At 39.7% G+C, this 279,500-nt stretch overlaps 25 protein-coding genes, 4 long non-coding RNA genes and 2 other non-coding genes across 56 annotated transcripts in view; 15 read left to right on the top strand and 16 right to left on the bottom strand.

Annotated features, from left to right (window-relative positions):
* LOC115736965 (pyruvate kinase isozyme G, chloroplastic) overlaps positions 1-5,736 on the bottom strand; it is an 8,255-nt gene extending 2,519 nt beyond the window's left edge. Inside the window, exons 1-10 of one of the 3 annotated variants that reach the window (XM_030668882.2) lie at positions 5,721-5,736; positions 5,329-5,648; positions 3,461-3,742; positions 3,110-3,275; positions 2,268-2,402; positions 2,034-2,144; positions 1,836-1,924; positions 1,619-1,681; positions 789-964; positions 90-192 (exon numbers count right to left, since the gene is read on the bottom strand). In XM_030668882.2, the coding sequence (XP_030524742.2) occupies positions 90-192; positions 789-964; positions 1,619-1,681; positions 1,836-1,924; positions 2,034-2,144; positions 2,268-2,402; positions 3,110-3,275; positions 3,461-3,742; positions 5,329-5,553 (1,350 nt within the window). In that variant the 5' untranslated portion in view covers positions 5,554-5,648; positions 5,721-5,736. The other 2 variants (XM_048285156.1, XM_030668881.2) reach the window with 2 other exon arrangements.
* An 8,045-nt stretch (positions 5,737-13,781) lies between these two features.
* LOC115736865 (translation initiation factor IF-2) lies at positions 13,782-24,622 on the top strand. 2 transcript variants are annotated; one of them, XM_030668719.2, is made up of 9 exons: positions 13,782-14,138; positions 14,193-14,217; positions 15,646-15,691; positions 16,435-16,546; positions 16,978-17,047; positions 21,484-21,808; positions 22,208-23,251; positions 23,530-23,679; positions 23,967-24,622. In XM_030668719.2, the coding sequence occupies exons 3-9, from the start codon at positions 15,665-15,667 to the stop codon at positions 24,399-24,401; spliced, it is 2,163 nt and encodes a 720-aa protein (XP_030524579.1). In that variant the 5' UTR covers positions 13,782-14,138; positions 14,193-14,217; positions 15,646-15,664; the 3' UTR covers positions 24,402-24,622. The 2 variants fall into 2 exon arrangements, with proteins under 2 accessions (XP_030524579.1, XP_048141191.1); XM_048285234.1 differs by having other exon boundaries at positions 22,172-23,251.
* Positions 24,623-29,991: 5,369 nt separating this feature from the next.
* On the top strand, positions 29,992-31,248 carry LOC125316633. Its single transcript, XM_048285467.1, has one exon. It carries the CDS (start codon positions 29,992-29,994, stop codon positions 31,246-31,248), a length of 1,257 nt encoding a protein of 418 aa, XP_048141424.1.
* A 760-nt stretch (positions 31,249-32,008) lies between these two features.
* On the bottom strand, positions 32,009-34,057 carry LOC115736867. Its single transcript, XM_030668724.2, has 2 exons — positions 33,005-34,057; positions 32,009-32,426 (listed from the first exon to the last, which is right to left on the bottom strand). Exons 1-2 carry the CDS (start codon positions 34,040-34,042, stop codon positions 32,307-32,309), a joined length of 1,158 nt encoding a protein of 385 aa, XP_030524584.2. The 5' UTR covers positions 34,043-34,057; the 3' UTR covers positions 32,009-32,306.
* Positions 34,058-36,440: 2,383 nt separating this feature from the next.
* On the top strand, positions 36,441-38,619 carry LOC125316594. Its single transcript, XR_007199723.1, has 3 exons — positions 36,441-36,690; positions 37,164-37,193; positions 38,337-38,619. It is a non-coding gene; the product is annotated as an uncharacterized LOC125316594 (long non-coding RNA).
* Positions 37,875-39,923, bottom strand: LOC115736868 (S-norcoclaurine synthase 1-like). The gene is made up of 4 exons (XM_030668726.2): positions 39,549-39,923; positions 39,181-39,428; positions 38,626-38,950; positions 37,875-38,552 (listed from the first exon to the last, which is right to left on the bottom strand). The coding sequence occupies exons 1-4, from the start codon at positions 39,804-39,806 to the stop codon at positions 38,304-38,306; spliced, it is 1,080 nt and encodes a 359-aa protein (XP_030524586.1). The 5' UTR covers positions 39,807-39,923; the 3' UTR covers positions 37,875-38,303.
* Positions 38,930-39,788, top strand: LOC125316593. Of its 2 annotated transcripts, none has more exons than XR_007199722.1 (3): positions 38,930-39,045; positions 39,194-39,322; positions 39,647-39,788. It is a non-coding gene; the product is annotated as an uncharacterized LOC125316593 (long non-coding RNA). The 2 variants fall into 2 exon arrangements; XR_007199721.1 differs by having other exon boundaries at positions 38,953-39,045; positions 39,136-39,322.
* A 4,476-nt stretch (positions 39,924-44,399) lies between the features above and the next one.
* LOC115736869 (S-norcoclaurine synthase 1-like) lies at positions 44,400-46,368 on the bottom strand. Its single transcript, XM_048285466.1, has 5 exons — positions 46,343-46,368; positions 45,623-45,842; positions 45,251-45,500; positions 44,722-45,020; positions 44,400-44,651 (listed from the first exon to the last, which is right to left on the bottom strand). Exons 1-5 carry the CDS (start codon positions 46,366-46,368, stop codon positions 44,403-44,405), a joined length of 1,044 nt encoding a protein of 347 aa, XP_048141423.1. The 3' UTR covers positions 44,400-44,402.
* A 1,143-nt stretch (positions 46,369-47,511) lies between these two features.
* LOC115737048 (peroxidase 20) lies at positions 47,512-49,759 on the bottom strand. The gene is made up of 4 exons (XM_030669000.2): positions 49,158-49,759; positions 48,693-48,884; positions 48,376-48,541; positions 47,512-48,070 (listed from the first exon to the last, which is right to left on the bottom strand). The coding sequence occupies exons 1-4, from the start codon at positions 49,365-49,367 to the stop codon at positions 47,649-47,651; spliced, it is 990 nt and encodes a 329-aa protein (XP_030524860.1). The 5' UTR covers positions 49,368-49,759; the 3' UTR covers positions 47,512-47,648.
* A 212-nt stretch (positions 49,760-49,971) lies between these two features.
* LOC115736872 (tobamovirus multiplication protein 2A-like) lies at positions 49,972-54,159 on the bottom strand. 2 transcript variants are annotated; one of them, XM_048284905.1, is made up of 8 exons: positions 53,735-54,111; positions 53,322-53,629; positions 51,387-51,486; positions 51,082-51,162; positions 50,891-50,995; positions 50,575-50,793; positions 50,233-50,345; positions 49,972-50,139 (listed from the first exon to the last, which is right to left on the bottom strand). In XM_048284905.1, exons 2-7 carry the CDS (start codon positions 53,558-53,560, stop codon positions 50,238-50,240), a joined length of 852 nt encoding a protein of 283 aa, XP_048140862.1. In that variant the 5' UTR covers positions 53,561-53,629; positions 53,735-54,111; the 3' UTR covers positions 49,972-50,139; positions 50,233-50,237. The 2 variants fall into 2 exon arrangements, with proteins under 2 accessions (XP_048140862.1, XP_030524594.1); XM_030668734.2 differs by having other exon boundaries at positions 49,972-50,345; positions 54,000-54,159.
* Positions 54,160-55,002: 843 nt separating this feature from the next.
* LOC115736870 (probable methyltransferase PMT14) lies at positions 55,003-60,112 on the bottom strand. 4 transcript variants are annotated; one of them, XR_007199653.1, is made up of 8 exons: positions 59,934-60,112; positions 57,911-58,579; positions 57,502-57,712; positions 56,898-57,180; positions 56,196-56,582; positions 55,933-56,010; positions 55,228-55,529; positions 55,003-55,184 (listed from the first exon to the last, which is right to left on the bottom strand). XR_007199653.1 is itself a non-coding variant. In XM_030668729.2 (8 exons), exons 3-8 carry the CDS (start codon positions 58,550-58,552, stop codon positions 55,295-55,297), a joined length of 1,836 nt encoding a protein of 611 aa, XP_030524589.1. In that variant the 5' UTR covers positions 58,553-58,579; positions 59,169-59,233; positions 59,934-60,112; the 3' UTR covers positions 55,003-55,294. The 4 variants fall into 4 exon arrangements, 3 of the variants coding, with proteins under 3 accessions (XP_030524589.1, XP_030524588.1, XP_048140861.1); XM_030668729.2 differs by adding an exon at positions 59,169-59,233 and having other exon boundaries at positions 55,003-55,529; XM_030668728.2 differs by having other exon boundaries at positions 55,003-55,529.
* A 5,150-nt stretch (positions 60,113-65,262) lies between these two features.
* Positions 65,263-75,095, top strand: LOC115736871 (phosphoacetylglucosamine mutase). 2 transcript variants are annotated; one of them, XM_030668731.2, is made up of 9 exons: positions 65,263-65,387; positions 65,476-65,738; positions 65,966-66,085; positions 66,216-66,358; positions 66,446-66,694; positions 72,980-73,392; positions 73,472-73,647; positions 74,146-74,242; positions 74,656-75,095. In XM_030668731.2, the coding sequence occupies exons 1-9, from the start codon at positions 65,327-65,329 to the stop codon at positions 74,796-74,798; spliced, it is 1,665 nt and encodes a 554-aa protein (XP_030524591.1). In that variant the 5' UTR covers positions 65,263-65,326; the 3' UTR covers positions 74,799-75,095. The 2 variants fall into 2 exon arrangements, with proteins under 2 accessions (XP_030524591.1, XP_030524592.1); XM_030668732.2 differs by having other exon boundaries at positions 66,216-66,362; positions 66,450-66,694.
* Positions 75,096-77,999: 2,904 nt separating this feature from the next.
* LOC115736874 (haloacid dehalogenase-like hydrolase domain-containing protein Sgpp) lies at positions 78,000-85,162 on the top strand. Of its 3 annotated transcripts, none has more exons than XM_030668738.2 (5): positions 78,000-78,150; positions 79,182-79,296; positions 79,493-79,644; positions 79,732-79,993; positions 80,076-80,542. In XM_030668738.2, exons 1-5 carry the CDS (start codon positions 78,116-78,118, stop codon positions 80,247-80,249), a joined length of 738 nt encoding a protein of 245 aa, XP_030524598.1. In that variant the 5' UTR covers positions 78,000-78,115; the 3' UTR covers positions 80,250-80,542. The 3 variants fall into 3 exon arrangements, with proteins under 3 accessions (XP_030524598.1, XP_030524597.1, XP_030524601.1); XM_030668737.2 differs by lacking the exons at positions 79,182-79,296; positions 79,493-79,644; positions 79,732-79,993; positions 80,076-80,542 and adding exons at positions 83,803-83,917; positions 84,112-84,263; positions 84,351-84,612; positions 84,697-85,162 and having other exon boundaries at positions 78,032-78,150; XM_030668741.2 differs by lacking the exons at positions 78,000-78,150; positions 79,182-79,296; positions 79,493-79,644; positions 79,732-79,993; positions 80,076-80,542 and adding exons at positions 82,608-82,782; positions 83,803-83,917; positions 84,112-84,263; positions 84,351-84,612; positions 84,697-85,162.
* Positions 85,163-86,646: 1,484 nt separating this feature from the next.
* LOC115737071 lies at positions 86,647-93,149 on the top strand. Its single transcript, XM_030669031.2, has 5 exons — positions 86,647-86,921; positions 89,159-89,220; positions 90,381-90,471; positions 91,962-92,064; positions 92,161-93,149. The coding sequence occupies exons 1-5, from the start codon at positions 86,773-86,775 to the stop codon at positions 92,863-92,865; spliced, it is 1,110 nt and encodes a 369-aa protein (XP_030524891.1). The 5' UTR covers positions 86,647-86,772; the 3' UTR covers positions 92,866-93,149.
* Positions 93,150-119,290: 26,141 nt separating this feature from the next.
* On the top strand, positions 119,291-119,732 carry LOC125316636. The gene is made up of 2 exons (XR_007199751.1): positions 119,291-119,334; positions 119,416-119,732. It is a non-coding gene; the product is annotated as an uncharacterized LOC125316636 (long non-coding RNA).
* Positions 119,733-120,265: 533 nt separating this feature from the next.
* On the top strand, positions 120,266-122,218 carry LOC115736996 (E3 ubiquitin-protein ligase BOI). The gene is made up of 4 exons (XM_030668939.2): positions 120,266-120,653; positions 120,812-120,897; positions 121,015-121,385; positions 121,495-122,218. Exons 1-4 carry the CDS (start codon positions 120,607-120,609, stop codon positions 122,029-122,031), a joined length of 1,041 nt encoding a protein of 346 aa, XP_030524799.1. The 5' UTR covers positions 120,266-120,606; the 3' UTR covers positions 122,032-122,218.
* A 21,353-nt stretch (positions 122,219-143,571) lies between these two features.
* LOC115736997 (FCS-Like Zinc finger 2) lies at positions 143,572-145,040 on the top strand. Its single transcript, XM_030668940.2, has 2 exons — positions 143,572-144,040; positions 144,509-145,040. Exons 1-2 carry the CDS (start codon positions 143,751-143,753, stop codon positions 144,699-144,701), a joined length of 483 nt encoding a protein of 160 aa, XP_030524800.1. The 5' UTR covers positions 143,572-143,750; the 3' UTR covers positions 144,702-145,040.
* A 5,120-nt stretch (positions 145,041-150,160) lies between these two features.
* Positions 150,161-201,893, top strand: LOC115736923. 3 transcript variants are annotated; one of them, XM_048285025.1, is made up of 64 exons: positions 150,161-150,474; positions 152,853-152,956; positions 154,304-154,438; positions 154,811-154,861; positions 155,964-156,058; positions 156,143-156,260; positions 156,541-156,642; positions 156,734-156,919; positions 156,997-157,157; positions 158,861-159,031; positions 160,162-160,254; positions 160,343-160,667; positions 160,768-160,872; positions 160,952-161,047; positions 161,553-161,620; positions 161,954-162,074; positions 162,157-162,360; positions 162,484-162,687; positions 162,768-162,877; positions 163,990-164,086; positions 164,192-164,290; positions 164,757-164,905; positions 164,987-165,065; positions 165,146-165,637; positions 165,719-166,066; positions 166,185-166,316; positions 166,509-166,622; positions 166,700-166,884; positions 167,008-167,116; positions 172,688-172,831; positions 172,925-173,206; positions 173,444-174,097; positions 174,185-174,369; positions 177,600-177,716; positions 178,402-178,691; positions 180,217-180,301; positions 180,382-180,720; positions 181,125-181,475; positions 181,554-182,037; positions 182,653-182,816; positions 184,064-184,226; positions 184,332-184,616; positions 185,664-185,861; positions 187,620-187,662; positions 188,045-188,169; positions 188,311-188,814; positions 190,104-190,862; positions 190,992-191,065; positions 191,167-191,509; positions 191,630-191,728; positions 191,839-191,994; positions 192,597-192,778; positions 192,940-193,449; positions 194,174-194,351; positions 194,433-194,569; positions 195,987-196,113; positions 196,448-196,669; positions 196,743-197,102; positions 198,431-198,589; positions 198,682-198,966; positions 199,039-199,254; positions 199,378-199,430; positions 200,749-200,857; positions 201,401-201,893. In XM_048285025.1, the coding sequence occupies exons 1-64, from the start codon at positions 150,378-150,380 to the stop codon at positions 201,734-201,736; spliced, it is 13,068 nt and encodes a 4,355-aa protein (XP_048140982.1). In that variant the 5' UTR covers positions 150,161-150,377; the 3' UTR covers positions 201,737-201,893. The 3 variants fall into 3 exon arrangements, with proteins under 3 accessions (XP_048140982.1, XP_048140983.1, XP_048140981.1); XM_048285026.1 differs by having other exon boundaries at positions 174,185-174,376; positions 177,607-177,716; positions 184,335-184,616; XM_048285024.1 differs by having other exon boundaries at positions 174,185-174,376; positions 177,607-177,716.
* A 549-nt stretch (positions 201,894-202,442) lies between these two features.
* Positions 202,443-208,563, bottom strand: LOC115736928 (novel plant SNARE 11). Its single transcript, XM_030668831.2, has 10 exons — positions 208,062-208,563; positions 206,646-206,738; positions 206,013-206,106; positions 205,877-205,914; positions 205,522-205,610; positions 204,514-204,593; positions 204,120-204,176; positions 203,938-204,030; positions 203,758-203,832; positions 202,443-202,946 (listed from the first exon to the last, which is right to left on the bottom strand). Exons 1-10 carry the CDS (start codon positions 208,136-208,138, stop codon positions 202,845-202,847), a joined length of 798 nt encoding a protein of 265 aa, XP_030524691.1. The 5' UTR covers positions 208,139-208,563; the 3' UTR covers positions 202,443-202,844.
* A 901-nt stretch (positions 208,564-209,464) lies between these two features.
* On the bottom strand, positions 209,465-213,143 carry LOC115736927 (phosphatidylinositol 4-phosphate 5-kinase 5). Its single transcript, XM_030668830.2, has 3 exons — positions 211,699-213,143; positions 210,492-210,750; positions 209,465-209,954 (listed from the first exon to the last, which is right to left on the bottom strand). Exons 1-3 carry the CDS (start codon positions 212,802-212,804, stop codon positions 209,769-209,771), a joined length of 1,551 nt encoding a protein of 516 aa, XP_030524690.1. The 5' UTR covers positions 212,805-213,143; the 3' UTR covers positions 209,465-209,768.
* Positions 213,144-218,170: 5,027 nt separating this feature from the next.
* LOC115732913 (putative casein kinase II subunit beta-4) lies at positions 218,171-224,018 on the bottom strand. The gene is made up of 5 exons (XM_048285849.1): positions 223,414-224,018; positions 219,816-220,034; positions 219,431-219,540; positions 219,177-219,342; positions 218,171-218,646 (listed from the first exon to the last, which is right to left on the bottom strand). The coding sequence occupies exons 1-5, from the start codon at positions 223,646-223,648 to the stop codon at positions 218,516-218,518; spliced, it is 861 nt and encodes a 286-aa protein (XP_048141806.1). The 5' UTR covers positions 223,649-224,018; the 3' UTR covers positions 218,171-218,515.
* On the top strand, positions 220,797-232,809 carry LOC125316720. The gene is made up of 3 exons (XR_007199808.1): positions 220,797-220,855; positions 221,598-221,600; positions 232,718-232,809. It is a non-coding gene; the product is annotated as an uncharacterized LOC125316720 (long non-coding RNA).
* Positions 227,770-244,221, bottom strand: LOC115736926 (NAD-capped RNA hydrolase DXO1). 3 transcript variants are annotated; one of them, XM_048285848.1, is made up of 14 exons: positions 243,753-244,221; positions 243,141-243,385; positions 242,651-242,716; positions 242,467-242,545; positions 242,292-242,371; positions 242,176-242,199; positions 241,707-241,831; positions 240,725-240,941; positions 240,550-240,603; positions 240,224-240,270; positions 239,869-239,953; positions 239,559-239,622; positions 239,238-239,383; positions 227,770-228,028 (listed from the first exon to the last, which is right to left on the bottom strand). In XM_048285848.1, exons 1-13 carry the CDS (start codon positions 244,144-244,146, stop codon positions 239,280-239,282), a joined length of 1,584 nt encoding a protein of 527 aa, XP_048141805.1. In that variant the 5' UTR covers positions 244,147-244,221; the 3' UTR covers positions 227,770-228,028; positions 239,238-239,279. The 3 variants fall into 3 exon arrangements, with proteins under 3 accessions (XP_048141805.1, XP_030524687.1, XP_030524689.1); XM_030668827.2 differs by lacking the exon at positions 227,770-228,028 and adding an exon at positions 238,743-239,134; XM_030668829.2 differs by lacking the exon at positions 227,770-228,028 and adding an exon at positions 238,743-239,115 and having other exon boundaries at positions 239,240-239,383.
* Positions 230,037-235,644, bottom strand: LOC115736929 (putative casein kinase II subunit beta-4). 2 transcript variants are annotated; one of them, XM_048285850.1, is made up of 5 exons: positions 235,271-235,644; positions 231,681-231,890; positions 231,296-231,405; positions 231,042-231,207; positions 230,037-230,512 (listed from the first exon to the last, which is right to left on the bottom strand). In XM_048285850.1, the coding sequence occupies exons 1-5, from the start codon at positions 235,503-235,505 to the stop codon at positions 230,382-230,384; spliced, it is 852 nt and encodes a 283-aa protein (XP_048141807.1). In that variant the 5' UTR covers positions 235,506-235,644; the 3' UTR covers positions 230,037-230,381. The 2 variants fall into 2 exon arrangements, with proteins under 2 accessions (XP_048141807.1, XP_048141808.1); XM_048285851.1 differs by having other exon boundaries at positions 231,681-231,887.
* Positions 244,222-246,388: 2,167 nt separating the features above from the next.
* Positions 246,389-249,857, bottom strand: LOC115736925 (pentatricopeptide repeat-containing protein At4g17616). Of its 2 annotated transcripts, none has more exons than XM_030668825.2 (2): positions 249,369-249,857; positions 246,389-249,142 (listed from the first exon to the last, which is right to left on the bottom strand). In XM_030668825.2, the coding sequence occupies exon 2, from the start codon at positions 248,865-248,867 to the stop codon at positions 246,726-246,728; it is 2,142 nt and encodes a 713-aa protein (XP_030524685.1). In that variant the 5' UTR covers positions 248,868-249,142; positions 249,369-249,857; the 3' UTR covers positions 246,389-246,725. The 2 variants fall into 2 exon arrangements, with proteins under 2 accessions (XP_030524685.1, XP_030524686.1); XM_030668826.2 differs by having other exon boundaries at positions 246,389-249,132.
* Positions 249,858-251,405: 1,548 nt separating this feature from the next.
* Positions 251,406-256,429, bottom strand: LOC115737123 (calcineurin B-like protein 1). 8 transcript variants are annotated; one of them, XM_030669113.2, is made up of 9 exons: positions 256,199-256,429; positions 254,941-254,993; positions 254,251-254,333; positions 253,511-253,570; positions 253,135-253,243; positions 252,972-253,024; positions 252,208-252,288; positions 251,735-251,847; positions 251,406-251,647 (listed from the first exon to the last, which is right to left on the bottom strand). In XM_030669113.2, exons 1-9 carry the CDS (start codon positions 256,408-256,410, stop codon positions 251,584-251,586), a joined length of 828 nt encoding a protein of 275 aa, XP_030524973.1. In that variant the 5' UTR covers positions 256,411-256,429; the 3' UTR covers positions 251,406-251,583. The 8 variants fall into 8 exon arrangements, with proteins under 8 accessions (XP_030524973.1, XP_030524977.1, XP_030524974.1 ...); XM_030669117.2 differs by having other exon boundaries at positions 254,941-255,067; positions 256,199-256,333; XM_030669114.2 differs by having other exon boundaries at positions 254,941-255,048; positions 256,199-256,331.
* Positions 256,430-260,753: 4,324 nt separating this feature from the next.
* LOC115737031 (serine/threonine-protein kinase SAPK3-like) lies at positions 260,754-264,704 on the top strand. Of its 2 annotated transcripts, XM_048285605.1 has the most exons (10): positions 261,123-261,255; positions 261,814-261,916; positions 262,015-262,089; positions 262,620-262,721; positions 262,850-262,903; positions 262,984-263,076; positions 263,207-263,299; positions 263,482-263,586; positions 263,762-263,860; positions 264,206-264,704. In XM_048285605.1, the coding sequence occupies exons 2-10, from the start codon at positions 261,914-261,916 to the stop codon at positions 264,473-264,475; spliced, it is 894 nt and encodes a 297-aa protein (XP_048141562.1). In that variant the 5' UTR covers positions 261,123-261,255; positions 261,814-261,913; the 3' UTR covers positions 264,476-264,704. The 2 variants fall into 2 exon arrangements, with proteins under 2 accessions (XP_048141561.1, XP_048141562.1); XM_048285604.1 differs by lacking the exon at positions 261,814-261,916 and having other exon boundaries at positions 260,754-261,255.
* Positions 264,705-264,982: 278 nt separating this feature from the next.
* On the top strand, positions 264,983-265,888 carry LOC115737032. Its single transcript, XM_030668978.2, has 2 exons — positions 264,983-265,503; positions 265,652-265,888. The coding sequence occupies exons 1-2, from the start codon at positions 265,173-265,175 to the stop codon at positions 265,666-265,668; spliced, it is 348 nt and encodes a 115-aa protein (XP_030524838.1). The 5' UTR covers positions 264,983-265,172; the 3' UTR covers positions 265,669-265,888.
* Positions 265,889-265,905: 17 nt separating this feature from the next.
* Positions 265,906-265,977, bottom strand: TRNAQ-UUG. Its single transcript has one exon. It is a non-coding gene; the product is annotated as a tRNA-Gln (tRNA).
* A 331-nt stretch (positions 265,978-266,308) lies between these two features.
* TRNAW-CCA lies at positions 266,309-266,380 on the top strand. The gene has a single exon. It is a non-coding gene; the product is annotated as a tRNA-Trp (tRNA).
* A 1,645-nt stretch (positions 266,381-268,025) lies between these two features.
* On the bottom strand, positions 268,026-272,217 carry LOC115737029 (cationic amino acid transporter 6, chloroplastic-like). The gene is made up of 5 exons (XM_030668976.2): positions 271,772-272,217; positions 271,326-271,548; positions 270,513-270,843; positions 269,614-269,842; positions 268,026-268,942 (listed from the first exon to the last, which is right to left on the bottom strand). Exons 1-5 carry the CDS (start codon positions 272,166-272,168, stop codon positions 268,362-268,364), a joined length of 1,761 nt encoding a protein of 586 aa, XP_030524836.1. The 5' UTR covers positions 272,169-272,217; the 3' UTR covers positions 268,026-268,361.
* Between the last annotated feature and the right edge of the window lie 7,283 nt (positions 272,218-279,500).

Genomic DNA, 279,500 nt, shown 5'->3' with positions numbered 1-279,500 from the left:
CATGCGTCTTAAAAGGATAGTAAACAAAGCCAGAGCCATTTAAGAGTGCATCGGCATGATGCCGCAACATCAAGCGTTTAAGAAAGTACCTTAAAGGCACCTAACTGAACTGGAGGTATGGTGGATGTCTTAAAACTTGATTCAGTTCTCAAAGCTACAGTGTGCATCACCTTAACAGCTTTCAATGGGTACCTTTTCATAGGTAATCATTTCAAAACAATCAGCACTGAAGAATTGACCAGAATATAGAAATTGAGAAATGGTACATAGATTATATCCTTTGGAAAAGGACCATGATACACACTAGAAATGTGCAAGTGCCTTACAAGAGGTCAAAAGAATGCTAAATCAGTTGTTGCTTCACTCTTTGTAGAGACCTAATGGGTGAATATCCAAGAAAGTAACACATTGATTTCAGGATAAGATATCCAAAGAGGAATTGTCTTTGCTTGATATGATTGTACAACTGTCTGGTGGAATTCACAAATTCTAGGTGTACGAAGTCAATCTCCTAATTCGATAGACAGTTGAAGAAGTGCTATCTGTTGCTGTACACAGCTTCGGTATTGTAGATGCAATAGATGAATCATGGAAAAACTATTCATTGAGTGCAAATATGAGCATAGTGTTCATTCGATAAATGATTTGCAAAGATGGACTCGCAATGTGATATGGCCAAACTACTATTGGAAAAAAAGCACTGATCAAAGAGGCTTGAGCATGAGGAAAAGCAAATGGGAAAGACAACATAAATTCCCATAAACCAAAACTCGGTCACCTCGACTTACTTTCCATGGGCAGTCTCTCCAGAAAGCATTACTGCATCAGCACCCTCACGTACTGCAATTGCAATATCAGAAACCTCTGCCCTTGTCGGTGTAGGGTGATCAATCATGCTTTCTAGCATGTTTGTAGCAACAATTACAGGTTTCTGCATACTGTGACACCTTCTGATGATGTCTTCCTGTTCAATAGATAAATGATGTACCATTTCAGAACCTACTCACAGGACCATATGAAAGAAATAAAGACGTCACAATAGTGTTAAACCAGAAGATCCCAGATGCAGCTGCACCAAAGAAAATGACTATACTTTTATAGAAATTTCACCTAAGACAAGCATCAGAATTGCCACATCTACAAATTTCTCTCAAAGCACCAGAAAATCAATTAGCAAATGTATCTTCTCGAACATTTCACGGAAGTGAGGTTCCCACATCCAACGGTTAAAGTAATCACCACATCCAACGGTTAAAGTAATCACAGTGTGGTCTATTTAATTTGCTTCTCATGAGCAAGATAGATTTCCTGCTGCATTTACTTAAACAGTTTCTTTTCAAGCTAACACAATACATATAAACCATTACACATCACAAGAATACAGCTAGACAAGGTAAACTCGATTGCATGAAAAATATACCTACTTCCTTCCCATTTATTAGTTGCAAAATTTGAGTAAATACAGTGTAATAGTGACAATTGCTATCATTCTCCCAAATCCCTTGATTGACATCAGGATTTCTGAGATTTTTCAAGGTTTATGAAAACTGTCAACTTGGAGACAGAAGACTGTCCAATAATTTACACAATCAACCAATGACACTTCTAACCAACTTACCTGCAATAGAGGAACTTCTTCAATTGGAAGTTCAGCTCCAAGGTCTCCGCGTGCAACCATTGCCTGAAAAGGAACAAGAACTGAGAAACTTCGAAAGATTAAAGCCAAGCATTCCAGTCAAATTAATAATGTTACCAAACACTTCAATATAATTCTTCATGTCTTATAAATAAGGATGGTAAAGGCAAAAGGAAAGATTCAACAGATAGGAACTAACCCCATCAGAAGCGGAAATAATCGAATGGAGATTCGGGATAGAATCGGCACTTTCAATTTTTACAATCACATGAATGTCTGCATTGCAACCTGCAGAAGAATAATGGCAATTAACCATGTAAGGGAAACAGACAGGTAATGTAAAGTGCAATAGAGCTTTAAAACAATCAACTGATAAGAGAAGGAAAACAACAATTACTTTGGAGATACTCTTTCAGCTCATGGACCACCTTAGCATCCTTAACAAATGAGACAGCATAAAAATCAACTTGGTTGTCCACCCCAAACTTAATATCTTCCCAGTCTTTATCTGCAAGATCAGGCAGATGCCGCTCTCAGTATTTCACTCGCAATATATAATTGCCAACCAATATCAGTTTTTCTGTTCTGATATGAACAAAAACTAGGAAGCAAAATGATAACGACATATGACCTGTTATCGAAGGAAGAGTGGCACTTTTGCCACGCACATTCAAGTGACGCCTTGACTTTAATTCTCCACCATCGACCACGACACATTTTACTAAATCCTTTGTCTTTGACTTAACAGCCAATGACATCATTCCACCTGGCAAGACAAAAACAAATGAGTACCTTATAAGAACGTGATCGAAGGTTGGAATTTGTTTTAACCTTATGACCACTTGATACAGAATACAGCTTGTCATAGTAGGCCCGTCTCAGTGATTCATAAGACCCAAAACTAAGAAGAACTATCTAAAACTGCAATCCCGACGTCTAGACACACGTTTCCTTAAGCCCCCATTTCTCATTGTTAACGGGGAAAAAAAAAAGCCTCTGCAGGAGCAGCTGTTCGCTCCAAATTAAATGAGAAATTTGACGTCAACTTTGAAAGTAGCCGGAATCCGGTAGAATCATTCTCGTCTTCTAACATTAAATCAGCTCTCTGGTAGGAAGCACTATATCATTATAGCTCTTTTCCACAATGACGAACAGTGAATCAGAGTTGAGACATGGATAGATAAGATCCTCTAGCCAATCTAAAAACCCGATTGCTTTTCAAAAGGACCCATAAAAAGGATCAAAACTCATACCTAAAGGCGGAAAAAGTAAAATCACACAGAACTAAAATTTCATCCATGAACCCAAAATCTATTCTGAACAGAAAAAAAAAAAAAAAAGGGGTAAATCCTCTAGCTGTTGAAGCATCAATCACGATTTTTCACAATCATAGCATATGATTCGCTAACAATCAAAAAGTAAGTGAACTTGATGAAAGCACTTTTGAGAGAACTGAGATGATGCCATACATACCATCTACCAACAGTATGTCTCCTTCTTCAACATCATTAATGAAGTCATCATAATTAACACTAACAGTATCCTCTGTGCAGACTCCTCGTTTGATGGTAAAATTAAATTCTTGTCCTTCTTCAAGCATTATCGGCTGAGGTACATCGCCACTTCTCACTTCAGGCCCCTGCAATCATTAACACGATATGTATATAATGCCGATTGTAACCCTCACAGTAAATGAAAGGGAAGTTTAAAACAATAAATTGGAGAATCAAAATCCAGTTTAATGGAAGTAGAACAAATTCAGTGCAGTAAAAGTAATAGTACTAATTCACACTACTACTGTGTACTTTTGAGAAATGTTCATACCTTGGTGTCCAACATTATGGCAACCACCTTGTCTTGAAATTGAGCATTGTATTCTTTCACCAGGTCTATAGTTTTCTGATGTGAGGCATGATCACCATGTGACATATTAAGACGGGCCACATTCATTCCACTTTCCGCAAGTTTCCATATCATTTCACGACTGCTGGTGGATGGACCAATGGTACAGACTATCTTCGTCTTTCTCAATCCATTCACAGTTACTCTAGCATTGCTTACTTCATAATCATCGGATTGTACCTCAAAAGGAGAGTTTGACGTATCCTGACAAAGCATACTCAAATTACCTACAATTAATGGAGATGAAAATTTGGACAGTGCAGGATAAGAAGGTACAATGAGTACAGATTTATTGTCAATTATCCAGCATCTTCCTTCTAAGACTATAAAACTACAGTCCCGTACAAATTAGACAATAGTGAAGTTCCATGAGGCAAAAAGCTTCTGACCCAGCAACAAAGTTCATGTCTTCAGAAGTTCCAATAAGAACCACTACAAGTGCACAAGCACATCCTACTTTTGTAATTAGTTCCTCAGTCTGTTGCACAGTCATCTCTTGAGCGATAAATGTTTATGAGTGATCCATTTATCCGTAACCAAAGGAAGGTGAATATTCACAAGATGATCGATCCTAAATTACTTCTCCATGTGCCTCTTCCTGTAGGAAATAGAAAGTAGGATTTTGAACTTTGTCAGGTGACCAGCTACCTTTTAGCTTTTGAAGCCAAGAGATTTCATTTTCCAAAGGATCCAAGCAAATGAAGAGAACTCTAGAGGAAAAAAGAAAGAGCAAGTTGACAAGCTATAAACCTTTAAATCTACAAAGACTCCAAACAGCAACATCTGAAAACTAAGTATACTCTCTGACTTTAATAAAAAGCAGGCTTAAATTATTTAAGCAACAAGAATAGATAATGACAATTCAGTCCATTAAGGCTTTCAGTTACAAAAGTTACTCTTTACTAAAAACTTTCGCTCGGGATCAAGGTTGGCTCGGTTGATAAAATCCCCTATTTTCATGCACTACAAAGTACGATTCTCATTGTCTAGTCTCTTCCCCCACCTAATTTTGGAAAAGGGGAACAAACTTCATGCAACTGATTTCTTTCTTCAACAGTGAAGTCAATGGAAAATATGCAAGAGAGTCTCATTAAGTTAAAGTATCCTTTGCCACCCATTGTCTGTTATTATTGCAAACATTTAATCATCCCTCAATGCTCCGTTTGACAGACTTAAATTTCTAATAACAGCTCAAGCTCAAGCCCAAGCTCAGGCTCTCTAATGTCTTCGTAAGTTTTGCAACCCTCACAGCAAACAGCATACTTCAACGGTGCTTAAACGAAACACCCTAGAATAATAGAGGACTCTACAGGTCGTAAAGGCATGACCTGTGCTTCCAAGTTCATGAAAGTTGGAAAGCATAACTAATCACTAATTATTCTCTCTCCATTTCCCCCGAGTAAACACGTAATCATAGTTCATATCCATTTCAGAAACAAAGGAGTGAATCAATATTCTTTAAGTCATAAACAACCAACGCCTATCTATCACTCATTACACCGTCCTTTTCCTCCCAAGGACAGTACTTAACCAACAGGTCACACATCACCACCTCTTATTACGAAATCAACCGACCTATCGCAAGAGAAAGAGACCCGCGCACTCAATAAACAATAAAAAAATCACCAAAGTTCACCGAATCACTTCCCCACCTCCACTTCCAAGCACTCCCGCCAGCATCTCAATATCCAGCCAATCAAGCGGAAACCAAAACTAAGCAACGAAGCAGGCCGCGCGAAAACCAAACCTAGCGACGCAATCACGCGGAACAGAGAAGTAAGACTACTCACGACGGTCAGAGGCCCGTTCTGCAAGGCGAGGGGACGCTTCGGGTTCTCCGGAGCGATCTTGATCGATCTGACGGCGAGGCTCTGCCTCCTGCTAGACCGCCTGGTTCGGCCTCTCGGCTCCAGGAGGAGGTCGCACAGATTGCGGGCGGAGGAGAGACGATCGGAGGCTCGTGAGGCCTCGGGGCTCGGAAGCGACATTCTCGAAGGGAGGTTGACCGTCGCCATCGCCCGCGCGTCGGAGAGAGAGAGAGAGAGAGAGAGAGAGAAAGAAATGCGGAGCTCCTGAGGAGAACAGAGCAGGCGGAAGCTGCAGAGAGAGAGGAGAGAGAGGGGGGGAAGTGGGGCTTTTAGGCTACGTGGGGGTATATTACGAGAGCGCGAAACTCGAGGACGAGAGAGAGAGAGAGAGAGAGAGAGAATGATGAGGACAGTTGGGCCTCGGCGTTTTGTTTGGAAGGAAGAGAGAGAGAGAGAGAGATGTTAGGGCTCCTCGCGGGCTGAGCGCCGTTCTGCTACGCTCAGTCCCTCGCCAATCAGCTCCAAAATTCAGATTTCTTCTTTTTTTAAAAATTTTTTTCTCTTTTGCCCTTTTCCAACATTTTTTTTCCCTTTAGACCAAAAAAAAAAAAAATTACCCTCATTTGGCAACCAACAAAAAAATAAAGAGATAAATATCAATATTCACGAGGAATAGTAGTACATAATTATTATTTCTCAGGTTTGTTTATTTAGCGAGAAAAAAATAATTTAAAAAATAATTTCCTAAAAATACTTTTTCATATCGCTCACAAAAATAAATGAAAAAGATCCATGATCCGCAACATTTCAAGGCATAAATTGTTATCCAAGATGAAAATATTTTTTATTGGCTAATTATCTCGAGCAATACAAGTTATCGCTTTTTCAGGAAAAATATCTTTCAAATCATTCGTTTCTCATAAAATAAAAAGGAGCCTTAATATCATGCATGATATACTACGTTCGCGTGGCTTAGCGCGCGATGTATAACGGGTAAGAAAACTCATCTGTTGCGGAAAAGCCGCAAGACATATTAATTAACCACGAAAACCCTGCAATAGCTTTGAGAATTTTAACAAAATTATCTGGCAAAACATCGATCACGACACGAAGGGGTGGGAAAACCAATTTGGATGAGCGGCAGTTTGGGCCCAAAAACTATAATATGTGAGGAGCCCCTTTGTCGTGTAGAGTACTAGCATATTCGGCTCATAAGCTACGGGACCATTGCATAAAAGCCTAGTCATTCACATAAAAGGATTGATGTAGTGAGTAATCTCAAATCCAACCATCGAGTAGATAGACCAAGGACCCTTAAACAAAAACAAAAAAAGGACATTTCCATTATTTTGGCACATCGTTCTTAACGTAAAGAAAAGTATGATTGACATAAAATTAGCGAAGCCCTCATCGAAAAATGTCGCCGGTTAATCGAACGAGACCCTTTATTATTTTCCACGCGTAGCACCGGAAAGACAGGCGCATCGAAAATGGCCAGCTTCATTTATAAACGTGTTTAGCATGTGACGTATGGTGCTGCGAACGAGATCCTTGCGATAAAATTCGTGCCGCCACTCAATTGATGATTGTCTTTTTAGAAGGTGGTGTACAAATGCCGGTGAGGCATGTGGGCATCTTTTGCTTAAGGGAAAACCCACATTGATAGGACATTAGGCACCGTTAGGATCGTCACCAACGACCCATCTCCTTTCTATTTTCATCAAAGCATCTACCAATTTGGATCGTGGAAAATACAGCCCCAAAGATCTTTGCACATATGGCCCTCAATTTTGCATTATAAAAACTTTAATTTTAGCATTTGTATCAATTATATCCAAAACATTTTTTGTTCCAATTCTACCGGTTTAGTACCCAAAAAACCCCCCAAATTGTAATTAACAACTGCTTTAATTATATCCAAACTATTTTTTTTTCTCATAAAAATCTTCAACTTTTACTTTTGTCTCATTTCTACCAACATCAATCGTCCCTCCATAATAACCGTTAGTTAATCATACGTTACTCGAATTTTCTCTTCAAACTTACTAATAAATCTTCCAAATTCGAAAATAGTAGGTTTTAAGGACAACGTGAATTGAGATCGTTTGTCTAAATAATCATATCTCCACGTCTAACAGTTCTTTGAGCTGTTGAGTGCCGGGAAGAATTTGAAACGTGCCATCTTGAATGGCTCTATATCTTCTCGGCAATATTTAGGGAAGTAGACAATAGAAGAAAAATTTGGGATTTTTTCATGTTAGTTTTCTAAAATGTAATTCATTAACGACGTGGACATGCCACGTAAGATTAACTAATGGTAATTATGGACGGAAAGATAACGGTGGTAAAATTGAGACAAATGCTAAAGTTTGGGATTTTTCGGGTATTAGGTTGGTAGAATTGAGATAAAAATAAAAGTTTGAGGTTTTTTACGAGATAAAAAAAAAGATTTTGACATAATTGGGATAAATGCTATAGTTGGGGCTTTTTTTGGATATTAGGTTGATAAGATTTGGACAAAAGTAAAAATTAAAGATTTTTAATGGAATAAAAAAAATTGAATATGATTGAAATAAATGCTGAAGTTTGAGAATTTTTTTTTTTTTGTATTGGGCCTATGAAGTTAACGCCCAGCGGCGTCGGTTTCGGCCTCGCATCTCCCGTTTTAGCCTTGACTCTTGAGTCTCCCCGGGCGGGGTCAACGACATTGGCACGTCCCGTCAGCGGGGCTAGGGTTTCTCTATTGCCTCAGGTGCGGGGCAAAACGGTCATTGCGGCAAAGATGTACAGAATATCCTCTCGGCGTGTGCGCACCGTACGTATCGAGGGGCCCACGGCTAACACAAGTGCATCGTGCGCATCGATGTACGGCAGGCCATAGATGAAATTAGGCGTTGGGATCGTCTACGATCGCGATCACATGCACGCTCGACTGAAAAGACATGTCCGCGGTCCATCGCGAGGGTCCCACAAGTTGAAAACGCCGAAGGCGTCTCGGGAACAATTCTGTAAATAACTGCATCACAAAAAAATCCAAATTTTTCGGGTGATGTTAAAAAAGTATACATACTAACTTTTTACTTGAGAGATAAAAACACCCGCCAATTCAGTTCGACAATTTCGAGAGAGAATTGCAAAATCAGTCCTAAATTTATTGTCAAAGTTTTATCGGTCCTAATTTTTTTAATTAAATTGATGTAATCATGAACCTTTGAGTGAAAATACAATCAAGTTTTTTCGGTCCAAACTTTTGATACGTCAATTCGGTCATTGCAAGCCATTGTATTTGTAATAACGATATCCTGATTAGACCATCACATCAATTTTTCTAATTTTCTCTTCTTTATTTTTTGGGAAAAAATCACAAAAAATCCCGAACTATGCCAACCGTAACACATTTACCTTAAACTTTTTTTTGCGACACCAAAAATCTCAAACTTTTACTCATGTGACACATTTACCCCAAACTTTTTCTTGTGACATTGAAAATCCTAAACTTATACTCGTGTGGCATATTTACCCCAAAATATTTTTTTGTGACATCAAAAATCCTAAACTTATATTCGTGTGACACATTTACCTTAAAATTTTGAGGTAAATGTGTCACACGAATATAAGTCTAGAGTTTTTAGTGTCACAACAAAAAGTTTGGAGTAAATGTGTCATACAAGCACAAGTTTGGGGTAAATGTGTCACGTGCGTACAAGTTTAGTGTTTTTTGCGTCACAAATAAAAGTTTGAGGTAAATGTGTCACAAAGAACATAGTTTAGGATTTTTTATGGCTTTTTCCCTTATTTTTTTCTTTCCTCCTTTTCGCCTAACCATTCATCTTATTCAACCTTGTGCTTTGTGATCATAGGCTTCAATTGCTCAATCAAAGCTCCTCTGACACTCGTTCATGGCCGCTTGCTGTCGCTTGGACCTCCAATTCAACATTCAAAGGTTGCTTCCCCACTGGCTAAATAGCACCGACACTAACAAGCGATACGATACAACGTGTTGACACATCATTTCTAAAAAAAAATAGAGAATTTCAACACATTAGGATACATTGTATTAATAATGCACTTAATATCAACAATGAGTTTCTTCTTATTCTTCTTCTATTATGGATTCGCGATTATGTATTTTTACTCTAGCTGAGTATATTAACATTGAGGTAGTTGAATATATAACTTAAGTATATATATTTTCGATAAATTTATATTTTCACTCATAATTTAATGAAAATACTTAAAATTGACCTCGCGAGTGTCAAAATTGTGTGTCAGGATGTTGGACTCATGTATTGCTGACGTGTCTTGAGCGCCGACTATATGTTGGCTGCATGTTGGAGAGTGTCGAAAAGTGTCAGAGTATTGGAAAGTATCAGACACGGTATAGAAACCTTCGAATGGTGTGAGTACTTCTTAGCCCAAGGGCCTGTCAACGACTCGGAGCTTCGAATTCAACCTAGCGTTCGCGTCATCCCCCTACTTAGCTGAGGCGCGCGAGAACCTCATTCTCGTCGGTTGCAAATTAGATTTTCTCGAGAGCCCAAGTGTCCATTGTCTTGGCAGGGCACACCACACCACACCACATGGTGGTGGTTGCGCACACATAGGATCTCCTCACTATATTGTTGTTGTTGTTCGAGTTTTGTGGGGTGCTAGTACCAGGCCAGAGTCGATGAACATTATAAACATTTTTCACACGGCTTACTAAGAGCCTACATGATAATTATTCTGGTTTTTTGATTATGTTCTTCGGAGCAAAAAAAGATGGGAATCCTATTTGGTGACATAAATAATTTTGATTATGATTTTGTTCATAGAAACAGTTTTGAAGCAAAAATAAGAACAAAAAAAAGTTGGTTCTAGAAAAAAGAATCGAGTCACAAAAGAGAATGAAGTCCCACATCTTTCACTTTTCTTTTTCATTTCTCTCAATTTTTCCTCAACCTAAAACCGAAGGAGGTCTCATTTCAAAGAAAAATAAATAAGATGATAAAATATTACATAAAAAATAAAAAAAATCGAAAAAATTTGGAAAATTTCTAAAAAATAAGATTTTTTTTAGAAAATCCCTAAAAATAGAAGAAGCTTAGATTAGGCTAGTTTGACCTCACTTTCATAAATTTGAACCTAGATTCTCTAGATTTCATAGATTTTGTTCTTTTTTTGAAAAATCATAAACACCTTTCTCGAACCATATTTCTCTAAGCCCTTAGGGCTTCATTGGGGTTTTATGATGTGATTTATTAATTTCACGATTTCTTGATTGTACACTTGATTTCATTAGTTGCTATTTGCCCAAGTTTATGTACTTTAGACTTAGTCTAGTTTTACAATTTTTTGGAAAAAGACAAAAATAACCATCGTGAATACTTAGCAAGGTCTCTTTTTTAAGTTTTCGATGAATTAAGATCGAGGCTTGATTTCCTAGAACAAAAAATGCACACAATGCAGAGCATGGCATTACATTTTTCTTGTAGAAACGAAGGTGTCGCTTGTATCAGTTGTCCACTCGCTCAAAAGAATTCGATGAAACCCCACAATAAATGGCGAAAATGACTCGCGATGATTATTGGTATTTATTTTTACATTTCAATATGTAATATGTTATATAAGAGAATCAATATGAATTAATCTTCGATTAATTCGAAATGTATGATGAAATTTCGCAAAGTAATTACGTAATTATTTGACTTAAATAACAAAAATTGGGAAGAGCAATTGTTCCGGGAACAAAAATTTTGTGCGAGTTATCAAATGTGTTTCTGTTTTAGGAATAGGAATTTTGGGCAGTTACCAAACGCGTTTTGATTCTCTAAAACTAATTCGGGGAACAGAATTAGAAAAAGTCATTTTAATCAAAATCACTTTTTCGGATCGGAATGCTTGCCATGCAGGCCCTACATTTCTCCGTTAAGAAATTCATCGACAATTTTATCAAGTTTTAAGATCTCAAAAGTCAATAAATTTTCACATATCGGTTTTACGTTTGACTCATTTTCATCCTACACCCATTTAAAATAAAATTTCTAACTCGATTTCATTTCCTAAATGTCGGTTTTTGCAATAAACATTTCATAGATTCTAATTCCCAATGATTTTTTTTCCTCCTACAGCAATTATACTTCGTTTTTTTGTTCTAAAATATATATTTTTTTGTCGAAATTCTCAAATATATTTGAAATTTCACTTTTGGTCTTTCCGTTATTTTTCAGTATGTGTATAGTAGTATGTTTCAATATAGAGTAGCTTTTAAACCGGGTTCGTAACTTTTCAAGCACAACAAATAATTTGTGATAGATTAAACAGAGTGAACTTTGACCCAAAAAAAAAAAATGGGGTGAAATTTTCACATTTATCGTGATTTTCTCATTGAAAAAGTAAGTTTTCTCCTATGAGATTGATTAACATTCTTCCTCAGAGAAAAGCAACTTTCAAACCGTCAAAAGTTACTAATTCTAAACCTATAGCTGAGGATTTTGGGCATCCTCGCGTTAGGTATTGCAGAAATTCACCGATCGCCGAGTCTAGAACGGAGATATAACGAGGCTATAGAAAAATTTCAAGAAAAAAATGCAAAAGCTTGAAATAGCTTTTAAGATAGTCAAATGCTAAAAAAGTGGGTGGCTTGGCGTTTCGTAATAAAATGAGAGAAAATACATTGAGTTAAAAAAAAAATAAAACACCTTATTTCGGATAAAATCAACAAAATAGAAGTGCAAAAAATTAGCATAAAAAGGGGATTAAGGACCTATTTGGTAGCACTCTAAATTCTGTAATTCATGTTCTTTTATTACCGGGAACAAAAGAAGAATAGAAATCTGTTTGGTAATATCAGTTAATAATTTCGTTCCCAGGAACAAAAATTGTACCCCAAAGCAGATGTGGAGCAGAAATAAGGAGCTAAAAAAAAGTAGATTTTTTGTTCTCAGGAACAACAAGAGAAACAATGTCATTTTGAAAAGCTTAATATAGTGTAATGCTTGTCTTTATTGCTAGCCACGATTGTGGCACTCCCAATGATCATCTTAATGAGAACTGGAAACACAAAACTTGATAGAGGAGAGAGTGATTGGCACACACCTTATTTAGAATCCATCATGACTTGATGCATAACGACGACGAACCCAAGCACTTCTCCTTTATTCTCTCTCGGAGCGTTGGCCGAATGAGACAACTCATCTATGAACAAAAAAGGTACGTTCTATTGTTTGCATTATAGGATTAGAGGAGGGACTTGAGCCTTTATATAAAGTTTCTGACTGTGGGCCCTCTCTTCCATAAACAGAATATTTGTTTAGCCAAGCTTAGAAGTTCATTGAAAATAACGTTTTCGAATGAATAGTCCTCTTAAGCTTCATTTTTTTTTTAACTTAGCTAACGGGATCTTGTCCCGTGGCACGGGCCGTGTATATTTTTTGTCCAACTTGTATCAAGTTTACTTTCTCGCACTTTACCTTTATTGCATTGATTGTGATTGTTTACTTAATTGATTGTGTACCCATGCATGACATAGTTTAGTGGCATAGAATATTAAACTGGGCGAAGATTCGTAGGAACAACATTTTGAAAAGATTGAGAATCAATATCGAAAGAACGTTAACTAGACAACCAAGTTCATAATCTTAAGATCTTTGGTTCGTAGGAAGTGAAGCGTCTTCCCACGCTTGACTTGGCTCTTAATGGTCCTAAATATGTTACCGGCGACTCTATTAAATAGAAAATTTTCATACATTAATTGAATCCCCCAAATGTTGCAATCAATTAGAGTTTTAATTGGGTCCTCTGTAATGTAATGTATCCATAAAGTCATCTTGAGTTACGAGTTAATTTTTGGTTTAGGAAACGTTGGTCGTCTTGAAAAATTAAAGAGAATGTGTCCTGAAATTCACCGAACTTGGAGGGTTGTTTCGAGTGGAGTCTTTATAAACCCCTGCGAGGCTTCCTGGAGGGTTTAGATTTTTTGATCAAGTAAATTTCAGACTTTGATTTCTTGGATTAGATTATCTTTAATGCTTTGCATCTATTTAGGGGATTTTATTGAATGGTGAGTTATATGCCATGTGTCCCAGGGTCGATTCCTTAGGTCGTGGGCATATATATCTTTTTGTATTTGAGTTTCCTTCTCAATCTCAGACCGTTTCAATATAATGCCATACTTTTTCTGAACACATTCACATGTGTTTATCCGCATGATACCTTGGCATCATCAAACGTTTATGTTGGCCGAATTTGAACAAATATGGCCTCGGATGAACTTGATTAGAAGATTCGTAAAACTAGAAGGGTCAAGTTAGATAAATCAAAATTGTGGAGACTTGATCGAAAAGAGCATGATAATACTAGGGCTAAAACCAACTTTTTCCGAATCCATACCTCCCAACGCCATCATTGACCGGCTTTCATTCATTCCCTAATCTTTCGCACGTGCGGTTGACACCTGAATTTTTAATCGATAAATGAAAGAACAAAAGAAAAAGTGACGCCAGCAGTACAACGGATGGGCCCATCTGATTTTATTTTTAAGAATTTCGCCAATGGGTTTCAGTCGGAGCTTGTTCAAAGCTCAAGACATGTAAGCCCATTTTTATTTTTTACTCCTCAACTCAAAAGAGTAGATTCAGCCAAGAGAGAGGGCAGAAGGTGGAGGAGGCGAGAACCTCTCATTGCCTTTACGACGTCGTACATCGCCGCCGCCGCCGCTACTCGGTTTTCCGGAGCCGCGCCTTCAGAGCTCCGTTCTTCCCTGTTTCGAGACCGGGAGATTCGCAGGGACTATTTCGTGCTTGATTCTCGCTGGTGACATTTTTAGAACATCTACGCTCTGATTTTCTCGCTTATTCTCGCTGACCGGAGTTAGAAGTTTCGCTTTGCAAAGTAAGAATTACACGACTTGTTTTCGGTCACCTTTTTGGTTTGTCAGTCACTTTTTTGAGTGAAAAGCAAAGTGAGGTTCTGAGTGATGTTGGTTTTGGAATCTGCTGTCATTCTGACGATTTAGGTTCTTTTGTCATTAGTTTTGAAACGAATTGTTGCTTATTGACCAAACCGCACACAACTTGTTCGATGAAATGCCGAAACCAGATTTGTATAAACTTGTCTCCAATCTTTGATTACCTCGAGTGTGGTTCAGCATGTCTTATATGACCGATACTTCTCATTAACTTTTGAGCGCGATTACTACCATATTCCATTGTTACCGAATAAGAACTGCATCCCTCTCTTTTGTACCTTTTTGCTCTGCGGCCTTGGCATTTTCCTGTGACGTTCAATGACGGTCATTGGCGAGGAAAATGAACAGGAGCCACTGACACCCATACAGTCAATCTCTGGTGATGTAAATAAGTGTCTGAATTTGCCTTGTTAGTGCTTCGCATTTTGGTTATGTTCTACATTATTAAAGCATCATCCCTGGTAGGCTGGTGAACGGAGATGGTTGTCTTGTGGAGGTTGAAGGTAGCTGGTGGCTGAATAAGAGGCACTTTATCTTGTATTTTTCTTTTGAAGTCTATGGTTATTTTAGACTGTGGGAACAATAAACGTTGAACAAGACAAACGCAAGTATACACAAGAAAGAAATGAAATAAATAAGAGATGCAAAACAAATAATGAAAGAGAAGAAGAGAAATAAAAATGGGTTCAGTACAGATGTTAGAAAATGGGCGTAGTGTGGGCTTGATGTAGTTGGGATGGGATGGCTTAGTGTGATTTTGATAAAGAACGCGCTTGGGTGTGTTTATAGGTATATTTTTTAGTTCAGCTTATTATTAATCTAATGTAAATAAAATTTCTATTAAAACTCATATTTGGACCAAAATGACGTCTTTTTAGCCTCTTATGTTTTAGTCGCGTTATCGCCACGCAAAAGAGAGAAAATATTAGAAAAAGGTCACGTCAGCATTTTCCATTAACTAAGTTGGACGGAGTTAACTTAATGACTTGATTGTACCAATTTGACAAGTTGTAGGACTTAATTGCCCTTTTTGTAAGTTTTAGGACTCAATTACGTTTCATGACAAGTTTTAGGACTTCCAGTGCTTTTATCCTTTGTCTTATCATGGCAAACCATATGGGATTTGAATGGGAGGTGGCATAATTGTTAAATAGAATACTTTGATTTTGTTGGTTGATTTACTAGAGGAGACATTTCACACCAAGCTAGGATATTCATGGATAAGCCACTGATTCCTGAAAACATCCTATTGGCTCTGTTTTGGTATTTGTGTGTTGTTTGCTGATCAAGGCCTAATGATTTAGCTTATCAGTGTCCCACTATTTTTTTAAGCTCATGCCTTTAAATTGCAGGGCTTTGACATTCTTATGAATGGCTTGGAGAGCCTTAGGAAACAAGGTAAAGTGTCCTAAATAAAATTCTTTCATACTTCTATTAGGTGTTATCTTTCACATTTTTGCCTTTATGTTGTATAACCATACTCCTACTTCAGCCTTGATGTTGAGATAACTATGATGCGGGTTCAGATGACTGATGAGACAGGCAGCAGCTTTTGTATAATGATATCTCGGTTAGTTGTGTGTTCAAGGATCTGAAGTACATGTTGACTTAATCCCGGAGATGGCCATGTCTCTACGTTAGTGGTGGTGGTGGTTGTTTTTGTTTTTTTATTGGTGGGGGGCGTGTTTGTTGGAATGTTCATGAGCTCGAGTGTAGACAATGTTGGTAGGAGTTTCAAGAAGTTAAAGGGTTCACATTGTTGGAACTATATAGTTAGATTTTAAGCAGTTTTTTTTTTGCCTAATATATGTGATGGAGTTGGATCTCCTGATTTGAGTGCTCTTGAAAAGATTATCCTTTTACTTATTTTAATTTGTTTAGTCGGTGGACCTTGATGTCGTTGTATTTCACTTTTGTTGAGAATCAAGATCTAGTGGTCGACAGTTCCCCTGGGGAGGGGCGGAGTCGGGGGAGGATTGCAAAAGGGTTTGTATGGGTTTGGGTTGAGGGAAGCAAAGAATCAGGGAAACAGATTGATCTCATGGCCATGTTGACTATTCTTTTTGAATTAACAATTTAAATTGCAATCACGACATTGCAGTTGATTGAAAAATTTGTTAACCTCTATCTTCTTTCTGCAGGGTCTTCGAGTTAGTCATAAAACATTACAAGAACATGCATTGGGTTCGGCTTCTGTTCCTTGCCTTGAAGATGCTGTGATATCAGTTTCTTCTCTGTTCAGATGCTTTCCAGGTCCAGTGGAGAAGTCACAGTTTTATAATCATTATTCTGTCCTTTGAGCAAGCTATTGAATGTTGCAACTCTTTTCTGATCTAATTGTTTTGGTGCAATTTCCAGACTGAATAATGCCTCCTCCTTTAATTATTATCCAACACTTCCAGTTATTTGAATTGCCCCCCTCAAGAAATGTTTGAGTGAAGTGTGCTCGTGTCTAAGCCCACCTATGCGATGGCAAGTGGAATAAAATGAAAAAAATGGAAGATCTATTTTCTCATGTCTCCATGAAACATCGACGTATATGACCTTTAATTCAAGAAAGATTGAAACATAGCTCAATATTTCCTATCTTTTCACTTGCACCTCCTTGTTGACTTTTTTCTTCTGAATGTTATGAGTGGTAAGTGCAAATCCTGATCATTCAGTTTTTAATTGTGATTTTGCAGATTTCTCTAGCATGTCTCTATGGCAGAAGGGTGGGTATACGAAGCATCTGTCTGACCAGACTTTGTTAAGGTAAATGAAGTTCACCATCTGTTTGTTTCTTCTCAGTATTTGAGTGATTGTGAGATTGGTGCTAAGTTTGTCGGGCCTTCTAAGTATGTTACTGTTATCGTATTTTAGTCAGATATTTTGGAAACGGTGCTTACTACATAGTTAAGTCTAGTTCTCGCAGGCCTTGTCTTCTTCTTTTTAAGGGTAATATATAAGTGTTGAGATTTGGGACACTTCCTGGGGAAGGAGGTACCATTTTATCTATAATTGCACTTTTGCATAAAATGATTTTTGAATGATCTGCCTGGTTTTCTAACATCATATCCAGCCTATAGCTGAGGATAATACATACGTAATTGATTCTCGATTTGGACACTTCCATCTTAATAAAGTGATACCGCCGTATAATATATCTATCTAGCAGTTTCAATTAGCGCATTACTAATTTGGAATGCTATTTCTCAGAGAGTTAACCGTAGTCTTTTCTCTGTTCCCTTTATTGGTTCTACAGCCTGAATTGTTCCAGAATGTTAACTAGATTAAATTTGTTGTGGGTGATAGTGAATTGCACTAGTGGAATGTAATAAACTGAATTATGGTCCTCAAGCTGATATATTTATCTTATTACGCAATTTGTATGGTCTTCAGAACCGCTTAGCCAATCAAAATTGTTCTCTGTTCATATCAGATTCCTCTGCTTCCCTTCTGGCTATCCAATGTTGAAAGGACCCAATAACTCTACTTTGTCTGCAATCTCATGTTAGGTTTGGCAATTTTCACAGTGTAACTTAGGACGAGCTTGGCAGCACTTCTACTTCAGAAATCCACTTCGGGCAAGAAATTGAATTTTCTATTTTTGTTCCAAAAGTTAATTTCTGATCAGATAAAGATGTTTGCTAATAGGACAAAATTTCTGCTTCTGGAATAGAAATTCATTCGGTAACTGTTAAAATTTTCTACTTTTGGAACATTATTAACACAAAATGTTCTACAAAAAATGATTGATCCTAGCCTAAAATGCATGTTATTCTAGAAAAGTGAAATGCAAATACCGACGGACTTACGTATAATTTGTCATTTAATTATTTTATGCAAATGGGGACCAATTTTATGTGGAAAATTTCTATTAATGAATATGATGGTTAAGCTGATTTATCCACGCCAAAGCCCGGGTAGTTCCGATGCTTCCTCACCCGTGCCTCTAGTGTGGTTTATGTTGTAATGGGCATAATATATGAGCCTTCTTCATGCCTCTGTAGTTTAGAGGTGCATCATGATACATTTAGTAAATCATACCATTGGACGAGTTGGTTTATGACAAGCAACAATTCTGCCATCACAGCTTGAAACAGTCAAAATTTGCTTAGAACACTGTGCTTCACCTTTAAGAACCATCAACACATATATTGCATGCAAATTTCTCTGTTAAATCCATCAATCCGACAAATTGACAAAAGAAAGGTATTTTTAAGTTCTAAGTCAAATGCAGAAAATATTATTATTTGACCTTAAAGTGCTGGGATCGTTACAGGGGCCCTTGTCGGACCCTAGGCAACCCCCCTGCCCAAGCAGAAGTGCAGCTACCACCAAGAAATTCTGGTAGTTCACAGAAGAAATTCGAAAAGTTAAGAAAACTCCAAGGTCTGGATGAATAATGTTACACAAGTAATAATAGTTGGCATTTTGTCAAAAATTGAATGGATACACCTACCCAAGAAAAAAACAAGAAGAAAATTGAAAGAAGCAGGAGAGTTTCAATTACCTATCATCCACAATTATTGTCAACAATTTGGTCTAGTACTTGTTGAAAACCTAATGAGAAATTCCGAGTGAGTGCATCTAAAAATGACATTCACAAACCCGACATAGTGCTTTGAAGGGTGTGAAGAATATCGACAAATAGAAACATACATGCATTTTGCCTTGTCAACATCAAATTTCGTTGCTTTCAAGAATTTGACAAACAAGACAGATGACTTAAGAAGTTCAAAGACGGCAACAACAGTAGTATAGTTTTTTCTTTGTGGGAGTGCTCGGTCCACTTTAAAATATTTGTGGTATTCCATTTAACCAACTTGGGTCAATTACTTGGTCCACTTTGCCATGATTGTGCCTTTGTGGGATGCCATATAACCAAATCATGGAACATTAATTTCTTATAAGTTGTTAAAAAAATGATATTGCTAAAGTACTCTCATGCAACACAAATTTAGTGAAAAATTATGTATAATTTTTTTAAATATTTTTATTTGATGGTTGGAGGAGACCGGCGGCAGCCGCAGACGACGGTTATCGACGGCGGATTGTCTTTTTTTTTATGTTAACTTTTGGAGAGAAGTTATTATTATTTTTTTTTTTACTTCTGAAAGTTGCTCAAAAACAACTTATGAAGCAAAAAATTGCTTCAGAAGTAGACAAATAAAGTTGCGTAGCCAAAACGGATTTCTGCTTCAAAAGTTGCATTACCAAACAGATTTTTGCTCAAAAAACATTTTTGGAGCAGAAATTATGCTTCAGAAGTGTTACCAAGTGCGCCCTTTGAATTCAAAAGTTTGCTAGAAATGTCTGAAACTCGTTGCTATGATGTAACCTCAATCTAGCTTGGGCATATACTTCTCGTCTCCATGTTGTGTTTGTTAAACCAAGGGACACCACTGTTTAGTGTTTACCCTATTAGATTTGAGAGATTTTGACTTGGAAACTATTTTGAGAAAGGGTGGTACTGCATTGGTGCCTTGTGAATGAGATTTGGCATTCGAAGAAAGTCACCGGATGATTGGATATAAATTTTAGTTTCTTTTGTAATAGTGATTTGAGTATTGAAATTTGTTTCTCTTACAATCTAAAATCATTGTCACCAAAACAAAAAAAAAAAGAAAAAGAAAGGATGCATATTCCTTTTCTTAGGATGGCAAATGAAAGTTGCTCAACCTATTTAGTGATATATTATGGGGATGAACAACCGCTTTGCTTACTAGGATGCTGAATCAATTGTGTATTCTATCAATCAAGAACAACTATTATTTATGCATATGGACATGTCCGTAGCATCATGATTCTAGAATATCTAATCTAGCCTATGTTGGGATGTGGTTGATACTCCTTATCGACAGGAAAGCACAAGGGTAGCTCCCCCGAGCTGCCGGAGGGCTTTTATAGTTTGAGTTTATATTTTTTCATTAGTAGTTTGAGCTTGGGACCATGAATAGCTACTGCTATATTTTATTTCTTTCTCTTGTAATTGATGGATGTAACGAAAAGATGCAAGGTGCTAATTATAGTGGAATCCTCTTTTGGATGTAATCCTAGTTAAAGAGTGAATCAGGATAAACTTTGTGTCTCGATTTTCTTTTCTCACTTTTAAGCTTTATTTTATTTGTGATTTGTGTGCGGAATCCTAACAGCTTGGTGGTTCAAGTGGCTTTAGAGGCTTGCTACTGAAGACAATAGTCTCTGGAAAAAAGGTCATTGCTGCCAAAAATGGCACTTGCCAGCAAGTTGGCATTGGACTTATTTATGTTGATAGATTATGGGAATCATTGACAACGGAGGGAAGGATAAACAAATTTTCTGGCTTTACTGATGCTGGTGATGGACATAAACCAAATTATTGGCGGAGATTTTGCATGGAGACACCCTCCTCAATATGGAGGTTTTGAACTTTTACTCCATTACTTAGGAGAGAGATGCAATCATGCTATAGTCGCTAATAATTTGCAGAGAACTGGAATCTCTGTATGCTGGAATCCTAGTTTGCTCTTACTATAGAAAGATAAGTTCCAATAAAAAAAATTGAGAAGAAACTAATTTGAGGTCAAATCTTGCTGTAAGGCTAATTGTCCCAGACAAACCACTTGCTTTCAGTGGAAACAGATATGGAAGGTTAAAGCTTCATGAAGAGTTTCTTTTGAGCCTTGGTCGGCATCAAGGGAATATCTTATGAATGAAACAATTTTGAAGTCTTGGTCTCACTGTTTGGGCAGTTTTGCTGTATGTGCCAGGGAGAGGTCCAAATCTAATCATCTTTTGTTTCACTGTCAAGTGGTGTCCAAAGTCTGGTCTTTTTTTTTTTCACAAACCGGTTTGGCTCTGCTGATCATGATGCCACACTCTTGATGCTTAGTTTTTGGATAAGGTACCATTCATTCGCGAAAAATATATCATGACCTATCAAAGAAAATAAATACCTTCCTATGATGTGCCAGCATGATGCTTATAGTTGATCATTCATGCAAAACAGTGATTAGGGCATTGTTTTCTGCTGATCCGGCCTTTGTGAGGGTTTTTCAGGGATTTGGGGTTCTTGTTAGATCTTAGGTGTAGGTAATTCGACTTTGTAATTTTTGCTAGGATCGAGGAAATTCACATAGTTGTTAAGTTCTCTTCTGCATTCACTTACCTTACAGCTGTTTATTCAGCACAGTTTATTACGTGGTTGAGAATGTTTTTTTTTTTAGGTGCTTTCATTCAAGTCCAGCACTTTTGGCTAGAGGTGATGGGCAATTTGGTTTGAGGACTCCCAAGAGAGAAAAGAATTTTAAAAGACAGAATAGGACCCAACCACCCGTTGAGGCTCCATATGTGCCACCTAAAGTGAAAACAGTGACAAAGTCCTCTGTGGATAAAACAGTTGACATTTTCGAAGGCATGACGATAGTCGAACTCGCCAAGCGTACTGGTGAGTCATTATCTTCACTGCAAGATATTCTTCTGAATGTTGGGGAGAAGGTCGAATCAGAGTTTGATCCTCTTAGCATCGACATTGCGGAGCTGGTTGCAATGGTATGTTTGCTTGGTTGTCGTGGTAATTTTTTTACATGCTTGAAATGCAAAAGAGAAAAGAAAAAGGTTGCGAGTGTCATTTTCATTCTTCATAAATAGCTGAGAACACAATATGTTAGCTGAAACACAATATGTGCTGAGACTGCTGATTTAATTATCTGAAAATACCTGGTTCGAAGGGAACATTACCATCTTCTGCCTTATAAGAGACTTGCTTAATCAGTGTATTTACTTTGCCTGGACAATGTTTGTATGGCCAGCAAAGTACATCAAAATGCCTACTGTACGAAAATTGTTATCTGCTTACTGCCGTTAGCACTTGATAGAACCGAACGTAGTGCGTGTATCTTTGTCTGAATATAGTTGCAGGGACTTACTTTGGACCTACACATCTTACAGGAACTTGGTGTCAATGTTAGAAGGCGTCACTCTGATGAAGGTGCAAAGCTTTTAACTCGGCCACCCGTTGTCACGGTCATGGGTCATGTTGACCATGGGAAAACTTCTCTTTTGGATGCTCTGCGTCAAACATCTTTGGTGGAAAAGGAAGCTGGAGGAATAACTCAGCATCTTGGAGCATTTGTTGTGAGCATGCCCTCGGGTTCGTCAATAACATTCCTCGACACTCCTGGTCATGCTGCATTCAGTGCAATGCGGGCCAGAGGTGCGGCGGTCACTGATATTGTTGTGCTAGTGGTAGCTGCGGATGATGGAGTCATGCCCCAAACTCGAGAAGCCATGTCCCATGCAACTTCAGCTGGTGTACCCGTTGTTGTTGCTGTTAATAAATGTGATAAACCAGCTGCTGACCCTGAACGAGTAAAACTGCAGCTCGCATCGGAAGGGTTGCCTTTAGAAGAAATGGGTGGGGACGTGCAGGTAGTTGAAGTTTCAGCTGTAAAGAAAACAGGACTGGATAAGTTGGAAGAGGCGTTGCTTCTCCAGGCTGAGCTTATGGATCTTAAAGCACGGATTGATGGGCCTGCACAAGCTTATGTAGTGGAGGCAAGGCTCGATAAGGGGCGTGGTGCGTTGGCCACAGCGATTGTGAAGGCAGGGACTTTGGTTTGTGGGAAGTATGTGGTTGTGGGTTCTGAGTGGGGTAGAATAAGGGCTCTCAGGGACATGGTGGGTAAGATGACTGATCGAGCAACCCCGGCTATACCTGTTGAGATTGAAGGGTTGAAGGGTCTCCCAATGGCTGGTGATGATATTGTTGTTGTGGATTCTGAGGAACGTGCTAGAATGCTTAGTACGGGAAGAAAAAGAAAGTCTGAGAAAGACAGACTTCGTAAAATAAGCGAGGGAAGGACAGAAACTGAAGAGTCATCAGAAGAACAAGAAGTGGTGGAGAGAGTTGAAATGCCATTTATTGTGAAAGCAGATGTGCAAGGAACAGTCCAAGCTGTTACAGATGCTTTAAAAAGTTTGAATAGCCCTCAGGTAATGCTAAGTCATTGATTGTCATATACCTGCATTTTCATGAATGAGATACTTCTTTTCTTGTCGTTGTTTTTTCTGTTTGAACATCAGGTTTCATAGACAAATTCCTTGCTCTGGTGTGACACCCCTTACTGCTACTTTGCATAAAGAAAATTATGCTGTTTGCAGTAAATTCAAGTTTTTTTTCTCCTTGTGTGCCATCGCATCATCCTGTTTCTGTCAGAGCTTTATGTAAGTCATTCCTATTGACATGTTTTCTCTTCCATTCATGTGCCCAGGTTTTTGTCAATGTACTGCATGTTGGTGTTGGACCGGTTTCTCAGTCCGATATCGACCTAGCACAGGCCTGTGGTGCATGTATAGTTGGGTTCAATGTTAAGAATCCTCCTAGTTCTGTAACTCGGGCGGCAACTAGAGCCAGTATTCAGGTATTGAACTTATTTCTTCCCTGTCGAACTTATGACTTTTGGTTAATAGTGACTTTTAATGTGTTATCAGTGTAATAATTGCTCGGTGCGCAGGATTAATATCATGAGAGCAAAAGTGTTCTATTGACATGACAATTATCACTCTATGCTCACTTAAATCCCACTTTCATGCATTGTAAATATAGATAAATGCACTTCCACTGTAAAGAAGCAGAAATATCTCATTTTGGAGCTTGAGATGGCCATGCTTTGTTTATTTAATCCCCGGTTTTCCTATATGGTTTCAGATAAAAACACACCGTGTAATCTATCATCTTTTGGAGGACATTGGCAGCTTGATAGTTCACAAGGCTCCGGGGACTGCAGAGACTCAGGTAGCTGGGGAGGCTCAGGTCTTGAACATATTCGAGCTCAAAGGGAGGAGCAAATCCAAGGGAGCTGATGTGAAGATTGCCGGTTGCCGCGTTATCGATGGGAAAGTCACAAGGTCGTCAACAATGAGGCTTCTGAGGAGCGGAGAAGTCATGTTCGAAGGTTCATGCACGTCCCTCAAGAGAGAGAAGCAGGATGTTGAGATGGTGGGAAAAGGGAATGAATGTGGACTTGTAATCCGAGATTGGCATGATTTCCAGGTTGGGGACATCATTCAGTGCTTGGAACAAGTTGTACGGAAGCCTAAGTTCATTTCGTCGGAGAGCGGAGCTGTTCGAATTGAATGCTGACAGTGTACCGCAATGTCCATGCTGTTTGAGTTGATAATGGATTTTGTTGGTTGCGTCTTCCCTCTCGAAAAGCCAGTACCAACACAAACAATTTTGTATTTCGGTAGACGAACAGTTCAAATTTTGAGACTTCACATGCTAATGACCCTGCTGATTAGTACAAACATAAGAAGTGTACATTAGCCCAGTTTGAGAAGCATGATAATGTTATTATTTGTATATGCAATACGTATATCTTGGGCTGTGATGCCGAACACGGATGTTGTTACACTCAATATTTGATGAACTGTGGAGATAGAAATTCTCGAGTTTTATTACCAAAACTCAGAGGAACTTTTTTTTTTTACCATGCTATCATTTAACTGTATGGATAGGAGAGCGGGCAATCAGGATTTAGATGTGATGAAGTGAATAACCAAGTAAAATCATGTGATGTTCTCGAGGATGCAGTCCATCATGTTTGATTTACATGAGGGGAACACACGATGCAGAGTCATATATTATGTTGTCCGGATGATTATAATTATCTTAAACCTGCTGTGTTTTTATGTCTGCTGTAACTTACACTGCCTCGAGAAGCTAATTCAGGTAGAGACTTTTCCTAGCATCGATGTGATCATAATTCATTTGGGACGACATCGAAAGCCCTCACATTCAATTTTTGTGTCTCAGAATGTTTAATGTTCTGGCACCTTTTCCTAGGCAATCTTTCTAGGAAGATAAATTTAGAATGAATAGAGTTTTTACTATACACATTAAACCTGCAAAACTCCTCTCTCTCTCTCTCTCTCTCTCTCTCTCTCTCTCTCTCTCTAAATGGGTTACTGTTAATAATTTGAATATTTGATCAAGGAAATTTCAGACTTGATCTCTTGGATTTGATTGTCGCTAAAGCTTTGTATCTCTTTGGTGGATTCTATTGAGTGGTGAGTCATACGTCATGTGTACTGGGGTCGATTTCTTAGATTGTGAGCATATACATTCTCGCATTTGAATTTCTTTCTCAATCTCTGACTATTTCGGTGTCAACATCATATTCAACGTTGTCAATATTGGCTAAATTTTTATGAACTCATCAACATGTATATCCGCATGTCATCTTTATCCACATGATACCTTGGCATAGACATGGTCAAATGGGCCTGGGGGCCCGGAACCTACCCGTTGACCGGGCCCACGATTCTAACCTGGAACCGGAACCGGCCCTTCCCGTTCCGATTTCTAAATTGTCGGAACCAGCCCGGAACCGCCGGTTCTGACCCGTTTTTTTTTTTAAAGGAGGGTGGGGAGGAGGCACGGGGAAAGAGCCGTTGGGCTCGGGAACCGGTTGTTCCGAACCGGAATCGGAACCGGCCCGAAACCGGTGCTTCCACCTTTTCGTGGAACCGGAACTGGCGGTTTGATCGAACTGGCCATGTCTACCTTGGCATCGGCAACAGTTATGCTGATTGAATTTGAACAAATTTAGTGTCGGAGGAATCTGATCAGAAAATTTGTCAAACTAGAAGGGCTTGATTAGGCAAATTGCAAGTGTAGACACTTGATTGAAAAGAGCATGATACCACAAGGACAAAAAGTAGACTTTCTCCAAACCCTAGCCTCCCAAAACCACCGTAGTTCGAGCGGTCTTTCATTCCCTAACCTCCTTCACTCCTCAAAGGTTAGACCACATCTCGCCGCGCACGCGCACCTCGGACCAACACCCTACGACAAGTTCTGGGTCTACTAGCGAACCACGAGTCGTCGCCGACTGGTCCATCTCCCGAAGGTTCTCGAAGTTTCACGCTTCGGGCTGAAGTGAACCTTTTTTCTCGTCATTTTGTGAGTACGGTCGCTCCAGTTCCGAGTGTTGTTCACCGATATAAGTTTCTTTTCCTTTTGGATTGGCGTCCATGTTTATAGGATGCTTTGCTGGAAGCTAATTGAGCTATTTCCCCACTTATCTCGTAGACCCGTCATTGGTATTTGTCTTTTTTTACTTCAGCAAATTTCGTTCATTTGACTATGTCTCCAGTTCTTACTCGAGTGTAATACAAAGTATATGAATTCTTTGGATTCTGAAACGATGTTTTCTTTTCCCCTTGAGACTCGAATTGGTTTGTAATTGTGTGTTGTTTGCTGATCAAAACCTCAAGATTCAGCTCATTAGTGTCCCTCTATTTTTTTTTTATTTTTAAAGCTTGTGCCTTTATATTGCAGGGCATTGACATTCTTATGAATGGCTTGGAGAGCATTAGGAAATGGCTTGGAGAGCATTAGGAAGCAAGGTAAAAGTGTTCCCAAAATAGAATTCTTTCATTCTTCAAAGATTAAGCTTCTTATGAAAGAGAGAAGGTTTTTCCCTTTTCTTTTATAAACTAAACATGGTTGTAAACGATGATCGAAGAGAGAGATGGTTGGGCGGGCGTTTAGATTTCTAAAAGCCGCTCTGCATTAATACTTCCTTGCAGGTAGTCAGAGATTTCACTTTTATTTTGTTTTAGTTCAATTGCCACATGTCGAGTCGTGACGGATCCGATCGGATAAATGCGTGCCACGTAAGTGTGATTGACGTGACACTTTTATATCAATGGATATTTGCTCGCTTAGATAAGGAAAATCACTTGCTACTCTTTGGTTATTGGGAGCATCTTGAAAAAATCTACCTCAAAATATGGGTTTCTAATTAAGTTTTCAATTGGTTGATGCAGCTTAAGGGAGTGGCAATGCATATGCAAAAAGGAAGAGACACGTAAATTGGCAAAGGTAAATAGAGCTTTCCAACATTTTTGTTAATCCACGAACAAAGGAACTAGCTGACATTTAGCTCCGCGGATCCATCTCTCTTGACTGCAAAAAAAAAAAAAAAATCAATAGAGAAAGAACTAATCATAACGGAGAAATATATTTCTTGAAATCGAAAAAAGGAAAAAATGAAAAAGGAAACATAAATCATGAATCAACTGAGCCCTCTCGGCAATTGCTTAAGAATAAGAGAGCAGAACCTCATATAAACACCGTGCACTAAAATTTGGTCCTATTCTTGGGATTCTATAAATATTTCATTGCAAAAAAGAAGACAGATTCTTGTTAAATATTCTTTCATAACCTATCTCATGCTTTTATAAAATAGAAAAAAAAAATACACCTTTAAAGGTAGTATGATAATTTTCGGCAATGTCGACACTTGAGTTTTTGCCAACAATGCAAGCATGCATTTTTGTAAAAAGGGAAAAAAATTATGAAAAATTCCAATAAGAGCCCGAAGTCGTCTCATTTTTTCAAATAAGGCATAATATATTTCAAATAAGGATTTGAAGTGGCCATAGAGTTTCAAAAAAGAGCTTGAAGTGGCATAATATGTTTCAAATCAGGGCCTGAAGTGGTCATAGAGTTTTAAAAAAGGGTATGGCCTAAAGGGCATTTTCGTCATTTCTCATTTTGGTTATTTATTTATCTATTTTTTTCCTTTTTCTGATTTTTAAAAATGAAAAAAAAAAATGAAAAAATGAAAAAAAAAATAGCCACATTGGTAGGAAGGTGCCCCTCTCGCTTTGTGGCGATCGGCCCACCATTGGTGGGGGGACCAATGGGGTCAACGGTGCCTCAATGAGGGCCGGCGACAAGACTAACCGGAGGCGAGGGCCTTTGACTCTCTCCCAGATTGTTTGGCCAAGGGCCAACGACCCTCGACCGTGTCCGGGAGAGGGCCTAGAGGCCCTTGCCTCCGGTTGACGGGGTTGCTGGTGACCCCGCCGACCTTCAGCCCCCTAGGGCGGTGGAGCAACGGCTAGAGGCGGGAGGGGTAAGTTTTAATTTATTTATTTATTGTTAAATTTTAAAGAAATAGAAAAAGGAAAGTTCTAATAAAAAAAAGTAGAAGAAAAATCAAATATAGAAAAACACCCAAATGCCCTTGAAATCGGGTCTTTTTTTGTAATTTCATGGCCACTTCAGGCCCTTATTTGAAACAACGTTCACTTCAAACTTTTGCTTGAAAAAATGAGGGTACTTTAGGCCCTTATTTGAAACAAGGTTCATTTTGGACCTTTATTTGAGAAAATAAGAGGACTTCAAGTCATTTTTTAAAATTTTCCCAAACAAATAATAGTAAAAAGAACAAGAAAATTAATTGCGAATGAAAAGAGAGAGTCCATTTCGGCTTAGTTTTTTATGAAGCCCGTCTATTAAATCAGGTCCAATTCACTAATCTGGCATGCGAAGTCTAAGCCTCAGCCCATCTGCCCAAGCCCACGAAGCTTAAGAGGCGAGCCAAGCCCACGGACCTTCAGTGGATTAGGGCACTCAGTCGGGGGCCCATTTGGAATCTCCTCTCTCTCTCTCTCTCTCTCTAGCTTTCTCTCTCATCTAATCGGAATAGACTGAGCTCAGCAAGAAGTTCTTTGATTTTTTGAAAATGTCTTAATGAATAGAAAATGCTTTTCGATCGACAGAAAATTCATGCATAAAATTAAAAAAAAAGTAAAATCGTAAACCTAAAGAGGCAAAAACACTTTTTGGGCATTATTCATCTTGAATTTTTAATATTTTTTAATATTTCATATTTTAATATTTTTATTCTTTAAAATTTTCAATTGTTTTTTTTTTCTTTTCTTCTTCCTTTGCCGATAGGGTACAGACGCGGGTTGGCGAGCTCACTCGTGGCCGCCGCAGGCCAATTGCGGTAGAGGGAGAAAGAAAAAGAAAAAGAGAGGGAAAAACATAAAAAATAATTTAAAATTTTGATTTTTTATAGCATGAAATAAAGTCATGATATTGAAATAATTTTTCAAATAAGATCCAAATACTATAAAATAGTTATGGCTACATATCACCAAACATAAAAAAAAACTAATCTTTTTTCAAAAAAGAATTTCTCAAAAAAAAATATTTTTCATGGAATTTTTACCTACCAAGCGTACCATTAGATTTTATAATAGATTTTTATTCTAGGATCGCTTCAAGGTATGTCTTCATTTTAAAACATTGTTTAGGCGAACATTTTCAAATAAAGTCTCGAACTACCTTTATTTTCTCAAATGAGAGTCTGGAGTGAACCTTAATTAAAATAAAAACTTGAAGTGTTCTCATTAATTTAAATAAAGGACCCGATTAAAAAGGCTTTTCACTTTTTATATTTTTAATTTTTTTAAAATTTTTCTTTTTTTCCCCTCTTCCTCGACTATCGCCACCTCGGGCGAGGGTCGCTCTGGTTTGGGTGGACCAGGTCAACCCTCGCTCTTTGATTGCGTTGTTGCCCTGGCTGCTATTGCTATTGCCCTTACCCACAGCCAAGGCAACAGCCCAAGCGGAGGGCGAAGGCTACCCTTGCCGAATTTGGTGAGGGCAGTCCTCTCATGAGGTCGGGGAGGGCAAAGGGAAAAAAATAAAATAAAAAAATTAAAATTTAAAGGATGAAAATGCCTTTTGATTCTTCAAAGCACTTCGGGTTGTATTTGAAATAATGACAGCATTTGTATTTTTTTTTTTTTTGAATTTTTTCTTGTTTAGGTGTATAGCCACCCACCTCTTGCATTTTCATGAGTACGTGGTCTCCACGGAGCCCCAGAAGCCACTCGGATACACCCTCGTCGGACGTCGAGACGAATCTATGAAGTTCTCCCTCAAACTCCCCGACAACGACTGCCGCCGCCGGGGAGGCGGCGACCCAACCTGCAACCACCACCACCACCACCACCCAATCCTTAAAGCCAAGCTGCCTCTCACTATCGTGAACCAGCCATTCACCTCCACCATCGCCACCACCACCACCACCACCACACCTTCGTCATACTTCACCTTCTCTCTCTCCACCAGCTTCCCTTCCTTCCCTTCCCTCAAGCTCTCCTACTCCCCCACCGCCGCGTCGTCCGCCGGCTCCCCCATCTCTCTCACTCTCAAATCCGGCATTGGCCTCTTCGGCTCGCCCAACAATTCGCCTATCGTCTTCTCAGCTCATTTCCCTCTCTCGCTCTCGAGCCCTATCCCTAATTCTCCCGTCTTCTCTCTCCACTTCCGGCCTCAGCTCGGACACTTCTCTCTCAGCAAGTCCACCTCTTCAAACCCCAGTTACAGCCAGGATTTGGACGCGAAGAGATTTGTTGAGCCTAATCAGGGAAAAAACGAGGTCACGCTTGCTGGCGTAAGTGATCATTTAGGTTCTGAGTTGGGAATTGGGGGTGGATTTCTGATGGGGGGTTCGTCGACTTGGGAGGAGCTGAAGCTGGAGCCTTGTTGTGGGAAAGAGCTGTTTAGAAGCTCTGATAGTGCGGATTATGGTCGCAATCTTACTAATGATGGTAAGGTTATGCCACAGAGTTGTAAAAGCCATGGTAAGAGTGGCAATCTGAAAATGTTCTCTGGAATTGGAGTGAGGGCAAGGACGATGTTGCCCATAGCAAAGCGTGTGAGGGTGAATTTCCGTTGGGGGATGAATTTGCCGGTTGCTGATTCTGGGACAGGAATGCCGTTCTTGACGGTGAGTAAAATTGGGTTTGAGACCATTGAGGAAGCGAAGGGACAAAATGAAAGGAAGGAGGAGAGTAATTTTGGTGATTCTGAGTTGTTGAGGGGAATGTTTTTACAGATCAGGAAGGATTTGGAAGAGATGCAGAGGGAGAATAGTGAGATGAAGCTATGTTTGGAGGGTATGAGATTAGGAATAGGGACAAGGGAGGGTCCTGGCGAAAAGATTGGAGTTGGCGATAGAGATTCAATGAATTTGGGAGTGAGAAGGGGTGATTTTGAAATGTGGAAGAGTAAGAAGAGTGGGAGAGAAGAAAATGGGAGAGAATCGAATCAGTCATTGAATCGGTCAAACAGTTTGGCGAGTGAACTCCAAAGAGCTATGAAGTATGCATCCTCATGAGTGTAGACAAATTAGAATTGTGGACCTCGTACTTCATTTTGCTTCGTGTATGTATATGTTGTAGGAGTTGATTTCTGATATCCCTGGCATGAAGCAATGGGAATATTTATTGTCTTATCTATGCAATGAACTCAAATATATATCTGACTAGCCCATTTCTCATCAATGAAGCTATTAACAAATGCATATTACACTGTTTAAGTGTGTCTTTTTCTGCTCTACAAGGAATGTGAGAAGATGTGTCGATCCATCTTATCATACAGGTGATTAAGCAGATGGTTTAGGGAGGCTATTTCGACTCTGGGTGTGCATGAGGAAAATGTCCAAGAAGATTTTCGATCATACACCTCCAATGGTTCTTCTGAGCATCTTTCCTTAAACATGTACTGTTAAGTTTTTGTTGGAATTGGCAGTTTGGAACGATCAATTTTTGGCTGGACATATAAAGAGGTGCATAGATCCAGATTGCCTGTCGATTTAGAGTACATAGAAGACAACATTACTTCCTGGAAGCAAACTTTTTAAAACGATTTACAATGCTTATCAGATTCCTTCTGCATTCAAGATTTTCTGTTATTTTTTTCCCTGCAGCTGCTGATTGTTCTCTCCAGAATCTCTAGATGACGATTTGTTTAACGGTAATATTGGTATTTCAATGATCCTGTTGTATATTCGTACTTTTTGCAGTGTTTGTGATCACAAGAGTCCACCGCCATATGGAACAGAGTAATGTAAGCATCGTATCTATGAATAGCATTGCTTACTGATAATTGAGGAGCATGATGATCTTCACTTTGCACATGAGGATAGGCTTTTACATTATGAGCATATATCTAGATGCATGACACAAGTACGCAGTCCTAACAATCTGACCTGACTCCAGTAAGTTTCACTGATATTCAGGTGATGATTTCAATAGAGCAAAGGATATATGACCTCTCTTTTACATAGTAGTGGAAATTTCTTTTGTTTTTTCTTAGTTTTGGGCTATGACATTTTTTAATCAATCTAATCATCTTTCTTTCTTCATCCCATCCTTGAGCTCACGTTGCTGTTGCTCATGCTGTATCATCCTTCGATACTGATCCTCTGTCCCGTTTCAACTGACTGGCAATTGCATCTAGCTCTTCTCGGACCCTTGCAATGTCTTCTAGAAGTTTCCCTATCTCGGGCTGGTCCTGGTCATGGAAAAAAGGTAAGTTAACCATGTTAAGTCACTTCATCCAATTAGTTGCCTTTGCCTAGGTTGGAAGATGTTGTGAGTACGAGGAAAGGAAGAAATTGAGGAAATCAAGAATAACGTTTAGATGGAAGCAATTCTGGGGAGTAACAGCAATGCAGGTGATGAGACGATATATCATGTAACTGGCAAAGTGGATAGAATGAACCTTTGTCAGAAGCCGCATGCCCCCACCACCATTTATCTTCCTTCCACTACCTTTTACATTAATTTCTCAAAACAAACTAACTGTAATCTGCCAACTCTAAGATTAGTATAATTCCTTCTAAGGTGCATGAATATAATTACTTTATTCAATTTGTTATGATTGCTGGTAAAGTGAAGTCCTTCTACTGATTTTTTTTTAGGTTATTTTTACACACGCGAAAAAAAAGTATTTCTGTATTTATGATCATTTTCTCGTAGCATAGACTCCGGATATATATTTAAAATATAGCATGTTAGCTAGGTTGTTTGGTTCGGCACCTCACTTCTCTGTTTTATATAAATCTAAGGGGTAGGGGAGGCTGAGTTTACCTCGGAGACCACACATTCAGGATGAACACCATAGCTGCATTCTGCACAGTAATAATAAGCCTGGGCCTCTGGGCTTGTCTTCTTCTTGCATGCTGCGCAGTGAATCCTACTTCCATCCTTGGGAGTGGAGTCGTTGAGTTTAAGAGGATGGGGATGGTGTTTGTGCTTAACGCTGGGAAGACAAGTGGAGTGCACATTGAACTTGCAGCTAACACATCTGTAAAGATTGTTGCGGCACGATTTTCCGCAGGAATTACATGAAACTTGATCATTTATTTCATTGAAGAAAGCGAGGAGGTGATCATGCTTCTCATGTTTCAGTGAAGGTGTAAGACAAGCGCAGAGCAAGTCAAGGTCGAACGAACATATGTTACAGTGGTACACAAAACCTTGGATGATCTTCCGACAAGTGTTACAGATTGTTCGTGAGCCAGGATAAGGTGATTCTGTAAAGAGTGTGAGGGAGTGCGAAGGGTGGAAAAGATGTTCTCTCTTCTGTGGCAATTGAGCACAGGATTTGTGGAGTGTGAACAGATCGCATTCCTTGCAGCAATAAGCTGGACCCAAAATTTGCTGTTCACATCCTTTACACTTCCTTTTACTCTGCTGTGTGAGGTAACAGAGTGTCAGGGTGTGATTGTGAGGTAACAAAGTGTCAGGGTGTGATTGTAGCTTTCTTGTTTTCCCTTCTAGAGGAGGGAGATCAAGGTAAGGCTGATTCCTAAAGAAACAGGTCACGTCCATGTAGTATTTGCAATCTTGGCATTCAAAGACAAACCCGGAGCCAGTTTTATTGCAGACGCTGCACTGGGGCGTTTCCGATGGATCGAAGAGGAGTGAGAGAGGGTGTTTAGGATGAAGATGGTGGTGGACTTTCCGAGGCAACTTGGCGCACTTCTTGTGGAGGAGGAAGCCGCAGTCTAAGCAACCATAGCCGTGATCGAAGATGGGTCTCGAGCATCCATTGCAAGGCTCACCGGTGTCCTCCATCGCACACAGGGTCAGCGGATGCTCGTGGCTGACATGTGAAATCTCCATCCTTCTCTCTCGGTCCTCTGGGGTGTGGGTGTGTGGGTTTGGGGTTGGTGCAAATTGCTGCCTAAGTCTGGAGGTCAGGCCTTTTGTAGCGGAAGGAAATCTAGTTTCCTTTCCCATCCCACGGCATATATGCCTTCCCTATCTTTTCGATTCCTTTGCAGAGGGTTGCTTGGCGGACATGTTCATTTCGAGCTCTCATCAGACTCGGCTTTCTTCGCAAACTTGGTGGGAATATGCCTGGCTTGTCTTGCTTGGTGAGTTCGAATGGTTCGTGTGCTTTACTCACCACTAGAAGATAGAACTTGTTGGTCGTGAAATATGCTCAATTTGTGAATGACTTGGAGATGAATGCCTGAAGGCAATGCCCATTTTTCGTGTTGTTGGGCATTGCGTGACATATGGTTCCTTCTTAAATAGCATTAGATTATCAAAACGTAGACCAAGGTCGAACAGCGTTTGTTTCCCGTTGAATTCCAAGTCATCATGCAAAATTATTTACGATCCAACATCTGTACGTGCATTCGACCACCCAAAAAAAAAAAAAAATTTGTACGTGCCATCATGAGGATGATTAATGATATTGAAATATAATTACGAGAAAGAAAGGGAGAAAAAAAAGTGAAATATTGGAGATTAATTGTCGATAACGATTTTTATTTTTTCCCCGATTAAATTTACTGGCAAAGCAAAACCCAAAATGGTATATCTCAAATTATTGAAAAGAACATGTTATTTTGTCATTCTTGATGAGAGTTAGCAAAATAGATTTTCACTTAAAATAAACTGAAGGAAAAATTTTAAATGAAGGCTTGAAATATTCTCATTCTTTAAATAACTCCTTGAAGTAATTTTTGTTTCAAATAAGAGTATGAAGTACGTTGTCTCAAATAAATGCTTGAAGTGGCTATGGTTGTTTTGAACAAGGGCCTGACTTCATCGGTAGGCTAATTACATGCCATTAAGGTTGTGTTCGGTGATCGGGATAAAAATCAGGATATGATAAAATTTATCTTATCCCGTGTTTGGCTACCGCCCAGGACCGGATAAAGTGGGATATAACCTGGAAAAATTTTATCCCATGGGGGAGATGGGATAAAGGTGGATATGATTTTTTATGATCATGGTCTAAAAGCTATTTTTTCTCGCATAATAAACTTCTTAGAAAATAAGATCAAAATATGAATTAAATATGAATTATATTCGAATTCTAATATTAAAAGTAAAAATTAAAAATAATTTTTTTATTCATTTATATATAACTTTTAGTTTCTTTCTACTTTACAATATATATTATGTGCACATATATATACACACACTTCATATCTATGTCATTAGGAATTGAAGGAATTTTTTATTGGGTAAGTTCAAAGGAGGAATTTTTTGGTAGTATAGTTTATTATTTAATTAAAATTTTATTAATAAATGATGGAACTGAATGAAAATAACAAAAAAATGATATAAAAATAAAATAAATAAATAAAAATGAAGTAGAAGAACCCAAATTTTAAATGAACAAATTCGAACTTGAAAATTATCTTTCGAATTCTTAAAGAATTTGGGGCAATGAAATTTCTAAAAAAAAACCTAGAAATCTCCATATATGTATCTTTGATTCATGTTGAAGTTTCACCGCTTCTTTGTAATTTTTTAGTTCACGTCAAAATTCTACAAAAACTGCGATTGAGTTGAAACTTCTTCTCTTTCGTAGGTTTCTGGTTCATGCCAAAAGTCTATGAAAGTAGAAACAGAGTCAAAACTCATTCTCTTCTATAACTTCGTGGTTCATATTGAAATTTAATAACGATAGCGAGAGAGATAAAACTTTTTGTAGTTGCAAATGCGAATGATTATATTTTCTCTCTCACTAAAGTTGGTAGTGAATTATGAGAGATTCTTACAGTCTATGCTTGTGCATTTTCGGATTCATTTACATCAATATATGTAATTACCAAACAATGAACATAATATAATATGAATATATCCGGCTTTATTATCGTAATTCATCAAACAGTGTATAAGATATGACAAAATCTCTGAATTTCATATTATATCCTATACAATCCTATCTTGGCTAGAAATTCTGAAGACTAAAAGTAGCCTAAGGGTATTTTAGTCAAATTAAATTAAAATTAAAAAAAGGAAAGTAAAAAAAATTGGAAATCCAGGCCCTCCCTCCCTCCCTCTTTTTTTTTTTTTTTGTAAACTTTAGTTTTTTTTAGTTTTTAAAACCAGAAAATGGGAAAAAAATAATAAAATAATAAAAATGATGAAAATGCTCCGAACTAACGCGTGAAACGGATATAATCACTCCAAATTTTATTTGAAATAATATTGACTTTACGTGCGACATGCCCTTGTCCATGACATGACAACACAAGGAGGGGCACTTTTGATGAGAGTAGCTCGTGCGGTTATTTGAAATTTTGCCTGAATCCAACCAAACTTGAGCCAAGAGAGAAGCATTGGATCGAGCATTTATTCTTCTTCTCGGTGATTTGATCTGCAAAAGGGTTGGCTTCTTGATTATCCGTTCTCGGGCTCTCGCTTCGTGAATCGATTCTAAGTTCTGATGATGATACTTGGTTTGGCGAAGATGATTTCTCCTTCCGGCGACCGGGCATGATTGCCTAAGCACGGATATTCTTAGCGTACATTCTTTGCTTCGATGTCTTTGGATAGTCCTGCCGTCGTCGCTTCCCTCTTTTTTCTTCTTTTTCCTTTTTGTTCCCTTCACGTGGGACAAGCTCAAATTCTTCGCTTTTGCATATACGAGAAAAAAAAAATTGAAACTTTTCTGTTATCATGCGCAGCTGATCTTCCTATTTATCCGTTACTGTGCGTTCTTTGCTCCTGTTCTCTGTACAATGTTGACTTCTGTTTTCTTCGTCATTGCTTTTGACTGGTGTTATTAGATCATGCCGAGGAGCGAAATTGTTGTGATGACTTTCTCTTAGAGAGTCTCAAATTGGGTGTTTCAGAATGGGAGTCAAAGTAAACTTTTGGGGTGGTCTTGTGAGGATTTCATCCGTCTGTCAATCCAGCAGTGTAGTAGCATGGTGGTGTTACGACACTGATTGATACGTGTGCCGCCATCGAATGTGATTTCTGATTTTAATTGCAGTCTTCATGGCATTCTTCTTCTGCTGGCGAGGTAATAAAACTCGGTCCTGTAATGCGCAATTTGTGTCAGAACTCCACCATTAATGAGGCCAGGCTGGTTATTTTGTTGATATTGTGCTCTTCTGTGACATGAGCCTTGGCCTGAAGAAGCCAATAAATTTTTTTTTTTTTTTTGTCAATTTGATCACGTATCATGCAGTATTTGCTAGGTTAGGCATTCTATGTTTCATGGAAACGTCTGCGTTGGTATCTGTACATCAACTGATTGGCTGCAAGTGCTCGCTTAGGCTTTCAAAACTTTTGGCTATAGCCTATATGTAGAGTCCGAAGTTCGATTTCCATTCTCCCTCTACCCCTGCGAGATCAGGATAAGAGAAAAATTAAGTCTTTGGGCTGCACATGCAGCCAATCAGGGTAAAAGCAAAGTGAGTTGTTTCTCTTGTTGAGTCATCAACGAGTAGAATGCTTACTGATCACTGTTCCAGTATATCGAACAATTTGACTGTTCTTTGCATCCCATTCTGTGGCTGTCAGAATTTGTTGAGTGTGGGCATTCAAATAGTTTGGCCGCAATATATTTCCTCGGTTCACTAACATGATCAAGCCTAGATGTCACACACTTCTTCGGATGTCTTTTGACTCTTCATCATATGCTCACAATGTGTTTCGATCATCATAGTATGGTGGTAAAGACATTTAAAGGAGTGACGTGCGATCTAGGTTTGCTTCAATAACCATCCGATCATCTAGAATGCTCAGATGGTCGTCAAGCAAGCTTCTTCAGAAGTACATGTTTCTTGGTACCGGTGATTTGCTTCTAAAGGGCTGTCTTAACATTACCGCTCGTGGGAACTAGGGAGCAGTATTTACCAGTCTGTTCACATGCTTCCGGAGAATCTAACCATTGCAATGTTTAAATTCGAGAAGGAATAATTCATATTGACATCATGGTACTATGCATAAAAGACCTCGTATTCTATCTGAATGCTTGAGGAAACCTTTACATCATTCTTAAGCAAAAGGTGGTCATTGCAGAACCTGTCGTTTCTTTCCACATCTTTGAGACCTACAGTCCCTTTTCTTTATTAACTTGGTACACACACACCAACAAGTTTTAAACGACTTTCAATATACAAGCGATTCATACATCACTAAGTCTGAACTGGTCCAGCAGGCTTTTACCGTCGAGTTTGCTCGCGACAACCAGCCTCATGTAATCCTCATGATTCGTTGTTTTGTACAGTGCACCGCTCTTTCCGGTAAGATCTGGAAATGGGCCAATTGAAGCTTCTATATTTGGACTGTGGAATGCTGCAATTGAGAGGCGTTCCTTTTCTGGATTCACTACTGCTCTGTGCTCTATGCTCTTGTACTGTCCATTGCTCATTATCTGCATCAAACGTGAAGATCAATCATGGCATCACTTTTACGCACAGGGAAGTGGTAGTGAAATTATGGACTACCTCGATGACGTTGCCTACGTTGACGATGAACGCCTCGGGAACAGTTTTAATAGGCAGCCATTTACCGTTCTTCTTGATTTGCAATCCATCTACATCATTCACTTGAGTTAGCAGGGTTAGTCCGCTGGCATCAGAGTGTGGGGTCAGACCCAGGACCTCATTTGCTTGCTTGCACGGTGGATAGTAGTTCAGTCTTATCCCTTGTATCCCCTCTTCAAACATGCTTGCAAACACATCCGGAGAAAGTCCCAAGTTCTTGGCCATAGCTCTCAGGAGGAAAAGCGAAATCCGTACTAACTGTGAAGAGTAACCGTCCAGGGTTGCTCTGAAATGTTGAACCGAAATTGATGTTATCTTTTGTTCATCCCCGAGAACGAGAGGAAGAATAAAAAGAACTGGTAAGACCCATTTGGCGACTCTGTTTGGTCACTTCACTGACTCCTGGATAATGGAGATACATTGGTTTGTTCTTCGTACTTGTATGCTTGTAATTTCTTTGTATGTGCACAGTTGTCCTAGGAACTTCTAGTGTGTGATTGATCTGTTTTAACTCACCTGAAAGAGGCAGGGTTCTTTGGCCAAAACCTGAGGTTTCTCTGGGAAGCAGGTTGTGCAAAAAGGAAGAGCATGTCATTCCAGTCAAGCTTCTGGTCTTCCGACAGAACAAAAGCTTGGCCATAGCCTTCGATGGAGTTAGGTAACTGCTCATAATTCTTCTTCTCTTTTAATGGCAGCTTAAAGAACTCCTCGGTATCTGTCTTCACTTGATGAATGATCTCTCCCGATATGCCATGGTTTATCAACTGCGCCGTCACGGAATTTATTCTCATATCAGTAATTGGAACTTGAAACTTTTGGAATGTATGTCGTGGACATGATATGAGATGAACTTGGTTCGATTTAAAACATTCAAGATGGCGCACCTGGAGGAAGCCCCATTCCTTGCAAGCCAAATGGAACTTCTCGATTTCCTCTCTGTGGTGGGGGTGATCCTCACCGAGCCTGATCATGTCTATGACAGGAATCTCAAGAGACTCGGACTCGCACACCTCGCCGAGCTCAGATGCGGGCCGTAGATAGCGAGGCGGAACCTCCTTCAGGCCCTTGGACGCTAGAGCTTGGACATTTTTGACTGGGAGGGAACCGCCGAGGTCGCTCATGTGAAGCACCTCAGTCTCCATTACTCCAGGTTAACCAGAGAGGGCCTCTAAACCCTAGGTCTCCTCTTATTTATATAAACACTAGCAAGAGGAGGACCCATTCACTGCTCATTCAACAAAAAGTATTCTCCTCACAACCTATAATGCCTAATATCCAAAAAAAAAACCTCTAACTTTAATATTTATGATAATTATATCTATTTTTTTTCTCACAAAAAATCCTAAACTTTTACTTTTGTCCCAATTCTACCGATCTAATACCGAAAAAATCCTTCGACTTTAGTATCCTTTCCAATTAACCTTAGTTAATCCTACGTGGCTCGAATTTTCTCGCCGAGCTTCTCAATGAATCTTTGAAACTTATAAACAGTAGGTTTCGGGGATGATGAGAATTTAGATCGTCCGTCCAAATATTTCCATGTTTAGCTGTTCTTTGGGCTGTTGAGTACCGAAAAGAATACGAAAAGCGCCGTTTTGAGTGACTTTGTAAATATGTAGGGAAAGCAAACAACTGAAGAGAAGTTCAGAAATTTTTTCATATCAGCTTTGCTGAAGTGCAATTCATTAACGACGTTAAAATGCCACATAGAATTAACTAATGATGATTATGGACAAAAGGTTAACGATGGTAGAATTGGAACAAAAGTAAAAGTTGAAGGTTTTTTATGAGATAAAAAAAGTTTTGGATATACTTCGGACATATGCCAAAGTTGAGGATTTTTTTGGTACTAGGCCGGTAGAATTAAGACAAAAGTAAAACTTTAGGGTAGAATTGAGACAAAAATAAAAGTTAGAGGTTTCTTATGAGATAGAAATTTCTTTTTTGGATATAATTATCACAAATACTAAAGTTGAAGGTTTTTTTGGACATTGGACCAATCTATAAGTATGCTCTAAACCACTCTTATATTGTCTTTTTCCCTTTCTGCTAGAAACTTTTTTAGTTAAAAATTGAGAAGGGTCAGAGGTGCGTGCATGTGGCAGCCTCTTGAAAATGCTAACCGCTTTTGTCACTTGTGCCGCCAGCAGTTCTGTAGCCTTTCCAGGTTTTGTGCTTGTAAGAAACTTGTGGGTGCGCGCCATCAGAGGCTTTGACAAGAATTGTATTCTTCAAAAGTTCTTTCTTTAGTACCCATTTTTTGTCGCATGTCTTTCCTCTTATCTGTAATCCAGTGCTTGTTACGTTATAGGGTATCGTCTGTTTGCTTGAGGATGCCAGTGTAGGAATCTTTTTGGCAAAGTGTCTGCTTCTCTTTTGGACGGCAGTCATTTGTATTCTTATATAGTTGCTATCGCCGTTCACTCTACTCTCATTGGATTTCACGATATTTAACAAGACTAACCCGCCATGAGGCCTGGCAAGATTCCAAACATGTAAGAGCATGATAATCAAAAATGGGCGGTCGGTGAAAGATGAATTTGAAGTCAGGTAACTTCAGATGAGCGACATCGAGTGATCAGCATGGTCCGAGGATGAAGTGCCACCATCTATGTAGAATTCTTAAGATCGGTCACTTGTTTAAAATCTGGTGGCATGATCTCGACCTCTAGATCACTACTTTCTGGAGAAGATGAAGGCATGATGAGATGATAGGAGACATCCCCTGCCTTGGAGGATGTTGAGGAGGTTGTGGTTGCCGAACTCGAAAAGGCGTCACCTGATCAAGCGAGGCACCCGCATTTAGAAAGCCAGTAGAAGCAGAATTCTAGAGGAAAGCCCAGACTCATCTGTAGTTCGAGAATCGCAGTAACATTTGCCTTCTGGGTGCCTCCCTTTCTCGGGTGGATCTCACTTTGCCTCACAAAATTCTAAGACTGTACTGCAGAACGAATGTTCCAAGCATCATAAAGCCTGAAACCAGTGCTGGTCTTTCGCGTGGATGGGTCGAACGTCTGTTTCCCAGGATGATGATTGATATTGAGTGGGTATTGAAAATGGGAAAAATTCCAAATAAGGGCGTGAAGTGCCCTTATTGTCTGGGCCTGAAATAGATTTTATTTCAAATAAGAGCTTGTAGTGCCATCTCTGTTTAAAAAACTGTTTGAAGTGAATGTTGTTTCAAATAAGGGCAAGAACTATCAATATCAATCTTAAAAAATAGCTTGACTTACAAACTGATTAGGGGCATTTTGATCATTTATTTTTTATATTTTATATTTTTTATGTTTTCATTATTAAAAAACTAAATGTAAACAAAAAAAAAAAAAAAAGAGGAAAGAAGATGAATGTAGGAAGAAGAACACAAGCAGGAGGCGGGAGGCAGTCGCCTATGGTTGCTCCCACCGTTGGTGGGGTGTTAGGAATTGCTGGCGGGGTCGCTGATGCCTCGGCGACGGCCTATGTTCTTCTTCTTCCGCCTATGTTTTTTTTTTTTTTTTTTTTTAATTTAATTTAACTAAAAATTAAGTTTAAATTGTATTTTGACAAAATAACCCTTGATCGGTCGGAATATTTAGCCGTTTGGCGAGGTCGGGCTCTCATGTGAAACAGTCATAGTTAGTTCAGGTCCTTATTTAAAATAATGAGTTCACTTCATACCCTCATTTAAGAAAAATGAGAATACTTTTAGCTCTTAATTGAAATTTCTCCTAGAAAATATAATCACACGACGAAGAAAAAAGTGAAATTTTGAATGCGTTCATTCACAGAAAATTCAAAATTTAAAAAATATTCAAAAAATAACCTCTAAGTATAAATTATTATCGATAATACAAAATATTTTTATTACCCATAAAAATAATTAGATATAAATTATTATCGATGATAAATTAATATTTTTAATATATAATTAATTATTTTTAAAAAAATATTTTTAAATTTTAGTTTTTCGTGGAATAAATGCACTTTGAGCCTTAACTCTTTTTTTTTTTTCCTTCTTCGCGATATTCTATTCGGTGCTTCGAACTGCAAGAGGGCCAGCTCCTTGATCAACCATTCTTGGGAGCTCTCAAGTTGGGAGCTTCCTGAATCGATTCTCGGTGCTGACGATCATATTTGGTATGGCGAAAGATAAATTCAGTTCTGGGGGTTCGGCAAAGGCATGATTGCCAAAGCTCAGATGTTCTTAGCTTATGCTTCTTTGCTTCAGCGTCGGCAATGGTATTGATGTCCTCGCCTTTTCTCTTCTTTCTTGGGTTTTCTTCATGTAGGACAAGCCTCAAATTCTTCAATCTTGGATATGTGAAAAAAAAAAAGAAATGAAACTTTCCTGTAATTATGCACAGCTGACGTTCCTATTTAGCCGTTATCGTGCTCTCGTACCTGCTGCTGTCTTCTTTGTCGTTGCTTTTGGCTGGTGTTGAGTAGATCATGGTGAGGGACAAAATTGGTGCTATGAAGATTCTCGAAGTGTTTCAGGTTGGGGGTCAAAAGTAAATTTTTGGGGAGGTCTAGATAGGAATTCATCTGTCTGTCAATCCACTAGTGTAGCATTGTGGTGTTGCTACACTGATTGATATGGGTACCGACATCGAATGTGACTTGTGATTTTTATTGCAGTCTTCTTCGGCGGTTCTTCTGCTTGACAGGTATATATATCTTGGCTCTGTAATCTGCAACTTGCGTCTCAACTCCTCCATTAAAGAGGCCCGTCTAGTTGCTGTTATTATTGTGTTCTTCTGCGACCCTAGTCTTGGCCTGAAGAACCCATAATTTTGATGTCAACTTAGCCTTGTGTGATGCAAGATTTTGCTTGGTTGGGCGTTCTGTATTTGATGGCAATGTCTAGATTGCTATGTGTACGTCCGTGACTTGGCTGCAAGTGCTCGCTTAAGCTTACAAACTTTTGGCTATATGTATAGTCCGAAGTTCGATTTTTCTATTGTCTTCCTACTCTAACGAGGTTAGGATAAAAGGAAATTCGATCTTTGGGTTGCGCATATAAAAGCAAAGCGAGTTGTTTCTCCTGTGAAGTAGTCAAGGAGTAGGATGCTTGCTGATCGCTCTTCCAGTATAACAAACAATTTAACAGTTCTTTGAATCCTTTGATACAGCAGTCAAATTTGTATACTTGTGGGCTCTCGGTAGTTTGGCTGTACTATATTTCTTCTTCAATACCATGATTAAGCTTAGATGTCACGCTCCTCTTTGGGTGTCTTTATCACATGCTCACGATGTTTTTGGTAAAAGAATTACCATAATTTGCTCATCATTGTAGCATGGTGGTAAAGGCATCTAAAGGGGTAGCGTGGGATCTAGGTTTGGTTTAGTAACCACTCAATCATCTAGAATGCTAGAATGCATGTCGAGCAAGCATCTTCAGAATTACATGTTTTTGGTCCTGGGGTGTGCTTCTAAAGGACGGTCTAACATTACTGTTTGTTGGAACTAGGAAGTGGTAATTTTCCAGTCTGTTCACATGCTTTTAGAGGATCTAACCATAGATCTGTTTTGGTTTATTCAGAAATGATATATATTGACATTCTGGTCCTTTCCATAAAAGACCTTGTATTCCTATTTAAATGCTTGATTAAATCTTTACATCGCTTTGCAAGCAAAATGTGGTCATTGCAGAACCTGTAGCTTCTTTCCACATCTTTGAGACATGCAGTCCCTTTTCTTGATCAACCTGGTACACACCCAAACAAGTTTTAAAAAACTTTCAGTGTTCCGGCGACTCATACATCACCAAGTCTAAATTGGTCTGACAGGCTTTCACCGTCAAGTTTGCTCCCTAGAACTAGCCTTACGTAATGCTCATGATTCAATGTTTTGTACAGCGCACTGCTCTTTACAGCGAGATCTGGCAACGGGCCAATTGCAGCTTGCATGTTTGGACAGTGAAACGCAGCTATTGAGAGGTGTTCCTTTTCTGGATTCACGATTGCTCTGTGCTCTATGCTCTTGTACTCTTCATTGCTCATTGTCTGCATCGCACATCAATCGTGGGATCACTGTCACACACAGGGGGAAGGGGTAGCGGAATCATCGTACTACCTCAATGACATCGCCTACATTGACAATGAATGCCCCAGGAACAGGTTTAATAGGTAGCCAGTTACCATCTTTCTTGATCTGCAATCCATCCACATCGTTCACTTGACTTAGCAGGGTCAGTCTGGTGGCATCAGAGTGTGGGGTCAGACCCATGGCCTCGTTTGCTTGCTTGCACAGGGGATAGTAGTTAGGCCTTATCGCTTGTGCTCCCTCTTCAAACATTCCCACAAGCACATCTGGAGAAAGTCCTAAGTTCTTGGCCATTGCTCTCAGGAGGAAAAGTAAGATCCATACCAACCCTGAAGAGTAACTGTCCAGGGTTGCTCTGAGATGTTGAGCCGAAATTAAAGTTACATCTTTTGTTCATTCCCGAGAAAAGAGAGGAAGAAAGAACAAAGGGAAAACTGGCAAGACTCGTTTGGTGACTTTGTATGTGCATTTCTCTGATTCTTGGATAATACGTTGTTTCATTGTGCATGCACATTAGTCCTAGGAACTGTTACTTGTGTAATTGATCTGTTTTAACTTTACCTGAGACAGGCAGGGTTCTTTGGCCAAAATCTGAGGTTTCTCTGGGAAGCAGGTTGTCCGAAAAGGAAGAGCATGTCACCCCAGTCAAGCTTCTGGTCTTCTGACACAACGAAGGCAAGGCCGTAGCCTTCGATGGTGTTGGGTAACTGCCCATATTTCTTCTTCTCTTCCAATGGCAGCTTAAAGAACTCCTCTGTATCTATCTTCACCTGATGCATGAACTCTTCCGGTATGCCGTGGTTTATCAACTGTGTGATCACGAAAATCATTTTCATATCAGTTCTTGAAAGTTTTCAACTTTTCAAAAGTGCGTTGAGGATGTGATATGAGATGAATTTGGTTTGAGAAGAAAACATTCAAGATGGTGCACCTGGAGGAAGCCCCATTCCTTGCAAGCTGAATGGAACTTCCCGATCTCATCACTGTGGTCGGGGTGATCCTCACCAAGCTGGATCATGTCTATGACGGGAATCGCAAGAGACGCGGTCTTGCAGACGTTGCCAAGTTCAGATGCGGGCTGTAGATAGCTTGGTGGAACTTCCTCCAGGCCCCTGGACGCGACAGCTTGAACATTTTCGACAGGGAGGGAACTGCATAAGCCACTCTATGAAGCACCTCGGTCTCCATGACTCCTGGTTAACCACAAAGAATATACGCGCGCGCATGCGCACTAGCGAGCAAGAGGACCCATTCTTTGCTCAGCCAACAAAAACGTATTCTCTTGAAAATGACCAAATTTGTCATGTGAACTGCTAGCAGTTACATAGCCTTACCAGGTTTTGGTGCATGTAAGAAACTTGTCGATGCCGTTGGAAGATTTTGACCAGAATCTTATCTAGTATAGTAATTAATGTTTCTCAAGTGAAATATATCTCCCTCCTCCTCTATTATTGTATTCGACACTTTCATTGGCCCCCTCTGTTATGTCGCAACTCTTCATCCATAATCTTAGTATTTACATGGATGTAGATGCGGATGTTTGTTACGTTATAGGACCGTTAAAATGGTTTAATCAGGTCGAAAATGGTTCAATCCAAATTAATTCATTTGACCTGTTTTGATCATTTTATATAATGCAAATGCAGAGAACCATACCCAACCCTTCTCAGGATCCATATTTAGTAATTTTTCTCCTTAAAACTGTCGCTTTTGAAGAATGAGCAGCTCCATATTTAAGTTGGGTTGAAAGTAAGCTACTAACTGATCCACTAATACTCATCGTTTTGTGGGTTTTACTTTTCATAACCCGTCTATGAATCATATTTTGAGTTTAAGGTGACCCGTATATGACCCGTATAAATAAATGTGAGTTAACATATGGGTCTGTAACTCATATCGACAGCTTTATGGTATATCGAATCGACTGTTTGCCGTAGAATCCTTTAGTAGGAATTTCGGCTTCTTCAGGACAGCAGCCTTTTCTATATAGAGATAGTTGCTATCGGTGTTTACTGGAGTCCCATCGGATTTCACGGTGTTTAACAAGACTCATCCCCATGAGACATGTTCAACAGGGGATGATTGGAATCAAGTAGCTGGCAAGAATCGAACCATTTAAGACCAAGAGCTTGATAAGAAAAACGGGCGGTCGGTGAAAGATGAATCTAAAGAGTGTTTGCCTCGGATGAGCAACATGAAATGATCACCATGGTCCGGCGATGACCTCGACCTCTTGCCGCCATATATGGAGAATTTGCGAGGTCAGTCACTTGTTTAATCGGGTGGCACGATCTCGACCTCTTGTTCAGTGCTTTGCTGAGAGTTACCCTGAAATTAGGTGATTCATGGCCCTCTCCAGAGCTTTTTAGTTCTTACACAATGTAATGTAGCAATTAACAGCATGTACGTGTAAATTTTTCACTATCAGTTAGTTTAAGTACGTCTTATCAGGATCAACAAAGACTGGTTCGGCAGCTAAATATTGATAGATAGAACTTCTATTTATTTGTTGAATAGATAGATAGACTGAAAGTATCACAACCTATACTTAACAATAAAATACTAGAAAAACCACACATACAACAAAGATTTTTTGTTGCCGTTGGAAAAGTAGAAGTCCCATTCCTATTAACATAGGAATTGGAATTGGAATGAAGGGGATAATTCATTCATGAATATTGATATATATATATTCTATAAAAAAAAACATTATTACTTTTAATTAATTCTTTGTATAGGTTCAATAAAAATCAAGATTTTGAAAACTTAAATAGAATAATATAAAAGACTATCGCCCGATATGATAAGCCCCAAAAAAGCTTGGACTGATTGCACTTAGTTCGTTCAAAGTCTTCTAGGTCAAAACTTGTAAAATCCCCTGATGCATATGATATCCAATCACTGGCTAAATCTCATTTTTGCATAGACATGTGATTAAGCTGCACATTTCTAAGAAGTTAAGTGTTGATGAACCGGCATTTTCTCCTGATCTCTCCTTCGCTTTCGGCCAGCACGTTGATGCTCCCCATCTTCATGACCGAGTTCGCAAAAGCGCGGTAGAAAGATTCGCTGTCCGCGGCGTAGGTCCAGACGTGCCTTAAAACGACACCTTCATGGTCTTCATTGATGAGGGCGTTGTCGGACGGTAGGAGACCCCTGCCTCGGAGGATGTTGAGGAAGTAGTGGTTGTCGAACTCGAAAGGCGTCACGTGATCGAGCGGTGCTAATCTATCGTCGCTTCCGGTCTCGGGGCATATGGACCGTAGGATGTCGTAGAAGGTGGTGTATCTCTGGAAATGATCGTGGCGTCGTTCAGTGCTTTCCTCGTAAATCCCTTGCCTGAAGCTCAGGCACCGCGCCTTTCCCATCGTGTGACTACCTGCTTCCGCAGTTTTCAATGAACAAAACGGCGTTAAAACTTAAACTTCGAAACATAAAAGGAGGAGGAAGAAGAAACTGATAGCATGCTTAAGTGAAAGTCATCTTGCTGAAACACATTATGAGAACTATTTCGACGAATCGTTTCGAGCTGTTTTTAACTTTCTAGACAATTTTTGTGATGACACAGTAGTAATTGATATTGTATTAGTTGAATTGGCAAGATAATTACAAACAAAGGATTACCCATCTTCTCCAACAAGTGACATTTCATTATTGAACTCTAAGAAAGTCTGAACACTTCACCTGATAAGGCAACCAAGTCTCCTTCATCCAGGCCCTGTTGCCTAAAGTTTTCAATTAGGGTGTCAAGGGAGGAATTTGGAGCAGGTATGAACTTGTTGGCTCCATCAAAGCTTGCCTTGAGAGAGTCTCTCCTGCCTAGCCACACTTCCCACCTTGGCCCTCCTCTCTTTGTCACAAGAGGAAAAAGAATTTCTGTTAAGTGTGTGTGATGCTGATTGTGGAGATATGTACTGGAGAATGGTTGGGTTTAGAATAAGAATGAGTCCATTAGAAATGGAAGTCTTGATTAAACCAGAAATAGCTTCCGAGTAACTTACGAGCTCGACTGCATCTCGAGCGACGATGGCTAGAATATCGGCACAGGAGACTGTGTATGGACACGCCTCTTCCAGATTATACTTTATCTCGTCAATCACCTCAAACCCGCGCAAGGAGTTAAGGTTAGGCAATGCCTGCTTCTCGCTCACCATGCCATCGAAACTGTCTAGAAGAACCGATGCATCGCAACCCTGACCCTCAAACGAATAGTACAAGATGTTAGCCGATAGAAAAGACGCAGATGGAAAAAGGAAATACTAATAACTCAACCCCGCGAAAAGTTTGAAGGACCGTCTCCCGTTCTTAGTCTAATGTCAATTTATGAGACATTTTCTAGTTGCTGGGTAGATGGTAACATTCAAGTACTGCAACTGCAACTTCACAAATCAATAGGATATTGTACATCATTTACGCTGTTGCCCGAGAGGGGGCGTGAGATGGAGAGAGAGGTGAGTTCATCTAACCATAACGAAACAGTCGTGAAAATGGAGACGTAGCAGAGAGGCCGCCATTCGAGGATCTCTATACACCGCGCGCTCAACGCTATGCCGCACGATTTCTTCCAACAGAGGGCAATTCTCTTGGTAGTACCCAAGAACAAGAGCCCCATCACCGCTGGGAGTGCCCACCCCATACAAACTCAAAACTAGCAACACGCTCAAGAACACCCCCATAACAACTGATCTCGGTGGATGGAAAAAGGGAACGAGTGCGACCTCTCAAAGTCTTAAGTCAAACTCAATTCACTCCTGAGAGATTTTGTAACAGAAAGGGAATGTGACAGAGGTATCTATCCTATAGCCATGAGCAGTACAGAGCTCGGTCAACAGTGACGATGATGTTTTCACGTGGTTCAAACCAACGCATCTTAAAGCAGCTCCCTTGGAGATCTTAATCAAAGTTTGCTGCAACTGAATCCACCTAATCAGACTTCCTTTTTTGCTTTTGCTAATTTTACTACCTTTGACGCTGGTCTAACCAGAAAGAGTTCTTGCTGAGGTCTGAGATTGTGCATTATTCCATTGTATCTTAGCTAAGAACCTGCTTTGCCATCGTCAGGTCACACCTAAAAGGTTGTGGTTATCATTGGGGATGATGAAACTCCATATATGCTAATAAAGTAACGGGTCATTAGCCTATCAGGTTGCTGGCCAGCAATTGCAAAACTTCCATTTAAGATCTGACTAACTTTTAAGTTTAAAGCGTTATCTACTTGCACAGTAGTCTTCAATGGGGGGTAAAAAAACTAAACCAGAGTCAAGATTGCAAAAGTTGGGATTCAAGTACACAAATTTGATCCAGCTTTATGAAAGTTGCCAAGTCCACCGCAAGAAAACTGTTTTTGGAGTACATATCCTACAAGCAACAAATGGTTATGCATGACCAAATGGGAAGAGACAGGAGGAGTGGGAATAAACAGAAAGGGAGAAAAGGCTGCTGCACATCCTCCACAATGAGAAAAATGCTCCTCTAAGTTATGAACATGACGTGCTGGTTGTCCAGTGGGGCGGCTCCCAAGAGAAACCCAAATCAATGTACCATTGTCACATGATAGAGCAGCGGCTCCTTTCTTCCGTTGGCTGCGTCGGCACTTGCTGGTATCTGTTCGACTCGGTTGGATTGTATGTGAACTCAGCAGTATCAAGCCCATACTGGTCCGAGTGAAAGTTTTAAGAAAATAAACATTCATCAGAATTGGAGTGGAATACCAACATAAGTACAAAGAGAGAAGGGCCACCTAAGTAGTGTTTCAAGTTTCATTAGATGCACATTGCTGGATATCGGAACTCAGGCTAGTATGCTATTATATTCCCAATCTTCTATAGGTAAATCGATTTATTCATGCATATGATATTCCTCATACAATAAAAGTGAACTCACCTTTTCCCTCATTCGAGTACTCCAAGCATCAGTTCTGCTTGGCCGCTGATCCAGGGCACCGGCCACTGGAACGCCTGCACCTGGCTGTGGCGGTGGCAGTGGCCGGCTCAGCAATGGCTGCCGGGTCTGTTGTCGTGAGGCAACATATTCATCATCACTGTCATACTCAGCAGGTCTGTTTGCTGCCCTAACAATCAGAGTCAACAAGAAGACCAATGCCTGCAGTTGCATAAAGTCATTATTTTAAGAGCCGAATGTGGATAAAGTTGAAAGTGTTCACAGAAAGTGTTCTATGTAGAGTGTTCCCTACGCATACCTCCAATAGCACCACTCCAAGAGCCACCCATCTGACTATGGTCCAGTGCTCTTTCAGAAAGTCATATATCATGTCAAAGTCCCCAGTTTTATCAGTAGGCACATCCTACATATATGCAATTCAATGTTTAAAAGAGGAAGCTGACATTATCCATCCACGAACTAAAGAAATCACAAATGATATAAACCTACATCTTCCCAGCTTTTGTCGAAGTATATAAACGCAGCACACCCCAGCTCCACCAAGATCAACAAAATTACCAAGACTGAGTACTGCATCACTTAAGGAAACAACTGACTAGTCAACAATAAAAGCCAACCGGGAAAAACACGGCAAAGCCCAGTCCTAACAATTTAGGCACGATGACATGGAAGAATATGCTGTGGACTACCATCATCACGTACTATAGAACCGTAGGCTTCTCCCATCCAAGAATTCATAAATTCATCACCTATGCTAAGAGATATTTCGAATCAAGAAGACTCATTGAGGATACACAAGTCAAACAGCAACCATTCCTAGTTACAGTACCGATACATCCAAAGCAAGATATGATGACGAGGACCACTCCAACACCGATAAACAAGAATATGAACCTGCATCAATGTGTTAAAAAACAGAAAAAGGAAATGAGAGGAGGATAGAATCGTTAGGATGTTCCACATGATGATATGTGCAAAATCAGGCTCATCTTAAACAAGAAACCTGAGTAAAGAGTGATATATGAACAATGAACAGGAACATCCCGCACTGTCAATATTTTCTTCAACAACATATTCATAGACTACATCAGAAGAAAAAACAAGTTGCCGAAACCAACCAAAATATCCACTAGTTGAGTCTTCCGAGGAGGGCTCAAGTGGACTTGCCTAAGGGTAAAGAGAGGTTCCATACAGAAATGCACAATAGCGAAAAACTAGAAGCCGCCGACTCAGCATAAAATTTTGAGAAAGGCTTCAGCGTGACTAAGTTTTGAAGTTATCGTCTCGGCAGGAAAAAGAAAAGAATAGAACAACAGCTAAGCTCAGCTTATCAGTTTAGCTAACTCGCGTACCACGACACAAGTACAAGATAGATGGCATTAGGCAAGATTATATGTTCAGGTTCTATTCCCGTTGGCTTACTCTCATTTGCAGAAACATCATTAAGTATGAGCTGCAGTTCACATCATTCTACTCCACTAAAAGTTCTAAAAGGCAAATGCTCAGAAGTTACCTTAGGCAACAAGTTAGTTTTACATTAGGTATAAATAATAACCTCATGGAGTATCTCTCACAGATATAGCCAAAGAGAGTCAATTGCAATGTCCAGTTCGACTACCAAACTCAACTGACCACGTTTCGTGTTCTGTCACAGTAAACTACCGACCCCTCCAATCTTAGCTACCCATAACAGTACTCAGGGCAATGAGAAAAGAGCACCAAAGGCAGATGGCAGATGCCAGTTTAGGTTTTAAATGGTCATCCATTTCTATTATCACTCTTACAATCAATCTACCCCACAAGTCCTGTCATAAGTGTCTATATCTCCTATGAACCTGGATGTTAATATTCGCACCAAAATCGATTATATTACAAGGCTTAGCACTTGAGATCACGAACAAATCTTCCAAGCAGCAAACAAAGATCGCCTCCAAAGCCGACCTTTTACCAAATTTCCCATTAAGTAGTTCAGCTATACATATGAGGTCCACCAACCTCCTAAAGGAAAGAGTATACACTGCTGCATTTTGATGCAGATCTGGTTATATTAAGCGGCAGGATGTTGTTTTGCAGCATATGAGATGACTTGAAACCAAAACAGTCATCCGAACTTCTTCAGTCAAATCTCATATAATATTATTTTCACCCATGAAACAGCACTACAACAATTCCACTAGGATTCTTTCACATATAAGGCTTTCATTCTTATTATTTTTTCAAATCTCAATGGACCAGTGCAGCATCATCATCTAATTGATAAGGAGCAATATTCTCACACTGGTAGAGTTTGGATTGTAGAATTCTCCAATTTTTTTTTTATTTTATGTAATCTCCATTCTCAGTAACTGCAACAGAAGGAAAATTGATAGGAAAAGAAACAGAAAAAAATGCCGTGTCAGAAACCTTAAAGGCCTGAAACTGCAAAAAGATTGCTACATGTAGCATTGATGACTGGTCGTCCTCTTTGATCAAGAGCGAAAACCAGTTTTTCTACCGATCAAAAGAAAAACAAATTTACTGGCGGTTGTTTGCCCTTCATGAATGGACTAAAAATGAAATCTCGCACAAAAAGACAATATGTAGCAAAGGCTAAGTATCTGACTGCCTCAGAGCGGAAACAAAATGTCCAATGCCAAGAGAATATGATTTCAATGCAAATTAAAAGATATCTAATCTGGTGAAGTCAGAACTGAACAGCATCTACTTTGTGCAGAAATCAATATGCTTACCAAGCTTTGGGCAGACTATCTAAAATACTGGCCGAGAGAGAGACCGTCACGAGCAAGGGACGGCCAAGCTGTACCAACCCCTCTTCAGCGCCGATGGGCGAGTAACCGACAGTGCCGCTGGATGATCTTTTGTACTCGACAAACAAGTAGATCCCATAGCCCACCATCGCCAGACCAGCAAGTGTCAACAAGAAGTTCAAGAGCTTCAGTATGCATCCCAAAAACCCTCGGCACGCCATTTCCAAATAACTCCCCTTTGATCACTTAACCCCACCAAATACTATTTCCTCAACTGACCCAGCTATCTCCTGCAGGAAGTAAATCAATATTCACCCAAAGAACTGAAAAAAAAAAAATCTCCCCTAAATCTATTACCTAGAATGCAAGTCACTTAAGCTCAGACTCAAATTCACCTTCTCTTTTCCTACACTTTCTCATCTCAAATGAATTCGACAACGCAAAGATTACGAATTTCCCTTCGCGGGCTCAACCTGAATATGCTGTGCATGCGAATTTCAAGCACCGACTCGGCGACGGAACTAAAAACTCAACTGGTACAAAGGAGCAACAACCACCGCAGAGAATATACTTATATTCCACAGCTGACCAAGTGTTTAAGGATTACAAAGAGGCATGGAATTTAACAACTCCATGGTTAGAAAATGGCTGCAGTGATACCTGATCGCGAGCCCCTTTCGGGTTTCCCTCGGATTCTCTGAAATCAGAGAGAGAAAGAGAGAGAGAGAGAGAGACAGCAGAAGAAGAAGAAGAAGAACGAAAGGTGATGAAACTTTTCAAGACAAGCGCAAAGAAACAAAAAAAAAAAAAATAAGAATTATAAATATTTTCTAGATTATCTGCCATTTTGCAAAGTTCTTCACTCTCTCTTTGCAATGGGCTCCACCGCGTGTACCAGGCACGTGGCGGCAAATGGTCGCGAGATTATTTTCTGTTCTTGCTATTAAAAAAAAAAAATCGGCGAAAAACATAGATTGATGTCGGACGGCAAATTATAAATTATTAAATTATGACTGGTCGGTCCCCAATAGTAATTATAACAAATTCTCTCTCTCATCACGCGACTAAAAAAACATAAGTCAAACATACGACTTTTGATTCGAGGGCCTAATCCAGATTAGTGCTTGCTTTGATACTAATAATTATTAAAATTCTCGAAGTGCAGCCAGGTGATGCTATCAACGTTGGTTGACGATGAGATGTTTTTCATTTTAATTTCTTTTCTTACGCGTATGGCCAGAAAAGGAGGTAGCAAAAAAAAAAAAAAATTGGAGATTAAAGTCGGGAAGGCCATGGCTGGAAATGTGACAACAGTAGTTCAGGACAGGACAGGACCGGACATCAACTAGGGGTCAAGCGAATTTGCATAATCATAGCGTTCCAACTGTAAAGTGACCAAAAAAATCATGTGTGGTAGTTGATCTAGACTGTACCTCGGTCGACCATATTCGACAGAGGAGACATTCAAGAAGGGTAATGCTCAAACAGAGGCCAGGATGGCGCCCGGCTCAGCGTGTGGAGTAAGCATTCCGAACGCGTTCGAGCTTTTAGAACTTTGCGGGCGAGAATGGTGCAGTTTGTCCTCTTCTAATGAGTTGGGGATGGTCGCGAATGAAACTCGATACCTTAGAGCAAAGCTGAATGGTGAGTTTGACACGAGCAGTAGCGTGACGACTGATCCAGGAACTTTCATTATGATCGTTACACAGGCCCGGCGAAATCCCGGGTGACAGATAGCCTGATTATTTTGGCAGTGTGAAAAGCCATTTTGGGTTTTACCCTGGCAAATCCTCCTAAGAAATCCAAAACAAGTAAGTGCTAAACAGAATGGCCTATGAAAGAACACTTGCATCCCCATATGATAGGAACTTGCATTTCTGCTGATGGCCCTGCTCAAATCCAAATGGGATTTCTTTGGCTTCCATTGAAACCTGGGGAAAAGAATGTGAGATCTTCTACATGTCCGACGTGCTGTTGCCACTGCTACCGACCCAATACTGTTTGACCCCGACCAATATCTTCTCGGGCACGAGGGGGCCATCCTCGTGATCCACCAACTTGATATCCCACCTCATTCCTCCAGCGATCTTCCTTACCTCGTTCATCGTATCAACCTCATCCCGCAGGAGGATCGTGCCTTCGGGCCGCAATACGCGGTCCATCTCCAGAAGAATGTCCTCAAACTTGCACCTGGCGACATTTAAGGTTGATGTCAGGGGACGGCGGTGTAAAAGCGTTTGCAGCGGATGAACTCACTGACTTAAGGTTGGATGGCGCGGATGCCACATCCACAGAAAAAAACGCGAAAGAAAGGACTCAAATTCGATGGCACATTTAGTCATATGCTGTCTGGAATAAGTCAACTATGTGATTGCAAGTATGCAAACTGAATCTTAAGAGAGGACCACTATGGTCTGCGTTCTGTTAATTACGGCTCCGTATTGTACTGCAGGAGTTTTGCATGCTAAGCTTGAAGAATAAGGTCCCTGCCCTAGTCTGGCGCTGGTAAACCAACCCGAATCCATTTTATCTACAGAAGTTCCTAAACACTGACCAGAGGATAAATAATCAGGAGCTGAAGGAGAAGACTTACTTGCCCTTGTACAAGCTAAAGAGCCCGCTGGCATGAATTAGATCATACGTCCTCGGGTAAGTAGAGAAGCCTTCACACCTGAAACCATATGAAAGTTCAATCTCTCGAATCCAACAAAGAGGTACTTGAGGGCATAGCAGTGTTACTAATGAGGTTTGAGTTTCAGGTAATCTTTAACCAAAAATGAAAGCACTTTCGCATAAAGAAACTAAACAAGTTTGCCCATGAGATCTGACAGGCACTTGCACTTATCAAAAACTCACCAGTCGTGGTAAATGCCTATCAGACCCCTCTCGTAGACGATGCCTAGCGTGTTCTTTGCAATGTTTGGCACGACATTCATAACCCACAATTTTGGCGATTCAAGTGCCGCTGCGAACCCACCGAGGCCCGCATTCATGTCCATCACGTTGCGATATCTCGTGGAGCCAATCAATTTGTTGAGCCGCTTATAGCTACTGACATGCTTTCTCCAGATTTTATTGTCCTCATCATATATGTCAGCCGTGACTCCCGGAACAGACCCTTTAGCTACTCGAGGCGGGACGGCATTAAGCCTGGCCGGGAACTTCTTCAGTTCCTCTCCTGCCACTTCATTAGAACTTGCTGCCTTGGGGAAAGGAGTTATGCACATCTCCATTTTCTCGTACCTGACGAGTACCAAAATGACGCGATAAGATTATACAGATCAGAATGGCTAGAAGTTTATATATACTGAAAATACGAAATCCCTGATGGGAGTTAAAAACTAACATATACATACTCTTCTAAACCTACCCCACCACCATAAAATCTCTGAACTGTTCACGTTGTGCTTAACTTGTCAAATTGCTTTCAAACCTTGAGTGCTTTAGCAAAAGTAACATGATTTGAGCTGTCCAAAGAGTCTCTCTCATATGCAGGCTTGTGCACCCCTAAAGGTTGACTGATTATAAGATTTTACAGGACTTGTGTTGGAGACTAACCAGACATCATCGGCATCTTTAGAGTGGCATATGGGGGCAGATTTCCTTTGGCAAGATCGGTCATTTACTTTTTTCCTCCAGATGGCAAGGTCTCCTTTCTCGTACTTCTTCTCCCAGCACAGTTGTTCAGCCAGCTCTTCTATCCTTCTTTGCTCTGCCTGAAGCTCCTTCTTAGAGCGCTTCCATGTCTGGTAGTACATCTTCCAATTGATGGGAGGGCCAGACAAGATCCAGTATCCACCAGGCCTGAGGACTCTATCGACTTCCATCAGATATATGCCCTCTATCATGAAGAAAATGTCATAAATTGGCAACTCATCAAAAAGAATTGTGAGAAAAGCCCATGTCCAACTCAAGCTTCTTTTGAGGCAAAATTCTACTGGCAATTGATTCTTATGTACAAAGCAACAATAAACTTAAACAAATCAGCCTGCTACTATTGCAACGCACACACAACACATACCATGTTATTAACACACCAATTATTTGGAAAAACAAGTGAGCAAACATAAGTGGACAGTGACCAGCTACCGTACTTTGACCATTCAGCAGATCAGAGACTCAATCTGACTATCGTTTGCCAGAGGTTAATACTCACACTTACCATTAGCAGTCCATGGAATTAAGCAACGAGAGCACTGAGCCATGTCGAAGGCTCTTGATGGGTATGGAAGACGTATAGTTCCAAGGACACCAATAACGGCAGGCACTCCTCTCTCCAACGCAAATTGCACCTGCGCTTCGTGGTTGTCTCTTGGTGCAAACGACATGGCCAATACATTTCTTTTCAGCAGGTATGCACCCCAGCTCGCCACCTGCATCAGATTCCCTCTCAATGATGGAGCAATGAAGCTAGAGTAGCAGAACTCATACAGATGAAGGCAGATAGAACAAAGACAGTGCAGAGGAAAAAAGAGATGAATTAAGTTGTCTTCAACAAAAAAAGCTTGCATGAGACACCCCAGACAAGCCCCTTACAAGCGAAGCTAGAAGACCAAAGTTATGAAACTTACTCCACAACCAGTGTCGAGAGCTGTCCTGACAGAACCGTCAGCTATTGGTATCACTGAAGCAAGTTCATCAATATAAGCATCTGCTCCCTGAGGAAACATTGTACCGCCACCCGGAAACTTGAACACATCACCCTTGAACTGCACCCAGTTCTGGACAGCCTTTTCAACCGTCAAGTGTTTGTAAGGCACATTAGCATAGTAGGCATAGTCACGGCTTTTTGGCCAGGGAAATGGAGTCTTATAACCTTTAGGAGCGGGGACAAGACAGCGCAATTTTTCATCATCTGAAGGACAATGTCTTTCCCTGTATATCATATTCTCTCTAGGGAATGTCATTGCCCTGTCCTGTTCTTGACAAGGAGTATAATCAGTATATTTAACATCACAAGGCTCAAACACTTCAATCTTTTGCTCGGGAGGTTCAGTGATCTCAACATCATTATGATGCGTCTCAAAGTTCAGGTTTGTGAAGACATTGCAATCAGTACGCTTAGTTATTTCACGAGCTATGCTATCTCCTTTACCAAAGCCGCTCTTTTGCCATGTTCCCAACAAGTAGAAACAACAACACAAACCGAGGGCCACAAAGATGGACACTGGTTTTCGTGTTCTGTTGCCTGAGAGATTACTCTTGATCACCATTCTGTTCAAGATGTAGTCCCGAGCTCACTGTACAGTAAAAGCAGAGTTAAAGAAGTCATTATTAAGCACGTAACAAATAGGAAAGAAGATCAGAGGCGTGCATACTTAAACCCACATCCGCAGCATTAGGCATAATTGAAATAATTCAACTTGCTTGAGTATGCATGTGAAGCAGAAAATTATCCGTGCTTCTGATGCTCACGACGTAATATGACAATCATTGCCAAAAAGATAAGGATGCCAAGCATTAAGGAGGCAAGCACAACGGCATGAGTACTGCAAACAACCAATACTCTTTGTATTTTTAGTCGTCTCTATTAAAGAAGAAAAGATCTACTGGCGATGATCAAATAGTCATGGTTATAGCACTGAACTGAAGCGCTGGGAACTTGTAGATGGGGGCAGGTGGGGAAGGATTTAACCCATGGGTACTAACTGCAAAACTTGCAAGAGAATTGGAGTCATCAAAAACAGATAACAAAAAGATCGTTTTGCTTACTATATGTTGTCATGCCTAACCTTTAAACTAGCAGGGACCGCAGGCAACCGCCTCTATCAACTTATTCATTGATCACACAAATTGTCCAAATATACAAGATGGTAAAACAGGATATACCATTCGACAAGCAATTTACTTATAAACTGTACCAACTGGTGGAAATTTCCTGAGCACCTATCGTTCTGAAACTAATTTAGTCAGATCTTAGATCACACAAACCAATGATTCCTTGTAGATTTCGATTAGATACTGATGCATGAGTTTTGACAATATGTAAATCCAAGCACCGGCATTGACTGAACCAACTCCTCAAAAACATACATGGAGATGCTCTGCTTACCAAATGTATGCACATGATCTACGGTTGGACTGTCCGATTCATGAATTTCACATAAATGGAGATACTTTCAAGATCTACTCATCGAAACATACATAAACCAAGTACGCCGAGACCGGCCAAACAATACCGACCGGGTATGAAATGATTGAATTGCAACAATCATTCTCTCGGAAGAAGTATGGAAATCCTTTACTCCAGTGAACAGAACTCAACTCCATCGGATTTGCTAAGCAGAAAAACAACCACTTCTTTATGCAACCCTATGCAACAAACAACACAATCCTGAAGAGGATTATTAACATATGAGCAAGAACAAAAACACCGAAAAGCAGCCAACTTTCAAGAATCCACGCCTGGTCAAATTGAAGGGACTAGAAAACGCATCACTCCACCCAACTGGAGGAGCACACAAACCCACAAAATGCAGGGGGCAAAAAAAAACCCACCCATCACAAAGAAGGAAGTAAAAAACTATAACAAGGACCAACCAATCTTCACGCTCAACCCAAGATGTCTCTGTAAGAAAAACAGAAAGTATGTACCTTATAACTTCCCGGATCAAGCATAAGAAAGTAAAGTGAGTGCTCCTCCTTGTTTTGTGAAGCTCTAGATCTCCGTGAGAACAGAGAGTGCTAAGCAACTAGTGAGGCGAGTGAGCTGGAGAGCGACAGGGGACAGTGGGCAAAGGAGGGAGAATCATTACGGAGCAACGAACAACAGGGTGAACCGTACTGTATATTTTATAGAAAAAGGTGAAATTTTCACAAGTGGAGATGAAAGTAGATTTCATGGGTAAGATTTGAAACTTTCAACGACCTGGGAATACGAGGGTTGATGATGAGATCTTGAGACCAACCCAAGACTCTTTTCTGAGTTATCCGCTGCTGAACAGGAGAGTGATTTATTTCTTTATTTATTTGCGAGAGAGAGGGGGGACAAAATTCCAGTGCGCTTGGCACTTGGGGGTAGCCTAGTCAATGTGCTTTCCTTTCCTTTTACTGAAACAAAGTCTACCGAGCCTTGTGATCGAATTTAAAATCTTCACACAGTGATGAACTTATCTGCAAATTAGTAATTTTAAGATTGAATCTACCTAATCTTTACATGCTAGGATTAATAAGCAAAACTTCAGCTCGGGGGCCGAAATTACGAGGGGCAAGGCTCCGAATCCACGACAATTAGCCTCGAATTTCACGGCATGCGGCACTCAAGTAGGCCAAACTAGATGGGCGGTTGGCATGCCCATCCCCACCAGAGCCTTCTATTAGCGAAGGCAAGACGCATTGGAAGAGCAAAGGACCACGACCATTTAAGCCATTTAGATTATGAGTTTCTCTCTTTCCACGTCAGTCGCTCTCCTTTTGGGTCGTCAAGTTGCTGGCAATAGTTTTGACCCAAACAAAAGTTGCTGGCAATAGCAAATGGGCAAATCGCCGTCCCATCACTTGCCGACACTCCCGTCCTTTTCTCTCCATTAGGCATACCATCTTTTCCCATGACAATTTTTACCTCTCTTCGTTGACATTTTCAAGTAAGAGATCTCTTTTCACCCCTCGACGGTGACAGTGAATTCAAGTTCCTTTGTCACTGGGTGCGTGCACACCTCGACCACAACCACGGGCGTCTCTGTTGATTGCTGTTTAACTTCCTATCGTCGGGATATCTTGCATCTAAGTGTCAATCGGTTCGAATCCACCGATCGTGGTAGTCCTTTGATCTTGTACTTGCGCTGATTGACCGTTGGAGCGCATGGGTGCGTGATTTTTAAGAGCGACCGCCAGAGAATGTGCAGATTTAGCGATTCGAGCTGAGACCTCGGAAGCACGCCATCGATTGCTCGATATTTTTCTCGGGGATGGACTATCTTCTTGTAATCCTGTTGTGTTAGAGAGAGAGAGAGAGAAGGGGAGAGGGGGGCACTAGACAACGATTTGACATGTGGAAACTGCACGCCATTCAGTGGAGAAGTACATGTGGCAGTGAAGCGTAGAACGGGGCCCAATTTCCATGTGCTATTCTCTTGCCTTATTTCTTCCATCAATTGGAATGACCCGAATCTTAGCCTTGCTGTGACCCGACCCATTTGTCAACCGGGCCGGGTCCTCCCAACTTTTTCCAGTAGCCCAGTGTCTATTAATCCAATGGCGATTGGGCTACTATTCTTGAGTCCAGATTGTGCAGTGGAAAAATAATATAAGCAGAAGGCCCGGTAAATAAATGGGCCGGGCTGGCCAGCCATGACCCACTAGGAAAATGGTCGAGTAGTCCTGTCATGGCCCACTAGGAATATTGGCCGAGCCGGCCCGACCCGTTTGAAAGCCCCAATTAGAGTGACGATATGTACGCTCCGGGAATTATCCAAGAGAATGAGCCAGTGATTGCAATGCGACAATGACAAATTTCGTTTTCGATTCATAATTTCCCCCCATTCATAATAGGGGTGTCATAACTAAACTAAAAACTGAACCAAAAAAGATGTGTGCTCAATCGAGAAGATTTTGCTAGTAAACATAGTAGAGTGTGGTTGTGGTTGTTATTTACAGGTTGAAGGATGATGCTTTAGTTCTTTATTTTGATTGGAAATCTTTGTTCATGAACTTAGTGCAGACGACGTATACATTGTTCAGACTGGTTGTTATTCACAAGTGACGATTTCTATCTTCCGGTGAGCATAGCCCTCTTTCATTTAATCCCCGGCGACCTCTGAACCTGCTCCTGTTTCTGCTTCTTCAACGGCATAGCTTGGATAGGTTGAATTGACTGTTTTCAATGTGGAACTTGATTGAATCGGCTCCAAGTTAGGCTTTTTCTGTTTTTGTTTTGTCAAAGAATGTGGAATCCATCCGTTGCTGTGTGGTCCTTCTCTAGTGCTGTGTGGTCATCATTGCTTGATCTTCATGGTGTGCAATAGGGGATTTGAATTCTGAGATTACTTGGGTTATGCAATCCTCAAAAGGCAATTCCCTCTATAAAAGAATTCTGAAGATGGCTTGGATTTATGGCCAGTTACCTTACTTGGGTTATGCAATCCTCAAAAGGCAATTATTGTGCTAGTTTCCTTGTTGCTGCCGCAGTTCTATCGTTACTTGGTGTTTGGAATGGGTGACATAGATAAGTGAGTGTGAAGACATACATGTGAAATTGTACAGCCGTCGCTGAGAAGAATTAACAGGACGGGTGTTTGGGTTGGCATGAAATACTTTAGGTTACTGATATGCTCCTGCTGAAGCATAAGTGGCATATTGCTATCATAGTAATTTTGCAGAGGCTTTCGGGCCCCAAAAATCAAGGAACTTGATTGTGCCTGATTGCTTCATTTTTTTGCTCAACTTGTGTGCTAGATTACCTTGCCCCCGTCCTTGTTCTTGTTCATGTTCATATCGTGCTCTTTGTCCTTGCAGAGGGGCTTCTATGGATCTGCTTGAACTCGAGCTATGGTTACTGTTACTACTAGCACCGCTTGACTAACCCATTGAAGAACTTTTGAGGGCTTCAGGAGTGATCACTTCCGAGTTCCGACGGTTCAGCATTGTTTATCAAGTCGAGTGAGTATTGGTTTGTCCAAGACTACGGAAGGTCAAGCCGGAGAGACGGACGGCATGGGTGATCATTTGAATGTTAGGCACATGGAGTCTTGACAGTGACCGATCTCTACAACACTCTTCATATTCACCATGGCAGTTTCTCTTTCTTATTCGCAAGCTGTTAGTACAGTTTAGTGTCCCGTAACATCAGTTTTAGCTATCTTTTTCCTTCTTACTACGGATTTTCAAATAGATTTCAAAGCACTCTGCTAGAGATTGAAATGTGCAAAGACTGATACTATCTCTGTTCTGTTTGATTTGAAGAAACTGAGAACATAAATGTTTGGTGCCACTATGACTGGAGCGATCATGATTCCATTCCTCGTTTCTTAAAAACTTACAAGATTAAATACTAACGAAATATAAATGTAAGTATTGAAGATTGGTGAAAAGTATAATTCTTGATCGACATAGTAACCGAGTTCTCGATTTCATTCCATTCCATCGTACCAAGGGCAACATCATATGCCAAAAGATAAAACAAACAAACAAAGAAAAGTGACCGAGTAATGTATCTTTAATTCTCAATGACACCCCACGAGTGGACACTTTGATGGATGTCTCCAGCAAGTCAATGAATTCCAACATATATTTATGAGAGTTTCTTGAGCAGAGCAAAGCAAGGCACCAAAAAAAAAAAAAAAAAAAAGGAAGTTCGAACCGAAAACCAAACCGAACTAAGTTTTTTAGCTCGGCTCGGTTCGGTTTGGACAAGTTTTGGTTCGGTTCAAGCATATTTTTTAATGGTTTAGTTCGGTTCGGTTTAAAAAATCGAACCGAAGTGAACCATTGACACCCCTAGTTCATAATAACTTATGTCATATGAAAAATTCTACTACTTTCATCCATGTAGTTTCTTAGACCAAAAAAAAGATTCTTGTAGTTTCAAACTCCACATTACCTGAATTTTATTCGGGCCATCCTCGGAATGTTGCTTCTATTGACTGCATTATTCTGTGTGTCCATATGGACATCTCAATTGGCATCGGCCGGCAGCCATGTCAATTGAATTTGATTCGATTCGTTATTGGAGAGCCTATGTCGGAAGATTTGCAAATATAGAAGAACTCTATTAGACAAATTGAAGACTAGACTAATGAAATCGCAAGACAAAAGTTATGAATTTTCAATATCAGAATTTCAAATGATACTGCTATCTATGTACAATCAAGCCATTAATTTAAGATTAGAGGTGATATTGAATATTTTCATTAAGTTTAGAAATTAAATTGAACGTGTATGATGTTATATTTAACAAATTAATTTCAATTATTTATTTCAACTCTCATTATTCGATTTTTTTGGTGTTAACTTTATGGGGGTGCATGACAACCATTATGCTCATCTATTTCTATTCCAAACCTATTGCTAAAACATGTTTGGAATATAAATCTGTTTGATAATGTAATTTTATTTTTCTATTTCTGAAACAAAATTTTGTTTCAGAAATAGATTTGGAAGGGAAATCAGATACAAAAAATTATAGCTTCTCGAAAAAACAGAAATTAGAAATAATAAACCCACTTTTTCTCACGTCACGGCGACGGCCGACCACCACCCGTCGTCGTCCCCCGCCTCGCCGGCCGTCATCACCCACCTCGAGCCATCGCCGACGCCACCACCGTCGCCAACCACCACTTGCTGCCGACCACCACCCATTGCCGGCCGCCTCAACCATCGGCGGCACCCACCGACCTCCACCGGTCGCCTCGACCATGGCCGGTCGTCGCCGGCAACCACTACCCTCGGTCTCCCACCACCGGTCACCGCCGACCACCACCCGCTGCCGTCCATCGTTGCCCCCGCCTCACCGTCGGCCGCCGCCACCCACCGCCGACCTCCGTAGGCCGCCACCTCGAGCCATGATCATCGCAGGCCGTAGACACCAACCACCGCCGACCTTCGTTGCCCGCAATCACTATCCTCGGTCGCCGACCACCACTAAACATCACTTGCTGCCCGCCGTCGCCCCCCGCCTCATCATCGGCCGCCGTCACCGACCTTGTCGCCACCGACCATCGCTTGCCGCAATCGCCACCCATCGTCAATCTCTACCACCTATCGCCACCCTTTGCCGACCGTTGCAACCACCACTGTAGGAGTAAAAAATAAATAATAATCTTTAGAAGTAAAAATTTTTATTTGTTGTCAAATAAACTTTTATTCAAGGATTAGAAATTTTATATTATTATTAAATATATTTTTTTACTCAAGAATTTATTCAGAAATAAAAAAAAAATTAATTAAAAATTTATTTAGGAAACGGAATGTTTTCGTGCACTCAAGCGTACGCTTCACATTTGTTCACCGGGAACTCGCTCTCTCGCTCTCTGTGTGCAGCTTCCGACGCTATGGATGAAGAACAGAAATCCATCCTCCTCAAGACCTCCTCTCGCTTCCCGATCCCTCCAGGTCGCCAACTTCTCTCTCCACTCTTCCCTTTCCATTCTGATCCACCGGCTTGTTCTCTGATTTCTTTTTGGCTTCACCTTCTTCGCAGGAGTGAAGTTCTCGTACGGTACGGCCGGGTTCAGAGCCGACGCGCTTGTCCTCGAATCGACGGTCTACCGGGCCGGCATCTTGGCGGCCCTGAGGTCTATCAAGACCCGGTCCGTGATCGGCCTCATGATCACCGCCTCCCACAACAAAATCTCCGACAACGGCGTCAAGATCGCCGATCCGAGCGGCGGCATGCTCACGCAGGCGTGGGAGCCGTTCGCCGACGCTCTCGCGAATGCCACTGACTCCGATTGCCTCCTCCAGGTTTATCTCTGTCTGTCTCACGCGTGCTTGTCGTATGTGTATATGTCTCGTGATTCCTGCGAATTTGTCGAAAGGATTTTAGTGAGTGGATGAAGAGGAAGAAGAATTTTAGGCTTCATTTGCTGCGATTAAGAGAAGAAGTTTAGTAATTGAAAAGATAATTCTTCAGGTCTTTTTGCATCGAGAGAAGTTCTTGACTATTTGCTGCGTTTTCTTTTTGTAAACAGCTGATAATCGAATTTGCAAAGGAGGAGAGCATCTTGATTGATGGACATTGCCGAGCTGAGGTTTTGTTGGGGAGAGATACGAGGCCTAGTGGAGAATCTCTTCTTGAAGCTGCTAAACAGGTAAAGTATTGCCATCAAAGATCATATTTTTCTCATTAACTCTGCATAAATGTTATTCGGATCCCCAAATACTCTTGCTTTTCTTGGCCTGAAATTGTAGACTTGACTTTATGTTTTTTATTACTTCCAGGGTATTAATTCCATTGTTGGATCAGCTGCCATTGACATGGGTATCCTTACAACACCTCAATTGCATTGGATGGTTCGTGCTAGGAATAAGGGCATGAAAGCATCTGAACGCGATTATTTTGAGCAGCTCTCGAGCTCTTTCAGGTATGTTTGTATGTGAGCTTCCTCTTCCGTGAAATTGTAGTAGTGCAACACTAGTTGGCCTTTCTCATGATTATTGCGGTGGCTCAGGTGCTTGATGAATTTGGTCCCTGGTGAATGCAAGGTTAAAGGAACAGACTATAAACTGGTTGTGGACGGTGCAAATGGGGTGGGTGGCGAAAAACTTGAATGTTTAATGAATATGTTGGATGGTTTAGTTATTGAGGTTCGTAATACTGGAAAAGGGGGAGGTATTTTAAATGAAGGAGTTGGTGCAGATTATGTGCAGAAGGAGAAGGTTGTACCTCAAGAATTTGGCTCGAATGATATTGGAATGAGGTAAGCCATCAATGCTTGCTGCCTACTAATTTTTTATGACTTTATCAAAATGTTCTGTCCTTCATGTTTACACGCCAATGGTCAATATCCTTTTGAAAGATTATGAGTGGAGTAACTTGTCTACAGCTCACAGGATAAAAGCAATGCAGTAAAACTGCATCATGTGGTGACAATAACACTCAAGATCTGTATGAATAATTGGTCTCTACTCAGTTATTGTGAAGTGTGAATAGTTTACATAATCACTAAAATTATCTTTTGTCTCTATGAATGAAAAATTGGTTGCATTGCGTTGGGTTTATTATTTTAGAATATTAGCAAGTTGGAGTTATATATATAATTGTACTGGGCTTAACCCCGAGCCTATAAGTACTACTTTTGATCTCAAAAATAAACAATCTCTCTTTTATCGGTAACATGGCATCGTAGCACACTTAAGACAAAGTAAACCTTACTAGACATCACGATCTTCAGCATTTCTTAATCCATCATTGTCTTCCGTCATCCTTCATGCCGGCGAACAGATCTGACCCTCAGAGGGTCGCCTAGTTCTCACGTGACCTTGTTGAAGGTTGTCGGCCGAGCGTGACTCAGCCCAGGCAGTCACAGGTCAAGCGTGACCTCCCCTGGTGGTTGCTAGTCGAGTGCGACCCCTCTTAGACAGTCGCTGGTCGAGACGGGACCACCCCTGGTGGTCCGTCATTGAGGTGCAAACCCCCGTCAGACGTTCCCTAGTGGTTGCTGCTTGCTGGTTGAGATGCGACCCCCTTGGTGGTTGCACGACCCTGTGGTGGTCAAATCTTCTCATGAATGTGCTGAATTTGCTGATTTTGTTGCTGTGCTGAGGATTATGGGAGGTGGACGGGTGTTCTATGAGGTGAATGTGCTGAATTTGCTGATTTGGGTGGTTTTTCTGACTGATGTGGGGCTGAATTTGCTGATTTCGTCGGTAGGTCGTGTGTTTGTTATTTGATTGCATGTTGGGTTCTCTCTGTTGTTGATGGGTGATGATTGAGACCCGCATGTAATACTTTGACAAATTTTCCTAGTGATTAGTGGTGTTGTGGTAGCTTGTGGATTTTTTATTCTTTTATTTTTTTTTGGTTCTTGGTTTGTGGAGATGTCTACCGATTCTTCGATTTCTCCATCTATTTTTTCGAGGTTGGCCCCCCTAGTGCTTCTTCGAGCTCGGGATCTTTTGGTCCCTGTCATAGAATGACAGGTTTATACAATACCTTGGTCAAGTTAGATGGTGTCAATTATCCTTCTTGTGCCTTTTATTTATGCTAATCGCCCGTCTAGGTGGCTTGAAGAAGAACCACCTGCAGATTCAGCCAGTCTAGAAGAGTGGAAGTTCATTGATGTTACTTTGCGTACACTTTTATGGAGAAGTATGGCTGAATCTGTTTGCCGTCTTTTCATAGATTGTAAGATAGCTCGTGAGGTATGGACAAAGTGCGCTTTACTATATTCCAAACAAAATAACATGAGTCGAGTTTGTGAATGTGGGAGGCTTTATTTGAAGCCAAAATTGGTGATGCTAGGTTGGTAGGGTATTATGCTCGTTTTGCGTCTTTGTATCGGCGCCTCAAGTCTTATTTTCCATCGGCTACCACGGTTACTCGGATGCAAGAACGAGAAGCGGATATGATGATTGTGCTCTTTCTTTGTGTTCTTGGTCCATATCACTGTGTCCTTCGACAACATACTACTTCTCAAAGCACTCTCCCTTCCATAGAAGAAGTGTGTTCTCGGGCTGCTCGTTATATTTCCAGGTCCCAAGACTTCACAATGTCGACAAACAATGCTTTGGTGGCTCGTGGAGTCAAGGGACTCGTGGTTGTATTAATGGTCGTGGACATTGGAATCCTAATAGTTCTTACTATGGTCGTGGTTTTCGGGGCCGAGGTGTTACTCATGGTGGTGGTAGTAATAATGCTTCTAGAGGAGTTCGTGAGAGCCGTTTTTGCACTCATTGCCGGCTTTACGGGCATACTATCGATTATTGTTATGACCATCATCATGAGCTAGGGGGTCTACATGCCTCTATTGATATTGAGCCTTGGACTCGACTGCGCCCCCCTTTTGGATAGGGTACGGTAAACTTAACCCATGTAGAATCTGATGAGTTAGTCAAAGCACGATAGAGTGCGAGTGGTGTTGTCTCCGGTCCTTTTGTTACTTTAGCACAACATAATATTCCTACTGTCTACTATCCAAGTACAACCACTCCTCGTCCTTGGGTTATTGATTCAGATGTCACTCATCATATGACTGGTGATCCTCGTCTTTGCACGTCTACCTTGTATGTTCCTTCTACGTCGGTCACCTTAGCAGATGGTTCTCGGTTCAAAGTAACTAGTACAGATTGGGTATCATTGAGTTCCTTTATCTCCTTACCTTTTGTTTACCGTATTCCACGCTTCCCTTATAATCTATTTTCTATCGGTTCTATTACTTGTGACCTTGATTGCGATATTATCTTTTCTTCGTCTTGGTGTGTTCTTTAAGATCCGAAGACCGGATGTCGAATAAGTGGTGGGCGTGAGACCGGTGGATTGTATATCCTGGACCTTGAGATTATTGCTGCTACTACAACGGTTCAGAATAAAGTTGTAGATGGCCGTTGTCACCTTGGTCACCCATCAGTAGACGGATTATGATGTTTTCCTTTTGTGTCTAGTTCGGGTCTTCGATTTAATTGTGAAATGTGTTAGGTGGGTAAACACCATCGTGTCTTTTTCCCCTTGTGTTTCGAGTCGTGCATTCCAACCATTCGAGTTAGTTCACTTCGATGTGTGGGGTCCTAGTCACGAGTCTTCATTTGGTCTTCGCTATTTTGTCACTTTTATTGATAATTGTACTCGTACAACTTGGTTGTATTTAATAAAAGATTCCGCCGGTTTTATAATGAAGTCCGTACTCAATATGGTTATTTTGTTAAGTGCTTGCGTACAAACAATGCTCGTGAATACTTTTCTTTTTTTACCTTCATTCTATTTCTTGAATCTCATCGTGTTTTACATCAAAGCTCTTGTGCTCACGCTCTTCAACAAAATAGAATTGTTGAACGTAACAATCGTCATTGGTTGGATGTTATTTGCTGTCCACTTCTTCACACTCATATGCCTAAGTCCTTATGGAGCTATGCTCTTCTTACGACATATCATCTTATTCATCGTCTTCCATTTTCCATGTTGAAAGTAGGTATCCCTTACGCTCTTCTTCATCCCGATCGTCCTTTGTGGTACGTTCATCCTTGTATTTTTGGAGTTCTTTCGTCTTTCATGTGGAAAGGAGCTATCACACTCATATGCTTAAGTCTTTTCTCATGGGTTGGACAAATTATCACTCGTGTTGAAAAATGTATATTTGTGGGTTACTCCAGTGCTTAAAAGAGTACTTATGTTATAGTCCTACTCATCGTTAGGAGTATATTTCTATTGATGTGACTTTCTTTGAGGATTAAGCATATTTAGTGATGTTCGTCCTCGGGCCCCATTAACCATGGATCTTTTGCCACCCTCCGCACCTACATCTCAGCCGAAGCCATCGCACATTACTTCTATTAACGCTTCACCGGATCTAGGTTTCACCAACACTAACTCCTCTTCAGGTCTATACAAGTGGTCCTTGCCTTGTTTGGGGCCATACCTCTCCACCGGCGAGCGTCCCACCACCACCACCACCACCACCTTCGGTCCGGGCTTCTTAACCTCATCGACCGTCTCTTGTCGGTTCTCCTATTACTCACCGTACTCGGTGTCGTTATCCTCTTTCTCATTTTGTGTCTTGTCATAACTTAAGCCCTCGGATGTCTGTCTTTGTGTCATTCCTTGTCTTTGTGTTTGTGCCGAGTCTTGTGCGGTTGGCTTTGGCCTAGGTTGGGCTCATGCTATGGAGGAGGAGATGGCTGCATTACATCATAATAAAACTTGAGAGCTGGTTCCGTTACTAGCTAATAAACAATTGGTGGGTTGTTGTTGGTTCTTTGTTGTCAAACACCATGCAAATGGTTCGATTGAGTGCTTAAAAGCGCGTCTTGTAGCAAAGGGCTATACTCAAACTTATGGTATTGACTATGATGAAACTTTTTCTCCGGTAGCCAAAATTCCTTCTATTCGTACCGTTATTTCCTTGGTTGCACGGTCTCAGTGGACTATTCATCAGTTTGATGTAAAAAATGCATTCCTTCGTGGTGATCTTCATGAGGAAGTCTATATGGAACAACCACCTAGGTTTGTTGCTCGGGGGGAAAAAGTGTGCTAGTTGCAAAATGCTTTTTATGGGCTTAAGCAATCTCTTCATGCTTGGTTTGGTTGCTTTGCTGATGTGGTGATCATGTTTGGCATGCATCGGTGCGGTGTGGATCATTCATCTTCAAGAGGGTGTGTTATTCTTGTTGTCTATGTGGTTGATTTCATTGTCACGGGAAGTGATGATGAAGGTATACTGTGACTTAAGTAGTTTTTACAGAAGGAGTTTAACACCAAAGAATTAGGCCGTCTTCGATATTTTTTTGGCATCGAAGTTGCCCATGCTAATGGCAGTATTGCTCACTCCCGGTGAAAGTATACTCTTGACATTCTTAAGGAGGTTGGCTTACATGATGCTAAGCCCGGTGACGCACCTATGGATCCTGGAGTGAGGCTTGATAATGAACATGGAGAACTTCTTCATGATCTAGAGAAGTATCGCCGGTTAGTAGGCCATTACTCGTCCCGATACTTCATTTGTTGTTAGTGTGGTGAGTCAATTTATGAGCTCTCTTCGTACTACTCATTGGCAAGCCGTTCTACAAATTGTTTGGTATTGGAAGGGAGCTTTGGGTCAAGGACTTGTGTTCCATAATCATGATCATCTTTGTATAGCTGGTTATTCTAACCCCGAGTCTTTGGAGGTGACAAGATATTCTGATGCGGATTGGGCTGGTTGCCCTATGTATCGCCGTTCTACTTTGGGATACTGTGTCTTCCTTGGTGGTAATCTTGTGTCGTGGAAAAGTAGTCCGTTGTTTCTCGATCTAAGTGCGTAAGTCGAGTATCGTGCTATTGCTAATGTTATAGGCGAACTTCAATGGGTTCGTATGTTGTTAGCTAAGATTGGACTGTGTATGACCGGATCATCTACTCTCTATTGTGATAATCAGTATGTTATTCATATTGCTAGCAATCTAGTGTTTCATGAGCGAACAAAGCATATAGAGGTGGATTGTCATTTTATTTGGGAAAAGGTGAATTGTGGGGACATATGGTGGGTGCACATGCGTTCTAAAGAGCAACTAGTAGACATTTTCACAAAGCCTCTTTGACGTAGACGAGTTTTATATATTTGTCACAAGTTAGGTCTTTTTGATATGTATGCTTCAACTTGAAGGGGAGTGTTAGGTTTATTACTTTAGAATATTAGCAAGTTGGGGATATATATATAATTGTACTAGGCTTAACCCTGAGCCTATAAGTACTACTTTTGATCTTAGAAATAAACAATCTCTCTTTTATCAGTAACATATTGTATTAGTGGAGAAAAATTGCTTGGGAGTTCTGTCATATTCAGTCCATTCATTTTGAGTTTGAAAAAGTCGTGTAACAATTTGACTTCAATATAATCCCAGTGGAACGGTGAAGGAAAACTATGAGGCCCTGGTCATGGGTGTTTTATCGTATTATTTTGGGTCAGTAATTTTGATTGGATAGTGGGACTCTGTTTCTGCAGCCCAGACATGAGCATTTAACAATTCACATCTTTCATTTGCTGAAGATGGAACTTTATTTCAGAAGCAGCATTTATTTTGGTTTTGCTTGCAGCATTTTGAAGAAAGCCCTATTGAGAAGATTTTTGTATATGCACTCCTTGTATGCATTGGCAAAGTTGCTGAATAGAAGTTTTATTTTTTGGATCTATTTATTTCTATCCAACAGACCTTTGGCAACAGCTTTATATTTCTTTGTTTTAGCCATGGCAACAGCTTTATGGGTTGGTTAATGTTAAAGCTGGATCTTCTTCTGACATGGAGTTAACCTCTGTACATAGTGAAACTGTTCGTCTATTTTTCTGTTTGATAGTATATGATCGACAGCAGCACGTGCATGTAATGCCAAATTACTGCTATCCTAATTGTGTTACTTTTTTCTCCATCATGAAGTAAGCTCAATCCTGCATAAAAATCATGAATGTGTTCAACATCCATTCTTATGTTTTAGTTTCCTTTTCTATTATTTTGATGAGTAGCTTGACCTATTGATTGAATTGGCACTGACTGCTTAAATATGTCTAGTCTTTCAGGTGTGCTAGTTTGGATGGAGATGCTGATCGGCTTGTATATTTCATAGTGCCATCTGTGAGCAGCAACAACATCATGCTTGTGGATGGGGACAAAATGTTATCCTTGTTTGCATTATTTATCAAGGAGCAGCTAAGTATACTCTACAAGGGAGTGGATGAAAACAACCCTTATCAAGCTCGTTTTGGAGTCGTACAAACAGCTTATGCCAATGGCGCATCAACAGACTTCCTGAAGGAGTTGGGTCTAGAGGTTGTGTTAACCCCCACAGGCGTTAAATTTTTGCATGAGAAAGCTGTGGAATATGATATTGGCATCTATTTTGAGGCAAATGGACATGGCACCATTTTGTTCTCAGATAGCTTTCTCTGTTGGTTGGAGAAGAGACAAAATGAACTTTCTTCAATGTCTGAAGGTATTTGTTATGTCGTATATTAGTGGGCATTAATGGTGCGATATTGTCATTGAAACTCATTTGAAGTTGTGTTTTTCAGGTTCAGAGCCACAAAAAGCTGCTCTGAGGCTGCTTGCTGTCAGTAAGCTTGTCAATCAAGCAGTAGGAGATGCTTTCAGTGGGCTGCTGCTAGCTGAAGCCATCTTGCAAACTCTCAGCTGGTCAATCAACCAATGGAGTGAACTCTATCAGGATCTACCTAGCAGACAGCTCAAGGTTGGTTTCTCTGATCACATTTTGTGTAATGTTTGGCAGTTGGCACCTTTATGTTTTCCTCTCTCACTTCTTTTCACAACTCATCATGTAATCGATATCATGGCTCAACTCAAATGGGTGAATATCTTTCCTGATTTCCTTTTTTTAGCACTTTATTCCTGTTATAGGGATCAATACTATTTCGTTGCATTTCATGCCTTCTTGGTAACTTATGAAGTGCTCTTCCATTTGTCTTATGGGAATTGAGAGAAACACTTGTACAAAAGTTCACTTCTCCTTTTTACTTTGGAGGCAAAAATGGTATAGAAAATCTCAATTTGAAGTCTGTTCTTTTATTGATTTTACTGATCGGTTAGAAGAATTGATCGGATCTTTTGGTTGAAAATCTATTTTCATTTTGATACCATAACATAATTCGATGCATACTCTGTATTAAGTTGCTGATCCCCTCGTCTCTCTCTTCCCCCCCACCCCCTCTCCCATATATGTGTGCATCAGGTCAAAGTTATGGATAGAACTGCGGTTGTCACAGCAAATGCAGAAACAGTAGTCGTGAAACCCCCTGGCATTCAAGAAGCCATCAATGCCGAAACTGGTACAGTAAAACGGTTTTTGTTTTTGCTTGGCATGCTAGTGGTATTGGCACCAGTGAATTGTTTTCACATGTATTTTGGGCTTTATATTTGATAGGTATGGTTTGTATAAAAATGTAACACACACTTCCGCTTGCAAATGCATCCATGTTACGCATGCCAAAAAGATAGACGAAGAAGGCAGAAAGCGTTCCTTATCTGTCTGACCTGGGGAATGCGACCATTACAATTTTTGTGCATCTGCACTTCTTGTGTTTTTTTGGTATTTTAGGAAATATGTTATCTGGATTAGGCATTTGAACCTTGAATTCTGGAGCTGATTGTTTTGCTTGCGCTTTTTCCTTCTCTGGGATTCTTTGATTGCTTTTTATTGGGCTAATGATGAGTTTCTTTTTCCCTTCTGCTTTTGATGCAGTTAAATACCCTCGAGGCCGATCTTTCATACGCCCGTCTGGCACGGAGGATGTTATCCGAGTTTATGCAGAGGCCTCTACGCAGGAAGGAGCAGATAGTTTAGCTCATTCTGTAGGAAAGCTCGTGGAGCAGTTCCTCGAATAGCGTCTTTGTAACAAATTTTCCACCGCTCGAGAAATCACAAGTCTCTTTCTCAGATTAGAATGATCGGTCATGCTGTCGACCGAAAATTGAGTTGCTAATTTATGGCTCATCGAAGCTTTCTTTCTCCATCCACATGGATTCAACGAACGCCTTTGCTTTTCTCTATAATAAGAGGGGATATTCTTCTCTGTGCGGATATGCGAGAAAAACGTGTTTTAAGTCGTGTTGTCCGATGATCAAACAATGTTTAACTAAGCTTTACGCGGAATGGCATGCAGTATAATGGGTTTCAATATAGCAGATTCTGCGATTCCATGTTTAGAGAGCAATCCAATTAGGCTATGTTTGCATAAACAATTAATCCGGTCTCAGGCGTGAGTAGGCAATGTGATTTTAAGGATGAATGGCTATCAAGACTCGACGCAAACTATTGTCGATGTCCATAAGAACAGCCATGGCCATCGATATTGATAAACATCGGTGACCATAGATCAGCGGTCGGTACATGATTGCGTCTAGTGGTCAATTATCACGACAGAGTTGGTCGACCATCGATTACCATGACAGAGTTGGTCGACAAGGATGGCGCATGTAAAATTCTGGACTAAAATCTATACAAATGATGCCTCTACATTTTTGCTCCTCACAACAACACGCAATCGATCGGATTCTCGCTTCCGCGACAGATGCACGATGCCAGGAAAAAGACAGCGGTCAAGTCCATTTTCGTGCAGCATTTTTGGTCTTGCTTGTCACATCTTGTTAGTGATCACGGATTCGTGCTCTTTCTGATGAATCTCCTAATATCCGTGGATAGAACGACTTAAGACTTTTCATTTGCAGGTTTCTCCACCTTGCCTCTTTTTAGATCTGCTGAAGAGATCAAGGAGTTGACGAGGCGTAGCAGCCACGATGACTGCAAGCTGATGTGCAGGACCGGATGGCCGGCTCGGGCTTGCATCCACCATCGACGTGGGTGTGAAGGCATGAACAGTGCACACTCTGACGGCCATGTCTAAATTCTTCCTCGTGAAGATGAATAAAAGATGAGCCCCATTATAGAATATGTACTTCTGAATGTCTCTAATTTCTCATCATAATGCCTAAACTTTCAAAGCGAATGCATCAAACCGACTACGTCTCTTGTCAACTTGGATAAAGTCATCGACATTTTTAGCCCCAAAAGCAAAGAGAATATCCTCGGCATAATTGAATATAATCATGCGAGCGGACTTTACTGGGAAGACCCAAGACTCCTCGTCGTTTCAATACCAATGAGGGTGTGTTTCACATGCTTACTTTTTCTACAATGACGGAGCATGTCGATCGATAAAAGTATTAAAATGCACATGTGAGTTGTGTTAGAAAAACCTCACATTGAAGAATTGATGTGATGTGATGCAGTTAATGTATTCTAGTTGGCCCATAACTCATTGACTTAAGTTTTTTAGTGAAGATGGGTCCAAATGGATATATTGACGGGCTCGAACTTGAGCTCTATCTTGACGATCTCTCCGGGCGAGAGGTATAAAACTTCTGTTGCGCGCTCCCAACAAAAAGATGCGGATTCGTGTATTGAGTATTCTATTGACCTTGAAAATGTGAGTAGGTCCAGCGGATTAGACCCAACCATCTCACACGACAGCACGAAAGAAGAACTTGAATACAAGAATACAAGACGGCACGGGACGCCGAGCTTGAATGTCCAAACGAATGAACACCCTCTTTTTTATTATTATTATTATTATTATTATTATTATTATTATTATTATCTTAAATCAATCATGATGCTTTGATACTAGTCAAATTTAGATAAAAGTGCAAACAAGACCATGATACATGAATTATAAATCGGAAATGAAAGTGAGAGATCAAAATGAGATTGGCATGTTTGGGTGGAGAGAGGGACAAAAATTGCGGCCGCCAGTTTGGCCCGAAAGTCCAGAAAGACTTGAGAACTAGAAGTAAAGACTTGGGGAGAAAGCCAAGTCAAGTTGGCATTTCGCAGAAAAGGGAGAAAGCAGCTTTGGCAAGTTCCATCAAGCATGTGAAGATTGAAGAAAGAAGAAAACAGAGCAAACACCCTATTCTTTGTCACGATCATATGCACATGACGGATATGACGTAAGGAAGACTAAAATTGCACACGTTTTATGAGCGGGCGAACTGAATCAGACGAGCTAGTCCTTCTCTCCCAGCTTTTTTTTTTTTTTTATATGTTGTGTTCAATCCGGCTAGGATAAATTTTATCCTGCTGGTAAGGTTAGGATAACTTATCTGTTTCATTTTGATGTATCTGCTTTTATACGGACCGAGGCGCGTCACCAAATATCAAATAGGATAATACCCGATCCGATTCTACTTGCCATTCTATCTAGGCTACCAAACGAGCCCCAAGGTAAAAAAAAAAAAAAAAAAAACCATCTCTCATGGCCAAGCTCTTCTGGGAGTAAATAAAATAGAACAGAACGCTTCTATCAAAACCTCTGAATACATGTAACAGCTTAGATTTCTACCGGATCGAAATTGGTCATGACCATCACCACCGTTCAACTCCAATTTTCAGCAAGTTCTGCAAGAGTTTCGTCCTTCAATTGAACAACATTTGGTTTTCATGGCCAATTCCACAAACTTCAATAGCCCATGGGAGGAAAATGAAAATACGACAAGTTCAGGGAAGCTCTTCACAATTGGCCACATGCACAACTAAAAAAGAAATGGATAATGACACAAGTCGCCTCTCAATTTCGGCCCATAAAATTTAGCTCAGTATGCACTGTGGTACCTAGGCTTCTAATTTGTTCGGTGTGGCTCTTAGGCTTTTGGTACGTGTTAAATGTAGTCCCTGAATTATATAATAGCTACTGTTATCATTCTATTAATTCAAATTCATGGACAACATTAAACATTTTCATATAATTTATGGACTAAATTAAACATATACCGAAAATCTAAGTACCACGTTGAATAAATTAAAAATTTCGGGAACGACATTGCACATTGGACTAAAGTTCAGTGATCATATTGGATAATATAAAGTAATTTCATAGACTAGCCAAAGTTAATTGGCCATTTGTGCCATTTTTCCAAGAGAAAAAAAGACGGGAGAGATAAGAAAATAATAATTATTGCTTTATGAAAATTTTCGATTTAATTTGATTCCGGGGTAGATTCCGTGCTCAGTTTCTTCTCTCGCGCGCATATATATCACCATCGCCACCTTCCTTCCTCTCCATCGCTCCAAGCGAGACCAATTCGCTCGCTGCAATCGCGGAGAAGCTTCCCGATCCAGTCTCCGTGGGACGCGAAGCAACAGAATGACGGTTTCATCTGCCGGAGATTCGTCGGAGAGGTAAGCTCGCTTCCGGTTTGACTCCCCACTGCTCGCTCTTTCATTTCCTCGAAAATGGCCGATCGTCAATTAGTCGCTGCGGGAATGAATGTCCTCGGTGGATGTCTCGTTCGATTTGTTCGGGCAGTTCGGATCATGGTCAGTGCGTATATCCGTGTTCTGTTGGAATCCTGCTTGTTCATGCACGTTCGTGATTCTCCCCGAATGTTGGAGTGCCGTCGTGCGACTGCATTCGGTGGAAACGCGGTTCTTCCTTGTTGTCAGATCGGCTGGAGATTTGGATTCACGTATTGAACTTGAAATGATCGAACCTCGTTCGCCTTTTTTCGTGGAGATTCCGTTAGTGCATGTCGATTTAACATCATCGCACTTAGACTTTGTTCGATTTTCTCTCGAGTCGGAGCTAGCATGTTTCGTATATTCATCTTGAACGTAATGAAATTGGCGGATCACTCATGTCGCTAGCTTGTGGAAGCGATAATGTTCGTGGTTTGAGTCTCCACTTAGATGCATGACCTCGGCATGAAATCGACAGACTACTTTTCCTTTTCCTTTTTGTTGGCCGTCGCCTACTTATAAACTTTCCCTTTATCATTCACAGATGAAAGTCTTCACTAGTCAGTAAAAAGTAGCTTTGTAATTGGATGGACTGAGAAATTAGTTAATAGTTGCAGTCCGGATTCGAAGGATAATTTGGGGCTGCGTTCGATTTGTGATTGGAGAAGCAGTGCATTGTTTTTCATTGCATCACTCGGCACATCTTCAGCAAAGCTTCCTGAATTAGTTATGTGAATTTTCTGTTTGGAAATCCTTTTTGCTTTCTATGACAAATCAAAGGAGCTATGTGGGTAAGTGTGGTGTGGATAACTAGTGCTAACTGAAACTTGGTTATCTAGAGAAAATTGACGGAGTTGATAGCAGAGTTAGAGAGACATTGATGCTAGAGGGTTAGTAGATGTTGTGTCTTCAGACACTATATGATATCTGTACATTTCCCACTGTGCCTATGTAAGTTGACGTCATTTTGACAGCATTGCTTCTCTTGTTGGGCTTGCACCACTTGAGGCCGTCCTGTTTGATGTTGATGGAACCCTATGTGACTCGGATCCTCTCCACTACTATGCCTTCAGAGAGATGCTCCAAGAGGTGGAGGTTTTATCCTTATTTACAATCATTTTGTTGTGCCTTGTTCAAGAAATTTAATTGTTTGACTTGGCATTTCATTTTTTCTTTTCGTCGAATCTAGTGATAGTGAATCATGGGCGTCTCTTGATTGCAGATGCATGATGACATGCTTTTGGTATCCATTATTTGATTGTTTTACGCGTTCTTTTCAACACAGGTAGGTTTCAATGGCGGAGTTCCGATCACGGAGGATTTCTTTGCTCAGAATATTTCTGGGAAGCACAATGAAGACATAGCTGAGCTCCTTTTCCCAGATGATGTTCCTCGAGGCCGAAAATTCTGTGAGGACAAGGAAGTCGTGTTCCGCAAGTAAGTCTTCCATTACATCATGTTCCTTTCCTGATGAACTCCTTACTCTTCCAAAGTTTTTGACATCATACTCCATTGATGACCCAGATTGGCCTCAGAACAATTAACAGCCGTGAGTGGCCTGTACAAATTGAAGAAGTGGATCGAAGATCACGGCCTAAAACGTGCTGCAGTTACAAATGCTCCTAAGCCAAATGCTGAACTCATGATCTCAAGTCTCGGACTCTCGGATTTCTTTCAAGCAGTTATTCTAGGAACTGAGTGTGAGCATGCCAAACCACACCCAGAACCTTACCTGAAGGCCCTTGATGTGCTGAAGGCGTCAAAGGAGCATACTCTAATCTTTGAGGTCGGCATCTGACCTTTAGTTTTGTGAAAGTTAATGGGATAGTTCGGTGTCCTGAATTGTGGCTTGTGTTTTGGGTCTCCAGGACTCAGTTTCGGGCATAAAAGCAGGGGTGGCAGCTGGAGTAGCCACTATCGGCATAACAATGAGGAATCCGGAACATCAACTGATGGAAGCAAAGCCAACATTCCTCGTCAAGAGTTATGACGATCCAAAGCTGTGGGCCTCTTTAGAAGCACTCGAGAAAAAGGATGCTTGAAAAATTCTTTGACAACCAGGCAGGTAGAGGACCTGCCCATCGACTGCCATTAGCCGTTTAGATTCGATGCTGCGAAACTGCGAGTTGATGATGATTTGACTTGGGGGATCGCATATTGTTGCCAGAATCTGTTCTGATTCTGAGAGATGCGCCGTAGTACTTTGCTTACAGATTAGATTACTGAAAGTTGGGTGGAAACAGAAACGATGCTATCTTCCCAACTTCGATCGGTTCTTCCACTGTCGTTTATGAATAAGAGTTTCCTATGATATGAATTCGTTCCTCTCGCATTATCACTGTCTCACAGAAAGTTGGGTTTCATTGTTCTCCCTTTCTTTTTACTTCTAGTGGACTCTTACGATAAGAAATGCGTGGAACATCGATGATAATGCAGCATGTTGCATGACACATTGCAGAAGAATATACACAGGTAAGCTGTTGTGAGAAACCTATTATCTTGTTCCATTTGCTCCTGAAAATAACTCCACGATCTTTCTAGTAATCGCGAATTCATGCTCTTTTTCTAATGAATCGCCCCCACAGTTTATGGATTGAACTGATGTGACTTTTCATTTGCAGGTTTCTCGACCTAAACAGTTTCCCTGATCGGCCAAACAGCCCAAGGAGACGACAGGGTGTAACTGCGGCGAAGCCTGCATGCCGATGTTTAGGAGCGGATGGCCGACTTGCGTCGACCATTGACGTGGGTGTGAAGGAATTAAAAGCGTACACTTTGATGGCCACGTCTAAGTTCTTTCATGCGACGCTAAATCAAAGATGAGCCCCATTGAAGATTATGCACTTCTGAGTTCCGACTGTCTCCAATTTCGCATTAGAATGCCTGAAATTTCAAAGGGAACGGCATCAAACCGGGTACGCTAACTCTGTACCAAGATGGAAAAAAAAAACTCACATCTTTATTCAACTTGAAAATATCATCCACATTTTTAGCCCAAAAGGAAAACGGAACATCCTCAACTTTTTTCACAGTCCTCTGTAGAATCTAATCATGCGAGCGGACATTAGTGGGAAGAAAAAAAGAACCAAAAAAAGACACCCACCCAAAACGGGAGAATTACCAAATTAAATTCTAAACCTATTATAAATGTACTAATTCGATTACGAACTTTTTTTTTTGGCTAATTCTATCATAGGCCTTTTGCATTTACGTCAATTTAGTCGATCCGACCAATTTTAGCTGCCGACATTAATATGGTACTACCAACTTTGACGTTGCCTTTTTTTTAATAGTATTATAATAATTTTTTTGAATATTTTATATTTTTTCCTTTTGTTTTGTTTTGTTCTTTTCCCTCCACTTTGAGCCATCGAGGGCCCCTGGTCGACCCTCACCTCGATAAGGGCAAATGAGACCATCGTGGCCCTCGCAACAGGGCCCGCAAGGGTCGATCGGTGACTCTCGTTGGCCCTAAGTATAGAAAAAAAATATAAAAACTAAAGAAATTATAAAAAAAAGTTCACGCAGTGTCGTCCGGCCAAAATTAGCCGGATGAACTGAATTGTCACGAATGCAAAATATTTATAACTGGATTGACAAAAGAAATATGTTTAGAACTTAATTAATACAATTACAATAGGTTTAGGGCTTTTTTGGTTATTCTCTCCACTCAAAACTAATATTAAACCCGACCTTTTTACATTTTTTTTTTTGGGTCAAAGACTTTTTACCTGACTAGAGGTAAAAATACGAAAAGAGGAAATCGAGTACAAGACTACACATGAATTAGGAGCCAAGAGGTCAGGTTGGCATTTCGCGCAAGGGAGAGAAAGTAGCTTTGGCAAGTTACAATAGAGAAACACAAAAAAGAAAACAAAGAACCCCATTCTTTGTCACAAGCATTTGTGCCCACGACAATTCCCCCCTTTAAATCATTTTTACCTAAATTGTGAAAAAGAAATCACGATCCAGGGGAGATTAAAAATCGCAGGTGCTACATACTAGTGGCCATATTTATACGCCCGTGCCTATAAATTATTTAAAATGTACGGTCCAAGGGAGACTAACAAATCACCTAATATTACGTTTAGTTACAAAGACAAGAACTTAGATTTCTATTGGACCGAGCAGGTAAATTTGGTCTCGGACGAGAAATTAGTCATGACTACCTCAATTTCACCCTTCAATTGAATAGCATTTACTTTTCATGGCCAAATTCATAAAATTGAAAAAGCCCGTGGGAGGTCAGTGAAAATACGACAAATTCAGGGAAGCTCTCGACAGTTGGCAACGTGCCCAACCAGAGAAGAAAACAGACCAGAGGGAGTAAATATATATATTATAAGGAAAATCAAAATTGAAAAGCACCTCTCGCGTTCGCTTTTGTTTGATTCCGTGGTAGATTCGGTGCTCGGCTTCCTCCCTCGCGCGCGTACATAACCCCGACCACAATCTTCCTTTCCATTTCCATCGCTCCAAGCGAGACCAATTCGCTCGCTGTCATCACGGAGAGCCTGTGCTCCGATCTCGGCGGGCGCGAAGCACCAGGATGACGGCCGGAGATTCGTCGGAGAGGTAAGCTCGCTTCCTATTCGAGCCACCCTCTCTCGCTCGTTCATTTCCTCGAGCGTTGGAGCCCCGTCATTCCCTCGAGCGTTCGTCGTTCGCCGCTGCGGAAACGGATGTCGTCGGTGGATCCTTTTGTTCGAATTCGTCCGGGGAGTTTGGATCGTGTTCCGTGAAAAGTCGGACGTGTATCCGTTATTCTGTGGTGATCCTGTTTGTTTGTGTGCCGATCATGGACGTTCGCGTTTCTCCCCGAATGTTGGAGTCCAGATTGGGCCTTGAACCCCTTCGCCTATTTTCCTGGAGATTTTCCGTTATTCTCTCCGTTACCGCATCGTTGACTTAAGATCGTCGCAGTGTAATTCTTTGTTCGAAATTCTCTCAAGTCGGAGCCAGCGTGTTTCGTATGAATAATATCTTGAACGTAATGAAAGTGACGGATCACCCATGTCACTTGCTCATGGAATCGATCATGTTCATGGTTTGAGTCTCCACTTGGATGCATGATTCACAGTCTCTTCTGATTAATTGCATATATCCTTCGGCATCTAATTGACAGACTACTTTTCCTTTTTCTTTTTTCTCTTTTTTGCTTTTTGCCTACTCATTAATCTTCTTTTGTCATTTACAGATGAAAGTCTTCGATAGATAGTAGAAAGTAGCTTTAGTTGCAGTCCAGATTTGAAGGGTAATTTGGTGATGCGTGCAATTTATGATTACAGAAGCAATACATTGTTTTTTGTTGCATTACTCGGCACATCTTCGATAAATCTTCCTGAATTAGTTATTTGAGCTTTCTGGTTGGCAATCTTTTTTGCGTTCCTTTCTATGACGAATCAAAGGAGCTACGTGGGTAGTCTGGATAATTAATGCTAGCCGAAACTTGGTTACTTTAGCTACAACTGACAGAGTTGATGGCCGAGTTATAGAGACACGGATGCTACAGAGTTACTGAATGTTGTCTTCATTCAATATGATAGATCTTTACATTCCCCACTGTGTCTTTGTAAGTTGGTTCCATTTTGACAGCATTGCTTCTCTTGTTGGGCTTGCACCACTTGAGGCCATTCTGTTTGATGTTGATGGAACTCTATGTGACTCGGATCCTCTCCACTACTATGCGTTCAGAGAGATGCTCCAAGAGGTAGAGATGTTTCATCTTTATTTGCAAATCATTTTGTTGTGCCTTATCAAGGAATTATCTCATCCTTTAAGTTGGAGTTCATTTTTCATCAAATCTAGTGACCGTGAATCATGAGTATCTCTTGATTGCAGATGCATGACTCTATGCTTTTGGTATTTATTATCTGATTGTATTATGCGCTCTTTCCAAAACAGATAGGTTTTAATGGGGGAGTTCCGATCACAGAGGATTTCTTTGTTGAGAATATTGCTGGAAAACACAATGAAGACATAGCTGAGCTCCTATTCCCAGATGATATTCCTCGAGGCCGAAAATTCTGTGAGGACAAGGAAGCCATGTTCCGCAAGTAAGTCTTCCATCACATCGTACTTCTCTTCTCATGAACTTTTTACTCTTCCAAAGTTTTTGACATCAAGCTCCATGGATGGCGCAGATTGGCCTCGGAACAACTAACGCCTGTGAGTGGCCTATACAAATTAAAGAAGTGGGTCGAAGACCACGGTCTGAAACGTGCTGCAGTTACAAATGCTCCTAGGCCAAATGCTGAACTCATGATCTCAAGTCTCGGACTCTCGGATTTCTTTCAAGCTGTTGTTCTAGGAAGTGAGTGTGAGCATGCCAAACCACACCCAGAACCTTACCTGAAGGCCCTTGATCTGCTGAAGGCGTCAAAGGAGCATACTCTAATTTTTGAGGTCTGCATCTGATCTTTATTTTTCGTGAAATCCCAAAGGGATAATTCGGTGTCCTGAAGTGTGGCTTGTGTTTTGCGTCTCCAGGACTCAGTTTCAGGCATAAAAGCAGGGGTTGCAGCTGGAGTGGCCACTATCGGCATAACAACGAGGAACCCGGAACATCAACTGATGGTAGCAAAGCCAACATTCCTCATCAAGAGTTATGACGATCCAAAGCTGTGGGCCGCTTTGGAAGTGCTCGAGAAGAAGGATGCTTGAGAAATTCTTTGACAAACAGGAAGGTGGGAGGACCTGCCCATCAACTGCCATTAGCCATTTATATTCGATGCTGCGAAACTGCAAGTTGATGATGATTTGACTTTGGGATCGCATATTGTTGCCGGAATCTGTTCTGATTCTGAGATGTGTCGTATTACTTTGCTAACACATTAGAGTACCGAAAGTTTAGTGGAAACAGAAACGATGCTATTTTCACGGCTTCGATCGTTTCTTCCACTCTCATGTATTAATAAAGAATTTCCTATAAAAATGTCGGGTTTCATTGTTCTCCCCTTTCTTTCCGCTTCTAGTGGTCTCTTATGATGGGGAATGCATGAAACATCGATGATAATATAGTACGATGTACGACACATTGTGAGGAAATTTACACACGTAAGGTGTGAAAAACTTATTATCTTGTTCCTTTTGCTCCTGAAAATAATTCGATGAACGAGATTTTGCTCCTGAAAATAATTCGATGAACGAAATTCTCTTATATGGCTAATTTTAAGTGACTCGGAATTTTATGGATACGAGAACTTACAGAAATTACTTATTTGAGTTGGTCAACCGTGTCACTAAAGGTGTCAATGTGGATTATGGACCTATTTTTTAATCTATTTTTATTCACTTGGGTCATATATGGGTTTAGCAAATTTAAAAAATGAGTCAAATATGTGTTTAAACTTATAAAGCTTATTAAAATATGAGTCTTAACTTAACTCATTTTTTGCCTGTGGCCTGGCTTCCCAAGCATCCACTTATAAATGGACCTCAACTCAAGTATATTAGTTTATTTTTTTATTTTAATTTTTATAAGTAAAACAAAGAAATAAAAATAAAAAATGTTTTAGCATACCTACCACTATCCACGGCCACCCGCCGTCGCCACCGAAGAAAATAGGAAATAAATTTTTAATAATAAAAAATAAAAATATTTTTAAAAAAAGTTAAAAAAATTCAATTGCATGAAAGTGTTTTAGCAATATCATTTTTTTAACAAATTATATATAACAAATATTCCATGATTTACTTAAATATAGAAGTATTTAAGTAATATGGGTAGGGTAAGGTTGGGTCGGGTCGGGTATGAGTTGGGTCAAGTATGAGTTGTTAGATTTTTATTGTATGAAAATAAGTCAAAACGGGTTAAATGGATTAATACAGGTCGGATCATATTTGACCCGACTCGACACACCCATTTGACATATTTACGTGTCTAAAAGGTTGATTATAGACGATGGCCTTCATAAATTGTCACAGATATATTAATTTGGAGTTTTTCATGATTTTAATTCTCTAATTATTGATTAGAGACAATGGCCCTTCATAAATTCATTCTAAGGTCAAAAGGTCGTTGTGGTTCGTTCTAAAAGGTTGTGCATTTCTTCATGATATCTTAGCCTTTTCTTAAGTGATGAACAATCAATCTAAGAATGCCAACCCCGATTTGCATCTTGTTAGGCGTAGCGCTCGGACCCGCAATTGAATTACTTGGCAGGGTAGAGATGAATCTAATTAGAATTGGAAGGTTTGAAATCTTCATGAGTGTAGTGATCTTTAATTAATGTATGAATAAAGGGGTAATTATTACGCGGGCGGGATGTTCGGAATCATAAAAATGGGATGATTAGCCCAAACGATTAATATCTAACAATTAACGGGCCCGGCCCGTGAACCCGAAGATGCCCGACCCAGTGACCCGGTTCCTTCCTACCCGACCCAACTCGGCCGCTTCTTGACCCGCCGATTCGTTTAAAGCAGCCTTCTCCTCCTCCGATCGCCCCGAAATTAAAAGGACTCAATCGATCGGGTATCGCGCCAACCGAACACTGCGACATATAACAAAGCCCCTCTCTCTCTCGCGCGCGCGCGCCCCCGCGTGACGCTCTAGCTCTCCACATGGCGGCCTCGTCGGCGGCCCATAACGCCACCGCGCCGGCCTCAATCGCCGGCGTCGCGGGGGGGAACCGCACGGAGGCGCCGCCGAAGACGCTCCGCGGCCTCAACAAGCCCAAATGCATTCAGTGCGGCAACGTCGCTCGCTCCAGGTAATCAATTCAGTTTCCCTTCTCGATTACGTCACTAGTTTCGAAAGGCATCGCCGTTTCTCTTGTCGCGCGTTTGGTGTTGTACGAGTGCTCGTGTTACTGCGGTTTGGTTTTGTTCTTTTTTCTTGAGGGAGTTGTTTGGAGATACAGTTACGACTTTGCCCGCGAGTGCTTAGGTTGAAGTAGGCTCTGGGTTCTGATGACCAGGGGTGACCGCTCGCTCGTGAGCGAATATATTGTCCAGACTGTGTATATTTGGAGGGTGCGAGTTAAATTTCGTAGACAGTCAGTTGCCGATGATGCTCAAAGTCGAACCAAATTAGCGGCTCCCTTGGGCTTGAGCTTAATCTGCAGGTAGCTCTCTTGCCTGTATCGCTGTTAGATGTTCATGTTAGTAATTAGGGTAAAGAAACAGGAGGTATCAAGCTCGCAAAAATGGATCGTGATTTGAAAAGCTTACCTTGGGAGTCCCTCTTTATCACTTTAAGTTGAGGAGCTTCTGGCAGGTATGGTGGGTTTTGCGAAGTAATTCTCAGTGATGGGTTTATGGTTCCTCATGGGAAGGCATTCATACAGATCAAGTGGGTCATCCAGTGATTGCATTTCCTCTTTTAATACGGCGGCTTATGTGCACCACTTTCTGCTTTTTTTTTGGGGGGCGTGGGGGGGTGGGGGGGTGGGGGGGGAGGGGAGGGGTTGGGGGTGTTGATGTTGGTGTTATGGGTGTTGGTTGCTTGGTCTGAGGTTGGAGGGTTTTTTCCCCCCTGCAACCAAGGTTCTTATTTGTAATTGGTCAGAAGGGCCAAGTTCACGTCTGGAAGTTGAGAGATTCGAATTTTTCTTTACATAGTCTGTAGATGAATTAATATCCTCTCCGGCTTATTTGTTTTCGCTTGTTAAGAAGTTATGGCTCTTCCAGTTGGCAATTATCATGACTCTGCATTAAGGACAATGCAGGAGCAGGTGTTTTAAGCAGAGAGCTCTTTTATTCGACGCACATAATCTCGTACACGTGCCCAATATTAACTGATCATCTGTAAGCATAGGCATACCGCTAGCAAGAGTGGGTTGTGTAAGACATTCATAATCAATGGTCTGCAATATTAAGTAAGTTAAAGGATTCAATTGAAAAACCAAAAGAAATTAGAAAATCAAGTTGCACAAACATTTTTACGTAGAGGACCAAAGTGTAGATTTAACCGTTAAAGATTTGATCAACATCTTATGTGATAATGATTCCTCAACCTGATACTAAGAGATTATCTGCATTTGATCTAGGTTTGTAAACTTTATGTGATTTAATTCTAATTGATTCAGTTATTGTATTGTATGATCATGTCTTTACTGATCCAATTTCCATACGATATGGTGTACATTGATCTCAAGAGTTGTATAGTTTGTTAGACTTTCTAGATTCTAGCTCTTTGTAACTTTTGTATAAAGGAGGTAAACCCTTGGTAGTTCGTATTTTTTCCTTATTGAACTTTCCTTTTGTTTTCAATACTAAAATATAAACAAGTTCTACATTGATCCTTAAGTTATCCTTGTTGGAAGGACTGATGATACCCTAAGCATAATCATGTAATTATTACCAATGATGTGCGTTCCGCATCAAGATCTTACAAAATGTAAATTGCATAATGTAACCTTTCATGTGGGTAATACAAGCATTTAAGGTGAAAGAACTGTGTCTCCTGGTGCTGTTAAATTAAATATAGCAAATCTCATTGCCATATGTCACAGCATGGACTGTGAAGGTTTGGGTACATTAAATTACATCAAGCCTAACTTATATTTCTGAAACTTGAGCTTGAACATTTGCAAATTGCTTTATATTGACATTGTTCCTCTTGAGATAATTATAACGAGAAAACATATGAATGCCTAGAGTCCTCGTCGAGAGATCGTAAATGCACTTGATACCGCATTTAATATTTTTTGGGAAAGAGAAGCTGGTAGTTAATGTACTAAATTCATTGCAATATCTGAGGTTGTGATGTTTGCCCGTCTTGAGAGCACATTAAATGTCTTGGAGGTGCTATTTATGTTGACCGACCGACCAATAAAATACCTATGTTGTTCAAATGTACATCACACCAATGAGTTGTCTGATCACGGCCTTGATATAGCTGGCACGTTGTGGTGGCAAGGGTAGAATGTGGCAATTTTTTTAAGATTTTGAGATAATATCTATCTCCTCTTAAACTCAATTTTGATCTGTTGAGTTTACTGTGTAGGTGTCCTTACCAGTCATGCAAAAGTTGCTGCTCCAAAGCTCAAAATCCCTGTCATATTCATGGTATTGTACTTTTCAAATATGTTGGTTCTATTTAAGGTATTGTTGCCATGCGAGTTTAGGGATGTTAGTAAGGATTTAGGAGGATGTTCATGCTGCTAGGATGATTTTGCTCGATAGTATCCTGAAACGATACATCCTGCTCTGCACTTCCGAGTTTTAAATGTAACTGTGTTTGCATGGGCAATTGGGATCTAAATATCAGAATGGTATGCTGGATATTGCAACATTTTTCGATGGACAGAAGATAACATTTATTATAAGGAAGGTGTACACCATTGACATTTGACTCTACAATGGTAAAGATAATGCTTTTCTTATGTAATTTCGTGTCCTAGCGTTAACAATATGGAGAATGGCATTGAAGTTGTAAAATTATGACATGTAAAATAGAGAATATATTGAACTGTTTATGAATCATAACAAAAACATGTCCATCATGTCTTATAGAGTTTTTTCTTTTCTTTCTTTTACGTGGTCACGCTACTTTATGTCTCTAAATTTGGTTATGAAGTACTTGTTCCTATTCTATGTAGCATTGACAATCTTCTATTTGAGAATTGAAATAGATGTCACAGGGCCCACCGAGCTTGTCATGATGAAAACTAAGAAGTTTGTACTTTATATTCTGCTTTATCTTGTCTAGTTTGAAATACTGCTGTTATTCTAACTGCCATAAGTGATTAGTCATTGTTGCAGTAATCGGTGTGGTGCATTCTGCATCAATTTAGAGGTCAGAAGCATGTCAAAAGTGGGCTGAAGAAAAATTTTACTTGCAAAAGATGCAGTTTGTCAATCGTAAATCTGTATATCCTCTGATGTTTCCATGAGCAGGGTTTCGGCACTATCAATATTGTCAATTCAGCTGAAAGATATTTGATGATATTTGTTTAGGGGAAAGGAGAAGTAGGTTGAAGAAATGGTTCGCATGTTTGCTTCAGTAGACATGTGTTTCATCATGTATGACACTTTGGATGAGTAAAGGCTCAAGCTGTGTGAACTTGCTATGCAGAAGTGAAAATTGAGATTTGTGAATTCATTCGCAAAAGTTCACGATCCTATTTTCTTTTGCTGTGGCCATTATTCCTGATGTTGCCATCCTCCTTTGTCAGTTTCTCCTGATCTTTTGTATTGTTTTTAGTGCTTACTTTCTATTCGTGCAGTTTTGAAAGCCAATGCAACTTTTCCAGACAAGACCCCACCTTCCAGCTCTCCTATCTTTAGTCAGCAGGCAACTGAACAATCTCCTTCAGGGTAAGTTCAGTGTTAATCACCAATGGATGCACATCACCTGCTTTGTTGAAGTTTCAGCTCTAATTACTAATCATTATAAGTGACTTGTCTACTGTAGTTTTTATTTTTGGTATTCATCCAATAGAGATACTTAAATGGTTAAACATTTGGTTTCGACCCTTATTACCACAACGTCATTCAAAAATCTGCCCATTTTTCCAAGTTTAGTTGGTCATTAAGTAAATTTCTTGGTGAATGCACTATAGATGGAACATCTAAGTGCAAAATTATATTCAGATTCAAGGAGATGCTGCTTCACTCAATGGGTTGGCATTGTTCTTGAAATGTGGCTTTACTCTGGGTGTGATTAAGTTTGTGATCATTTTCTTGGAGATAACTTTTTATTATGGAGGAAGAATGAAAATTTAATTGAATTTGGCTGGTTATGACATAAATGTAATTTTATTTGAGTGACAGTTATGCACTGTTAACAATCAAGGAAAAATTGTGTTCTTGAAAATGATCCATTGAAGAAGGCATGTAAGCTCGTCATTTTTGTAGTGATAAACTGGAATTTTCAATCTCCATGTCAGACTAGTCTGTCGATGCACGTTTGCTGCTGAAGAATGTGAGATTAGATGGTCATTAGCATGTACTCCTGGGTCAAGGTTTAGACGTGCCTTCCTGATTGACTTTTACTTTCAATGTTTTGCTTAATCAAAATTTCCCGGCGCACACAATAAGATTTCTTTGAAATTCAAAATATTTGAAACTTTCACAAAATGCAGTTGTAGACACGTAGATTGGCGTATAATATTTCATAATTCTTTGACATTCGTATAATATTTACATTTTTGGCTGGAAAACAAAATAGTAAAATTTGCTTTTAGTGTAGCTAAAACAAACAGGCATGGACATGGATAGAGTCCATCAGCTCACTGGGCATGCCATCTTTGAAGCTCATTGTTGACATCCTAAAGCAATCTATTCACTGCTTTAAATGAAAGCAGCAATGTTTTTAGTAGTAAGTTGTCGCGCTTTTTCCAAATGACGTGGATGATGGTATCAGAAGATCTTGGCTGTGTTATTTGACTATATTCAGCTGAGATATAAGAAGTTAAATCTGAAATGTAACTTCTTATATGGAGTAAACTGTGGGGAGTATTCACTTAGTTCTCATGAATTCTTTCTTTGCTTCATTTTCTTTGTTTGTCCGAGAAATTTTCCATTTCGTCGCTATATTTTTGTTACTTGAAATGTTTTGTACTTTTAACAGCTACTTGATTAACCTATTCTGCATGACTTTCCAATTCACTGACTTGCCTATAGCATAAGGATGTCGTCTGGTGAGAAATGAGACATGATTTATATCGAATTACTTTAACAGCTACTTGATTAACCTATTCTGCATGACTTTCCAATTCACTGACTCGCCTATAGCATAAGGATGTCGTCTGGTGAGAAATGAGACATGATTTATATCGAATTACTTCTTTGTGACTTTCTTTCAGGAGTTCACTGAGAGTTGCATCTCTTCGGCAACTATCCAACAATTTCTCCCAATTCAATAATGTGCAAATGCCATTGCGTACTAAGAAGCCATTAACTAGAAAGGTATGCATAATTGAAGCTATCTAAGTGTTGAGTCTTTGTTAGATTGTGTTTCAATGGTTCGGCAATACATGTTCTTGATTGCGAGAGGTTTTTCAGGATGCTGCGGCTATAAATGAATGGAGGTTTGCCAAGTTAAAGGAGTTCAAAGATCGGCATATCGAGGTAGAGGACGAATCTTTTGACCGATATATGCAGAATGTTAGCCTACTAGAAGATGTATTTGCCTTGGAGTCGCTAGCCGAAGGTTCTGGCCAAGATGAGTCCCCTACATCAATACCTGGCCCCGCTTGTGGGGAGGAGAAGAGCATTGTCTTCTCAGAGATGAAACTGAAGCTAAAAGCGAACCCGGTTAGGAAGGAGAATTTGAGAAAGAGGATTCATGGAGTCATTGATGAAGGGTTGAGGAAACTTCAAAAACTTGAGCTGAATAATCAGGCAAATGATTCAGTTGTCCAAGGTGAACTGATTAATAGGCCCAAAATAAAAGGTTTCTTGGTCGAAAGAGCTTTGATTATCCATGATCTAAACGAGAAGCTGAACAAAGCACGGAATGAGGAGGATTTAAAATCTTGCTTGGATATGCAAGCCCAGTTAATTAGTCAGCACGTTGGGTCGGGGGAAACAGTAGCAGAAAACACCAAGCCATCCCTGCCAGCACATGCTGCTGAAGATGATAAAAAAATGGGGTCTGGATCTGCTTTTTCTTTACCAAAGTCTGTAAGTACTGCTGAGATTGATCAAGAAACTCTCAACATTATCAGTTCTCACTTCTCTTCTCTTGAGCAGATAGAAAATCTGTAACATGATTTGAAGGTTGGACACCGGCCAAAGGCTGAAATTGAGGATGGAGTAACATTATTGTTTGTTGTACTGGAATCAGTTGCGTAGGTAGTTTCATGTCCAAGCGCCCTTGTAGATTTTACTCCTTGTTCTTTATGCTGCGAACAACTATGTTTCAGATGGTTATTGGCGTCGATGTGATTTATTGTCGCAATGTTCGGACACTCTTGTTGCATACATTAGCTCTATTTAGCTTGCATATGATACCTGTGGATGCATTTGTGGGGAATTGCTCACACTTCGTGCCATTCGAAGTCCAAGGCAGGCCAAAGCTACGCCGGCTATACGGTAGTTGTGACCTGCAGATTGTTCATTCCACACCAACATTGCCATGCCTTTACTTTGTGCTATTTGCATTGAATCTAGGATAGGACCGTTCATGAAGTGAAAATTGATTTCGAATGAGCTGGTCTGGGCTTGGCTGATGGGCTCAAGTAACTTCAAAGTAGCCTTCTCAATGTGTGATGGGCAGGTAACATAGAATGTTGTGCGGGTTAGTTTGCTCAACTTGGTGTAATTGGGTTGAATTACTACCAAATATTTTGTTTCCCCTTAATTCTCTTCCAAAGTCCAAAAATTGAAAAGAAAAATCTTCCTCAATCAAATAAACACGTGGATGCCTAATGCCTATCACGTATGTTTCCTAGGGAACATTATGTCCTACCAAACGGAAAATAAACTCGGAGGAAGAAAATCGGTGATGTGATCATTGAATGCCCGCTCGATTTTCAATAGCCTTTTATTGAAATCTAGAGCTGGGGTAGATGCAACACGATAGGCATTTCAACTGCCACCAGAGGAAGGGGAAACATTAAAAAATAAAAAGTTAGAATAAGATGGAAAGACTAATCATGAGATGGCCAAGCACAACCTTTGCAACACGTCTTCAGTTCAAAGTGAAATCAACTCAAGCTTGAATTCTTGGTGCTTTGTGGGAAAGATATTCCAAAATGGGCTCTAAAGCCAAAATACCATAATGACAGAGAAAAATTCCATTGTTGGGAATTCTCTCTCTCTCACACACACACACACACAAAGCTACTTTCAAACATTTTAGCTTTGGAGGGTTTGTAATGGGGATGGTGCTTCTCTTTGCTTTATTCTCTTATACACGCTTCTCAACCTCAGATTTCAAACTAGCTATGAAAGGAATTTACAGTTTCCTCATGCCCTTACACTGTTTGGCCATGGAGAATTGAATCCACTAAAGTTGCGCGAGATCTCGATGAGATTATACAAAAATGATTCCACATCTATCTTGGTGACAGTTCCAAGTCGATAGCTAAAGTAACCACACAAGGTCCCGACTTTAGATCTCGAGGTGTGAATACACATTTTGCTTTTGGCCCCCAACTTTATTTTCACTGAACAAGTGTAGCAAAAAGAGAGAAACCCTTCTTAAACGTATGATGGAACTTGCCTGGAGAAACCCAGAAAAGAACAAGTGGTCATAATGCAGGTATTGCCCCAAAATAGCGCAGGAGACTATTTCAACGTACCAATATTATTATTAGATGAATTATGATGTACACCCTCCTTTGGTCCTCGGTCCTCATCACCACACCCCTATTCAATGAGTCCATCAGATGTTACACAAAGTTGAAGTCTGACCAAAAGTGTTGCAGGCGGTGGCAATAACTATGGGCTAAAAAGCAACACCCATAGAGAATATCTCATGGCCATGGTGACTTTATGGGCTCCTCTAATTACACGCTAGGATATATAAACAAGTTTATTTAAAAAAAAATGAAATAATAAAGCTGATGGCTATCAAGAAAGCTGAAATTGGCAAAAGGGATGCATCATCCTTCCGTGATTCCAATGTCTACCTCATTAGTGAGTATTGGAATAGATCATACTCATATGTCATTGAAGTTATTTGCAAGATATCTATTATATTTGCCATCCAAATTTGCTATGAGACCGACCATAGTTTTCGGCTACAGATGGAAATTCCTTTTCTTTTCTTTTTTCCGAAATATTTAAATGATAAGAGTCATATTTTCTTATCTTCGTCGCTCTGATTAAGTATTAATAATTTTGTTGTCTATATTCACCTTGGCAAGATTGGAATCTCTATCCTCTCTATACATTCACCTCTCTAGAACCACGTCACATATCATCACATAGGAGATTCAAAGAGCTTTGAATTGTTGGTAGAGATTTGCTTCTCACAGTTGCATTTCCTCCTTCTTTTACCTTTTTTCCCTTTATGATTTGTCGTTTGACATCTTTGTCGTTTAACCCCAAAGGATTCAAGTATAATTGAGCACCCTTTTTTTTTCCTAATCATTTATGTATTTTTAACTCTGTTGCTCTTTTCAGTGAGTCGTGTAAGTTTCCAAGAGCTTTCCTAATTTTGGTGGGACAAGTTTAGGTACGTCTCGTGACCTCCCATCCATCCTTATTGTCAAATGTCAATAAGATCAGTGGGAATTAGACAAAAAGTTTAGCCTGCCTTCCTTGCACAAATGCTGATCAATCAATGAAAACGAAAGCCAAAACAATCTCTCTTTTTATTTTAAAAGTTGACCAAATCAATCTCCAAAGCTTTAAGGCACTTCAAAATGGATGGTCTGAATCACCTTCTTGTTTTCATAAACAAAAAAAAAAAAAGTTTGGATGTGTTCAATTCACTTCCAAGAAAAGCACAAATTAAGGGCGTCTCAACCTCCACCAACTACCATTTGATCATCATCGGCATGGTCATTCAGATAGATCCTTTTCCAGTTTATTAGTTGATGGAATTATATCATTTGAACCGGAAATTTTTATAAGGATGACAAGCCACGAGTACCAGCATGTGATGGTCTACTGTCATGGAGGATAGCGACAGGAAAAACATGACTCTTCTGGATTAGTTGGGCAACTTTGGATGGTAATCCACATGTAATCAGATAGCTTATTTTGTTGATTAGATATTCTTCCACGTGGTCCTGTACCTGAGGCTTAAGGCCTTCGACAGCTGCAATTTGTCCTTCCATCCCACCAAGCCAAAAAGGAAAAAAAAAAAAAATCTGTATACGATGATGAAAGCGGTTGAATCAAGAATGGTTGCTTAAGTTTGATTGCTTCACTGATAATGGGTCAAGATAAGCAGGTGGAGCTCTAGAAATTTGTTTCTTTGATGGTTTTGAGAAGACAACCAGACAAGATCTTCCAAATATGCCTTAGGGTTTCTCTCAAAGGGTACATCCAAATTCATGTGACTAATCGTTGGATTCACACACTATATATTTGATCAGCATAAGATACCTCACAAATGACGATAAGATACATAGCACCAAAATGAAAATAGCGGAGATTATTATGGTAGTAATCCTATCGTTCACGTCAAGCTCATGTCATGGAGGTACTCTTCAGACTTGTTTACCGATTCCATTTCTTTTTTTGTCAATTTTTGTATAGTTTTTTAATTTTTAATTAGTGTAGAGCTATTGGGTTCTTGGTTGTGAAATTGGTTTATGTATAGAGGGTATCAGATAGAGATGGCTATCGAGCGTCTTTTTCTTAGATTACAAACTTTGACCAAACACACGAAATATTTTAAAGAGAGAATTGTCTAATCTTGGCCTCGGTGGCTAAGCAATTGTTCAAAAGGGTTCTTGGTCATAGTGGACAGCATCTGAAGAAAAAAAAAAGTTATGCTCCATGAATCACTTGAAGAGCTCATGACCTAGTGAGAAAAATAAACAAAACCCTATTCTTTTTACCTGAAGTTGGTGATGCAAAGGATGATCATTTTGACCCAACAACAGAAAGTGGGCGATCATCAAAATCTATCACAACTGTGGATGATTAAAGGAAAGGAGGGAAGCAACATGGAAGGCAAAAAGAAGATACCCCTCGAAGAGATTGTCCGTCCAAAGGAGAATCTCCATTGCATGTAGAAACCTCCTATTAGTGCAGCTGAATTGGGGAATTGGGGTATTTCCAGCTCAGGAATAGAAGTCCCTCCTTTCGAGTCTCACCAACTGTGTGCAAACTACAAACTATTTTGAATTAAGGCCGTCAAAAGTCTGGACTTGACCAATTTATGGAGCTTTTAGCGTGTTCCATGAGCTCGGATAGCCATATTTTCATGTCCCTAATCTTGACTTAACCAATTTACGGGGCTCGGTGTGTTTCATTGGCTCAGATGGCCAGATTTTCACGCCCGTGATCCTATATCATAAAAAAGATCGTATGTGTTATGCTTGACAAACATTTATAATGTAATTAAGTAATCTTAGCATTAATATATAATGGCAAGTTATTCCATGACATTTGAAAAGAGTTGAGAAGGGGTATAGACAAGAAAAACTTTGTAATATGTACACAGAGAGAAATAAAATAGGGAAACAAAGGGAATGAAGTCAATAGCAGATGTCATTAACTTATTCATCTAAAAATGCAATAATTCTTTCTTTTATTTATTTGGCCAACACAATAATGCTATGATTCAAACAAGGCACCTGTAATCTCTCGCCAAAAAAAATATACATAAATTGTGAAACAATAAAAGGAAAAACAGAAAGAAACACACCCCTACAAGCCTACAATTCAAAAGATTGAGCTGTTGGAGTGACCTGTGCTTGCCCTTTTATTGGCCATTCAATCCCACTCATGATGAGACACCATTAAGGACAGAAAAAGAAGCAAAGACATTAGCAAAAAGAAAGCATAATCAACCGACCAAAGTGCATCCAGATAAAACTATGCTAGCACAGGCACAGTAATGTCTGCATCATTTGTTGTTTAGCCACGAGATTAACCACCCTTAATCCACTTGGCTTCTTCCTAATTAGTCAAGTTAATACGATTTTCTTATCAAAGGGCCAATGTTAGAAGCACTTGACGTTCGGCAAATCAAATTTAAAATTAAAAAAGAAAAACATCCAACTTCCTGAACAAGATTGATCACATGCAGCAGCACGCGGCAACATTAATCATAATTAGCATCGTATTGATTAACATCATCTCATATCATCTCAATATTGTGCTAATCCTATTCTCTTGTTCTTTTCTAGTGCCTTGAGCCAGAAGCTGCAAAAAAAAAGATGCCAAAAGGATAATGAAGATCTCATATCTTATTCCTTATATTAAAGTGAACAGAGAAATCAGATAAGAAAAAGATTCAGAGAAAGAGAACAGGATGCTGGGCAAGACCGACCATTAGATACTTCACGTGACCCGTCTCACGTGCACAACACACGGCATGCTTCACCTCAAAAATCTTCACTTGGGTACAACCTGGGAGGCCTGACCTTGCATCACCTCTTGTCTAATTTGTGCTTAGGTTTCAATCTTTTCCATATTCCCCCCTGCTTATAAAAATAAACAAATCGGTGATACATGTCGAAAATGAGAACAAAAATTAGCTGGTGATCTGCCATCGTTGTGGTGATCTGCCATCGTTGTGCATTGATCCTATGGCAAACCCGTCCTTGTGGTATGAGCAAGTCTCTATAGGTTGTATCAAGTTGATTTATCTTTTAAATTTACTTGAATTTGTATCTTTATCTTGAAATTATGTACCTCTCTTTCAAGTAAAATGAATATTTTCCTTCCGACAAAAAAAAAAAAGTAGTGATGAAGAAGATGCCAACTCGACTTTTGTGGTATGAGGAAACAATAAAATTAAAAAAATTTCTCAATTCATGTAGAGATAGAAGCTAGAAGAGGGAAGAGGGGCCCTCGTATCTAATGCATTGTAGACAAATTAGATGGCCAATTTAATAGGTTTGGATTGTCAAATTGGGTCGGGTACAGGTGTACCCGCCTCAGTACTATATAAGCTTTGGCCCACATGCAATTGGAGTGGGCCCAACCATGCCGCCTCCTTCTCCTTCTCCTTCTTCTTCTTCTTTCTCATTTTGTGAAAGATCAATTTTGCCTTTCAAGTCTTCTTTTGGCTACTTTCCCATTATCCTCTCCGTCAAGAACCAAGACTCAAAAGAAAGGGTTACCTACATGCAAGGTAATCTCATGTAAATTACATCACTCTCTTTTTTCCACCTCTCGATTGCGTCCATTAATCAACATAATTCCAAATAAAAGAAATCAAATGCAAAGATAATCCGATTTCCCTTTGTTCGGAATTATATACACGAGATCGTGATAAATTCTAATAAAACCAATGAAGAAAGAAAGAGAGATGTAGGATGACCGTAACACGGGAACTTATAGGGGTTTTTCTTTTTCTGGGTGTGTGCGAGCCTTCGGGAATTACTAGTTGAAAAGTTTCGAAAACCAACATCGTTATATATGGAAAGAAGATTGATTTCCGGTTCACATAACATCACAAAACCTTTGAATTCGAGATTGGAGGGGTGGTAGTGGGCATCTACAATGGGCACAAAGGGATGGTTGGGAAGGACAGCAACAGGACCATTTCGATTTTGGTCCTTTGTTGGGGTAATAATAGGTGTCATATGGACCTTTTGTGTTGCTTGGGGTCCACAAATAATAAAGAGACCAGTCTTGGACAGGATCTTATTAGATTTACCATAAATAATGACATGCACTATTTTTAAAAATATTTATTTCGTGGGGACAATTTCCACTTCAAAACAAAAACTGTAGGGGGAATAGGTTTTTAGTTGCCGGAAAACGACGTGTAATGTTTTGAAGAGATCAAGACGCACGCGAGAGGATTAGTGAAGAGCTTAAAGCAACGTTTTTCATTTTCAACGAGGGCGTGATTGAGAAATATAGCAAATTGGTAGGAGCTAAGCAAGCTGCTTGAGATGTGCTCCATTATATATTCATGCCGGGGCCTAATTTTTCTGCCGTATAGTGGACTTGAGCATTAGACAGATGAGAAATTGTACTAAATAGTAAACTAGTATGAACCCGCCGACTTACGATAAGTATTAATTGAAAGCACATACATACTATCGTTTTTTAGCCACGAAACATGCATGAAGAGACTTTAATACTAAAACTTCTTTACTAGATAGTTTGACAATCTTCACTAAACTTCCTCTCGCCCTTTTAAGTGTGTATCATGGGTTGAACGCTAAGGAAACAACTTGGAAATTACGTCAATTCCTAGCTGATGTTCTACGGTTTGATTTTAGCAGGAATTTTGTCGCAAGAAAACGGACGAGTTGTCGATGGAAATTGGGGTCCTTGCTAGCATCGACTCCCATCGATTGCTCGGTGATACTCCTTTTATTGGATGTGCCGTTCGATTCATTTAACCATCCTTTGAAGCTATTTTGGAGGCTGTCGCCCCTTCATCACTTGAGGGAAACCTTTTGCCTACACATAGTATCACTCTTTTAGCACTACTGATGTATGCTTGATTAAAGGGGAGTGCATGTGATTGGAAACCTAAAAAGCAAAAAAGAACCCAACTAATAAATCCTCATGAAAAGAAGAGGATTGGCATTGACATAGAAAGAGCTAGATGGGATAAGATAGGGCAATTTCCCCCCATCTTCCTTCTTTTTCACCCGCACACACCAATTATTTTACTATGTTAGGTGGGTAGGAAGAAGGAGATGGGGATATGTGCCAAATTAATTAAGGGGAGAGAGAGATGATGATGCGGAAGGAGAGAAGATGAATGTCAACACCAAGAAGAGGGTAAAGCTTAGGCATTGTACGTATGACACAACGTGGAGGCAAAGCAAAGGAAGATTCTGACGCCAATTTGGTTTGAAATCCGGAGATGGGTAGTGTGGAGTGGGGTAGGAAGTTGTACAGAGAGTGACTTTCTTTATAATAGTATCCCGAACCCTACGAAAACTAAGAAAAAAAAAGCGAAAAACAAGAAGAAGCAAAGGTGACTTTTGATGGTACATTTCATAATGGGGTTGAGATGGGGATGAATTGACATACGCATGGAAGAAGAAGGTGATTGTTGATTGTCCAAATCCTCACCATGCATTCTCACATCATCTTCTTGATGTGCTATTTCCCGCAAGCTTTGGCTAGGGAAATAACAGAGGTAACCAGTTAAAAATGAAGGGCTGTATCGCAAACCGATTCAGAATGATTACACAGATAATAGAAAAAAAAAATAGACGACGCACGGTTTATCCAAGTTCACCCTAGAATAAGGCTACGTCCTGCAAAGATATTTCATTATGATTTTTTGTTTACAGCGGCACAACTCGTTTTTATGATCAGCTAAAAAACGAGCAAATATATATGGCCAAAATGGGCCCAAAACCTAAACCTATCTGAAACCCCTTTAATCCCTCAATAAATGAGCCAACTTAAACAAAAGTCCAAATCCATCCACTCATTGGGGAGCGAAACCCCCACCCGCCGACCAGGCAACGAAACACCCGTGTCGGGAGCACTGCCCCCGAACCCTTGCATTCCATGCACATGAGTCACATGTCGTCAAATCATATTTCAGTTGCCCTCAACTTACGTGGGCGTGCCTAGTGTGAAAAATAAGGGTTCCCGAAATATTCGCCAACTCCAACAAAAAAGACATTTTTGAGTTGACATTTTCCAAGTATTCGAGATTTGGTTTTTACTTCAAAAAATGATGAAGACTGTGAATAGGATCGAAAAAAGGAACTAGTAGAATTCGTTTTCCACTTAGTCGTGTTATACACATTAGTGTAATTGGCTTGGGGCATCGGAGGTTTTCACTTAGCAATTGAAAGCTACATATTTGAATTTCATCAATTGCGTGCAAATTGTTCTGGAGCAAGGCCAGCACCGACTTCCACAGTCCAAAAGGTCCGGAATTAACCGGTTCATGGGGCTCGCACGATGATCCATGGATTTTCAAGTAGCCGGGTCTCCGGGCCGGTATCCCTGGATTGCGAAAAAAATAAAAGAAAAGAAAGAATGAAGCAAGCTAGATTGGTTAGGCAGAAATAAAGCATTTTCAAAATAAGATGGGCACTCGTTTTTTTTCCATTGGTTTGCCAAGAACAAGATGGCTACTTCACATGCATTGCAAGCATAGCAAACCTTCTTGGCTCCTTTTATTCTCTAATGTGTAAAGCAACTACATAATTGTAGCCCAAGTTTAGCTGAACAATGCCCATTTGAGGAGGAGTTTTGTTGGAAAATATAGCGAATGGGATAAGCAACGGAATCGGACTACGAGACGTGATAGCACTATCTTTAAAGAATTATTTATCCTACAAACGTTGCTAATGGTTACCTACAAAAATTCTCTAGGATACAACAGAGTTTCGAACGAGAATATTAGATAGCAATTCTCATATTTCTCTAAGAACTCTCTAGGAAATAATCGAAAACAAAGGTTGTACTTCTCTTATTTGAAAAGAATGAAAAATTGAAGAAGAATAATAAGAACAAGATATTTTCAAAATGAACATAACAGTTGAATATATAATGAGAAATGAGCATACATTTTCGCGTCCGAAAAGTAGTTAATTCTCATGCAACTATTCATGTCCAATAACGGATAGTTCGGACATACATCTTCATGTTCAAAACTGTACATTCAATTACACCTTTTCATGTCTAAACCGGTTGTTATTTCCGAACAAACATAAACATTCCAAAGGTCAGTTTGCTAGTTATGTCCGAACAGACATAAACCTTCCAAATGATGTAAGAGTGTCTTATATCCATGAATAGTCACACTATTCCAATAAGTAACGAAATTTATTTATATAATAACAATTTTTAAAATAAAAAAATAATAAAAATTATTGAATAGTGCCAATTCCAAACCGCGACCCCGCCTAATAATTACGCAATCACATGGTGAGGTCTAGCACACTTACCCATTTCTCTTTTTTTGTAGAATACTATAAAAGCATTCTAACTTATAAACTAACTTGCACTCTCCCATCTCTCCTATGTCAAACACAAAAAAAGGCAATTATGTTTGTTTTTCAAACAAACTCCAACAGGTTTCATACTGTCATCAGCTCATGGCGACAAAGTGAGAGATGCGAATTCAAAAGTCTTGCAGACTATCTTCTCCAAAGACATGGAAGTTGGGTCTAACAATTCTTTCGTTTTTCACACGGCAATCTTGACAAAAACTTGGTCAGGCTTTCGGACACGATGGAGAGAGAATGCCACGACGTTCAAGATATGCCAAAAGTAGAGACACATTTATTGCATTATTCAAATATTTCACTTCTTCACATGCAAAGTTCCATAAAAATGGACAACTGATATGGTGAAAAAAAAAGTAGCGAAATAGACAGAAAAATAAAAATAAAAATAAAAAGGGGATGCGGGGATTTTGATGTAGGTATAGGAAAAGACATTAAATCGTTTCTGTCGATGTGTGGTGCGAGGTTTGATGGATTCTTACGCAGGAAAAGAACGACTCGGGAGGGAGATTGAGAGTGGCCTCTCTCTTTAATTTGGTGCTCTCTTTGTTCTCTAGCATGTGTTTTTGTCCGACGCGTGAACGTTTTATTTGTGAATGGTTCTCTCGATTTCCTAGGGCCAACGTATATGACATCTTGTTTTCTCCTGCCCTAGACCATAGGATAGAACTGCCCCATTATGGCGATCGCGATCGGAGAGTAAGAAGTTCATGTCAAGTCGGTTAAGACTCAACAGGACAGGGCAATGCGTCTAAGAAAGTATGGTCATGATCTCAACTCCCGATGAAGCTCGACTTTCTTTTTACTTTCTCAGGGTCTCCGGTTGCCTTGATACTCAGTTGCATGCGATGGAATAATTGGTACATGATTGGAATTTGCATTCTACTTGCTCCATCCAATGGCACATAAACGAATTGTGGAGGTGATAATGCAAAAAATCAGCATGGTCATAATGCAAAATCTTCTACAAATCAGCATAGAGATAACACATTAAGCACAACATGCACGAGCCGACCCTTTGAAGATGTTTTCCTCGATTTGTTTTGATTCAATTTTCATATAGATCAAATTGTTTATCTTTACTTCCACCAAATACTTGACTACAGCATCCTAGTGCACTTACTAATAAGTTTTTGGATCGACAAAGAACATGAAACTTCAAAGTTTTGACTTTCCCTCCATGCACTCCTTCAAGGTAAACTACCTTTTTTCATTTTGTTTATAAGATAATGACACAAATGGTCTCTAAACTTTGATCCAATGTGCAATGTAGTCCTTGAAATTTCAATTTGATCAATATAGTCCATGAACTCCAACCCAATGTGAAATGTGATTCCTGAACTTTTGGAACATGCTCAACTTAGTACCTTTTTCATTTTGTTTATTTATCTATTCATGCAACATTTGAAGTAAATGTATGCATTGGTTTGAGAAAAAAAGACTCTGTTGTATGAAAAGCAAAACAAGGAAAATGGGTCGATGGAACAGCATCTGAACATTGAAGAACAAATAGTTGTTCTTCAATAATTCGGTTTTCTTAGTAAAATTCGACATCCACCTTTTTCTTGAAAAAGAAAAAATTGGGAAAAGAAATAGAAAGAAGTACTCAAATGTTCTCGACACCCTCATAGAGATGGACGGTCCTAATTGATTAGGAGGTTCAGTCCGATAGTGATTTATATGCGGTAGGCCTTTTCGTTGTGACTTGTGAGTTCTAGATTCTCCACTAAATATTAGCTCCAATATTATATATATGTGTGTGTGTGCGCGCGCGCGCCCCTGCCTAATGAACTAAAAGTCAAACATAAAAAAGAATAGAAGTATTTCGAGCACTCCCTAATATGTTGTTACTACTTACCAATGGATTAAGGTGCAACGTCGAATCGTTAAAATAATAGATCTATGAAGGGATTCGACCAAAATTACATTTCGATCTAGAATTTGAGGCTATCTATTTTAAGAAGGAGACTTAGGGTCATTGTAGATTTAATAATTCGATGTGAAAGATAGCAGCTGAGGATTGTGAATCGATCAAGTCTCTTCCTTTGATGTATCCAACCCTATCTTACGTAACTTGAATCCAACACGTTTATGCTCTTGGTCCAACATCAATAAGATTACATTGGGTGGGACAAAAAGTATTCCTTGAACTTAAAATAAAAGAAACAAATTGTGTGCACTCGTACATTTAATGCACATATGTTCTCATAATTTGATAATATCTGAAATGGAAGCATTGTAAACCTAGCTGAGAAATATACTTGTATATTTCGACATATCTTGAACAAGAATACACGAGCCTATTTAGAGGCTTTATTAGAAAACTAAGTAAGACAACATATCGATCAAGATGAAAAGCATAATTTTAAGAGATACGGACAATCAACATAATTATCAAAATATCTCTAACATAAGCAATTATCCTACAGAATCCTTAATTATCGTTAACAGAAATTATTGATGGTGAAACAATTTTTCGGTCAATTGCAGTCTTGTAAAGGAACTATTCACTTATTGATGGAATGGCTGACGTTCCTAGAAATGAATAATATACACATGATAGTGTTTGAACGCTACTTATAAGTTATGACAATAATCTTTGCCGTCTCAAGTGCGAAATACAAGTCTACTCAAATTTAGTCGATTAAACAAAGCTGAAGATTTCCTCTCTCGTTGAGAGCAGCTAATATTTCTTGAATTGTGAAGGGGAGTCTCACATATATAGCCCTATTCAGATTGGACAATGGAAACGGTCTTAAATACGTGGAAAATATTTTGCTAAGGGTACATTTGTCTCGCAGAAAATAAATGATTTGGTAAATATCTTTTTTTTTAAATGATCACTTATATTACCTATAGAAATAAATGAAAAAATAATATTTCCATCCGATGAAAATATTTAGACATATATTGATGTCGATAACAAAAACATTTTTCGATTGGCCAATTATATCAAGCGACATAAGCGACCATTTTTTAGAAAATTTTCTAAATCATTCATTTTCTATGAAATAAGCGGAACTAACTCCACTTGTAATTTCCTTTCAAAAGTGGAGAGAAACGAAGGAAATGCAATCTTTATATTTTTCAAAATTACCCTTAATTTCTCTTCAAATGTGAATAAGACAAAAGATAGTTAAGTCTATCTCCAAAAATCAATATTCCCATACATCATCTCCACAAAATTAAATGAACGAATAGTAATTTTACTATTCATGAAAAAGCTTAAACATAGATTGATATCGATAATAATAACATCTATCAAACGCTATAAGTGACAAATCAATTATTTTCTACGAAACAAACAAAGTTAAGTCCACTTTTAATTTCCATTCAAAAGTGAAGAGAAATGGAGGAAATGCACAGGTCGCGTTCTCTTCTTCTTCTTTTTCTTCTTCTTTTTTGAAAATAACCCTTATTTTCTTTTCAAATGTGAATAAGACAAGTGATAGTTAAGTCTATTCACAATATCAATATTCCCATTCATCATCTCCACCATCCAAATACACAAAAGGTTAGCCTCTCCTGCTACTATCGGTCCCCATTTGTCTTGACGAATTCGAGAGAGAGAGAGAGAGAGAGAGAGAGTTTGATTCTGTATTTATTAGCACATTTGGTTCTTTTTTGCGTGTCGAAAGGGCTTTTTTTTGGGTGGGGTCGAAGAAAGGGCTTATTGAAAGGATCGTATAAGTCGTGCCTCGTGCTATGTATAATAGCCAGAAATCGAGAACAGAAAAGGAAATAGAAGATGGCCTCTGCCTCTGACCATGAGCTCACATGATTGGCTTTGCATCGCCATCACAAATCGCTGCCTCTCATTGTCTTTCGGGGATTGTATTCCGAGAGATCGCTTTCTCTCTACGTGTACAAGATGTGCATACAACAATCCCATTGGTTTGTTCAGGCAGCGAAAATGATATCTAGTTAACATGGCAAATTTCAAAAGGAAGAATTAATGATATCAACCAGTTATAAGCTTACACATTTCTAATAAAATTTCTGCGCACACGATCACGGGGGTACCGGCAATCTTGTATTCAACATCCTTAAATATCGAAAGAGGATACTAAACTTTTGTATTCATATACCATATTTTCTGTTTATCAACTGATTTGCTTTTCTTTTTTACTGGTTTCTGAAAGGAAAATCAAAATGACTTTCTGGTCCGCCTTAAACCTTAAAGCTAAGACGAACCAAGCGTCTATCTTCTACATGTTCTGGGTTGATACGATTTCCATTACTTTGCTGCATCAGAACAAATACTCAAGAGACCGAACCCTTAAACCTAATCTCAGCCAAACAAAATGGAAAGCCAAAAAGATAAGACTCTTGACCTAATCGGGCAATAAAAATGTGGTCTGTTGCGTCCTTGTCCTACAATATTTTCTTTTTTTCCAGAAGGAGACAAAGGATCCCTCGAATCGTGGCTCGAATGGACCAAATCAAAATCATTTTGCGTGACAGGAGGAGTCATTATTCTCCGTGGATGGCCCCAAATAGAAGCCCCCTTAATTAGGGTTCTTTGTCAGATTCCCCCACAAAAGATAAAAATAAGACAAAAAAAAAAAGGGGGAGAAGAAAGAAGAAGAAAATGCTCGTATTTGGTTAGCTTTTCCTGCATGTGGAAATTTATGGCAACGTACAGTTTGATATTACAGTTATGCTGATGTTGAGAGGCGCAGACAGACAGCACCCAACAGTCATTATTCAGATCATTTCGCGAGATAATCACTTGTGATTAGGGGACCACTTAAGCTCAGATGCCATGCTAACCCATATTTTGCAGAAGAATAGTTTCTTGTCCGTTACTTTTCTCCTTGAGGGTATGCAGAATAGGAAGAGAGGGGTGATGGGTTTTGGGAGATCTCCGGCTAGGGTTATGCCCGGCGATGATGTAAACCGTAACATGTTGAGCTGGATTCTTGCTGTAAAAAGGAGGAAAGAATGTGTCTAACTTGTTCCGGCCCTACTCGTTTTTTTTGTAATTGGTCGCCTATTTGGCCTTTGGTTTATGTGCAGTTTCTTTTGTATAGGTGCTGTATGTTCTTCGGCTGCTACTCTCGGCCTACCCTTTGCTGGCTGTTAGCTTGGCCCTTAGTTGTTTTTTTTTCTTACCCGAGCTGCCCTTGCGCTTTTAGCGACACTTTCGTGGTGTGTGGTGGAGGTTTGTTTTTGTAATTGACACTTTTTAGTTCAATACACTTCTTACATTTACCAAAAAAAAGAAAGAATGTGTCTTACTTCCCCCTACGGGAGTTCTTGAACTAGTTCTGACTTTGCTGGTAAAATCCGATTTGAGCCGTAACTGCTAGTTAATATATGATGAATATTAATACGGTGGTAGCTCCGAATTAAACAAAAGAATAATCGATTGGCTAAAGCCCTGTGTAAAACACTCTAGATTAACTAACCATAGGGAAATTTACACAAAATCCCTCCCAACTTTGGAAGGCAGCACGAATTTCAAATTTTCAACTCACACGCAGTATCCCCTAACAGCAGTTAAACCTCCATTATATCTTCCATTAGCATGTGCAATGCAGTTGACTTTAACGAGTAAATGTGCATTTTCACGTCCGTTTTTTTAATTGGAAATCTGTCTTTTACTTTTGATTTCTGTTGAAAATGAAAACCTAAAGAAAATAGAGAAAAATAAATATCGTTATTTGACCATTTTGTTATGAGGCGTTTGTCCGCATACAAGTCATGTACATTGCACATTCTAATGAAAAATACAACGGGAGTTCATCGATTATAGCGAAATGAAAGTTCATGGGAGGTAATGTGCATCGGTTGAAAGTTTATGGGCAAATGTGTACTAACCCCATAGTTCATGGAAGTTTTATGTAACTTCCCCATAAACATGTGTAAGCTTGTAAAATCTGATTTCGCATCACAAGTAACTTATGTCCATGTTAGGCTTGTTATAAACTGTGCTAATCATAGTAGAATACGATAAAATGATAGGTCTTTTTTAGCACAAAATTGAGATGTAACCATTCTCTCTAGGTTAAATATCCTCTTTCAAATTACAAGATCGTAATTGGAGTTTCAGAAGATGCCTCCATCTAAGTTAGGTAGATAGTTACACCCCGGCACAAATAATTTACATGGCAATCAGCGAAATAGCTTCACTTGTTAAAAGGCATCATCAAACTAGATGCTTAAATTCAAATGGCAAGGGACCATGATGAGCTCAACTTTTAGCAACTATATCAACACATGGATATGGATGTAGACCTTGTTGAAAAAAGAAACCATGTAGAGATAGATGCCAATCTAATCAATGATGCTTGATCTATACCCTTTTCATGTATCAAGGTCCAGAGGTATCTCCAATTTATATCACAACCTAAAGTTAAGCCAAATGAAATATAGAGACCATCCAAGTCCAGCACTCCCTTAACTACTCTTGGCCTCCAATTACTTTAGTGACTCAACTAATCTCTTGGATTTGAGCCCCCTATCAACATTGCCAGTAGAATAAAAAAAATATTTTCTTATCATTGGCATTAAACTTACAAAAAAAAATTGTGAGAAAATAAAAAAGAATTAGAGAGAGAAGAGAATGAATAAGGACTTGGAATGGAGGCCATGAATGGCTCCAAAGGTGTGGCCACAATGAATAAGGAGGTGAGTTTCTTGCAGCGGTCAGCTTTGATTCTTTTGCAGCAGAAATTATAGAATGGAGACCCACAGAGGATACACACACACTCTGATGTTGCTTCCTTAGAACCTCAGGAAATGTACCTCCTTTCTCTTTCTTTGTATTAAATTTGAGTTTCCTTCCTCCTTTCCTGCTGCTGCTTCTTGTGACTGGCATTATTATGACCCACACACACACAGACTCTGACACAGATGCCAAAGTACTCCTCACTCAACTCCCTTCCTCCTCACAGGCCACAATGCTCTCTCATAAATTATCAACACCACCACCCACCCATCATCATATTCTGACATTTCAATAAGTATTCAAAGCAATCTCTACATGCATGTCCCCTCTCTCTCTCTCTCTCTCTCTCTCTCTCTCTCTCCCCGCCTCTTGATTTTTCTTTCTCTCTCTTTCTTTCTTTTTGAAGTCCAAACGGTTGATTTTTTTCTTTAGAATTTGAATTGGCGCAGGTTTGCTAATGAAGGCTGATTTCTGAGAAACGTATTTTGTTGTAACTCTTATTCCTATTCTGGCATTTGCCATATAGACAGCAGATGATATCATGATAAGATTAATGTCTACGTAATTACCCTTTTTTCCGGTAGGAGAACTAACGTGTATACCTTCTAATAAGGCCAAAAAAAAAAATGGAATGTATACTTTAAAATAACAGTTAGTGATTATATTTAGGATGCCATTTGAGCTCGCTGCCCTGTGCCTTAGCTTAGGTTTTCCAGGTTTTGTTCCCATGAACTCCACCACTATATTTGGTCAAGACCAATTCATGGAAGTGTACTCTTTAGCCCAAAAGAAATCAATCATAATACCGGCACACTCTACAAGCATTGGAGCCAACACGATACTTGGTTCCCAATAGCTATAACCCACCGTTCCTCGATCAGATTATTAACCTTTCTTGCTTAAACTTTGATTCGAATCACCACATTTGTGTACGCCATTAGTGTTAACCTTAAGTGCGTGAACAATACGTTTCAGCAATTCCCCCATGTGTATAGGATTAGATATTGCTATATCGAAAAAGGAAAAGCAACCTCCACCATTGATTGTATACATTAGATAGGTATCTAACAATACACCTTAAGTTGAATAACTTGTGCACCATATGAGCTATTAATCAAATTCATGTGTTATATACCCTATGTATCATCAAGAGAACAGAAGTTTAAGAAGCCTCTTTTGCGCAAGACAGACTTAGAATGGAAGATATTTGATTATCTATAGTAGTCCTTGTTTCTTCATTTACTTTCGGTGAACACTCAAGACTTTTTTTTTTTTTTGGTATTTTCCCTTTTCCAATGGACATGACATTGATCATCGCACCCATCTCTCTACCAAAAGGTAAGTGAGACATTTAAACAAAAGCCTGAGCCTAATGCCGTCCATCTTGCACAATTATTCAAACACTGTCTTGCAGATCCCTCAATTCATGTCATCTTTTGGTGCTAGCCAATAAAGTATCTTGTCTCCTAAGCTGTCTTATTAAAGAATCTAACTCAGAGAATCTCCCTAAATATTTTTGGGGCACCTAAATATCACCTACATGCACTGAACTGTTTATTTCTCAGCTTTTTTTTTTTGGGGGGGGGGGGGGTTATGAGGTATTGGGATTTGGTTACAATTGCTTTTTGTGTGTGAAACAAAAGGCATGGATAGTGGGGAGACTGGTGGAGAGGTGGGGGAAGCTGTGGAATTTAAGGGTGGTGGCATTGTAAAATAGAAACGAAGTCCAAGAAAGAAAGGAAAAAAATTAAAAGTTGTTGGACAAAGTGTGTGGGATGAGAAAAAGAGAAACATTAATTAATGAAAGAGAGAAATTAGTTGTAGGAAAATGTGAAGTGGTTTGTGGGAAATGGTTGGATTAGGACAAAAGGAACATCTATCCTTCAAAAAAAAAAAAAAAAAACAGGAAGAAGCCAATTTGTGCTTTCAACTTTAGGGAATGCGCCTGATTTCATGATGGTTCTTGAAAATGATGACTCACATCTACAATTCAAAGGTTAATCTCATTAAAAGCAAATGCCAAGTGATGATGTATGAACATTGCATCTAAGTAGTTGGCAGCTCACATTATATATTCTTCGTTTTGAATCGGATGGTCAGACAGCCCACCTTCTAATACGAGTCTCATTCACAAAGGTTGTGACTTCTAATGATGTTCTGATTAGGCTATTAAAAAAGGGGCATATTGCAGTGTCCAATTGTGCCAAAGAAGAAACTCTAATGTTCAAACATCAAACTTTGGTTAATTATCTAACACATCTCTTGAATTAGATCTATTGCTTGTAAAATGACAATATTCCCATAAGATATCTTTTTTTTTTTTGGTCGAAACCCATAAGATATCTTTTATGTGGTGTTGCTTTACCACATAAAGAATTGCCGCTGCACCAAATTCCCCTGCTTGGTCTACTCTGATCCAAGCGAGCAATCAATGCCATGGCCAAGGATTCCTACAAAATTCCCAGTCGTATCCACTCGGCTAACTCTGTAGGCATAAAATTCATTAATCTCCGGACCTAATGGTGGAATATGCAGATTCAAAACCCATGTGTTTCTAACGGGCCTTTGTAGATGAAAATCATGAACTCGTGGCATACGTCGAGTATAAATTCTCAAAATTCCCAAATTTATTTTGACATAATAGTACCACTTCACCAAATTGGGACTGAAAATGTTATCCCATCCCCTTAATGGTCCAAACAAAGTTAGATTGCTCCTTTTCATTGCTACATAGGATGCTTGTGTGAGTACATTTTGAACCGCCCAAGTTACTATTAGCAGTCTGCTCTAGGAACTAATCAAGGTTAATGCTCTAACATTAGTTGTGGATTAGGTTGTGTCGAAAAACAACCTTCACTATACTTAGGTAGTCATAATGTGTTGCTAGAGACCGCTTATGACTTGTGGGCCAAAAGGGTTTTGGACACACTGCTAATGTCTAGTGAACTTACAGGGTCGCACACAATAACGAACCGAGTTTATATTTTCTACGTGCCTTGATCTACTTAAGAAGTAGATTTTAATTTATTCTCTTATTCTAAATATCTACGCGATCGTGCGTGTTATGAGATAACAATGAAACGCACGATTGGAGATAGACGGTTTGGCGGGCCTGAGCCGCCCGGCCCCACTTCTTTTATTACGCGTAAATATTGAGGCATATATAAAGACGTGAAAAAACCCTAGAGAAGTGAATGAGAATAAAAACGCAGAGAGCCATTCTCCGTTGTGAGATCTTTGAGAGAGTCTCGAAGATCAAAAAGGCAATCAAGGAGGAGAAGTTCCAAGATCCGTAAGCTAGCACTTGGATCGTTGGAGACTTCAATTCGCGTGTGTGGATACCGGTAGAGGCGCAACACTTGGGGCGCTAATCCAGACACAACCGATCGTCAATTTAACTTCGATCCACAAAAGGTACGCCTTGAACTTCGATTGATTTCAATATACGCATGGATCCCGTTTAGGGTTTCGGTTTAGATTTATATTCCGCTGCGTTTTGACAATCCCGAAACCCTATCAATTACATCCATTGGAAATCCCTCCGAATTGTGCCATATTCCGAAAACTTTCTCAGAGGCAAAAGAAGAGCCCTCCACATGATTCGGACGTTGAATTCCCGACGTGGACTCATGAGATTTATCCTTCCTTTTTGCCCCCATTTTTTTTTTTTTTGGGAAATTTTTTGCCCCAAGTTCACACAGCTCATAATGCAATTGCACTCCATGATGACCACACAACATCAAATCCCAGATCCCTATAGGCAACAAATGACCCTTCATTAGTAATTAATCAAGGGCTTAATCAAAATTAAGGAAAATTGCAGAATTCGTTGTTTTTGGAGTGGCGTGCAGAAATGTCTAGCGATCTCACGTTCGTGGCACCTTCCTTGGTCTCCAGATTCATTCGGAGTCCAGAGGGTCTGAGACGGTACTTTGCACGATGTCCACGTTTTTTCCAAAGACATAACTTGGGGTGATTAATTAACCTTTGTTTTAAATTAAGAGGGCTTTCATTAAATACGTCAATCGCCGAAAGTGACTCGGAGAGGGGTGACATCCGACCCCGTAGCTTGTAGTTGACTATGCTGGCTTTTGTAATTTAAATATGTTTGCGTCCTTAGATGGATAGTGAAATAAGCCGGCATAAACATGGCAATCTAGTCATAGTGAAAAAGGACAAGATAGATGCCCGTGAGTAATCGGAAGGGGTCAAATTAGTCGTCTGAACTTACCATCTCTCCCCTGGAGGGGTATGCGTGTAAAGTCTATCCGATGCATGTATTTATCGATAACATCCAGTGCGTCGATTTCATGATTAAAGTCTTAGTATAGGGTTAATTGCAAGACCAACAACAGGAAGAGTTGCATGAGAAGTTGAGAAATGGCAGGAGAAAAATCTAAACTCAACTATAGTACCATGTTTAAATATCTTTAGACATAAATCTAAACGCGTCATTGCATGTGCACGTTCGCCGGTATTAAGCAAAGCAAGGCATTCTTAATATTTCGCAGATTGAAATAAGGTGGTGGTAATTAACTTCCTTAATGATGATTTAGAGAATGCCCGGGATAAGCATGGATATGGACAAAAGTACCTTTGATAAAAGCAAAGCGATTTTTCTCACTCGTGCAAAATTACTTTAACGAGGTCATCAAAGGGAAACCCTACGGTCAACATTTCCCAAATCGAAACGAAGTTATCATAATCGAGCAGGCTCAGAATTGCTGCCACTCCAGTGATGCTTTGACCCGACCCATAATAAGAAATTAGATTAATTACACCGAGAAATTAGTTAATTAAAATCGTAAGAGGCATCTTTCTCGTAGAGAACATACCATGTGGGCCGACAAATAATTTCTGTAATTTACTATGTCCACAAAAACACACATATATGATAGGAAATATTTCAAATAATGGCATGAAGTGCACTTATTTTATCAAATAAGGACCTAAAGTGAATTTTGTTTCAAATAAAAGCCTAAAGTGCCCTCATATTTCAAAAAAGAGCCTGACCAAGGGCGTTCCCGTTATTTACTTTTTTGATTTTTTTTATTTTATTTCATTTTTCTTTTCTTTTTTCCCTCGTCCCTCCCCAAGCCTCCAGCGAGGGTCTCCCTCACCAAATTATGCAAGGGTCGCCCTCACCCGCCTATCCAAGGCGAGTCCGGGCAACCGTCGCCCGACACAGACGAGGCCAAGCGTTGGGAGAGGGGTGCCCTCGCCAGTAGAGGGGAGAGAAAAAAGAAAAAGAAAAAAAGGAAAGGAAAGGAAAACAGAAAAAATAAAGGACGAAAAAACCCTTTGGCCAGGTTCTTCTTTGAAATAATAAAGACGCTTCAGGCCCTTGTTTAAAAAAATGAAGGAATTTTAGGCCCTTTGTTTAGAATTTTTCCTATATAATATATGTATGTTCTTAAATCATTCAGGGAATTCGTGATTATGTTTTGAGCCCTAAGCCCCGCGAGGAGACAGTTGGACTATTCGGAGGAACATGTAGACGGGTTAACAGAATGGTTTTGACCTGACTATTATGCACGAATTCTAGAAGACGATGGTTGAGCCCGTCGAATCCATACACATGCAATCACGACCAATTTTATTATTTTTTTAAGATGTGATTCTCTTTGGTCCACTTCATCAGCATATGAAAATTATGTTATTTTTCTACAGGTAAATCGAAACTTAGAATCATGACCCCAAAAAAAAAAAAAATGGGTAACTCGGAATGATTTTGCCGCACAACGAAAAAACATGAACGGGGAAAGAATGTTCTGCTTGGTCAAAAATTAATTTTTGGAAAAGATTATATATGTCATTTCGCAATTAACGTGCTTAAACTCACATAAAAATATATATATATATAGTCAAATAGTAAGTAGAAAATCTTCTTTGGAACTTACCTTGTGAATGTACATGTGCGCGTAGAATTCATTTTGCGTCTTGCTTTGCGGGTTAGGTGGAGTAATATTACGCATGAAGTCGTCCTACCTCGACCCTTTATGCGATCAAGAACATTTTACTCCCACCGGGATCGAAGGATTCGCCGAAAAACTACTTGGTCGTAGACTCTGATATCGGGGGATTGCATGAGTTAAACCTACGACTTCACGCTTCTTGATGGAAACACAAGCTTTTAGGAATTTTACTGGCTCGGCTAGTCCCGTGGAGGTTAAGCTTGTATTGCGCCCTGCTTTGTTTAATCAAACCTTTTTCGCACTCCCAACAAAAACTGCGCCCTTGAACTCCCGAGAGTGGATTATTCGCGTAACATCAGCCAAAGCTGCAACAGTGCAAGGTCAACCCACGTGTTCTACTTTATCACTTTGAAAACAAACTTAAAAAAAAAAGAGATGATACAGATCTTAAGAGAGATCCAGTCGGAAAGCTCCATCGCATTAATCAACGTTCAACCCCTTTAAGGGTCGGCCTCTGGACCCCGAAACCCTCGTTTTGAATGGCTTCTCTTTTCTCTCTGTCTCTTACAGTTCATCGAACGAACGGCGTATGTGAAAGTGAAGTTTTTTTTTCTTAATTATGTGGCGTTCTTTGTGGGCATCTATCTCGCGCATGCAATCAGCCGAACCAAGTACGAACAAAGCAAAAACGAGGCGGTTGCCGCTTAACAAGGGTAGCATGGGCACGAGCATGGTGGGAAAGCAATTAGGAAGAAAGAGGGGAAGGGAAAGCATGTGTCTTGACCAGGAGAAGAGAACGAGGGCTTGTGAGTTGGAGAAGCGTAATGCCGTGCAGGACTTCTATTTATCGCTTATATCAAAGAATGTTATTAAAAGATATAGATTAAGAGACTATTTTAGATTTTTTTATTTTTTTATTTTTTTTGGGGAGAAGAGCAAGCCGACCTCCCTTTTTATTTTTATTTTTTTGGGTGGGTCCTTAAAAAAAGACAAATTGCATGATGCCATTCCAAGCACTCTCTTTCACAATTTTCTCTTCTTTTTCTTGCCCTATTTTGGTTGCTTCTCTTTTCTCTGTCACATACATTTTAACTAAAGTTCAAAAGGGAAATGAAAGAGAATAAAAGAAAAAGTCAGTTCTTGGTTTTGGGAAAATCAATCACCAATACCAACTTAACTTTTTCCTGTGGGACTCACTCTCTTTCCTATGAATTTTGTGTGCAACACCCTACTGGTTCTGGCTACGCTCTTTTTCAGAGTTTTCAGGCAACTTAGTGGCTTTTGTTTTGGTGACAAAATTGTTCTGGTCGATACAACATGTTTCTAGATTATCTTATCCTTCTTTCCAATTCATATATCGGTTGAAATCACGGGTCATTCTTCTTTCTTTCTTTTTTTGTTAAATTAGATAAGGAGGGAAGACTCGTAAATTCTACATATTAACGGCTGTCTAGCGATATTTCTTATTAGTTAAGGTCCTTTGAAGAATGTTACACAAAATAAACATTTCCATATTTCCAACATCTTTCGATAAATGAAATAGAAGCACTTTACTTATTCTTGAATTTATAGAAAACACAAGCGGTTCCAATTTGTAATGCTTAGCGAGTATTCTCAAATTCGCTTTAGTTCTAATATAGTCGAACGTCGTCCTTTACAGAAAACTAAGTGCTACTCTCTAATTAGCATAGGTTGTACTATGATCCCTAATTTATATCGAATGGTTTAATTTTAAATTATTGGGAAGAGAAGAAGAGGAAGAAAAATATATATTTATCTCACGACAGAATGCTTATCCTAAAATGAGCAACATGCTGAACGAATGCGATCACCTCTCTCAATATATATTTATCTTTCGATAAATGAAATAGACACGGGTTGCTTATTCTTGAATTTATAGAAAACATAAACGGTACCGATTTGTAATGCTTAAGGAGTATTCTCAAATTCTCATTAGGGAAACACTTCCAATATAGCTGAACGTCATCCTTTACAGAAAACTACGCGCTGCTCTCTAATTAGCATAGGTTGTGCTATGGTCCCTAATTTATATCGAATAGTTTAATTTTAAATTATTGGGAAGAGAAGAAAGGGAAGAAGAATATATATTTATCTCACGACGGAATGCTTATCCTAAAATGAGCAACGTGCCGAACCGACGCAGTCACCTCTCCCAAATTCCCGATATGCCGTCCGTATTGTCACCTCTTGAATTTTTCTTTAATATGTCGTTGAGCATCAACTTGACTCTTCATAGCATGATATTCAGGTCTAAGTAGACAGCTAATATTTCTGGAATATGTTTACCGATATTCCTATTATTTGTATTGATCATATTACCCTAAATCAATGGGCTTCAGCAAGCATTTCCATTGTTGAGAATATATTTCCTTCCGAAAAAGTAACAAGAAAACAAAATAATATTCCTTGATGCCGTTCACAGCCCTTTTCTAGAAAATGTCAACAGGCGCAAGTTGGGGGTAGAGACAGGTGCTTTCTTGGCATTCTTGCTGTGCACAAGTGCAGAATACAGAACCCTAGACCAAATATTGTGCTGCAATTTTCTAGGGTGGATAACCATATTGACAATGTCAATCCCCCTCTATTTTTGCTTCAATGGAGGTCCACCTCAATAAAAGCAACAAAAAGGAGGAGCCTCCCCACAGCTTCGCTCATCAGTCATTACCTGGCAAGAACTTGATTGCCACCCACTTATGTCACCAATGGTTGGGATTAAAGAACTCGCAATCCCACCTAGTCAAGATTGGCTTGGTTTGTGGATGATAAATGAGAAATTAGGGAATACCCATTTGCCTTTTTCTCTGTGTTTTTGCTTCGTTCAAAAGTTTGAAACCCTAAATTAGGGGCTTTTGAAGAGGGGAGGCTAAGGTTATTGTTAGGTTTTCAGTCATCTGACAAGGTCATAGGAGAAATCTTGATCAGACATTTAATCTCTGGGGAGATGGAAAAGAGAGGACTCAACTAACAACCCATGAAATTAGGTCAGAAGGATTTGATACAACACACGCACCTTCTCCATTTTCTAAGATAAGGAATGAATTGAGAGGAAGCATAGCTGTTGGGGGAGAGGAGTTTGAATCTTCAAAACCAAGTAAAATTCAAACACACCAAAGCATGATCAAAATAGTGAGAAAGGGAAAAGGAGAAGGAGAAACCAGCCAGCTAACAAGGATTCTTTTCTTTTTTTTCCAAAATTTCTACAAGCTTCCATCATTCATAACTACATCCTTGAGGAATTTGATTTATCTAAAAAAGATCCAAGACAAAGCTACAATATTAGGTTAAATTCTTTTTTTTTTTTTTGTGTGGCATAACCTTATCAGGTAGGGCATATAGTCCTAAGAAAGTAGTTTGGTACATGAAATATACCGAGACTAAACAGCAATATATGTGGACGTCTTTTCTATCAAACTTGAAAGATACGTGTCAAAATATCATATTGATTAGCTTATGAAAATCTGTCATCCTATTGGATTCCTTATATGTATCCCTAGCCGAAACCTAATAGGGCTCCAAGCTCATTTCCTGATCTTTTTAGCAATTGCGCTAGCTGTTCCCATTAACCCTAATTAGCCAAACTCATCAAAGGGAGAAAAAAATGTCTTTTAATTTTCCATCTTTCACAAACTAACCAAAAAGTTATACTAACATAAAAACATATAAAAGGACCTAAGATTTTTACATATGTGTATTATATATGCCAACATTTGTGCAGGAATGATAGTTTACATATATAATGACCCGCCCGGTACCATTATTTGTCAAATTTTCCCTCTGGATATAAAATTTTTCTATTCCTCTCGATTTCGAACAAGCATTGCTCCTACATGTCCCTATTTAAATAGAGTTTCGAAAACCTAACGCCTTTCGTAATTCTAGTATATTTCAAAACTACAAAACACGAGGTGCTTTGAGCTTAAAAACTTCCAAAACATCATATCCGCTCGTTACGATGTACGATCTTTTGACTCACGGGACTTTCGGCCTGAGCATGCCATTGAGTACCCGCCCCCGAGTCATGGCTCCATTTCTAAGCCCATCCGATCCGAGAGTTAAGTTTTTATTTTTATTTTTTTGGATCGAGATCCGAGAGTTTTTATTTTTTATTTTTTTGGGGTCCAAAATCCGAGAGTTAATTTACGAGCCAGAGAATGAGTGAATTTATCCCAGCCATGGGGGAGAAGGTTACCGATGGCGTGGGATTGGGAGAAAGGAAAAGAAAAGGTAGGGGAGTTGATTTGCGAGGATGATGAGGGAGGGAGAGAAGCAAACGTAGAATGTCAAATGCTCCAAACGTAAACAAACCCGGCGGCAGCGGAGCGGCAAAAGCAACCCCCGCTCTGCAAACCCAACAACACCTCCCCCACCATTTTTTTTTTAAACTGTTGGAATTATTCTAATTCATTTCTCATGAACTCTCTCCCGAATTAAGAAACTCGATAATTTCCCCGTTTCGTGTTGTGTCGGTTTCACTGTTCTGCTTCTTTACCTGCCTTCTTTTATGTTCGATACCCTTCGCTCTCTTTCCTCTGTTCCAAGAGAGAGAGAGAGAGAGAGAGAGAGAGAGAGGGAAGAGAGGGAAAAGAAACAGAGGAGGGTGAAAGGGAAAGCCGAGAATTTGGTGAATCAAAACAAAAGATTCGATGACTACAAATTTGCGGGACTCCCTCCTAAAGAAGAGGCTCAACACAGGTCAGCAACCCAAGAACAGATGTACATGGAAACATCAGAATACACATAGGGCCTCTCTCTCTCTCTCTCTTTGCGAGAGACAACAAAGCAGAGCAAACAAGGCAGGGAGGTGAAAAATAGAAAAGAAACAAAAGTGGGTGAAAACAAAGGTTTTATTTTTATTTTTATTTTTTTGTGCGTGTGGGGGGTGGTTTCCTTTTGTTGTCAAAGCATAAACCAGAAGAGAGAGAAAACGATCTCTCTCTCTCTCTGTATGTACGGGCATAAGTGAGGGCGTGAATTGGTGGGTGATAAATTTCATTTTCATCTCCTCGAAACTAAAATATACATTGAAGAGTCCGCCTCCTGGCACGCATAGCATTAGGGGGCATCTTTCTTGTTCTCCTTCCATCTTCATCCTTCCTCTCCTCCTCCTCCTCCTCCTCCTCCTCCTCCTATTCATGCTTCTTATGCCTTAGCCTTTATTGCTTCACATTGTTTGCCGCACCCTCATCTTTTGCCTCTCCTTATTGCCTCTCTCTCTCTCTCTCTCTCTCATACAAACTACAAACGCCACCCACCAAACCAAATAAAGCCCACTCTCCAATCTCTCTGCTCCCCTCGACCCATCTATTTCCTCTGAGACTCTGCCATGGCCGTTCAAGCTCAATACCCTTCTAATATCCTCCTCCTCAACAGGTTCGTCGTCGTCAACCCCATCTCGCTATTACTTCTTTTTCACCAATTCCTCCGCCTCTCTCTCTCTCTCTCTCTAGAGTCTCATCTCATCTTCATCTTCATCTAATGTTCTAACTATTCATAGTTCCTCTCCTCTGTTTTTCGGTGATGATGAACAGGAATGCGCCAGAGATAAATGACTGTTCCTTGCAGCATCAGCCAGGAGGATTCCTAGACCAATCCCACATCTTGTTCACCACCGGAGGTGAGTTCCACAAAACTTATCCCAGAAAGAAGGCAACTTTTTTCGCTTGTCCTGAAACAAATATCGGTTCTTGATTTAGGGAGGTTCTTATGATTTTGTGGCGAAATGTTATTGCAGCGACGAGCACTAACCAGAGGAAGAGAGGAAGACCAGAAGCGGTGTCCACTGCTTTTGCATCCATGAACGCCAACAACCATCTATATTCATTGCAACCTCAGCCTCCTCAGCTCATTGACCTCACTCAGCTCCACAACAATAACAATAACAACCACCACCACCACCACCAATCCAATCTCGTCTCCACTGGTCTCCATTTATCATTCGGTGAACATCATCATCATAATCATCATCAACAACAGCAGCAGCAGCAGCAGCAACAAAATCATCTTTTTTCGAATTCATCCGCAAGCTTGCCTCTGTCGTCTGAAGATTTCGCCACTCAATTCAAGCAACAGAGGGATGAAATAGACCAATTCCTCCATGCCCAGGTACCATTTTCTTTTTTCCTTTTCTCCCCCACCATCTTCATCGAATTTGATTGGTTTGATGTTTTTCTACCCCGATTTTTCATGGCAAACTCGTTTCTCATTTTGGCAGGGAGAGCAATTGCGGCGCACATTAGCAGAGAAGAGGCAGAGGCACTACCGTGCGCTGCTGGGCATCGCGGAGGAATCAGTGGCCCGGAAGCTGCGAGAGAAGGACGCCGAGATGGAGAAGGCCACGCGCCGGTACGGCGAGCTCGAAGCACGCGCGGCCCAGCTCAGCGTGGAGGCCCAGGTCTGGCAGGCGAAGGCCCGGGCCCAGGAGGCCGCCGCGGCGTCGCTGCAGGCGCAATTGCAGCAGCTCATAATGAGCGGGCAAGACCGGAGGGCGGCGGCGGCGGACGACGGGGGCGGCGGGCCAGGGTCCGCCGCGGAGGGCCAGGCGGCGGAGGACGCGGAGTCGGCCTACGTCGACCCGGACCGGGTCGTGGTCTCAGGGCCGAGCTGCAAGGCGTGCAGTAACCGGGCGGCGTCGGTGGTGCTGTTGCCGTGCCGGCACTTGTGCGTGTGCCCGGAGTGCGACACGGTGGTTCACGCTTGCCCGGTGTGCTTTGCCACGAGGAATTCGAGCGTGGAGGTTTACCTTTCTTGAGGCCCGAACCCGAGCCCGAGCCCAAGCCCAATGAGGGAGGCCCAGGCCCATCGAGACGAGGTCAGAGCGCCCCCCAAAAAGGAGGGCAAAAATGAAAGAAAGAGAATATTATCATGGCAATAATGAAAAATTCCAGACTATCAACCTCGGCCTCCAGTTCAAAAATATAAATTCTTCCTTTTCTTTTTTTTATTTTTTTTTAATTTCTTTAATTTTGGAGGGGACTCCCATATGGAGTTTTTTTTTTTTTTTGGCTGTACATGGGGCCACTGAGTACCGTGGCATTTTATTCTTCTTTTGTTTTGAAAAAAAAAATTGAAATTACATAAATTCTTTTATTCTATGAACACTTTTTTTTTTTTGTCATCATGATAGCAGAGTGCAATTTGCAATCGCAACGTCGTCGTTTGTGGGGACATGAAAATGATGGTCGATATGGGGGTGACATTGCATGTTGCATGTTGTATAAACTTCTCTGTTAATTCGGGGTAGTTCAGTGTGTGCCATGACATGTTTTCTTAGCCGTACGTAGGATTGGCTCGAAATCGAGCTTATTAGGGCGGTCCTCATTTCTCGTGCCGCTCATTTTTGCGGGTTTGATTTAAGGATGCGTTTGTTTCACTGAAAATTATTCGTGATGAAGGAAAATATTTTTCACAAATGTCATTTCCTAAAATAACCGTCCGTCTTCATCTATTTGGTGGTTTAGGGAGAAGTCATTTTTCCCCGATGTAAGTTTGTTGTTTTCGGCTCACGAAAATTATTTCCGTAAATTGATTAGTTTTTTGTCATTTAAATATCAGAAAGTTAGAAAAAAAAAATTTCCTCCTTTGGGAAAACATGCTTGCATAGTTAACCAATTCCAACTTAGCAAACGTGAAGAAAAAGAAAGGAAAAGAAAACTTTTTTCCGCAACCAAACTAACCAAACCATCGCTGCTCATCGATAGCATTACCTATCGCCGCCCCCACCACAGCCGCACTGAATAGGTCGGTTTCTCCATCCGACACAAGCGCGGCAACCGCCAGAGGGCCAGTGAACCTCCCATCAACCGATCCCCTCCACCACATCTCATCTCAAAACTCCGTTGAAAAGAAAGAGAGAAAAATATTGTGCATGCCCCAAATATTCAAAACAAGTTAGCTTATAAATTTACTACTGTTTGTTTGCGTTTCTTAAGTAGCGAAAATGCAATTTTTTACTTTTCCGCCAAACCTTAAAATATTTTTCGGATTAAAAAAATTTAAGAAAAAATTTAATATGAATGTACGTGTCGACATTTATATAGTGTGAAAATTTAGGTGTTTTAGGGATAATAAAAGAGTGCGATTGTTTTGCGAAAAATGAATGATCTAAAAAATTATTAAAAGCAATCCCTTGTATTGTGTAAAAAAATAAATGGACGAATAATATTTTCTCACGAAAATATTTAGACTCTAAATTGTTATCTATAATGAAAATATTATTGTTAACTAATTACTTCGATGTGATATAGGCGATCATTTGTAAAAAATATATATTTTCGAAATCATTCCTTTTTTACGAAACAAACAAACCCAAAATCGAACATTATTTGTCGTAAGATTTGAAGTTAAGTAAAAGATGAGTTCTCTCATTGCTATTCGCTGGTGGTCTTTTTAATAGTGGCCCGATTATAATGTCAACTCTATTTGATATTGCAAATTAGCTTTAATCAGAACTATGCCTCGCTTAACCTTTCTCAGCAAACATAAAGAGCACCAAGAAATTAGTAACTACAATTGCATAGGATGAAAATTTTGAGTTGATAAGACTAAGCTTAACGACTACAACAAGTAAAACGACCGGCAATAATTTAGCAAATAATTCTTAGCGACGTGCACAGGTATCTACGGTTGTTGGGTGCGTTTGTTCCATGAACAACGCAAGATTTGAAAAATGTTTTCTGAACAATAATCGCTAGTTTCGCTTAACAAAAACCAAAGAATGAAAAAGTATTTCTATCGTTCACGAAAAATGGTCAGAAATAAATTACTGTTGATAATGAAAATACCTTCCGTCGACTAATTTCTCGAATCGATATAACATATCCTTTTTTGGAAAAATATATTTCAAATTTTATATCTTTCGTTAAACAAACGAACCCTTAATTTTTTCTTTTTGCAACTAATTAAGCGCGATAATCGAAATACTTACCTCTATCTATCACGAAACCCTCCATACATCATCTACACCATTTTCATAGATGATCAGGATCAAATGCCTACTTTGATTATACGCTACAAGGGGGGCGAGATGAGATTTGGGTGAATAGACTATAGATCGGCCAAAAAAAAAGGGTCTTCTACTCAAAAGTCAAATTTCTAGGGCCTTCATAAGTTAGGGGCATTCATACCTATATATAATATGACATTTCATTATAAAGGCTGCTAATCTGACGGTCTGACCGTACTCTCAATTATTTCTGATCATATGATATCTCAATCAATTATTGTTTTGTGCGAAATACGCTATTATGGTGTGTAGAAGTACGGTTAAGATTGTACCGTTCCCGCTAATATTGTCGAAAAAGTTTTTTTTTTTTTTTTAAATTATCTCAAAGATGGTGGAGATGCATTTGCCTTACCGAAAAAGTGGTCTGGTAATCAACAATAATGCTCAATTCCCACCAGAAAAAAGAAAGCGGGGAATAGGTTCGGTTGGACTTTGGCATAGTGAACCACCAAAAGACTGTTTGTGATGCACTAGATAATTTGTAGACTAAGGTGGCATACGGAAAGCCCTCCCTATAGAATGTGTCACTGATTCTTCACCATGGGACCAAAAAGATAAAAAGGCCATCAGTAGTGATCGATGACCGGTGACTCGATTGAACAGAATCGCCTACCTAACTTTTGGGAAGTTCAGGTAATGGAGGAGGACTCATAATCCCCACAGTGATCGCCTCCCCAAACGATCACGATTCGATTATTTCGCCGATAAAAAAGGAAAGAGAAAATTATTTAAAAAATCATAAATATATTATGTTTTTTTAGATTCAGTCCTAAATTTTTTTTTTCATTTTTTCAATTGAGTCTATCCGGCTAATTTTAACCGAAAATCGCTAATGTAGACGCCGGCCATTGGCACAACCGGCGCTGACATGGACAATTTTGATAAAATTTTAAATATTTTTTTAAATTTTTTTGGATTTTTCCATTTCTTTTTGTTTTTTTTCTTTTTTTTTTTTCTCTCGGCAGCCAACAAGGTTCATCGGGCCTGACCCCGCCTCGGCGAGGCGATCACAGCCGCGGGCGAGGCCAGCAAGAAAAGCACTTGTAAATTTTTGCTCCTCTCTCTCTCTCTCTCTTTCTTGGAGTGTTGTCCTTGGGTTTCTTTCTTCTCAGACAAATCATCGATGGAGCAGACACCGGTGGATGGATAATCATGGGCACATGTCGATGGACACATGTTTGCCGTGTCCGCTTCTTATAATTGCACAAACTGTGTCGCCCTCGGTCCACCACCTCCCTTTCGTGAGAAGTACATGAAACCGCTCAGCTGAAAAGTTATGTGTCCAAGTAGTGGAACCGATTCCCAACTTTTTATAATTTCCCTTTTGCTTCCCCCCTTGCTACATACTGTTTATGACAATGATTTTGGCTTAATGGGTAGGTGTCGGTTTTGGTATATTATTGGAGTGAAAGTGACCAAAAAAAAAAAAAAATTTGGGCAATAGAGTTAGTTGGAGGAGTAGTGGGTGAGGCTGAGCTGAAAAGAAGTAGGGTTTGGATGGACGGCAACATTGCATTCTTGTTGTATCTAATGACAATTAATCTTTCTAGTCCTAACCCCCTCGGGGCCGTCCTGCGGGATACTTTTCCCTTGCTTGCTAGGGTTCGATCCAAACATATTTTCGCTTCGCCTAAATTTTCTGATTGCACATCGCTTATATTTTGGTTATTTGATGATGCCGTCGCGAAGCGACTTTTACATCGTTACATACTTAGGTAGGATGAATAACATGGGATGTTGTATTGGCATGAGCAAATTCTCATAAGAATCCAGACGTGGGACTTCAACCCGGGTGTCCGAAAGATTGCCATTTTGACAAAAGCATCTTGGGGGAAGGGGATTCGTTTGACAGAGCATTGGAGGGAGCTGGTCCGGATGGTACGATGGAGAGATATGAAGGGTCAAATCTGACTCACGGTAAAGGCAAGGTCTTTAGTGCATGTTTTGGCTCTCTTCGTGTGTGTGTGTTTTTTTTCATTATTATTGTTTTTTTTCGGTTTTTTTTTTTTTTGACTTTATTAGCTGACGAAGTACTGTGACAACCACACAGAGCCAGCGATGGACATGTCATTTGGTCTTTTGAAGTGCCATCATCTAGTGTGTGCGCGCGTATGGCATTTCGCAATCGAAGGAATTTCTTGCCTTGGGGATCCAGAATACATCCCCTAAAAGGACAAGAGAGAGAATTCGCCTTTTTTTTTCTTTTTCATGTGCTTCCTTTTTTTTTTTTTTTCGAGGGATCTACAGTCCTATCTCTATGTCTTTGCACAACGCGAGAGTCGAACCCCACACCCGTGATACTAACATCCCTACTCTCTATCTAATTCCTTTATCAGTAAGGCCGCATGCCTATTGACTAAGTATTTCTTAACAAATTAGGAGAAGGGTAATCATCAAAAGTTGAAAGACCATCAAGAAAAACCAAGTCGAGTCATCTTGATTCGATTTCAAATAATATATATAATGTTTTTGATAAATAAGAAGAAAATCGGGAGTTCCACCTACAAGTATGGTACAAAGTGCAGCAGATTCGTGAACAGGCTTGAGCCAGAGAGGGAGACGACCGTTGGCTGACACCATGAATTCACGCATTGGGTTTGGGCCTGTGGGTGAAATATTGTGGTCAGAGTTCCCACGTGAGCAAATTTTCCTTCATCTTTTTTTTAAAAAAATACAGATTATTAATTTTTTTTATACACCCTTTTGGAAATAGTCTGGAATTTTGCAGATAAAGGACCTGTCTGGGCAATTTGCAAAGGGGGCCTTCAGGCTCAGCTTTCTTTCTAGCCAAGCAATGTCTGGCCAGGTCCCCAGGTCCGGGCCCGAAGAGGCAAAGATTTAGAAAAGCTGAGCCTGAGGACATCTGAAGGAGAAGATCAATCACTTGCAATTGCAATGTCTTGGAAAACCAGGAACGATGGAGGAGGTGGCAAAGGAAGAAATTGGGACGTGTGGGATTGATCCTTTTCCCTTGGTGAGTTCAATTTTTTGGGGAATTGGAAAGAGTGGTTAGAACGTCCCCTAAGGATGGAGTCGAGATTTCCCCAATGGATAGAATAAATGCGAGCGTTTGGATTTAAGTGATTGAGCTGCCAAAACTAGTTAGATTCGTTACCTTTGAAAGGGAAAAGTACCAAAAAAGTCTTGAACCTATCGCATTGGCGTCGGTTCGGTCTTAAATCTTTTAATTGGATTAATTCAGTCCTAAACATTCCGCATTTATGCCAATTAATAATTTTGCCCGAAAATCGCCGACATGGACGCCGACCGTCGTACGCAGTGTGGTCGATGCTGACATGGACAATTTTTAATAATTTTTAAGGAAATTTGGATTTTTCTCCATTTTTTATTTTTTTTCATTTCATTTTGGCCCATGGGGTCGTCGGCAAATCTCACCGGTTAAAATGAAAAGAAAAGAACATGAAAAATAAAACAAAAAATATCCACGTCGGCGTCGGCTGCGCGACATAAGACGGTCATTATCCACGTCAACGATTTCATGTCAAAAATTGGTAGATTGACTCAATTGGCACAAATATAAAAAGTTTAGAACTGAATTAACATTAATGCAATAGAGTTCTTTGCCCCTATGAGAAGAACTCCTTTTCCCTCTTTGCCTTCACTGCTGCAACACCTTATTCCGTGTTTCTCTAAATGAATTAGAATACTTTTAGTTTTTTTTCTAAAGAAAAATTGAGTAATCCACGCCACGTTAGTGTTGCTTAAAATGTTATAGATAACAATAGTAAGGACACGCCTATTTATATATCTAGATGTTTGTTACTTTTTCTCAACATCATGTGAACCTTAACACTGGAAAAAACTCGAATTGCAAAAAAAAATTTCCATAATTTCGGAGAGTCGTCATATCAATGAACATGCAAATTTACAAATAATTTGACTTGAGCCGCCTAACTTTTTCCCTCGGTGACGATGTAGTAACTCGATTCGAAATGCTATTCTCAATTATTTGTTTGATTTCCCTTTGGTCATCGCCATTTTTATTTTATTTTTCCTTTTCTTTTCTAGCAGTACTAGATTGAACGACTTGCTTTATATCATAAACTTCGTGACAAAATAATGAAGCTGAGAAATTAGATGTCCTTCCATGAATGAACGGCTGCTTTCTGGCTCTTCCCCTAGATGGAGACCTTTCACTAGTGCATGTGCTAAACAGCAAGCTAATGACCCAGATAGACCATCTGGAAAAGCTAATAAGATTGCCCACAAAACCAAGCATGATCCTAACTTTAATTTATGCAAGTGAAGTTGCCATTATCTCCTGCTAGGAATCCTGTAGAACCAAATGGGCCCTGCCATTGACAATGCAACACATAAAGCTTGAATTTCTCAATTTCTACTTGAAAAAATGTTCATGAAAATGAAGAAGGAAAAACAATCTATCTTGTATTTCAAATTCTTCTTTCACCAAAATGTAATTAAAAAGAGACTCTTGTTGTTTTTTTCCCCGTATACTTTTTCCGTTTTTTCCCTCTTAGTTGGGATTAGACTTGCGACGGATGAGCATGGGCGTCGTTTTTTGCTGTAGACAATTAATTGTTACACGATGTTGGCTTAAAACATGCATGGCCGCCATGTTAAAATGCAAAGTTAAAGAAATGGAACACGAGAAAGACCAATTCCTTCATATCAAATCTTGCATTGGTGGGATTTTTTCTGTTGTTTCGAACTTGTCTCCATTGGATGCTTTAAAACCAATGCACTTTTTTTTCAGCAGGAAAAAGTGGTGAAAAAAGGATTTTATGGATCGTTTAGCTAAGCTCTGGGCTTGAAAGTGACCGCTCTGTGCCTAGCAAGGAGACATCGAACCAAAGCCCAATGTGAACAGAAACCCATCATGTTTAGGACTAAGGAAACCTAGCAATGGCCCATCATGCTACATAAACTTTGGGCTGACGACTCTGTGCTTAGCAGGAGACATTGCACCAAAGCCCAACCCTAAAAGAAAGCCCATCATATTTAGGATTAGGAAAAAAGCCACAAAAAACTTCAAACTATACCCACTTTGAGTCTATCATACATATTACGCTGAACTTTTTTTTCTGTAACATAAAAAATCTCAAATTATGCCAGCTATGACACATTTGACCTAAAATAAAAATTTATGGCATAAAAAATCCAAAACTTGTGTCCATATGACACATTTACCCTCCATCAAAGCTTCATCGGATGATTTTTTTAGCCAAAACAATGCTGTCTTTATTTCACTTAATCGTCATGTCACCACCATTTGCCTTTTCAGCGTCCATGTGGGTGGACTTTTAACGGTTCTCGTTGATAGAATTTTGACAGAGGGTAAATGTGTAACACATGTACAAATTCAAGATTTTTTGTGTTATAAGTTTAACATAAATACGTCACGAGGGGCATAGTTTGAGATTTTTGGTGGCGTTTGCCCTTATGAAGGAAAATGACACAAATTGACCTTGAACTTGGTCCCTAAAGTCTAAATTTATTTAATATACTCCATGAACTTTAACCCAGTGTGTAATGTTACACCCGAACTTTTATTTTGTTCAGTCCAGGGATCAAATTAAATATGTATTAAAATTCTGTGAACCACATTGAACAAATTAAAAATTTTGAGACGACGTTATATATTATGATAAAATTCAAGGACCACACTGCGCATTGGGCGAAAATTCAAGGACCATTTGTCCTTTTACCCCCTTAAGACCAAGGAAACCTGGTAACGGTACGGCCCATCATGGTACAAAAGTTTTGGGCCGTCGCACGTTTTGTTCCACTGTATAGAGGTAACGGCCAAACCCATGTGCTGGTCATCGCATTCCGCTCCTCCTAGTCTTTCCTCAACCCGGAAATGCATTTAGCTCAAACGGACAACCTTCGAAGAACACACCCAACGCTTTTGGGCAGTCTGGGGTTGTGACAAAGCAAGTAACACGAAAATGTATAAACTCAGAATCTAAATCGTACGTTTCAAAAGTGGAACGATATTTGCTTTTGGGTGCAAAATTAACGTCTTTCGCCACCGTCCACTTTTCTCGAACATTACAAAGAAGTACAGTGTTCTTTTCACAGTATTCATCAGTGATGGTGACCCATCCTCGCGAGCTTTTTAAGCTTATTCCTCTTCAATTCTCCATGCCCCTTCTTATCAAACTATCTCATCCCAAATTTCTCAAAAAAGTACCCAAAAAAATTCTAAAACTATCGCAATTATGACAATTCAGTCTTAAATTTATTTTTTTTTGCCACTTCAATCTGAAAAATTTTGCAATTGTGTCAATTTAATCCATGTGGTGAATTTTGACCGACCGACGCCGACTTGAACAACGACCGGCTAGCAACACAATATTGTAATATATCTTTTGAATTTTGAATTTTTTCTTTTTTCTCTTCCTTTTACCTCTTCTTTCACTGGTCGGTTGCCAAACCTCGAAGACCGACCAAAGGGATGGCTGGCCTCGCTAGCCCATATTTGACGAGGATAGCCGACCAGCCTCCCCCAGCTACGGCGAGGCTCAGCCTTGCCTAAGAGTCTCATCGGCCGTCCCTATAGAGGAGGAAGAGAGAAGGGACAGAAAATTTTAAAAAAAATCAAAATATCATGTCGCCGGCAGGTAAAATTCGTTGGGTGGATTAAATTGACATGATGACAAAAGATTTAAGATTAAATCGGCAAAAAAAAATTAAGAATGAATTAGTATAATTACAATAAATTTACGACTTTTTTTTTTATACTTTTTCCCAAATTTCTCTCATCCCACTTTCGTTGCAATTCCATTCCTCCTGATAAACGTGCGGACGCGATGGCGCGAATCATTGCAATTCCCCACTCGCCTTGCTACGCAACCTTTTTTTCCCCGGGAAATTTCGACAAAAGGAGCCCCGAAAAAGTAGAAAGTCTAGAGAGTAGAAATTCACCCTAGAGACCCCGCCATCATGGTGATCTTGACGCCCTCGTTTAAAAAAAAAAAAAAAAAGGACCGATAAAAGTAATAGTAAAATGATGTTTTTTTTTCCCCCCCTTCCATAATGCGACGTGTCTTTTCGGGCCAACCGTATGGAACACTTGCCATTAAGTTAGGCATGTTGTCTCCCGCATTAGCGATTTGATTTCCTCCGAGCTTGCACCAAATGACGACATCCGATCGGGGAGGGATGTTGATCTTTTTCTCCTTCTCGCGATAAGAAAAATGTACGAGAAGGCATCGTATTGGTTAATCCCAGATCGTCGCTATCTAATGAACTGTCAACCATTTCGGGGTGGGTTTCGATGCCCAATCATGTTGGGGTAGCACAAAACCTTGCATGCGCTCGTAGCTTTTTCACGGGTAGGATTTAGTTCAATTATTCACCACTTACCCCCCAAGTGATGTAGATAGATATTAATATATTTCTTGTTAACCTTCCAATTTTTTTAATTTTTTTTTTGCTTGATGTGAACTTTTTGGATGATAACTTCGATTACCCTTTTTTTGAGGAAGGATTGGTGGAGTTAGGGTTGGCCTAGACCCGCACTCAAACTGGTGGGTGCGCTTGGCAACACGTTCCCAAAGTCCTTTTGCTATATCGTTTCGCATGTAACTTTGGGAGCCTATTTTGGGACGTGCATTGCATTTTCAAAATCAAAAATCCTCTTAAAAGGGCCTCGAACAAGGTCGCCGAGGGACGGTTTGCTAGGGGCCGATGGTCGCGACTTGATGAGGGATCTAGAGGGTCGATGCGAAATGTGGAGAATCGAGGGTCACTGAGGCTCGAGCGACACTCGTGCTCAATTCCATGCCTTAATCCACGGAAGTCGAGCATCGCCTAGTCTAGCGCGGCCGAGTTGGAAACTCGACGCTCGTCGTCTTTGTCAGATGTGACTTGCCTAAGGTTGCACGACCTTAGCAAAACCTCGCCTGAGGTCGCTCAACCACGGCAAAGGTTGCATGGGGAAACAAATATTTTCAGTTGTATTTCTTCAATGTAATGGAAAACGTTTGCAAAATAAATTGTGGATTCTCCAGGTCGAGAAAGCAAGCAGAAGGTTGCTTTGAAATTTTGATTAGTAAAAAGATAATAATTTTGGAATCCAAAACTACTTTTCAAACTCTCCCCGATATTCAGCCCAAGTCATTGACTTTGATGTCCTCTCGCCACGCAACGTATAGTTTTCCTGTCCTGTTTAGGAAGGGGAAAAAATTCGTATACATGCTTTGATCGATTTAGGTTGATCAGTTCTAGGTTCCAACCTAAATCCTAAAATCATAAACATCTTATAATTTTCGGTTCCAATTTATTTAACCAAGGAACGGGAGAATCAAATCGATGGTTCCGATCCAATTCTTGGTTCTATCAAGGATCGAACTGCGTTTTGTTTTCCATCAAAAATCAAATTCTCGCAATTAATACAAGGGGGCACCATTTCGCAAAACATATTTTGGTCGAGTGGTTGTGTTGTCATTTGTTCATCGTGAAGAAATTTTTTTTTTATTCTCAAATGGTGCAAAAGTATTTTTTTTATTTATAAAATAGACTTCAAAATCAGTTCGAAACAAGTTCAACCCCGAAAACCGCCAGTTTCCGCCTCGGAAAAATCGGGAACCAACCCCGTCTTAAGCCGGTGCTAGATTAGCGAAAACAAAAACCTAACCGGTTCCGCCTTCAATAGACATTGAATTGGACTCGACGCACACCCCTTGTCATATATGCCCTAAAAGTTATAATTTCTCCTTTGAATGGCATCCTAGATGTAATACAAAGTCTATCACATCGAAAACATTAAGAGATCAGATCATGATCTCGATCAATGAACAACTAAGAGATAGTCATATTAAGATGTCGAGTGAGCATGCCTCCATTGATCCCGTGGCAACATGGCACAGCCTATGTGAATTTTCCTAACAGAGAACGAGGAAGAAAAGTTGACATAAAAAGTAGCTTCATAGGAAATGTTCGCCAAATTATACATTAAGAAATCACTAGTAAAGAAAGCTACTTATTAAATAAACCAAAGGTGCATGTTTGCCGTGAGATTTGGTCTATAGGCATCATCGCAGATGCTTCTCTCAATCAATCATGCTCTTAGCTTTCGCAATAAAAGAGAATTATGTTTTGGTGTTGCTTCTTGGAGAAATGGAGCTCTGCACATGACCTTGTCTTCTTTTGTACTTCATATTCGTATTCTAATCAATTTAAAAAGAAGAGAGAGAGAAAGAGAGAATATTTCGGGGAAGAAAATATATTGTAAAGAATATTTACCTAAAGATTTTGTTCAATGACTCATTAGGTTTCCTCCGCCGACGTCACCCCTGCACATGTTCCCGCACACGTGTACCACCCTGTGCTCCACACGTGGCCCGCGGAAGTGATGCTGGTACTGGTAGGTCGTGCGAATCTTCTGAACCCCCGCAGGCCAAATCTTTTTTGCCAAATCTGATAAGTGGATTCTTTGCTTGTTAAACAAACGAGAGGCGGGAGGCGCAAAACATATACTTAATTAGGATAAGTGTTTTGAAAATATTAAAACTTATCACGATAGTATAATTAAATTTTAATAATTTTCAGAAAGTATAATTAGATTCTAAAACTTATCAAAAAGTACAATAAAATCCTAAAATTTGTCTAATTAGTGAAATCAAGTGGTTCCATTGATTATACTTTTTAAAATTTTTAGGACTCAATTACACTTTTATGACAAGTTTCGAGACTTGATTGGACTTTCGTGAGAGTTTTAGGATTTAATTGCACTTTTTAAAATTTTTTTGACTCAATTACACTTTCGTAACAAGTTTTAAGATTTATAGTGCACTTATTCGTAATTAATTTAATTTTTTGCCCACTTTTTCTAGAGAAAATATCGGAAGAAAAAATATTACACTTCGTACATAAATTACCGAACCACTAAAATAGGAAGCGGACAAACCCCTCGCCCGGGGGCCACCGGCTCTCAGCCCCGGAAAAGAAAAAATAAATTAAAGAGAAAAATGGAAAATCGAACATATTTTTTTGTTCGGGTAATGGCGAAATTTGGTTTAGTTCAAATTTGCAAGCTAATATTTCGATTCGATTTTCTTGAAAAAGCGAATCGAACTGAACTATCGGCACCCTTGCTTTGTACTTAAATTATTGAACCGTTAAAATATGAAGGAGGCAAAAGCAAGGTGCTTGAGAAGGTGCCACCATGCCACCTCAACCAGCTACAGGCCTGCAGAGTAGGGGAAAGGAATTTCAGTGAAATATTAAAAAAGTGGGAGAAATAAAGTAATTGAATTAAAGTGAAAAAGAACAAACAAAAGAGAAAAGAAAAAGGAGGAGAATCAACCCCGATGCCCCCAAAAAAGGGATACAGAAATCAAGGGCATGCCGGGCGGTAAGAGACACACACGTGGGGCCAATTTGGGTGCTTCTCTCTTTGCTTCCACCAATACTCGTTACCAAAATAAATAAATAAATATATACACACATATATATATATATATATATTGAAATACCCTCGAGAGAAAAACTAAAATAATAGCGATAATAATTAAACATTAGCATGTGCGCAGGTAGGACTAGTCTAGGTATCATCGAATGATATTATTGTACTTTGGCATAATAATGTGGTCCTTGGTCTGGTCTCAAACCATTATGGTTTTTACATGTTGCTATGATGCCTTTGTAGGGCTTTCAGTACATAATCGATTCACATCGGCGATATCATGTCATTCATCTTTTAAATATCAGTCCATGAGATTTATTCAAAGCTCAAACAACGTAACTTTAGCATGAAGTCAGGCATTCTTATGGGTGTCAACTTTTTTTTCTTTTCCTCCAAAGTGGATATTAATTTATAGATCGACCATTGAGTTTGATATAGCTTACGCTTTTGATGTTGATTTCCACCGACAAATGTTCTATATATATCTTTCTTGTGATTCATGGAGCGAAATCTTGACCGGACGGCATAATTTTGGTGATTAGTGAATTCATTGCTCGCACTACAGAGTAAAAGATTGAACGCGTGCAAGGGTATGATATTCCTCCATCGTTTCATAGTTTGCGAAAGCTTTTAAATCGTTGTTTTCGGCATTTCGTTCCAATATTATCATTTGCTTCAAAAGGGAGGCTTTCCAAAGTCTAAAGGCGAAGGTATTAAAACACCGCCTTTTAATAATAAACTAAAATACCCTTTCAATATGGGGAAAACCCTACATTTTGTGATCAAATCATCAAGTATGTTGTGTGTTTGGGTTTAATCAATAATGTATTTTATAACTTTTATCTTGAGTGATTTTTAAATGAGAAAACAGTATTTCGTGAAGAGAAAAACTTTTATTTCATTCAATGAATATTTTTTTTCTGTACATATACAATACTCAATCCTATCATACATATATATATATATATGACATCCGATAACCCTAATTAGGGGATATACAATGGGAAGAATTCTATACTAAGAAGCATACTATACAATAAAAAACTTCATAACAAATAGGCTAAAATAGCTCATGACCACATTTCGGTCTTAAAATTTTCTGATTTTTTTTAAAGATCTCACATGTCACTTTTGGAACTTTTTTTTTGGGGGGGGTAAGGCACTTTTGGAACATTTTTGGTGCTTCACATTTTAAAAAACTTTCATTTGTTTTCTTTATTCTTTTTATCTTCTCTCTCTATCTCTCTTTCTTTTGGTAATTTATTCCACATCATTGACCCCACATTTTCCCCTTAGAATCATCGAATAGCTTGGACTGACTTATTGTCTTTTTAAAGGCCAAAAATAATAAGCAATCCCGAGATTTGTACGGCATCATTGGCGTGAAATCAACATCGTTAGTCAACAAATACAACATTAACCACGAAGCTTCTCTTGTCTTCCGGTTGCTTTAACTATTCTTATTAGCAAACCTTGGCAGACCACCTTAAACACGTGATATATTAATGGAAACTGCTATCTTGACAATCAAACATTACTATTATTATTTCTAACTTTATGATCTTCTAATTAATTAGTGTTTTATACAAAACACGCGATAATGATACGTGAATCTACGGTAATAAATAACTAACAAGATTGTCAGACTGTCAAAGAATCATTTGCTTATATTATATTATTTTAATATTCAAATATTTTGGATAGTGACTGTTCAAAAAACCATTAATGAGCTAGCCATATTCACAAAGCGCCACGACAAAGAATAATGCAAGTTCATGAAAATAATTGGAACCGCACACGTCGAGAATAATTAAAAACCAAACCCATGGTCGTTCCAGCTCCGCTTGAAGAGCAGGAAGAAATGCCTAGACCAAGTTTGAGATGCGTTAAATATATAGTATATGTAATTTCTTAAATTTTGTTCCCTTCCAATTAGCAACAAAGTCAACTTAATTGGCTATAAATTCCACCTAACCCCCCAGAAGATACCATGGAAGAATCGATCATAACAAAAACCCTAGTTTCCTTCGAAAACCATGTGCACTATAGTACATTGGATCGCCCATGTTTTGATGGAAAACCAAAGGATGGTGTGCTCATGGTTTACAGCTTTTGTAAACACGCGTGATCAATTGAAACAATTCCACTGGCATTGAATCAAGAGATGTGTAGACATATAATGTGATGTTGCCACCTATGTTACCATGTCCGACTTATAGACGACTCATTTTAGATTATTATTCGAACCATACATAAGATCAGATTCATAAAGGCATCACACAATCTCAATTTTAACATAGCATCATTTTGGTAGTTGGTGGTATCTCAATTCGATTTTCGTGCATGGTCTAGGCACTCGCCGAATGAATTTGCAGAAATAAATTCATGCAACATTAACTTATAGAAAGCTCAACGCCCACTTAATCTACGTAGACCTTGAATAGTAGACTATGTAATCTTTCGAGAGATTTGGCAAAAGAATACCTCACTCACACTACCTTCAGAAAAAGATGCAAGCTCGAGCTAAATGAGCAGATTGTCGTCTTGTAGAATAAAAGAACACGAATTAGTAGGGATGAGCATGATTCCGGGGTAGAACCGAGAACCTGGAATTGGAACCCGTAGGATCCGGTCTGGTTCCAGGTTCTAAGGTATGTATGGTAGGTTTCGGGTTCCAAAAATTGAGGAACTTATTCTAATGAGTAACTTGTGCAAAAATTGGACCCTAGATCCTAAAATAAATTTTTATATTTTTCTTGGTATGTATTTGTGCACGATCCCGCAATGTTCTATTGCGTCCGATACCGAGTGTATAATTTAGAGCCAAACAAACTTTTAGGTTTTAGGTTCCAAAAAATGATAAATGTGTTCCAATAGATTGGTTTCGGTTTCTAAATGTTAGGGGTGAGCAGTTCCTGGTTTCTTACGGGTTCCACCTAGAACCTGGAACCTACCCGTTGAAACAGGTTCCTTATTTTTTATCACAGGTTTTAGGGTCGGTTCCGGGGTACCCGAGAACCTATCAATTTCTTTTATTTTATTTTCTTTTTTCATTTTTAGTTAAGCAAAAGGAGGGTGAACGCTACAACATCTAAGAAAAAGTAGAGGTGAGTGGTTTTAAGCTCCACATAAGTTACATTTAAAACCCGAAACCAATTTGTTGGAACACGTTTATCATTTTTTTGAACATGAAACCTAAAAATTTGTTTGGCTCCGCATTATACACTCATCATCGAATACCATAAAACATTGTAGAACCGTGCAAAAACATATACGAAGAAAAATATAAAAATTTATTTCAAGATCTAGGGTTCGGGTTCCAAGTTTCGGGTTTCAGATTCCACGTTATAGGTAGTGGAACTTGAAACCTACCTGTTAGAACAGGTTCCTCAATTTTTGGAACCTGGAACCTACCCCGCATACTTTGGAACCCGGAACCAAACCGGATCCTACGGGTTCCGGTTCCAGATTCTCGGTTCTACCTTGGAATCATGTTCACCCCTACTAAATGTAATATGTACGGAACCTAAAACCACTCACCTCTACTTTTTCTTAGATGTTGTATCGTTCACTCTTATTTTGGTTAACAAAAAATGAAAAAATAAAATAAAATAAAATAAATGATAGGTTCTCGGGTACCCGGAACCGATCCTAGAACCCGTGACAGGGTAGGTTTCGGGTTTCAAGGTATGACGGGTAGGTTCCGGGTTCCAAAAAATAAGGAACCTGTTTCGACGGGTAAGTTTCGGGTTCTAGATGGAACTTGTAAGGAACTTAGAACCGCTCATCCCTACGAATTAGCACTAAATGTCATTTTATTAATAAGTAATATAATAATGTAACTAATTACGGCCCTTGGTGTCGCAATCGCCTAACGTTGTTGTTTATTATTTTAAAATTTTTTTATCTCTCTCGTTGTCGCCGGGCATTAAACTTTGACGCTAACACGTCCAACCCGTGGTATCCACGTAAAATCTAGGGGAAAAGACGAAACGGGATGCCCACGGATTTATATCCAATTTGCTTGTGTTTTACACATCAACACGAGATTGTCGCAAACAAATGAGTAATTTTGCTAATAAAGAACGAGGGCCGATCCGTGGGGGAAGGGGAAGCGAACCCACGAGGACTCAGAAGCAGGGGATTGTGTCCTCGAGCTTCGTGTCGTGGCATGACGCGGCGTGAATCAACTGGGTTGATAGTCCTCCTCTTCTTAAGCTTGGGAAGGAGGCAGCGACGCCTGTCCATTTTACCTGAAACGTGGCGCGAGACGACGAGCCTGAGGTGGACGGCCGTCGCGAGTTCGGATGCCACACGTGTGCGCCAACCCGCGCATGTACGGGCAGGGGTCAGCTCTGCCTTGCTCCTGCCACTCTGCCCGCACTTCGAGGCATCATCCTGTGCACTGCGCTGCAGAGGGGAACAGACTTATAAAGACTCGAAATTCCCCCGTTTTCTCGAATAAAAATCTAAAGTAACATAATATATTTTAAATAAAAATCTAAAGTAAAAATAATATTTTAAATAAAATCTGACATAAAAAGACATTTTCATCATTTTTCATTTTAGTTTTTTTTTCTTTTTTTTTTTTAAGTAAAAAAAAAAAGAAAGCCACACAGGCGGCGGGAAGGCTGCCCCTCCCTTTGCCTTTTACCTGTTTTTGTCCGGTTCTCTCGAGTTATAATTACGGTATTTATTTGTCGAGGAATACCCATTTTTGAAAGAAATTATCTAGCAATAAAAAGAAAATAAAATTCTGCTTTTTATCAATGTAAAAGGTGTACGAAAAAGAATTTTTCATTCCACTCGAACCCATGTCATTTTTAAATTTATAATGGTTTTTCGGTTGTGGTTAAATTTTCAATTCGAGCGTGATTAACCACGGAACATCTCTCTTTTACGAGAATTGTATCCGCACGTTGTTAGCGAATTTTATAATTGGCTTCCATTTTGAACGTTTATTATCTCATTTCGGATTGACAAAGGAGAGTCTATAATGATAGATTTATGCAAACCTAAAAGGCTAAAACCACCATTTTCGTGCAGAATTCTCACTCAACTGATAAATCAGAAGAAAATTTCAAATTCTCTTGAGAAATGTAGCTAGGACTCGGATCTTTATTTAGAGCGAGAAAAGGGAGGACACCCGTGATGGCAGCCCACGCCATCATCATCAACGACATTGTGAAGGGTGGGGCCACGTCCGGGTGGGCCCGGGTGCGTCGATGGGTTTGATTGCAAGTGGGCCCCCGCGACAAGTTGAGGGAGGGGCCCAGTGGGGAGAGCGAGGAAAACGACAAAGGAATCCAGGGAGGAAAAGCGAGGGACGTGAACAGAGTTGGGGGTGGGACCGTGGGGGTAGGGGGGAGGGTGGGGCCAGTTTTGTTTTTGTTTTCCTTTTATTTATTTTTTGTTTTGGGGCGAGTGAGATTGCGGAGCCGTGGGTTTTGGGAAACTGGTACATCATCGTGGGTAGATGTAGGAAAGCGAGGAGCGGCGCCCTCGGAGTCGGCGAGGCGAGGCGCGTGCGCCTCACCTCCGTAGAAATATCGCCTGCTTATGATATTTAAACGCGACTTTCAAGCTTACGGGGTGTTTTTTTTTTTTAACCATACCGTAAAATTAGAGACACCTCGAAATTATGTGGGCCTCGAGTTATCTCAACGGAGTTTCGACCAAAAAAGAAAATTATCGACAACTACGCTTTGTGAAGTGAAAAATTTTCTAACCCGTGGTCCGTAAAAATATGACAAGATCAAGCTTGAAATATTAATAGGGGAGGGCTAAAAACTAAAAAGCACTAAAGATTTAGCACGAATTAAATGTTTTTCTTTCTTTTTTTTTTTCCCTTTGTTATTTTGGCTGTTTTAATGAGAGTTAATCTTAGGTAAAGAGGAGGAGGTGCCCGAGAGTTCCGAAACCGAAACAGGGAAAACGGAGCAGGTGCCCATCCCCCCCCTTCACGTGGAGGCCCGTTTCAGAGTTCTTTGACTTTAAAGCTTATTTAAAGTTAAACACAATCTTCTTAAACCCACAAAATTTTAATTAAATAAAGGTTTTTTTTTTCAACAATTACGCCTTGAAAATTTATTAGAGGAGCGAATGAGGAAGTTCGTCATTTCTAATGTATTACATCTCTTACCGTGTGTTTTAAGATATTTTGAGCTCTACAAACGAATGTTTTGATATCATGTGTCAATGAATGTAAGGAAGAAATATGGGCGAAAGCTTTTAAATAATAATAACATGAAAAAGTCCAAAATGAGGAAAAAAAGAGGTATCATATTTTGGGACCAGTTTTTTTTCTCTGGGACCAGTTTTTTTTTTTTTTTTGGGGACTTGGCACTTTATGAATTTTCTTTTTCACACGCACAAGGACTTTGCTAAAATATCTGTGGACACGTGTTAAAGACATCACTTAAAATCCATTTATAATTTTCCATTTGTGAATTTTGTCGTATTAAGTGCAATCTATGTTTTTTAAATAATTATTTTTATTAACAAGCGTCGACAATCTGACCCCAAAAAAAAAAAAAAAGTGTCGACATACTCGGACGGTCGGAACCCCGGTCATAATACCACCATTTTTGGATGCATGAGCAGAATAGTACAGTACAAAAATGAAAGAGAGAGGGAGGGAGAGAGAGTCTGCGAGATAGTGACGGCGACGCGCATTCTATGAGGGTGGGACCAGGTCGAGTCATTTTAGGTTAGACCGGAGGTGTAGCGGAGACTCAGAGTGGTGGGCCCCGCGATTGTAATAGGGGAAACAGACGGGAGGAAGTGGGGTGGGTCCCACCTCGCTGATCGAAAGATCTAAGACGTCCACCGCAGTGCCTCCGCGAAAGAGGCGAGAGCATCTGATTCTCTTCATTTGCCCTCCGGTTGACCTCAAATTTACGGAGTTGCCACTCTCGACATTTTTCTGTAGCAGAGCATATTGGACGAGAGGTTTTTGGTGGGGACGAGAAAATGTCGCCACAAAAAGAAAAGGAGAGAGTTTTCGATGGATTATGATTTATGACTAGTTACAAATTAAGCAAAATCTATACGGCCACTTTACTCTCCGAGTAATTGCGGCGTATGTTATGAATTTTTTATGGTCGGATGGCCATTTTGTACTAGGTCGATGCACCGGCCACACGAAAAATTGTTTGTATAAAAAAATATGTTGCAATCTTCTATCATCATCCATAAACGGGCTCATACGCCTTTCATTTGAAAGAGAGGTATTTATAATTCTCAAATTGAAGATAGAATGAGATCGCTTGTATTGAATTTTCTTTGTATTGACGATGTATGCTTTGTTTTTTCCGAAGTTGTAGTATTTGTGTAGTAGTCTCTTCATTGTAAGTCGGTGTTTTGATCGATTCATTATTAGATGAATGCGTTATTTTTACTCTTTAAAGCGCCACTCGTTAAGCCGAAAAGTTTCTAATAATTTATGCGTAGATTTTATCATTTTTTTTTTCGAAAAATACCAGTATATATTTAGTACATAAATTTTAAGTTTGTGAATTAACGATGGTACGAAACAAATCATTTTTCACATGCTTTCGCTTTTTTCTTGTTCTAACAAGGAAAAAGGAGAAAAATGTGCCCATATACTTCTTCGAGGATATGGGATAATGAGATAGATAGTTTTTGAATTTTGACTCTATATGCAATGTGATCCCTAAACTTTTAATTTGATCAATATGATATCCGCACTTTAGCCAATGTCTAATATGGTCCCCGCATTTTTAATTTGATTAACATGGCCCCCGAAATTTTGGATAATGTTCAACTTAGTCTATGAACTATAGAAAAATATTCAATGTAGTCATTCCTTAATTCAAGTTCGGAGACAACATTGGATTTTTTTTATAGTTTGGGGACTTAGTTGAACATATTCCAAAAGTTTGGGAACCACATTGAATAAATTGAAAGTTCGGGGATTACATTGCTTATTGAATTAAAGTTCGGAGACCATATTGGCCAATCAAAAATTTAGGGACCACCTTACACAGTAGGTCAAAATTTAAGGATTATTTGTTTCGTTTTTCCTCTAAAAGGAGATAGTGACGCGGGTGAAAGTGGTGACTACTATCGGGGTAGTGGCGGGAGTGCCGATAGTGTAATATACAATTGTAATTTCATTATCATATAATTCATTCGGTCTCTTTATTTCTAAAACCTTTTTTAATTCCTAAATGTGTTGCATAAATTGTTTCAATAACTTCATCTACAACTTACCGGAAGAACGATTGATGTTATATAGACCCTTTCCCTTTCGACACTATGATTGTATTGCAGATAATGCGATAAAACCTTTTCCTTCTTCTCACTTCTTAAGTGGCTATAAATTTCGTCAAACATCATTGGTTCATTTAAAAATGTAAAAATCTAAAGAGATCCACATTTTAAATATTAATTCATTTTCGCATGTTAATTTGAACATGAGACCTTTCAATGTTTACTTTCCAAATTTATTGATTATTTTACGACGTGAATTTTAAACTTTTCCGGCCGCACATATCTATAAAATATTATCCTTGTTACGAGTATCGCGTAGGACTCCGCCTGAAAATCGATATATTTTATTTCCAAAATCACTTTATCAAAGGCGGTATAGTTTTGAAGTCCAATGCTTAACCCACTAAGTCGACCTTCCCCAACGCTTGCTTGCACGAAAATTCTTGGTCAGCCGTATGTTCTTTCTTGTCTAGCGTCGCCCGTCTCTCTCGAGTGGCATTCTTGCAATTCGGGACAAGTGAAGAGGCTGTTTGTGTAAGTGCACATCTTAATTATTTTTCCGGTCGAAAACATCTGAATTATTTCAGCACAATTATTTTTATTTTATTTTTTATGTTAGATGCAGGTATGTTTCAGCCAATTGATTCGCTCTGCTTCGTCTCTTGGAAACCTGCCGTTGTTTTCCTCCCTTCCTCTCTCCTCGTTCTCGCCAACCTCTCTTTATAACCATCTCCTCCTTCACTTGCTCTCTCACACCTCTCTCTACCTCTCCCTCTTTCTCCCCTGAGTGGCAAGATTCACGGCAGTGCACCGCACGAACAAACTGGCTCTAAAACCCATGGACTCTGCGACTGTGAGGAGACCCTGTTTCATCGAGGAAGACGACGGGCTGGCCTCTCTGGCCGATATGGAAGCTGGGGTCTCCGGGAAGCAATGCAACTCGTTGGTCTCTCGGCCTCTCTGCTCCGCCAGGAGTGGCTTCAGGAACGTCTCTGCCGACTCTGTCCCGTCTCCGAGATCTTCGAGGTTCTACAATGCCAGATTCGAGGATCACCAACCCCATTTCTTGGATTCCTGTTTTCTCTGCAAGAAGCCGCTCGGGAATAACAGAGACATCTTCATGTACAGGTGGGTCGATTTTTTATTTTTTTCTGTGGCTTCTTTTTATTCAGCTTTCTTGGCCTTTTTTTTTTATTTTTTTATTGCTTTTTTCGTTGTCTCCTGGTTTGTGGTGCTCAAGTGATCGGTAATTTGACCATGAAAAGGTTTCTGCTAGTACTGATTAGTGTTGGAGAAGAAAGTTCCAGAAGGATCTGGCGATTATGAATTTTTTTTAGAATTTTTTTATGGGTTAATTTTTCCACTTCATTGGCGAAGAATCTCGATTTATTTCCACGGCTTACGTCGTCCAGTTTGAGGCTGATTTCTTTCTTAAATTTTCTTAACCAGACGGAAAAACAAAGACTTTCGTTTCTTGTAAGAACAGAGATTTATTCCGAGAAAAAAAAAAAATTTACTATGTGTCCCAGATTATTCACGTCGAAGATCATATTTGATTGTGTCTGATACGAGTACGTTCCATGGTGTTTATTGCAGAGGGGACACACCATTTTGCAGCGAGGAGTGCAGGCAAGAGCAAGTAGAGATGGACGAGGCCAAGGAGAAGGAGAATAACTGGAACCTCTCTTCCTCCATGGAAGCTCTGAGGAAGAAGGACCAGAGGAAATCGACCTCTCCAACCAAAGCCCAGGGCTACGCTTTCCGTCCGAGCACTGTCGCAGCTGCTTAGAAATCAAGACGTCACTTTTTTGCTCACTTAATCATCACATAAATACATATGAACAAAGAAGCTGTTTCCCATAAACCATGATCTGTGGCTGACAGAGGAGGGGCCAAGGAGAGTATAGCAGGAGGAGGAGGAGATAAAAGATGGCGATCCAACAAAGCAGGCGCAAAAAAAGGAAATCAAAGAGATGGGAAAACGAGGACGAGGACCCATTTCGACGGTTTCTTTTCTCGATCGTGGGTGTATAATTTTGAGGGGGATGATGCGATATACAGAGAGGTTGAGGTTGTGGTGTTCTGGGAATGTGCACAATGAGATGGCTCTGGCTTTTGGCTTCTGGTTCTTCTCTTTTCCGTTCTCGTTTCTCCGGTTCTTATGTAGTTTTTCGTTCCTACTTTACAAAGAGAAATGAAGAGAGGCTCCAGCTTAGCTTTTGGTTCAGTTTCAGCGGGAGTAAAAATGAGTTACTGAAATCAAACAGCGGGGAGTTTCTCTTCCTGCGAGCAGGGAGTCCTGCTCTGTCAAAATCAAATGGCGTTTGTGGTATTTTCTGGCCCCGTCTGGTATTGAAACCTCAGTTTCTCAGCTTCCATGGCGGTGAGAGAGAGAGAGAGAGAGAGAGAGAGAGAGGAGTAAAAGTCATCGTGGTCTGCGAACTATGCAAATCGAAATCGTCAGCTTTCGGAAAGAAAAAAAAAAAAAAGGAACGTCAGATGCAACCCAACCGGAACCGGGAAAATGAATCGGAACGCTGTTTTCGATTCGGTTCCAGTATTTTTCTATGAAGCACCGACACGCCAAACCCCTCGGCGTGTCGGTGTCGGACACGCATCGGACTCGGACACGCGTCCGATACGCTCCGACACGCGTTCGACACGCGGTCAACGCGTGTCGGAGGTCCGACACGTAGTCAACGCCAACGACACGCCGGGGGACACGCGAGTCGGTGAGGAAAGAGGGCGGGGAAAAGTAGATCCGAAGGGCAGAGAACGGTGGGGGAAGGAGTAAGAGCGTTTCGGGCCATGAGAGAGATGAGAGAGGGAGCTGGTGACGCGAGCGCCCAAGCAGAGAACAGCCTTCGTGTACGCCGGAGCAGAGAGAGCGAACGAGCCGGAAGACAGAGCGAGAGAGCGCCGGAGGACAGAGCCAGTAGCAAAAATCATGGTGGTCGACGCCGCGGTTGGTTTCGCGAGACAGAGAGGACTGACAGAGAGGGGGGGTGAGATTTTTTCAGGAAATGAAGAGACAGAGGGGGGCAACAGAGAGGAGAGAGAGGTTTTCGGTGGTGTTTTCAAAACAGAGAAGAGGGGAAGAGAGAGAGAGAGAGAGAGAGAGAGAGGAGGAGAAAGGTGTCAGAGATTTTTTAAAAAGTAAAGAGAGAAGGGGAGGAGACGTGAGAGAGGAGAGGAAGCGTGCAGCTAACAGGATTTATTTTTTTTATTTTTTATTTATTTTCTAGGCTGGTTGGGATCAAATTACGAAAGTATTCATGACATGAGCTTTCTTTTGATTATAAGAACTCTTTTGGTAAATTTTTTATTTTATAAAAAATTATAAAAATAATAATATATCATGCATATATAAAAATATATTTAATATACAACGTGTCCTAACGTATCGGAATTTTCTATTTTTTTAGAAAGGACGTGTCGGCGTGTCGTGTCGTATCGTGTCCCGTGTCCCGTGTCGTGTCCGTGCTACATAGGTATTTTTCAGAAATCGCCAGTTCTGATTCCGATTCCCGGTTCACCATGCAACCCAACCGGAACCGGGAAAAGCCTATCATAACATATTCAGATTTTACATTTTTTACTTTTGAGACTCGACGGTAGAGTTCCGCGGCTTCTGCCTCGTCTCACTCTCCTCCTTCGAGGTAGCGAAGAAGCGAGTGAAGTAGCGACACTTTCGATTCTTTTTCGTCTTCTTGGTGTAGGTTAGAATCCCTCGATCGCTATCCCTTCTTCGGTTGCGGTCGCAATTCGTGACCGAGAGAGCAAATTCGAACTCTCTCGCGTCTGTTTTGCGGCCTGTGATTCCCGTGAGGCATCTTTTTTCTTTTGATCGGTGCGTTCTTTTGTATTGATCGCGAGTGTTTTTTCGGTTGAGCTGAGCCCTACGGCGCGAGAAGATTCATGTAAAAGCCGGTTCCACCTTTGTCGGTGTAAAGGTGGGCCAACTTCTTATAGTGACCGTTTAGGGGGTGCATGAAATCCATCCAGAAACAGAATTTCTATTTCAAACCTATTTCCGAACAGAAAGCCTTTTTGGTAACGCAATTCTATTTTTCTATTTCTGAAATAAAAAGTTATTTCATAAATAGATTTGAAGAAGAAATGAGAAACAAAAATTTTCTACTTTTCCGAGAAACAGAAATAGAAATCTCATTTTTTCTCAAATATCCGCCGCCGCCAACCGGTCGCCGCCGGCCGCCGTCGGTCTCCACGGCCACCTCTCGCCGTCGGCCGGTCGACACATTTTTCAGAAGTAGAAATTTTATGTCATTATCAAACACTTTTTTTTGCTCAGAAACTCATCCAGAAACGGAAATAGAAAAAACTATTTCTAGCCAGAAATATATTTCTGAAACAAAATGGTTATCATTCACGCCCTTAATGATTGTTGCATTCGCGAGATTATGAACACAACAGATGTTGGTGAGGTTGTGATTAATCTAAATGCTTGATCTCATAACAAACTTGTACGCGACTTACTTTTACAATCAAGGAAGACCACTTTTTTTTTTTTGCAGAAAGTTTGTGCAACTTCTAATTGTTCATCATGTTGAGATAGATATGAAGAAGATATACTTTCATTTTTGTTGCTGCGTTCACTCTCATTTTGTTTAATTAAATAGGAACAAGAAAAGCACCGAATAAATTTAAATTGGCAAGTTCCCGAGTGCCCTAAAACCTGCGACATGTAGGTTCCGCGTTCCTAGATATATAGGGTGTAAGTTTTGGGTTTCAAAAAATGAGGAACTCGTTCTAGCGGGTAGGTTTTGTAAAGAACTTGAAACCGCTTACCCCTAAAGGATTGTGTTAAAGATATTTTAGATATCTTCTAAAATATATAGGATTTTTATTTAATTTTATATATCTATTTTAATTATGCATATCTCGTTTGATTTCATTAGACAATAATCGACCTATTGAAGCAGCGTGTCGGGCTACAATCGGACAATTCCATCGTGCTGCGAGGCGAGGGTGCTTAAACAGGAATTTTAATAGTCCGTTTTACGTTCTTTAACTTGGCATTAGAGCCTCATTTTCTAAGGCAACTTTAGGGCACCGTGTGCGGGCACCCCAAAAAGTTCCCAATTCTATGTTCTAGCTTTATCGTTCTCAACTTGCATATCTGCGTCATCGTAGCAAAACATATTCATCCCATCCCTCGACAGTGCTCACCGAGTACTTCATTCTCGTGTGAGTAAGTACAACGGGGGTCGTGTTACGGCGTTGGCGACGCGTTGCCAAATCAAGCTTTTCCTTTCGACGGAGGTATTTTTCGATGTTGCGAAGGCGCTTCTTCACATAGTAACATTCGCTTAGCAATGCTTGGCTTATTCCATTTGCTGTAGCCACGACAGTCATATCAGCCTATGTTCCACTCAAGTATTTCCAATTCTTGACTTTTTACTTCTCGTTTCGAGAAACCGATTACCACCATTGGAATTGCCGTCCTCATACAAGCCAGATCTAGTATACATCAATTGCCTCACTATGGATCCACCAAAACTTGATGCCACGCAGTGTGTTCACCATGAATTGGAGGAAGGATGTTAAAGATATTTTATATATCTTATGGATATATATATATATATATATATATATATATATATATATAGGACATTTCCTTTGATTATCTATATCTATTTTGATTATGCATAACTCATTTGATTTTCTTACACAGTCGTGTAATGTAGACTATGAATAGGCTCTCAATGTACACTTTTCTATATATATCTGACATATACAATAATTATAGTCTTCCACTTTACATTCTTCAGCTTCATATATAGGATATTTTTGACAAAGTGGTTTATATTTTACGATTTTTGCTATTTGAGTTTATTGAGGGCAAAATTTTTGATACTTTGTAATTTATATATATATATATATATATATATATATATGCACATATATGTAAAGGAAAATAAATGTTTAGAAAATCATGTATAAATTTTTCTGTAGTTCCTTAAAATTCTTTTTTGTATTTTTTTTAAATTTGTAACGGGGAATTAGAATTGAGAATTAGTTGTTTCGTGTTTGGGCTCCCAAACGACCAACGAGCCAATGCCGTACAAGGCCCATCTTCAGCCTTGCCTTTGTTTCATCGCCAAAACTCGCCGCGCGCAAAAAAAGAGAGTAGAGCACTCAACTGCTCGAACCCTTCATGACTTTGGGCATCGTATGAATATACATTTTCTCGAAAACGAGGGTAGAAAAAATATTTTCGTCATCGACGAATTTGTTTAGACGTGTATGGCTATTAGTAATTAAAACATCATCCATTGACTTTAAAGAGGTATCTGCAATCGTTTTCAGAGAGAAATATTCTCAAGACACCGACAAACGCGCCTTCAAAGTCTCCACTATGATATTTACTGTACTTTCTCTTAATTTTGCCGATAATCCCATCATGTGTGAACGGTGAATTTTCAAAGAGAACCGATAGTGTTTAACCGATTAATATCCAACATCTTCCATATGTTGTGTTAGAAAAAAAGAAAGCGACAAGCAAATGTCTATGCATTTTCATGGCACTTCTACAAATCCTGAAGATCCGATACTCAAACGATGGGCGACCGTAGGATTTAAAGGAAATATAAGTTTTAGAAGCAGCATTTGTAAAGCCAATTATTAAGACTCCGTCCGTTTTATGATTTGACAAATATATATATTCTAAAATAATTATTGTAAAATATAAAATAATTAATTAGTAAAAAAATATTTTAAAGTATTTGATAATAATTTATATTTAAATATATTCGTGAATAATTTACTTATACAAGCAATATATAACACATCGTCTTAAAAAAATATTTTTTAAAAATATTTATTTTTTCGTGAAATAAATGAAATTTAATCATGAAAAGAAATGAGCTGTCCAGAGGCTGGAATATATAAAGCCCTAGAATACTCCGTTTCTCCTCAGTTGGCGCCACGGTACACACCCCCACCGCCTCCAGGTCGCGTTCATTTCCAAAAAGGGCAAAACAGCCGACGTCAGCGTCATGTCCACTTCAGCAAATTTCGTGAATCGATCTCATTTGGCAACCGATCTCCGTCGACCAATAGAATCCTCCCGCTCCACGCTGCTCCTCGACGGACTTCCACGTAGCAAGCTCCCGACGGGAGCCACACCATGCAGCCGACGGGCGCGTCGCAGCTGATCGCTCCCTCGCTCTCACACCTTCCGGTCCACCAAGGCCCACCGCAGACGTGGCCATGAGGACTCGAATCTCTTCGCTCCCCATCCCTTCCCAGTTTCTGCAGAGCCCCACCGCCTTCGACCTCGCGACTTCTGGCGAAGCAGCGTCTCTCTCTGTCTATCTATGTCAGCTCACTCCGATCCTCGCCATCGAGCTATCGATTCAATCGGAGACGGTCACGGCCCGGCGAGCCACGGGCTCGATTGAGCTGAATAAGAGGAAGGTGAGAGGGAGAGGAGGACTAGAGGATGTTGGAGGACCAGGTCGCGAACCTCTTGCAGAGGTACTTGGGGAATTACGTGAGAGGGCTCAACAAGGAGGCTCTCAAGATCAGTGTCTGGAAAGGTAACGATCCTCTCTTTGTGTGCTCCGCTTACTGTTCGGTATTACGAGTGTGCTAGCGACCGGTTTCGGCTGCGCGCGCGGGGAAGAGATAGCGAAATTAATGCCTTGGAATTCTCCATTCTCGATCGTCTTTGTGAAGTGTGTTTGACGTGGGTAGACATGAAATGTATACTATTAGGAAATTGGAAATGGGGCGTGCTATGCGTGTTGGACGAATTTCCAGTATCAAAGTTATCGCTTGCAGGCGGTGCGCAAACGGGTAGCGCTGATCCGTCCAAGTTTTGAGTTATGATGGTTTTGCTCACGTACTGTCAGCTTGTGTCTTGAGGTGCTGTGTCGTAGCTTGTCCAATTAGTGAATTTGATAGACATCTGATTTGGAGATGGGTTCTGGAGTCGATTCTTTGTGATTTAGAATGATAGCGTCGAGTCCACCACTTTTTGTAACACTTGCAGGGTTGCCTTTGGCTAGAGTAGTGTTTACTTAGCACATTTTTGACGTGGGGGAACATTGCAGCTGCATTAGGACCATTCAATTTATTTTGCTCACTCAGCTTCACTTTAGCCTGATATATTTTAAGGTTTTCCCAGTATTAAAGCCCATGACAAGTAGTTGGAGGCCCCATTTAATTTAATGGTGGTAATCTGAACAGTCACACTGTCCGTAGGAGATTTGGCATCACTCATCCGCAGAAGACTCGCACTGAAGTTTTATTGTTAAAGCACCCTCTATTTTGTCTAAGAGATTCTTGTGGACCTTTTGTAGCTGTCCTTCCACCTAATGGCTTAGGGCCTTGTTTACATTTCTGAATAAGCAAAAAGTACCTTTCCACTTTCCCGCCAAATTTTATAAGGTTTTCTATTTTCAGAAAATTATGGAATAGTTGTATTTTCTGTATGTAACAACATTTGTGTTATATCAAAGTTTCAAGAATTTCGAGATACGATAGTTCCCCAGTCGAGACCGAGGCCTTAACGGGTTGAGGGGAGGGGAGATTGAGGTGAGATAGGGTCGAGATCAAAGCGACAATTTAGCCATGATTGGCACATGATCTTGCTCTCACGTCTAGCATTGTGGATGAGCCATGATTTTCTGAATCACGATCAAGCAAAGAATAAAAAGTAAAAGTCTAATTAAGTATGTCCTTAACTTTTTAGGTTTGACTTTCTACCTTGGAACCAGGTCACGTTTTATCCCAATTTTGTTTCATGTTTTTGGATCCCTGCTTATCAATTCCATGTGCTGTTTTAGCCTCCTTTGCACATGAGAGGGGGTGTTGAAGTATCCTCTCATTTGTTGATGGTTTTACATGGGCTTTGTGTGTAACTAGTGGGCATCCGCGTAAATGGTTTAAACTTGTAAAGTAGATTTTCTAAATCTTATGAATCACTTAATAGGATTTCTTTTAGTAGGGGTGCAAATGAGCTGGGCCTAAAGGGATATCTGGCCTGGCTGAATGTATTGGCCCCGATTTTTTGGGCTCGGTCTATAGGGCTGGCGCTAAGAAAGAAAAAAGGCCCGGCCAGAGATTAGTCTGTTATCAATTTTAATTCTTCCAGTTTTAAAAGTACTCTAAATGTTTTAGGCTGGTCTGGGCCAATTTGACCCTGAGCTTCTCAGGCCCAAAAACCTGGACCGGCCCGAAGACTAACCTGGTCAGGCCGATCTTTCTAGTCCCCATGCTGAATCTATGGTCTGTTCTATGGCGGTGAACTTTGGAGCTTAATGATGCTTTGCTGATGCATGCTTCTTCATTTATTTATGGCTTATGCAAACTGGTTGTATGGAAGTGCTTTTTGAGGAGTGTTGCATATATGTTACTTACTTTTATAGTGAGAATTATAAGCTTGCAGCTTTTAACAAATAGATGAGCTAGATTGCAAGTATATATGTCTATGGCTTCTTTCAGCAAAACTTATTCGTTAGGTTTGTTGGAGAGTGTTTAGAGACTCCATATCTATCAGAGAGACAGAACAAGGTTGAAATGCTTGGTAATTCCACAGATGCTTGATGACAAATCCATCTTATTCTTGGCTGCGCAGTAGGTGATTACTCAAACAACTGATAAAACAGTCAAGCGTTTGCTGATGAATGCCTTGGCCAGTGAATTACTTTTCGCCGTTTCTAGTAGCATATAGTCCTGCAGAATATACTCTGGGAGTGAGCCTGTTCTTGGCATTGTGACTGTACGGGGGTGTTACATACTTCCTTGTAAAGCTTTTCGGTGGGGTAAATGTTTGGGGTTGAACTTGCAAACATAAATTTATTTTCCCGGTGGTGATGGCATGCATGGTGTTGAGATAATGTTATCATATGCGGTCGTAAATAATCCTGTTTACAAGTTTGTACATTTAACTGACAAACTTGTGTCTAAATAGGTGATGTGGAGCTAACAAACATGCAGCTGAAGCCGGAGGCACTCAATGCCTTAAAGTTGCCTGTGAGGGTGAAGGCAGGATTTCTTGGTTCCGTAAAACTTAAGGTTTGTGGCTAATTTGGGCTTGGAATCATAGTCAACGGATAATGATGTAGACGTCTCATCTCTGATATGGAGACACTTTATATCTCATTCTTTTGTCTGTAAACTTTGGAATTATTACTCATGCATTCTGAACCGTCTGGCATTTTGGAGAAATGTAACTGAAGATAAAAAGGTTAAAAATAATGTAGTAGCTCATAGAAGCCATCAACTTCGCTTCAACAAAAGAAAGATTTAAAATTTAGTTGCCCATGTGATTGAGCTTGTACTCTATACAGAGTTCAATATGTTCCTAAGCTATAAGTCAAATGATAGCTGATCTGGGTAAAGCCAACAATTTCATTGAATGAAAGTTTGACGTATTCCTTACCTTGGGGACCACATTGGTCCTTGGGCTGTCAAAATTGTAGCAGTAAATCAATATTATCTTCTTGTATTAAAAACATCAGCAGATCAATATTATCCTAATTTTTTTAGCTTATAGTTGGTCAACTGTTACTTCTAATTTACTTTCTCGTCATATTATATTTATTCTCATCTGTCACATTGCATAAGGAGTTTTGCAACATTATTGTAGAAAATGTGTCCTGTGCATGGCACAGGGTTTTGTGGCTAGTTCACAGTAGAATGCTCGGATCGTCTGCTCTACGTTGTGTCAAAGGAGTACTGTATGATTTTTCTTCTATACCAGAGTAGAGTTAGAGGGGCACTGAGAAAAGGTGCCTTTTTTTTTTTTCAACGAAGAAACTGCTTGGGGCTTATGATGACAAGTAATGACTTGCAGAGGCAAAGTGCCTAGAAAGTAGTGTCTTGTGGTATAATCAAGTAGCAAAATTGTTGACTATTTACTGTTTTACTGTGCCTGGAGTAGGATGCCTTGGAATGACGTGTAGAAAATTAGTAGAATGTAAACTGAGAGCATAAATGATGACCAGCATGCATCCCCAGTGAAAGAAGAAGATAGGTGTATCTCTCTTTAGGATAATGCTACCTAACTTCCTGCTTAGGTTCGATGGCTCCGTATGTGCTCTGCAGACCATGATTTTGGATGCCTTGGAAATGTTGGCCTTTATTATTGCCCGTTCCTTTCACATTTGTCATCCGGGCTTGAGTAGCATGTAATGAATTCGGACTTTGCAGTGATTCTCTTTTAGCACGTTCTCCTAGGCCGATTTACCTTTTTAATCTTTTACAACCTTTTCCGGACTTGTATATATGCCTGAAACATATGTTTTGGGCGTTTTGTGCATCACTTCCTTTCTTTCTTCAAGTGTTATATGTGCTTTACTCTTACTACTCTCTGGAGCTAAATAACAATGTAAGAGCTGGTTTACGTACTTCGCATTATAGGTTCCTTGGAGCAGGCTTGGCCAAGAGCCAGTATTGGTTTCCCTGGATCGCATTTTTTTATTGGCTGAACCATCAACTGGTGTTGAAGGTTGTAGTGAGGATTCCATTCAAGAAGCTAAGAAAAGCAGAGTGAGGGTAAGACATGGTGAGCCGTACTTTGTTAGATGCCTCTGTTAAGTGAAATTGTTGTAGTTGACAAGTTAGCTCATCATGTGGAAAGAAATGAAGCTTTTCAAATGGCGTTACACCTCACAAGGAAAGGGTTACTAGAAATGTTCTCTTCTGGATTAGAACTAAGATGAACTTAGTTTGTCTGCTGCTGATAGGAATTTGTGTGAAATATGGAGGACTTTTGGTGTCAAACCGAGTGCTTGAGTGCTCTTGCTGTTATTAAGATGTATGTAGGCTTGCTAATGGAATTAATCCTCCCATCTCTTTTGTTTTTATGCACAATGAAGATAAGTTAGTTATCGGAAGAAAAGTTAACTCCTTTTCTCACTGTTACAGGAAATGGAGATGAGGCTATTGGAAAGGGCCCAACAACTGAAATCAGAAGTGGTAAGATGTGCAAACCATTGCATGAATTGATAGATAGTAAAATATGTCTCTGTAAAGCTCATTATTACCACCCTCTCAAAGAAAGGAAGGAGAAAATTTAAATAAAAGGAAGGCAGCCCAGGCCCTCCAATGCGTCATAGCATCACATTTCTAGTCCTGGACTCCATGAGATGTTATAGTAATCAACATTAGTGGAAAATTCTCATTGCTCATTTTTGATCAAATTTCACTTCATGCTCAAATGGCAGAGTTGGCACCTTAAAGCTTTTTTTTAGGTGGACATATCAATCACATTGTTTAATGGATTATAGGAGGCCCCATGCATTGGATTTATTTTTCTTGGATTTGAATTTAATTGCGAAGAGATACTGTCATAAGAGTTGGGCACTTAAATTGTGACAAAGTATTTTGATGAATGATAAACTACAGTGGAACTAATCAATACTGTTATTGATGATTGTGCACGAGAGAATGAGTTTCTCCATCCCTAGAGGACTTCATCAGTGGACAGTTGATATTGGCCTAAAGTCCTGGGAAAGAACTTTTGGTCATTCTTCTTTCTATCAACAGAATTCCTTCGATGAGTAATGCACTCAATCAAATCTCGTAAAACCTCCTAGAGAGAGGTCTAGCATTCTCCTGTGTCTAGACTGGAACTTCAATATTTAGTTTCAGCGTGACGAGGTGGAAGGGATTTTAGGGAAGGTGCTCCTGAATGAGATGCTCTCTGAATTGAAATGATTGCTCTCTGCTGTCTATCCTCTTCCTTTATGAGATGTAACTAAGAGAACTGCACTTGGTCATGTATTGAGTTCCCAAACAACTGATATAAATATAATCTGACAGAGATTGGTCAGGGTATAGCTCAGAGCCTTAGGGTATGTGGCTTTAGTCTCTAGTTGTCTTAGCTAGTTTATGTCAGCCTTTGTCGTTTTAGTCATTGCTAGGCTTCCATTGCCAAGTAAAAAGTTTCTGTTGATGATCTCTTCTGGGACATCGCTCCGGTAATATAATGACAATGCTATGTATCTCTAGTTTGGCAGAGTCATGATGTGTCTTTATTATTTACATTTGATGTTGTTGATTTTTTTTTTTTTTCAAGAACCAATCCTGGCTGGGCTCGTTGATAAACACAATAATTGGGAACTTGAAGCTTTCTATATCTAATATACATATCAGATATGAAGATCTGGAAAGGTAAGAACCTTTTTTATTTATTTGATAATTGCCAGTCATGGTTTGAAAATATTCTTAACTGGTGTTGAACTCTTCTGTTTCCAGCAATCCCGGCCACCCATTTGCAATGGGCTTAACCTTGGAGAAGCTGATAACTGTGACTGTTGACGATAATGGAAAGGAGACGTTTGTTACTGGGGGTTCACTGGAGCGCATTCAAAAGGTCAGCATCTTCTATTGTCGCTGCACTTGCGATGTTCCACTGTTGAAGCAGTTTGGTTTTGGTGGACTCAGAGTTTCACTATAATTAGAATTGCTAGATGCGAGAGTGCTTGTGGAGGTAATCTGTTGCCGAAAGACTTTCAAGTCCTAAATTTTTGTGGAAAATCCAAATAGGGAATGGCTCGTTTTATCTGTTGAGGGAGGATAACCATAATGAATTTTCTTGGTTCTTTGCCTAAAATTTGTTGATGTTCCTGATTTCCTCCTTGTATACATTCCAGTCGGTCGAGCTTGAGCAAATAGCGCTTTATCTGGATTCTGGTATTTCTCCCTGGCAGTTGGACAAACCGTGGGAGAATTTGCTTCCTGCAGAGTGGGTCCAGGTACACAGTTACTTTAGCTTGCTTATTGTCTGAATACTCATCAAAACTGATTGGGCAACCGATTTTTCTTATGTTTCTTTGCGAGGTGTAGGTTTTCAGATTTGGCACTGACAAGGGGATGCCAGCCAACAATCTCACAAAGAAGCACACGTATATCCTGCAACCTGTAACTGGAAATGCAAAATATGTAAAATCACGGCCAAATGAACATAATGACCAGCAACCTTCGCAGAAAGCAGCAGTGAACTTGGACGATGTCACTTTGTGTCTTTCAAAGGTTCTTCAAGATCATGGTTTGTTCTTATGACTATAAATTTGTAAGACTATCTGTTTCACTCATCATTACTTTTGCAGGATGGATACAGCGATATGCTAAAATTAGCCGACAATTTTGCTGCCTTCAACCAACGGCTGAAATATGCCCATTTTCGTCCACCTGTTCCTATAAAATCTAATCCAAGTTCTTGGTGGAAGTATGCTTACAGAGCAGTTTCTGACCAGTTGAAAAAGGCCAGGTATCCAAAATTCTGAGTTGTCTGTTTACGTAATGCTTTCAAAGATTGTTTATAGGCAACTAGTATTATCTGCTGAAGAAATGGAGACCTTGGCTTGTAGGATAGAAACTAGAGATCACCAAAAATAGTAAAATTTTATGGTTCACTTTTAGATCTTGCAATTCATTAGGGGATATCTTTTCCTTTGAATCCCAACACCCAATCATTTTTCATTGCTCAATTCCATCTTCAATTCTGTTCATTGAGACTAAAAATGACATCATGGACTGCCATTCTATCTGAGGTATATAATAAATCACATTGATGTGTTTTGATTGAGCTTCCTCTGAAGGGTAGTTTGCTTTTACAGTAGCCTTTCCTGTCAAGCCTCTTCACATCTACAGTTTCTTTAGATTCATGTGCAATATCCTTTGCGCATGACTGCATTTGGCTGTCTGCAAAGTTTCAATTTTGTTGAGTCTATATTTTATCGGGACTGAGGAGTGCACATGTATCAGTTCTATTTTGGAATGTCATTTAGCGACTCAAGATTGATATTTTTACATATTATATCACATTGCTGGGAGGACAATTAACAGAGTAATGGCATGTGATGGTTATAGGAGCTTCCGTGCTCAAGGCGCAACAACATCAAGAGAACGTGAAAGAATGATGAAATTTTGATTTGGTTCTTTCTGATGTGCTTTCGACTGCGATTGGTGTGGTTCAACTCATGATTCAAGTGTCGCGCTATCCCTAAAGGGTCAATTTAAAGAGTCTTATATTGCAGACTTTCTTTTTTGTATGTTCGTCTTTTGATATTATGACTTTTGTAGATGACTTATAAAATTTTTGGCAGTGTTACAGCCTGTGCAACCAAAAATTTCATTGTTTCTTTTATGCTTTGTCTTCCTTGGAATAATGTGAAGACGACTATTTAGTATCTTTTATACAGTGAGAAGAGTTCTCCAAGTACCTGATTCCGTGAATTGCTTCGAAATAGATTATTGAGCTGCATAACTCTTAGGGAAGTAATGCCTGAGGGAACAACATGTGGTTGGAAGTTACAATTGTGATACTTATACTGAATTGTGATACGTATGCTCGACAGGGTAGTTGTCTTAATAGAGCCAAGAGCGTCCAATCCTCAAAGACAGGATCTTAGCTGCCATTGGGTATGGCTATAGAATATTGGATTTTTCCTGAAATGAACGGGAAGCATTCTGATTCCCTAAGATTTGTTTCCCAAAATTTGAAAATCCTTTTCTGTTTTGTGTTATGGAGCATGTCTGGATCCCTATGGATATTCTTGAGGAGTCTGGTTCAGCTTAACAGTGTCAATCCTGGAAGACAGGATCTTAGCTTCCATTGAGGTGGAAAATAGACTACTGGAATTTTCTGAGATGGAGTGGAAGCATTCTCCCTGAGATTTGTTTTCCAAAAGTTGACCATCCTTCTCGTGTGTTGTTTGGAAAATGTCCAGAACCCTGTGGATATCCTTGGGCAGTTTGGTTCAGCTTATATAGTATCTTATCAGTGCTGTATGGCACCTTCAAAAATGCTCTTTGATGTTGTGGACCTTCTGGTTGCCTTTTTGCGCTTGGGTATTCCTTTTCTCAAATGTTAATGGAACTTAGTTTAGTCTTTTTATTTTGAAATTTCATGAGCTTTGCCAATTAAAATTCATATTGTAGATACTGAGAAAGCATTTATCTTTGTTGCAGTGGCAAATTGTCATGGGAGCAGGTTCTGAAGTATGCAAAATTAAGAAAAAAGTATATCTCTCTTTATGCTCAGTTACTAAAATCTGATCCAGGTCGAGCAATAGCTGATGACAATAAGGAAATTGAAGAGTTAGATCGTGAACTTGACATTGAAGTGATTCTTCAATGGAGGTACAAGGGCTCTCATCAACTTTCTTCTAGTCCTCTTATCATATATGAAATGCATTAATTAGAAGCAGCCGTTGAGTGCCTCTTAACAGGTTGACATGTGGTTTGATTCTTCTCCTACCGGAGTACTATGTGGAAATCTCCCTTTAATGTTGCATCTTCTAACATATTTACCTTTTGGTTTCTTTAGCTGTGTTCTTGTCTGATTTTACTTTCTTGACTTGCGTTGCTGGGTGTTTAATCAACATACATCAACCATTACACAGTACAATGTAACTGTATGATTTGCTATGCTTGTCTGATAAAGAAAGAAAGAGAAAGTAAAAGAGATTTTTCATAGACATTAGTTGTGCAAGCAACATTGCCTCTCATTCGAGTGAAGCATTACGGAAGGAATTACTTAGGGTTCCACTTTCTTGAGTCCATTGCTTAAAATACTTTTCTTTATCTCTAAACTGAAGCTTAGCTTTCTGAGGGGCAGGCAATGCTATCTGACCTCTGCAAGAAATGGGGTTTAGAAAGGTGTTTTTACCATCATTTTGCTCTACTGATCTAATTTTTTACCTGAGGTTGGCATGAGATTCTAATTTTGTCGAAGAAATGAAGGGTAAAGTCTAATCTTGGTAAAAGACCATGAATATTGCTTGTTTTTGTCACCACATGGCAAAACTTGCGCACATCCTTGCTTTTCTAATTGCACTTACTAGAGCATAAAGTTGAAGAAAAATGACCTTACCCTTTTGACAATAAATGTGTTCAGTTATGCATGTAATTTATGTATACAGAAACTTAGTTTGTATTGGTAGAGAATATTATAATTACAATTTTTACTGGATGGAGAACTAAATGGGTTAGTGAAAGGGTGACCACTGAAACAGAACACGAGGCTTGATGGTCTCATATGGTCATATCAAGTGGCACAATAATGTGTATGAATTACCCACCTCTGGATGCGAATGATGAAAGACAACTACGATGACGTAGTAGTAAATATAGTGGTATTGCTAGCTAGTGCATAACCCACTTATGTTTAGTTAATATGATTAGTGTGTCTTCTGAGTATCCTCTGAATCGGGAATATGCCTTGTGGTGACTGATGTTGGAACTTCTAAACATCTTGGCTTCTTCTGTAGGATGTTAGCGCATAAATTTGTAGAGCGGTCGGTTGAAACGGATCTTAACTTGAGGAAGCAGAAGGAAAAGAAATCATGGTGGTCAATCGGATGGTAAATATCTGTTACTAGAAATATGATCTCCTCTGCAAAATTTGCATAGATGATGATGATTCATTCAGTCTAATCTTTGCTTATGTAGGAGCAGGTCATCTCTTAAGGATGAAAGTGAAGCATTTCATTTTAGTGAGGAAGACTGGGATCAATTAAATAGGATCATAGGGTATAGGGAAGAAGATGCTGGCCAGTCTGTGATCATCGATGAAAAGAAAGATTCCCTTCACACTCTTGTGGAAATTCATATGAAGCATAATGCATCAAAGCTTATTGATGAATCATTGGAGAGCCTTGCTGCTTTGTCTTGTGAAAACCTTAATTGCTCGATCAAACTTTATCCAGAGACTAAAATATTTGATATAAAACTAGGCTCATACCAATTATCATCACCAAATGGTCTACTGGCTGAAGTAAGATTCTTGTCCTTTCTGATGAATCTCAAGATAAATTTGAGAACTCTAATTAGTTCTTCAAATATAAGCATTCTTCATCCTCTCTTCTTTCATGCAGAGTGCAACTTCTAGTGACTCTTTAGTTGGTATTTTCTGTTATAAGCCCTTTGATGCTAAAGTGGACTGGAGCATGGTTGCCAAAGCTTCTCCCTGTTATGTAACTGTACGTTTAGTTTTGGACATCCAGTTTTGTTAACTTTTCTCCATACACTCTTTTCTGATCATTTTGTGTATTTCACCAGTACCTGAAGGATTCTATCGAGCAAGTTGTTAAATTTTTTGAGAACAGTTCTGGCGTCAGTCAGAAGATAGCTCTGGAAACTGCAGCAGCTGTGCAGGTTTGTTAGTCTTGTGACATGGTTGTGTGCTCCTTAGTACTAGTCAAGTATGCTTTGCTTAGGGGGCGAGTATCTGCTTTTAAAAGTAAACAATACCGAAGTCAATACCAGGACTATTGGAGGTCCCAGGAAGCTTTGAGATTAGTGCAATAACTTTTTAATGATGCTTCTCTTTGAAGGGAGGGCGTTGAGAAATCGCACCCTATGCGTTCACATTGTGAAATGATGGCATAATTGCTTATATACAATTGAAGTTCTTTGCAGGAGCCATTCCATTTAGTAATCTCATTTTCTCAGTTATCTGCCTTGGGTGTTCTTTGGATTGCCCAAGCAGCTCTATTTGCATATTTGCTTAACTGAGAGATAATGCAAATGAATATGAATTTTGCATCCTCTAAATAATTGCTGACTCCTTGTTATGAATTCCATATTGTATTCTGTTTAGCTGGTCTGACCAGGATTTTGCATTCGATATTGGTTTCATATTGTTTCTCTATATTCTCAGATGACAATTGATGAAGTGAAGCGAACTGCCCAGCAGCAAATGAATAGAGCACTCAAGGATCATTCAAGGTTTGTAAATTTTAAACGGATTATAAAAAGTGTCGCCGCACTTTTCAGGCATACTTCTGATAAAACCATATTTTTATTGTCTTCTGATGGAATTTATAAGCTGTTTTCCCTTGTTTTTCGTTGGCAATATTGCTAAAATATGAGAAAACATGCAAAGGTATATACTTGATTTACATTGCAGGCATGTATTCTGTCAGTTCAAACTTTTGGAAAGAAATTGTTGCTAAAAAATAAGACTTAAGCTAAATTAGGGTTCAAGGGATTAAAGGTCTCAGGTGAAGAGCATTGTGACTGTAGATATGTCGTGGGACTGACATTTTAACATTGGGGCAGGTTCTTGCTGGACTTGGATATTGCTGCTCCTAAGATCACAATCCCTACCGATTTCAGGCCAGATGACATTCATCCAACAAAGCTTCTTCTTGATCTGGGGAACTTAATTATTCGTACAGGGGTTGGTCTATGAGTAATGATCATTTATTTTGAAGATGCATGCTACAGAGCCAAATCTTACTTGGGGATTGATACAAATGCAGGATGATAACACCCAGGAGTCAACCGAAGAGACACTTATGTATTTGCAGTTTAAATTGGTGCTAAGTGATGTATCAGCTTTTCTTGTTGATGGCGACTACTTTTGGAGCCAAACCACATATGGATCGGCAGGACCTACTTACTTAGGTGGCAACACTTTCTTGCCAATCATCGATAGATGTGGTGTAATCTTGGCACTGGAACAGGTAGCAATTGTTATTTCTTTAGAGAAAGTTTCTTGCTGGTATGGCAGTCTTGCATGAACTATACTGATCTGGCCAGCTATTATCGCTAATTCACTGATGAAGGCAATTTTTCCTGACATTCAGAATCGTTTAGAGGATCCATCCTATCCTTCAACAAGAATTGCTGTGCGGTTGCCATCGCTGGGGTTTCATTTTTCTCCAGCTCGATATCATCGATTGATGCAGGTTTTAAAGATCTTTCAGGGCGAAGATAGTGATGGTTCAGATTCAATTCGCCCCTGGAGCCAAGCTGATTTGGAAGGATGGCTCTCTCTCCTTGTGCGGAAGGTTTGTCAAGAATATCACTTTGAGGAGCTTATATGACTTTGACATTCTAGCACCCTAGAATTTAATAACTTCTTCTTCAGGGTATGGGAAATAGAGAAGCTGTTTGGCAAAGAAGGTACCTCTGCTTGGTTGGGCCTTTTCTATATGTCCTTGACAGTCCCGGCTCTAGATCTTACAAGCAATACATCAGGTCAGATGCCAATTTCTTGCTTTATAAAACATGGGGTCCTATTTCACTTTACCAGTTTCTGGGATCAGCTGTTGTATTAGCTTACTTGTCATTCTGCTCTGTATGATATGTGTTTGTTAGTAGTTCTACTTTATGAATGGACTAAGTTAATACTAATGTAATTAACTAATGCATGTTTAAATGGCTAAGTAGTCCGACACTCTGCATGGCTTTAGCCTAATGCTACAGCTGGTAACTCGATCTATAAATGCTGGGTAAATGCGTGGTTTGGAGAGATTCCAGAACAGGACCTGCTTTGACATCATGTAGACATGTTTGGAACATGACTAACTTATCTAAAAGGATAAGCTTGCTGCTTGATGAAGGTGTGGCTCCATATTTAAATATCATTGACACTTGAAATATGACATTCATGTCATCTTTTTGACATGTTAAACTACCAAGGGAAACAAAGCTAAGCAGATGAAAGTGAGAGGTATGTGATTATTTTTCCTCTACCAAAAAAGTTCGTCATAGCTCTGGATAGGTGAACTGGATGACTTAATTTGAAGAGCTTGCTGCCTGTTTATGGGTGAACTGGATGACTTCATTTGAAGAGTTTGCTGCCTGTTTATTAGCTGTTGCCTTCCCACCAGACTATTCTTAATAACTTGGCCAATAACTTCATTTCTTGAAGAGCTTGCTGCTTGTTTATTTGTTGTCGCCTTCCCACCAGACTATTCTTAATACAATGGCCTATAACTTTCTTTGGCTCCTGAAGTGCAGCATACTCATTCAATGTGATGAGTGCGCGCGCTAAACATTTCCATAGTGTATCCATTTTCGTTTATGTATGGCGGGGTCCCTTGTAAAGCTGGTGGAGCTTCTTATTGATATGAATAATCTTCTTAGGAAGCTAGTCGGATCCTGTATAATTGTGTGAATCTTCTTAATTATCTTGCACTTTAGGATTTTTCGTTTATCGTTGGCTGGTCACTGTTCTCCAGATAGTATAGACATTATATTGCCGGTTTCAGATGTCTCAAAGTCTAAGAGACATGTTGGCTCATGCTAATTTCTGCAAGCGGTTTGTGAATTTCGTGGGTTGTCACTCTTTTATCATACTATGGCAGCTTGCGAGGAAAACAAGTATTCCAAGTTCCTGCAGAATTTGTTGGTGGTGTGGACCATGTGCTGGCTGTTTCTGAAGCTGCACGGTCTAATAGCAAGGTATGGCTGTATAACCAAGTAAAATTGTACAAGAGATCAAGGCTAATTTTTGGATCTTTGCTTGATTCAGGTCTGGATGTCTGATATGTTTCTCTCATTGTGTAGGTCGTGGAAGATGCAAATGCTTTAATCATGAGATGCGATACTGATGAGTTGAGGAAACTCTGGCAAAGAAGATTGCAAGGGGCTATTTATCGTGCTTCGGTAATTTGGGCCGCATTGGTTACTTTTGAACGCATTATTGAGTTTAGAATGATTTCTTTCTCATGCTTAGTTGGAGATACCTGGACCTGGCACTTTTATGTGTTGCTGTTTCCTTTCCTGGCAAATATATTGGGTTATGCTCGCCATGAGGAGATTTAATGTTCTTATATTAAAAAACTTGCAAGTTGCAACAGCTAAAGTAAAGATAAGGGAAAAAGGAGATAACTATCAACGAATTGGACCACTGGCTGATAAAATGATAACTCTTCAGACTAATCGTTCTTGACAGCGCCAAAATCTCATTTCCTTACCTGTATGAAAAGCAAGACCCCAAATAGACCCTAGTTCTTGGGGGCGCGACAGTTTGACTTGAAATAGATATTATTCTAGGTCTTTGCAATGCATCATCAAAATTAACTTGCCTTTTGGGCCTTGGCATTTGAACTTCGTCACTCAAACCTTGCAGGGGTCTGCACCAATTGTTGGTCTGTCTGAAAGTTCATCAGAGCATGAGGACTCTGAGAAAGGAGATTACAACAGCCAAGATACGGGTGTGGAGAAAGTGTTCATTACTGGTATCCTAGATGAACTAAAAATCTGCTTCTATTATAACCATCAAGTAAGCCTACACTTCCCTTTTTGATCGAGACAAACTGTTAGCAAACACTTGGATATCTGGCAGACTCGCGCTTCTCTGCAGCGTGTACAGGGCTTTATGAGAGTGCTAGTTGCAGAGGAAAATTGTCTATTTGAATTTCGAGCTATTGGTGGGCAGGTAAGTTGATATAATACACGATTTGCCTGAGTTCTGTTCAATTGACTTCTCCTCTGAAGGGATGCGAATTTTGTCAACAGGTCGAGCTGTCAGTTAGAACGAGTGAAATGTTAATTGGTACTGTCTTGAGATCATTGGAAATTGAGGACTTAGTCTCTAGTAATGGCATCTCCAAGCGTCGTTATCTAGCAAGATCTTTCATTGGAAGTGCTGATGCCTTTTCTTCCTTTGACGATGTTAAGAGTCAGAGCTTCAATTGCGATGACAGAGCAGCAAGTGAAGGAGATGATAAGTTTTATGAGGCATCGGAGACTTTGGCTGATCCTGTTGATTCACCTATGCAGTCATCTATGAGTGTATCTGACAACCGGAGAGCAGATCTTGCATCAACTTCTCAAACCTTGTCCTCGAAACCTCCAAGTTTCATTCGCACTCCTGGTCTTCTCCCTTATGACACCCATGAGACTAAGGGGGGAGATTCTGAATTAAAGGATACACTTAATAGTTTTGTCAAAGCCCAAATCACAGTCCTTGATCACAACTCTGCTTTGTATAATAACATTGATAAGCAGGTAAGAATTTTCTTGTGTCCAATAGTACATTCACTTTCTCTATCTGAAAATATTGAATCTTTTCCTGATCTTTTGTTTCAGGTCACAGTGACTCTTGCGACCCTGTCTTTTTTCTGTCGAAGGCCAACCATTCTTGCTATCATGGAATTTGTTAATGCGATTAACACTGAGGATGAGAAATGTGAATCTTTCAGCGAGAGTTCTTCGGTAGCTATAATCAAGCATGATACTCATCGAGAGGATGTGGGAAATGATCACCACTCAGAGGCAGTCGAGGAGTCTGTTGTCAAAGGCCTATTAGGAAAGGGGAAGTCAAGGATCATTTTTAGTTTGACATTGAAGATGACTCGCGCTCACATTATTTTGATGAACGAAAAAGAGGCTAAGTTTGCTACTTTATTGCAAGATAATTTACTTGCGGACATTAAGGTAGGTTGATTGTCTTATTCTTGTCAGGGAAGCTATGCATTCTCGGTTACTTTTAGTCCTGTTTGGCCTCGGGTTTTAGCCTTCGTTTCTTGGCTGATCAAGTTCTTTTATGTTAAAGGTGTTCCCTTCCTCCTTCCGCATAAAGGCAGCTCTGGGGAACTTACGGATCAGTGATGACAGTCTCCCCAGCAACCATATGTATTTCTGGATTTGTGATATGAGAAATCCTGGAGGCAGTTCATTTGTCGATGTATGTAGTTTTCTTCACGTCCTTAGAGTAGGAGAAAGTTCTCTTCATTCATATACTCCTTCGTGGACGTGTGTGTTTTCATTTTTTTCTTTGGTCGGATGTGTATTTACTTCATTTCCTTTAGTTTTATATTTTATTTGTAATTTCTTCCTGTAGTGCTAACTGGAGATGTTTATATTCTGTGATTGGTAGTTGCTTTTTAGTTCGTTCAGTGCTGATGATGAAGACTATGGAGGTTATGATTATGCCCTTGTGGGAGAGCTCTCAGAAGTTCGTGTAGTGTATCTTAATCGCTTTATCCAAGAGGTAACTTGTGTTAAAATTACTCGGATAAATATCCGCAGATTTAAGTTCTTTTATAAGCCATGAGAGTTATTATGCAGATTGTTAGTTATTTTACGGGTCTTGCTCCGGGCAATTCAAAGAATGTTATTAAGGTAAAGGATCAGGTAACAGATGCTGAGAAGTGGTTTACAACAAGTGAAATTGAGGGGTCACCGGCTGTGAAGTTGGATCTTTCCCTTAGAAAACCTATAATATGGATGCCTCGGCAAACAGATAGCATTGAGTGAGTTATTTCTTTTTACAAACTTGATGCATTTGTTTAAATTCTTTTTGTCAGTTATGTTTCTCATGGCCTTGTACTCCCTATTGCTGAACAATAGTTGATGATTTGAAACATTTTTTACAGTTATTTGAAGCTGGACATCGTCCAAATTACTGTCCAGAACAGTTTCCAGTGGCTTTTTGGCGGTAAAAGGGAGATAAGTGCTGTCCATCTGGACATATTGACAATTTTGGTAATAGATCTTTGTTCTTGTGATCATCAAGCAAGTTGTTTTCCAAAATAAAAATGTTGAGAGAAAAAAACTGAACTGAATGCTTGGTTAGGTCAATGTGACCCCAAGCTATCTATTTATAATAAAGCCAAAAGGCCAAGAATTACAATATTGCCCTTATTGCTGTTATTCAGAAAATAATAAAGAAAATAGACATATGCCCCCATCGACCAAATATTCTCAACACACCCCCTCAAGTTGGAGCATAAATATCACACATGCCCAACTTGACTAAAATAGGATGAAACGATTTGCTCCCTCGTCCTTTAGTGAACACATCAGCAAGTTGATCACCGGACTGAACAAAGGGCATACAAATTAATCCACTCTCTAACTTCTCCTTGATAAAGTGTCTGTCAATCTCCACATGTTTTGTACGGTGATGCTGTACAGGATTGTGAGCAATACTAATGGCGGCCTTATTATCACAATATAGCATCATAGTAAGATGAATGGATACACCAAGATCTTCAAGTAATCCTTTAAGCCATAACAGCTCACAAACTCCTTGTGCCATTGTGTGAAACTCTGCTTCAGCACTAGATCGAGCAACCGCATTCTGCTTTTTGCTGCGCCAAGTCACAAGATTCCCTCCTAAGAAAGTACAATACCCAAAAATAGACTTTCGGTCCGGAGATCCAGCCCAATTAGCATCCGTATAAGCTTCAACCTTCAAGCCATCATGAGGAGATAAAAGAATCCCTTTCCCGGGAGCAGATTTCAAATCATGAAGGATCCGAAGAACAACATTCAAATGAGTGGAGTATGGATCATGCATAAACTAACTCACCAGGCTCACGGCAAAAGCAATATCAAGTCGGGTGTGGGACAAATAAATCAACTTGCCCACTTACCGTTGATAACGACTCTTATCCACTAGATCACCATCTTTTTCTCGAAGACGAGTGTTGGCCTCAATAGGCGTATCGGAAGGGTGACATCCCAATTACTCAACTTCTGTCAAAAGATCAAGGACATACTTCCTTTGGGATAGAAATATACCCTTTGAAGATCGGGCAACTTCAATCCCAAGAAAGTACCGCAACTTTCCAAGATCTTTTATCTCGAACTCTTGTCAGACAAACTTTTTGAACCGACCGATCTCATCACTATCGTTCCTCGTGACAACAATGTCATCTACATAGACAATGAGAATAGTAATTTTAGCACTTGATTTCTTCACAAACAAAGTGTGATCAGCATTGCTCTGTTTGTACCCAACAAAGACGATAGCTCTGAGAAACCTACCAAACCAGGTTCGAGGTGATCGCTTTAAACCATAAATTGCATGTTTTAGCTTGCACACTTTACCTTGAGTTTTGTCACAACAAAAACCTGGAGGAATCTCCATATACACCTCCTCTTCTAACTCTCCATGAAGAAAGACATTCTTCATGTCGAACTGTTGAAGATCCCATCTCCGGTTAATAGCACACGAAAGTAGTACTCGAATAGTATTCAACTTGGCAACAAGAGCAAAGGTTTCTTGAAAGTCAATCCCAAAAGTCCGAGTAAATCGCTTTGCCACTAATCGTGCTTTATATCTGTCCATAGCACCATCTATCTTTTGTTTGACTACAAACATCCACTTACATCCTACCGATTGTTTCCCGGGAGGAAGAACAACAAGATCCCATGTGTCATTTTTCTTCAAAGCATACATCTCCTCCACCATTGCTACCTTCCACCTCTCATCCGCAAAAGCTTCCCGCCAATTTTTTGGAATAGAAATAGAAGATAGAGAAGACACAAGCACGATAAGAGTTCGACAAAGAGTCATATGAGACAAATTGGGATATAAGGTGTTGAGTACAAGTTCTAGTACCCTTTCGAAGTGTAATAAGTAGATCAGAAGAAGAAACCATACCAAGAGTAGTAGAATCCGGATCCGGAGATGATGATTGAACAGGCAATGTATTAGTGGTCTTTAACCCGCTTGTTGGTAGTGGACTCCCTACGATGATGTCTTCAATGTCTTGCTACTATCTATAGTTTGCCTAATAGGAGTGTGAGTAGCCTCCTTCCGAAGTGGTAGCTTTGTTATCTCCCCTTGTGGCACTGTACTACCTCTTGTGTTGCATTGTTCTCCTCTTGGGAAGAAGGAGAACACTCTTGAGAAGGAGGAGAACCATCGGAGATTATCGAAGAAGAAGGGTAAATAATATCCATAGGAACATCCAGAGTAGGGAACACCTCTACACTAAGACACTCTCCCCGAAGAGATGGAGCTGAATAATAGGAATTAGACTTGTGAAAAACCACATCCATAGATACAACGGTGCGCCGAGGAGGAGGATGATAATACTTATAACCCTTTTGAGTAGGTGAATAACCAAGAAAAATGCAGCGGAGACCACAAGGTTCCAACTTACTCTTAGAAGTGGTGTTACGAGCATAACAAACACAACCAAAAATTTTTGGGGTAAGAATAAAAGTCGATGATCCCCGCAAAACATCAATAGGTGTGCGAAAATCAAGAATTTTCGTAGGCATCCAATTTATTAAATAGGTAGTGGTTGAGATAGCATCACTTCGGTATTGAGTCGGGACATGACGGGCAAACATAAGAGACACAGCGACCTCTAACAAATGTTGGTTCTTTCTTTCAGCAACATCATTTTGTGCGGGGGTATCAACACAACTGGTTTGATGAATGATGCCATGATCAGAGAGATACCGTTGAAACCGACCCTCGGTGTATTTAGTGCCATTGTCACTATGAAGAATTTTCAAAGTGGCATTGAATTGAGTCTGGACCATTTTGTGAAAATTTTGAAAACAATGAAAAACGTCGCTCTTATGTTTCAACAAATAAACCCTAGTTGTATGAGAATGACAATCGATGAAAGTGACAAACCATCGGTATTTGGAAATAGAAGTATGTTGGGAAGGACCCCACACATTAGTATGAATCACATGAAAAGGGAAACGACTTCTATTATTTGAAGATGAATATGTTGAACGAGTTTGTTTAGCCGGAACACAGGCTTCGCAAAAAAACTCATCTTTATTACAAGCTGAAACGAGGCTAGTAAAAACTTTTTCTAAAGTTCCTAAAGGAGGGTGACCTAATTTGCAATGCCACCGATGAAGATCCGTCAATGCCGAATTAACTTGATGAGGCGTAGAAGACAACGCTGAAGTAGAAACCCCACTACCCTCGAGCAAATAAAGACCACCATTCAATCTATCATGTCCAATGTCCTTCTCTGTTACTAGATCCTGGAAAACACAATAAGAAGGAAAAAATGTTACTTTACGGTTTAAGTCTTGAGTAAGACTACTGATAGAAAGAATATTAGTAGAGAATGTTGGAATATGTAAAACAGAAGACAAGGGAAGAGTGGAGGAGCAATTGATAACCCTTTTTCCAGCAATGGAAGAGAGGGTTCCATCAGCTACGCAAACTTTGTCTCTACCGTAAGTAGGGGTATATTGACGAAAGAGGCTAGAAGAACTTGTCATGTGATCTGTAGCCCTTGTATCAATAATCCATGGGATGGAAAGAACAGATGTATTAAACCCCCCAAATAAGATACCCGAAGTGACCGGGTTTGAAGCAAAAGGAGAAGATGAATTGGCAACTGTGGAGGAGGCAGCAGCAGCAGTAGAAGCTTTCGATAGACGTCGAAATGCCCGAAGCTCTTCCTAGGATAAACCGATATCGGTAGTAGGTGCAGTAGGAACAATTTCAATATGATTTGCCTTGTTTTTTGCCTTTCTTTGTGCCCTTTTTTCCCTCAAAATCTGCAGGTTTTCCATGTAATTTCCATCAGGTACCCTTAGTATGATATGGCCTATGACAATGTTCACACTTGACCACCTCCTTGGAGGCATCATTAGAATGAAAGAACGAACCGGATATGGCAATAGTGCCAGCATTGGTTTGTAGAGCGAATCGATCAACAGTGGGATGAAGTATTGCTGTCCTACGGCTTTCTTCCGAGTGAACTAGGGCATAGGACTTGTTCCGAGTAGGGAATGGAGACCCGCTAAGGACTTGAACACGTATTTGATCATATTCAACATTTAATCCCGCCAAGAAATCATAAACTCTGATTTTGTCCACATGCCTCTTGTAGGCAGCAACGTCTGCATCATTGGTTGGGTGATAATCAGCATAATGATCTAGCTCTTGCCACAAACTTTGAAGCTCAACATAATATTGAGATATAGTCATCTCTTTCTGAGTGGTGTCATGAACCATTTTTCGAAGTTCGTACACCTGTGCGTCATTCCCGAGTTGACCATAAGTATCCCCGGCAACCGTCCAAATTTGTGCCGTAGTATCAAGAAGAAAATATACTTTTGCAATATGTGGCTGCATCGAGTTAAGCAAAAAGGACATTATCGAAGAGTCATTTGACATCCACTTTTCCCGAGTAGTACCCGATGTAGTCGGCATCGCAGAAGTCTTGTTGATATGTCCCGTAAGCCCACGACCCGCAATGGTCAAGAATGTCGATCGAGACCATATCAAATAATTTGTGCCGTCAAGCTTTACGGGGATCACAGAAAAAGTAATATAATCCGTACGACCATCTCCGGTGGGTATAGAGCCCGAACCCGGACTTAGAAGTCGATTCGAAAAGTGTGAAAGGAATAATCAAACCACCAAAAACTTGCCAAAAAAGGCCAAAAACTTGGAACGAAGTCCTCTAGTAGTAGTCTGAATTTGCCCTCCAAAAATCAGCCAAATCGGATCAAGGGAAGGCAAAAAATCGATTTTTTAAGAGTTTTGAAAACCTGAAAAAGAAATCGATAATTCTGATTTTTCCCCACAGAATTTGAAAAAAAAAAAATGCTAGTCCATGAATCGCAATACTTTGGTCTTCGCAATGAGATAATTGTAGGCCGGCGGCAAGGCAGAAACAATCTCAAATAAGAAGATCCAAAAAATCGCAGAAGAGGATGAACCACCTATCGCAAACTGCAAAGAAGCTTTAATTTATCTCATAGAGGTGAGATTTAGGGCAGATAGATTCAATGAGATTTAGGGCAGACACTAGATTCAAAAAATCACCTCATAAGTGCTGCTTTACGCTGTGAAAGAGAGCAAAGAAAAAGGGGAGAAGGAACTGCGGTGGGAGAGGGTGAAGGCGAGAAGAGAGAGAAAAGAACGCTTGCGTAGAGAAGAGATTAGGGTTAGGGTTTCAGTTTAGCCTTTGCTCTAATACCATGTTGAGAGAAAAAAACTGAACTGAATGCTTGGTTAGGTCAATGTGACCCCAAGCTATCTATTTATAATAAAGCCAAGAGGCCAAGAATTACAATATTGCCCTTATTGCTGTTATTCAGAAAATAATAAAGAAAATAGACAAATATGCCCCCATCGGCCAAATATTCTCAACAAAAAAAATCACAACTCTGCAGTTTATTGGATGGATGCATCTGAGATGCAAATAACAAGATTATATGGTTTTGAATCAAGGGGCGCTTTATTTTGTCTTTCAAGAGCATTTATATTCTCTTGCTCTTGTAGCATTTTTTTTTTTTCAGTAACTTTTTCTGTCTTCTTTCCGTGTATTGTAGATTGAGGACATCAACTTGAATGTCGGTGTTGGTACTAAGTTGGGGGAATCCATAATTCAAGAGGTTAAGGGGGTTTCTGTTGTCATCGGGAGGTCACTTCGAGACCTATTGCATCGAGTTCCTGGTTCTGAAGTCACCATCAAGGTAATGCATGTTCATGTTGGGGCTGGGTTCTCAATCAAAGAGACCCGTGTTGTTTGTTCCTCTCACTAATTGTTTCTTGTCAATTCTCTGCAGATTGAGGAAATCACGGCTGCTTTATCAAATAGGGAGTACCAGATAATCACCGAATGTGCACAGGCTAATTTTTCTGAAACACCTAATCTTGCGCCTTCTCTGATTGATTCTGAAATATCTTCATCTGAGGCAGATGCTCTTGTACCTCAAGTCTCAGATGTTGAATATGCTACCCAGGATGGTGAATCCTGGATAACGACTAAAGTTTCTGTGGCTATTGATTTGGTTGTATTGTGCCTACGAACTGGGATTGGGGGAGACACATCCCTGGCCACTGTCGGAGTAAGTTTTTATCCTGTTAATGTTTCTTAACTGTAAGTTCCTTGAAATTGCTTGTCATATGAAGAATGTCATTCCATCTGGCATGCTCAAAATCAGAGCTTTTTATTTTGCTTGGGACCTCTTCAATATGCAAGGACAAGTACACTGCGTTAGATGCTACTGAACCATGTAGTTGGGGGATATCTATTCTTGAATATTTCTAGCTGAAGATTGATACAGTTACATAATGTTTTGCAGGTCAATGGTATGTGGCTTTTATACAAATCTAACAAAGCAGGAGATGGCTTCCTGTCAGCATCACTTGATGGTTTCACTGTGATAGATGATCGTGTTGGTACTGAAGAGGGTTTAAGGTTGGCAATAGGAAAGCCAGAGGACGTCAGAAATAGTCCAATAAATGCAGCAATTGATTATAAGCATTGGAGCAGAGATTACATTGATGCCACGAATGACAATGATGTCAAAATAGTTCCTACAATGCTGATTCTTGATGCAAAATTTAGTCAGTCATCGTCGTTTATGTCCCTTTGTGTTCAGAGACCACAACTGCTTGTTGCCCTTGATTTTTTGCTTGCCGTGGTTGAATTCTTCCTTCCATCCATCGGTGATGTCTTGTCTTATGGAGACCATGAAAAATCACTAGCGTTGAACATAGTTGATGCAGTTACTCTGGATCAGTCGGTGTACAGGCAGACCTCTACTGAAATGGCACTCTCCCCCCAAAGACCTTTAATTGTTGATGATGAGAGATACAATCATTTCATTTATGATGGTCAAGGTGGAGTGTTATATCTCAAAGATAGACAGGCAAATCTCTCTGCTCCTAGCAAGGAGAAAATGATTTATGTGGCAAATGGGAAAAGACTTCAATTCAAAAATGTCCTTGTTAAGGTGAATTCCGCCAACTTGCTTTATTGATCTCGCTCTTTGCAATTGTAACTGTCTATCAAGAATAATTAGTATCATCTGCTTCTGCAGGACGGAAGGTACTTGGATTCTTGCATTTACCTAGGCACCAACAGTAGTTACACAGCTTTGAAGGATGATGACGTTTACTTAGAAGAAATTGATGGGGCTTCTTGTGGACCATATTCAAAGGAAGATCTTAATCAGGAACTTCCTCCAAACAATGCTGTTGTAAGATCCACGGAATTCACCGTTGAGTTGCAGGTTAAGTATTATTCAGTTTAAGCTTTATGGACCTTTATCTTTTATTTTATTTTATGAATTCTCCCTTTTTATTTGACTAAAAATGCTAGTAAAGAGACGTATGGAGTTCTGGGGAACCGTTGATATAAATCTTAGAAAATGTTTGTTGCATATACCTGGGGCAGTTGTCTAGAAGGATCGATGTAGGAGAATACGTCCCAAATCGGTGAGCTCAACTTAGTAGAGAGCGTGAACGGAATTTAAAGAAACAGCTCGAATGGCATCATACGTGAAGCTTCTTAAGCATCACACTTGGGTTTTCTTGATGACTGTACGTAAAGAATTGCAGCACTCTAAGTTGAAGCATTGAAAGTAATTTTTTTTTTTCCATATAGATACTCTTCGAAAAATTCCTAATGCTAGTAGAAATAAATAAAATTTCGCACAACCATTGCCAATTGTTCTAAAAGCTTAAGCCGTTAGAGAATAGTGCAGTTTGATATTTAATTGTTGTAATAGGCTAGCTCAGGCGTAAGTCTAGAGAGTGAAAATATATTATTGAGGAGGAAAATAAGGGGCCTAGAAAGATTTAACTCTGGACCTCCTGCTCTAATACATGAGAACTTTTGTGAGACCACCTTAATTGTTTAAACACTTAAGCAGTTAGGTGATGGTTTATGTTCATATTTAATGTTGTAACGTCTCAAAACAAAAGGCATAATCAAAATTCTAATCTGTAAGAAAGGAAATATGATATCCTTTTTAGAATAAGGAAAATCAAATTAAAAAATGCTATTAGGACTCAAATCCTAATTGATATGACTACTATTTCAACTAGGATCATCCTTTTAGGACTTGTTTTTGGGTTGTGAATTGATGCAAAGGCCCATCTTCACTAAGGAACGGCAATATTTGAACAAGTATTGATCTTGTGGGCTGCATCAAGTATTTTCGTAATAGAAGGGAGAAGCTGGACTATATGGGCTTATCCATAGATAATTAGAGAGCTGGATAAATTAGTATCAATGGTTGTGCCACGTGTCAAATTCCCATGTATTCGAGTCTTTTGTATAAATGGCCTTGATCAATTCACCAATGCGACATTTAAAGAGCTAATAAATGGTCACTTATTATTAAAAATAATATTTAATAAAAGGAAGCATGATGAAGAATAAGAAGGATTTTATTTTCATATTTAAGTAGGATTATGTATTTCCTATTGCAAATTCCGGTTCTTGTTTATGGGTCTTCTATTTCTACTAGGAGAAGAACTTTCGAGAGTTTTTATATAGGGTTGTTCTTCCCTCTTTTAAATAGAGTTGATAACTATTTGGATTTTGCAAGTACTTGCTTTGGGACCGTGCGATGCATTTCTTCTCTTAGGTGCAGAGCCTAAAGATTTATTATTTGCTGTGGGACTGGTCGTCCTACATTGAACTTTGGTATCAGAGCCAAGTTCGTACTACGTTGGGGAACAAGGATGAGTTGAATTCCAGGTTACCGAGTTGAAATGCCAGTTGAATGCTTTGCATAAAGATTTCAAGCAAGAACCTCCCATCCTCAGAAAGTTTGGCTCCTTTTGGGTCAAAGATTTGATCTTGTGGTATTGGGAACATCCAAATCGTCTATTTTACTTATAAGAGTGTCCATTTAGATGCTATTAGTACTTGGGAAAGATTAGAATACAAGATGAGGACCATAAGTTCATTCTAATGGAAGACCTTCCCATTCTAAGAAAGTTTGGCTCCTTTTGGGTCTAAATTCTTGATCTTGTGGTTTTGGGAGCTTCCAAATGATCTAATTTACTTACAATAGTGTTCACTTAGATGCTAGTAGTACTTGGGAAAGATTAGAACGAAGATGAGGACCATAAGTTCATTCTAATGGAAAAACTTTCCATTCTAAGAAAGCTTGGCTCCTTTCGGGTCAAATGCTTGATGTTGTGGTTTTGGGAACTTCCAAATATGAAAAACTTGAATCACATGAGATGATTGCAAGGACAAGGTTGAGAATGCCGATGATGAATCGAGGATAGAAGTCAGGTCAAATCATGTGTGCTTTTGGTGTGGAGAACTAGGCCATGTTGCTTGTCTATGTCCAGTTAAGTGTATGTTGGACAAAACAAGAAGTTCAAGATGGCCGTAAAGATCACATAAGCATGAGGCTGTGGATTTCGTGATACCAGGCAACTTTGATGATCAATATTAGTTTGATCAAGAGTTTTCTCATAACATGCCCTAAATGGACTTCTTTCGGCTGGAGGGACACAACTTATCACAATGTGGATGAAGCTGAAAAAATTCAATTGTTCAGCACTTCAAAAATCAAGGACAAGTTGTCTCCAACCGGGGGAGAATGATGGAGGTCAACGAAACAAATATTGGCGTTTCTACCGAGTATTGGTGAAGGTGGACTTCAAAAATCAAATAAGAGCCCAAAGGGATTAGGGTTCTTCTTGTATATCCTTCAGGACTTGATTTTTATTAGGAATATTCTCAGTTTCCATTTTAATTTAAGCAGGATATCATGTTTCCTGTTTCAATCACGATTTTTGTCTGTAGGTTTTCTGTTGCAACTAGGATTGCAGCTTAAGAGAGTCTATACATGTGGTTGTATGTCTTTCTTTTGAATGGAGTCGGTGATTAGTTGAATTTTGCAAGTTTTTGCTTTGGGATTGTGTGATGCAGTTCTTCTCTTACGTATGATGCTTAAGGAACCCTAGGTGGGATAAGAAGGTTGGGGTGTGTAGTCTAAAGATTGTTCTTTGTTGTAAGATTCGTTGTCCTGCATCAGTGCATCTGGAGCAATATAAGTTAATCTACCTGGGCATTTTCATGACGGAGATTCTCTCCCATCACCCATTGCATTGATATTGATTCGCTTTGGATGAATTCATTGAACTTTGTGGCTCAATGGAAGGCCATCTGTAAATTGACAAGAAGGCCAGAATGGCACTTCAGATTTTGCCTTTAGGAATGGGCACATGTATCCTTGGGTCTGAAATACCAAACAGGTCTGCAGTTTACTTAGGAGAGAATCAACTGTGCATTGCTAAGGTCTGAAAGAAAAAACTAGTGATATCCTAGCCCAATCAATCCATACGCTCACAAAATCCATTGAACTAATTCACTCTCTGTAATTCTAGCTCACTTGTATTCTGATGCGTAAGCTGATCCAGTTGCTTGGTCATCTTTCACCGTGTACCGTTTTCTGTAAAGTCTTATTTGATCTGACAGCTGTACTTGTTGCAGGCTATTGGTCCAGAGCTTACCTTCTACAGTGCTTCGAAGGAAGTGGCCGAGTCACGATCACTGATATTGTCTAACAAGCTTCTGCATGCCCAATTGGATGTATTGTGCAGGTCAGTACTCTTGTGTAGAGTTTTCATGATTTGGCATTGTTTTTGATTGTTTTTACTATGACTGAATTCATGATGTGCTCTTTCTTCACTTGTTCTTGATTGTGCTGATTGGTTGGAATTTATGTGTTGTGTTGTTTAACATTATTCTGTTTTTTTTTTTTTTTTTGAAGTTTATGATTCAGAAAACTCCAGGCTTCTAGTTGTCAAATGCAATTAGGATGTGCCTAGTGCACTAGTATTTTGCTAGACAAAATCCATTCGAGTCTGTAACTACTCAGTAATGTTTGAAGGATCTGTTTCTCACTCTATTCTTTTATTATATATCGATCGGATGCATCCACAGATAAATTAAATTTAAGAAAATCTCTTTTTCACCCTCTATAAATAATTCATGTTCTCCAAATCCTCTGAATATCTAGTGCTTGGAAAGCTTAAGCATGCTTGGACTTCAGAATTTGCCATTTTTTCATACCCATTTGAGACTGGGAAAATAGCCAGACGTTTTTCATCTTGATTCCGTCTTTGGTTCAACACTTCGGAAGCAAAAGTTGTGATCTATAAATATCATGTTTCCCTGAATTGGTGAAGAATATATGTTTGCATAATTCATGTTCCTCTATTGATTGCTGAGCACTATTGCGACTGTAAGTGTTCTTATGTGCAATTAATGTGATATTTATTGCAGGCTTGTTATGAAGAATGACACCATTGAAATGAGTGCAAATGCATTAGGTTTAACTATGGAGAGCAACGGGATCAGAATATTGGAGCCGTTTGATACCACTTTGAATTACTCAAATGCTTCTGGGAAGACTAACATTCAATTATCTGTTTCCGATGTATTTATGAATTTTTCCTTCAGTATCTTGAAGCTCTTCTTAGCTGTTGAAGACGACATATTGGCCTTTCTGAGAATGACATCGAAGAAAATAACTGTTGTCTGCTCTCAGTTTGACAAAGTGGGGACTGTAAGAAGTATGTCATTTATATTTAAAACTGTCATTCTTTTATATCTGAATACTAAGGCTGCTTTGCAAAATTTCTAATAAGGTTTTGGAGAAATTGTACAAAACCCCCTGAACTTTGGGGTGGTACACGTTTGCTCCTAAACTTTCAATTGTTACACATTACCTCCTTAAAATTTCGATTTGCAACAGCGTTAACCCTCCATTATATTTTTCATTGGCATGGGTAATGCATTTGACTTTTAAGAATTAAGTGTGTGTTTTCATCTCAATTTTTTACCCTTTAATTCTGTAACAAATATAAAGATACAGGAAATGGAGAAAAATATACCAATTGAAATATTAATGTCAGAAAAAATAAATACAAATGATCATATTAAAAGGTATAAATTGTTAAAGTTACATAATGAGCATCAAATTTTTTTTATTTGGCTATTTTGTTATTGAGGCAACTTTCCTTTTCACTTAATTTGTTCTTTCCTTAAATATCTTATTAGTATTTTTCATCAATTTGTTAAAAATGTATATTTTTAATATGATTAATGATGTTTATTTTTTGTGATATAATATTGTGGTCAATTTTTCTACTTTAATTTTTTATCTTCTTTTCCAGAAATCAAGGGTAAAAGACAGATTTTTAGTAGAAAAATGAGGTGAGAAGTGAAAGTTCAGGGGAAAAATGTGTAACTGTTGAAAGTTTAGGAGCAAACTTGTACTATCTCCAAAGTTAATGGGAGTTTTGTGGAATTTCCTCTGGTATTTTTTTATGGAAGGATGTTTAAAGTATCTCTGGATGCCTTAGACATAGCTTCTTGCACATTAACAGTTTGGGTGGATGTTTAAAGTATCTCTAGATGCCTTAGACATAGCTTCTTGCACATTAACAGTTTGGGCGATCCTTCTCTTTATCCTGAATCTCTATTGATCTAGCAATAGGTGGTTTGACAGGCTTTAAGTAATAGCTAGATAAATTTCATTGTATGCCAACCATCAAGTTAGAGTTTGCTGGATTTCAGAGAAAACAGCTAAATGGAAGCCATGAAACCTCGGTGACAAACTCTTCTATTGGTTTGTCAGTTTTGTTCTTCCTTCAACTACGTCATGAAAAGTTTCTGCCTGCTTGATGTGATGACAACATAGTCCACTGTGCTCAGAGGATAAGTGGGTGGCTAGAATAGATAGCTGAATTCTGCCTACCTAAAGCTGGAAAGTCAACGTCGGCTATGTAATTTCCATGGAAATTTGCTATATTGGAAGGTAGCCTTAAGTAAAGGGACAATGTAATTTATCCTGATGATGTAGTTAATTGAGCAATTGGCACCCTTGGTGTATTGTAGTGCAGGACTTCTTATTTTGGCACAAATGAATAGTAAAGTAGATAGAACGAATCTCAACTCCTATCTTATAGTCTCTGTTCTTTGGTTGATAAAGAAAGAGACGTCATTCTTGCATCTGAATATGAGCTTCCACATCCTTGACTACACAATTCTTGGCCAACAGCCAATAATTGTAGCCTAATTTTCTTCACTTTGCAGATCCTCAGAACAGCCAAGTGTACGCTTTCTGGAGGCCTCGTGCACCACCTGGTTTTGCTGTTCTTGGGGACTATCTGACCCCAACGTAAGTGAGAATGCGTCTCCATCTTCTGAGAAGTTTTTCCTCTATCTCAAATATGGGTCTCATTACACCTCACTTGACAGGGAAAAACCACCTACCAAAGGAGTTATAGCTATTAATACCAACTTTGCACGAGTTAAAAATCCTCTCTCTTTTAGACTTGTTTGGCCAACTTTGAGTGCTGGAGTCAGTTCTGAACAACGGTCAAACGGTAATGAGGGGTCACTGAGGAGTATTCTTGACGAGGGAGACACAAGCTGTTGTGTCTGGTTTCCTGAAGCGCCTAAAGGTTATGTTGCCCTTGGCTGTGTGGTTTCACAAGGAAGCAAACGGCCCCCACTATCTTCTGTCTCTTGCATCCTGGCTTCTTTACTCACTCCTTGTCCATTGAGGGATTGCATTACTATAGGATCTGACAATCTGTAAGTGGATATACTCATTCAGCTTATCACTGCTAGCATGTAGATCTACTATTCCTCATTTTGCTAAAGTCAATTCCTGCTGCTAAGAATTAGAGGTAGGTCTGTTTATTTGATACTGCACTTTCCTGTGTTAAGGATTCACTTTGTAATCATGTTGAAGTATACTCGGTGTGATTAGTAAGTAGGTGAGTCTTAAGTAAGTTTTGGGTGTCTCTCTCGCTCTACAAATAGTTTCTCTCTTGTACTCTATCAATTAAGTTATTAAGTAACAGATATAGCCTTTGGGTATTTTCTCTGTCCCTCTCTTAAGATCCTAGAATATTTACAAATCATATTTGATTTCTACTACCTGGAGAATCAATCATTGATCTTGATCTGAAGTCTACTTCATATACTGATTGCAGATGCTCTACTTTAGCATTCTGGCGTGTGGAAAACGCAGCTGGTACCTTCTTGCCGGCAGATCCTACTACTGGCCTCTTGAATGTAGCATATGAATTGCGTCATTTAATGTTTCCCATTCTTGATTCACCCAAGGCCTATGAAAGTCCTAATACCCAAGCTTCTTCTAGCCATAGGGATACTCCACAGCCACAAAGATCAATAGGTGCAAGCTCTTGCCGCCGATTTGAGGAAATTTCCGATTTTGTGTGGGTATGGTGGAATCGTGGCTCAAATTCAGGAAGGAGACTATCACTATGGCGTCCGGTTGTTCCACAGGGAATGGTTTACTTCGGAGACATTGCTGTGCAAGGGTACGGCGCACCTCGTTGTTCATTTTTATGACTTCAAGTTCTTTTAATGATAATGTTGCTGTTCATAATTTGCAACAGATATGAGCCTCCAAGCACCTGCACTGTTGTCCATGATACTGGAGGTGAAGAGCTTTTCATAGCCCCTTTAGATTTCCAACTGGTGGGTCAGATCAAGAAACAAAAAGGTGTGGAGGGTATCTCCTTTTGGATGCCTCAAGCTCCTCCGGGCTATGTTTCCTTAGGCTGTGTTGCCTCCAAGAGCATACCAAAGCAACATGATTTCAGTGCTTTGAGATGCATTCGCAGTGATATGGTCAGTGGAGATCAATTTTCAGAAGAAAGTTTGTGGGATACATCTGGTACCAAAATTAAGACAGAACCGTTCAGCATTTGGGCAATTGGTAATGAATTGGGAACCTTTATTGTACGTAGTGGTTTCAAGAAGCCTCCACAAAGATTTGCCTTGAAGCTGGCGGATTTGACGAACGGTTTAGATGATACTGTCATTGATGCGGAAATCAAAACTTTCTCTGCAGCACTCTTTGATGATTATGGTGGGCTGGTGAGATCTCTTATGCCAAGTATCTTCAAGACTGCTCAGCTAACCAAATTGCAATGGAAGCACTGCCATATAAGTCACGATCATTCTCTAGATACGGGAATTTTCTATAGCAAGGGCCGATACTTACAGAGTTGGGGCTCTTGCAAAGCGTCAATCACAGGAGCTCCTTGGCTTGAAGTTCAAGGAGCCTCGATTCCTAAAATTAGTTAGATCATTAGATATATCTAAGGGAAATTTGAAAGACGTGCATGCCAATATTTTCAAGTTGGAAGGGCAGCCTAGTAGCCTTATTTTGAGACTTGTTCTTAAGGTGATATTGACAACCCATTCAAGCTTCAAAAGATGGGAGGGAAGAGGAACTGATGTCATTTCTTGCAGACAACTAAAAAGCCTGCTTTTCCCCCGGGCTCTTCCTCATTCCCCAGCCTCCTTCCTCCCTCTCTCTGTCTGAAGAACCCCTTTGCTTTGTCTGTGTGTGCCTCTAAAATGACATTGCTGCTTGAAACATTGTTGTCCCTGCTTGTATTTGTCCCTACTTGTATGTGCATTTTAGATTAAGCTATATTTTCCATATGGTCCCAGTTTGCTAATTACTGTATTACTGAACTTTTGCAGATGGTTCCCCTGTTTAACGTATCTTTAAGTGGATTAGGATTCAGTCTACATGGAAGAGAAAAGTGTATAAATTCCACTGCCAGCTTCTCCTTGAATGTTAGATCATACAATGATAAATATGAAGCGTGGGAGCCACTGGTTGAGCCTGTTGACGGGTTCCTAAGGTTAGCCATGTTGTACTGCATGTAATCACGACACTGTTTTAATACCAGTCGGGACGAGAAGTGCAACCTGTCCGACCAAGACCGGCCTGGCCTCCTGTGAGGTTCAAAACCAACCTTAGTTTGAGGTCAGAACCAGTCATAACTGGCCAACAGTCAAAACTATTTTGGTACACCCGATCGTATCGGCAAATTTTACATAGACTTTGTAAAGGAGAAGGGTTGCTGAGACAGTGATTTGAACACCTGCACCCACAGATGAAATTCAGGCGCTCACCAACTTTGCCGAGCACCCACATCTGCTTATTGGATGGCAAATAAGTCATTTAAAACTCCATTACTTTTCTGAAAAGGATATAGCTGTAGAATTCACAAGAGTTGAACCCATGTTCTTTGAAGAGGAAATTATGCACCTTTGCCAGTTGAGCCGAAGATCTCTTTCATTAATGTATCGCATAATATGTACGCTCACACATATAAGTTTTAATTAATTATCTTAACGGATCCTATTTGAACTGATCAGTTTAACTGGTTGAATCGGTTGAACTGGTCAACCACGTATGGTCGTCCATCCGTATGGCTGCCCATCTGTTATTAAAAACACGGGTGTCAATCAATGGCAATAGCTAAATTAGACTGATCATGTATGGTCCCATTCAGTTGTGTGTAGAAACTATGATAGAATGCTGATTTTTTCTCATGAAAAATGTTGATTTTTTCGCATGATCAGGAGGATGGCCCAAGTACATTGTCTATATGGTCTTAATTCTCATCTTGTTTTTGGCTGTGAACATGAGTCATACATTTGGAGAATAAGAATCAAACAAGCAGATTTTTTAGCAAGCTCAGTACAAAGAACTGTAGTATTGTGATACCTGAGCAACCTTTAAAATAAATGATGTGAAAAAGGAGGGGTAATTGTCTCCTGACCTGCGACATCATAAGAAGTAATTGTCTCTGCTACTGGAGATAAGGAGAGGGATGAGGACTTGATCTAAATTGGTCCTCTTTCCCAATTATTGAACATCTTATGGCACTGCAATTCTTCATTTTGTGTCCTGACACCCAAAGAACGTGTTAATTAAGTTGTCTTCTTTTCCCCTTTGGGGGAAAAATAGTTCAGTTTTTGTTCAACAGTTCTTGGTCCTCTTTGCCTCCTTATTGCTGTTATTGAAACATTCTCACACTCAATAGCAATATGATCTTCACTATTTTCCTTTGAACTAATGCTGCTTTATGGTCTGCTGTAGATATCAATACGATCTGAATGCCCCTGGTGCAGCTTCTCAATTGCGTATTACTTCTAGAAGAGATTTGAATCTAAATGTCTCTGTATCCAATGCCAATATGATCATTCAAGCTTATGCAAGCTGGAGCAATCTGAGCCATGTTCATAAATCCAGTCAAGAAATAGTATTCCCCTTCATAATATATCTTCTTTCTTCTTTTTCACATATTTAATGTTTGCTCCTCTGACGAACCTTCTGACCAGATTCTCTGTTTTCTTTTTCGTGGAAGAAGCAGCAGAAAGAAGAAGCAGGTTCTTCAACTTTTGGGGGAGGATCCATTATAGGTGTTCATCACAAGAGAGATTTCTTCATCATCCCACGGAATAAACTTGGCGAGGATATTTTTATTCGCGCTACAGAAATCAGGGGACTTCACAATATTATTAGGATGCCATCTGGGGTTATGAAGCCACTCAAAGTTCCTGTATTGAAGAATATGTTAGATTCTCATATGAAGGGAAAACTTGGAGGAAAAGTCAGAGCCATGGTGACTGTACTGGTGGCAGATGCGCAGGTTAATGTCTTCTACCATCTTTGTGGTGTGGGTTGCTAACCTCAAGTTTAAAATAAGTATATGCCCCATGAATGAGAAAGAAAATTTGACTGATTGACCAGATATTATGTTTATCAATCCACAAGGGGAGCTTGCACCCATCAGGAAGGAATTAATGATATGGAGTATATAGTTATTAATGATCACACTGTGGTCAAGGAAAAGTTTTGCCTTCCATAGGAGGCAAATGTGTACTAGTTTGATCTGTGAAACCTTGGTACTTGCATGGCTATTTCTTTGACATGTGGAAAAGACAAATAGAGTGCCTCAGTTGTAGCATTGCTGCTTTTCGTATTGCCTTTTGGCTTTTGGAGACATTTAATTTTTAGAATATTCTTCCTTTGCATTGCTTGTAACATACTTTGTACTCTAAATGTGCTCTTTCATTCTGTGGTGTAATTGTCAGCAGTATTTGGTCATAACATAAAAGTGTTCCTTGGTCCTTGCTGAGACACCTTTGTGGAAAGACCTACCTGGTAATTGTATCTGATTAGAGTTGAGTCTGGAAGTCTAGAAAACATGAGCAGTGCCTACATTATCTAGAAAACACAATATTGAGGTGCGCTGCGATTAAATATGAAATTTTGTATGAATCTTCTCTGAATGAATGAAAAGCTACGAAATCTTCTCTGTGCTTACAAGATATGGTTTTCCATATGGTATTCTGATATAAATTTGATCTTGTGGTGTGTAGCGGATGTTTACTGTTGTATTCTACATTTATTTTATTTAACAAAGGCTCTGTTTTTTGTAAAATTTATTTTGTAGTTTTGCAAAAGAGGGTGTATCTAATGTGCAGATTCCTGTAAATGCACGGTCTTTTTAGCTAGTCGATGAGTGTAATCCTTGGCTTACCTGGAGCGAATTTATCTGTGTAGAAAGTTTTTGCCGTTCGTTGCTCCGTGGCTTTAACACGAGGAGTGTTTATAACTTTTCTCTTATTTCTTTTGTTTCAAGGTTTTGACGGTTATTCCATAGGTGTTTTCTGATTCTGTTGCTGTTCTGCAGATTTTAAGAGTAGAAGGATCAACTTCCAAACAGTATGCAGTGACAATTCGCCTTATACAAGACCAAAGCATCTCTAGTGAATCGTTGCTCAAGCAGCAAACTGCACGCACACGCGGAATTCATTCAGAACACTCCTCGTCTTCCGAGCAGGAGCTGGTCAATTGGGGTGAAATGTTCTTTTTCAAAGTCGATTCCGCTGTATGTATAACATTTCTTTTTGTAATGCTTTCGCTAGGTTGATGTCCATAATTCCTATTTCTTTTACTTATAAGAGAATGAGCTCCTCAAGAAAGTCAATCTCATATTGCATGGCCAGGAATTTCTGTCATGATAAATGTATTTGCTTGAGCAGTGGACATATATAGCTAAATCAGGAGAAAATTTGGAAGCTTCTCTTTTATTTGCCTAAACACTGGATATATGGCCTGATCTTCTCTGCAGTATTGTCAGTGGTGTCACACTGGTCACTTGTGCTGTTTATTTTAGTTACCATCTTGAGTTAACTGTATTAGTCTGCTTCCACTGTGGCTTCTGCTCCTGTGATGCCTCACCAATTCCTTTGAGTCTTATTGAATCAGTATAATAGATTTAGATTCTTGTACTGTACTTTAGTTATGGGCAGTGTCTTGTCTAGAGGATTTGTATTCCTATGATATTACTTTCTTAGTCTGTATCTCCCCTTAAAGGATCCATATTTTTTTTGCAATGAGTGCAGTCCTGTTTAAGGGATCTGATGTGGAGGACTTGACATGGTCCCTTATATGATAAGTTTAAGTTGAGCTCTAAAAGATCAATTTTGAGGATTTTGATGTTACGCACATAGATCAGATGATGCTACCAGTTATTTTTTTGAGGACTTGATGCAAAGATTATGGAGACTTTGTGAAATGTTGACTCCTCATCTAGAGATATAGCACTATGAATTTTTGCTGTGATTTGCCAAACTAGTTTGGGAGTTTCGCAAGGGAACTGGAGTAGGCAACAGTAAAGTTGATTACCTTCTTTAAAGAGATCCTTGGAACTATTGTGTGTAAGGTTCAGCTTTGGAATGATTTCAGGTTTTCCTTTAGCAGAGGCTTGATCTTATATTTCTAGCAGCTCTGGGAAAACTTTCCATTTCAACAAAGATGAAGAACTTCTTAGCTGTAGTCTGCCTGAATGTAGCTTTGAGACCTCTCCATCTGCTTTAGTATTAGGAAAGCTAGATCTTTATCTTATGTGTTCTGCAGATGACGTCATTGTCTTGAACAGAATAGGTAGGAGCAGATGTGAGCTTCAATGTAGGATATTGGATTGTTATTTTGATTAGGTCAATGGTGGGAATGTATTGTTAATTATGCTGAGGTCTGCAAGTGAAGTATCTGTTTTAGATTAAGACGCACCATAAAAGGACGACTTTGGTAATGGGGGTGCATTTAACATGAAGGATGTCAGATTTGTGCTATGATGCAGATGGCATGGTTCAATAAAGGAGGCACATTTTTGTTTTGGATGACTATAGTTGAGGGTTCATTATAAGGAAACCTGGCCGAGGATAAGACCCAGGGAAAATTAGTGCAGGTGTTCGGGCATGTTAATAATAACCAGTAGATGGTCTAGTAAGAAATGTTAAACAGAATTGGAGAGGTGAAGCAGACATAGATAACATTCCCTCTCCTCAGCTTGCCTTTTCAACTGAGTGCTTTTGCCATCAAAACATATGTTCATTATTATTCGTCGAATTGGAGTGTTAGGATTGAGCCTATATTTCTACCTTTCCCAACTTATTTGGCATCATTAGACCATTAGATTGTCTTGCTAAATTTCTACCGTAGTCTACTTCAGCATCTAAACCATAACTTCATTATAATGTGTTTTGTCATAGACTTGAGGGATGTCATTCCTTTTTCTTGATATTTGGCTTCAAGACTCCATATGATTATTTTGATGCCAACTCATACTTTCATTTTGGTGCAGGACCACTACAAGGTGGAACTAATTGTCATTGACACAGGAAACGGTACTATTCTGATTCTTATAAACTTTCAAATAATTGGGAAGAGAGATAGAATCTTGGGATTTGTAAGTTGCTTATTGTGTTTGTCACCTCGTGCATACTGTCTGTCTCTGTATAACAGATGACCATGTTTCTGCCGACCTCGTAACATCAAAATTTAGCTTTACAAAACAGATGTTTTGTATTAAAAGTGGAGATTTGATTTAATAGATAGTACTTCTCATATATACAACAATCTAAACTAGCACAACTTTGTAGCTTTTTAGAAGTACACTGAATTTCAGTAAGTTTGTGGTGTTGTCTGGACTATTATTGTAACCTTGTAGGCTTTTGAAGGTTTAGCATGTGTGAGAGAATCGTCTGTAACTTCTTTCTTCTTTCACAGGTAATCCTGTTGGATTCTCTTCATTTCCTTTAAAGCAGGTGGCAGAAAATATCCCTGACAGCTTAAGCACATCAGCTTATTTCAATAAATTATCCTGGATGGATCTGTTCTCTGCACAATCGATGGTAATTTTCTCTTCACATGCTTTGATAGGATTTGTTCCAGTTCTCTACCATTTAAGTTTCTACATGTAATTAAGTGGACAGTGACACGGGTAGTGTAGGGTAGGAACTTCTAAATTGAGTTATTCTGAATTCTCAATGCAGAACACTGTTGAAGAAACAGAAGGTCAGAAACTGTGTGGAAGAATAAGGTGTGGCATACTCTTGTCACCTGAATATGAGGTGGAGAATCAGGAGAATTCCTGTATGTCTGGCGAAAGATCTGGATTTATCCAAATCAGTCCTTCAAGGGAAGGTCCATGGACTACTGTCAGGCTAAATTATGCAGCACCTGCTGCTTGTTGGCGTTTAGGCAGTGATGTAATTGCAAGTGAAGTAATTGTTAAGGATGGTGACAGATATGTAGATATAAGGTCACTTGTCACTGTACAGAACAGTACAGATATCACACTTGATTTATGCCTCAAGTCCAAAGCTTCAGAGGATAGAACACTTCATGATGCTAGTAGGATTGAAGAGCAGCAATTTGAAGATGATAAAACTGAAAAGGACGAGTTCTTTCAAACAGAGGAGTACAAACCAAGCTCTGGCTGGGTTAGCTGCTCGTTTCAACCTAAGAAACAGGAGCTAGATGGAAGCCCCTGGAATGTGAGTTATAGTAAATCATCTCTTCAGTGCCTCAGCTAATTGTTATTTTACCTTAGATGCTAGTTTTCATCACCTCATATTAATCACAGCATTTCAATAGCCTTTTCTTTTTCCCAGGTATGCCATTAGTTATTACATGTCCATCCAATTCAATGTTAAGTAACATCTCTCTAATAAATCCAGTCTGTTATCAATTTTGGCTTAATTTTATCTTCTGTATTCTATAACAAGAACTTCAACAGTTGGTCACCAAAGTAGGCAGGAGAATGTAATGACAATGCTCCATCATTTATTTATAGCTGATCCTAGTGTGGGTTGAACAGTTTGAATAGTTATTGTGGCAGTTTAAAAAGAATCTCAGAAGGGGAGGGAGTTGAGATTGCAACTTGAGTAAGAGAAAAGGGAATGGTTGATAAATTAAGGGTGAAGAGAGAAAGCAGTGAAAAAAAAATATCAATTATTATTCTGGAGTATTCCCTGGTAATTTCTAGTGTGGTGTTGATGAACTATGTTACAGTAGTCATAATTTATTTAGTGCTTAAAATAAGTTTAATTTCTATAAGAAACAAATCATTACGAGGAACATTGATTACTTAGTCTCTTTATAGCCATATCGCAGAATCTAATATGCAAAGAGGCAAATTGATAGAATGGAGCTTTGGTTTGGTCGAGCCACATCGACACAACGCTCCATTGTCGCTAATTTTTAAAATTAACTAGACCAAAAATAAAAAGAAAGGCATTAATTACCTACTAGCGACAACATTGATGTACTTCCACATTAATTTATGTAGCTTATTAATTTAGGTGTACTTGGATATGAAATTATTAATTAAAGTTAATCGACCCATTGAAAAATTTTACTTAATTCTTTAACCCATACTCCAATTGAAAAATATTTGTCCATTGTAAGAAACATATAGAAGTGCATCTGCTAGTGTTTTACTTAATTTGTATGGGTTTAAAAACACAATTTCGAATGAAAGTATTTTCAATAGTGTATTGCACCGTACTTCTACTGGTATCTGATAAATTGATAATGTTCACGATAAATTCTGAACCATAAAATTTATGGACATAGGTTACACCAAATAAAAACTTACTCTATCGCGGGACACAAAACCTCCTATCTTTTGGCCGTTAAATCAAGATGCTTTCGAACAATCATTTTTCACATGTTCCACTGCTGTTCACATAATTTATTCTACTTCTGACTAAGGTTTTACAATTTCATCCTTGGTCTCCATCTCGTCTTGTCCCCATTTATGATTGTCTATAAGTTACTGCAGGAGAAATCAATCTCTGAGTCACCACCAGGTTGGAGTTGGATCGACAATTGGCATTTGGACAAGACATCAGTAACTACTGCTGATGGTTGGGTTTATGCCCCAGATGTTGAAAGTTTGAAATGGCCAGAGTCATGCGATTCTCTTAAATCTGTCAATTATGCTAGGCAAAGAAAATGGGTCAGAAACAGAAAGAAAATTTCAGGTCATCAGAAACTGGAGATCTCTCTTGGACGATTGAGTCCTGGAGACACTGTGCCTCTCCCTCTCTCAGGATTACAGTCTGACTATGTGCTGCAATTAAGGCCTTTCAGAATACATGATTCCAATGAATATTCCTGGAGTTCTGTGGTGAATAAAGTAGAGGATTCTGGTGAACCAAAAGGAATTTCTGAAATATGTGTTTCGGCCCTGGCTGAATCCAATGAACTGTTGTGCTGCACCCCGCTAAATGGAACTTCTTCCAATGGATCCCAAAAACTTTGGTTCTGTGTAAGCATACAAGCAACGGAAGTTGCCAAAGACATTCATTCGGATCCGATTCAGGATTGGAAAATTGTGATCAAAGCTCCGTTGTCACTAAGTAATTTTCTTCCTTTTGCTGCGGAGTTCACTGTTCTTGAAATGCAAGCAGGTGACCATTTCTCTGCCTGCGCAAGACGGGCACTTTGTCCTGGTGCACCTGTAAATGTATACCATGCGGACATAAGAAACCCATTGTTCCTTTCATTGCTGCCGCCAAGAGGATGGTTATCAGTGCATGTAAGACCACCTTAGCCTTTACACCTATATGTAGTATCTTTCTTCTTTTTCTGTGGAGATCATGTATGCAAGATTTGTTCAGGATATAATGGACTCTTACTCCATCCGCTTCTGACACTGCCTTTACAGGAAACTATTCTTCTTTCTCATCCACATGGAGTTCCAGCAAATACATTGAGCTTAAGAAGTGATATTAGCGGCAGGTCAGCGACAGCAGATTTCGACCTTTTTGTTATGTAATCCTTTTGTGATGACACCACCTTTTCTTAGGTAGCCTCATGCATTGTGATATTGTTGTCTGCAGGGTTGTGCAAATCATTCTCGATCAAAATTATGAAAGAGAACAGCCTATGCTGTCAAAAGTGATTAGAGTGTATGCTCCTTACTGGTTTGAAATCGCCAGATGTCCGCCTTTGACATTGCGATTGATAGACATGGGAGGGAAGAAATCTACCAGGAAATTTGCTCTTCCTTTTCATTCTAAGAAGAGCAATGCAAAAATTGTTGAGGAAATAGCTGAAGAGGAAATTTATGATGGACACACTATTGCCTCTGCTTTAAATTTCAACATCTTGGGCCTATCAGTGTCTTCTTCTGGTGAAGCGCACTTTGGACCTGTGAAAGACCTTTCTTTGCTCGGGGACGTGGTATATCTGACATGCATAGAAACCCTTTTTGTGCTTTTGGAGATTATCTCCTCAATTACTTTTTCTCTTGGTCCTCAGGATGGATCACTAAATATTAACAATTTTTCTCTCGGTCTTCAGGATGGATCACTGGATATTAACGCCTATGATGCTGATGGAAAGTGTGTGAAGCTTTTTGTTTCTACAAAACCATGCCCCTATCAGTCTATTCCAACAAAGGCAGGCATCTTTTTCTTGATTCTTTGGTGTATTTCAGATGTTTTCCTTCTTATTTTTTATCCCCTTTCAAGCGGAAGGAATGAGAATAATTCCGTGTTCTTTTTTTGCAGGTCATCTGCATCCGACCATTTATTACTTTCACAAACAGACTTGGTCAGGATATCCTGCTTAAGTTAAGCTGCAGAGATGAAGCAAAGGTTCTTCGTTTGTGTGATTCTCGAGTCTCCTTCCCTTATCGTGATGACAATGGACCTAATAAACTCCAGGTTGGTATCCGATCGAGCCCTTATCACTGCATAGGTTTGGTAGATTTTTTCCTTAAGAGGGTGCTGACCTCTGAATGTCCCTACGGTGCAGCTCTCTTGCCATAGTGACACAAAGTACTGATTGCACTTCCCACTCCGCCTATATTTAACTGCATGTCATTATGTGGCTTGTCTTACCGCTGGAGCTGCTAGTAGATTGAATTGAAAAGAGTGAGCAATAGTTCCGCATATCAGGTTGAGGCTGATGAAAGCATCTCAATTACTTTGATGCACTTTCAGCTCTGCCTGCCTGCATGCATGCAAAGTCTACTTATTGTAGTCAACGTGGAGGAACATTCTTTGCAGATGGAGAGCATATAAAACTATTGACGTGTGATAAATAAACATTTTTTTTTTTAACTTGGTCAAATAGAATGGAAAATCTGATGGTACACTAGATATAGTGATGATGAAGGGGCCTAGAGATGCAATCTCTTAAGAAGAGTCCATGTGCCCATATGTGTATGGATAATATTTGCTTTTACTGATTCATAGTCTCCCTTTGTTCATCAAAACATTTTAATCTTTGAGCAAGTAATCAATTTGGTATTGCTATGTTTAAGGTTCGACTAGGAGATACTGAGTGGTCATATCCAATTCAAATCACAAAAGAAGATACCATTTCATTGGTTCTGAGGACACAAGCTGGCATTCGAAAGTTTTTGAGAACAGAAATACGGGGCTACGAGGAGGGATCACGGTTTATTGTTGTATTCCGCCTTGGATCGGCATTTGGTCCAATCAGGTAGTTTTTCTCTATTGAACTTTTTCAGATGAACTAACTTATATATGAAGTCACTTTAGATGTTTTGGTTTGTAACCATGTAGCATTTGGGAAATGCAGTCGTTCTCTTTTGATTGCACTGTCTCGTAATTGACCATGAAAGCTATTCTTGGCTTGAATAGGATGGAGAACAGGATAGGAAACAAAAAAATCAGCATCCGCCAGGCTGGATTTGATGATAATTATTGGATTCAGATGGAACCTTTCTCCACAACAAATTTCTCTTGGGAAGATCCATACGGCCAGAAATTTATTGAAGCTAAAGTGGACGAAGATAGCAGTGGAGTTTGGAAATTCGATTTGGAGGAGTCTGGCCTTCACTTGGTAGAGCAAGGGGAACTGAAGATTAAATTCCATGTTTTTGAGATGGTTGATGTCAAAGTTGGGAGGTTTATAGATGACAAAACATCAAATCTAGATGAAGATGTGCTTGTAACATCTACAGGAAATCAAGGGAGTACTCAGTTGCCAGCAAAAGTGCAGAATGAAGTGACTCCTCTGGAGCTTATAGTGGAATTGGGAGTTCTTGGAGTTTCTCTTATAGACCACAGGCCAAAAGAGTTGTCATACTTGTACTTGGAGAGGGTCTTCATATCTTATTCAACTAGCTATGACGGGGGGGCAACAACCAGGTCAGAGACTATTTGAATTTAGGATAGCCTTTTTTTTTTTTTTTCGAAGATATAGGATTTAGGCATGTCATGCTCCTTTTTTGAAACCGGTGCTTCAGCCTGAAGATTACACTACCTGATGATAAGTAAACAAGAAATATTTTAATTCTCCATCCAGTGATACACCATCTTTTTTGTTACTAATTGCAGATAATTTCTTATCAGACTCCTAAAATACAAGTGTAACTCATAGTCAGCAGCTTCTTGGGAGGCCTTGTCTGTTATATTGTTGCAATTTTAAAGAGCAATGTGTATCGGCATGTGTCAATCTCATTTTTGTTTTTTAATTTTTCTTGGTGAAATTAAGCACATTGTTACATGCAAGTGGACATGAATTTGTGGATGATCATAACACGTGTTGCAACCACTGTCTGGAAGTAGTGAATTTTGAGGGAGAAGCATTTTTAGGTATGGTGTTGTGAATGCAATTTATTTGAAGGTACATGATGCTGATTTTTCTTTTACCAGAAGGCATCTGGTGCTTACTTCCATTAGCTTTTCTGAATATTGAAGCATACCTTCAACTTCAAAAGACTTGATTAGCAAATTTATTTGTGAGGGGGATAATATGAGTGAATCTTGATTGTAATGTATTATTCTGCTTTCTTCCTAGATTAGAACAATCGGAAAAATCTTTATTCTTTGGGTGAAGAAGGTCCCTAATTGTGGTTTCTTTACCTTTCAGATTCAAGCTCATTCTGGGGTACTTGCAGATTGACAACCAGCTCCCTTTAACTCTCATGCCTGTGTTGTTAGCTCCGGAGCAGGCCACCGACTTGCATCATCCAGTATTCAAAATAACTGTCACGGTTTGCAATGAAAACCCTGATGGCGTTGTGGTCTATCCATGCGTATACATACGGGTAATGTTGAATGCCCTACATTTAAAGCACAGTTGAAGCAGATCTTAATCAATCTGATGCCAGTCTAAATTGACATGATAGGTGACGGATAAGTGGTGGAGGCTCGATATTCATGAACCTATTATTTGGGCTGTGGTGGATCTGTACCGTAACATCCAGATGGACCGTTTGCCCCAAACTTCTAGTGTCACACAAGTTGATCCTGAGATACGAGTCAAGTATGTTTCTCTTGTGTAGCTAGTAATATGGAAGTCTCATTGAATTAGGATAACTCTAGATGCACAGTTGAATGCCACCTTATTTTCTAACTCTGATTGTTAGAATGGTCTCCTGTAACATGCATAATCATACATGACATCGAAATGCATGTTCTGCGGTGCTTGTATTTCTCATTGATGAAGAGGTGATATTTGGTGGGTCCTTGTGTGGGCATAGCATACCAGATTTTGTTAATGTTGACATCCTGGTTAGGATACTGCTGTGGTCGAACTAGGTTGTTATGTTGATGTGGATTCTTTGGTTCCATATCAATCTTGAAAGGATGACTGTGATGACTGCAATATTGGAAATAGAAGGGCACACAAGAATCCAATACTGACTTTGAGAGAGAATACTTAAAGCTATGCACCTGAAATGTCATATGTATTTATCTGTCAGGGGATTTTCAATTCCTTCTGTGCTGATCTACCCTTTAAGAATCATTTTTCAAACGAGTTAGCAAAGCCTCCTGGCTGTCTCATTTATGACATGAATGCATATTTTGGTGATCTGAGACTACGATAATGAGGACTTGGTAAATACTGGTTTCTCTGTCTTTTGTAGTAAAAGTTTGTGAAAAGAATACTTTCAGCAATCAAATATCATCATTCAGGTTTCCTATCACCAATGGTCAACTAAGAAAGCCTTTTGGAACCACGAGTTTTTGAGTTTCCTTCAAAATGGCGGCCCTTAAATTTCTGCTTGCCTCTTCCCATCCCGTGGATTATAGTATGACATTTTCATAATAAAAATCTCATCATCGGTTACAGGCCACAATTAGTCCATGCGTCAAATGAATTGGGATGTAGACAGATCAGCGACTTGTTATATTTATCTCTATGGTTGGCCTCAGTATCATTGAGATGCAAGGACTTTTCACCGTACATCTCCGTATTTTCATGCAGAGTCCCACATTCTGTCCCATGAAAAATCCTATTGGTTGATCTAAACCCTTCTGGCGAATACCAGTTGGAGCTGTCAATGTGATTGTATATCTTATAAACTTACTCCATCAGTTTAGCTGCAGTGGTATCAGTCATGAAGAATAGTATCTTTTATGGCGGCATCTTCATGCAGAGTTGCATATCCCCTAATCCCATGCCAAATCCTTTATTGGTTGATCTGAAGCTTTCTAGCAAAATAACTACCATTAGACCTGTCGCAACCTCATAATGAAGCTCAAAACTTCTCCAATTTGCTTACTCTTCCAATAGACCTCCTTTCTCTACATGAGGCATTTTCTTTTAATAATATTCAACTAATTGACATGCATAATTTTTCCCTCGAGAAAGAGGATCCTACTATTCAAGTATTTCTTTCACTTATAATGAAGACTGTTAGATGAGAGACATAATTGCTGTCTGTCTCTTCTACCAGTTTAATAGATATTTCGGAGGTCAGACTGAAGGTGTCACTAGATACTGCACCTGCCCAGAGACCTCATGGTGTTCTAGGGGTCTGGAGCCCCGTACTGTCTGCTGTTGGAAATGCATTTAAAATACAGGTGAGCTTGATGTACAATAAGAATTGATCCTCTTTATTGTATTTCCTGTGCTTTCTCATGTGGTGATACTAGATTGTTGGTTTTTTTAGTAGCATTTTGGCCTATGTAATATCCAGCTTTTTACACAGCGTGTTAGTACTTCCATGTGTTGGTTTTTAGACAGTTGGATGTTGATCAAGTACCGACAATTGTTGGTCATGTAGGCACCTCATTGGTGGAAGTGTTGATGAGACTAAAATTATGAGATTGATCAGGTTTAAAGCTCCATTCTTGTGGTGACACTGAACCAATCCTAACATCGCGTTGTTTTCTTTTCATTTTTTTTTTTTTTCAGTTGCATCTGAGGAGAGTTATGCACAAAGACAGATTCATGCGCAAGAGCTCTATCCTTCCTGCTATTGGAAATCGTATAATGAGGGACTTGATACATAATCCTCTACATTTGTTGTTTTCAGTAGATGTACTTGGGATGGCAAGTTCAACATTGGCTTCTCTTAGTAGAGGATTTGCCGAGCTTTCAACTGATGGTCAGTTTCTGCAATTACGTTCAAAGCAGGTAATTACTTCTCACAGATAATTTCATATCTGGTATATTCTTAAGCTGAGCTCATCACTGTATGTTGAATTAGGTACGATCAAGGAGAATCACTGGGGTGAGTGATGGAATTCTTCAGGGAACAGAAGCCCTAGCGCAAGGTGTTGCTTTTGGGGTGTCTGGTGTGGTGACAAAGCCTATGGAGAGTGCGAAGCAGAATGGTCTTCTAGGACTTGCTCATGGGGTTGGACGTGCTTTTGTTGGGATTGTTGTTCAACCAGTCAGTGGAGCATTGGACTTTTTCTCAATGACTGTTGATGGAATAGGTGCAAGCTGTTCCAAATGCTTGGAAGTTCTAAATAGGAAGACTAGCCTCAACAGAATCCGAAATCCTCGAGCTATCCGCAGTGATGGCGTTGTGAGAGATTATTGTGAGAGAGAGGCACTTGGTCAGGTACAAAACTAATGCCTTATTTTGTCCGTGCCATCTTTCTTGATTGGAAAAGGTGAAGACTAGGTTATACGTACTTAACCTTTTGAGGCAAACGGCTGCTTGATATTAAAGCACGGTCAAAGGTTCAAATCCCAATGCTTCCCCTTATTGTCATTTTCTCTCATTTACTGTTCTTGTGGTCCAGTCTGCTGCTGTTTGTGTGATGTGCATCTGTCCACATGTTGTCTTTTACGTATAAGGTCTGGCTTATGCTATTGGTGAAGAGTTGAGATCGATGCCAGAAATATTCTTGTGATATTGTTTAATGATTATTTAGATAGTTTGTCAGAAAACTTTTCAACATCAACGAGGGGTTTTAGCATTGTGACCTTTATCGAATATGCCAGAACCTGAACAGTAAAGCCAATAAGTTCATAAAACTTTTCAACATCAATGAGAGGTTTTAGCTTTATGACCTTTATCGAATAGGCCAGAACCTGAACAGTAAAGCCAATAAGTTCATTCTTGATTTCTGGTTTCCATTTATGTTAATTTTTAATTGAAGAATACAATTTTATCTTTTAAACAAGAATCTCCCCAAAATATGTAATCTTTGTTTGTGTTTTAGTCAAAATGGATTCAAACCTTTATAAGCTCAGGATAGTTTTTAATATTTAAGCATGAACATGTTGCTCGGGTCACACCTCATGCACATTTCCAGTGGATTGGTCATCCTCAATAACGCTATCACTGTTAAAGCCAGCTTTGGTCACAGTACATTGCCACCAGTAAAAGAAGTTGCATGCACTCAAGTTGCTATCCTTTTTCAAAGCACTTTTTTTGGCTCAATATGTGTTTTTAGATCCTACTGTTTTATACATCCATCCATAACAACATACGGAAAAGTAGTAGTTTTTCACAAGTGTAGTCCCTGAAATCAGACTTCTCAAGCAAGTTATGATCTAGTTGAAAAGAAATGAAATACTTGTCCCATTATTTGAGGGGTGAAAATTATAGGGAGGCATTTTCCAATGAATACTCTCAAAGATCACGTAAGATTGAACATTGCATTTTGGGTGCTAGTTGTGAAACGTTGATGTTGTACATGCATCAATAAGCTAGCAAGTGTTCTTGTCCACTGAAAGATTTGGGGCTTCTGTTATGTAGATGTTCCACCTGTCTAAAACTTCAGCATACTTAAAATTTAGTAGTCATGTCTGCATACATTGTCCTTGTATCTTTTTTAACACAATTAATTATGAGTTATTGTGCAAGAAGAAAGCATGATGTTAGCTTCTTTATGGAGTGGTGAAAAATGTTTAACCTATTTGTTCATTTTATGTTTCCAGATGATACTCTACCTTGCAGAAGCTAGTAGGCGCTTTGGATGCACTGAAATTTTTAAGGAACCATCTAAATTTGCCTCGTCAGATTATTATGAAGAACATTTTGTTGTGCCCTACCAAAGGATTGTTTTGGTGACCAACAAGAGGGTCATGCTGCTTCAGGTTTATAAAGGAATCTTAAATATGTGTACCTTCACCAATCAAATATAAATATGCAAAAATTGTGATACTATTAATTTTGTGTGCATGTATAGTGCCCAGATCTTGATAACATGGATAAGAGACCTTGCAAGATCATGTGGGATGTGCCCTGGCAGGAGCTGATGGCACTGGAGTTGGCAAAAGCAGGATGTCACCAGCCCTCCCACTTAATTCTTCATCTTAAAAATTTTAGAAGATCCGAAAATTTTGTCAGAGTTATTAAATGCGCTACTGAGGTGGAAACTGAGGGAACTGTACCTCAAGCAGTCATAATCTGTTCAGTTGTTCGGAAAATGTGGAAAGCATATCAGTCTGACATGAAATGCCTTGTTCTGAAGGTTTGTATGTGGGATAAGATTGTTTTAATGACTGCTTATGCTTGTGATTTTGACTGAGTTTTCTGCTCATAGGTTCCTTCAAGCCAGAGACATGTGTCTTTCGCTTGGAGTGAAGCTGATGGGAGAGAGACACGTAACCTGAGCAAGGCCATTGTAAGATTGAGAGAGTTCTCCTCTTCCAACTCTGCGTCAGATGATAGGAAATTTGTTACACATAGCATCAATTTCACAAAGATCTGGAGCAGCAAACGGGAAACAAAGGGTCGTTGCACTCTGTGCAGGAAGCAGGTGCTTCTTCAATTATCTTAAGTCTGCAGTGTTCCATCGCCTGGTTTTTCTTTTACCAAGGCATCGCTTGAGAATTTGATGAGTTTGATTGTTACTGAAAGTGCAATTTTTTCTTTTTTCCAGAGTTCAGACCATTCTGGAATCTGTAGCATTTGGAGACCCATTTGTCCAGATGGGTAAGGTTTAAGTTTGATGCAATATCAGATACGCTGCTGGATATTTTTTGGCAGTCATAAAGGAAATTCCTGCCACCTAGTTTTTTATGACATAGCAGCATACACGGTCCTTGTGGTATGGTGCAGTTCTGGTGATTCAAGAATTATTTGGTCGGTGCAGAGTTCCTTGTGCTTGTGCTCTAACAACAAAATTTGCTAAACCTAAATGTGCCTTGGGGTTTAGAAGGGGAACCATTAACGACTTAGGGCCAGTTTGATAGCCCAATTAAGTGACGAAATTTGAAAATTCAGCAATTTAACAAAGCAAGTTTGATGATCATAATTAGCATTGATTTAACAAGTACAATAAGTAAAAGATCCGCCTAATTTGTTAATTAAGTGGTTACTTAGTTCAGTCATAGTATTTGGTAATCAATTTTCGTCAAACAAATTTTCATTTTTGTTTACGGTACTTGAGATTTCCAGCAATTAAAATCTAGTACTTAATTTCTCAGCGTTTAGTTTTCAGCTTTATCAAACCAGCCCTTAGCATCCATAGAACTGACAGCTGTAATAGTAATGTGAAAGACTCCCTAGAGATGACTTATGAATTAGAAATGATTGTTGGGTGGTGACTGTTGACAGTGACAGAATCATCTCTCATCATCTGATAGGTGAGTTGGGTACCTATTGATGGTTTGTAGGATAAAAAGAACGAGGATTTGAGATTGTGATTGGGAGAGAGGTTTATGGACTAGAGAGGTCACGCAGGTTTCATGCAGCTCGTGTTATTATGTTCTCATTGTGTATCTATAAAGTTGTTGACGCCCTTGACGAATTTTTCAATTGAGTTGAGGTTTTCCGTTTATGTGCAATCAGGATCTTCATATTGGTTTAGAGTGCATAAACTGTGGTTAGTTTCTGCTAAGGAGGTCCTGGAAGCCATTAGGCAGATGACTCTTTCCTTTTGCTATCATCCTAGTGCGATGAGCGGGAGGGAGAGGAGAGATAGAGACAGAGAGAGGGGGAATGGATCGAAATTGCTCGCAGTTCACAGAGTAGAGGGAGGGAGAGGGAGGGGGGGGGTGGTGGTGGTGGGTGGGGTGGGGGGGTGGTGTGGGTTGTTGGGAGAGAGGGGATCTGTGTTTGGTCATTATACTGTATTTGAAGCAGTTGTTCGAATTCCTTATTATGTGCATGGGCATTATTATGTATAGCCTTTTCTTTTGGCCAAATGATGTTCAATAATATAGCTGCAGTTAATTAACATTTATCTATTTTATTGTTGCGCTTATGATATCCTAACAGATTTTGGACCTATGTGGTTTTTCTCGTATAGGTATGTTTCTATTGGCGATATAGCTCGAGTTGGTAGCCACGCTCCAAATTGTGCTGCTGTTTACAGTAATAGCGACAGACTTTTTGCCCTTCCAATAGGCTATGACCTGGTAAGGAGACTTAAATTGACACTCTTTTGAGCAGACAGGAAATGAAATTTTCTCCCGGCACCTAGGAACCAATCAAATATTAATTTGCAGAGGAAAATTAGTGTGTTTTCAAATCTAAAAAACATGACCAAGAAAAGATCTAAGAGGCTAATTTTATTACCTGATGGAGTAACTGCTGCCTTTTGGTCGAGTCACAGCTGTCTCAGACCATTACATGTTGCAAGTAGGGTAATCTAAATACTTACAAGTTAAATTTTAGCAAGAGAAGGGAGGAGTTGGTCACGAAATGTATTGTATATTCGGTGCAGAGAGAGGTGCACATGGGCAACAGTATTTGAAATTTGTCTTCCTCATATTTTAGATATCTCTGGAAGTGTGTGCCCTGCTCGAAAGTCAATGGGTTTATGAATGTGGAATCCACATGTCCACTCGAGCCGATACAGTTCAATGCTTTGCTCATGTTCGCTAGCATCTTATTCTTCACATTGCTTCAGTTCTTGTGTCTGAAAAAAAATAATGATACAACTGTGATCGACTGTCCAGGTATGGAGAAACTGTTTAGATGACTACACAACCCCCGTCTCGATTTGGCATCCTCGAGCACCGGAGGGATTTGTTTCTCTTGGATGTGTTGCCGTAGCCGATTTCACAGAACCGCAACCAGACTTAGTCTATTGTGTGGCAGAATCGCTCGCTGAGCAGACAGAATTTGAAGAGCAAAAGATATGGACTGAGCCAGATTCATATCCTTGGGCGTGTCACATATATCAAATCAAAAGCGGCGCTCTCCACTTTGTGGCATTGAGACAAACCAAGGAGGAATCTGACTGGAAGCCTATGCGGGTTCACGACGAACCAGCGGTTCAAATGCATTCATGACAAGCTCTAGATTTCCTGGAAGGCCCATTAGTCGTCGAGGAAACTGGAAGGTCTTATGGTCTTGTTACGACCATTGCCAGCAACTCACAGACCATATGGTTTTTGACCAGAACACACATTGGTTCGTCCCGTGACACTTGTTACTTCGTGATATCAAACAGGATATGGCTGCCCCATGACACTTGTTACTTCATGATATCAAACAGGATATGGCTGCCCTAATTTTATGATCAGGGTGCCTCCTTTTCTCTTGAGTTCCATCCACCTGTACCATAAACCTGTACATTCGTCTATCGTGTACATGTAATTTTGACATCGTGAAATTCCCAATGAAGTATTCAATTCAGAAGGTCCTTAGGCCAAGATTGCTTCTTATTTAGGTGAAATTCCCAATGAAGTATTCAATTCAGAAGGTCCTTAGGCCAAGATTGCTTCTTATTTAGGAAATATAGCCCCTTGGGCGAAGGGAAATTACTAGTGTTGGTGGCGTGGAATTTCTCGGTGAATCAAACATGAGAGCTGATAGAAATTGTGGTCAAGATGACTGGAGAGGAGGTTGCTTAGACTAACAGAGTCAGGTCTGACTCCGGCCCATTCCCCAATTCTGTGCAGCAGAACAACATGCCCAACGAAAGCGTGCTTCAGCGGTTTCCTTTCTTTCAATGAAATTCATCAAAACGTCCCAAGTACGTCATGATAATTGATGTGAGAAGTAATTGTAAAATTGGCCGTTTCAGAAACACGAATACATAGTTACATCATGATAATTGATATACTGGGCAGAAAGAGAGGAAAGCAGCAAACTCTCTGGACAATGTTGGTTCAAATGAACATGCCGAAGAAAGCTGATGTAGCGACCCAGAGACTTCTATCTTGAGGGGAGGAGGGTCTGAAAAATTACAAGTACAGATCTCCGTCACCTTAATGGATCTCTCATTCTTTTGGGGATCAAAACTTTAATTAAAAAGAAAAGCCAGAAAAGCCGAGATATTCCAAGGGAAATGCCAGAGAAATTTGCTCGTGAATTCAGCAGGCGGGATGAGGGAGGGATGCCCGCAGCATCGCAGCCATCAAACAACTGGGAAGATGACGAGATCTACCACGACAGTCACCATCTGTCTTCGTTTAGGTGCCAAAGTAGTTTCCGAGTAGGAGCAGGAGGTGCCAACCCCGGAATATCACGAATGTCCTTGTTATTTGGGTGTACAAGCTGCAGATGAAGGGGAACAGGAAGCCACCATACAACCGACAGCAATTAAGTTCCACGCTTGCTTAGAAGTAAACAACAGAAATTGGAAATAGAAGTGCTCAAGCTTGTCTAGGAAGAAATAGGGTTCGATTGACAGATGCAAAGCCTGAGGAGTGAAACATTGCACAACAGTTGATTTACTGATGGTGCAATTATATTTTGAAGGGAAAAAGCCACCAAAAATCCTAAATTATGCCTCTTGTGACACATTTACCCTAAACTTTTTCTTGTGACACCAAAAACCCCAAACTTTTATCCATGTGACACATTTACCCCAAATTTAAACTTGTGACACATTTACCTCAATTTTTTTTTTCTTGTGACACTAAAAATCTTAAATTTGTATCCGTGTGACACATTTATCTTAATATTTATGGTAAATGTGTCACCCGCTTATAAGTTTGGGATTTTTTGTGTCACAAAAAGATAATTTGGGATAAATATGTCACATTGATATAAGTTTGAGATTTTTTGTGTCATAAAAAAATGTTTGGGGTAAATGTGTCACACGGATACAAGTTTAGCATTTTTGGTGTCATAAGAAAAAGTTTAGGATAAATGTGTCACGGTGCGCATAATTTAGGGTTTTTGGTGGTGTTTTCCCTATTTTGAACTTGAATGAAGTTTAGTCCGAAGACCTAAGTCACTTGCGTGAATTGCACCAATAGAACTATCTAACAACTGCCCTAACCTCATGCAAAGGCAACCACGCATAAAAAGAAGAGTGGACACGTTCATCTTTGGAATAACAAGGAAAGAGCAGAGCACTTACTTTCACAATTATGATGGCTATTACACCAATGACTACGAGGACAAGCAACACCATAATACACCTGTCAGTTGCAACCTAAAGCCCAAAGAGAAAAGATAAGAGGAAAATCAAGCTCTCGCAGCTAAGTGGGATAATAGCAGTTTTTGGTACATGAAAGAAAGACGTGTGGAGGAATTTGACCTGCCTACCAATTTCCTTGACCAGCTGAGATGCTTTCTTGATTGAAAAATGAATGGAATCCAGTTCATTTACAATCCTGCTCATTTGCTCAGTCTGGAAACAGGAACAGTTGTTCAATTCAGAAAAAAACTAAGTTCTGTACATAAACCACCATGCCGAAATGTCAATTTGCTAGTACGAACCTGAGCCTTGAGAGCTGCTGCAGTGTCTGTTCCAACATTGATAGTATCTTGGACAGTCTATTGGAATGAAGAGAAAATACTTTTCTTTGTCACATGATTGAGTTTATCAACCAAAACGATAACAGCATGTACGACTTTGCTATTTTCCCAATCCAATTTGTGTGATTATCTTATTTGTAATAGAAGGAAAAGGAGTTACGACATGAAACAAAGAAAAAAGAGAGGGAGAATTGTTGCGGAGATAGAGGAAAGTTAGATAGGTCAAGAAGACAGAACTCAGTCTAATGTTTTGAAGAAGCCTAAACAGGCAACAGAGTCCTCATCTAAATAGTATTAGCCCAAAAAGAGAAGGGTCACAAATTAAAAAGTTTCAAGTCACATTGCAGTAACAAACCTTCTTGGACCTCTCAATGGCTTGATCTGTCTCATCCATCATCTGGTTTCCATGATCCATTAGCTGTTGATTTGTCATGGCTGAGATAAGATGCAGATAAAACTCAGGAAACCTCCCATCATTGATTTATACAAAGAATAAGATATGCAGCATAAAATCCAGCAAACTTCTTATCAATGATAAGTAATAGTAACCCCAAAAAGAGTTACCGGTTAGGAAGAGGATTAAAAGAACTTCTCTAGCATCCAAAATTATCAGAGTATGGACCCTCATTTACCAGTAATTGCAGTTTTTGTTGAGTTAAAAAAGGGAATCTCAACAAGCTCTTCAGAATTTTGAGGCTGATTGCACACAATCATACAGTGCGTAAGAAATGGGTTATGTAAAAAGTGTACTTGGAGGGCCACAAAATGACACATTACTAACACATCCACTATCCCTCCGGAACAATTTACTATAGAATAGCTCGTATGTAAATTAAACGGTGCTTTTGCGAGAAAAATTTATTTTTTGGAGCATGAAGAATCAAGCAAATAAAAGTTGACACTACCCAAAGTTGGCCGTATACAAGCCTGTCATATGGACCTATGTTTACAATATTCACAATGTATGATGTGATGCAACTAAGAGAGTTTAGTCCGTTACACTCTCAGAACTTTACCGCCACAAGAAAATTATTTTCATGAATTTTTTCTCTGTGCTCAACATGTACTGAAGAAGTTTGAAGTTTAATTAACAAATTCAATCCTCGCTTGATTGCCTACTTTCGAGACATACAGATGTTGTATTTAGAACAATGATATTGCTATATGTATCCATGCATTGAACAAGCATTTCCTAGTAAACAATAAAATGGAAGCAGGGAAATAAAACCTTATTCCAATTGCCAAAGTTGTGGAAAGAGAATGAGTTGCTTACTTCAAAACCTTTATATTATAGCCCCTAAAGGGTCTGTCATTGCTTTAAGTACGATGAGTGACTGCTTTATTATAATTTTGATGTACTTACATGAAGCGAGCAAACCATTATCTTCACCAATTCCTTCACCGGGCCCATCAAAGAGATCAACTCGTTTGTTCTCGAGATTTGTTGTGTATCTGCAACAGCATTAAATCCGAAGTGAACAAGTTCAATAAAAGGTTTTGAAGAATCCACAAAGTATACTATAGGAGTATGAAGTTCAATCATCTAGACAACACAGTTAAAATCAATTAAAGTTGATATGTACATGTAGTGCAGCTAATTGCTAAGCAGGTATGCAGTGAATTAAAAGAGAATGAGTGATATTTATGCTTGTTTCAGCCAAGAAACATACTATTCTCGAAGTTACTTCTAGAAGCAAAATTAGGACACATGAGCATACCTCTTCTTTTGGGCTACGAATGAATTAAGCTCTTTTATCTGCAAAAATACGCATTAAACAGCACGGTTAATTCTGTTCATTGCAAAGCATGAAGCTCAGCAACAACATTGATGGAATGTCCTAATAAAAAGCCAACCATTGACTGCTTTTTCTCATTGAGCATTCTGCTGGTTTCTGCATCATTTCTGCCCTCAAGATCCTTTAGTTCTCTGTCAAACTCCTTAATGAGCCTGAAATGATCCCATTAAGCAACATTATGTACTAGGAGAAAGAGAATCAATGCAGCAAAACCATTAATTGGACATCTCCGATCACAACATTACAGTTCCAAGTTAACTAAGAGGTGGGCGTACAAGCATGTCTTTAGCAGACACGATAAAACACTTTTCATTCTGGCAGCTGGGTTTAGAAAATTAAGTGAATTGTCTGATCATAGAGCAGAGACTTAAACTTTATGCATCTGGCCTGAGTCCTTCCATCCATGTCCAAATTGACGCCAGAGCAATCTTTATAATTCAATGCTAACTGAAATTACGCATTCACACTGAAACTATTGTTCTGCAGTTGATCCATCTAGAAATTCACAACCAATCAGGTGGCATGTCTTCATCAACATGGACTAGAAGATTCAGACATCCATACTAAGGCTGCTGGCGTCGCAGCAATCACTAGTTAGTAAACAAACAAGAACCGCTTGAGATTTGTATCTTCAGTAAAAGCTCTTTGCACAAGCATTAGTGAGAAAGAACATAATCAGTTGTGCACTCACCTCTTACACTCGCGCATTTTATCTGTAAGCTCTTCCAATTGTCTACTCTGCCGGTTGGCATCCTTGATCTTATCCAATTTCTGGAATCCATTTCTGAGAAAAGAAAAAAGACACTACTTTAGCCTCTGAAATGTAATGAGCAGACACCAGAAGCTCAGCAGCAGAGAACAACTGGAATAAAACTAGTAAATGTGAGCAAAGTGTATATATTAGCTATCGAGGAGAGCAATGAGATAGCACCAACTATTCACTTATCTGTCCAAACTTATAAAAGAAAAGACAACAGGATGCATATTTACCCACCATAATTTTCTCAATCCATTTCTGCACTAGAACCAATACAAATGCTTTGGTCCATGAAATTCAACAAACAGAGGACAGTAGACTAAAGCCGAGCTTAAGCAAGAGCTAGCTGGAGAATGCGACTCAGAATTGCAATTGTACAGCGTCACTGTAAATCCGCGATCAAAATCATTTGAAAGAATATCGGACTATCACAGTGACAGAGCCAGAAGGGCAAATTGACTTCCAACACACACCATGAAGCGGATTACACAAATCAAAGACTATGGGTGGGTTTGGTTCAGCATTCCCAAGGGGCTTTCAGCCTCCAAAGTCCATTGAGAGAATGCTGAAGCATTTGATTCAGTTTTAAGCCAACATTTGACCAAATATTGGCTTTGGGAAAGCTGAAAGCCCAATACTGGTCCTGACCAGCATTGGGCTTTCAGCATTTGGCCAAATGCTAAGAGATTTTTTTCCTTCCAAAACCAACCTCATCAATTCCCTATATTTTCGATTTTGCCCCCCTTTTTACTGTTTATCTTGTTAGCCGGTCCAGCAATGGGTAATTTTTTTAATTAAAAATTAAAAAAATTGCATTCAAAGCCCCTTTGGAATGTTGTTTTTACCAAACACCATTCAACCCAAAGCCAATTTTTAAATGAGATTTTACCAAACGCAATTAGCATTTTCCTAAACCCCTTTAGGGTGAAGGCATTTGCATTTCTTCAAAGCTCATTTCAAATGCTGAACCAAACCCACCCTATGTCATGCTAGAGTTTGTAAAACAATGCCCGTGATTAGTCCTTCAATTTCAAGTAAACTGCCTTCATCTATGAGATTTAATGAACTAATACCACGAAAAAGTGGAATGCCTTAATATATGAGATATAATGAAGGGATACCAGGAAAACAATGAGCTTAACTAGAGCTAAAATGACAAATGCGAGCCAAAATGCATACAGGATACTCCAAAGCGCGTTTACTTAGCAGTCTCGCTATGAATCTGGTTTCTTCAAGCATACGACTAAAAGAACAATCACAGTGAACACAATGCCGATTCATGGGGACAGGATCGACCCCAGACACGCAGTCGGGACGCATAAAACCGCAGAGACAACAAGGCAATCTTACGCTAGAGCTCGAAGAATGTCGGAGATCTGTCCGTCGAGTTCCGCGAGCTCCTCGCTGATCGCAGATAAGTCGTCCATTCTAAGAAGACGCAAAGGAAAGCTGACGCGAATGGCGACAATATTCCGGTTCCAAGACCGAATCTCGCAACCAACTTCCGTCAAGAGGAAGCCAGCAACAATGTCAAGACCTCGAAAACAATAAAATGGCGATCAAAGTCACCGACGAGCACCGCGAGCTCGAGAAATGCGGCTCCCGCGTTGCGGACAGATCATGGCCGCGGACGAATCCCGCGCGTCTCCACGCGTGGTCGGAGACTAATTGGAGAATGCGGCGTCAGGGGAGGAGGAGGAGGATCACCAAACGGCGGTCGTCGTCGTCGTCGTCGACGGATCGAACGGATGTTGCTGCGATCGGATCGAGAGCGATGTGGGTGGGTGGGAGGTGGTGGGGGGTGGTGGTGGTATAAACGATGGAGGGTGGTGGAGTCTCGTAATTACAGCCAATTAATTCGAATTTTCTGTTTTAATAAATAGTGTATATATATATATATATATATATATATATATATTTTTTTTTTTTTTTTTTTTTTTGCGAGGAGAGGCTCGGAGGGAAGAAGGTGAGAAGCCGGGGGAGGTTATATTCCAGAGAAGCGACATCGTGAGGCGTTTAAGCCGCGAATAATGCGGAGTTTCAAAGCCGTTTTGCGTGGGGTCCACCACCGCCACGCGCTTCTTCAAAACGCAGGGCTCTTTGGCGTTGCGGGCCTGGAGTTTAGCCGATAGTGGATGGAAATGGGCCGGGCGGGCCAAGACGGCCCACTTTGTGACGGCCCGTTTTGGAAAGAAATATATGCTGATACTTTGGTCTAAAGTGATACCATACTGGTCTGCTTCAATTCCAATTGGCATTGGAATTGTTCCGGCTCCTGTGTAGCAGCAATCTTGTCGAAGATGTTGCTCTTCTAAAAGTTTATTTCTATGAACTGTTTAGTGAACTTCCAAACTTTGCTTAAGACCTGGTTTTCTACGTCCTTCGAGTCCGCTAGATTGATCTTGTGATCAGAATGGTTACGGAACAGGCAACAGTCCCCTTTTGTTATGCAGGAACGTGTCCCGTATTTAGAGTGCAGGGTTGAGCAGGGGTTCTTAACCTCTTGGAACGGCGATAGAGATGACTTCGAGCTGCACGACATGCCTTGAGGACGTTGTAGAGACTTATCCTTTGGCTGTTTTCAGCGCCACTGCCCCTCGAAATGCCGAATTTGAAGATGACAAACAAGTGCAGGCTCAGTAAAAATTGCTGACATCCGAGCTCTGTTTTCAACTGCGGAAGCTCTTAGCTTAGCCGGCAGTGTAGAATACTAGACAAGAAGCTGCAATGCATTTGCTTGCCCTCATATGCAGTTCTCTCGTAAAAAAGCAACCACATGTCTATTCACATGAAAGCCAAGAAGTTTATTACAGTATACATATAAGACCTCATCCTGCTCCTCAATCAGCCATTTCAGCTTTTGATGACTGTATGTGGTTCCAGGAGGGTGCTGCAGAAATGAACATCGCTTTTTGAGAGGGATTACATGCGACTGATGACCATGACATGATGGCAATCGCCAAAACTGAGTGGGAATCGGAAAATGAAAGGAGAAGAAAGTGCCTTCGACTACTACCTATCTTGCCAACATCTGTCCAGTGCAATTGGATTAGCTTCTTACGATATAAGAGCCGGCAACACCTGATCTCCAGGGGTATGGTCCTGATACACTTGGTTTTGAACTGCTTTCACCGCAGCTACCCTCGCTGCATTGGCCGACTTATTAGCGAATGCTATAGCTCTATTCACCCGCTCATCCACCTTCCCGACGTCATGCGCTCTCTCGGCTGCTCTTCGTGCTTCCTGAGGGCAAAGGCAGTGAGTGAGAAAACCCATTTCCTGTTTCTTTGTTAATGGAATAAAGTCTTGTCTTCTAAAGGTATTGCCACGACACAATCACTTCCACAATGAACGACCTAATTCCGAGAAACAAGCATAGCAACTACCTTTGCAACTGAAAATCCTTAGAAACAAGCATAGCAACTGAAAATTAAAGAGTGCCAATAATTTCTCTATTCCGCGAAAGATAGTAAAGGCAGAGTGCCAGTGATCTAATTCCTGACCGTGACGTAAGGTGAAAATAGCACCCCATGTATGTCAGTAAATTAAGCCAGAGTTGCAAACAGTAACACATATTGCACCTGAAAATCCTTAGAAACAAGCATAGCAACTAAAAATTAAAGAGTGCCAATAATTTCTCTATTCCGCTAAAGATAGTAAAGGCAGAGTGCCAGTGATCTAATTCCCGATCATGACGTAAGGTGAAAATAGCACCCGATGTATGTTGGTAAATTAAGCCAGAGTTGCAAACAGTAACACATCTAAAGAGGAAATTATTGCCTGTACTGCATTGAGGACTTTCGAGTGCATGATGGATGAGTTCGGTCCTGCAACAAAGCTCGGTGAGCTGGGGGAATCAAGAACCCCATTCTGCCAGTGACCGCATTGAGTTTCCCCACTTCGGAAACTATACATGCCAAAACCCTGCCTTCTTCCTTCGTGCCAAGCTCCCTCATAACGATGACCATTTCCAAACAGGTACACTCCAAAGCCATGCATCTTGTCTGCAAAATATTCCCCTGAGTATGTATCCCCGTTTCTGCAGTTTACAAAGGAAACTCCTTGATGAGTTTAAGTTACCATGACTTGATATTATTTGTGAGGATCAAATTTGACATACTTAGGGCCTAGCAGCAATTGCACAGTAATTGCAGCTATCTGATAAAGTAACAATGCTTCAGACTAGTACTCCAACAGAGGTCCCAACGTTTAATAATGGAACTTGAGAACAAAGCACTTAGGCAGATATGACCATTACACTCTGTCTTGCACATAAGGCGTCCTCCTCCTTGTTTTATGCGACAAATTTGACAATGAAACTTAAGAACCAAGACTAAGATCATGCACGAACTCTTTGCACTCTATGCCCTTTTCATTAGACGAAAAAGTTATCACTATCATGGAAGAGGTCTGCATCCAATGTGACCACTAATAGAAACTCAGAAAGCCTGAGACTTCTGTCTTCACCAATAGAAAGCTTTCTTTATTTTCAACACTTGTTACCAAGATTTCCAAGATGAATGTCAGCATGAAACAGGATATCAAATACGAGGTCACTGATTGGCATTGAAACTGAGTAATTACTAGGCTTCAGTTCTTCTTTTGCTTGTCACGTAATCATTGACTATGGCGAAGAAACAATTGCCGGTCATATTGACAACAGCTTGTGTGTGTTGTCCAAAAGCTACTGCATCCACTAGAAAATACTAAGGACTCAGGCAATAAACTGATTGCCGACCCATTATGGAACAAGTTCTATCCCAGCAAACTTGACAGTGGCAAGAACAAATGCATTTTCAAAATTCTCAGAAATGGACAAATAAACAAATGAAGTGCCTTCTCATTGTGAACTGAAAAGTGAGGAACATCTATGAAAAAGATACGCACAATCAGCATCAATTATAGGGATGCTAACTTGATGTACTTACTTCAACAAAAAAAAACTTCGATGTACTTACAAATCAATTACATTCTTATGATATTTTACCTGAAATGGTACCGACCGAGGCCGTGCTTGACACCCCATTTGAACTCTCCAACATACTTGCTCCCATCCTCACAAGTATGCTCTCCGCAACCATGACACTGCCCATTACACCACTCCCCAGCATAAACATCCCCCGTGTAAAACCTGTACACCCCGACTCCATGCCTTAAACCCTGCCTGTACTGTCCTCTATACCGGCTCCCTTTGGCCCACGTCTCGACGCCATAACCATCATACTTACCGTCAACCCAGTCCCCCTCATACCTCCCACTCTTGTAATAGTAATAAACCCCGCTACCTGAACACTTCCCTCCGTGGAATTCACCCTCGTAAACATCCCCATTGCTATAGACCTGAACCCACGAACCCGAAGTCGCCCTTTCCTCGGCTTTTGGTTTCGACCCGATTGACCAAACAACAGGCCGAGCTGGTTTTGAAGCCGAAAACGGAGCGATCTTCGCAGGAAACGACCGTGAAAACAGCAACCGAATCGAGGGAAATCTAGGGACGGCTAAATTGAGTGATATCAACAGTGCCCCAGAGAAGGAAACCACAGAGATGAGCTCCAGCAAGAAAGAACGGTTAGGACTGGACGCAAAGAAGTAGAGCACCGGCACTAGTATGAGAACTAGTAATCGCAGATGTATGCCAAGCAAACGCACGCGGCATAACTGGTGGCAGAATTTACAAGACAGAAACTTTCTGGTGCAAAATGGGATCGCGAGCGAGCTAAAGCAAGAAGACCTGGTTGTGCCAGGATCCGAAGCGAAAAGACTCTGTTGCTGGTGGCGATTGGTGATGGGCGATTGCGTGCTGGAGTGGTAGAAAGCTAGAGGAGATTGGGTCATTATGGGTCTCTTGTGGGGTGTCGAAAGATTGGTCTTTTGACTTGTGGAGGGGCTAATACTGCATACGCCTTCATTGTCGAGATGGGTTTCTGATGTAGGCGGGATCTGAATGGAAAGATGATTCAGTTCATGAGGCGGGTTTGGTGTGAGGTTGGCGATTTCTTGCTGAGGACTCGAGTTCTTTTGGTGGGTGATGAAATCGGAAGAGAGGCCGATGCTTTCTTTTCCGATCAGAAGCTCAGATTTCTTCTGATGCATTAATCAACTCAAGGTGGCGAGTGCGTGTGTTGAAAATTCTCTCTCGCTCTCTCTCTCCAATCAACTCCGTGCTCTGTTCTATCGCTTGCTGTGGTATCGGTGAGATCGCAGGATCGATCTTGCATCCGAGCGAGGGTGGTGTTCTGGATAAGTTAGTGAATCTGTGTGAACTGGGTGCCGGGTGGACGGTTCGATGTTCTTATGGTTTTGGAATTGGACGACGGAGTGGTGTGTTTCTTTGCAGAACAGAAACCAGTGGGTGGTCGTCGTGGGAGGGGGCGGGGGGGCTCAGTCTGGGGGCGGGGGAGATCTCATTTGGGATTGGAAGATGAGCAGTCTGGAGGTGCTTTGACGCAAATACCCCTTCGCGTCACGTGTATATACAAAGATGACACGTTCATTTTCCTATCGAACCATGCGGAATATTACCAGCAATTATTCCTTTTATTGAATTAACTTGGTAACTCCTGTTATTAATTATCAGATTAAGTGACTTGATTGAATCGCCCAAGTCAAATTCTCTTTAAAGTTATCAAACTAGCTTATTCACGCTGCGCGCTAAAGTTTCATTTTTCACACATAATTTGGATATTAAACGGATCTTAAAAGTCGAACAAAATCGAGTTGCCTCGATATTCATTTGCCAATCACTTAATGAATTGTTTTATTTACAACGTCGTGTTCTTTAACCTCTCTCTCTCTTGGCAATGCTTTGCTATTTTGTATGGAATTGTATATGTCAAGTATTTCTCCAGTTGCAATATAAAAGGATTATGGGTTTGAGATGAATGAAATGAAAAATACATAAAAGGGGAACAAAAGGATGCATTTCTTTATGAAGCTATGTGTAAGTTCGGATAATCGGGCTTTTGAGAAGTAATTGCACAACATATTTTTACTTTTTCAAACTGCGGTTTGACGGATTCCTTAGACGTGATAGAGAATAGATATATAGTTAACCGTAGGCTTTATACATTCTTCACTTTAGCATGTTCAAACAAGAAAATTACAAGTTAGATTTCGCCAATCTTTAAGTGTACATCATTAAACCATATAAAATATAATCTTTACCCAAAAAAAAAAACCATATAAAATATCATAGATTTATAGGGTCAAATTTGAAAAGAACTTTCGTTTTTGCAACACTTCCACATCGATTTTGCTAATGACAAAAGGGTGTTCACCAAACCCAAATATCCCCAGGGTTGCCAAATGGAGGTGGCAGAGCTGCAAATTACGAGTTATACGAAGGGCAAAAATGTCAATTCAGAAGGTGGAGCCTGGGAATTAGTTGCCACCAGGCGGTCGCTTCGCCTCTTCCCAGAAACCATCCCTCACCTCGCGTGGGGGAAAGGAAATTGAAACCGAAAGCCCCCCGCCACAACCGGAATCTCCGGTTGCCGGTAAGCCCCCCCGCTTTTTGTCCACGTGTCGCTCTGCAAGTCGAGCGATTCGCCACTCTCCAGCGCTTTCCTTCTCGCCCTTTTGCAGGCCAGTCCCAACCCTACCTTACCATTTTCAACACGAAGGCAAAAGAAATTCAAAAGTGCACGTTTCTTGCTCACAATTTACGTACATGCCACTGGCTTTCAATCCATTATATTTATTTATTTATGTTCGGACGATAACACACGATAACAAGAGTTGACAAACATCTGACTGTTTAGCAACTCATTTTAAAATCATGGGATTAGTAGATAGGCCACCTGATTATGTGATAATAACAAGATTAATGAATAATTATATATGGTTATTTCTATGTTTTTTTTGGGTAATTACACAAATGGTCCATGAGTTTTGCCTCAATGTACTATGTGCAATGCGATCCATGAATTATTAATTTATTTAATGCGGTCCCTAGCTTTTTTGATAATTGTGTTCAATCTAATACATGTATTATCATATCCTTGGATTAAATTAAACGCTTACCAAAAGTTCAAAGGCCGCATTGTACGTTGGTTAAACTTCATTAATCACATTGAATAAATTAAAAGCTAAGATGTCGCATTGCATATTGAGATAAATTCAGAGGCTATTTATGTCGTTTTCCCTTTTCTTTCTATCTCCTTAATATTATTATTTTCAGGAGAGAGAGAGAGAGATGCCCTCAATTTAAACGTTGGGGGAAGTATTATTTTTTGGGTGGTTTTGGTCGCCAAGATAGGTTGACCAAAGCTTTTCTTTTGTTATAGTCATTTGGTGGTGGTGGGTTCCTGTCCAGTGTGCAACACTCAATTTATGAGCAAATGGTCAACTTGATTACTCGAGATTTCAATCGGTTCAGCTTTCAGCTTTTGGATTTCAAAGAATGGGTTCTTGGGCTATGTTCATTCTCCAAAAGGGAAGCTATGAGGTTTTTTTTTTTTTTCTTTCTTTTTTCGAGCTATGAGTTAAATTATATATAATCTTGTTAAACAGTAATGTTAGGGCAGATGTACTTCCACACCTCAAAATGACTGCACGTGCAGCAAAGTTAGATAATATTATAATCGGTGTGATTTTCTAGAAAAAAACCATCAATTTTAGGACAAGTTCCAATATTATTTCGAACTTTTTTTTGTCGATAAAAAAACCCCAAACTTGATTGAGATTTCAATTGGTTCAGCTTCAGCTTATGGATTTCAATGGAGGGGTTCTTGGTTATGTTCATTCTCCAAAGGATTGCTATGAAATACTACATGGAATTTTGTTAAAGAGTAATCTCGGGATGGGTCGATTTCCACGCCTCAAATGGCCGCACACAAACCAAAGTTAGATGATATTATAATCGGCTCAATTCCCTAAGAAAATCCTCAACTCAATTGTCCATAACTTTCTTTTGCCTAAAAAATCCCAATTTTAGGTCTAATCCTAATTATGCTTCAAATTTTCTTTTGTCTAAAAAATCCCTCAAACTATATAGATCTAGCCCCAAATCAGCCCCAAACTTTTTTTTTTTGTCTATAAAATCACCAATTTTCAATCTAGTCTCGAGACTCTCAAATCCGACCTCGTTAACCCTCTGTCCAAATGTTGACATTAGTTGTTTGACGTGACAGTTCCGCATCGGCAATAAATCAACATTAGTAAGGTGACGTGAAAAATTGCCATTAGTTGTGTATGCAGCCATTTGAAGGGTAGAAATGGCGTCATCCCATCTTGAAGACACCCTTTAAGCAATTAAGTATGAAAAAAACGAATTTTGAATAAATACATTTTTCATTAAGGACGAGTTTGTTTTGTGGATAGTTCATGATTTTGTAAATATTTTCCTGAAAATGATGGCGTAAATCGCTTGCAAAACTGAATGAACTAAAAATATTGTCATCGTGCATGAAAATGTATAGATAAATTGTTATCCGTAATGAAAATATTTTTGATTGATTAATTATTTCAAGCAATACTGACAATCGGTTTTAAGAAAAGGTTTTCTAAATCAATCATTTTTCTTGAAACAGATTGAGCCTAAATGTATAGTTAATCGCCTTTTATTAAATATGATGGAGCACTCGCTAATATGACCTAACATGACTCTCACTTGGGTTCTTTCACCATTGCAATACTAGTTGATTCCTTTCCAATTTCATGGTGCACTCCATTAGATCAGCAAATTCATTAGATGACCTTGCTCCACAAAGGCATTAGGTGTGCTAGAATGGGGATTATGTTTGTCTATAACATGACATTCTTAAATATGGTAATACACAATTGTGGCCATCTCTAGATAAATAACTTTATGGCACATTTAACTTTCAATCTAACCTAGGTGGGTCAAACTTGTCCTTGCCTTGTGCTGGACAGCTTTGAGCAAGAATATCAGAAGATAAGAACTGTCCATATTATTATTATTGAATACGAATAGATTTTCCCCAATAAGCTTCTAAAGAGTGAATCTGAATCAACATTGTTTAGGATACTAAACAAAAGCGGAGTCAAAACCATGTGGTGGTTAGTTCTTGTCTGAAGCAACTGAAAATCTTTTAATCATCACATATTTTTTTTTTTAAATTTTTTTAACATCCTCCACATCTCTGACTCAAAAGAGATTGGAATGGGTGGCTTCTGGTTTGTTCTTATCCAACTAATGCACGCATCTTATTCTCATGGCCTTACATTACCCACACCCTTTGTCCTCATCACCCATGTTCCCTGAATCGCTTAATAGGACAGTGAAGCCGTATCTTTCACGTATCTTTCATATTCTATTTACTTAATTGTATCGATCAAGAGACTGAGAAAGGATGAATGAAATGGACAGCTCCTCCGCTAAGGGTTGCTAGCTTTGAGTTTTGCATATCATTCATCTTTGTGACCTTGGATAGAGATGGGAAATGATAGAACAAAGAGAGAGAGAGACAGAGAGAGAGACAGAGACAGAGGGAGGGGGGGGAGATTGAGATGAGATCTAAAAAATCTGAACGCCAAAATATATTCTCAAGCAAACCGACAAAGCACCTCGTTAAGCCAATTTTTAGTAGGATAACAAAACATAGATTACCCGTATCGTTCTCTCATATCATAAGCTCGTCTAAAGTACCATCTTATATAATATAAAATAAAAATGAGAAAAATAGATATATCCCATGTGAATTTACCCGATGATTAAATGCATATCTAATATGATACGACAATACGTTTGAATTATTATTGTTTGGAGAAAAAAATGGACAAGATGGAGACTTCCTTTGAGGAAGAGTTGAAGTTTCACGGATACGAACATGAGTGGAATGGTCCATTTCCATAAAGTCCAAGCCGTCCAGATTTTATGTTTCCAGGTGAGGCGTATGGAGCGATGCAGTTGGGTCAATTTTGCGCAATAATATCTGATGTCTAATCCCAATTTTTCTATGACGGGGACATCATGATTGTACATCGCCGCAATTCGGGCGAATGCAGACCCTTCCCTCATCCCCCATCGATTATTAAAACGTAAAACTTTAGCTAATTAACTTAAGTTAGGCACTAAAATATCATCAGAAGTCAATGCTGAGGAGTGATGGGAAGCCATTAAAGCCTGTGAAAATCCATGTTTTTTTTTTTTTTTTTTTGAGAGAGAGAGAGAGAGAGAGAGAGCATGTCGCATGTAAAAGGATGTCTTTCAACTAGGAAAATAATCTTCGACCGAAAAAAAAAGAAAAACTAGGAAAATAATCAACCGTGAGGTTTTTAACCTTTTGGCCCAAACCAAAGGGAGAAAGAAAGCAGGAGTTATCCAAAGGCAGATGTCCAAGTGAGACTCAAGAAGGATGACACTGAAAAACCACGTCCAGCCTTCTACTCAACACGAAGTTCTCAAGACTTTTTTTTTCTACGGTTACCTTACCAAAACTAGCAAAGACTATACATGACTATAGAATCATATAATTTTGATCTCAACAACTTGTATCTTGAAAATTTTCAGCTTAATTTGTCGGTAATTAAAGAATTACGGAATGATACACACGAGTACAAGAAGACTGCGACTAGATAAGCAGCTAAGAGTAAAAAAGCAAAGAGGAAGCCATCTCAAGAAGCTTGAAGTGACTCCTCCGATGCGCCAAAATGTAGCTATGATCCCGGCACAGGCTGACGACAGGTATTTCCTCCTTATGTATATGAATATGGGTTCCTTGATGAGATATTGAAGAAGCCGGATGTGATGTCTCGCTGGATATCAATTTTACGCAGGGACGGTGAGAAAGCATTTGTTCCAAGCAGAATCCATACTCATGATACCCTGTATGAGCAACTCGTCATGCCTTGTGGATCTTGAACCCAAAAACTCTAGGAACGTAATTCTGGGATGCACTCTGTGGCTTCAGATGGCCATATGTCATCAGAAATAGGTGAGGAAATGTAGTTCCAAAGTATGCACCATCGATGTCTAGGTAGAGTTAAGGATGCCAAACTTAAGAGCAATGGACACACTTCCACATCATAAATAACTTGCTGGATCTATCACAAAAAAAGCAATGGTTGGACCTATCGCACTGATGATTCTCAAACCAGAAAATGAAGAAAAGGATGCACCCACTTAAGGACAATCAATACTTGTCTTAAATGATCATCACAATCACATGGACCTCATCAGGTACCGGTCATACCTTTAGTTTCATATCCCGAGCTAAACCAGCTCAAGAACAACTTTTGTGTCTAGGTGGAGTCGCTTTTTTTCCCCAGCTCATGAGAACACATATTCAGAGGAAGAAAAGTCGAAGTGCTGGAAAGACACGTTTGTCTCATTATATAAAAATAATTGATGCATGCAGCTTTTAAGAAATTAAAATATCAGAGATGTTCACAGCGAAACCAAACTTATGAACCAATTCTTATCAAATTCTAAGATGCAATGCATGCTAGCTCATTATTAGCTCTAAGATAATCATAAAGGAAACATGGTATAATTAAGGATACTGCCTTGGTACTTGGATCGAGGATAATATATATCCTCACATCTTGGGCAGTATATTTTAACGGTGCTTGAACGAGGAACGTCTGATTGCCCAACAGGGAGACATGGTTGTCCACAACAATAAACCCTTGGGCATCTACCAAAGTCAATGTTCTTGTACTTCTCCAGCTGATATTAAACAAAATAGCACATTTGTTACCTATTTAGGCAAAGTTGTGAGTAATTACTAAACAGGTAATTATGAGCGCAATCTCACCATAGCTGCCATTCCTTTGCTAGTCAGTATATAACGTGAGTGAATTAGACCATAAAGCATCTCTGCAGCTGATTCAACTAATTCATTCTGCTCCTCAGTGAACATGTCACCTACCCATACCAACAAAATGCATCACAAGCACTAAAATGTTAAAACTCAAGATAAAAATACAGGAGCAATCAATCCTTTTACACATGCCATATCACGATTTTTAATTCCATTCTTACTATAGGAGAATCCTTATGTCCTATGCACATTAAACAATTGAAAAAAACCGACCATGAATGGAAAAGCATGTATGGAACCCAGGTTTTCAAAACACATGGAATATGTGGTACAGCTGTCATCACTGTTCCAGCACTATGATACTAGTGCACTTGCTTACCGTGAGAGGACTCGACATCCAAAATCAGATCAAGTGCGTAATCATAGTAAGGAACTTGACTGCTTAAACCACACAGGTTGAAATCATCTTGTATGTAATCATCATCGACTTCACAAAAGAATTCATTTCCTCGAAGATTGCAAAACCATGAGATCCAAGATGAGTCATCTGCATCAGAACCGCTCACATCTGATTCTTCGCTATCTGTTTCAGATTCCTCTACAATGAACACCCAGAAGGAAAAATCAGAAAATTCCAAAGTAACAGTTAGCTGCATTAATTAGTAGAACGCTATATTTGATGGATAGGGAAAAATCTACACGCTGCCCTAAACAAAGTGATATTCCAGTTCTATCAGACATAAATAAAGCAAAAGACATTGGCAATCAGATAAATATGACAGCAAGTTCTAGAAAACAAACTGTATAAGGTGCCATGATGTAACAGGGGAATGACTGGACACTCCAACAAACCACAACATACACTAATAAGATTTGTTTCTGCCAGAATCTGAAGCAACTAGTAAAGTGTATATCCTAGACCCGAGTCTCCAGCATGTGCTAGAAAAGGTATCTGTGTCATCAAAAGATTTCCTGCGATGATTTCATGCTTATATGTTCTTCCCATACTGGACAGAACCAGGATAGGCTATACACATTCTTCATAGAAGGGGTGTCATTATTGGTCCAAAGGTCAGAGTTGTCATACGAAATGATGTCTCACAAAACAAAGCACAGAGCCAACTGGCAGAACTCCAACTTAAAAGAGGATTCATTCTGAGTGAAGATTTCCTTCAAGTCTGACCTATGGACCAATACTAAACTGCCTCCAGATAAAACCAACACCGTTAAAGTTATATCTTATCACTCGATTATGAGTTTATCTTGGCCTCATACATGTCAACCATTCTCCCACTAATGACTTAAGCTTCTGGATAGGTTCCTTTGCGTCAGCTTCACATTGTACATGTAATGTCAGACTGATCACGAGCGTGTACTGTCAGTCTGATGCTGCAGCGCCACTTACAAACCCTAATGTTTGTGGCATTAGAAAAACATTCAGAGATAGAAGCTGAGAGTCATGCAAGTAGCAAAAACACAGAAACAGCGTCCGTAGTTAAGTAACGGAAAGTGAACCTTCACAGTTAACCAATAGCAGCCCAAGCCTGAAAAAGGTAGTAGGCCATGACTCCACTAATGAAATTAATATGAAGAGCTCGAGTTCACCTTTAAAGGTAAAATAGATCCTAACAAGAATCCACAGAGGAAGGACGAGCTGTCGCCTGGGCCAAAATTGATGGCAGGATGAGGTTCCGACCATATGCAGCAGGTTATCCTAGGGAGGATATGGACCTGGCCTTAAGAATTCCATGGGAAATCTTGCCTGAGCCAGATCAAAATAAAGACGAGCTGGGCAGTGGCGAATAGAATAGAAATCTCGCATTTGGCATCTAGTTAAAGACCGGTGTATACTTAACAAGCAGTGCCGTATAGACTCTGATATAGGGTTTTGCTGCGTTTTGAAAGACAGGTTAGGTTTTATACATCCATCGATCTTAAGATGGAGGCGATTTAGTTTCAAAGTGTATATATGGAAAGAGAGTACGAAAAATGCAGAGAGAGAGAGAGAGAGAGAGAGAGAGATGATGATGGTGTGGTGGTGGTCGTGGTCGTGGTCGTGATAAGATTATGCAAAAACAGACTCCATTGTAATTCTCATGTTTTTCTCTTTCTTCAACAACTATTTGCTAGCATGAAATTGGGGATTATGCATTATTCTTAGCTAGTCATAAAATATCTCCAGCTGCTGCCTCTGCTCCAATGGAAGCTCCACCTGAAATACTTAGTGCTCGAAATCACACAAGAGAGACCCAAGGAGGGCTAGCTACTCCATGCCCGTGACGACACCGAATTCTATGCGATGAATGTCTATTTATGAGGATGGGAGATACAGAGAAACTGTCCATTCAAATGCTTCTAATCGGAGGTGTTGCAAATCTTGTGGGAAGAGGGTACACTGCGGATGCATTGTCTCAGCTCACATATTCGTTATGTTGGATACCGCAAAAAACGAGTAACCTCTTGTGCTCGAAAAAAACCTCTTAAGAATGAAATAAAGGATTATCTTGAAACACAAAAGTTTTGACTCTGAATTCAGTATGGCGATATTCTCTGCTTTTTCATGCCATCCTCTAGCATGGACTTGGGGCAATGCTCTCACTTAACCAAGAAAGCAACATGTAAGGAGTACGGTCATTCAAGTTGTAAAACCAGACAAGCATACCTCCCCAAATCAATGTCATGTTAAAGTAATGACCATCCTAAAGATGCGATTGAAAAAAAAACAAGTTTCAGGAAACGAACAATCACTCACAATTTATAATCAGACATATAGATAAACATTAAAACGTCTTACTTAGATCTTATCACTGAAATACATCCACAACTTCCTAAGCAAACAAGACTCGCAGTCAAGAAGCGAAGACTTGGATTACCTCGTGTATCCAATCCAATCCAATCCAATCCAATCCAATCTACATAAGTACTTTTCCACTATGTAAGTCCATGCTGCTGATAACACGCTTCAATTACTACACCAAAAACTAGTCATGACACCGATGGCAATAACTTAGGACGTATTAGCTGGGTTAATCGGAAACTAGAAAGAGCTATCAGATTTCTAGGAGTTGACTGGCAACGAACCGTTCTTTCCTACAAACACAGCAAGACCTCATTCACAGAAGTGATTTTCAATTATGAACTCAAAAGGAAACTTGATTATGACCGGTCATGTCTCCTGAAATAGCGATCATATTTTTAATGTGCATATTTGAAGTCTATAGCATTTGAAGAGACATGCAAGAATTGGCCAGAGGTCGAAAGAAACACGCTAATCTAGTTAGGTGGGGTTACCACCAATGACCGATTTATTTTTCCGAAACTTATTTTCCACGGCAAAACCGAAGATGCTCCCAAACTTCAGAAGGACAAGAGAATGTACTCCTTATTTCCAACGGCTTTTATAGAATCCTCGAGAACTGCAAATTCTGCAGCGCATAAACTTGCCAAAGACATAGAAAGGTACAAGCTCTTAGGGATAATTGCTTCAAAGAGAGAGACAGAGAGATCATCTTAAAACGAGGGAGCAAGTAAATCTACACGTATCCATCCATTACATGATCTCCCATGCTAATACCGAAATAAAACTCGTAATGAATAGTTGATATCTACAAATCACACTACATCTCAGCAACTCGAGTATCAAAATCTCTGGTGTAACACCAAGATTCGACAGGGGACACAATCAACTCTTACCTAAACTAATAAGAGAAAAACCACACTGCAATTTATTGACATGCTTAATCCATCAAGAGCAGAAAAGCTTGAATCTTTGGAAATACCAGAGTAAATCCAAACTTATGCAGACAGATATACATACTGATGGGTATGCCCCGTGCTAAAACAACCCACGCTTCTAAACAAGCACAGACAGGAGAGCGAAAATAACAAAGCAAATCCCTTTTCTCTCCGAAATGACGCGTACGAGAAGCAATTCAGACATATCATAAAATTTTGAAGAGAGAGGGAGAGAGACGGACCATCGGAGTTGGCCTTGAAGCGAGCCGAATCGCGGTGATCGGAGGGAGCCTTGCCGAGGATGACCGCGTGGGGGGACTTGTCCTTGCCGTTGATGACGCGAGACGTGGACGGCGAGGATCGCTCGAGGAGGTGTTTGTCGAGCACGTCGTTGATGTTGATCCTCTGCTTCCGATCCGCAGCGCCGACCACCACCTCGGACTTGGAAACGCCGCCTCCGCTTCTCTCCTTATACATATTCCTCCTCCTCCTCCTCCTCCTCCTCCTCCTATAGACAGCGAACTTTCTCCGCCAAAGATTCTTCTAGGAGAAGGCCAGCAGCATAAGGGGGGGGCCAAAAGCGATAAACCCTAGCTAGGTTCGTTCGTCAGCGATTGGTTAGGGTTTGGGAGAGGAAGAGAGACGAGTAGCTCGGCAAGGCGAAGCTCATTTCTACGCGGGAGTCGACGATCTCTCGCCCTCTCTGTGTAAGCTTCGAGAGTGGGAAATGGGGGAAGAAGAAATTTTGGATGGCTTCGGTGGAATCAGTGAGGAGAGAGAGAGAGAGAGGGTGGCGTGAATGGTGTGTGGGTGCCGATAAATCGGCGGGGGGACAGCTTTGAGCATTTGCCTTTGGCCAATGAGGAATCTTTAGGTGTTGTGTTGCATTACGGAATAAAAAAAACATTATTATTATTATTATTATTATTATTATTATTATTATTGTCGATATTGTCATAACTTTTTTTTTTTTTTTGTGGGTTGTAGTCTGGTGGTTGCTTGTTTTATCATTTAATTTGTCATGCAAAATCAATACTAGCAAAACTATCAATGGTGGAAGGAATAACTGTTTGATGTACAAATGTAATGTTTTTCTATGTAAGCGATGAAGTATTTCGCTATTAAATCCATCTCCTTCGATTATCGGATAACGTATTGGTAACGCATGAATTTCTGTGAATCCGAAATGTAAATGATAACAGCACGAGTCTTTTTGAGCTAGCGCTTTATCGTCACATAGTCAATACATTTCTTAACCTTTAAAGTAAAAATCCGTTTGATTACTCAATTTTATTTTCATCAAAAATAGTTTTTGGTCCATTCGAAGAAGTAAAAAAAAAAAATTTACTTCTCTCAATAAGTAAAAAAAATCAACTTCTGTTCGGGAGCGAGAGTTGAAAAATTAACTCCTACCCAAAAATTGATTTTTGGAGCAAAAAAAATGTCGCGTCGCTATGCGCGCCCTTAAAAGAGAAGAAACGAACTGGATGCCCGATGGAAGCCTTAACATCTATTGCGGCGAGAAATATCTCTCGATAAATATTTTCGCATTTGGAATTACATCAAATAACATCACATGTTGCGACTCGTTATTCGGTTCCTCCCTGAAGTATTATTACGCGCGCACTATCTATCTGCGCTCTCAGTCCGGTCGCAATCAAAGTGGCTATCAAAGATTTCGGAGCTTCTCCTGGGAGAGAACCCGCTTTGGATATTTCCATGGACCTTATGATGGTAACGGAGATCAAGTGGGGACCACCAACAACCCCCATGTTTTCCACGCGTCGACATCATGTTTTATTCGGACCATCGGAAGCCCTTCGTTTCAACAATTTTAGGAGGAAAAAAAAAAGAAAAATGGAGAAAAGAAGGGCAATTGAAAATTTGAAAGAAGAAGAAAAGATGAGAACAGCTGTACGAATGTGTGTCGACATTCTCCTGCCACGTCACAGGGCGACGATCACGTGCCTCGCCACCCGACCCCTTCTCTCTCTCTCGAGTTTCAATGCACAGCACAGCAAATGCCGGATCTCACAAGCAGCCGAATGGGCAGCTTGCTTTTTCAGAAACGAATTCAGTCGCTTTCGGTATATTTCGGACATGTACGGTAACAATTCTGTCCTCGAAATCCTTTTTTTTCTTTTTATTTTTGTTTCAAATTTATTCCTTGTCATTGATTTATTTTGAAAACAAAATAAAAATTAAATGATGTATTTTTTTTTAGGCAAAATTAAATTTCATTCACTTCGTCGAAATACAAGAGAGAAACCTCCTAATTTAACTACAAATCATGATAAATTTGAGACAACTTCAAAATAAAACAAACTCCAAATAACAAGAGAAATCATCATAATAAGATTATGGGCTACATGCTCAAAGTGCACATCGGCGACATTCACCGAAATCTTCATCTAGTGTTATGGCTTTGCCTTATGGCGATGTGTACCTACTCCTAGTTTTGGCGTCTCCAACACCATCGGCGAGCAGAGTAAAAAAGTTGAAGGAGCACAAATCCAACACCCGTGATAGTGAAACTTTCACGCGACTTCTCTAATCTTCTTTGAAATTAGACTAGTTCAACGGCGAAACCGGAGAAAAGCGAAACCTCGAAAACTACACACGAAAAAATCCCAAATCTAAACAAAATCATGATAGAAATCTCCATGAAAAAAGAAGAAAGAAGCTTCTAGATTTAGGCTAAATCGAAAGAGAAAAATTTTCAAATTGGAGGAAAGTAAGAAAAAAAGGGGGTAACACCGTAACACCATGAAAAAACTCAAACTGGTACACTTGTGACAATTTTATCCTAAAATATTTTTTTACCACGAAAAACCCCAAACTTGTATATCTGTGATAAATTTACCTCAAACTATTTTTTTTAACATAAAAAAAATCTCAAGTTGGTACATCTATGATAAATTTACTCTAAAATATTTTATTGACCACCAAAAATCCTAAACCGGTACACTTATGATAAATTTATTCCAAACTAATTATTTATCATAAAAAAATCCAAAATTGGTATAACTATAACAAATCTACCATCCGTTAGTTTCTGTTAAATTGAGTTAATATCACGAAAAATTCAAATTGATATATTTGTGACCAACATAGTGTAAAATCCTCAAACCGATATAATCCAACTTAGCAATTTGATTATAAAACTTAACGGAAATTAAAGGATGATAAATTTATCATAAGTAAACTAGTTTGAGATTTTTCGTGGTCAAAAAAATAATAGGGGTAAATTTATCACAAGTGTACCGGTTTGAGATTTTTTGTTGTAAAAAAATAATTTTAGATAAATTTGCCACGGATGTACCAGGTCGAACTTTTTGGTGGTAAAAAAAACTAATCTGGAGTAAAATAATTTGGAATTTATCGTGATATTAACCTAAAAAAATAGAGAATCAAAACATATTAAAAATATGAGTGTTAATATAAATAATGTTACCCAACATATTTCTATTCTCGAAAACAAAATAATATGATTAAGAGAAACATGGGCATTATCAAACAGGCCCCTAGAGTAAAGCTTGGTCGATTTCGTATTTTTGCTCGGGATTTCTTCACAGCAAAAAATAAAATAAAATGAAAGTCTTAGTCATTGATATCAATTTAATCATAAATCTTTCAATTGAATCAAGTCAATCATAAATTTTATACATTCGTACCAAATTAGCTTGTTGGATCAATTTTCATCGTAAATCGCTAACAGTCCTACGTGAGACGATAGACAGAATGGACAAATTTTATAATTTTCATATTTTTATTTTTTTCTTTTCATTGCCCAAGTTGCGAGGGTCGAGTTCTCGACTAGACGGGAGCTGCCCCTTACGGATCTAGGCCTGACCTCGCGGCAAGGCAAGGGCGGCCCTCGCCGAGTCTGGTTGGGCATTCGGCTAAGGGCTGCAGCCCTCACCAATTGCTGCCACTGGCCGAGCTAGCAAGGGTCAATGCCCATAATAAAAATAAAATAAAAATAAAATAAAAGGTATATGAAAATTGCAAAATATTATAATATTTGCCCAATAAAATAGTCAACATCTACGCCAGGAATGTGCTGAATTAATACCAATACAAAATATTTAAGATTAAATTAATCTAACTAAAAAATTTAAAACGTATTGATGCCAACCCAATAGATCTAGAATTTATTTATTTTTTAGTATTTTACGCATTGAAAGGGCCATCTGATTTTCTCAATGGTGTCCAAGAACCACCCAACCAAAAAATCAAGCGCTTCTTCTCCACGAATAAGGAAAAAAAGAAAGAAAAGAAAATCAACAGCCAACCACCAAAGTCAAAAGGACTTGGGAATTGTCAATGCCAGCCGTTCTCATTTTTTATGGGGCAGCATGCTAAGGGCGTATGCCGACATGACAACACGACGCGGTGCGATTCGCCGTCACTAGCTCAGCGCCAACTTGACAACAGGCCTTAATGCGAAATGCCCTCTGACAGTAGAATCAAAACCAGCCTTTTTATGAGAACTGTCCAACATTCCGTAGACAAACTGCCAACCGCGAGCATAAGCCATCATCTTGGGGATGATGTTTGTCGCGAATGACCCAAGATTTCTGGTGTCAATTGCAGATATTATAGCACCAGATTAAAAAAAAAAAATTGACAAACTACATGTACAGACAAAGCTGGGAAATGGAAAACGGTTCTCGTGCTAGAAGTTCCAAGCGAACTGCTATTACACATCTGAGAATCGTGATCCCGGCTTATGGCTGCATTTGAGATGGCCTGAGCAAAACTTCTGACGATGCCTGAGTTAGCAAACCGATATCTTCAGTTACCACTTTGCCGAATTTACAAGGTCTGAAGCTTCCGGGAGATGAAAAATGGGCGCTGCCAAATTCAGTGTTAGAGATACAGTTGGCTTCAGCTCAAATTATACTGAGGCTAAACAGAAAAAAAATTGGGAAAAGGTGTTAAACATAGAAACATACGCTTTTCCATCCGATGATCTTCAAGGCAAATCTCCCAAAATGTCACAATTGATGACATGGTTAGTGATCGCATCGGGGCAAGAGTTAGCTTGCAGAAGCTCCAAACGATTAAACGGTGGAGCAAACTGCAGTATGTAGTCTTCATCTGAAAATGCACAGCCAAATCATGAGAAGTTCACATCACCATAGATAGTAAGTGTCAAAATGACAATCTCACAAATGAGGAGCCACTGCATAACTACGAAATCATTATACGAAAACGAAAACGAGACTTAAGGTAAATTAGATATAGATATTGCAATCTCACTTTCTTTGACTGTTCCATACAGCCAGCAGAGGACTTCATCAGCAAATGCCAGGCACACTCCTCCCTGCCAACCCACTTCATTTCAATTCAAGCAAAACGAAGCAAAAAAGGAATGCTCCCAAAGAATTCATTTTGGACCATTGAAGTGCAACTTGTATTTCTCCTACCTCATGAGGATAGAACCAATTCTCATGGAAATCAAACACTAAAACCAATTCTCATTGAATGAGAAAACGAAATTGACCTGCTTCTCTTTCTCAAGTTCTTACATTGCGGATATAATACCCTCAATCTTAATGCCATGACTTACCTGCCAATAGTTCTTCGATTTAACTCTCTGAGTTATGTCTTTGGTTCTTAATCTCTCTGTCCGGACAAGCCGGCCAGTATCATCCCTACAATGACAGCGCCGCCCATCAATTGTTGTCGGGGTAAAAATGTTCAATGTAGTAAGATAGACCTACATATGATGCAGAAACTATAATACAATAAGGCAACACAACAGAGGAGTGAAGAAGTTCTCTACATTGGATGTCCTTTGGAGAGCTAAGGAGGAAACTAGGGTCTTCAGACCTATTCTCAACTAACCACCATGTGATACTCAGTGAGTACTGATGCGGAGATAGAAATGTCACCTATAAGAAGACAAAAGATGAGATACCTGAATCCAATAACTATATAAGGAACACCCGCCAGGAAGGTTTGAATCTGTAAGAACAGATAAATCCTTTGTCAGTAATCTGACAGAAATTAAGTGGTATGCACAAGATACATGAAATGGCAATGTAATCCACACAGAGATAATCAATCCCAAATAATGAAGCTACGAGGTCCACTTAAATCATGTCTATACCATCATCAAATTACAAATAGAGGAATATCCAAAAGTAATTTTCACCATTTCATATCAACAGCTACAGAAAAATGCATGAACGAAGAAAGAACATAAATCTAATCACGACATTGAAAATGGGAAGCTAAGCTTACCCAGAACTTGAGGCGTATGGAGCGATGCAGTTGGGTCAATTTTGCGCAATAATATCTGATGTCTAATCCCAATTTTTCTATGACGGGGACATCATGATTGTACATCGCCGCAATTCGGGCGAATGCAGACTTTTGCCTCATCCCTCATCGATTATTAAAACGTAAAACTTAAGCTAATTAACTCAAGTTAGGCACTAAAATATCATCAGAAGTCAATGCTGAGGAGTGATGGGAAGCCATTAAAGCCTGTGAAAATCCATGTTTTTTTTTTTTTTTTTTGAGAAACAGAGAGAGTGAGAGAGCACCTCGCGTGTAAAAGGATGTCTTTCAACTAGGAAAATAATCTTCGACCAAGAAAAAGAAAAACTAGGAAAATAATCAACCGTGAGGGTTTTAACCTTTTGGCCCAAACCAAAGGGAGAAAGAAAGCAGGAGTCATCCAAAGGCAGATGTCCAAGTGAGACTCAAGAAGGATGACAGTGAAAAACCACGTTCAGCCTTCAACTCAACACGAAGTTCTCAAGACTCTTTTTTCTACGGTTACCTTACGAAAACTAGCAAAGACTATACATGACTATAGAATCATATAATTTTGATCTCAACAACTTGTATCTTGAAAATTTTCAGCTTAATTTGTCGGTAATTAAAGAATTACGGAATGATACACACGAGTACAAGAAGACTGCGACTAGATAAGCAGCTAAGAGTAAAAAAGCAAAGAGGAAGCCATCTCAAGAAGCTTGAAGTGACTCCTCCGATGCGCCAAAATGTAGCTATGATCCCAGCACAGGCTGACGACAGGTATTTCCTCCTTATGTATATGAATATGGGTTCCTTGATGAGATATTGAAGAAGCCGGATGTTATGTCTCGCTGGATATCAATTTTACGCAGGGACGGTGAGAAAGCATTTGTTCCAAGCAGAATCCATACTCATGATACCCTGTATGAGCAACTCGTCATGCCTTGTGGATCTTGAACCCAAAAACTCTAGGAATGTAATTCTGGGATGCACTCTGTGGCTTCAGATGGCCATATGTCATCAGAAATAGGTGAGGAAATGTAGTTCCAAAGTATGCACCATCGATGTCTAGGTAGAGTTAAGGATGCCAAACTTAAGAGCAATGGACACACTTCCACATCATAAATAACTTGCTGGATCTATCACAAAAAAAGCAATGGTTGGACCTATCGCACTGATGATTCTCAAACCAGAAAATGAAGAAAAGGATGCACCCACTTAAGGACAATCAATACTTGTCTTAAATGATCATCACAATCACATGGACCTCATCAGGTACCGGTCATACCTTTAGTTTCATATCCCGAGCTAAACCAGCTCAAGAACAACTTTTGTGTCTAGGTGGAGTCGCTTTTTTCCCCAGCTCATGAGAACACATATTCAGAGGAAGAAAAGTCGAAGTGCTGGAAAGACACGTTTGTCTCATTATATAAAAATAATTGATGCATGCTGCTTTTAAGAAATTAAAATATCAGAGATGTTCACAGCGAAACCAAACTTATGAACCAATTCTTATCAAATTCTAAGATGCAATGCATACTAGCTCATTATTAGCTCTAAGATAATCATAAAGGAAACATGGTATAATTAAGGATACTGCCTTGGTACTTGGATCGAGGATAATATATATCCTCACATCTTGGGCAGTATATTTTAACGGTGCTTGAACGAGGAACGTCTGATTGCCCAACAGGGAGACATGGTTGTCCGCAACAATAAACCCTCGGGCATCTACCAAAGTCAATGTTCTTGTACTTCTCCAGCTGATATTAAACAAAATAACACATTTGTTACCTATTTAGGCAAAGTTGTGAGTAATTACTAAACAGGTAATTATGAGCGCAATCTCACCATAGCTGCCATTCCTTTGCTAGTCAGTATATAACGTGAGTGAATTAGACCATAAAGCATCTCTGCAGCTGATTCAACTAATTCATTCTGCTCCTCAGTGAACATGTCACCTACCCATACCAACAAAATGCATCACAAGCACTAAAATGTTAAAACTCAAGATAAAAATACAGGAGCAATCAATCCTTTTACACATGCCATATCACGATTTTTAATTCCATGCTTACTATAGGAGAATCCTTATGTCCTATGCACATTAAACAACTGAAAAAAACCGACCATGAATGGAAAAGCATGTATGGAACCCAGGTTTTCAAAACACATGGAATATGTGGTACAGCTGTCATCACTGTTCCAGCACTATGATACTAGTGCACTTGCTTACCATGAGAGGACTCGACATCCAAAATCAGATCATCATAGTAAGGAACTAGACTGCTTAAACCACACAGGTTGAAATTATCTTGTATGTAATCATCATGGACTTCACAAAAGAATTCATTTCCTCGAAGATTGCAAAACCATGAGATCCAAGATGAGTCATCTGCATCAGAACCGCTCACATCTGATTCTTCGCTATCTGTTTCAGATTCCTCTACAATGAACACCCAGAAGGAAAAATCAGAAAATTCCAAAGTAACAGTTAGCTGCATTAATTAGTAGAACGCTATATTTGATGGATAGGGAAAAATCTACACGCTGCCCTAAACAAAGTGATATTCCAGTTCTATCAGACATAAATAAAGCAAAAGACATTGGCAATCAGATAAATAGGACAGCAAGTTCTAGAAAACAAACTGTATAAGGTGCCATGATGTAACAGGGGAATGACTGGACACTCCAACAAACCACAACATACACTAATAAGATTTGTTTCTGCCACAATCTGAAGCAACTAGTAAAGTGTATATCCTAGACCCGAGTCTCCAGCATGTGCTAGAAAAGGTATCTGTGTCATCAAAAGATTTCCTGCGATGATTTCATGCTTATATGTTCTTCCCATACTGGACAGAACCAGGATAGGCTATACACATTCTTCATAGAAGGGGTGTCATTATTGGTCCAAAGGTCAGAGTAGTCATACGAAATGATGTCTCACAAAACAAAGCACAGAGCCAACTGGCAGAACTCCAAACTAAAAGAGGATTCATTCTGAGTGAAGATTTCCTTCAAGTCTGACCTATGGACCAATACTAAACTGCCTCCAGATAAAACTAACACCGTTAAAGTTATATCTTATCACTCGATTATGAGTTTATCTTGGCCTCATACATGTCAACCATTCTCCCACTAATGACTTAAGCTTCTGAATAGGTTCCTTTGCGTCAGCTTCACATTGTACATGTAATGTCAGACTGATCACGAGCGTGTACTGTCTGATGCTGCAGCGCCACTTACAAACCCTAATGTTTGTGGCCTTAGAAAAACATTCAGAGATAGAAGCTGAGAGTCATGCAAGTAGCAAAAACACAGAAACAGCATCCGTAGTTAAGTAACGGAAAGTGAACCTTCACAGTTAACCAATAGCAGCCCAAGCCTGAAAAAGGTAGTAGGCCATGACTCCACTAATGAAATTAATATGAAGAGCTCGAGTTCACCTTTAAAGGTAAAATAGATCCTAACAAGAATCCACAGAGGAAGGACGAGCTGTCGCCTGGGCCAAAATTGATGGCAGGATGAGGTTCCGACCATATGCAGCAGGTTATCCTAGGGAGGATATGGACCTGGCCTTAAGAATTCCATGGGAAATCTTGCCTGAGCCAGATCAAGATAAAGACGAGCTGGGCAGTGGCGAATAGAATAGAAATCTCGCATTTGGCATCTAGTTAAAGACCGGTGTATACTTAACAAGCAGTGCCGTATAGACTCTGATATAGGGTTTTGCTGCGTTTTGAAAGACAGGTTAGGTTTTATACATCCATCGATCTTAAGACGGAGGCGATTTAGTTTCAAAGTGTATATATGGAAAGAGAGTACGAAAAATGCAGAGAGAGAGAGAGAGAGAGAGAGAGAGAGATGATGATGGTGTGGTGGTGGTCGTGGTCGTGGTGGTGATAAGATTATGCAAAAACAGACTCCATTGTAATTCTCATGTTTTTCTCTTTCTTCAAAAACTATTTGCTACCATGAAATTGGGGATTATGCATTATTCTTAGCTAGTCATAAAATATCTCCAGCTGCTGCCTCTGCTCCAATGGAAGCTCCACCTGAAATACTTAGTGCTCGAAATCACACAAGAGAGACCCAAGGAGGGCTAGCTACTCCATGCCCGTGACGACACCGAATTCTATGCGATGAATGTCTATTTATGAGGATGGGAGATACAGGGAAACTGTCCATTCAAATGCTTCTAATCGGAGGTGTTGCAAATCTTGTGGGAAGAGGGTACACTGCGGATGCATTGTCTCAGCTCACATATTCGTTATGTTGGATACCGCAAAAAACGAGTAACCTCTTGTGCTCGAAAAAAACCTCTTAAGAATGAAATAAAGGATTATCTTGAAACACAAAAGTTTTGACTCTGAATTCAGTATGGCAATATTCTCTGCTTTTTCATGCCATCCTCTAGCATGGACTTGGGGCAATGCTCTCACTTAACCAAGAAAGCAACATGTAAGGAGTACGGTCATTCAAGTTGTAAAACCAGACAAGCATACCTCCCCAAATCAATGTCATGTTAAAGTAATGACCATCCTAAAGATGCGATTGAAAAAAAAACAAGTTTCAGGAAACGAACAATCACTCACAATTTATAATCAGACATATAGATAAACATTAAAACGTCTTACTTAGATCTTATCACTGAAATACATCCACAACTTCCTAAGCAAACAAGACTCGCAGTCAAGAAGCGAAGACTTGGATTACCTCGTGTATCCAATCCAATCCAATCCAATCCAATCCAATCCAATCTACATAAGTGCTTTTCCACTATGTAAGTCCATGCTGCTGATAACACGCTTCAATTACTACACCAACAACTAGTCATGACACCAATGGCAATAACTTAGGACGTATTAGCTGGGTTAATCGGAAACTAGAAAGAGCTATCAGATTTCTAGGAGTTGACTGGCAACGAACCGTTCTTTCCTACAAACACAGCAAGACCTCATTCACAGAAGTGATTTTCAATTATGAACTCAAAAGGAAACTTGATTATGACCGGTCATGTCTCCTGAAATAGCGATCATTTTTTTAATGTGCATATTTGAAGTCTATAGCATTTGAAGAGACATGCAAGAATTGGCCAGAGGTCGCAAGAAACACTCTAATCTAGTTAGGTGGGGTTACCACCAATGACTGATTTATTTTTCCGAAACTTATTTTCCAGGGCAAAACCGAAGATGCTCCCGAACTTCAGAAGGACAAGAGAATGTACTCCTTATTTCCAACGGCTTTTATAGAATCCTCGAGAACTGCAAATTCTGCAGCGCATAAACTTGCCAAAGACATAGAAAGGTACAAGCTCTTAGGGATAATTGCTTCAAAGAGAGACAGAGAGATCATCTTAAAACGAGGGAGCAAGTAAATCTACACGTATCCATCCATTGCATGATCTCCCATGCTAATACCGAAATAAAACTCGTAATGAATAGTTGATATCTACAAATCACACTACATCTCAGCAACTCGAGTATCAAAATCTCTGGTGTAACACCAAGATTCGACAGGGGACACAATCAACTCTTACCTAAACTAATAAGAGAAAAACCACACTGCAATTTATTGACATGCTTAATCCATCAAGAGCAGAAAAGCTTGAATCTTTGGAAATACCAGAGTAAATCCAAACTTATGCAGACAGATATACATACTGATGGGTATGCCCCGTGCAAAAACAACCCACGCTTCTAAACAAGCACAGACAGGAGAGCGAAAATAACAAAGCAAATCCCTTTTCTCTCCGAAATGACGCGTACGAGAAGGAATTCAGACATATCATAAAATTTTGAAGAGAAAGGGAGAGAGACGGACCATCGGAGTTGGCCTTGAAGCGAGCCGAATCGCGGTGATCGGAGGGAGCCTTGCCGAGGATGACCGCGTGGGGGGACTTGTCCTTGCCGTTGATGACGCGAGACGTGGACGGCGAGGATCGCTCGAGGAGGTGCTTGTCGAGCACGTCGTTGATGTTGATCCTCTGCTTCCGATCCGCAGCGCCGACCACCACCTCGGACTTGGAAACGCCGCCTCCGCTTCTCTCCTTATACATATTCCTCCTCCTCCTCCTCCTCCTATAGACAGCGAACTTTCTCCGCCAAAGATTCTTCTAGGAGAAGGCCAGCAGCATAAGGGTGGGGCCAAAAGCGATAAACCCTAGCTAGGTTCGTTCGTTAGCGATTGGTTAGGGCTTCGGATCTCACAAGCAGCCGAATGGGCAGCCTGCTTTTTCAGAAACGAATTCAGTCGCTTTCGGTATATTTCTGACATGTTCGGTAACAATTCTGTTCTCGAAATCCTTTTTTTTCTTTTTATTTCTGTTTCAAATTTATTCCTTGTCAAAGATTTATTTTGAAAACAAAAAAAAAATTTAAATGATGCATTTTTTTAGGCAAAATTAAATTTCATTCACTTCATCGAAATACAAGAGAGAAACCTCCTAATTCAACTACAAATCATGATAAATTTCAAACAACTTCAAAATAAAACAAACTCTAAATAACAAAAGAAATTATTATAACAAGATTATGGGTTACACGCTTAAAATGCACATTGGCAGCATTCACCGAAATCTTCATCTAGCGTTATGGCTTTATCTTGTGGCAATGCATACCTACTCCTAGAGGTGTACAAAGCTGGACCGAACAAGCCGGACCAGTCGGGTTGGTCCGGTCCTTGAGGTGGTAGGTCCGGTCCCCGGTCCCAATAAATTGGACCGATGACCGGGTGGTCCGCTCCTTGGGTTTCTTGTATTGGGATCGGACTAGCCCGGCCCGGACCGAACCGCTAATAATATATAATTATTTATATATAAATATATACAATTGCAAAAAAAAAAATTGAAAACAAAACAGAATAATAAAAGTCCACTGCCCATTTTTTTCCCAATCTTGCACGGTCGCACTCTCCTCCTCAAGACTCTCTTTTTAGTCTTATTTTCCATCTTGTTTTTGGTCATCTTTTCTCTCTGTAGGCTTTTTTTAGTGTGGTTGGTGATGTTTTTATCATGTAATAGTTGGATTTGGTATTGAATTCGAACATTTTGGTCAAGTTCGTCGATCATAAAGTCATAGCAAGTCACTATGTTTTTACCATGGCATAGTTTATTAAGTTGACTAGATTTTCAATAGTTAGCGGTCCCTCTGGGCGGGGACCGAGACCGGACCGGGATCGGCCCGGACCGAGACAATGGGTCCTGGTCCGGTCCTTGGTCCCGAAAATATGGGGACCAAGACTACGGTCCGGTCCTCGGTTCCATGCTGGGACCGGACCGGCTCGGACCATGCACACCCCTACTCCTAGTTTTGGCGTCTCCAACACTATTACTCGAGCGAGTAAAAAAGTTAAAGGAGCACAAATCCAACACCCGTGATAGTGAAACTTTCACGAAACTTCTTTGATTTCCTTTGAAATTGGACTTGTTCAACAAATAAACCCGAGAAAAGCGAAACCCCAAAAACTACACGCGAAAAAATCCCAAATCTAAACAAAATCATGATAGAAATCTCCACGAAAAAAGAAGAGAGAAGCTTATAGATTTAGACTAAATCGGAAGAGAAAATTTTTCAAATTAGAGGAAAGTAAGAAAACAAGGGGGTAACACCATGAAAAAACTCAAACTGGTACACTTGTAACAATTTTATCCTAAAATATTTTTTTACAACGAAAAACCCCAAACTTGTATATCTGTGATAAATTTACCTCAAACTATCTTTTTTAACATAAAAAAATCTCAAACCGGTACACCTATGATAAATTTACTCTAAAATGTTTTATTGACCACCAAAAATCTTAAACTGGTACACTTGTGATAAATTTATTCCAAACTAATTATTTATCATAAAAAAAATCCAAAATTGGTATAACTATGACAAATCTATCATTCGTTAGTTTCCGTTAAATTGAGTTAATATCACGAAAAATTCAAATTGATATATTTGTGACCAATAAAGTGTAAAATCCTCAAACCGATATAATCCAACTTAGCAATTTGACTATAAAACTTAACGGAAATTAAAGGAGGATAAATTTATCATAAGTGAACTAGTTTGAGATTTTTCGCGGTCAAAAAACTAATAAGGGTAAATTTATCACAAGTGTACCAGTTTGGAATTTTTTATTGTAAAAAAATAAATTTAGATAAATTTACCACGGATGTACCAGGTTGAACTTTTTGGTGATAAAAAAAACTAATTCGGAGTAAAATAATTTGGAATTTATCGTGATATTAACCTAAAAAAAACAGAGAATCAAAACATATTAAAAATATGAGTGTTAATATAAATAATGTTACCCAACATATTTACGTTCTCGAAAACAAAAGAATATAATTAAGAGAAACATCAGCATTATCAAACAGACCCCTAGAGTAAAGCTTGGTCGATTTCATATTTTCACTCGGGATTTCTTCGCAGCGGAAAATAAAATAAAATGAAAGTCGTAGTCATTGGTATCAATCTAGTCATAAATCTTTCAATTGAATCAAATTAATCATAAATTTTATACATTTGTACTAAATTAGCCTGTTGGATCAATTTTCATAAATCGCTAACAATCCTACATGAGACGATAAACGACATAGACAAATTTTATAATTTTCATGTTTTTATTTTTTTCTTTTCATTGCCCAAGTTGCGAGGGTCGAGTTCTCGACTAGGCGGAAGCTACCCTTGCCGGATCTAGGCCCGACCCTCGCGGCTAGGCGAGGGCGGCCCTCACTAGATCCGGCTGGGCGTCCCACCGAGGGCTGTGGCCCTCACCAATGGCTACCATTGGCCGAGCTAGCAAGGGTCAATGCCCATAAAACAAAATAAAAAAATAAAAGGTATATGAAAATTGCAAAATATTATAATATTTGCCCAATAAAATAATCAATGTCTACGTCAAGAATATGCTGAATTGATACCAATACAAAATATTTAAGATTAAATTGATCTAACTAAAAAAATTTAAAACGTATTGATGCCAACCCAATAGATCTAGAATTTATTTATTTTTTTAGTATTTTACGCATTGAAAGGGCCATCTGATTTTCTCAATGGTGTCCAAGAACCACCCAACCAAAAAATCAAGCGCTTCTTCTCCACGAATAAGGAAAAAAAGAAAGAAAAGAAAATCAACGGCCAACCTCAAAAGGACTTGGGAATTGTCAATGCCAGCCGTTCTCATTTTTTATGGGGCAGCATGCTAAGGGCGTATGCCGAGATGCCAACACGACGCGGTGCGATTCGCCGTCACTAGCTCAGCGCCAACTTGACAACAGGCCTTAATACGAAATACCCTCTGCCAGTAGAATCAAAACCAGCCTTTTTATGAGAACTGTCCAACATTCTGTAAACAACTGCCAACTGCGAGCATAAGCCATCATCTTGGGGATGATGTTTGTCGCGAATGACCCAAGATTTCTAGTGTCAATTGCAGATATTATAGTCACAGATTAAAACAAAAAAAATGACTAGCTAGATGTACAGACAAAGCTGGGAAATGGAAAACGGTTCTCGTGCTAGAAGTTCCAAGCTAACTTCTATTACACATCCGAGAATCGTGATCCCGGCTTATGGCTGCATTTGAGATGGCCTGAGCAAAACTCCTGACGATGCCTGAGTTAGCAAACCGATATCTTCAGTTACCACTTCGCCGAATTTACAAGGTCTGAAGCTTCCGGGAGACGAAAAATGGGCGCTGCCAAATTCAGTGTTAGAGATACGGTTGGCTTCAGCTCAAATTATACTTGCGGCCAAACAGAAAAAAAAATTGGGAAAAGGTGTTAAACATAGAAACATACGCTTTTCCATCCGATGATCTTCAAGGCAAACCTCCGAAAATGTCACAATTGATTGACATGGTTAGTGATCGCATCGGGGCAAGAGTTAGCTTGCAGAAGCTCCAAACGATTAAACGGTGGAGCAAACTGCAGTATGTAGTCTTCATCTGAAAATGCACAGCCAAATCATGAGAAGTTCACATCACCATAGATAGTAAGTGTCAAAATGACAATCTCACAAATGAGGAGCACAAATGAGGAGCCACTGCATAACTACGAAATCATTATACAAATACGAAAATGAGACTTAAGGTAAATTAGATATAGATATTGCAATCTCACTTTCTTTGACTGTTCCATACAGCCAGCAGAGGACTTCATCAGCAAATGCCAGGCACACTCCTCCCTGCCAACCCACTTCATTTCAATTCAAGCAAAACGAAGCAAAAAAGGAATGCTCCCAAAGAATTCATTTTGGACCATTGAAGTGCAACTTGTATTTCTCCTACCTCATGAGGATATAACCAATTCTCATGGAAATCAAACACTAAAACCAATTCTCATTGAATGAGAAAACGAGATTGACCTGCTTCTCTATCCCAAGTTCTTACATTGCAGATATAATACCCTCAATCTTGATGCCATGACTTACCTGCCAATAGTTCTTCGATTTAACTCTCTGAGTTATGTCTTTGGTTCTTAATCTCTCTGTCCGGACAAGCCGGCCAGCATCATCCCTACAATGACAGCACCGCCCATCAATTGTTGTCGGGGCAAAAATGTTCAATTTAGTAAGATAGACCTACATATGATGCAGAAACTATAATACAATAAGGCAACACAACAGAGGAGGGAAGAAGTTCTCTACATTGGATGTCCTTTGGAGAGCTAAGGAGGAAACTAGGGTCTTCAGACCTATTCTCAACTAACCACCATGTAATACTCAGTGTTTGAGTACTGATGCGGAGATAGAAATGTCACCTATAAGAAGACAAAAGATGAGATACCTGAATCCAATAACTATATAAGGAACACCCGCCAGGAAGGTTTGAATCTGTAAGAACAGATAAATCCTTTGTCAGTAATCTGGCAGAAATTAAGTGGTATGCACAAGATACATGAAATAGCAATGTAATCCACACAGAGACCATCAATCCCGAATAATGAAGCTACGAGGTCCACTTAAATCATGTCTATACCATCATCAAATTACAAATAGAGGAATATCTAAAAGTAATTTTCACCATTTCATATCAACAGCTACAGAAAAATGCATGAACGAAGAAAGAACATAAATCTAATCACAACATTGAAAATGGGAAGCTAAGCTTACCCAGAACTTGAGGAGCTTCTCTCGCTCGTATCTTTCTTCAGTGTGATATTCTAACTGCAGAGTAGGTAAATATGTCAAGAGGTGAAAATAAAGAGAAGGCCACTAATGGTTCGACGGTAGAAAAAGCAGATAAATTGTAGCTGAGAAGACACATGCAACGAACAATCTCATTGACCTCACGGCTGGTCTTTAGCTCGATATAAAATCTCTTTCCATCATCAGCTGAATCGCAACAATCCATTTCAGCCCCCATCAATATCCGATGAGCCCCTAATTTAGTTTTAATCACAGAACAGTATTCAACATTGGCATCAACATGATGTATCCCTTCTCCCGCAGCTCTTTGGGGGTCTTCAGTTGCAAGGTTCTCAAAGCAATATCCCCAGTAAGATCTAAATACATAAGCAAACGAGTGCAATGAGATCCAATTTCAAAGTCTATTAAATGCTCTTGACATCAACTAACAAAGAATAATTCCTACAAAAGAAAAGCACCTATCCTTAATTTAAGTATCATATTTAAACCATAATGGTTACGGAGGACTAGTACCTGTCAAGATGGTTCTCTATAAATTAAATGCCCACAAGATGTAGGACAAATACAAAATCAAGGAGTGACACTTCCACAAGGCAGCTACTTTAGAAGGCCTCATAGAGATTGCAATCAAATTCCACACCTATGTTGGTTTTCCTATTCAAATAGAAATGAATATAAACCATGCAACATAGTTGAGTACTGAACATATATTCATTTAAGTGAAGACTGAAGATGATCCCATTACTTCAAAAGTTGTCCCCTGGGGAGTCACTAAACTTGAACAACCCACCCCTCGTTTTCTCCTCCAAAAAAGAGAAGCACAAAAAAAGGTTCCCAAAGACAATTCACAAGTTTCAACTATTAAGATTGGTTCCATCTGACATGCAGCTTTCAGCAGAAACTCACTATAAATTCATGTTCTTGTTCTTACGCAGAGACAACTACCAATAAGATCAATGCCGCTCACAATCTAATCAATCCTACATTTCGATGTGAGGAACCTAGTTTACTGAAAGAGAAAAGGAAATAATGGAAGTGCAAAAGAGAGTTTTCATATCCATATCTATGCAAATAGGTCAAGCCATAATCATGTACGTCCTCGAGTTTACGTAGAGTAGTACCTTCTGCGATCTAAGTCACTTTGAGGCCTTTCTGGAAGTTTGTGAACATCAAGGTAGACAACCCCATTCCTTTTATGCACCCCCATCTCCCAGGGCTCATTTCTGCTATAAGGTGTAGCCAATATCTGCAAGGCACAAATAGCATAAATCGCATAAGACACCGATTTCAGGGCTTCGAATTGAATGTCACATGTACTTTCAGTTCCTCAAGATAGGATTGACGTGCATTCCATATAAGAGCATTTAATAATAGTACTCGATGAAGGGATAGGTATTATTACGTGGCAAGACAAAGAAATGGCTCAACACTCTTTTTGTATGGTTTAGCAGTAAAATCAGAAAGATAAGTATAAGTCTTATTATGCCCTTTCCAGTATACAATTTGGTATGCGGGCTGGCACCGCAATGTTCCTCATGAATTGATAAAAATTTACACAGCTATAAGTTCATAAAGAGGGAAATATATTACCTTATTGAGGTTGTTCCGGAATGTCTGCAGTCACAGAAACCCAAAGGGGAAGAATTTAAACCTAGAACTTAAGGAAAATTCACGTAGATGGAAGTCATATGCAGCATATCCCATACCACAAAATGGATGTTCTGCAGCGGGATATTTTTGTCCCTTATGCAAGCAAGAAGGTCACCAAAACCCTCGGAACCCAATTCTGTCACAGACAGAGAGAGAGGCACAGGTGAGCATCCTATGCCCATTTTTAAAATTTCTAATACAATTCATATTTCACACAAACAGCAAGCACACCTTTTTTCCCAATAAAAGTGTCGAAACCTTCATTTAGATCAGCTCCCACATCTTCTGTTATGAAACGTTTAAAGAGCCTCTACAATCGGAAAATAAAGCATCAGGTGAGGTACAGCCTGAATTGGAAAAACTTGCGGACTAAAAGCAGGAAATGAACCAAAGAAAGAAGCACCGGAGAGCTCACCAAGCCGCGATCGTCAAAGCAGACGTCTCCACCTTCCACACGGCTATAGCAAGCAAGTTCACACGGCTGTTAAACAAAGCAGCGCGCGCGATTAGGTTTCATACTATTTGAGGTCTTCCTAATCCGATAATGTAATATACCCACGGCATCTCATCAAAGAAGGAACAATGGCTAATAGAAGTTGGTGCAAATTCCGAAAAGACCACTATTAACGTCATCTCAAGAAATAATAAAGTTAAATATCAGCAAGAAAACAACCACAATGATTCTGTTCCAATATTCGTTCTTCTGGTCATTCTACATTGCCATATAAAAGGCATAGTGTTCTCAGTTGTGAAATCCGCACAAATACCATCTAAATAATAAAAATTCTAATAGCAACGGCCACCGCTTTGTGGTGAATGCTCTGATTTATGTATGTGACAAATGAAGTGACAATCACAAGACTACAACTGATGCAGCCAAAATCTAATCAAAAGCTATCAAATACCTCCTGAAATGCAACGCATCTCCTCGATAATGTTTCTTCGCTCTTGGATAGCTTGAGTTCAGAAACAAAACGCTCATCGCGATGACCGTTGGAAAACTTCGGTCCGAAACCATAGTTTTGCCTTGGCGGATAAGGTACAGGGCGGGGAAGGATACCTGCTCCTCTACCATTTGGATGCCCAGCCTGCCACCGACCACGACCACTCCCTCTGCCCTGACTGCTATTTGTACGAATAGGGGGCAGTACTGCCAAGAGAGAGACTGATCAGGCACAAGGATGCAAAATAATGAAACAAACACAAAGTAACTATATTACTTCTGAAGAGATTCTGCGAAGTTACGGCCACAAAGGTCCTATTTTTGTTCAATCACAATGACTATTTGTTCATAAAGAACGAAAATTGTCAAATTTCGCCCGCATGCGAAGCCTATGTTAGGTGACCTTATTGAATACTATTCCAAACTATGGTGAAACTGAACCGTAAATTTCCCTCGAATCAAGAAAATACAGGAAAACGCGTGCACTCAGAGCTCCAATCATACAATATCAGAAACCAGAAAATCCGGCAACAAGTAGACGAAAGCTGAAGAATCGCGAATAAGAGTATCATACCGGGAATCGAAAAACGACTTGTAGCCGGAGTTTTACAGTACTCCTCGTTATCAGAACCGAACAGATCGGTCTCCTGCTCTTCGAACTCACTACGGTGACTGTTTGTCATGCCACTAAAATTCTCCAAATCCCCTCCGTTCTCATCTTCTCTCCCGCCGCTGCGAGGGCTTCCGCCGTCGCTGCTGCTATCCGCTCCGTCGGACGAAGATCCGGACGACGACGAGGACGACGCTGCTGAAGAGGAAGAGGACGATGAGGACGACGGCGATGACGATCCGGAAGGCGATTGGCGGTTCGTCTTTCGACGCTCGCCGTCACCGTCGCCGTCGCCGTCGATGCGGTCTTCGTCGTAGTCTTCTCCGAAGACGTCCACGTCCTGCTCAGAGAAATCCATGGGCGTGAGGTTTTAGGGATGGAGCTTCGGTGATGATTTGTGAGCAGATGGTTTTATACGCATTTCCGAACGTGGCGAGTGAGTCGAATTACTGAGTTGACTCGTTTCGCAACTCGGCTGAAATGAGCCTCGCGGTTTATTGCTGATTTAACCTACGTAGCACAATACCTTCCGGTAGAGGTGGCCAAATGGATCCGTGGGCCCGGAACCGGCCCGTTGACCTGGCCCACAGTTCCGGGCCGATTCCAACCCGATTTAAAAAAAAAAAAAAAAAGAAGGCCGGGTGAAAAGAGCAATTGGGCCTTGGATCCGGCGGTTCCGAACCGGAACCGGAACCGACCCAAAACCAGTGGTTCCACCTTTTTTAGGAACCGGAACCGCCGGTTCCGTGGAACCGGCTACCTCTACCTTCCGGGGTCTTCGTTCTTCGTTATGCTACTTTTCAACACTTCGATACTTTTTGACATGCCATTCACACATGATTAGTACTTCAAACACGCCAACATAACGTGATTACAATATCCCGACATGCCATTTCAACAGAAAAAATTATATATACTTAAGTCCTATACTCAACTATCCTAAAAATAATATATCTAGCTAGTAAAAAAAAATCTAATCGTGAATCCCTTGAAAAAGAAGAGACTCGCTGCTAATTTTTTTATATATACATGATAATTTATCATGTATTCGTTTAATATATAATGTGTTCCAACGTGTTGGAATCCCTTATTTTTTTATTGGATAGTAAAGGCAGAATAAAATAAAGATAAGACAGATTTTGTGATATTATATGTGTTATTTGGTAAATATACGAGTCGAAAGAGTGAGGCGACACGTTCCACAATTCAGCTGAAATGAGCCTCATCTCAGTCTATTTGCCATTTTAACTCGAATTGGTGGAGATGGTTCACCGTTAGAATTTCTCCACACCGATCACTGGACCGATTCATGATTCGGTTGATAATTTCATTTTGAAAGTTATTTTGTATTTTACTCATGCTCGAGCAACAACTTACTAACTACTATTAAATTTCGATTAGTTGCGGTGAAGCCAAATCCAAAGGTTGCGTTTCGTCGTTCGAATATTTTTTTCTTGATAGGAAATGCCAGATAAAATAAAGATCAAATAGATTTTGTAATATCATGTGTATTATTTAATAAATATCTGAGTCGGATGTCCGAGGGGACTCATTCCGCAACTCGATTGAAATGAGCCTCGTCTCGGTCTATCTGCCATTTTAACTCGGTACGGTGGAGATGGTTCACGATTCGAATTTCTCCATACCGGTCACCGGCGGATTTAGTTGATAATTTCATTTTGAAAGCTATTTTTTTGTTTTACTCATGCTCGAGCAATAGCTTAGTTAACTTCTATTAAATTCCGATTAATTTCAGTGAAGCCAAACGCAAACCCAAAGGAAGGTTGCGCTTCACCTTTTGAATATGTGGATGGCATTAATAATGACATCGAGCTAGAAGAGCGCCAAAAGTGCATGGCAACAAACAAGCTTCGAAACTTTCAAAAACCGAATCGAAGCTTCATAATCTCGACCGACATCATCTCCAGAATCACCACCACCAGCACCTACCTACCTAGATCGACGAATTGTTCTCCAAATCTTCTGATTTTCTTGCGCATACAATCGCAAGTAGTCTCGTACTTCATGATCAGGGGACTCAATCCTACTTCGTCTCAACCCAGTCCATCCACTAGCTCAGATCCAGGGCTTGTTGGCGGCGGAGAAGACAACGGCGGCGGCATGAGCATTGAAGAGGTGGGATGGACGGTGAGGAAGAAGACAGCGTTCGCGGCGGTGTGGGAGAGAGGGGGGATATTTTTAACCGGACTAGGTGGGATATTTATAATTATCGACTGTGACATGTCCGTACATATTCAAATTTCGCGTTGCTCCAAAGGCCGGATACGAACACTTTACTGCATCATATGAGAGGAATGAATGAACTAACAAAACAGCCTAAGTACGACAGAAGAGTTACTTAGCTGTGGCTGTATGATTGTATCACACAGAATCCAAGGAACTATTCTTGCATCAACCCAAAGTAGGGGACTTCAAATGTCCCGTGAGGCGAGCTTTTTCATCCGTCATCTTGTCTTGCTTTGAAGTTGATGCCTCAACAAGTTCAACTGGCATTTAAAAGTGGACGTAAAAAAATGATAAGGTAAGAGGATCGGAAGAATGAGATGGTTCAATCATTGGAAATTAATAGCGACCATACATCATCAAAGTGCTCGCCCACAGCAAATTTTTAACAGGAATTATGGTATCTATTGACATTGTGAGACATTATATGTTTCTCACTAAATGAGAAAAAAAGAGCTTTCCAAAGTCGACAATTTACAGTTCAGTTGATGTACATGATCTTAGAAAGGATGAGTAACTTCCACTGGCATTAACTTGGCGACGACAGAAAAACCAAACAGAAGATTACTCTGGTTACTGGGCGTGAAGAAATCAATGACTGCAGTCTCCAGAAAAACAATAGGGTACACAAGTTTGACGTTTCAGCGTGTTGCTGAGTATGAAGCCCATCTTTTGTCCATCGGAAAGTGGAAACTAGTTGATTCCAGCCCATTTTCTGAACTCGCGAACATGCTCAAGCCTCTTCCTCTGAGCTTCTGTTCTAGCCTCCGATGCACTTAAATTCCGGTAAAGATTCTTATGGAGCTTTAGGAACTCGTATCTGTACATCCCCGTATCAGCAAACTGTTTATGATCCATCATAAAGCTAATTACCTCCATTACTCTCTCAAAGTAACCACCTCGAAGAAAGCTCAGCACCAGGGATTCACAAAGATCCCTGCTTATCACTAAAGTATCCCGCGTCATACTCCTTTTCATGTCCCCCCACAATATGGTTATATCGCGGTACATTTGCAAAGATGAATACCCACGCACCAAAATTGCAAAGGTTTGCTCGTTGGGCTGGATTTCCATTTCCTGCATTCTTCTATAGGTTATCAAAGCATCCTCCATCATTTCGGCCTTGCAGAAAAAGTAAATTGAGGTATTCAGCTCGTAAAGCACACATGGAGTGGATTTTTCCTCCTCTTCCATAATTTGAACCAGCATTTTGATTAGATCAGAACATTCAACAGCAGATGACATATTAGAACTGGGTTCACTTGTAGCTGCTTTCTCCAGAACACATGCGAAGATGGTCGTCTCATCAAAACAACTACTGAGCACACCACTCTTCTTCATCTGTTTTACTAGTCCATTTGCTTCCTTAAGCATGCCTTGTTCATAGTACGCTTCCAGGAGTGCGATATGCGCAGAAGAGTCAATAGCAGCCCCAGCAAATTCAAAGTCATCCAAGAGATCGTGAGCAGTCTCCAGCCAACCTACGCCTATGCACGCATTGATCACACATAGAAACAGATGATATCTGCCCGATGACGCCTTCTGCTCCTGAATACTTAACAAAAGCTTTGAAAGCTCACCGATCCTCCCAATTCTTCTGTATCCGTATATTAACTTCGCAAGAGCTTTGTTGGTCAGGTTGAACTTTCCATTCCTAACTGCAACAAGATCTTCTTTCCTTTCCGCTTCAAAGGTGTGATCTATATCCAGTTGCTCGGGCAGAATTCTCATCTTCAGTCCACTCTTGAGATTGGGCGATCCAACTGAGACAAGGCGAGGCCTCTCTTCATTGTTCAGAGGAAGAGCCTCGCGATATCTATCCAAATCCAAGATAAGTTCAGCAGCAGCACTGATATCAGTAAACTTGAAGTGCAAGCTCAAGAAACTATTATAGAAAGACTGATAATGAGGAACAAGTGCAACTGGAATGCGATCAACATGTCCCTTATAGTTCTTAATCTCATCCCTCTGCCCATTCATCTCATAAAGCCGCGCAATGATATTAATCGAGTGTGCATCCGCAACTACTCCTGACCGTGCCATAAACTCGACTACGTCTTGGCCTTTTAATGCTGATCCAAACCTCACACAAGCATCAAGCACTATATTAAAGATAATTGTGTCAGCCTTCATCTTGTTTCGAAGATTGCTACCGCATATGGTTATGTGCTGATAAGAATCAAATATCTGAAACAGTAGATTGGATGCAAGATACGTCCCAATCTCTGTCTTAACCATATGCAGTATTACTAAATTCAATATGTCAAAGGGTGGTAGATACTTCTTCTCCAGCAGCAATCTGAGGATCATTGAGGAGGGAATTGGCATCTTAGCTCTCGCTACTGAGAGAGCCAACTTAGCTAGAACTTCGACGTGAAAAAGGTGTGATTTTCTCTTCCAGTGCTTGAAAACTAAATCACAAGCTCTGCGTTGCCATTGTGGGTCAGATGAGTACGAAAGTCCAGTGAGTAATCTATTGATGAGAGAACGATCAGAAATATCATATGATTTTCTATAATCCTTGAATATATCCCAGGCTTCTGCTATTTTGTGATCTTTAATTGCAACTCCAAGTTTCTCCAGCAAAAGTGCTCGAGTTGAATTTGGTGCTATATTAGTGTTTTTGCAGAGTATGAACTCTCTATTTTGTCTCCATGATAAAGCTCTCTTCTGACCGAAGTAAGGAAACAATAATCTCAAGAGATGGCTGTTTCCAGTGCAACGATGCACAAAAATTTCTCCTCGTGTCGTTAAAGCCATTCTAGTACAAGTGAGTATGACCCGGCACTTAGACAAGTTTACAAATAGTTTCAGCAGAAAATCTTCATCTTGCATTATTGGCTATCACAGATGACTGCAATACTAACCTCAAATGAGACAACCCCTTCATGAACCCTGCTTGACAACCAGGTTTACTGGGCTAATGGTCAGGCTTTCAATAAGCCAATACCCGGCTGCAACGATTTGAGGAATTCAATCAAGCATCAAGGCCTTTGAGTAAATGACCTGTCTTTGCATTTCAAAGCCAATATATGCAAACTGAAAAGATTCAAGCTCACAGAGAAGCATCTTTTGATTCCAGCAATTGAACAACTTGACCCTCCAAAAACCTGTATAATACAAGGGAAAAGACAAGCTTTAATGATGCAAGTATTCATTAAAGTAGTTTTGAAATGCAATTACTAACAAGAGGATATTGTCAAAGAAAAGGAACAAAGAACATAAAACTGAGCACCGTACCTGTATATATCACATTAATTATCTCCTAAAAATCTTATCTTCCGTCATGTTCGGTTGTTATACAGCATTGGGAACGTCAAGAAGTTTGAAGCATACCCGAGAGGTGTGTAATCGATCGCCATGAAGTTGCAATACCACTTGGGCATTATGTCGAACAACACATGTGCACATTCGAAAATGCCAAGCTCACCCTCATAATTGAGAGAGCTAGGCTAATGCAGGAGCCCCACAACCATACTTTTCTCCAGCACCCTCTTGGATGATCTCATTCAATCCACACAAATTGAAGATTGAAAAGCAGCAAATGGAGAAAATGAACGATAAGTGTGTTTCTGAAGCATGCCTGGGGACACGGGGTTCCCATGGGAATGGCGGACAGCCTCAAAAAGTGGTTGTGGTCAGGCCGAGAAACGGAACCAATTGGCGCACGCATGGACGCATACTCAATCAAATGCTTCTACCGTCGGCAACAAGATACGTAGATAGCTTCCGGCTTCAGCCGAGACATACGCCGCCATTGAGGAGCACGTACGGGCGAGTTAAAGCTGAGCTCCTCGGCGTTACACGGGGAGTTGGAAACATTCGACTCAACTAAAAGTAGGTCACTAAGGGTGCGTATGGTAACGCTCCAGAAAAAGTGTTTCTGTTAACAAAGTGTTCCCGGAACACTTTGGAAACAGAAACGCGTATGGTAAAAAAGTGTTCACAAAGTGTTCCGGGAACACTTTTCGAAATGAGAACACTTTTGGAGCAGAAACGAGAAACAAAAAATACTTGTTTCTTTGTTCCCGGAACACTTTTTATGAAGCTTTTGAACACATTTTATAACGCAAGAGGAACACTTTTTGCAACCCTCTGTTCCCGAACTACTCCTTCACACTCTCAAAGACGACGACTTTTTATCAAAGCTTTTGAACACATTTTTTTTTGTCGTTACCAAACGCGTTTACGTTCCCAAAAATCGTAGCGAGGAACGGAAACAGAAAAAAGTGTTTCTGTTCCAAAAATTGTTCCGGGAACAGAAACGTTACCATACGCACCCTAACATTATCAAACGGTCTAGACATTTTATTTTTTGGGCAAAATCAAACGGTCTCGTTTAACAAGTAGACATTCTTTCTCTAGCTTAAACTGTCGAGTCATTTCTCTAGCTTAAACTTAACATTTATGGTGGAATTGAGTTGAGCGGATTGACGGCTTACGTAGCACCGAACCGACAAGCGACATGACACGCAAAACATCATTTATAAAATAATAGAGAATTTCGATCCATTGAAACACGGTATAGATTAAATATTTATTTTTATATGTACATGATAAATCATGTCTATATATAAATATTAGGGTGAATTTTACTCTTCTTTTGTTAGGGATTTACGATAAGAATTTTTTTTTTTTTGACCGACGGGGTATATTAATTTTGAGTTGGCTAGATATATGACTTAAGTATATATATTTTTGATAAATTCAAATTTTGGCGCCTAATTTATTAAAAATACTTAAAATTGACCACACGTGCATGTCAAAATCGCATGTGATGCCGACCTCGCGTGTCACCGCGGTTTTCGTAGCACTAATCACGTGTCGATCGCGTGTTAGAAAGTATTGAAAAGTGTCGAACACGATACGAAAGCCCCCAATGAGTGTCGGTACCAGTTGACTGCTTTCCGAGCTAAACATCGAGATTTGCATGATTAAATTCAGTAAAGAGGGGAAAAAATATAGAAGAGATGGGTCAACTCGATTTTGACAAAAGTATTACACCCTTAAGTCATCAGGGCGAGGAGGCCTACTTAGCCCGAAAGGACAGTGGGCGGGCTTAGGCAAAAGTATTGCACAGACGCATGACCTGACTTGAAAATTTAGTGATAAAAACGCACGAAAATTTGGTTACTGTCACCAGTTCTTTCAAGAACCAGAACCGAGCAAAATAATTATCAGCTAAGATCTTAGATAAAGAGAAAATGTAGTATTATCGCCCGAATAGAGATCAAGTCGGATTTTTTTTTTTCAATTGAATAGGTTTGATTAATCTCCAAATCTAACTAAACCTAACCCAAACCATGAATGTTACAAGCAACTTTTCTCAATAAATATTGCAGGAGCAATCCTCAATCAGGATTAGCACTATAAAATGCTAAAAAAAGATTGACAAAACTTCACCCTATTGCACAATCATCTCTACAGTAGGCAAAGTTCCATTCTCGAAGTAATGCAGATACTTTGGCCTTGAATGAAGTATCTCACGTTCTCTCAATGGATTTTGTGTAAAACAGGAAATTAATTGGCGTGGTTCCTGCATACAACCTCCTTAGGTAACAATCTCCTCAACTGCGGAATGGAACACAAAACTAGGAAACGTCGTCGTTATATCCCTGCAAGAAAGAACGTACTCCAAAGTATGAATTTCATGTTTGGCTACATTATAGGCACAAACTGGATATAACCACAATTTGTCTGACCTCAAATAGGGGAGGGTCATAATCTTGAGCAAGGATGGATTTCTAGAAACAAAGTCCTGCCATTCGCACTTATCTATCTTCCCATCCTCGTTTACATCAGCTTGGAGAAAAGTCTGCCACAAACAGAAGTACCATAACCGAATCAGCAAGAGAAAACGATCATTTCAACTTAATCCTACTAGAACCTGTGCTAGTAAATAGCCAGCTCTGGCACTCAACCTAAAGGAATTGGATCCAATGAGAGATGAGAGGCTTGAAAGAGGGCCTAATGAGTATAATAGTATCTCGTTCCATGTGCATTAAGATGGATCCAATCAATGGGGAAGAAGAATAAGTTCAGGAACACTTGAGGCGAAGAAACAAAAAAGTTAATACAGGAGTACCTAACCCTGCCAACAACAATTATCTTCAAGAACTTCTCAGACAATCACAAATATTTTTCTCTTTTGATTATCTCAGCAACAACAGCTCACCTTGTCAAGGATTATCTCGATCGTTTCGTCAGCTAAGTTCATTTCTGATTCACATAAAAGAGCTATCAACATTTGCTTGACCTGCCAACATCAGATGGATGCCTTTATCAATGAAGTAGAATACACAAACACTTAAAAGTGTATACCATCAAATTCCAATCAGCATATCCAGACAAGAAAAGAACTTTTTAATAAATGTCTGTAAAACTGCAATTCCATTGTGCTTATAGAACTCTGGACAGATGCTATTATGTGCATCTCATTCGAGTTTTTTCCCCTTGTAGCTAGATGAGGGGGAGGGACATGGAAAAAAGTGAAGCATATATTTGCTCAAATCCCATCTCCGCCATCAACCTATGAAAGCTCATTAATGGGGGACTTTACAACAACTCGCTCATAGATGGAAAATATGGAGAAACTAACGAGCATATCTTTACCCAAGTTCTCCCCTCCACAACCAAGCGATTCAAAAAGATCGCTCAGGAGACTTGGAGGAGAAATCTCTTAATAGCAGTCTATTGCTATAGATGTCACAAAAGTCGAGTTATGTGAGTTTCAAGGAAGCCAAGTTATACGCCTAGTTTGATCAACTAAGAAACCAACAAAAGAAAAGCAATTAAAGGCAGAATGCAATTAAGGTGAAAGTTTTTTTTCAGGCTGATAACTAAGAAGAAATCAAAGGATAGAAAGGAAGCATCAGCTTATTCTCACTTAAGCAAAATAAATAAATAAAAACTTGATGATTAATTAATCAATCAGCTTACCTCATGCCGCTCAATGAATCCCGTGCTTTCCAAATCATAAAGCTTAAATGAAACTGCAATGATTCAGACCCATATGATCATACATTATGAATTGCAAAATCATGAATGCTTAGTGGGTGTTTGCAACTGTAAATTTTGAAGGTCCTTGCAGCAAATGACTTACAATTAATCTTGTCTTCTTGAGGGACATTAGGATGGAAAACGTTGAGAGATCTAACAAAGTCACCGAAGTCAATGAAGCCCTTGTGTTTAACGTCAAAAAGATCAAAAATCTGCAATTCATAAAACTTCATTCTAAGAATACACCTTACTTTTATAGAAATTCATAACATGAAGTGAGCAGCAAAATCAATTGAGATGTAAACGGACGGTGGAAGATGCGCTGACTACAAGAAGTTATGAGCCTCAACGAGGGGAGCTTCTAAGAAATGTTATTGTGGCACCATATCGCATGCAACTATCATCATAAGGTCTCTTGGTTTGAAAATAAAAAAGGGTGCTATAACTACATGGAACCAAAATGGGCAAACATTGGTTACCCGGTTAGCAAAGAGATTCTCCTTCTTTCTGTTCTTGAATAAAGCCAACTGAAACTCTTCCTGCATTAGGAACAAAAGTATTCAAATTCTCTATATTATCCAAAGTCAAAACAAGAAAGTGAAAGGTTAAGAATACACGATCTACTTAAAGCCCACATACACAACATGAAAAATCTCAAAAAAGTATGATGAATTTACTCTACCTACTACAATAAATGAGATCAATTCTCCACAACACACTTAACGGTAATATTGCAATTAGAGAATCTCCTCACAAGGATGCTATTAAAGCGACCTCTCCTAGATATTTCTGTTGTGTAAGGCTCTACGATGTTCTATTTGGGCTGCCATCATTATATACAACTTTTTGTGATGCCATGGGGCCATCTTTCGGGTGGTGTTAAAATTTGTTGCACGTCTTACTGCTGCAAAAGAGGGTGCTTATAAACAAAAAACAAAAGGTCGTTGGCCACGGAAGAAAATCATGGTGCCGAGAAAACGCAGGAGATATTGCCGCAGCTACCAAGTATATTTCAAGGACACCACGAGCCACCAAGTGACGAAAGCAAGTAAAGACCATTTCTTAGTTGCATTACATCTTAAGGAAATGAAGAATCTTTCAAGAGCACAAGCAAGTATAGAAAAGAATGTGAATTGGGCCAGAGTAAGGAGACTGAAATGCACCATATAAAATAAAGTACGCATAACAGCACCTTGTCAGAAGGATATGTGCGCATTACCTTATTTATTAGCCCATCATCAATCACGGAGCTGCTCATACTCTTGTACAGCTCAAACAGTGCTTCAACTTCGCTGACACTAACTGGCCAATCACAGCATAACATGAGTGGATTAAATCAACTCTGGAGATTAGTGCATGAGACGAGAAAGAGATGTTGCACTAAGTAGCACTAGGAGTCAATGTGAAATGTAAGACAGAATATTATCTTTCATTTTCCCAATCAACATATCTGACATCTCAGAGTTGCATATTGTCCATTTCCTAACATGGCCTATTGACACACTTAACAAAAACTATTTACAGTGTTAGGAAGTGTTGCATTGCTGTAAACTATGCACTTCTTCTCTTCACCCGATAAACCATCTTCCATAGTTACAGGGATAATCTAAATCAACACCAAATGTCGAACTCCAAATTGAACAACAGCTTATGAAGGCCCATCGATTTAAGGACATATATGTGAGCTGGTATTGGACATAATAGCAATAGCTTCATGGTTTTCACCCTAGACACATCTCAAGCTTTAAAAACGAAAGAAGAAAAATCTTCAGGCGGCATTCATGTCATGCGAAAACTGTTCTTATCAAAGCCTAGAAAGTTCCCACATGTAACTGAATCAGAATTTATACAACTGGTAAAGGATATTGCTTTGTTACATGAAAAACTTGTCACTGATGTGAGGACTTACAAGCTGTTTCCGAAGCAAGGGTCACAGGGTCAACATATCCAGCGAACTGTTTTCTGTGTGACGATGGGAAACAGCCCATTTACCGAAGAAGATAGAGGAAGCAGCGAACTACTAGATACTCGATGAGCTTCACTACAACATATTATCAAAACCATCTTAACCTTGAAAAGCGCAAACCAAATTGGAAGATCACCATGTGAAACAATAATAACCAAGTTATCTCATTGTAAAGTAATGCGGAGAAAAAAGAAAAGAGCGTAACTACATAAACAGTGACATATCCCAAATAGATATGTCAAAACCATCTTAACCTTGAAAAGCGCAAACCAAATTGGAAGATCACCATGTGAAACAATAATAACCAAGTTATCTCATTGTAAAGTAATGCGGAGAAAAAAGAAAAGAGCGTAACTACATAAACAGTGACATATCCCAAATAGATATTACAATTGAAAATTCAAACTTTCAGATTCACCAAGCTATAAGTTTCATTTCAATCTTTGCCCGAGCCTCTTAACACTACATTCTTCAGGAAAAAGGACAAAACTATCTGCTGCTGCTGCTGGTCCTATCAGATGATTATGAAGGCTCAATCAACAGAATATCATCCAGCAATTATCACTAAGGCTTCGCTGGATGATCTGAAAAATATTTTCCTAAAAATGTTCTCTTGTATTGTTTGAAATAATTAATCAATGAAGAATATTTCCATAGTCGACAACAATTTTTGTCTAAACACCTTGATTGATGGTGAAAATATTTTTGGTTTTATTCATATTTGTAAGCAACGCAAGCAATCATTTTCATAAGAATATTTTCCACATCATCCATTTAAGGAGCCTAAAAGAATCATTTCAATCACCCGGCAGCTTTACCATAAATTCAGGACTCAGGCACATTCTCACAATTAGCATCAAAACTCTCTCCCTCGCGTCATCCATCCACTCGATTAAAAACCAAGAAACCCCCAAAAACAACTCAAACGTCGGATTGAGGTTCCACATTACTCCGGAAGCACCAGAATTTGAACGCCAAAATTTTCATAAACTTCGTTCATCCTTTCGTCATCCATCGAAGCGGAACTACACGTTTTGACTCGAACATGCAGAATAAGGAAAAAAAAAACACACGTCATCTTAAACAACTGAAAGCAAGAAAACAATTTCACGAGAGCGAGAACAAGAACGTCGTCCATGAAACCAGAAATCGAATTCCAGAGCAAAGCATCGTCGACGCAGAAAATCGAAACCGTACGTACCGATAAAATCGCCGGCTGGATAATGCCTCGTTGCGACCGAGACCGCGAGACGATTTCAGAGCGAGAGAGAGAGAGAGAGAGAGAGAGATTTGTAGAGAGAGAAGTTGCAGCTGGTTGGGTGCTTCTGTTTTATTTGTTGGCTTTGATTGGAGACCACTGGCGAGAGAGAGAGAGAGAAAGGGAACGAGGGAAGCTCCAGAGAGGGAGAGCATCGACGGCCCGTGGCCATAGTAATCCGATCGGACGGTCGAGAACTGGCATAGATGATTCGGGTTTTGACCAGTGTCGCCAGTTGACCAGTGTGTATGACGCGTGCAATTTATGGTAAGAAGAATAATGCGTATTCGCCAAAAAAAAAAAAAAAAGATAATAATGTGTGCGTGGTGGGTGGAATATTCTTGTTTCCGTAGTTATGACAAAGATTTGGTGACATTTTCTATATTATTGAGAATAAATGGGCGTGAATTTACGGAAGTAAAAATTTTTTACTTCTCTTCAGAAGTAAAAAAAATAAATTTTTAGCCATAAGTTAATTTCTAGAGCAAAAGTGTTACCATATGTACCCCTAAATTGGTGAGTGCCTTTTTGAGAAATTTATAATGATTCTTTAATATATTTTCTAAATCCCGCACGTTGCAAATAGCTGGTTTTTTTTTTTGAAAGAGTAATACTGATAACATTGTATAAAGTGGATTTAAATAGTGAGTGGTTGACAAAGCATTTTGAGGATTCTTTCGGTAGCTTTGAGTTTCAAGTTCACGCTTCACGTTTTTATTTATTGAAAGAAAATTTATATATCAGATGAATTCGAATAGTGCAAAAGTTATCTTGCTTCTTGATCATGGATTTCGTAAAGTTTCGATTACATTTTTCGTATCGCACTCTTTAATTAATGTGCTCATATCGGTACTGTTTCTAATATAAAGTTTCTATTCCAAATCCTATTGCCTCAAAATAGTTGAAGTGGTTTTTTTAGAATCATGGGTTGGTTTTTCTTTTTCTATTTGAAAATGAGAAAATATAATGTCCTTTGTTCATGGTGAAATCTCAATAGTGTATGGTGGAGTGACTTTTTAGGAGGCAAACTTTTTCTTTTTATCTTTTCATCTCAAATTTAGAAGTATGCAAGTGGTGATAATCATTTTTTTTTTTGTATGGTGATTTTCCATCCAACAATAAATCCAGACCAATAAAACAAGGTAAAAGATAACTGATTTAATAGGGAGTCTATTGTATAACAATTTTAGCTATAATTATGACTAATCTTTCTCTTTTCTATTGTGCATATTACTCTTCACTCTCCGCACAATAACTACGGTGAGCGGTTCCATGGTGGGTAGATTCTAGGTAGCTTCTAATCTATAACCTGCTATGTTGGAACCGGTTCCCAATTTCTAGAACTTGGTTGTTTTAAGTCGGCAATGAATGACTTACTTAATTGGTTAGCTGCTATAACATTCAATGAGAAATTAAAATCTAATTAGTTATATTGTCAAAACAATACAACAACGCTCCATGTTCCATGCTTCATCTATTGTCGAGTAATTTCCCGTTGTCATTTCCAAATTAAAAATTTGGAGCACTTAGTATTATGTACTTCAATTTTCAACGCTTATTTTTTAATTTATTAAACGAGTGATGAGTTTAATTGCTCTTGTATTCCATTCAACAACTATTCAACAACTAAATTCATATTGTGTGTAAGATGAGGTTTTGCAAATAAATAATAAAAAGAGATCCGACTGCTTTGGATTATATTTCTATAGTGTTTCACGTTGGGTTGGGTCAAGTATCATGGAAACCCGACTCCATTCAATTGACACTTCTAGTTAGACCTAACTTGTTTTCCAAACCTATTACCTATGTAAAAATGAAAAAAAAAATACATAAATTACATTGTCGAGCCAGTCGGATCAAAAAAAGGGGTACATCGGGCTTTTCATCGCGAGATACTTTCTCTAACCCATCCCTTGGCACTTTGTGCTTGGGAAAATACCTATGGATATCAACAGTTCTAAAACTTTTTAATTATGTCAATTTAGTCCTCATCTATTTGAAATTCTAATGTACTCCTTCCGCTTAATTTTTTCCAAAAGTTGATGATGTGATAGTCCAGTTATTACAGCTTGTCCTACATGGCACACTGTCATGTCAGCGGTTTCTTGTGAAAATCGATCGGAAGGAATGCATTGAAGCATTGCACACAAGTTTGAGACTAATCGGATAAAATTCGATAGTTTAGGATTAAATTGGCATCCGTACAATAGTTTTAAGACCGGTTGGACAATTTCTCAGCTTTGTACTTGGACTCACGATCAATTCTACCGTTAATCCATCGATTATGTAATTGGCCTGGTTTTAGAAAATTGTAATGATCCTGTAGGACTAACATAGTCGAGCCCAATTAGCCCTCTAATGGGCCCATTGGTACTTGGAGACGACTTGTTTACATCATTTGCATGGTTGCCAAGGGCAACTTCTCAATGTCAATTCCTTTTTTATCTTCTACAATAATCCTTAACAAGAATTAATAAGAGTATGGCCAAGTAATTCCAAGCCTAACCTATCATCCATGTCATTTCCTGCATTAGCTTCCATTCTTGCATGGAGCGACGCTCATATGTTAGCGGCATTCATGTATAGCGGCTGTTTCCATTGCGCTACGGACGCTACTCGTGCTTTTCTTGGCTTTGATTGAATTAAGAAAAAAAAAACAACAATTTCCTTAACGTTCGCAAAAACATAAGAAATAAAAAATTTAATTGGAATTCCTTGTTAAACTAACATCTTTACCCATCGGAAAAATTAATTAAATTAATTATTTCATTAATTTCTTGTTAAGCTGCTCCGTTTGTTTCTCGAAGAATGGGGGGCATTTTCCTGTTGAACCAACCAACAAGGAAATCCAGAAAATATTGTTCTGAAATTTTTTTTTTTGCGAAACAAATGGAGCCTAAAATTCAAGGCCACGAAATAATTATGCACGTGCTCATATGAATTTTAAGCCTGCGAATATCGAAAACTATACCTCTCTTGCGTGGGACATTAAAACTCGAGGCCATCCGCTAATTTAATTGTTCATTAGATCATGACGGCGATGCTCGATCAAAATCCAATTAAATCTACTAAAAAATGACAAAACTCATACGACCGTCATTGCATGCATCGGCCGACCTAAAAGATAAATAATTGTTTGATCTCCTTACATATGTAATATTTCTTTTTTCTAATCGAATTAACAATCTACCTATCGTTCGTTCTTATGGTCCCATTCTTTCCCTTTCGGCGATTCTTGGATTAAAAAATAGAAAAGGGGAAAAAAAATTTAATCAAGTTTGTATAGGACCGAATGGTCGTTGAAGCTGATCTAATCACTTTCTCAATCGGTCAAAGACCCGGGACCAATATGGAGCTTTCTCCGGGCAATTTTGGCTGCTTAATGCTGAGCCCCACGTCATCGGGATCGTATCTAGTCGAGACCATGTAAAGCGACGTGTCTTATGCGACGGATAAAAAGAGGTATGTTTCACACGAGCCACGGCAAGTTAGGGGGGGATCGTCCCATCATAATAAGACAGTACGTTCAAAATCAGACACACGTCTCCCTGGAAAAAAGTTTGGGAATTTGGATTGCTTTCGTTTTGCGAAATATATATTTAAAAAAAAAAATTAATCGGACTTATAAAAATTGAGCGAATGCAAAGTATTTCATGGTACAGAAAAATATTTATCGATAATAAAGTTTTTTTCATTAATTAATTATTTTGAGTGATGTTATAGATCATTCTTATTCATTCATTTTCTCGCGAAACAAACGGAGCCTTAGGGATCGGATATATTTTGTGATAGATTCTTTGATTCATGTTCTTTTGTTCCGAGAACAAAAGAAGAAGATAAATCTGTTTGGAAATGTATATTAATCTTTTGTTCTCTGAACAAATTTCTGTTTCCAAAAAAAAAAAAAGTAAAAAAAGTAATTTTTTTTTTGTTTTCAAGAATAGAATCAGAAGTAATATCATTTTGAAAAAATGAGATCGGTGTAACTTAATGCTTATCTTTACAATAACGAGTCAATCGTCGGTCATCGGTCGCCGCCGCCGGTTGTCGGTAACCACCACCTTCACCGATATTTTTATAATTAGATAAAGAAATTGAGAATAAAATATGTGCTAAAAAACTATTTTTAAAAATAAAAGTAAAAAAAGTCATTTATTGTTAAATTTTTTTTTCGGGAATAGAAACATTAGGCATGGCATTCTTAGCTCACGCTACAAATATCAACTCCACATATGTTCTTGTACAATGAGGTGGGGAAAACCAGAACTAATCACAACTGTCATGATCAAACGAAGCAGAGGGGAAGAAGATTATTCATGGCGCCGAATGATTCGCTAACATTCCCTACTCCCCACGCGCCATTAACAACTGTAGCTCTCTTTTAACTAACAGAAACAACGGCGCTGGTGAGTGGGGACCCACGGAGCGCGCTCCACTGTCCATGGTTTTCTTCGGCAGCTTTCCTTGATTTTGCCCTATTCAGACACTACAGCGACCCTTCTGTTGAGAAGTCCCACAAGAAGCTCACGCGTGTTAGAAAATGGGAAGGGAAATCCGGGCTGGATTTGCTGTGCAGTCGGTGTCAGCCTCTTTACAGAAAGGCCACGTTTTGGACCGGCCCTTTGATTCGGGTACGTGTATCTTGGGGTATCTCAATTCTATCTCGGGACTGACTGCGACTGCGATGTGTCAGACCCTTCCCGTCAAAACAGTTGGAAGCACATTCTGATCTCCGTCGAAGAATCGTGGGTTTCTGTTCAACTGGGTGCGAGACACTCTGTTTTCTCTTGCGGGAGTGGTGAACGTTTCGGTGTTTCCGAGGGAGCTTGTGCTTCTTGTTTTGCATTTCAAGGCTTTGTTTGTTGGTGTTTGGGAGAATGGAGGAGAGATACGAGCCATTGAAGGAGTTGGGTTCTGGGAATTTTGGGGTGGCTAGGTTGGTGAGGGATAAGAAGACTAAGGAGCTTGTTGCTGTCAAATACATCGAAAGAGGAAAAAAGGTAATTCTTTGCTGGTTTCTTTTTTTTTGGGTTGATTTTTCTTTAATCCCAGTTTTGCTGAGGAGTTAAGAGGCACTGAGAACAGTATCAATTTGTTCGACTGATCTATAGTGTGTTAGAAGGTCGGGATATCAATTTAAAGTGTGAATGTGTTAATTTTAGAAGCACCTCGTTTTTCTCCGACCGGGGGTTGTCCATCCATCCAGACACTGAGTTCGGAGAAGATGGCGAAACATCAACAAACTTTTCGGTCGTAATGATTAGAACCACGAGAGAAGCTTCATCTCTTATGTGTTGTGTAACCTTTCTGGGTTGTATAGCCTCTGAATTGCTTCAGTATTGCAGGCCACTGCATCTGTTGTTTCTACACATCCTAGTGGTGTTTGTTATGGTCAGGTCTTTTGATATCTTTAGGTGGTAAAAGCTCTTGATGGATTTGATGCTTTAGAATTTAATATGGGAAGGATATTACTTTCTAAGTATTGGATAAAAGGCGGGAAGGCTAACTTTCTGAGCTGAGAACCAGAGTACCTTTGAACTGTTTCGAAAATTTTTCAGAGATTTTTGGCCACTTTATCCACAGAGAGGGAGGGAGCTGCATTTGGAATCCATTCATCCTCAAGTTTCCTTTCATTTCTTATTAGCTTTGTGCTTCGACATGGTTTTAGTCTTCGTCATTGTCATGGGATAGTTACAGAGTCATTCTCGTTGTTGTGCATGTGTATTGCCTTATTCTGGTGCTGAGTATTCTTGTTTCAGATTGACGAGAATGTTCAGAGGGAAATCATTAACCACAGATCGCTGAGGCACCCAAATATTGTTAGGTTCAAGGAGGTATGGCACTAGTTTCATGTCTTACACCATATGATGGACAGATTACTGAAGATTTTGTACTACTTAAAATGGTAAAAGCATGTCAAGCTAGTCTCCACTTAATCTGTAGTTTGTAAATCTATTTGTATCAGTTATCTGTTTCAAATAGTTGAATTGGAGAAACTTAGTATATTATACTTGTCATGTGGTCCTGCATTAGCTTTATTGAAGTCTCTAAATACAAGTTGTCTTTGCTCGTCTAACATACTGAAGAATCAATTCAACATCGACATAAACCTACGCTATAGTTTTATTGGAACTTGAGTAGCACATTAGGTGCAAATTGCATTGTAAAACCTTAGTCCCATAGTAACCCACCTTAACGTTTTATGAGGCCTTTAGAGTTGCAAAACTTTTCGCATTGTGTGGTCGGTGAAACATTACCACCTTCCATAGGATAAGAAATTCAACATGACATAGTGAATTTTGTGCTGCCCCCTTTGAGCTGTGTAAAGCAGGTACACCTCCTAAATCTTGTGGCTGCACTGCAGGTTCTGTTGACCCCGACACACCTCGCAATAGTCATGGAATATGCAGCTGGAGGTGAGCTTTTCGAGAGAATTTGCAGTGCCGGTCGGTTTAGTGAAGATGAGGTTTGTGTTTTGTGCTTTCCATAAAAGTAGATCGACATTCTTCTCCTTGCATCACATTGTTGTTGGAATGGGCTAGACTTTTGGGTTATTTGTCTTTCATTTCCTAAATCGACATCCCTTTGCAACAGGCTAGGTTTTTCTTTCAGCAGCTTATATCAGGAGTCAGCTACTGCCACTCCATGGTGAGGTTTTGGATTGATATATTCTACATCCTAATTGGCAACGAATTTCCTCCTCTTATCATCCTCCTTTCTTGTTGCAGGAAATTTGTCACAGAGATCTGAAGCTAGAAAATACTCTTTTGGATGGAAGTCCGACTCCGCGTCTTAAAATATGCGACTTTGGCTACTCCAAGGTCAGTGATATTCCAGTGGACACAAGGTTTTGGCTCGAGAATTGATCAGCCGGTTTTATTTCTCATCTTATTAGCATCTGTTGTCAAGTTGAGCTTCAAATGTTCATTCAACTCAATTTTGTGATTGCAGTCAGCTTTGTTGCATTCACAACCAAAGTCAACAGTTGGAACACCGGCCTATATTGCTCCAGAGGTGCTGTCTCGGAAGGAGTATGATGGAAAGGTATTTGTGTATCTACAATAACTTATTTACAATGCTCCCGACACGATCATTGACTCTCTAATGCTGGAAGTTCTGCTCTTACTTGGCCACAGATCCTAGCTTGCTCGTGGAAGTAGATTTCTTCACATTTTACGTACTTGTTGTATGAATTTGCAATGATAATCATTATTCTTGGCTTGCAGATTGCAGATGTATGGTCATGTGGTGTAACACTATATGTGATGTTAGTTGGAGGATACCCGTTTGAGGAACCTGAAGATCCGAGAAATTTCCGCAAGACCATTGGGGTAAGTTCGCCTGTGTAACGAGATTAAAAAAAAAAAAAAAAGGGAAAAGGGGAAGTGAACATGAGAAAAATGGGTTTTTTTTTTTTTTTCATCTTCTTTTTCCGCATGTATAGATTCTGCCTTTTGGGCATCATATGGTCCATGGGATGAGAACTTGAGTTCTTGTTTGTGACAGAGGATTATGAGTGTTCAATACTCGATACCAGACTACATCCGTGTGTCTACAGAGTGCAGGCATCTCCTTTCTCATATATTTGTCGCAAATCCTGCAAAGGTAACTCTGTGATTCTATGTTACCATTTTCTCTATGAATTGGCAATATAATCTTCGTCACGTATCACCTGCCATTTGAAGCATAGTCTCGTCCTTATAAATTGGGATTTCTCTCTCTATAAAAGAGGTGAAGGCATGTTGATACTTCTGGCATCGGCAACGGGCATGCAGTCAGGAAATTTCTGATTCATGATGTTAGTACACATAAGAGTGACTTTTTGTGTAGTGTCCATGAACAAATGAAACTTAACTGAAACAAGATATCCGTGTGGACTATCAACAACCTTCTATGCTGTTGTGAAAGTAAAGCCGTCATTTTTATTTTTCTGCGTTTTTCGCCCAAAAGAGGATCACTATCCCGGAGATAAAGAAGCACCTGTGGTTTCTGAAGAATTTGCCAAAAGAACTCATTGAAGGCGAGAAGACCAACTACAAGACTAAACAGGACCAGCCTCTTCAGAGCGTGGAAGAAGTGATGCGGATTATTCAAGAGGCCAGGACTCCTGGGGAGGGATCTAAAGTTGGTCAAGGTGTGGCCGGTCCTTCGGACCCTGATGAAGATGCTGATTTGGATTCTGAAGTCGATAATAGCGGCGACTTCGTAGCAGCAATATAACACAGAGCTCTACCAAAAAAAACAGTTCTACTGGGATACATTTCTCATTTCCATTGTTTGTTGCAGATTGTACAGCTATATTATGGATAATGTTCTATAGCTTGCTACATACTTTAATCTCTAGCGTGTGGGAAGCTCACATTAAGTGGCTGAACATTGTTCGGTATTGAGTGCACTGGAAAATGAAGTGGTGTTGTCATTGACTTTGACTCACTGGTTCAAATATTTACATTTGCACATTAATCTCTGTAGGAAACCATCTCACTACACCCACAAAGATCAACAGCTTTTCCATTCCCATTGAGAAATAATTAAGGGGGAGGAACCAAGAAAGGGTCGCACAAGATTTGAGTCAATAGGCAATCGAGAGCCACTGACTCTGGATGCTTGGGCAGCAATAGTTGACAGAGATGGTGGAGTTTGCAAGGCAATTATGAAGTCTACTTAGTCAAGAAAACAAGGACAAAAGCAGAAGACTCGGGACAGAACTCACCAAGATAACACACAGTGTTACTGTCGAAAGATTCTCTCACGCGTCGCGTCGCCTCTGGCTACCGGTTTGACCGCCTTACTGTGTGTCCGCATTGATCTTCACAAGTTGACTTATAATTGCAACTGCCTTAGTTCACGGTCCTATAAATTCTGCATTGCGCAAGGGACTTTGAAGCACCCAGAAATAGAGAGAAGCAAAGGAAATATGAGAGGCCTAAAGATCGAGAGTACATGGAAATTGGTGATGGTTCTGGGTTTAGCCCTGGTGGCTCTGAGCGAGGTCAGGGCGGTTCACGGGGCCCAGCTGAGCCCGACCCAGTGCAAGGAGGAGAGGCGGCTCGCCGTCAACATGTGCAAGCCGATAGTGTTCGGGCAGCCCCCGCCGCCGGGGTGCTGCGAGCGCGTGAGGCTGAGCCACTACCAGTGCGTGTGCCCGATATTCACCCCGCGCGTGGCCAATCTCATCACGGTGAACAAGGCCATCAAGCTCTTCCAGAGCTGCGGGCGTAGGGTCCCTCACAATTTCAAATGCGGAAGTACGTTCTCTCTCTCTCTCTTGCGCGCATTTCGAGCTCGGCTCATCTTCGACTTTGGCGACAAAATGTTCTGGACACCATTCAGCTTTCCTCTCCTCCTCAATATGATTTTAACATAATGCGTTCGTGTTTGATATCTCCATTTCAGGTCTGTATTTCCCGTGAAAGTGTGGTCGGACGAGGCCAAGATCCCAAGACTCTCTGTCTTCGACTTATAAAGTAGTGGAGAATTCCCGTTTTGAGTTCAGGGTTGTGCACTGGAGTACTACAACTCTCTCAGGTCCAGATGTATTCACTCATTATAAATAAGGCGTGCTTGTTAATCTACCTTTTTTCAGGATTGCTGTTTTCTTAAATCAAATGGTGGGAGACTCAAAGCAGTTTTTGCCAAAAATGAAGAAAAGGTCCCACCGGGAGTCGAACCCAGGTCGCTGGATTCAAAGTCCAGAGTGCTAACCACTACACCATGGAACCTCCATTTGGACTGCGATTGCCAAATCAAATATTAAAATGCTTCGGAACTACCTTTGATCCGTCGAACGGTATATATGAATAAGTGAGAAGAAGCTTTGAGGGCTCGAGGTCGTCTGAAATAGATAAGAGGGGGATCGATCTTTTCCTTAAGCAAAGACATTCGCAAAGGGGGCACTTGAATTCGATCATCGTCTCCTTCCGAGGAGTTCCGGATCACAAACCGGATGGTTTTTGGTCGGAAAATTGAAGAATTTCTTCTTCGAGCATGATGGATCAGCTAAAAATTATTTGTTATAATAAATCCGTGGAATGTACCGTGACTGACAGCAAGGGATCCGTGGCGCAATGGTAGCGCGTCTGACTCCAGATCAGAAGGTTGCGTGTTCGATTCACGTCGGGTTCAATCCCCCCGAAATTGTTGGCTACCCTGCCTCCAACGGATCAAATCTTTTAATTTAATCTGCTTCTTCCCTTTTTGTTTTTTTCGCCGTCTTCTTCTCAAATGCTTCGCGATGACAAGGAGACCCAGTTTCTCAAAAGCCTGCCTTGATCTCTCAGCTTTAGGAACTTCTTGTCCTCTTGGGTTGGTTCAGAAATGGCGCAGAAGCATGAATATTCTTCTTCATTTCCGTCTTCTTGAGACTGCTTCAAAGAGCCACGAGCTGTTTGTTTGGATGCGAGGCTTGGGCATCTCCTGTCGTGTTGTTGTGTGCCCTTACAGTTTTATCTTAACTTCTCCGAACATGGAATGCCTTTTTGCCACTTTTGCTCACACGTATCATCAAATGTAGCTCCCTCAAGACATTGTCCCTCGCGCTGATTTAAGGATGGCGCTTGCACGCCTCGGAGTTGGACGGCTCACTATGTTTTGCATTTGGTTGTTTCCTGCTTTCGGACTTTTTGCAGCACGAACGGCAAGTCGCTCTTCTCAGCTAACTGGAAACTGCTTGTACAGTACGCATACATCTTCCAATGCATGCAGAACAAATTGGTAATAATCTTGTCGTTGCTGCGAAGTTAAGAGTTCATTCCTGGCAAAGAATTCTCGCTCTCCCTTTCTACTATCCGCCCGTGCTGACTAACTGCGGCGCTGTTTCTCTTCGACATCCCTCGACCTGTTGCTACCGGCCGGGAGCTACAGTCCAACCAAAGTGGGAGGTGAGAGGAGAGAGGGAGGGAGGGGGGGGGGGGGAGCTAACTTTTTTTTTTGACTGTACTACATCTGGTAAACAAGATCAAACTGATATCCGGGAGCTCGTTAGAAATTTAGGTCTGTCAATTCCTGCTGACTGAAGCATCAGCGTCAACTGACAGAACAAGAGCACTTGATTTTGGGAGAGAGTCCTTTTCCCTTTAGTGGGGAAAGGGCATTTTGAGTGGGGGGTCAACCATCAGCACTCGATCGACATTGTAGGGCAGGCTTGATCCACCACCGATACGCAATAATCATTAGAAAGCTCATCTAGTCCACCCCCTTCCTGTCATCTTCTTGTAACTGAGTGGATGGAATCCGAGAATAACCACTGTTTGAACTGGACTAGCCTCCAACTGGGTATCCGGGGTTGAGAGAAGAAAAGGACAAACCCTCCACTGTCCTTGGTCTGCTTGAAGTCCACAGTAGGACGTTCAACCCCAAAGCTAGACGGCAGATTCTGACTGGTGGAACAAGTTAAGGTTAAGGAGACAGACCGCCTGCTCTAGCTAAGGTTTAAGGGACTTTGATAGAGCTACTTTCTCGTCACTTAATGTCGAAAAGAAGTCGCATCGAGTACTAATTTCGTGAAATCTCGAGTTCACACGGCAGAAACTTCGTATGGTCTTGGTAACTCGGTTTCCGTTTCGAAGGGGCGAATCGGAATAACTTCATGGTTGCGATGCGAGAATGGTAGAGCGTCCGTGTGTTTGATTATATGTGCTTTAAGATTGCGGTGTGCATGTTAAAGTTGAGCGAAACAATCAATTGTGGAACGCTTTCATGTGATCTGCCTCGTGTTAGGCCGACCTTCGCCTGTGGCTGGCGAAAATAATCCCAGCTTCACAGAAGTGCATGAACTTTTTATGGCTATTGTGTTTTGATCCATTCCACTCCACCGAGCACGTTGGCATTTTACAAAGGTCCACTTGTACAAGGATTCACCGGTCGAAATAAATCTCTGACGCCTCTTTACATCTCAATCCCCTCCTTTCTTTCTTGTCCCCTTGACAAATGGTAGAATTGTCGTATGTAGTTGTCGGTACTTGGCTGTTTTGCTTAGTGGGAATTCGTCTTTCCCTAATGGGAACCCCACGAGATCCATGACCAACGCCAACAAAATCCAAAAAACTGTAAGAAGTTAGTCTCAAGAAGGACCTTGGTTGAACAAAGAGACCCACCCAATCTAGGGTTAAAGCACTTGAACATCTAGCTTAGTAGCAAGAGCAATTTGTTGCATAGACGATGAGCTTATCGGGTCAGTGATCCCATCCGATCCCACCTCCTTCTCCATCTCTTCGGCTTCATAAGTCGAGTGAACTCCATACAACACGTAGAACAGGCTGATCACGCACGCCCATATCCCAAACCTTTGGAACGACGTCGCTTTCAGTGTCGTCATCAGGAAGACACTTAGAAAGATGGAGGCCGATGCCGGCCAGGGCATGAGCGGCACCGACCACTGCAAGTCCCCGCCGCCGTGGAAGGGGATCATGCGGCGGAATGACGCGGTGGCGACTGCCGCGAGGCCGCTGAACAGGGCCGAGCTCCACCACTTCTCGAGCTGCCAAGAGACGGAGAAGCCGAGGGAGGCAGAGGAGAGGAGGGAGAGGAAGAGGAGGGTGGGGAGCGGGCGGTGCCGGCTGGCGATGACATGGCGGCGGTAGATGAGGGCGTTGGCCACCAGGTAGAACACCATGAGAGTTCCTAGGGAGATCATTTCGAAGACTATCTCCAGCTCGGTGAATAGTGCTATTGATGCTGTGCAAATCCCTACACACAAAAAAGGGAAAAAAAAAAGAAAGAGGGGAGATTCAGATGTAATTCCATTTTCAGTATTTACGAGAACAGATAGCAACAAGATAAGCTACCTGAATGCTTCGTCATTAGACTTATGAATAACATAGAGAGTAATTAAATTGAAACACCTTTAGCAAATGATCCTGCAAGTTCAGTAACCCGAACAAATTGTGATTTTTCTATTATCCGAACTAAGAACCGAATTGAGAAATTTCGATTCAGTTCAGTTCAATTAAGTTCTTGATTCGGTTCTGACACCCCTAATTTACTCATTGTCATATCCGTTCCACATTCATGCCTTTCAAACGTAGGTTTTCTTTATGGTGAGAAACTGACAAAGGAGACGGAGGGAAAGGCATCATGGACAAAGAGTTAGCAAAAAGCCAAGACACGCTCAAAAGAAGCCTCCTAAAACTGATAAATTTCTAACTCACGAGGAATGAAAAGAGCAGGATATCAAGGAATGTGCTTGCTAAGTCATGGATTCTTCGAGATTTCATCTGATTTATGGGGAGCTCGGAAATCTTCTTTGGATGTATACTCAAACATGTATTAGACTTCTAGATAATTATTCCAATTTTTTTTAAAGAAAGGGGACATCTTCTGTTGAAGGAAAGGGCAACAAAAAGGAAAGGCTCACTCACCCAAGAAAAGGGTCGCGTTCAATGGAGTGCCGGTGGAAGGATGAACCTTGGCCAGCCATGAAGGCACCAGATGGGACCTCGCGATGACACAAAGATAGCGAGCTTGACCGAGCATGGCCACCACCAGCGACGCCACAATCCCCAAGCTTGCGCCTGCCCCCACTAGATTGCTCGCCCATCCCCACCCTATCTTCTCAAAAACGACTGAAAACGATGCGTCTTTCGATATCTACACATATCAACGTCAATCAATCACCGTTGACCGCTGTCGAGAAAAAGAAATATCCAACATGATGATTAAGCATATGAAAAGTGGGTTCTCCAAACTAGGCTCGTTGGTTATGGACTATACTTTTCCTAGTTGCTTTTCAATCGAGACCATTGTTAGCGTAAGTTGGTTCTAACTGGTTGTGTGTCAATAATTTGTGCTCTCGTTGTTGGAGCGAAAGTTCTGAGGACATCTTAAGTGTGTGTATGCAGATTTAAGGATCGATATGCCATGTTTCACAAATTAGATGTTCAGGGCTTGCGTATATCACGCTAACCTCATCTTATGAAATCTAAATCTTTTGCGCAAGAGTTTTACATGATAATTCTTTGTACTTAAACATTGTTTCTAGAATATGAGTTCCAACGCCTTTAAATGTTTCTTCTGCCCAGCTAATATAGAATAATAACAGAGTGATTTTATACCCTCGAAATTTTCACACAAAATGGTTTCTTCAGAAACCCTAGTCGAATACCGACATATGGACCGTGTAAGGGGGGCTAATTTGCAAAGACTACCCAAATTCAAGGAGTGTCTAGACAGCTTTATCCCTTGCTTCACTACTGCTATATGTAAAATCCAAAGACCATCCGACTTTTTGGATTGATTGATCTCTCTTTGGAAGACTGACCTCATTGTATGGAACCATGATGCACAAGGACAATGCCATGAGGCAATAGAGCAAAGACACAATGACCATGGAGCCGACGATCCCGATAGGGAGGCTCTTGGAAGGGTTCTGGATCTCCTCGGCCATGGTCGAGACTGAGTCATACCCAATATAGCTGAAATACACTTTGGCTGCTCCATTGAGCACACCCTTGACCCCAAATGGTGCTAATCCTCCTGGCCTCACCAAGTTCTTGCCACTCCCGTTGTAGAACCCCGCGATTATGATGAACCCAAAGAAGACTACATGGAAGACTGTCATTATAAGGTTCAAGATTGAGCTTTCCTTGGTACTGCAAGTTAAAATCATGTACAAGCAAGGGATACATGTATCAATCGCTATGGCTAAATGGGTCCAATAATAGTTAATAAAAAAAATGCGTCCAATAATGAGCAATGAAGCTGCTTTGTAGCATATGAAAATAAAGAAAAGAACAGACACTATCAGATGTTTACATTTGGTGAACAACCTTAAATTATATTCCATCTGTCACACAGAGATCCCATGAAAGTGGTCAGTCCCAACTCCAACGAGAAAAATCATGAATTCGTGCATTTGTTTAATGCGTTCTCACACACCAATGTCTTCAGAAACAAGAAAAAGCTCAATTTCGCACTTGTCAATGTTGCCAGAAGATAAAAAAGATCTCTAGTTATAAAGATCTTCTGTACTTAGCATGGATTTGAATAGAAAAAGAAGCAAGAAGAACCTTGAAATTGAGAGAGAGAGAGAGAGAGAGAGAGAGAGAGAGAGAGAGAGAGAGAGATCTCCAACCTATGGCAAAGACAAAGGGTGAGAAGTAGCACAAGAGCAACTGCTGGAAAATCCAGCATGTTGTATCCCTTCATTAGTCCTTCCACTTCAATCCTCCAAGAGGTTGCATCATTTTCTCCCAAAGTGCGACACAGATAGTCCGTAAAGCTTCTCGCAACGGCAGCATTTGACAACACATACTCCATCAATATATTCGCCCCAGCAAAATAACCCACAAACTCACCTTGGAAGATTTACATGCCAAAAGATAAATCGAGGTGAGAAAAGACGCGAGATTTTCTTTTGTATTCATAAGCATTATAGGTTTTCACAGGCTTTGCCAATGGAGAATCTTGGTTTCCTAAGCACCTGTAACACTATTTTGTCCGTGCGCAGTTTATGAAAACTAAACTCTTTACGAGCATAGAGATTCAATGAAAAATCATGACATATAGGAAGTAATGTACCGAAGGTCACTCTCAGATAGCTGAAGGCGCCGCCGGCGACTGGAATCTGGACAGAAAACTCAGTGTAGCACAAGGAAGAAAGGAGTGCTGATATCCCAGCTATAATATAAGATATGAAAACCGAAGGCCCGGCTATGGAGTGAGCCACTGGGCCAGTAGTGACAAACACTCCAACACCAAGCATTCCTCCCACTCCAAGAGCTATTAAGTCATACCATTGGAGCTTCCTCTTCATGTCAGCACCGGAACGTAGCCTCACTTGGTTGAGCTCCTGGTCTGGTGTCCATGTTGCTAGCATTCTCTTCCTTAGCCTGTGAGGTGTTTGTGACAGAGAGTGAAGGTAGTGAGGGAAGGAGGGCGAGGCGTTTTTGGTGGGTGAAGTTTGAGTGGTGGTCATTTTAGGGTGGAGATGTTTTAAGGGAGAGTGGCTCTTTGGCTTCCATGAGGGCTTGAGGTGAGGGTCCTTAAATAAGCATTTTTTGGGAGAGACTAGGAGTGAGGATTTAATATAATTTTACATATATTCTCATCACCTATTGTTCTAAAAAGTCACGTTCTCGGTGCTTATTGGTTCATTTACCCACCACGACAACATGGTAAACTCAAACAAAAAATATAATTTCATGTTTAAATGGCTCAAGACAGATGCGAAAATATAGATTAAGGAGCGATATGAAACAAAGTTCCGTAATTTCTTATGTCAAAGAGTGAAAATTTTACATGAAACTCCATAAATTATGCTGCCTACTTACAATAAATTGTACCTTGCTGCAGCAAGATATTGAAAGGGTGGCAATCTCTCCAACCCTTTCTCTCTATCTTTTTTTTTGTCTAGATAGTCCATATGTATTAGACTCACATGTATCGTCTTCGTATAAATTAAAGACTCATCTGAGCAAATAAACTTGAGACAAAATATACTTTTTTTCCCACTTGGCTTAACTAATGAAAGTGAGAAATAGTATGTAGTCCACGGAGGGTGAGCGAGATGTTCAAAATGCCCTTGGCTTTATCTTTCCTCTTGCACTCGGCTTTTGGGAGCCCCGAGACTCCAAAAAGAAATCTCTCCTGTGGAAGCATGCAAGAAAAAGATTGGAAAAGGTGCAACCATTTTTAAAAATAAAACACCCGTAAGAGGAATCCAAAACAAGGGAGAAGGTGGGGACTTTGACCTAGTTTTTGGAATTTCCTAATATGAAAGCTTGAAAAGATGTGACGAGCATCTAACAACTTTGTTAAAGCAAACTTGGGTCACAAGAATAGTTGGACTTGATTCCTTATGATAGTATATATATTGTCATTTCATTGCAAAAGAGAGTTGAGAGTAACATATGATTTGTTCTATGGAAACCAATTGAAAAGAAAAGAAAAAAACATGAGTGTTAGAAAGAAAGAAAAAAACATGAGTGTTAGCTCCCTTTTCAAGGGTAGAAAAGAATTTTGTGGTTGAGCCCCATCATCACAAAACTCCATTTCCTTTCTCTTCCCTTCACATTATATAGAACCATTATTCGTCACATTACTTATATACAAAAGCTTAGTTATTTCACATTGGTGTTGCTAAACAAATTTAAATATATCGATAAGATTGACACTACTTTTTAAAAAAAGACCGAGGCAACAACACTTGAGACTTTTGCACCATGGTAAATGAATAGAACAGAGCTCGAGATGAACATAAAACGCAAAAAAAAAAAAAAATCTATTTGCTCGTTAGAGGTTTTAAGAACTTCCTTTTGGCTAGACCAAGGAGCCATACAAAAAGAATGTGCTAGAGCTACTAACTACATACTCAAAGGTTAGATGAAGCATGAGTGATTCCAGAGAGTTTATAGCAGAAGTAATGATTTGGACAATGAATTTCTACTATGATCTCCAAAGATCTCCGCAACTCGGTAGGAAAATGAGCCAGGGGATCAATTTGGTCAACGTACACACACAAATCTCAAGACATTTAATGAAGGTCGTAGAAGATAAAAAAGTTCTTCATGAACCCCCCCTCTCTTTCCTTTACATCGTTTTGCTTTCAAATGATAAGTCGAGCTTGTGCTGTTCATATGAGACCATGGGTGGTACTATCTTAGAGAAAACTATCAAAACAGTCATAAAACCTATTATAATCAGGCCAATTCAGTCTTAAACCTTTATTTTTTTTGCCAATTGAATCATAAATATTTTGCATTGATGCTAATTCAACCTATCTAATCAATTTTGACCTAAAATCGCTGACGTGACATGGTCGGTGCTGACATTGATAATTTTTAATAATTTTTATTTTCTTTTTTTTGTCCATTCCTTCTTCCTCAACCGGTTGCCGAGGTCCAGTGATCGGCCGCAGGTGAGGGCCGATGAGGTCGGTCTCGCCTTGGCGATCGACCAGAAGGGGGGCTAGTCATCAGACCTCGGCGATCGGTTGAGAAAGAAGGAAAGAAAAGAAAAAAAAAGAAAGAGAAATAAAATAAAATATAAAACATAAAAAGCTTTGAAAAAAAATATTATTAAAAATTTCCATCTCAATGATGATTGCACGCCGCATCAGCGATTTCTAACCAAAATTGGCCACAATGATTGAATTGGCACGGATACAAAAGGTTTATGATTCAATTAAGAAAAAATGATTTAGGATTAAATTGACACAATTGCAATAGGTTTAGAATTTTTTTTAATTCCCCCTACTATCTTGTATAGACATCAATTCAAGAAAATCATAATAATTTAAGGATCATGGGCAGAAAAATGAAAAAAAGAAAAGTTTGGATTAAGGATCTCCTTAGAATGCCACTAGTAAATCTCGAAAATATATCCTGTTAAAAAGGTCTACTCTTTTTTTTGCTTCCTTTATTCCTAGAAACCTAGCTTACGGCTTTTTGCTAGAATCCAGCAGTATAAAGAGCTAGTTAAGAAATAGTACTTCTGGAAATAATGGTGATTCTACAAGGCCGGTGGTGATCTTTGAATTGATTCTTTTGCCCTAGGAGGCCGGTGTTACTGATGATCTGATCAAGCAATTTTTCTATTTATAAAATTCATGGATATGTTATTCTTTCTTTTAGTCTGTAGATAAAATGGAATATTTTTCGGTACGACGGTGGATCGTCGTTTGTGGCATCCATTGACGAGATCACACAATTCTACTAGTAATTAACCATGTTCTGGAGGGTTCTTGATTCGTAATTTAAAGAAGGTGGACATGTACTATAGGATGGTAGAGCTCGATCGATTAGAAAAGTATCGATTCATCCATTACGAACAAAGCATACACGTCTCCGTACCGTGTGAGATGGGCCAACCTAAATGAGGGCAATTAGTGACCACATGGATAATAATAAAAAGTATTATAGCTTCAGTTATCTCTGCATTGAACCAAGGACAGTTCAAGCCAGTGAGGCTACTAAGGTTCACCTCCGGTACGAAAAGTTCATGATTCCCTTGTTATTTTAGTTTCCAAGATTAGTGAAGAGGACCGTGTGTACATAGAAAATTCTATCTAGAATCATATCGAAATGATGCTCTTGAGTAATTAATTCTTCAGCATCCAGAAATTATGTGTAATTACACTATGGATCATCTCCTCAGGTGTCGAGTCATAAAGATTTGGCTGGCGATCTCCTACTAGAATGTACCCTTTTTCGGTCTAGAGAAACTCATAGCCCCTTGTGGTATATACTTCAGAAGTTTCCTTTTATCTGTGGACGTGTAAGCATAAAGCAAGATTCTCCCACTAACTAGGGTTTGCTTTGAGTGGAGGTCCTCGTTTATTATCTCACTAGGTTCCTTTTATTTCGTGAAAAATCAATGATTTTAAAAAAATATTCCTAAAAAAATTGCTTATATCGCTTAAAAAAAAAGAATGAATACAAACTATTTTTATTATCATAAAATTATTCAAATAAAAATTAATATTAAAGATCGATGAAAATATTTTTATTGAGTAATTATTTAAAGCGATATAAATAATTATTTTTAAGAAATTGTTTTACAAAGCATTCGTTTTTCGCAAAACAAATATAATTTAAGTCTCAACTTCAAGTAGCATGAGTAACATGCAAGGCTTTTATATTGACTAAAGCTTTTGGAAGAAATATCATTCAATAGATATTTTCGTGCGACATTTTATGTGCACCATATAAAAGATAAAGTTTCTAGTTTACCTTTGACTTGTTTTCAATGTTAATGGCGATAAAACGAGTCATGTACTACGTTCGGTATCTCATCACGTGTCATTAGTAATGGAAGTATCGTGTGTGATCTAACTTGACTCGATACTCTTAATTGGCTATAAATAAGTACCTTTGTTAGCGAGAAAGATTTCAAGTTGATCGCAGTGATTGGGGTTACAAGTCTATAGTGCCACCACCACTCCTTGATACGAACGATCCACACATTTCTTTTATTTCTAATCAGATGAGAATGAATAGGGGCAAACGGTTCCAGGTTCTAGACCTAAAACTTGCCCATTGAAGCCGATTCCCCATTTTTTGGTATTTAAAACCTACCATGCATACTCTGAAAACTGGAACCTACTTTGTTAGAGGTTTCAAGGTCTACCCAGGTTCCACATATATTTTTGATTGAACGATTGCAGTGGATTATCACCTCTAATGATCACCATTTTCTATTGGAATCTACCAATCACAACTCATTTTTAGATACACGAAGAAGATGAATCATTAACAAAGTGAAAGTCTTAATAATGGATATCGCCGAAAATAGAAGCCCATACTAATGGTTCATTACACATTTATCATCGAATGCCATGGGATACCTCAAAATCGCACGAAGACATAGAACAAGAAAAACGCAAAGACTTGTTTCAGGTTTCAAAAATTTTAAAACTTAAAACCTACCCCTAGGAATGAGTTTCTCAATTTCTAGAACTTGAAACCTACCATGCATGCTTGGAACCCGAAAACTACCTTATTTCTACCGGATCGATTCTTCAGTCTCAAGCTTTATCCTGAAATCATGTTTACCCTTGAGAATGAAGACATTGAATTTGAATTGATAATCATAACCTAAGGACAGGGGTTTCAATTGCTCTATCATATCATCTAAGTGGATATCTCAACTTGGGTTAATAGAAGATGAACCATTAAATAACAAAAATTTAGACAAGTGGAACAAGTGGGCAATGCACACCATCATCGACCAATATAACTTCATCTGATGGAAGCCCTACTTTTTCTCTACCCCAAGATATCCACTACAACAAAGTCAAAAGCCACTCTTTTCTTGAGATGACACCAAAACAAATCTCAAACCCTAGACCATTGGCCACAAGGGTACTAGAAGCTAGGTAGATAGCTTATAGCTGATAGGCAGGCTTCTTAATGTTTTCGAGCATGCTAAATTAAATCTTCTATCAATTTTGTACCATGATTACACCATCATCCACCCCCTTGGTCAACACTTAATTATAGGATCTCCAAAATCTCCTTTTTTTTCATCCATATGACTTGTGAGAGAGAATCGACCATTCAAGTATATGGGGTTGAGATCAAGTGGTCCATGATTCTTTCTTTATATCTTTTGAATTACATGATTGGACCCTCTAATAGTTTGTAATGTTTGGGCAAACATTATTTGTCAACATCTCTTAGATTCTTTTACTCTTTCATTAAGATTTGTATAGATTTTTAGGATAAATTCTATGATTTTGGTATGATATGCGCATACAAGCGGGAAAATAATAATTTTCTCCCATTATTCGTCAATGAATTCAAATGCATTGTGTCGTTCTCCAATATTGGTTTTTTTTTTCTCACATCAATTCATGTATAAATAATCCTCACTTTGTTAGTCTCTATTTGACATCCAGTGGAGGGGTGTGCTATCAATGATAACCACTCGATGAGGTCTCTTGATCCTGATGGTCATGCTTGATTGAGTGTAACATCAAATAAATGAATATTATGATGATTCTAAGTGAAATCGTGGCATCTAATGGATATCAATTATTCAAGATAAACATTGGAGCATGGAATTTTGAACCAATCACGTCTCATACTTTTTTTTTATTTCTTCTGACAGCTTCCAGTTGGCTTCCTGGAAGCAATTCTGGGAAAAAAAAATGTAAGGGGAAATTTAAAAGACAATTTGTTCACAAAGTTCATTGCATTGCATTCTCTATAGATAGCTTTTTCCACATTCATTCATATGTCTGGTTAGGGTAAAAGTAAGATTCAGCAATACAGGCCATCCATTTACATAACTAAAGTGGAATTGTTGGTGATATTTGACATCATTCCCAAGGAAAACCTTGTCGGATATTCTTTCTTATCCCTATCCAAACAAAAGCACATAAAATGAGAGGATTGGCTGACTTAGCAACACTTGAGTGTTTCTCCAACTCTCCTTGATTTTTTACCATTTTTCTTCCCTCTTGCCTTGCTATTTGTCAAATAAATATGTCGGTCGGTCCATGCATATCTAAATCTTCAAAAAGGTCCAAAAACATTAATTAACCAATTAGATTTGAGTTAAATAAAGCATTGCTTTTTCTATGATAACCAACAAAGACAACTCAAAATGTTATTGACAATGGGGTCATGGGTGTTTTGTCCCCAATTTGATTGGGGATTTTAAATCATATCTCACACCTTAGAGAGACTACATTCTCATGAACATAAACACAAGAGTGGAATTTCTTTTCTTGCTTTTCCATTTAATTGGTGGCTAAGCTTGCACTCACAAGTGTAGCTGGATTTAAGCAGTGGGAGTCATTTTGTTTTGTTCTTTCTTCATTTTAGTGGGTCATTTAAAATTTTCATTGACCTCATTCCTCACCTCTCCCCCTGGCCAGTTGTTGCCACAATATCTGTTTTGCATTAGAGGACATTTTTAAAAGTGCTTTGTTTTGTTATCAGAAGAGACAGTCTTGTTGATTAAAATGGTGAAATAAAGTACAGAAGCAGAGTCATCTATGATGGAATAAAGTGCCCCTTTTCCTTTTCTTTGTTGGGTGGAGAGAGAGAGGAGATTATTTTTTTTTTCTGGTCTATCTCTAACTCTTTTCTCTCCTTCTGACTTTTGCTTTGTCTTTTTGCAGAGTACGGGAGTTGAACCGAGCGGGGAGAATTCACACCAGGTAATTTTTACTTACAAATTTGTTCCACATTACACAGATTCCATGGACTTAGTGGGTCATAGTTATAAACTGTTTACGTTATGCCAAATGATGGTTTTTCCCAGCTCCTTGCATCAATATAATCACACAGTAAGTACAATTCATGCTCGATGTAAAGGTTTGCTAATATGATACATATAGAGCATGGTGGGGCTTGATTAGTGAACCCCTTCAGTTGGTCCATGATAATTATCAAGATTAGGTTTTCGAAATGCAGTCAACAGTGTGTCAACATGTATGACCTCATACAATTTATTTTATTTGGCAGCATTCAAACCCTTTTATGTTAAGTGGAAGATGCAACAATGATCAATCTCCGAAGTTTATTCAAAGCCTGCAAAATAGGATGCCTATCTTGATCTATGACAGCCAATCTTGTTCTTACAACTTTTCTCGATTTCTAAGACCATGAATTTTGTATTCATTAGCCGTAAACAGGACCCTTTTTAGCCGTTTCAGACTAGGCTTCCCTTCAAGGGAAAATGACTCATGTTTTCAGGGGCCATACTTGCCTCGCACCAAACAGATTATGCATTTTGCTGATTGATCACGTAGGCGACTCATCGCATGTGCCTCAATTTTTTGATGATTGTGTGATTACAA

Source organism: Rhodamnia argentea, chromosome 9, assembly GCF_020921035.1.
Source record: "Rhodamnia argentea isolate NSW1041297 chromosome 9, ASM2092103v1, whole genome shotgun sequence".
Classification (NCBI taxonomy): domain Eukaryota; kingdom Viridiplantae; phylum Streptophyta; class Magnoliopsida; order Myrtales; family Myrtaceae; genus Rhodamnia; species Rhodamnia argentea.
The sequence above is the reverse complement of the archived record's forward strand: the minus strand, read 5'-3'. Positions and strand labels throughout refer to the sequence as shown.

Coding starts and splice junctions, on each gene's coding strand:
- LOC115737032 (XM_030668978.2), top strand. CDS start 265,173: ATGAGAGGCCTAAAGATCGAGAGTACATGGAAATTGGTGATGGTTCTG.
- LOC115737048 (XM_030669000.2), bottom strand. CDS start 49,367: ATGGGGGTGTTCTTGAGCGTGTTGCTAGTTTTGAGTTTGTATGGGGTG. Junction 48,885..49,157: donor TTCACGACTGTTTCGTTATG/GTTAGATGAACT, acceptor TTTGAGGGTCAG/GGTTGCGATGCATCGGTTCT. Junction 48,542..48,692: donor CTCGAGATGCAGTCGAGCTC/GTAAGTTACTCG, acceptor CTTGTGACAAAG/AGAGGAGGGCCAAGGTGGGA.
- LOC115736996 (XM_030668939.2), top strand. CDS start 120,607: ATGGCCGTTCAAGCTCAATACCCTTCTAATATCCTCCTCCTCAACAG. Junction 120,898..121,014: donor CATCTTGTTCACCACCGGAG/GTGAGTTCCACA, acceptor ATGTTATTGCAG/CGACGAGCACTAACCAGAGG. Junction 121,386..121,494: donor ACCAATTCCTCCATGCCCAG/GTACCATTTTCT, acceptor TCATTTTGGCAG/GGAGAGCAATTGCGGCGCAC.
- LOC115732913 (XM_048285849.1), bottom strand. CDS start 223,648: ATGTATAAGGAGAGAAGCGGAGGCGGCGTTTCCAAGTCCGAGGTGGTG. Junction 220,035..223,413: donor CTTCAAGGCCAACTCCGATG/GTCCGTCTCTCT, acceptor TGTTCATTGTAG/AGGAATCTGAAACAGATAGC. Junction 219,343..219,430: donor GCAAAGGAATGGCAGCTATG/GTGAGATTGCGC, acceptor GTTTAATATCAG/CTGGAGAAGTACAAGAACAT.
- LOC115736923 (XM_048285025.1), top strand. CDS start 150,378: ATGTTGGAGGACCAGGTCGCGAACCTCTTGCAGAGGTACTTGGGGAAT. Junction 152,957..154,303: donor TTGGTTCCGTAAAACTTAAG/GTTTGTGGCTAA, acceptor TTCGCATTATAG/GTTCCTTGGAGCAGGCTTGG. Junction 197,103..198,430: donor AGAGAGAGGCACTTGGTCAG/GTACAAAACTAA, acceptor TTATGTTTCCAG/ATGATACTCTACCTTGCAGA.
- LOC115736871 (XM_030668731.2), top strand. CDS start 65,327: ATGGATGAAGAACAGAAATCCATCCTCCTCAAGACCTCCTCTCGCTTC. Junction 66,086..66,215: donor TTCTTGAAGCTGCTAAACAG/GTAAAGTATTGC, acceptor TATTACTTCCAG/GGTATTAATTCCATTGTTGG. Junction 73,648..74,145: donor TACCTAGCAGACAGCTCAAG/GTTGGTTTCTCT, acceptor TGTGTGCATCAG/GTCAAAGTTATGGATAGAAC.
- LOC115736870 (XM_030668729.2), bottom strand. CDS start 58,552: ATGGTGATCAAGAGTAATCTCTCAGGCAACAGAACACGAAAACCAGTG. Junction 56,011..56,195: donor ATAGGCATTTACCACGACTG/GTGAGTTTTTGA, acceptor ATATGGTTTCAG/GTGTGAAGGCTTCTCTACTT. Junction 55,530..55,932: donor TTTAGCTTGTACAAGGGCAA/GTAAGTCTTCTC, acceptor AAATGTCGCCAG/GTGCAAGTTTGAGGACATTC.
- LOC115736926 (XM_048285848.1), bottom strand. CDS start 244,146: ATGGATTTCTCTGAGCAGGACGTGGACGTCTTCGGAGAAGACTACGAC. Junction 240,271..240,549: donor AGAAGCTCCTCAAGTTCTGG/GTAAGCTTAGCT, acceptor CTGTTCTTACAG/ATTCAAACCTTCCTGGCGGG. Junction 239,623..239,868: donor AATCGAAGAACTATTGGCAG/GTAAGTCATGGC, acceptor GTGGGTTGGCAG/GGAGGAGTGTGCCTGGCATT.
- LOC115736869 (XM_048285466.1), bottom strand. CDS start 46,368: ATGGATCCTGAGAAGGGTTGGGTATG. Junction 45,501..45,622: donor AGGAATGGGGCTTCCTCCAG/GTGCACCATCTT, acceptor GTGATCACACAG/TTGATAAACCACGGCATACC. Junction 44,652..44,721: donor ATGTAGGCGATGTCATTGAG/GTAGTACGATGA, acceptor TGTGCGATGCAG/ACAATGAGCAATGAAGAGTA.
- LOC115737029 (XM_030668976.2), bottom strand. CDS start 272,168: ATGACCACCACTCAAACTTCACCCACCAAAAACGCCTCGCCCTCCTTC. Junction 269,843..270,512: donor TCATGGTTCCATACAATGAG/GTCAGTCTTCCA, acceptor TGATATGTGTAG/ATATCGAAAGACGCATCGTT. Junction 268,943..269,613: donor GAACGCGACCCTTTTCTTGG/GTGAGTGAGCCT, acceptor TTTTGTGTGTAG/GGATTTGCACAGCATCAATA.
- LOC115736929 (XM_048285850.1), bottom strand. CDS start 235,505: ATGTATAAGGAGAGAAGCGGAGGCGGCGTTTCCAAGTCCGAGGTGGTG. Junction 231,891..235,270: donor CTTCAAGGCCAACTCCGATG/GTCCGTCTCTCT, acceptor TGTTCATTGTAG/AGGAATCTGAAACAGATAGC. Junction 230,513..231,041: donor TCGATCCAAGTACCAAGGCA/GTATCCTTAATT, acceptor AACTCTACCTAG/ACATCGATGGTGCATACTTT.
- LOC115736868 (XM_030668726.2), bottom strand. CDS start 39,806: ATGGAGACTGAGGTGCTTCACATGAGCGACCTCGGCGGTTCCCTCCCA. Junction 39,429..39,548: donor AGGAATGGGGCTTCCTCCAG/GTGCGCCATCTT, acceptor GTGACGGCGCAG/TTGATAAACCATGGCATATC. Junction 38,553..38,625: donor ACGTAGGCAACGTCATCGAG/GTAGTCCATAAT, acceptor CGTTTGATGCAG/ATAATGAGCAATGGACAGTA.
- LOC115736872 (XM_030668734.2), bottom strand. CDS start 53,560: ATGGCGTGCCGAGGGTTTTTGGGATGCATACTGAAGCTCTTGAACTTC. Junction 51,163..51,386: donor ATGGTTGCTGTTTGACTTGT/GTATCCTCAATG, acceptor TAAGTGATGCAG/TACTCAGTCTTGGTAATTTT. Junction 50,794..50,890: donor TTGGAGTGGTGCTATTGGAG/GTATGCGTAGGG, acceptor ATGCAACTGCAG/GCATTGGTCTTCTTGTTGAC.
- LOC115737031 (XM_048285604.1), top strand. CDS start 261,133: ATGGAGGAGAGATACGAGCCATTGAAGGAGTTGGGTTCTGGGAATTTT. Junction 262,904..262,983: donor TCAGCTACTGCCACTCCATG/GTGAGGTTTTGG, acceptor TTCTTGTTGCAG/GAAATTTGTCACAGAGATCT. Junction 263,077..263,206: donor GCGACTTTGGCTACTCCAAG/GTCAGTGATATT, acceptor TTGTGATTGCAG/TCAGCTTTGTTGCATTCACA.
- LOC115736874 (XM_030668737.2), top strand. CDS start 78,116: ATGACGGTTTCATCTGCCGGAGATTCGTCGGAGAG. Junction 83,918..84,111: donor TCAGAGAGATGCTCCAAGAG/GTAGAGATGTTT, acceptor TTTCCAAAACAG/ATAGGTTTTAATGGGGGAGT. Junction 84,613..84,696: donor AGCATACTCTAATTTTTGAG/GTCTGCATCTGA, acceptor TTGCGTCTCCAG/GACTCAGTTTCAGGCATAAA.
- LOC115737071 (XM_030669031.2), top strand. CDS start 86,773: ATGGCGGCCTCGTCGGCGGCCCATAACGCCACCGCGCCGGCCTCAATC. Junction 90,472..91,961: donor ACTGAACAATCTCCTTCAGG/GTAAGTTCAGTG, acceptor ACTTTCTTTCAG/GAGTTCACTGAGAGTTGCAT. Junction 92,065..92,160: donor AGAAGCCATTAACTAGAAAG/GTATGCATAATT, acceptor GAGGTTTTTCAG/GATGCTGCGGCTATAAATGA.
- LOC115736927 (XM_030668830.2), bottom strand. CDS start 212,804: ATGCATCAGAAGAAATCTGAGCTTCTGATCGGAAAAGAAAGCATCGGC. Junction 210,751..211,698: donor CTCGGTCGGTACCATTTCAG/GTAAAATATCAT, acceptor TGTAAACTGCAG/AAACGGGGATACATACTCAG. Junction 209,955..210,491: donor AAGTCCTCAATGCAGTACAG/GCAATAATTTCC, acceptor CTTTGCCCTCAG/GAAGCACGAAGAGCAGCCGA.
- LOC125316633 (XM_048285467.1), top strand. CDS start 29,992: ATGAAGTTCTCCCTCAAACTCCCCGACAACGACTGCCGCCGCCGGGGA.
- LOC115736997 (XM_030668940.2), top strand. CDS start 143,751: ATGGACTCTGCGACTGTGAGGAGACCCTGTTTCATCGAGGAAGACGAC. Junction 144,041..144,508: donor AGAGACATCTTCATGTACAG/GTGGGTCGATTT, acceptor TGTTTATTGCAG/AGGGGACACACCATTTTGCA.
- LOC115736925 (XM_030668825.2), bottom strand. CDS start 248,867: ATGCAAGATGAAGATTTTCTGCTGAAACTATTTGTAAACTTGTCTAAG.
- LOC115737123 (XM_030669113.2), bottom strand. CDS start 256,410: ATGCTCTCCCTCTCTGGAGCTTCCCTCGTTCCCTTTCTCTCTCTCTCT. Junction 254,334..254,940: donor CCTTGCTTCGGAAACAGCTT/GTAAGTCCTCAC, acceptor GTGATTGGCCAG/TTAGTGTCAGCGAAGTTGAA. Junction 251,848..252,207: donor TCGAGATAATCCTTGACAAG/GTGAGCTGTTGT, acceptor TGTTTGTGGCAG/ACTTTTCTCCAAGCTGATGT.
- LOC115736865 (XM_048285234.1), top strand. CDS start 15,665: ATGGCTTGGAGAGCCTTAGGAAACAAG. Junction 15,692..16,434: donor GGAGAGCCTTAGGAAACAAG/GTAAAGTGTCCT, acceptor TTCTTTCTGCAG/GGTCTTCGAGTTAGTCATAA. Junction 23,680..23,966: donor CAACTAGAGCCAGTATTCAG/GTATTGAACTTA, acceptor ATATGGTTTCAG/ATAAAAACACACCGTGTAAT.
- LOC115736928 (XM_030668831.2), bottom strand. CDS start 208,138: ATGGACGACTTATCTGCGATCAGCGAGGAGCTCGCGGAACTCGACGGA. Junction 206,739..208,061: donor GACATTCTTCGAGCTCTAGC/GTAAGATTGCCT, acceptor TTCTTTTCTCAG/AAATGGATTCCAGAAATTGG. Junction 204,177..204,513: donor CCATTGAGAGGTCCAAGAAG/GTTTGTTACTGC, acceptor TCATTCCAATAG/ACTGTCCAAGATACTATCAA.
- LOC115736867 (XM_030668724.2), bottom strand. CDS start 34,042: ATGGAGATTTCACATGTCAGCCACGAGCATCCGCTGACCCTGTGTGCG. Junction 32,427..33,004: donor CTGAATGTGTGGTCTCCGAG/GTAAACTCAGCC, acceptor TTCCATGACCAG/GACCAGCCCGAGATAGGGAA.